Source organism: Rhamphochromis longiceps, linkage group LG7 (genome assembly GCF_057381845.1).
Source record: "Rhamphochromis longiceps isolate RC_006_pf linkage group LG7, R_longiceps_female_GT1.1, whole genome shotgun sequence".
Classification (NCBI taxonomy): domain Eukaryota; kingdom Metazoa; phylum Chordata; class Actinopteri; order Cichliformes; family Cichlidae; genus Rhamphochromis; species Rhamphochromis longiceps.
Window position 1 is genome coordinate 61,953,865 of NC_140563.1, and position 205,210 is coordinate 62,159,074.

General features: G+C 39.9%; 7 protein-coding genes, 2 long non-coding RNA genes and 1 other non-coding gene across 11 annotated transcripts; 4 read left to right on the forward strand and 6 right to left on the reverse strand.

Moving 5' to 3' along the window:
• The first annotated feature begins 1,612 nt into the window (after positions 1-1,612).
• LOC146666600 (uncharacterized) lies at positions 1,613-3,656 on the forward strand. Its single transcript, XR_014912446.1, has 3 exons — positions 1,613-1,730; positions 2,609-2,657; positions 3,277-3,656. It is a non-coding gene; the product is annotated as an uncharacterized LOC146666600 (long non-coding RNA).
• A 6,729-nt stretch (positions 3,657-10,385) lies between these two features.
• On the forward strand, positions 10,386-10,549 carry LOC146666601 (U1 spliceosomal RNA). Its single transcript, XR_014912874.1, has one exon. It is a non-coding gene; the product is annotated as a U1 spliceosomal RNA (small nuclear RNA).
• A 4,856-nt stretch (positions 10,550-15,405) lies between these two features.
• ror2 (receptor tyrosine kinase-like orphan receptor 2) lies at positions 15,406-53,917 on the reverse strand. The gene is made up of 9 exons (XM_085414712.1): positions 53,541-53,917; positions 33,383-33,454; positions 28,539-28,826; positions 28,281-28,311; positions 25,085-25,206; positions 24,662-24,976; positions 23,494-23,748; positions 17,907-18,112; positions 15,406-17,773 (listed from the first exon to the last, which is right to left on the reverse strand). Exons 1-9 carry the CDS (start codon positions 53,602-53,604, stop codon positions 16,313-16,315), a joined length of 2,814 nt encoding a protein of 937 aa, XP_085270838.1. The 5' UTR covers positions 53,605-53,917; the 3' UTR covers positions 15,406-16,312.
• Positions 53,918-59,723: 5,806 nt separating this feature from the next.
• sptlc1 (serine palmitoyltransferase, long chain base subunit 1) lies at positions 59,724-77,685 on the reverse strand. Its single transcript, XM_085414713.1, has 15 exons — positions 77,584-77,685; positions 74,309-74,416; positions 74,140-74,234; positions 72,410-72,503; positions 71,972-72,044; positions 67,225-67,357; positions 64,810-64,939; positions 64,577-64,666; positions 64,212-64,319; positions 62,887-62,982; positions 61,914-62,010; positions 61,772-61,826; positions 61,418-61,535; positions 60,534-60,607; positions 59,724-60,220 (listed from the first exon to the last, which is right to left on the reverse strand). Exons 1-15 carry the CDS (start codon positions 77,635-77,637, stop codon positions 60,124-60,126), a joined length of 1,422 nt encoding a protein of 473 aa, XP_085270839.1. The 5' UTR covers positions 77,638-77,685; the 3' UTR covers positions 59,724-60,123.
• A 778-nt stretch (positions 77,686-78,463) lies between these two features.
• Positions 78,464-86,016, reverse strand: LOC146666604 (chondroitin sulfate synthase 3-like). Its single transcript, XM_085414714.1, has 3 exons — positions 84,437-86,016; positions 83,759-84,042; positions 78,464-82,679 (listed from the first exon to the last, which is right to left on the reverse strand). The coding sequence occupies exons 1-3, from the start codon at positions 84,999-85,001 to the stop codon at positions 81,105-81,107; spliced, it is 2,424 nt and encodes an 807-aa protein (XP_085270840.1). The 5' UTR covers positions 85,002-86,016; the 3' UTR covers positions 78,464-81,104.
• A 4,202-nt stretch (positions 86,017-90,218) lies between these two features.
• megf10 (multiple EGF-like-domains 10) lies at positions 90,219-159,058 on the forward strand. The gene is made up of 25 exons (XM_085414715.1): positions 90,219-90,472; positions 100,281-100,416; positions 101,430-101,531; positions 103,584-103,684; positions 104,935-105,027; positions 117,723-117,969; positions 120,024-120,144; positions 120,356-120,492; positions 123,825-124,037; positions 124,929-125,103; positions 128,117-128,237; positions 129,012-129,175; positions 129,570-129,672; positions 130,518-130,664; positions 131,992-132,126; positions 132,288-132,416; positions 132,591-132,719; positions 136,922-137,050; positions 138,381-138,509; positions 139,596-139,823; positions 150,283-150,389; positions 150,499-150,622; positions 151,754-151,798; positions 151,881-152,090; positions 153,629-159,058. Exons 2-25 carry the CDS (start codon positions 100,298-100,300, stop codon positions 153,793-153,795), a joined length of 3,375 nt encoding a protein of 1,124 aa, XP_085270841.1. The 5' UTR covers positions 90,219-90,472; positions 100,281-100,297; the 3' UTR covers positions 153,796-159,058.
• LOC146666606 (uncharacterized) lies at positions 111,083-112,540 on the reverse strand. The gene is made up of 2 exons (XR_014912783.1): positions 111,923-112,540; positions 111,083-111,331 (listed from the first exon to the last, which is right to left on the reverse strand). It is a non-coding gene; the product is annotated as an uncharacterized LOC146666606 (long non-coding RNA).
• A 12,418-nt stretch (positions 159,059-171,476) lies between the features above and the next one.
• Positions 171,477-174,034, reverse strand: LOC146666607 (lamin-B1.S-like). The gene is made up of 4 exons (XM_085411382.1): positions 173,880-174,034; positions 172,800-173,020; positions 172,482-172,710; positions 171,477-172,257 (listed from the first exon to the last, which is right to left on the reverse strand). The coding sequence occupies exons 1-4, from the start codon at positions 173,976-173,978 to the stop codon at positions 172,216-172,218; spliced, it is 591 nt and encodes a 196-aa protein (XP_085267508.1). The 5' UTR covers positions 173,979-174,034; the 3' UTR covers positions 171,477-172,215.
• Positions 174,035-180,627: 6,593 nt separating this feature from the next.
• On the forward strand, positions 180,628-189,237 carry nadk2 (NAD kinase 2, mitochondrial). Of its 2 annotated transcripts, none has more exons than XM_085414716.1 (12): positions 180,628-181,411; positions 181,504-181,592; positions 181,679-181,767; positions 182,013-182,094; positions 183,421-183,504; positions 184,394-184,533; positions 184,690-184,783; positions 184,923-185,066; positions 185,720-185,775; positions 188,170-188,223; positions 188,301-188,424; positions 188,531-189,237. In XM_085414716.1, the coding sequence occupies exons 1-12, from the start codon at positions 181,190-181,192 to the stop codon at positions 188,667-188,669; spliced, it is 1,317 nt and encodes a 438-aa protein (XP_085270842.1). In that variant the 5' UTR covers positions 180,628-181,189; the 3' UTR covers positions 188,670-189,237. The 2 variants fall into 2 exon arrangements, with proteins under 2 accessions (XP_085270842.1, XP_085270843.1); XM_085414717.1 differs by having other exon boundaries at positions 184,971-185,066; positions 188,531-189,077.
• A 1,430-nt stretch (positions 189,238-190,667) lies between these two features.
• On the reverse strand, positions 190,668-196,932 carry skp2 (S-phase kinase-associated protein 2, E3 ubiquitin protein ligase). The gene is made up of 10 exons (XM_085414718.1): positions 196,798-196,932; positions 195,981-196,219; positions 195,781-195,892; positions 195,193-195,336; positions 194,859-194,993; positions 194,449-194,547; positions 194,231-194,358; positions 193,924-193,975; positions 193,654-193,761; positions 190,668-193,203 (listed from the first exon to the last, which is right to left on the reverse strand). Exons 1-10 carry the CDS (start codon positions 196,809-196,811, stop codon positions 192,984-192,986), a joined length of 1,251 nt encoding a protein of 416 aa, XP_085270844.1. The 5' UTR covers positions 196,812-196,932; the 3' UTR covers positions 190,668-192,983.
• Positions 196,933-205,210: the final 8,278 nt, after the last annotated feature.

Below are 205,210 nucleotides of genomic sequence, written 5' to 3' on the forward strand. Positions count from 1 at the left end.
TATTAGTGGCTCATAGGAGTCTAACTAATGAACTGTATGCATGTTTCCTAATCTGCCACACTTATCAGTGGCTCATGGTTGCTTAAGGCCTATGTCTGTACTTGACCACAGAGGCAGAGCATCATTCAACCTCAATTCAAATATTATTCCTTAAAACTTGCATAGATCACCAATTATGAATGACGATTGATTAAATATTAACTGGTGTATGGATTGCAACAATAATAGCGAGTGTGTAGATTATATTACCTTTCCTCAGTTTATCACATTAAATCTCAGCTTACTAGTGACCCAGCATTTTTCTAAGTACAGAAGTGCTAAACAACATCATTTTTTCAAGTAATATAAAAATCATCTTTATATATTACCTTTTTAAACATCCCATTTTTCTTTCTAATGTCATTAAAACAATTTTGCACATTTGAATAACAGTAGTCAGACCTCCAGATCTTTTAAGCTTTCAGTTTTTTTCTCAGTGTCACACATGGATTAGTTTTCGTCTATTTCAATAAGAAAGTCAAATCTTCAAACCCTAAAGCAATCTTTGTTTCTTTCAATCATTCCAATATTTTTCATCTTCTGTTATATAATTGCAGTTAACCAGGGCTTAGCTACTCTGATCTACAGGAATTTTGGGGGTGTGGATACCCATTTTCTTTTTTTCATAGGTGCGGAGCCTTTTTCTACAAAATTACGAATAAACTGCATTTTTTAAAATTACCTTTAACATAAATGTAGACTGACAAGTAACTCAACCTTTAACACAGTGATCAGTAGAGAAGAAAGAAAATAACCCATTTCAAAATTTCTAGTTCAGATCAAAATTATTGTTCTGATTAAGGAAACAGTAAATCTGGCCACATTATTGTCCCGATCCTCCAATTTTCCCTTTCCAATGTGACTAAATAAAATTAAAAAATTTTTTAAATAAAAGCAGTTGCACACCCAGATATTTCTTACAGTAAAAATCCTCCAGCAACCTTTCAAAATAAATTTTTTTGTCTTTCCTCAATTTTGAGACCAACTGAACCCACAAACCTGAAGCTGCAGACCCCAAACTAACCAAATTTAATGTTTCCTTAATCAGCACAGTAATTTTTAAGTCTTTATGTGTTATGTTTACTCACAGTTTTGATGCTTGCTTCTTCGACTTGACCCACGATTAGCTCTGCACCATCGCTCTGCTGTTTCCTCTCTCCTCATGCTTCTCCTTCATGCGTCCTGTCCTCAAATATAATCCAACCTGCCTCCTTGTTTCCTCCTTGACTTGTATTCGCAAAATTTCCAGTTAAATTAAGAGTAATCCAGAAAAGTTTTCCTGCTTCAAAAGCTCTTCCAGTTGCCTGTCTTCTTGTCCTCCTTCAAATGTGCATTTTATGAATTTGTATTTATTTGACTTCATATTGCCATGACAACATAACACAGAGCATCATGGTAGATTAAAGCAGGTGGTTCTGTCCGCTACAGAAATGCTGATAAACTCAATTTATTTGAGTTGTCTTAACTTAGAAAAACTAAGTAAGATGGAAGTTTTTCTTCTCAGTGTGGAAGGATGAAAGATGTGTTTTGAAAATGCCACGTCACTACCGTCCTCCTCCCTAGCACGGATCAGTCCGCATGTTCATGGTGCCAGCATTTTTTATGGAATATGTTGAGCAAACCTAGAAAAGCGTCAGCTCAAGGGATTATTGTTGTCATTGCTGTGGATCTTTACCTGATACACTGACTTGGTGAGTAAATGTTTACTCTTATTCAAACTGATTTTGTGGCTTCTCTTAGTTTAGCACCAGGTTTATAATCGTGCTAGCTAGTTAGTGTTAGCCTAGCGTTGCTGCTGCGGCTGGGCTCATGTTACTTAAAAATTAACACCACAGCCTTAAAAACCTTACATAAAAATATGTCTGTGAAATTTTCTGTTGATTGTTTGAAATAAAAAAGTGAGATAAGAGCCCAGACAAAATTCTTCGGGGGGGGGGGGGGGGGGGGTGAAAACAATAAGCCAAGAGTTAGCTGTGCTTGCGGACTCTTATCAAGCCTTGACCTCCCGGTCAGCTGGGTAACAGAGCTCTCCGAAAACGTGGAAGCACTTTTGCAAATATGTGATATTTTGATAAATTAAGTAGATATTTGAGCATTACACAGCTACATTCTCCACTGAAAATATCTTAAAAGGTTATTTTGTGACCCAGAAAGGGTAATCTAGGGGAAAGGAGGATCGCATATGTCGGCCATGGTTGTCGGAGCCTGTGCGTACTTGTAAGCGCGCCAATGGCGGAGGAGCGCGGCTTATTGCTTTTTCTGGGTCACAAAATCAACTTTTAAGATATTTTCAGGCGAGAATGTAGCTGTCGAAAGTTCAAATATCTGCTCGATTTATCAAGACATCACATATTTGCAAAAATGCCCCGACGTTTTCTGAGATGTCCATTTTTTTCATGCTTTGTGGCACCTTGAACATCTGTGGCATCTATTAATGTCAAATCTAGCCTTTATTTAACAACATAAGCAAACTCTATGTTACAATGATTGCACAGCCATTAAGGATCAAATCGGTTTCTGAAAAATGTTCTGTTTTTTCTCCCTCTGCTTGCTTCTTACTGTCTTTGAGGCTCGGGACCAGCACTCCTGCTGTTGGACAGAAAGACATCAACTCAGTGGTAAGTATTTTGGTTTTCCAATATATTAGCAACTGTCAGTGACATTTATATTAATCAGGCTGAACTTTAGATCAGCCTGTTTTACTTATTGTTTTATTTGTTTTTTGGTTTGGGGAAGTTGTTTCTTTACTGATCTTTTCCTGTCTTCTGTTATTAGACTTGAGATATGACTGCACTAGGCTGTTGCTGGTGACTCCAGTTAATTCTACAAGACATGCTGTGTAAGTAAACAAACAACAACAGTTTGGTCTGCATTTCTTGAAAGATCACATCCCCCAAACTTAGTTTAGAGGGTCTACACTGAATATAGTGAAGTCTGCAAATTTTCTAACAGCAAAATTTGTTTTGTGCCCAAATCATTTTGCACATCATTAGAATGAAAGTTATTGGCCATGTTTGCATAGCCCTTTTTAAAATGATGCTTTCATGACATTATTGTGTGTCGGGTGGGGGTCAGGGCTATCCAGACTGACAATTGGGACATTGAATGTCACCTCTCCAGTGGGGAAGGAGCCTGAGATTGTCCAAATTGGAGTCTGTTTTATACCAAATGCAGAAAAAAATGTTTTAAGAAAGCAATTAAGTTCATGTTCCAAAAAATATGATTGTTTGCTTGCAGGACACCAGGAGAGATGAGTCCTCCGTCACAGATGGTGTGGTCAGTGAAGATGGTCGCCTGCAGGTTCAAGCTCACTGCATCTCCAACCCACATCCACTGCCACTGTACTTAAGGGAAGTTAAAGACTTTCTTCTGCACCTACATTTGGATCACCTCGATCCATGATAGTCATTCAGGCAGTAATGCCTGGACTGGAAACAAGCCATCCTTAAAATATTACAACATTCCAGCTCATGTGTTGGAATGCAAAACAAATGTGTTGTTTAAATTAGAGACTGCACTTGTGACAGAACAACACATATTTTTATTTTGATTATATAAGTAATGTAAGTACAAAACAAACTTGTGGTAGGCCTAAACTTATTTTCAGAATAATTACATCTGCGACCTTGTTTCATTGTAAGATTATAACAGTGATGGCAATATAATTGTTTGTTGTTCAGCAGAACAGTGTCCAGTATGTTGGCTGTTATACTTTGTTGTGTTTGAAAATAAAAGTTGGTCTGATTTTAACATCCTTACAAAAAGTGTTGTTAATTATTTTTAATCATATTCAGGTTACCACAAATTGTTTTTTCATTTAGTTGAACTTGAAATGTTTGTCAGTAAGTAAACAATTAGCACTGTACAGTCAGAAATATCAAGTTATTCTTAATACTGCAGACTTGCACTGTATAAGTTGTCCTAACAGGCATCTTAAGTAAGCTTTACTTAGTTTTTTTGAGGCAATGAGTTTCCTTAATTTTTTTGAGTTCTGGGAACTAACAAGGCTGTACAGTGTACTCAAAATGAGTAAGTTGCCCTAACTTGGTCAACTTACGTAAACTTGATCCAATTTTCTTGAGTTCTGGGAACAAATGAGCTTGTACAGAGTACTCAAAATAAATAAGTTGTCCTAATTTAGTCATTTTTAGCTAAGCTTTACTCAATTTTTTTGAGGCAACGAGTTTCCTCAATTATTTTGAGTTCTAACTAATTAGATTTTACAGTGTGTAAGAGCAGGAATTTAACTACAAACTCTCATAGTTCCCATCAGTATCATTCATTCTGCTCTGCCTCAATGGTCACAGTGGCTAGTTTAAGTACGTTTGCCCCATAGAAATCCACTGATGTTCAGTGAGTCCCTTTGATACATATTTAGACCTTCATAATTTTCAGGGTGCATGAGTGTTACATCTCCATCTCATCCTAAACATTTTACCAACATGTAAAAGGCATACGTCCACAAGATTTTGATTTTTTTAATTGAAACTTGTTTTATTCTGAATAAATGTGTGAGATGGCCCTCGGGCCTCTAAATCCACGTCCAGGTTTGGGTGACTACTTGGATTAGGGGAGTATTATTTAGAGCAATGTTTGTCACTTTGGTTAATTGCTAAACTCAGGCCGTTTTTGTTCAGTCTTTTTCTAACTGAACTTTCACATTTAACATGCTAACTGAAGCCTGTAGAGTCTGAGCTGTAGCTCTTTTATTTTCTGTATTGTACAGTCTGACTTAGGGGTGGATTTGCTGGGATTGGTGACTGTGTTGCATGTTTTGAATAATCTTCTTCAGAGTAGACTTTTGGTGTAAGCTGATAGTGAATGAAGAAAACTATAAAAAGCTGCTGTGGTTTTAATTTTCCAAGAGAGGTAATGCACATAATGCAGAGACGAGCGCACGGGGGATATCCAAATTCTAGGAAGGCAGCCTGCTGCTGTACACAGGCGGATTCTTCTCAGTCAGAGTTCTTAACAACTTGACTGTTTTCTCCAACCACACAGAGTGCTGTTTCCATTCTGGGAAGTCTACTCATTGGTGTAGGTAGCTCTTCAAATTATAAGTAGCTATATATGAGCAGCTATATTAGCTTTGACTTATCATATGTTAAATATTATACTTTCCTGGTTTAAAATTTATGATGGCTCAAAATTCAAACCTTACAAATTAAAACCCTGAATCATCACCACCTGTGTGAACTACAAGGGTGCCATCATTTTTCTTTTCAATCCATTAAGTACCACATTTTACACACTGAGCAAGAAAGGAAGTGAGCTCTTCATGGTGACCCCAGAAATTTTAATGTATCACTTTCTAGCATACTACTGACACTGCTCGACATCTTTTTCTTTTTTTTTTTTTGCGTGTCCCGTTTGGTTCTTTTGCCATCAGAATTATTGTGGAAAGACAAAGAAAGATGCCCAACAGATTTACTTTACCAAATGGACCATCCCAGCCTTGCCTTAATGATCTATTTGATTCACCTTTGCTTTTATTGTTTATTTTGTTTTATTTTCACTTGCTAAACATGGGACAGATTTGACTGCGGGAAAGAAAATGGAGAAAGAAAGAGGAAAGGAAAAACAGCGGGGAAGAGGAACGTGATAAAGGACAAAAAAAGAAAAACAAACAGACAAAAAAATACATATATCAATCACCTGGATCACCTGTCAGGAAAGAAAAAAGAGAAAACGAGCAAAAAAAAAAAGAGAGCAATATAATAAATAACATCATCGCGATGATCTATGTGAATATAACAGTAAATACTAAATATTGAATATTATTGTGCAGCACGTAAGATCGACAGCGCACAGTGTGCTTTGAGGTAGGAGCCAGAGTGACGGGGGGGGGGTCACTGCTCGACATCTCACAGTACAGTATAAGAGTCCTGCCACAAGGAGACACTAAAGGCTTTCAAACCAACAGTCTCTGCTTCCAAAGTGGCGCCAGCCGTCACCACCGATCATCGTACTTATGTAACATAGACTGTGGATGCATGTTTAAGTTGATACATCACTTAAAGCCACCACTGTTCAGGCATCACATCTGTCCATTAGGTTTCCCTTTCATACTCAACATTTTTATCCCTGGGTACTAACTTTTTTGTTTTTGCTGACTGTTTATTTATTTGTTTGTTTGTCTAAATAGGCAGTAGCCAACATGATTTATAAAGGGATTATAAAATCTAAAAAAATTACTGCATTATTTTACTCTTATTAAACTCACTTTCCTAAAAACTGATTGCAGCTTCTACTTTGTGATGTCAATGTTATGTCTCTAAATTATTTCATATCATTCATGGGAGATATGCTTGACAAATGATAAGTTAACAAGTCACTGCTACCAGCCTAATCAATTCATTGGGGCAACCTGCGTGTTGTGCTGCATTGTCTGATTTGGTCATAGTGTGTAAACACCTCTAGAGGCCACTGTTGTATAGCTGCTGCAAACTGAACGTGCCCGTACCAGAGGTTATACTTAAAATGGCAGCTGCCAGGAAGTCTCTTTGGAAATTTGTGTTCGCCCTTTATGAAATAGATATGTTGTATTACAAGGTACTAATGCACCCTTGCATTGGTAAAATAAATTCTACTAGAATAGCTGATACTCCCTTACAGAAGATTTATTTTGACCTTTCTAAAGCCTTCTTTAAAATTTAGAAAATAAAATGAAAACAGGCATATCAAAAAAAGCCTACTAGAAATACTTCTCTGCATTACATCCTAACACTTGGCTAAATCCTAATATGTAATTCTGGTTTAATAGTTTATTTCACTAAATGTGATTATGCACTAAAAAAGAACATGTTGGGTTTACTTAATTCAATAGTGGACACTGGTTGCACACAGATGTTTTGCTTTGGCAGGAGCTTAAACAACTGAGGTGAAGTTATTCATATTCAATAAACCTGTGCAATTTGTGTTGATAAAATATGATTGAAACAAAATATCCAATTTGAGCTCCTGGATATTTTAATTCTTCACAAATTTCACACTTTATTCCAACACTATTCAGTGACTTTTACCCAAATACTATTTGGTCACTGAAATACTATGTTATCTTCAAATGACATGTTGGTATTATATTCTAAATACACAATTTTCCAGTGAAGGCCTTACAACAGATTGTATTGTTCTCTTCCAAGATGGTTGCCAGCATCCACTAGTAACCTTTCAAAACAAAAACAGTAATTTCACTATAGTGACAGTAGGTGAATCAGCGGTCTGAAACACACGGCCCGGGGCCGACTTGCGTGAGGCCCACATCACCCCTACTTGCCACCCGTACTGTTGACGTGAGGAAATATTGTGCATTTTGGTCCTTGAAGTTAGTTTTTGTTACGGGGGATTTTGTTGTTGAGTGCAATGTGAAAATAACTTCTATAAAAAGCAAAAAATGATTTAATATGAAGGCAATATGAGCAGAGAGTAAAACCATGTTGAGGGATTGGCTGTGTTAGTTCAGTGAGAGTTATTTGTAAAGAAAACAATTTTCACTAGTAGACATAAATGTACACTTATGTCTGCATTTTTAATTTGTTAAATAAAACAAAAATTATAGCAAAGTGCTGCCACATGTCTGAGTGCCAATTCTTTTTTTATTCAATGAAAGGTTTTAGTTAATTAAGATTGAGGAAAAAGAATTTGCATTCACATTTGCAGTTTTGCCTTGTTATACAATATTTGAAAATTAAAACAAAACACTACATTTTCTGAAATATTAGTGAGTTTTTTCTTGTTTAAAGACAAACGTTTTTATACTACTTGAACACTAAAGTGACCCTCCAATGTGATGACAGTGCCAGCAGTGGCCCACAGCTCATTTAATGCTTTCTCCTAATTGGCTCATAATGGTCTCTCATATGTATGAACTATGTAGGCTATCTCTATTTTAAAATAATGGGTGGGCAATGAGAGCATCTCCTCGATGTGTACAACAGGACAACAGGGAATACAGAGAACTGACTGAGGACTTTGTCAACTGGTGCCAGCAGAACCACTTCCAGATCAACACTCCGAAAACCAAGGAGCAGGTAGTGGACTCCACCTACACCAGTGAACATCCAGAGAATGGGCATTAAGATAGCTGACTCATATAAGTGATCTGATTAATAAACGGATCTGGAGTAACAACAGAGTGTCCATCTACACAAAAGGATAAAGACGGTTGTATTTGCAACAGAGAAGTCTTTTGGAAGGGAGCAGGGAGAGCTCCTGAAGACCTCAGACGCTGTGGTGGTATTGTCCATGTTTTATGGTGTGGTCTGCTGGGGATAGGAAGAAACTGAACAGGTTCATCAAGAAAACTAGCTCTGTTCTGGGATGTCCTCTTGACCCAGTGGAGGTAGTTATCCCTGTCAGATAACAGCTCCCACCCCATACAGGTCACCCTTCAGTGACAGGCCGTGTTCCAAGTGGACATTTTGGAGGCCTTTCCCTCCAGCTGCTGTCAGACTGTACACTGCACAACAGCAATGAATGTACACCACATATTCACACACTGGGGTCTTTGCATATCAGTGTGCAATACCTGTTAATACCTATTAACACCCAACCACTGCACTATGAAATGACCACGCCAAGCAAACAAACAATGTTTGGGTGCTGCAGATGGAAACGGACCATAGCTTCATGGTGAAATTCCTCACAAAGAGCAGAATCTACCTTGTCCTTTAAAGTTTTTATGGCCACCACTTGGGTCTGCTCACCAGGTACTGTGCCATATAGGTGGCCCTTGTACACCGTGCCAAACCGGTCCTCACCGAGCCCCTCCATAAATCGCACTGCTGACATGTTAATCTCACGCAGCTTCGCCTGCAGCCATGAAACAATAAATACATGTCACCAAAGACTCTGGCCACCAGAATTCAACAATACTTAAACAAATGTATGTAAATCACATTTACTGTGACCATATTTAATGTTACCTTGTTATTATTATTGCTACCTGTTGTTTTTGATGATTCGGGGGCGACAGCTCCGTGTCCTGGGAGGGTGAGCTGCTGAGCTGGGAACGAGGTGGTGTGTCATTTGAAGCCTTATGTTTATTGCGACACAAGCAAACCAGAAAGAAGAGGCAAGCGATAACCAATGGGATGGCAACTGCAGGTATTAAAATAAACAGGATCTCCTTCCTGGGGTTTTCTTGTGTTTCATTCTTCTTCTAATAGTAATCTGTATTATTACATCATATATAAGTATATGTATGTATGTAGATATATATAGATAGATGGCTATGGATATAGATAAATAGACTTACATATATAAGTACTTATCTATTTCTTAGTCTATATTTCTTCTATTTTTGCATAGCATTATTGCTGTTAGGTATGCTGTGTGTGTTCATTTGTTCCTGCCTTGTGTACTCTGCTGCAGTAACAATTTGAATTTCCCAACTCTGGGACTAACAAAGGTTTTCTTATCTGAAATGTATCTAAACCCAGCTGATATCTGGCTACATTTTCTGCTGAGCATCCAAATCACACTGAAGTTTACACACTGTATAATGCCTGATTTCTTGTAAATATTTAGCGATGGCCTTATGAAATATATTTTGATAAAATGTTTATCAGGCCACAGTGAACAATGGAAAATAAACAAAATTAAAACAAATAATTAAAAACACTGAAAAACACTCAAAAATATTTTTTTTTAGAGATGTCTTAACCTGGTTATGCTGTACCATCCAGACGTGTATGTGCGCCGGACCCGCGTGATTTGAGACTTCCTGCCATCTTTAGCAGGTAATAAACTCCCGCCAAAGCAAAAAGTTGCTCTGAGTGAATTCAGTCGTTGTTAATGAGTAAATTTTTAGTGTTTTTATTTGGATTGTTTTCTGGTTGTTTGTTGCACACGGACATGTTCACAGACGTGTTTTCGTGAGCAACACTGTTCATACTCCGAGACCGTAGCGGGAAACTGTTGGTTGCCTAGCAGCAGTTAACGAAAAGACCGGAAGTGACTGTGCTTCAACTAGAAAACTTTTGCGTTTATCCTCTTTTTCCCGAGTATCAGACAAACTCGTTTAGCAGCGTGCTTTACCTTTGAGTTAGCTGAACTTCTGGTGGTTTGTTGGTGGATTTAAGGAGGTTAAATGGATGAAAAAAAGTTATCTTTCAGCTAGCTCTTGTTGCGCAGATACAGCAATGCATGATGGGAAATTCTCCCGGTATTTGTAAAGCTAAATAACCTTATGGGGCTCTGTTGGAAACTGCTTCATGTGTATATATAAATAGTGTGTAGTCCCAGCTTCCTACAGGCTGTGTTTGTGTTGATTTTGAGATTGTGAGCACCGTGAGTGTGCAGGGTTTGTGTGTGAAAGACTGCCCCATACGTGAGCTAAAGAATTCATACTTACCTGGTAGGAGAGATACCATGATCACGAAGGTGGTTCTCTCAGGCCGAGGCTCAGCCATTGCACTCTGGCTTTGCTGACAGCCTGCGAATTCCCCAAATGTGGGAATCTCGACTACATAATTTCTGGTAGTGGGGACTGCGTTCGCGCTCTCCCCTCATCATATGTTGAAAGAAAAATCAGTGGGAATGTTTGCGCTTATTTTCAATGACGACGTCATGCAATCTTCTGGCTTCCTAACTACAGTTTTATCAGTGAGGCCAGGGTAAGCAGGAGAGGAGGAGGGGATGCTGTCTTATTTAAAAAAGTCTGTGCAGCATTTGGGAGGCCTGTAAACATTAACAAACACAACTTTGGATGGGGCCTTCAGCTGTAAAGCCACATATTCAAAAGACTGAAAACTTCCAGGAGACAGCTGCTTACATTGAAATGATTCATTAATGACCTCAGTGAACTGCTGTCTGTGATCTGTGTTGATTTCGACTGTGTAATTATTGTTGGGGATTTTAACATCCATGTGGACAACCCTCAGGACAAAGGGACTAAAGACCTGAGTAACACTCTGGGCAACTTTGGGCTGACAGAGGCCACACATAATAGAGGACACACTCTTGACCTACTGATCTCCAAGCCTGAGCATTTCAAACATTGCTGTGTCTGATGTGGGCTTATCTGATCATTACTGTGTTTTCTTTGAAAGTAAAATCTCAGCCCACACAAATATATCAACAGCAGTGATCACAAAACGGTGTATAACTGAAGACAGTAGTGAGATCTTTAACCAGGTCTTCCCATTAACACCTGAGCTGTCCAAAGGTTCAGTCAATGAGCTCGTCAATAGCTTTAATGCAAAACTGTTAAATGTAATGGACACTATTGCCCCCATTAAGGTGAAGGTTATCTCTGGAAGGAAAAAGTCTCCATGGAGAAACTCCACACTAGTGAAAAATGAAAAAAGAGAGTGTAGGAAAGCTGAGCACAGATGGAGAAAAACAAACCTCCAGGTTCATTATGACATCTATAAAGAGAAACTTCACAATTATAATTTACAACTGAGGAGTGCAAGAAGGTCCTACTTCTCTGACATCATCACTAAAAACAGCCATAATGCTCGGGTCTTATTTTCTACAGTTGACAGGCTAACAAACCCTCCTGTGCCAGTGGCAGCTGAACTTCATTCAACCATGGCCTGCAATGACTTTGCCAAATTCTTCACAGACAAAATCCAAAAGATTAGACAAGCAGTTGGTACATCAACAGCAGATCCAGGATATGTACTGTGTCCACTGAAAAACTGTTTAAACACCATCAAAGAGTTTCACCCGATTAACAGCAAAGACCTGGAGGACATCTTAGGTCAACTGAACTCCTCCTCTTGCTGTTTAGATGTCCTGCCAACAAGTTTTTTCAAAAAGGTCTCAAAGACTTTAGAGTCAGACCTGTTACAGATCGTCGACTTTTCCTTAATGTCAGGTGTGTTTCCAGAACCACTAAAAACTGCTGTAATCAAACCTATACTGAAAAAGGACAATCTTGACAAGACACAAATGAACAACTACAGGCCGATCTCAAATCTCCCATTTTTAAGTAAGATCATTGAAAAAGCAGTTTCTCAACAGCTCAGTTACTTCTTAAAACAGAATAACTGCTATGATGCCTTCCAGTCAGGTTTTAGACAGAACCACAGCACTGAAACCGCTCTGACAAAAGTGTTTAATGACATATGTCTGAACACAGACAGTGGAAAAATGCCAGTCTTAGTTTTACTGGATCTCAGTGCAGCATTTGATACAGTTGACCACAACATATTACTCAAACGACTGGAGAACTGGGCAGGTCTTTCAGGAACTGTACTAAACTGGTTCAAAACATACTTAGAAAACAGGAAATACTTTGTATCAATAGGTAACTTCACATCTGAGCAGACAAGTATCACATGTGGAGTTCCCCAAGGTTCCATCTTGGGACCCCCTCTGTTTAACATCTACATGCTCCCACTGGCACAGATTATAAAGAACAACAAAATAAACTACCACAGCTATCCAGATGACACACAAATATATATCACAATGTCACCAGGAGACCGAGGCCCTGTACAGGCTCTTGGTAAATGCATTGAGGAAATTAATGACTGGTTGTGCCACAATTTTCTCCAGCTAAACAAAAACAAAACTGAGGTAATAGTCTTTGGCGCCAAAGAAAAACGATTACAGGTCACCAGAGAACTTCAATCTATACACCTAAAAACCACAAACCAGGCGAGAAATCTGGGTGTAGTGATGGATGCAGACCTAAACTTAGAAAAACACATTAAGACAATAACAAAGTCAGCTTACTATCACCTCAAGAATATTTCAAGGATAAAAGATCTGATGTCTCAACAGGACCTGGAAAAACTAGTCCATGCATTCATCTTTAGTAGGCTTGATTACTGTAACAGCATCTTTACAGGTCTACCTAAAAAATCAGTCAGACAACTACAGCTCATTCAGAACTCTGCTGCTCGAGTCCTCACTAAGACCAAAAAAGTGGACCACATCAGTCCAGCTCTGAGGTCTTTACACTGGCTGCCTGTCCGTCAGAGGATAGACTTTAAAGTTCTGATGCTGGCCTATAAAGCTCTGAATGGTTTAGGACCAAAATACATCAGTGACCTCCTGACCCAGTATGAACCATCCAGATCCCTCAGGTCATCTGGATCCGGTCTTTTATCAGTTCCCAGAGTCAGAACCAGACACGGAGAAGCTGCATTCAGCTTTTATGCTCCTTATATCTAGAACAAACTCCCAGAAAGCCTCAGATCAGCTGAAACACTCAGTTTATTTAAATCCAGGTTGAAGACTCACCTATTCTCAGCTGCATTTGAATAAAGCACCAAATCCACACTTTTAAGCTTAAATTTCAAAACTTACATTAACTACTGATCTTATCTATTTCTGATTTTATCTGTTTTGATTTTATATACTGTTTTGTTTGTTTGTTAATTAGTTAAGCTTAAATTTCAAAACTTACATTAACTACTGATTTTATCTACTGTTCTGATTTTATCTGTTTTGATTTTACATACTGCTTTGTTTGTTTGTTTGTTTGTTTGTTAAGTGGGTTAGAGCTCTGGGTAGCTCCCCAGCTGGGTCTAGACTGGGTCTAGAGAGTATTTTAAATTCAGGGAATTTAAAATAGAAAGTAGCTCGTCCACAGAAGGACTGGTAGCTCCCCTTACGATAAGGGTTCAGATCGCGTGAACAGGTGTGAAATGTGTGTGTTTAGTTAGTTTGTTTGTTTGCTTGTTTTAATCAATTTTAAATCATACTTTTTATTTGTTTTTGTTTCTAATGTCTCTCTAAAGCACTTTGAATCACCTTGTTGTTGAATTGTGCTATACAAATAAATTTGCCTTGCCTTGCCTTTGTTCAAAATCACTACCCTTTCAGCTTGTTCGTGGCCACCAACAGATTAGGTCTGTTATTTTCATGTTTATTTTGCCATTTTATCTGCATAAAGCTTTTAAGTAACTTCAGTTCTTTTCATAAATATAAAATAATTATTACTTTTTACATTTTTAACCCTTTAAACACCAGTTTGTTTGTCCACTGCGACTAGCTGGAAGACAACCTCAAATCTTGCAATTTTATATAATTGAGTTGCTACTGAAATTTCTTGTATTATTAATAGTAGAGTATGGGTCATGTAATTGATTCACATCAACATTGATTATAATGCATTGTTATTTTTGTGCAGAGAGAGCAAAAACATGAAAACTCCCTCTCAGCTTGTTCGTGGCCAAAAATGGCCACCCCTTGTTTACAACTACAAAATGCTATAAAATTCATATATATTAAGAAAAATTTCCACTTTTTTTTACTTGATTTTTTAGATTAGCATCAGTGCTGTTCATGAAAATCAAAATTTCATTCAAATTCAGAATTCTAACCCTTTAAATACCAGTTAGATCACATAATCCTAGGAACTCATAAATGGAAAAAATCACAAAACCCCAATTTTTTTCCAAATAAAACATGCAAACTGAATTATTTTCTAACCATGATGGAGGTTAGATGCATAGCAATAATTAAAAGTATCAATGAGTTTTATGTATCTTTGTTTTTTTTTTGTGCAGTAACAGAAAAACAAAAAAACTCCCTCTCAGCTTGTTCGTGGCCAAAAATGGCCACCCCTGTTTACGTTTACAAAATACTATAAAATTAATATATATTAAAACATTTTTCTACTTTCATTGACTTGACATTTCACACCTGAGCCTCAACTCTCGTGGCCCGGTACCAAAGGACTCACGGACCGGGGGTTGGGGACCGCTGATCCAGATGAAGACGTGAGCCAAAGATCCTTTAAGTTTCATCTGATGAACTTACCTTTTCCTACATATGAAAAATGATCTGGTGTGAAGTAAATCGGGTTTGTATATATGTAGCCTCAGATGAGCATGAAATTTCATTTTTGACCTGCTTAATAGCAGTCTCAAATATTAAAGTCTTGGTGTTACAAAATCAATTGACATGTGCAGCAACTGAAATAAGACACCAAAGGCCACTCTTAATACAGACAGAAGTCGGGTAGTCAAAAATCTCTTATTCTGCTTTTTGTATTCTGAACTTCTTGAGTGGACAGCCAACAATCCTACAAATAGACTAGAGGATGTGCCTGAAATGTTTGTTAAAACAAATAACTGGACCTTACTTGTTAAGCTCATTGTTCTCACTGCCACATGGAGACTTTCAGGTTGTTACACTAGTTATACATTTACTAGCACAAATGAATGTTTTTGACTAATAAATATACATTAATTTTAGGTCTAAAGTGTCTAAAATCTGTAGTGTTTGAACTTTGAATGTGGGATGACAAAATAAAAAACAAACAAGTGATCCATGTGATGAAAGACTGGCATAATTTGATCCATAAGACTTTATTTGATATTCACATACTGGAAGCAGAAAACGGCTTTAACAAAGCAAACTTGGTGGAAAGGACTAACACCAAGCTTATCCATCTTTTCCTGTAAAAAAAAAAAAAAAAAAAAGAAAACTAAAAAAAAAAAATCAAACCAAAGTAATAAATTACAGATCTATTCAGCTGGGTATAAAAGTTAATGTTAACAGTACCAAATTCATGGAACACGTGTCGTGAGGAATAAAAACTGTCTCTGGCCTGAAAATGATCAAAATAAGGGTGTAAACCTTTATTGTTTTGATGGATGGAAATGTGTGTTATACGAAACCATTTTAATGAAAGAAAAATCAATTCTGAATCAGTTCTATACACCATAAACTGTTGTTCTGCATTCACAGACAATACAATAATAACATAAAAAAAGCAAGCATAAAAATTGGGGGTACAAGAGTTGCGAAACACTTGTTCAGCACAGTAGAACCTTTTCACTTCTGAGTTATCAAATATCCATTTTTTCATTTCAATGAACAAAGTCATTTAGGAATCATCTCAGCCTTCGTTTAACAATCAGTTTCCATGAGTAAGTCGAAGGTATGGCATCCAAGAATTAATGATGGCACTGATGGCAAGATCATCATCCATATTACACTCCACACAAACTGTCTCACTGGCACGTGAAAATTAAAAATCTGGTAACACCGTGAGCATTAGAGAAGGTAAACAATCTACCATTGTAAGAAAAACTCTAAAATACTTTTCTAAAGTTAAGAACAAGTTTTATGTTGCACAGCAACTGAAAGAATATCATTTCTTCCAAATGGCAACATTTAAAAAAGAGGAATAGCACAATTCATTTTACTTCATCACAGGGGTTTGAGAGATACAAACATGGGACATTATATACAAAGACATTTATTCACGGTTGTGGAAAAATGGCTCCCTTCATTCAATGTGTACATAGAATTTTGGGCAAAAATAGCACAGCTGGCATATTATTTCAGATCTACTGTCCTTCAGTTATGTGTCAGACAAGTGGATCGCCAATTCTTCAGTCTGAGGAGCCTCACTTTCACCTAGTAATTCTGTTTCTGGCACTGCCAAGTCCTGGTTTTGGTTCAGTTCTTCCTCTGATGCCCCATCAGCCAATTCTTCATCGTTGGTCTTAGAGTCCTCATTTACCATTGCTGTTCTCTCTGTGGCAGAAGTGTTGGAAGGGACAGTGGTCACATATCCTGTAGATGTGGATCCACTGCCACTATGCTGAGAACCTGATTTGGTAACCATTTGTTGTGGGTGGTGGATCTGCTGGTGTGGCATTGCCATCGGTATTTGCATGGGGTAAAAGTTCTGCAGGTATGGGTAAGCTGGAATTGGGTGATATCCATTGACAGGGATGTAGAGCTGTGGGGGCACCATTGGCCGATGTAGTTGACCCTTTATTGGCATGAATTGGGGCTGATGGAATGGTGAGCTCTTTTTAGGGCTGGTGTATCTTGATGCACTTGTTGTATTTATGCTAAGGTTGCTAACAGGGCTAGTGCTAAGAGAGCTGGTCTGGGTAGTATTATTGCTAGTGCCAGACACCTGAGCAGAGCCATTATAGTTGGACAGGCTCTCCCAGGAGCGCAGACGTGCATGGATGTCTTTGAAGCGAGTTCTCCGGGCTGGGACTTCACTCCAACACTCCAGCATAAGGTTGTAAATCCAGGCCGGGCAGTCATCTGGACAGGGCAGTAACTGGTGGCTGCGCACCATGTCAATTACATCCTGGTTAGAGTAGCCACAATATGGCTGAAGACCATAACTGAATATCTCCCACAGCAACACTCCATAAGACCAGATGTCAGAGTCGGTGGAGAATTTGCCATGCTTAATAGCTTCTGGGGACATCCAACGAATAGGGAAAGGACTTGTTCCCATGAGACTGTAGTAATCAGCAGAGTAAACATCTCTGAATAGCCCAAGATCCAGGATTTTGATACCGAGTTTTTCAAACACAAGAATGTTTCGAGCAGCAAGGTCTTTATGGACTATCTGCTGGCTGGAAAGGTACTCCATTCCAGAAGCAATCTGGGTGATAACATGAATAAAATCAGCTTGCTCTAGAGTGGATTTGATTGTCTTGTCATCATCTGAGCTGCCAACATCGGAGTTAGGGGAGCGCATTACCAGATACTCATGCAAGTCACCAAGGCTGGAATAGGTGAAAATCATGCTCATTGGCTGCTCTTTGGTGACCACGCCAAGCAAACAAACAATGTTTGGGTGCTGCAGATGGAAACGGACCATAGCTTCATGGTGAAATTCCTCACAAAGAGCAGAATCTACCTTGTCCTTTAAAGTTTTTATGGCCACCACTTGGGTCTGCTCACCAGGTACTGTGCCATATAGGTGGCCCTTGTACACCTTGCCAAACCGGTCCTCACCGAGCCCCTCCATAAATCGCACTGCTGACATGTTAATCTCACGCAGCTTCGCCTGCAGCCATGAAACAATAAATACATGTCACCAAAGACTCTGGCCACCAGAATTCAACAATACTTAAACAAATGTATGTAAATCACATTTACTGTGACCATATTTAATGTTACCTTGTTATTATTATTACTACCTGTTGTTTTTGATGATTCAGGGGCGACAGCTCCGTGTCCTGGGAGGGTGAGCTGCTGAGCTGGGAACGAGGTGGTGTGTCATTTGAAGCCTTATGTTTATTGCGACACAAGCAAACCAGAAAGAAGAGGCAAGCGATAACCAATGGGATGGCAACTGCAGGTATTAAAATAAACAGGATCTCCTTCCTGGGGTTTTCTTGTGGCTCTGAAATAATAACAGAAACAAGGTCAAATTATATACAAAATGAAAATTATTTTATATTCACTGCCACTCGCGCAGTTAAATTTCTGGTGCGCGGAACTCTGAACACACGTGGAAGTGTCTGCTTTACGCATGCTGCTGCAGGTAGCTGCAACTGACTTTTAAATGTCTGGAGGTGGAGCCCAAAGGAAGGAGGAGTGTCCTAATATGATTGGTTATGATGGACACTTCACCATGGCAGCAACATCAGCGCTGTTTTACACCGCATTTGTTTACAATTTGGAAAATAAAGTGTGCCGAATTAGATATCAAAAGTTATTGTTTGCTGTGCAGCACGGGAAATACTGACAACTATCACTAAGAAGTCTTTAAGACTGTACTGTACTCATGTATTGAAAGGGTAAGTAACAAATGTGTGTTTCCCCAAAACTGGGGTTAGTTTTTGTGGGTATTGGCATTTTGCCAGAGTAATGTGAAAAGCTACGTGATGGTGGTAAATCTCATGTCCAAATCTCTCCAGGCACATGATAGCTAATAGGGCAGTTATATATAATGATCTTTTGTCACCATGTGTGCAGCGTAGTTTAGTGTTACCAGTTGATTGTGTGTGAATGTCAAATTGTGTTAAAAATGACCTGTGTGAACAAAAGGTGCTGCAGTAGAATAGGAACAGTTTATTGCATCTCTGTCCCTCAGTGAATGTGTGAAACAGACACTCTTTTGTTTGATTAGATCAAAAATCTTTCTTTTAGAGTGGAAGCAAGTAAAGTTAGAAGCTGTTCTTAGCTAAATAGTCTGTTCTGAAAATAATTTCTAATGTATTTTTCCAACATTTCAAGGGTCAGCAGAAAATTAAATTCTAGTTTAAAAAAAGGAAAACTACCCAGGTACTTAGAAATGATAATAATAGAGACATTTAAACCTGCCAAAAAACGTTTTTGCTCAGCCTGCAGCGGACACATGTAACTGCAAATAACATCAAAGTGAAGTCAGTGATAAATCAGTACAATAGAAACAACAGCTATATGCAGACTGGCAAACTTTACTTTAATCGAGAAAACAAGTTACTGATGTGAATCACAGAGCAAATCTTTCTTATAAATTTTTTATTTATTCATGAAAAGATATACTATACAAAAGGCAAATATTTCACTGTGAACTCCATTTATCAGAATTAGATTAGCATAAAATACAAATGAGCTAATGTATGGCTACATTTCACTGTGTGTGGCTACATTTCACTGTGTGTTATACTTGTATAACTATGCATGTGACAAATAAAGAACCTTGAACCTTGAAGTGGGCCAGATGGGTGAAACTCCACTTTCTATCAACATAAAGATGCTTAACTACACATTTAATCCCTGAGATTTCTTAATATAGGCTAAAGAAGTACAACTGAGTTTCTTGATATGATAAATGTGTAAAATTACAGAACGAGTTCTGGTAGTTCACTGCCCAGACTGTCCCATATTTATAAAACTAAAATTTCTATAGTAGACAGTGAAAAACAGGAGCTTTTCTGTCATTTAATTGTTTATCTATTACTTCACTACTTTGGTGTATAGTGGCTGGCTGTGGGTGAGGTCTTTGTCAGGAGGAAAAGCTGTCCAAAAATATAAATTGTTCAGAGGGCCAGATTAGAGTCTATGCCGGCCCCCGGTCCTTATAGTTGACATCCCTGATCTAGATGAACTATTGTAGCAGAGCCTGAATCCACAGTGAATGGAGCTCTGCAGCCAGAAGTTGTGCTTATTTGTTTCACCTAGTGACCAACTGGCAGCATCAAAAGCACATGTTATATATATATATTTTTTTGAAAATTAAGTTTACTCAATTGACTATGAAAACTGCTTTTCCCTTTTCTTAAGAATGATGTGTGCTGCTCAATAGGATGATTTTTTTTTTTTAAAGAAAATTATAATAAAAGGTATGCAATATTGTATAACAGATTAATAGGAAAGCATTGTGGATGGTTAAGAACATGCCTTTGAAATCTTCGGCTTTAAAACTGGGTTTTCTTGATGGGGTCTACATTGCAGAAAAAATGCTGCAGATTTCTAGTCGTGACGATCAATGTTTTGTATTATTTTTCTTAATCATACGTTCTTTTGTTATAGCTTTAAACATAATCTGAGAAAATATCTGTTTTGTAGAATAATTGTAATATTTCAAATATTGTGTGAATAAACATTAAAAAAGTATTTAAGTATTTCTGAAATACCTGAAAAGTGTACCTGTCAAAATGAGATTCATGGAAAAAAATCTCAAATGATGCAATATCAAAACCCATGTTTTTTGTTTTGTTTACAAAAAAAAAAACTAATGATACCACAGCACCTTCCATTTCACAACATTGCCCATGTCAGTGGGCTAATTCCTGTAAATATTTTTGGGGGATTTTGCTTTTGCCTGCCCTTGCTGGATTTGTTTGCTTAGCTGCTTGCCTTCCTGTGAATGACAACTGCCTGCTTCTAGATTAAAAGATTTAGAACGTGATAATCCCCGAACGAGATGGTGGACACAGAAGATGAAAAGAGCCATTAAGGAGAAGACGTCATCCTATCAGGCTTGGCTAGCCTGTGGGACTCCTGTGGGACTAGCAGAAACAAACATTTTGTTGGCCTCTAAACAATTCTGGTAAACCGTCTTAGTAGGGGTGACTTAGGAGGGGATGGGAATATGGAATATGGATTTTCCACAGACAAACTGAGGATATAGCCAAGGAATACTCATCTCTTTAATCCTACATTCAAAACTTCTCTAGAGGAAAGTTTGAGGACAAGGGGATGCCTTGCTCATCACTGGAGGGAAGGTCAATAAGGGAGGTTAAAAAACAAACAAAAAAAACTCCCTGGTGGCATGGGCCCAAAGGGGTGTATGAGATTTTCTTAAGTAAGTTCGTTAAAGCCCTGGGCGGGACATCTGGATTGTTGGTTACCATCTTTAAAAAGGAGGAGGCTGTGCTCAAGTCATAGAGAGATTGTGCTATTCGGCCACCCTGATAAGGTATACACAAAGGTATAATAGGGGGAAATCATCTTTCAATTTCTGGAGGAACAGTTCAGTTTTCCCCTCGGCCGAGGAGCCCTAGACTAGTTCTTTAGCCACTCTATAATAGGGTGCATGGGACTTTGCTCAACCAGTGTACATGTGCTTTGTGGACTTGCGGAAGGCATTTGACTGTGTCCTTCTTGGGACCTGTGAGGGATTATGTGACTCAGTGACCCATTTGATGCCTGCTCAACTACACAGAACTTGAGCCCCATTACTTTTAATGAGCCAAGGATCACATCTACCTAATGGACTCCCAATTTATTAATGTAAATGGGGAGTCCTCTTCACACACAAAGTTTAATTATGAGTACCACAGGGTTCTGTGCTAAGACCAGTTCTGTTTACATTATACATCATTTTTTAAGGCATATCATTCAAAGGTCTAGTATACATTTTGACTGCTTTGTACAAGATTGCTTCATTGACAGCTCCAAATGTCAATGAAACAAGATGACATACAAGAATTAGTTAAACTGTACAAATATCTTAAAAGCATAAAGATGTTGATGACAATGATGATGTTGATAATTTACTGCTTATATATTCAGATAAAAGTAACGTTGCTGTACTCAGCCCTAAACATCTTAGAAACATGGTGTCGAACCAGATATTTACTCTGGTTCGACACCATACTGTGAAGAATCTTCACAGTCATAGGTTCTTCAATCCATATTAAACAAATATGTAGGACTGCTTTCGTGCATTTGTGTAATATCTCTAAATTAGAAACATCCTTTCTCAGAATGATCCTGAAAAACTAGTTCATACATTTATTGCCTCTCAGCCGGAGTATTGTAAATTAATATCATCGGGCTGTCCTAAAAACCTACCTTTTTGATAAAGCATGTAGTTAGGGCTGGTTCAGGTGACTTTGAATCCCCCATTAGTTATGATCCACTGAGTTTTTCTTACTCACTCAACTTCTTCATTCACTGTTTGTTTACACACCACTCTGTATTTAATCATTAGCTATTATTAATCTCTAGCTCCCTGCCCTCTTTAATCTCTATTGGGGTTTTCTCTCTCTTATTGTAGTGTCTTTACCTTACAATATAAATCACCTTTGGGTGACTGTTTTTGTGATTTGGCACTACATAAATAAAATGTAATTGAACTGATTCTTGCGTCTGCCTTTTGTGCATAATGTGATTCTGTTGGCTCTGTCAGGTAGTGGCTTCAATCTCACACTGGGGCAGTTTGCAGTCAAGTGCAAAGTGGCAGGAATAAGAATTAGCACCTCTAAGGCTGAGGCACCTAAGGCACCTCTATGAGCTCTGGGTTGACTGAAAGATTAAGAAGTTTTATTTGAAAAGGTTGATTAGGCAGCCAAGGTTTCAGGTGAACACATTGTGAGACCTAGCACCATCTTATCTTGTGATTTAGTGAGATCACGTGGCCCTGGATGTGAGTGGGCATTAAGGCTGGGAAGGGATCTCATAACTGGAGTATAGATGGCAGACAGTCGTGCTCTAAACCCCGCCCTCTGATCAAAGATGGCCGTTCACAATGGACATACATGGCTCCACTCCTCTTTCAAACCATCTGTCTTCTCTGTCCAAAATGTGGACATTGGCATCCTCAAAGAGCGACGTTTGTCCTTTAGATGCAGATGTACAGCTGAGTCTTGCCCTGTTGAGGTGGCTCTTGTCTATGTTGTGCCATGCATTTATGAAGTGGCTGTTTGGTCTCGCCAATGTAGCACTGAACAGCATGTACTATGTAGTTTAATTTGTGTTTAGGAGTTTTGTCCTTGGGATGAACCAGTTTTTGTCTGAGTGTCCCAGTGTACTTCAGACCCAGCCATACACTCAGACAAAAACTGGTTCAAAAAAACAGCCTCTCACAATAGATGCCAGGTTCTCAGATCCATCATCCTTTTGACAGGAGGTTAATTTATTCCCACTGTTGAAAAGTGCTTGTTCATAGGAGAACATCTGCTTGTTGGGTTTTACTCTTTAACATTGCAGGACCCTTACCTTGCAATATAAAATCACCTTGAGGCACTCTAAAAAAAATAAATTAAATTTAAATGGATAATATACAGACAGGTCAGGAAAACCTTGAGCCCTCCCATGAGGAAATCCGGTCCACTTTGTCATTTAGAGGGAAGGGTCTAAGTGATTTACAATGGTAAATCAACACAGAGTTGTAGCTTCTTGATGGATGATAATGGCCTCATTCACAGAGCAAGAAAGCTCACTGAATTGTCTTATGAAAATGAAAATGATGTGATTCACATGCCATAGTCTTCATAGTCAACTTTAAACACCAAGGTATCAAGAGAGCACTTTCCACAACTTAGGAGGAAATTCCCTTATGCTACTTACTGCAGGGCTGGATTTCACACAGGTCCACCCTGACCAGAGGGTCCAGGGTGAAGCACCAGGGTGCCTGCATTAGGCCTCCTGGATTACGACAGAAGTTGTGACTTCCCCAGAGCTCAGGATACTCCTGAGACAGTTGGTGACTGTGCGGGTACTGAGCGCTCCATGGCTGGCAGTAGTGACCAGATTTAGTGATGCTGATTGTGCCCTTGTAGTTAACTCCACTTCCATTATAGCAGCTGTGATCTGAGGGGGAATCTGTAGAACGGACAATGACAGACAGACAATGAATTTCAGGTGTCTGAAATTTTGAGAATTTAATGAGTGCTAAATGATGTATTAATTATAATTGAAAGTAAAATATATGATCCTCTGCTCCTAGTTCTATGTTTACCCTTGCAGGTTATTTTTTGACTCAATTATTTAAAACGCAAAAATTGTATTAATTTGTGAAATAAAATTAAAATAGGTGCAACATAATTTCTAAGGTAAATGTGAACCGCTATATTTATGAAATGCATCAGTCTCCCATCAGTGGTTTAGACAAAAAAATGCACTTTTATTTAGGGAAATTTGGTGGTTTAAAATTAAACTGTGTATGCCACTGTAGACCTCTTGTGCATTAAAGAGATAACCACAATAACCAATCAGAATATAAAAATATATAAACAATTAAAATGGTACCCAGAATTACAAACGCAGGGCTGGAAGTTATGTCTACGATACAGCTTTGGTCAGTTTTACAGTGAACCTCCCTGCTTAATACAGTTAGGTAAGTAAGTTTTTTGGACAACACATAATGTTTTGTCATTTTTCCTCTCTACACTACCAGATTGGATTTCAAATCAAACAACTAATATGGGATTGGCTGGTTGGCTGGTTAACAGCTATGAAATGCATCCATATGAAATCATCTCTAGATCTTTTATGTGCTTATTTTATCATGTAATAGTCCTTGAAACTTATCAGGTAAATGCCCAATTCGTTTGAAAATATGAGACTATGAAGCAAAATGGTGGTGTACAGAAGAATATTTAGAAAAATAATGTCAGTATCTAAATATTTATGACCCTAACTGAATATAGTATGCAGTAATGGGGTGTATGCTTGCACATTTGTTTCATAACTGGGGTATTTTTATACATTTTTGTGTGTGCATTCATCCACCTACATGAACCCAATTTTTCTGGTGGTATTCCTATCCTCATACAGGAAGCTGCAGCAGGTGTTCCTGGCTGTGGCAGCAAGTGACAGCTTGGGAGCTCAAGCTGCATGAGTAACATAGGATTCGATCTGGCAATGGTGTACTCAGCAAGACAAAGGTCATTCTCCAGAGCCTCGCACTCATCTCTACAGAGTTGACGGCGCCGAGGGCCCCGAGATTGCTCATCACACAGAGGGAAGACATAGTAGCAGAAGGATGGGATGGCGAACTCAGAGCACTGATCAGACAGGTGGGTGGATGTTCCAATCATAGTGAGGGCAGCTTAAAAAAAGTGGAAAAAGTTGTAACTGTTTGCTTGGAAATTTCAGATATTGTTAAAGTTTAGAATTAAGGAATATATCAACCATGAAGGATGCCTAATTTCCTCACCTGTAATGCGGTTTTCATTCTCCCCTTGCTTCTGCAGAGACTCGACATAGATACTGCGGTTACCGATGAATCGAGCACAGGCAATGCCACGATATGGCTGGCAAAAATGTTTTTCACGTGACCTAAAGAGAAAAAAACAACAAAAAAAAAAAACAGGTTTAAATTCTTTAAATGACTTCAGGAGAAAATGTGATGTAATATGATGTCTGGCCTTTATACGCTCTGCACATCTTTGCTGTTTGTAGATGTAACCTGTTGCTTCAGAAATATACGTAGTCTGTTGCAATGTAAGCTGCACATTACACATGCATACTGATCTTCTGTAATAAGCATATTTAAATAATCCATATCAAGCATGAATGTCAGCTGATATATTATACAATTTTTGTAAACTCTTAAACGTTACCCAGAAATTCAGTATAATTTAGATTCCTGTAATTAACCAGGAAAATGTTTGGACAAACCTTCTCGTTTAATGTTTTTTCTTTATTTTCACTACTTTCTACATTGTAGATACTTACTGAAGACATCAAATATATGAAGCATGATCAATGGAATTATGTAGCAAAGAAAAAAATTGATGAATAATTCTAAATGTGTATTATATTTTAGATTCCTCAAAGTAGTCCCCCTTTGTTTTTTTGATGATGTATTCGATGAAATGTTCTCACTTCACAGATGTGAGATTAGAAATTAGACCAGTGGAAATCTTTGAAATCTGTGTTTTGGTCTGATGAGTCCAAATTTGAGATCTTTGGTTCCACCCGCTGTATCTTTGTGCGACTGAAAAGGTGAACGGATGGCCTCTCGTGCATGGTTCGCACCATGAAGCATGGAGGAGGAGGTGCTTTGCTAGTGACACTGTTGAGGATTTATTCAAAATTGATGGCACACTGAGCCAGCATGGCTACCACAGCATCCTGCAGCAACACGCCATCTCATCTGGTTTGTGCTTAGTTGAACAATCATTTATTTTTCAACAGGACAATGACCCCAGACACACTTCCAGCCTGTGTAAGGGCTATTTGACCAAGAAAGAGAGTGTTGGAGTGCTGTGCCAGATGGGCTGGCCTCCACAGACACCTGGCCTAAACCCAATCAGGATGGTTTGGGATGAAATTGACCGCAGAGTGAAGGCGAAAGGGCCAACAAGTGCTCAGCATCTCTGGGAACTTCTTCAAGACTGTTGGAAAACCATTTCAGTGCTAGTTAATGAGCACAGAGCCGACTAGATGATGTCGGTCCCTTAGGCTAGCCCGATGAAGTCTGTATGTTATTGTTTAGCCAGAGACTTTCACACCAGTGCCTAGTGGATGTCAATTTGAAGGGTTCTGGCAGTGCTCATCCTGTTTGTTCTGCCATCATGAAGAAGATGGGCTACCTGTAAAACATCTTTAGGGTCCAAAGATGCTGATGATAGCAGCAGTGACACTAGCCCTAGCCAAATGCAGAAACTAGTGAAAAACAGAAAGGAGCAGCAAAAGAGGTCAGTGGCTTCCACCACTATTAATTTACCGTTCATACTTTGGGCTATTCAACCTCCTTATATAAGACTTTCCGAAACAGTAATTTCAGGTCACCTAACATTACAAAGATTTATGACACAAAAGTTTAATGCAACACAGTTGACAAAGTAGACAGAGAAAGCTGTATTTAAGGTAAATGCACTTGGGGCAAAAGATTTATATACACTACACTCATCTCATGCTAATTTTGGGCTTTGAATTCTTTGAAATGTTCTTTTAGGGTGTGATGCTTGTACGGCATCCATTTTTAATCAACTTTTCTCTAATATTGTAAGTATGCATATATACTCAAATATATGCATACATTTTATATATTTTATTAAGTGGTGCTAGAGGTTGTACAGGTTCTTTTAACTTATCAAGACCAAGGTGTACTAACATCTTGTTAACATCTTGTTAATGATAATTATTAACTACTAGTTTCTTTTTGCCAGCAGTTTGAAAGCACTCATTGGATTGACCACTACTCACAAAGTCCAAGGAACTCAGTGATGATCTAAGAAGGAGAATTGTAGATTTATACAAGTTGGAAGTTTCACACAAGTTTAAACCACTGCAGATTCTGAGACCAGCAGTTCAAACAATTGTGCCCAAGTTATTCAGATGTGTCACCACATTGCCATGGTCTGAAACAAGATCCAAACGGTCACACTCAGGATAGAGGAAATTGGTAGGGATGTTTACAAGCAAGGCTCACACCTAACATGAACTGAAAATTGCTGGAATACTACTGTCACTCTCCACAGTGAAGTGAGTTTTACATCACCATGGAGTGAGAGTGTACTGACCATGAAAGAAGTCCCTGCTCCAAAATGGACACCTTTAACCTTAACTGAAATTTGAATCTACCCAGAAGAAGCCAAATGCCTTCTGGAGAAAGGTTTCATGATCAGATGAGACCAACATTGAGCTATTTGGCTGCAATGACAAAAGCCATCTCTGGAGGAGCAAAGGTGAGGTTTTTAAACTAGTGCAAGCACAAATGCCAGCAACAACGGCGTCCACTTACAGCTGCAGAAGTCTAAATCAGACATTACTGGGGATCTATGCTTCAAAGGGAAATCTGCAATGTAGCTATGTCATAACTGCAAGCCCACAAACCCGCAAACCCATCAAAACAATGTAACTACATGTCCAGTCAATGCCGCATGTGGCTACTGTTATTGGCTTGGTCAGTACTGTCAATTTTTCTTGTGCATTTTTTCACTGCAGTTTAGGAATTTATCAGTAAGAGACAACAATCTTGGTCTTAATACAAGCACTAACAATCTTAGCATTGCTTGAGGGAGACTGCTAAAACTAATTTCAATTTCCATTAAATTTTACAAAAGTATGCAGGGAGTTCCTGAAGGACAAATAAACTGATACCATCTGGCCACAGTTGCTAATGTCCATCAGCAACTGTACAAACACATAAAGGCACTAACATCTTATAGCCACAATCTGTGTGCTATAGGTTGACACTTAAAATTCGCTAATTTCTAAAAAAAAAAAAAAACAACCCAAAAAACCCCAACAACAACAACCCCCAACCCCAAAACAAGACAAAAAATAAAACAAGCAAAAACTGTTAAAAAAATAAAAATCCTTGATTAAAAATACTTACAAACATATAAACACAAACAGACAAACACACATAACACACTATTAACAAGAAGATGGCTACTTACGGTTCAGTTGGGCCTTGTGTGGGCATCTGTCCTGTAAATCAGAAAGAAAACAAGTACATGAAAATAAGGAGTGACTGGCTCTACAGTCAGAAACATTGCAGTTTTTATGATTAGTAAAAGCTTCCTGCACAAGCCACTGACCTCACTGAGACGTGTGTAAACAGAAGTTGTATAAATAAACACTTAATATTAATTATTTAACCCATACAGTTAAGCCTTAAAATTAAAAGTTATAGTACAAATAAACTTCAGTCTTACCTAGTTTGACATAAAGAACACCTGTGGCAGAAATGACTTTGACTGAGTTCGATGCAACACACTGATAATAGCCCGTATCTGTTGTGTCCAGGTCCTGGATGCGGAGCTTTGAGCCTGCCTCTGTCTTGCGGATGGTTAGGCGTCCCTGTTCCTGTACTACAGGGGCATCATTCTTCAGCCAGCGGATAGACGGCCGAGGATTTCCTGCCACTTTGCAATGAAGGGTGGCTGTCTGCCCCTGAAAGAGCGTGATGTTGTTGACTGGCTTCTGGAACTCCAAAAAATATCCTTGAAGAAGTAAAACATTGGTTTTAAGCCTGATAGTAGCATTCTGTCTAATAAAACATCTGGAGCATCAAGTTTGTTGCATTTGATTGTTAATTGGTACAGTGTGTCTCTGCTTTTATTCTTTGCAGTGAAACCTATTTTAATAATTGTGAGCACACAAGCAGACGGCTCCCCTGAACCAGCAGCAAACTGGGATGCAGCCTGATCAACCCTTGAACCATCACATAATCATAGTATTACTGCTCCAGCTAGAGGGTGTGAGACAAGAGTATAGGAAGATGTTGGAACATCCTTTGTCCTTTCTAGTGTGGTTCTATGGAGAATTTTGTATTGGACAAGTTGTAAGTTGGGGCTTTAGTCGTTTTGAAGGTGTTTAAGCATATTTGTGTCTAGAAGTTTTGATCTGGATTGATGGACTTATCTGTGATGGTTTATTATTCCATAAAAATTTTGTTCGTTTCAAAGCTCTGCAAAGCTTTGGACCATACTTGGGGTAATTGTCTTCATGGTATATAAACCCATGACCAATCAATTTCAGTGTAGAAGGGATGATGAAGCACTAAGATATTGTGGTAGACCATCTTGTTCGTGATACCATCAATTTTCATTCATTTGCCCATGGAGTTTACAGAACTGGAACTCCATTTCCAGGTCTTAAAGTCTCTTTGAAATGAAATTTGAATGTTAGTGAGATTTTTACCTGGATAAATAAAGGACTAATAATAATTTTTTTTTTTTGTGTGTGTGTCCTGTTTGGATCTTTAGCCATCAGAATTGTTGTCTTAAGGCCAAGAAAGATGCCAAGCGGATTTATTTTACCAAGTGGATCATCATGGCCTTGCCATATTGGTCCATTTGATTGACCTTTATTATAATTATGAATTTATTTTATTTTCAGTTGCTACAAACGGGACAGACATGACTGGGGGATAGGACAGGGAGAAAGAATGAAAGAAAGAGAGGGAGAGAAAGAAAACCAGAGGGGAGAAGAGACAGTGAGAAGGGGGGGAAGAAAGAAAAAAAAAACAAACAAAAAAAACAAAACACCTGGGTCACCTGTATGGAGAAAAAAAAACAGAAGAGAAAACAAACAACAAAGAGCAACATAATAAAAAAAACACGGCACCATCACAATAAACTAGCTAGCAGTAGATATCAGTAGATACTAAATAATAAACGATATTGTGCAGCACGTAAGGTAGACAGCGCACAATGTGCTTTGAGGCAGCAGCCAAGAAAGCTGTAGTCCGCGTCTGTGAATACCCGTGTGTACACCTGTGTGCATACCTAATAATAATTTTTAAAAAATAATTCCACATTTGAATCTCCACTGTGTTTCACTGTGGGTGCAGGACATCTATAATCAAAACAGTCTCTAGGTTTACTGCGGACATAAACATGACAATGCTGACCAAAGAGTTTAAATTTGGACTCATCTGTTCACAGCACCTTCCTCCAATCTACAGTCCAGTATTAATGAACCATGTACACAATTTTTCAAAAAAGAAAAAAAGTAAATAACTAAAGTATGGTTCTTAGTTTATTGTTTATACTTTGTCTCTACTCACTTGGTATCATGGTAGCCTTAGTTCTTGTTGTCTGTTTTGCTCATAGTAACCCACTACGAGACTAGCAAAGTAAACCCTAACTTCTGAGTTTTCCTTGATATCCCATTATATCAAGTTTGTAGGTTAAATCTCCGTCTGTGTTAGGTTTTAACTTCTTAATTACTTGTTGTTTTACTTTGAAAGTCTTTTGTCTTGTGTACTGAGAGTCATTTCCCTTTTGTTTTTGTATCCCTGATTTGTTCTCAGTGTGTTTCTCCCTAGGCTCATTATCTTTTGTAATTATTGTCCGATTCTCCGCTTGCCCCTTGTCGCATCGCCCCTTGTCGCATCGCCCCTTGTGGTTGTGTGTCCGTTAGTTCATGGGTTCCCTGATGATTCCTTGTATTATGATCCCTTGCTCCAGCCCTGCTAGGTCTTTTGTTTGTTTGTTTGTTTTGTTTTTTAATTCTTTGATTTTAGCTTTAAAGCTTCTTTTCTGAGTCAGTTCCCGTTTCTCGAGTCTTGCACTTGGATCCACATCTCGTCTGCCACACACCCACTCATGATAGAATTAAGCTTAATTTTGGAAGATGTTAAACTGTATTTTATGAGTGTTTTTGTTATTTAGCCCAATTTCACTGGAATAATGGGTGGGACAAAACAGAAACCCAATCCATGTGAACAGCCTCACAAACAGCAACTTTCAAAATTACCATAATTGCACGGTATATCAAGCTCCTTTCAGTACACTAAAAATAGTTTGATTCCCTGGATAAATCTGGACTGAGGATATTTACTAAACGTGATAGTTTTGCATGACAGTCTTCACTCTAGGAACTGTGAATTGTTGTACAATACCTCAGTTATTTGCTTATAAAAACACATAACAACAACAACTGATCTTACTGTCCCCCACCTGCTGCGCCCCACTTTTTTAAAAACACCCGACTGTACTGATTTTTCTGTTTAGATGTGGAGGCAAAGTCATCAGCCAAAAATATACACAACAATAGTTCTTTTTTTTTATTTTTTATTTTCACTGTGTCCTACATAATCAATTCAATCTTAGAAAATTCATTAAAGTTAGAATTTAGATTCCAATAACATTTGTTTATTTGTTTTTTTGTCATAACATTTTGACCTACTTTTTACAGTCTGTATCACATTTCAGAGCCTGAACTTTTTCAGTTCTACTTGAATAAATAAGTTGATTCAGGACTTTTACCAAAATATTTTTTAACACACGTAAAGAAAGGGAATAAAAAGGAATAGGTGCAGAGATAATGATAAATACACACTAAGATTATGGCTATTGGTACTTCTGCTTTATGAGCAGCAGACAGATTCTGGAGTTCATGCAGTGGAAAAACAGATCTGTGGCCTATTTCCCATCCTGACACAGCACTTCTACTCACAGGCTACAGAAGAGTAATGTTATCATAAAGCTCTTTAACCACAAATTGTTAATTTTTCTGTTATGAAAATAAGTGTGTAAGGGCAGCGCAGTTAGGAAAGGAGAAAAAAGGCATTAGTGATTACAGGAGTCAAAACAAACAATGAACTGCACAGTTGCCTCCCACGCCCCCTAAAAAACAAAACCCCACACTCCCTTGTATGGGTCAGTCACAACCTCACAGTTCTTTATCATTTCCATGCAGTCCTGGCTGCTACTCCAGTGACTGCCTGGCTTGAAGTTGTGGTGTGACCAGAGGTCCCTGCACTATGACAGTCTTGGTCCAACACTCAGAAGCTAACCGCTGCATAGTGTAAGGGCATCGCCGGCTTTTTAGGCTAATTTATTCTTTATTTTGACAAATGATAATCTGTCAAAAATACACAACTCTGCTGCAATTCACAACACGAAAAATGAAAAAGTTAAGGCCACAACTAAGATTCCGGTTCAAGAGTGTTGCCGCATAACTTTATTGTGAAGCAACATTTTTAATTCTCTTATCAGTCACTTACAGAATGTAATGTAGTCCAGCACAGGTTGGGGCAGAATGCCTGCCGGCCAACACTCAGTGATCCACAGGGCCATCATCATTCTTGGCTGAAGTCCAAACTACTTTGGGACTAGTAAGGTATCAAATATCAAAGCTCAAGTACTTGATTGATTAGGCTTATCCCTGCGAGACAGAAGTAATGAAAAGCAGCTTTCTAACAAAACAGACTTTCCTGCAAGTTTCAAAAGCCTGGCCCACTAAGAGCAATAGCTTGTTTGTCCCAGAAACAACTACTCAAGGAATGCAGCTGATAACTGCACAGAGGAGCTATTCCTAAATCAAAGATACTGAGACAGCAACAGAAATTGTGAATTATAATGTTTTGATCTGCTGATGGGAGTCAGCAGATCAAAATTATTTAAATCTGCCATGTGCTTTACTCAGAGTTTGGGTGAGCTCGGGGCCTATGGGTCACAAGACAATGCTGTATATATTCTAATTAGGAATGGAAACACTCTACTCAGTCTTTCTGCATCAGTGTTGAATCTTTCCCTTAAAGTACTGACACTACTTGCAATATTCCCAACTAGTTTTTAGCATACAGACCAATGGGTCCTTCCTTGATTAACAGTTTATCTGTCTAGTCACTACTTCTAAGTAGCTCTCCAGATATAATCTACATTGTCAGATGTAGCTCGTGACCACAGCATTTGATTTTAGTCAATAGACAAGCTCAAAAAGTCCAAATGTGACATTTTGATGTGATGACAGAGGTCAGTAGGATGAAACCAAGTCATTGGGTGAAATTATAAAGTGAGATTATGGCTTGGTGAGCTATGTCAAGCTTAAAGTCAGAGTTTTCTCTGTCTCTTGAATGTGGCTCTCTTTTAAATTGGCTAAATCACTGTGAAAATCACAACAGAAAGAAGTGCATAGCAACAGCAAACAGCAAAATACAAGTCATTTTTGATATGGATTATACAAATAGTCCAATAGTAATTGAGCTTTAGGTGTGTACATAACTGACACAAACAGCATCAGAAAACAAAAGGAATTTCAATCTCACCTTCGACTGTTGGCGCAGCTCCACTCTGAGCTTCAGCCACACCACCTATGCCTACTGAGAGGCCCGGATTATCTGGAGGACAGAATTTGAGGGAATGAGTTCAAGTGAAACCTAAAATAAAAACAAGACCATGCAAACTGGTGGAGGTTCCAAGATGTTGCAAAGACTTAAAAATACAGACTAAAATTTTGCATTCTATCCTTGAAATTTCCCCCTCGTGGGACTAATAAAGGTATATCTTATCTTATCTTAAGGTGGTGCTTAAAATTCTGCTTTGTCCCAAGTAGTGAGAATGTAAAAGTGCCTCCCAGAATTTTAAATGCGGAATTTTCATTTGATGTAAATGAAGGAGGCCCTCTGCAAACTAAACTAAAGTGGATGCCTGCAAAACTGTCTTTTTGGCAAAGAAAAACCCCTCCACAACATGTAGCCCATGCAAAAATATGCTTGAGGAGGTAGGCATATCATTGTTAAAGGTAAGACGTGCCTTGATAAATGTGGATATATTTTTCATGGTATACCAAGATAGAGTGACAAACCAACAAATATGTGCTATGTCTGTTCAACCATTTATAAAAATAAAATAAATAATAATAATCAGCTATAAGAGGTTCGTTGACCCACTATTAATCATGTGCTTCATCACATAAGTCAAGGTGTGAAAACAGGTGTGAGCCATTACCACTACAGGCTGGATGAGAGTTGAAACATCTTCGATAATTAAAAAAATAAATAAAAATCCAGTCACTTTATTTCCAGGTTCCTTGGACTACCATGATCTGGATGACTGATAACCTTCACAGCAAAGCTAGTACAATGTTGCAATTTTTATTTTTTATTCCTGCACATTTGTGTCAAATGAGAAATGCCATTTCTGTTAAATCACATTCAGTCCTCAATTTACATTTTACATCATCCACTACAAGAATGAAAGACAAAGCCTAAGAAGACAAAACCATCATCATGCAAACCTCTAGGATCCACTTAATGGGGATACAGTCAGGTTTAATAAGTGCTGTCAAAGGTCTTTATAATTGTGTTCAGAGTAGTATTAAGGACTCTAATAAACTAATGTTTATGCTGCACTATAGTAAAAACCAAGAAAACCAAAAACTGAGTTAAACTTCCTAAGGCCTGGTCAAACCAGGCAGCAGCTGTGATTGATTACATGTATCAAATGCCTTGGAAAATGAGGGACTTGGGGCAATGGGATGCTTTTCCATGCGCAGCTGAATAGGGCTGCTGGCTGCTGCATTCCAAGAGCTTGCTGCCTCTGTCATGAAAAGGCCCTTTGAGCGCTAAGAGGCCAGGCTACGGCTCTATGTGCTGGGGTTTTGACTGAGGGCTGTCTGGCACACCACAACACTTTCCTTCCCTCTCCTGGCTATCTTGCTGAAAATGTGTGTGCTGATCTCCTCCTGTAGCATAGTGTATTGACCCTTGTCTTTGTTATTATTCATCCTACACTCATCTACACTTTTATGCCTTTTTTATGCCCTACACTCTTATTCTCTGAGATTTCTGATATTTTCAGAGAGCAGGCTGGAGTTCTACAAAAATGTACTGAAAGCAGAGCTACTTCAGAGAGATGTTGCTAGTTGAATAAAATCTCAAATTTAGTAAGGAGAGGTAAAGAACCACAGAATCAAAGGAGGAAATCATGATTTGAAATCTAATCACTGTCTTCATTCTCACAAAGAATGCTTGTGGTTGAAGGAGTTCTGCAAAGCCACAAGGAGCATACTGAAAATGCAACAATACATATTTTTGTTTAATTAATACACATTCCAGAGAGCTACTGAGATCTGTTGATCAGCTAGTATGGTGTCATCTTGTCACCACCTGATGAAGTTGTCTAGAAGTGATAATGTCACCTAAATAAAAATAAATAAATAAACACACACCCAAGGACAGAGAGGAAACAACAGCAGTCAGTATGGTGATTCACATGGTGAGAATGTCTCCATTCCCATCACGGCCACCCAAATCACCAAAGACAGAACACTAAAACCTATGGTTGTGACAGACAGCCACAAAAACCTAGAGACCTCAGGCCTTGCGACCCACATTGACGATCAAGATCAAACCCAAAACACCCTCACCAAGATCTAACAGAGGCCAGACAGCTCATCGAAGACTCACCCCGGAAGCACAAACAGCCAGGAAGAACAGTCCAAAGCACTGCAAAGAGCCAAGAGACAGCTAATAAGAGCCCAGGAAGGACATCATTTGGCACAACCATGGCTGCGAGGCACAACCCCATTCGTTCCCGGTGACCCTGCCATTAGGGGAGGGCAAAAGCAGCATGAGCAACACCCCGGCTCTAGCCCAGCCCATTCCATTCACCCAGCATCCATCTACGTTAACTCACTAACGGAGATTTGCAGCGTTAATGCGGTAATAGCTTTAACGTTATTTTAACAAGATTAGTGCTGACAGCACTATTCAATTTACATAACACCAAACCACAACAATAATTACCTCAAGGCACTTTCTAGTATAAGGTAAAGACCCTACAATACCCTACAGGAAAAAAAAGGAATAAAAAAAAAAAAAAAACGGAGAAAACATTGACAATCAGAAGAAACACTATGCTCTGTCTATAATCATTGTCAAGAAGGAAAGTTTTAGCCTTAACTTTAAAAGTAGAAAGGGTGTCTGTTTACCAAATTCAAAGTGAGAGCTGGTTCCACAGAAGAGGGGCCTGAAAACTCCATTCCACTTTTAAATTTCCCAGGAACTACAAGTAAACCAGCAGTCTGAGAGTGAAGTGCTCTATTGGTGTCATACAGAAATATGACGTCTTTAAGATAAGCTGGGGCCTGATTTTTCAAAACCTTGAATGTGAAGAGCAGGATTTTAAATTCGATCATGGATTTAACAGGGAGTCAATATAGAGAAGCCAAGACAGGAGAAATATGCTCTTTTTAGTCCCATGCAGTACACTGGCTGCAGCATTTTGGATCAACTGTAGGCTTTTCAAGCAGTTTTTAGGACAACCTGATAATAATCAATAACAATAATCCAGCCTAGAAGTAATGAATAGATTAACCAGTTTTTCAGCATCACTCAGAGACAGAATGTTTCTAATTTTAAGGATATTGCACAAAATGAAGCAAAGCAGTCCTGCATATTTGAGAAAATGACTCAAAGGTTCTGCAATGTGACTGGAGGCCAATCTAAAGTACATATCTGGTTAGACACCACGTTTCTAAGGGCCAAGTGCAATAACCCCAGTTTTATTCGACTTTAAAAGCAATAAATTAGAGGACATCCAGGTATCACTATTATTAATGGAGGCCGAGGAGTGGGTAAACATCTTACACACTGAGCAGAAAGGTAGATGAGGGACAGGTGAATAGTCCATCAGCTATGAGCTGTGAATATAATTAGCAGGTGATTATCCAATGCAAACTCTTTTTAAAGTATGTGAAGGTTGTAATATAAAATACAAGCTTTTACATAAAAAATTTATTTAAAAAAAAAAAAAAAGACTACACAAAACACCGCTGTGCATTGTAACAGAAACATGAAGCAGTACTTTACCGCAAAGAGAACTGGAACCAAGTCTGGTTACATGATTTTATATACATGATGTACAGTGACTAAGGAGAAGGTGCATGACATCCACTAATCAAAGGGTCCATAGGCACTAATAAACGCCAAACTGTCTGTGATATATTTACTAAGGTTTAGCATTTCAAAAGGTAAAAAAATACAAAATAAACAAAAAAAAAAACTGTTTGAATATCAGTCCATTTACTATTTTGACCAAAGTAATTATACAGAAGCCTCAAAGATACTACTTTGTATAGTTTCTTTCTTCTTTTTCAACATGTGCTACAAACTAACCTCTGTAAATGCACTCTTTTTACTACCTCACTCACGCTACCCAATCTTAAAAGTTTTCCATCTACTAGAGTTTGAAATGCTTATAAAATACACCATTAATACTAATATACTATCCATCCATCCATTCATCTTCTTCTACTTATCAGTGGCCGGGTCACAGGGGGCAGCGGCCTAAGCAGAGAAGACCAGACCTCTCTGTCCCCTGCCACCTCTTCCAGCTTGTCCGGGGGAACACCAAGGCGTTCCCAGGCCAGCCAAGAGATATAATCTCTCCAGCATGACTTGGATCTGCCCGCTTTTACATACTCCGCAGGTCTGGTAATACGATTACAAAATCTATCATTGACCTGCGGCCTAGCATGTCCTGGTGCCACGTGCGCTTATGGACACTTATGTTCAAACATGGTGTTCGTTATACCAAATTACGGTTTGCGCAGAAGTCCAACAACAAAACACTGTTTGGGTTCAGATCCAGGAGGCCATTCCTCTCAGTCACGCCACTCCAGGTCTCATTGCCATTGCATACATGAGCATTGAAGTCTCCCAGTAGGATAACAGAGTCCCCAGGCGGAGCACCCACCAGCACCCCACCAAGGGACCCCAAGAAGGCTGGGCTCCAAGAAGAGTGGCGCCCTGTCGTCATCACTTATGCGCCGAGTGGCACAAAAGCGCAGACGACAGTCAGGACCAAGTCCCCGACCCGAAGGCACAGGGAACAAACCCTCTTGTCCACTGGGAGAAACCCCCATGTACAGGCAGCAAGCCGAGGGGATACTAGGATACCCACTACAGCCCACCGCCAGGGGCAACTCCACACTGAGACAGAGTCCAGCCCCTCTCCAGGAGACTGGTTCCAGAGCCCAAGCTGTGGTGAGCCCAACTATATCTAGCCAGTACTTCTCAACTTCACGCATCAGTTCAGGCTCCTTCCCCACCAGAGAGGTGACATTCCATGTTCCAATTGCTAGTCTTGGTAGCCGGGGATTGGTTCACCAAGGCTTCCCCTCCTGGCCGTGTGCAGCACACAATGCACGCAAACCCTACGGCACCTCCTGTGGGTAGTGGGCCTGCAGGAGGTGGGGCCATGTCCCTTTTTTGGGATGTGCCCGGCCAGGCCCCATGGACTAAGGCCCAGCCACCAGATGCTGGCCCCCTCCCCGGGCCTGGCTCCAGGGCGGGGGCCCCGGTAACGCAATCCTGGGCAGGGTGAACTACCCTTGGTGTTCTGTGTGCCATGGGAGACCCTACCATGGGTCAGAAGCCCCTGGACAACATAGCCCCTGGGATCCCTGGGACACCCAAACCCCCCCACGATATGGTAGCAAATCACGGAGGGCTAGAATAATGACTTACTAATACAAAGAAAAAAGAAAAAAAGAAAACAAATAAAATTTGTGTTTAGGACATTAACAAGAGGCAAAATTATGTTTTGTTGCTTTCAGCCTATTTTACATGTCCAAGGCTAAAGACTTATATGCATTTACACATATGACACAACAGTGGTAACTTCATGTGTGTTCATTTAAGCATTTTGATTTACTGAAATGAACACCATTTATTATTTACCTATAATTACATACATAACCACACATACTCTATAATTAAAGCAAATGCAAAAAGAAAGAAATCTTCATTCTGTCAGTATTGTGGGATAACGCTTTGAGGACCCAAGCCAGCAACGTTATGTATACATGGTATGTATCACATAAAAAAACAAACAAACAAACAAACAAACAAAAATGGTTACATTGTAATGTTGGTTCTCTGAATGAGAGGCTCCCTCTTCAGTCAGTTACATATTCCATAGGTATGAAGCAACTCTTTAAGACACCCAGAGATGAGGGCGTACTGGTCAGCTGGAAGAGTAAAAGGAGTGAAGGTATAGAAGATAGTCAGTGACCCCTGGCCACTTTGATTTACTGAAAATTGGTGCGTTCCAAAACTCTTGACCATTAGTCTAAGTTAGCTGTTTAAAACTACTCTTTCAAGAACTTTTCAAATAAAAGGAAGGTTGGAGATTCACCAGTTAGCTAGAACATCTATGGCTTTTTAAGTAATGGTCTAATTACTGCCACCTTAAAGGCCTGTGGTACATAGCCCATTAATAGAGATGGGTTGATCATTGGTAGGTCATCTTTAAGCTTCTTTGGCAGAATGGGGTCTAATAAACATGTTGATGCTTTGAAAGAAGTAATTACTGAAGTTAACTAACTAACGATCAACTGAAGAGAAAGAGTCTAGATAAGTATCAGAGGCAATGAAAGCAGTTGTATATAATGTAAATGGATAATTGATGGAACCCGTCTCCTAGATATTACACACACTGAACTGAACCAACAGTGTTGGGGAGTAACGGAATACATGTACCGCCGTTACGTATTTAGAATACAAAATATGAGTAACTGTATTCCGTTACAGTTACCGTTTAAAAAGGTGGTATTCAGAATACAGTTACTTTGTTGAAATAAATGGATTACACTGCGGTACTTTCCTGTTTCATTTTGTCGCGGGTCAGGACTGTTTGGGTTTTGTTTGACAGCTACGTTCTTTCGAATCCAGGCGGCAGCGTTACGGTTGCCATGGTTACAGGGCGACGCTCTCTCTCTCTTTCTGCGACTGTGTGTTTCCTGGGTGAGAGAGCGCCTTTTTGTTGTTGTTGTGCTAAGCTAACAGGCAGAATGCTACAAGCATAGCTCTAAAGAATGTAGCATCATGGGCAGTGTAGTCCGTGTTGCAGGGAGAATGCACTGCCATACACGTTATGTGTCTGTGAGCGCGAGGAGGGAGAAAAAGGTGAGTGGAAAGGTACGAGTTGTCGTCGAGGAAAAACGGGAGCTGGAAGCATGTAAATATAATAATAACCACTGCAGCCAAGAAGAGAGCCTGACGAGCCCAGTTGTAAGTAAGCTATTAAGACTCGACTGTACACCGTGTTCGTGTTTTCCTCCGAAAACAATAAGTTCCGTTGGAGCAGTCTTTCAACGCCTCTCTCTGTCTCTCGCAAGAAAAGTTGACCCACACAACAAAGTAAAGCTATTTTTCGGCTGCGAGCCGACAGGGACCCCGCCGTATTAGTCAGAGGTCCCTTTACTACAGTTCGGAGTCGCGGACCTTCAGTAATAGTAATAAATCACACAGCAATAGCACATTCACGTTGTTGTAAAAAGCACGATAATATATTAAGTAATCCAAAGTATTCAGAATACGTTACTCTCATTGAGTAACGTAACGGAGTACGTTACAGAATACATTTTGGGGCATGTATTCTGTATTCTGTAACGGAATACATTTTAAAAGTAACCTTCCCAACACTGTGAACCAATAACTTTCCATTTCTGGTAACAATACAAATCCAGTATCTATTCAAAGCACCCGTATACCACAGTTATTAGGTCATCCATGGCTGAGTAAATATAACCATCATATTGACTGGACTTTTCGAAAAACATTTAGCACTCTCGCTCCCACCACGCTATAGACCTGTTTCCTAGTGCTTCAATTCCTACAAGCTGTCTTCATAGATAACTCCAAAGACAAAATTCTCCCTCAGTTCAGCATTACTTTACCTTAAGATGGAAGCACAAATCTCTGAGGAGTTCATGGATGGCATGGTCTGCTATCCCTGACAAAACCAGAGGCATCCCGATAAGCCAGGGATGCTGGGAATCTCCTATAATGAGGAAGATACTGTCATGGTTCCCCAGTCTAGAGCCTTGCATTGGGACTGGGATCAGACCCAACGCACATTTTGCAGGAGCAGTTATAGGGTCACCACAGGTGGTAGCAGGCAGCTAAAAATAGATAGCAGGTCCCAAGATTGTTAGGAGGATGGAGAGTGCAACAGAAATTTAAGAGACCATAACTGCAACAACATTTTTGAAGTATAAAACTGGACAGGTTGGAGAGTATAGAACTAAAGAAAAGAGGAAAATTGGATATTTGGAAAGGTTTTTAAATCGCTATAAATCAAGAAGGCAAAGAGCTAGACATTGTGTATTTTGAGAAATGTGACAAAGTTCAGCCATGTGACGAGCTTGCTATCTTGGTGGGCAAAACTACTTCACCATGACCGCAATTAGAGGACAGTCGGTAGTACTGCAGGACTACAGTGTATTTTTTTTTTCACCTGTCTCGAGGCAAGAGTACTTGGATCATCTATCCGTGGAGGAAAAACAAAGATACGAAGGGAAAACATAAATTTTGTGGTCTTGTGATCCATATTCTGCCCCGATAGCTTTAATTAAATCCCTGAAAGTGGCAACATCCCTCCCAGAGCTCCTTGTTCAGTGACATCTACATGTATGTTGTAGAGAATCTGTCACCTTAAACTGCTGCCAGGATGAAAGCTAAAGTACCGACAGCTACTTGCATTTTCGATCTGAATGGGTAAATAATGCCACTATGTAGGAGGGAAAGAACAAGAAATCGTTCAGCCGTATATAAAAAAAGATAAGCGCTACTTAACTAGCTTAAGCAAACTACCAAACGTAAATCTTACATTATGTTTGCCTGGACATTTACAGTTTAGGGCCAGGAAAGTTCTGGTAGTATTAATTTTTTTTACATCAATGTTGTGCCATAACTGTAAGTTGACTAAGTATTTTTCTCATGTCTGTAGATCATTTCTACAGTTTAAATGAGCCACCACTGACAGTTGGGGTCTCTGCAGTGGTCTTTTGGCTTTGATTGGTGTGGAGAGATACTGTGTGGACTGGATAAACATGTTTGAACATGTACCTAAGTGTATCACATACATCTAGATGGAAGATTAGGTAACCACAGGATCAAGAATTTTCCAATGATTATCATGAGATGAAAGATCTGTTTCATCTTTTGTTCATTTTCCCTAATTTTTTTTTGGTAGAAACTGGAGCAAAAGTGCTGTGTAATTAGGGTAAGCACACAAAATGGGTTCAACTTTGATACTGGTTAAAAGCAGGAAGCAAGAAATGGTCATTTACCCTTCCAAATTAAAAGGCTATTTTTATTCAGAAGTCATTTACACACATGCAACATCCAAACTGCTGAGCTGAGCTGCCAGGGGGCGAGGGTAAAATCAAAAGCCAAATTAGACAGGGAAAAAATGAGAGCGGAAATCCAAAATTGTTACTCCCCTAAGCCAACTGTAGACTGGAAACTCCGAATCTAACCGGAATGTGTGGTAGTACAACAAATCATTTCACTTGTCAAACATTTATCAACTCACCACTGAGAATAAGGACATATGATGATTATGATAATTCATAAAAGTTAAAGGTTAGTGTGGCTGACAAACACACCACAATACCCTGAAGCATCATACCAAGTAGCCACTCAGTCGGGATGCTATGTGGCTCCAAAAGAAGACACATCTATTAAAAAAAAACAAAAAACAAAAAAAAACACTACTGTGTGCATTCATGGTTTTGTTGCTATTTACCATGACAGATTACTACTATGTCATAGCAGCCTGTTTATTATTTTCTGTTTGTTAATGTCCACTTGTTTAGTAGATTCTATATTTAATTCATCTACTTCTACACACACTGGTAGATGAAGCTAATTTAAGGTCAATCTCTGATCACTGATTTGGGCAGTTCTTTTAAAGCATTTTTTCCAAATCACTTTAATTTCCGTTGTCATTAAAGTTGACAGTTGTGATTCTTTGTGTATTGTTCGCTCTCTTTATAAGAGAAAACTGCAAAAAAAAAACAAACACCCAAAACATATTTAAGCGAATTAAATATTTTACTTTTTAAATCTGAAATATATTTATAATGGTATTTTGCTGTTGATATTAGTTAATTATTGCAGGTGAATAATTTGCTAGTTTTTAATCCATTTTAAAATGTATACTATACAATAAAGATGTGTGCAAAATGTGAAAAGGGGATGGAAACTTTTAGACAACTGTATATTGTAAGCACTTTTTGAGATTGTAGGACTAAATTCTAACTGGAAATCAAAGGTGGTGAAGTTCTTCTTTTGCACAAACTATATCCAGATGTGACTAACAGGGTCATTCACGCTTATCATCTACACATAAACATGTATGAAAAACTATGTTGCAGTCTCTCTCACATAATGTATCATGGACTGTCAGATGGTATCACTTGCCTGCACTGGAATTTCCCCTTTCTCTGATGCTATCTTTCCACCCTACAAGCCCTCATCATTGAAGCTTACACAAGAGTAACTCCATCCCCATGACTGAGTTAAAACAACAAAAGACAACTCGTTTGAAAAAAACAACAACAACAAAAAAAAAACACCAAAGAGTTTTTTTTAATTTATTTTACCATTTGGGTAATCAAATACAAGACAATACATGGCACTGGGAAGGTTGTGATGAGGACTGAGCCGAGTTATTTCCATTTCATTGGATCTTAGATAAGTAGGTGCATACCATTTTGGCTCTGTTTAAAAGCCAGAGTTAGCTGTGGAAAAGAGGCCGTTTTGATGCCCATGAAGCACTAGTATGTGCCAATTGTTTATCTTTCTCCAAACCAGTTATTAGTCATTCTTTCCTTTCCATCCAAATAGTTTGAGGGAAGAACAGTAAAGCAGAACTGAAAAGCAGCAGCAGAATTTCATTTAGTTGTGAACAAAAACTCTTCTCCTATTTTCTTTAAAACCCTTTGGCCCAGTCTCTGACCTATGATTTACTAAGCATCTGCTGGATGTTTTGGAAGAGCAGCAAGAAGAAGAAGCATCCTTTCTACAGACTCCTGACAGATAGTAAAGGTGACAACCACAGGATTTTTCGGCTAGAAAGGAGAATTCATGATTGATAATGATGTCCTTTTTATGCAATTTTGTGTTAGTTTTCCACCATCCAAAAAGTTCTTTTTCCCCCCCCCTCTCTCCACAGAATATTTTCCCACAAGTCTGTGGGATCATCAAGATATTTATTTTAAGAAATGTGAGATAATCCTTTGGATTCTTTTTGATTAACAGTGGTTTTTGACTCAGGACTGTCCGATGGATCCCTTTTTACCCAGCCTCTTTCTTTCTTACTGTTGGGTCATGAACACTGACCTTAACACGGCCTAAATTTTAGTCATCAACTCATAATTATGCACCTCCATGTGTACATCCACATGCCTGCCCTTTTTTCTGTGATCGCACACATGTTTCCATGCAGAATTTACATTATAAAGGACTAACGCACCTCAAACAGAAAAATTCAAGCGGACATCGAAGTAGAATAATAGGAATAACTTAAACATGGACAGCTATTGGGTTTCCAGTTGTCCATGTCAACAATAGAGTTTAATAGCTGAAGTAAGTTAACATTCTATATTTAATCAGGCTGACAACAAGACTTAGGTATAATAAAAGCTTACTAACAACAGTTACACCAAACCAACATCCTCCTAGCATCTTACATAAGGCCTCTGAACATCAAGAGAGTGAAGGTAAATGAGCAAAGAAAAAACATCATCATTAGACCTTTTCTCTTGTGTAAGCTTACTTTGACCATTTTGCAGTTAAGTGAAAGACTGTAAATATATAAAAATAACCTGTTTGTGTAGCAGTCGGAAAAGCCTCGCAACTGTTATTAGCATCCTCCATTAGCTCTGCCACAATATGCTGTGGTATCGTGAAGTAAAGACAGAGCATAGAACTGACTTTAAAGGATTGGACCACAAATTACTTCATTGTCAGCAATATCCCATTCAGCTTTTGGGGTCAGCAACCGGAACAATATTTGATCCAGTGTCCTATTCCTGCTTTTTTAATGGTGTGACATTGTGTCTTCTGTACTGTATAATATAACATATATATTTTAGTATTTTTCTTCTGCACTAAAGAAATGATAATGACTTTTGTATAAGCAGAGTTGTTAATATTAATATATAATAATCTTGTTAATAATTTCGGCTCCTCACTGCGTATGATTCTGGATACCGTAGCTCCTGTGAAAAAGAGAGCCTCAAATCACAAGTACTTGGCTCCCTGGTATAATTCTCAAACACGTACCTTAAAGCAGATAACTTGTAAGCTGGAGAGGAAATGGCATATGACCAATTTGGAAGATTATTTAGCCCGGAGAAATAATTTGCTGCTTTAAAAGAAAGCCCTCTGTAAAGCTAGAATATCTTAGTATTCATCATTGATTGAAGAAAATAAGAATGACCCTACGTTTCTCTTCAGCACTGTAGCCAGGCGGACAAGATGTCAGTGCACTGTTGAACCAACCATCCCTTTAACGTTAACTAGAAATGACTTCATGAACTTCTTCACAAATAAAATTTTAACCATTAGAGAATAAATTACTCATATTCATCTTACAGATGTAACAACCTAACATTCTACAGCTGCTTTCAGTACCATTGATATTCATTTAGTCTTTTTCTCCAATTGATCTTTGAGAGTTAACTTCAGTAACCACTTCCTGCAAACCATCAACGTGTCTTTTCGACCCCATTCCTACAAAACTGCTCAAAGAAGTCCTAACATTAATGCTTCAATCTTTAATAGTCAGCTATGTAGCACAGACCTTAGCGCTGGCAGTAGTTAAACCGTTACTTAAAAAGCCATCTCTAGACCCAGCTGCCTTAGATAATTATAGGCCAATCCCCAACCTTCTACTCACCTCAAAAATTCTTGAAAGAGTAGTTGTCAAACAGCTAACAGATCATCTGCAGAGGAATGGCTTATTTGAAGAGTTTCAGTCAGTTTCAGAGCTCATCACAGCACAGAAACAATTTTAGTGAAGGTTACAAATGATCTTCTTGTGGTCTGACAGTGGACTCATCTCTGTGCTTGTCCTGATAGACCTCAGTGCAGTGTTTGATACTGTTGACCATAATATCTTATTGGAATGATTAGATCACGCTGTAAGTATTACAGCTAGTGCGTTGCAGTGATTTGTATCAGATCTATCTAATAGACTCCAATTTGTTCATGTAAATGAAGAGTCCTCTTCAAACACTAAGGTTAATTAAGGACTTCCCTTAGGCAGTATCATCAGAAGGCATAGCATACATGTTCACACCCAACTTTATCCATCCATGAAGCCAGATAACACACTCAAATTAGTTAAACTGCTGGATGACCTCTGATTTTCTGCTTGTAAATTCAGATAAAATAGAGGTTATTGTACTCGGCCCTGAAAATCTTACAAATATGGTATCTAACCAGATTCTTACTCTGGATGGCATTACCTTGGCCTCCAGTAACGCTGTGAGGAATCTTGGAGTCATTTTTGACCAGGATATGTCCTTCAGTGCACATTTTAAGCAAATATGTAGGATTGCCGTCTTCCATTTATACAACATCTCTAAAATTAGAAATATCCTATCTCAGAGTGATGCTGAAAAAAAACTAGCTCATGCATTTATTACTTCTAGGCTGGACTACTGTAATTCATTATTATCTGGATGTCCTAAAAACTCCCTGAAAAGCCTTCAGTAAATCCAAAATGCTGCAGCAAGAGTGCTGACATGGACTAGAAAGAGAGAGCATATTTCTCCTACATTTGCTTCCCTTCTTTGGCTCCATGTGAAATCCATAACTGAATTCAAAATCCTGCTCCTCACATACAAGGTCTTGAATAATTGGGCCCCATCTTATCTTAATGACCTTGTAGTACCATATCACCCTATTAGAGGACTTCACTCTCGCACTGGAGGCTTACTTGCTTCCTAGAGTATTTACAAGTAGAATGGGAGGGAGAGCCTTCAGTTTTCAGGCCCCTCTTCTGTGGAACCAGCTTCCAGTTTGGATTCGGGAGACAGACACTATCTCTACTTTAAAGATTAGAAAAAAGGACATTTTTAAGCCTAAAGCATATAGTTAGGGCTGGATCAGGTGACCCTGAGTGTTCCCTTAGTTATGCTGCAATAGGTGTAAGCTGCTGGGGGATTCCCATGATGCATTGAGTATTTCTTCTTCGGTCTTTCTCACTCACTATGTGTTAATAGACCTCTCTGCATTGAATCATACTTGTTATTAATTTCTGGCTCTCTTCCACAGCATGTCTTTTGTCCTGTCTTCCTTCTCTCACTCCAACTGGTCGTGTCAGATGGCCGCCCCTCCCTGAGCCTGGTTCTGCTGGAGGTTTGTTTCTTCTTGTTAAGGAAGTTTTTCCTTCCCACTGTCACTAAAGTGCTTGCTCATTAGATGATGATTATTGTTTTGCTTTTTTCCCCCGCTGTATGTATTATTGTAGCATCTACTTTACAATATAAAGCACCTTGAGGCGACTGTTGTGATTTGGCGCTATTTAAATAAAATTGAATTCAATTTACCGAAAGTCAATTGTAATCAAAATACTACAGTTCTGATAACCTTTGACTTCAACTGACAAGTTCATCAACTTAAAAACTTAAAGCAATGAGTTCCTTAATGTTTTTAGGTTCTGCTAACTTTACCTATCAGATTTTCAGTGGGACTCAAGCAAACAGAAACGGTTTGTTTGTTTGTTTTTAAACCAGGAGTAACATATTTCGGGTCATTGTCATGTTGGATGACAAAGCAACAACTCAAACCGAATTCTACTGTTTACTACTTGAGGTTTTATGTTTGTTTGATTGTTTTGCGGTATTTTGTTTTATGCTGCGTTTCAGTTTGGGGAATGTGTTGTTTCAGTTGTGTCCTTGCCCTTCTTTCTCCAAACATAAGCAGCGTCTCTATGGCCAAAGAACTCTAGATTTATCTCAGGTGACCAAAAGACGCTTTTATACATAATGTTTCTCCAGGTTGTCCTTAGCATACTTCAGTCTGGTTTAAAAGGAGTCTCTTCTGCAGAAGTTGAGCTTTTCTTGGTTTCACTTTTTCAGGGGACTAATAATATTGACCCTGGTAATTTTTTGTATTTTTCTAAATAATTCTTTTATTGTGCAAAGAAAAATAATGTATGCTTTCTAAAGAAAACTAATATGTTCAGAAATGCTATGTTGAAAATCCCTTGCTCTGTTAAAAACTCACAAAAGAAAAAGAGTTACAAAGGTAGAGAAATATGCACCATAAAAAATAAGAACACATCCTGGGACACTTTAACAGGATAATTACGAACAGGCTCAACAACAGTGCCTGTGGCTCCAAATATCTTATAATGTAAACAGACATTGGCCAGGCAGATGCTGGACTTCAGCAAGACTGAAAACATCCGTAATCTCTTCCTGGAGACACAGACCTGACAATCCACATTTCACCCTCTCTTAATTAACAGACAGATTATGTAGCACATTTTAACAGCCGATCCAGCCAGGTAACCAAAGAATTGAGAAAACCTCCCAAATGCAATAAGGGAGTATAATCTATGATGTGTTGCTCTGCTGCAGACTAAGTGTGTATGTCTAAGGAAATCAAGCCAGACTAAGAAATACATGCTCTACCTTCAAGTCTCAGCACTCTATAGATATATTTATTTTCATAAAGAACTTTCTTGGGAGGAGGGGTGCTGGTGGAAAATCCACTGTACACTAGAAAAATCTAAATGATCTATTAGTTAAAGGTTCCTCCAAAGCCCAAAGTAAGAAATCCATTTGCTTACAGCCTCTTCACCACCACCAGCCCCACTTCTTGCCAAAGGCCATCATATTGAACGTGACTGAAGACCCTCACCAACTTTAGTGGGGTGGTCCAAAAAAACATTTATCCATTTGCAAAAAATATGTCTTTGGTGCACAGCTGTCATGCATATTTAGCAGCACAGGTAAATGAAACTTTATGTCATTGTAAGTTGGAGCCTTGAATCTTTGTGTAAAAGAAGATTTGTGTTGTCTGGATATTGAACTGGTAGCAGTTGGAATATGCCCATATTATAGAAATCATTATCATTATTACCCTTGACTTTATAAATGTGCTACTGGACAGAACATAACCTTTTAGCAGTATCCCAGCTGTCCCACTAAAGAAAACAGAGTACTAGACATGTATCCATGTATGCCACCAATGCAAACAGTGCCATTTCAATCCGTCCTTTGCATTTCTGACCAGTCTAGTCCAGCTGACCCCAAAGTATCTTCCTCTAGTTAATTGAAAAAACTGTATCCTCAAGAGTTGTAGCAGCAGGTATAACATCGCCTTGATGTGCTCCATTGTTTTGTTGTATTTGTGTCCCGTGCAAATGACTTTATGGACTTTTGCCCGCATTGCTAATAACGACATTAGGTGGTACTCAACTGTAATATAAAACAACCAAATCAGAGTAGCGTTGAGTCGAGTCGAGTAGGGAATACTGGAAAAGGGCTATCTGTGAAACACATGAAGAGGACATTACCAGTTTTACTGGATCTCTAACAAAAAATATGAAATTCCATGAACACAAACTCATACCAGCTCTGACTGAGAACAACAATCCCTGGATCAAATTCATAGACTCCTACAGGAGGAAGCGGGGGGCTAAATTTGAGCCAATTAGCACAAGGGATTGGTGGAATTTTATTTTATTTTAATTTTTTATTAGTCCTGTATTTATCCAGGTAAAAAACTGATTGAGATTAAAAATCTAGTTTCCAAGAGAGACTTGGCATCATGGCAGCAAAAGTCAAAGTGTGAAATAGCCTGAAATAAATGACTGGGTTTAAGGTGAGAGACAACCAGTGAGCAGCCTAGAGAGCAAATAAGCTAAACAATTTATTTAAAAAAAAATAAAAAAAAAATCTAACAGGATTAGTTCTGCCTCCTTCCAACCACACACCTCAACTGCATTCAGTGATTTTGACCTTTTCCCCTCAAAGTGCACAGATTGTACTGGAAGGCCAACACCAAAACTGGGGTTGTATACAAGAAGGGAAAGATCCTTCAACATGTGCACTATTGCAGATTTTTTTCACCAGTCTGTTGTAGTAAGTTCTGTAGTCTGCAAGAAGAGCAGCACAGAGGCTGACGTCACCAACAAACTGAAGAAAATTTATCAGAAAAGCTGTGCCTTGTGGTTTCTAACAAACTGGATACATTTGATGATGTGGTTGACGTCGCCGAATAAACTGTTTTTCCATCAAGTATAACGCCTAAATTATGCTTCAGCAGGAAATCTATGTCATAACCAGAAACCCCTTTAAACACCACCTTCCACGTACCCTGATGTGCACCTCCTGAGAAATGTAAGGACATGTCAGGTCAACGCAGCCAGCAATAACCGAATAGCACGGAAGGTTGCGGTGAGGGGTTTCCAATTACCTCGCAAGTTACGACGTAGATTTCCGCATAAGTCTAAACTGGGTTTAACTCTCTGAACAACTTACTGGACAGTCAGCAGGGCACTTCCCATAACAGGCTGATATAGCAATGGGGCTACAAGGACAGCTACAGGAAACTTTTCATACCTACTGCAATAACTCTGTACACTGAAGCACATCTGTTTGGCAGATAATCATCTGTTCTTTCAACCAAGCCACAAGTGTGATTTCTCGTTTGTATACAAAAAGCTCCCTACTTTGGGAAACTTTCTTTTGCAGCCTTTTCATTGTTCCTGTTAAACTAGTCAGTATATTCCCTCTGATACAAAATGTCTTCCTTGTTTATACTCCACACATCAGCACTCAGACATATACAGATTGCTGAAGCAACACATTTTAGCATTAGGCCTCAACAGTCTGACCATTTCATACTGCTTTCACTACTACAAACATGTGTTTTCCTGATCCTCTGGTTCCACCTAGTCACTAGAGTAATGGGGAGATGTGAATATTATTCTTGCATGGTTCTGTATGTCTGAAATAATTTAAAAAAAAAAAACAAAAAACAACAAAAAAAAACCCACACACACACAACTAACATATGGACCGATACATCTTTTTTTTTTTAAATAATCAACCATCTTTATCCAGCTCTTAAAAGTCCTGTTGTATTATTCTGTCCAGAACAATGAATGATGTGTCCATCTATATTTAAGGATCTGACAATTCACTCACAAATAAAGATCTTTAAGCCTCTGAATCTGCTGTATTTCAGTAGAACAAAATGTTTTGTGGCTAGAATACATTTTTTAAACTGCCATTTGACATGATTTGTTACCAGGACAACAAAAGAAAGAGAGCTGTCCACTCCATTTCATCTAAAACTTGCATGTTTTCTAATCTTAATCAAGACGGTTTGGTACCTTGATAGCACCGAACAACTAGTAAAACACACTTTTGTGGAGATAGTATAGGGCTGTTTTTTCTCCAACTGCCATGAAAATAGGGTAAATATTTACTGAGGATATTTAACAGATTGGTTATGATTGTTTGTAGTTTATTTGCTCACATCTCAGTTTCTTTTACGTGAGGTTGCTATCAATTAAATAATTTCTTATGAACATTCACTCCGAAAGTGGTATCCGTGATCATTGGCTGCAGGCTAAAAACATGTCCTTGAGGCCATAGTAGGTTTGAAATGAATTGGGTTTTGTAAGCGCTTACACAACCTAACTAAAATGATGGTTATGGGTGGTTCTATGCTTTCTGAAAGACTACAGAAGATGGCTAAATTAAAAATGTACAGAATGATTTTTAAATCATTCTGTAAGTTTTACAAAACAAATTCAGACAGTTCTCAGATGCTGTTAGCCGATCCAACAAACACTGTTTCAAAGCACATTAAAGTCTTTACACCTTTTACTTTCACAAGCCTGTTATCAATGCATCTGTGGACTCCTCTTAGTCTCAGTAATTCCAAGCATGTCCCTTTTCAGCCTCCTGTGTTTAACTTTAGATAAACAGCCTGTTCATTTCATACAATCCCTGCTCTCTCCAAATATGAACTTGAGAGACATGAACTGTTAACATAGGATACATGTCTGACCACTTGTTATCCCATACTTGCAGTACAGATGCAAAAGGGAGGATATTTCAAGTCCTAAACTTTACACTCGATTTCCTTGTAATAAGGCTGTTTGACAAGGAGAGGGGTCAGAGGGCATCAGACTGACAAAATAATAATGCAACCCCGTAGTGTTTCTGAGGATTTGGTATGGCTCGTCACCCTAAAATGCATCCAACTTAACTAGTTTTTTAGCCTGACATCAATTAAATATGCTCGTGGATGTATCTAGAAATGTAAAATTGAACTCTGCTCTGTGTATTGTCAGAGAGACTGAGATTCCCATAATGAAATAAAATATAGCAATTTTTCTTTTTCTTTTAAATTCTTCTTTGAAATCTGTTCAGTATCACATGCATTGTTCTTAGCACACATGAAATTCCTTAAGAATGTCAGAAAATATATCTTAGTATGGTTAAAGCAGGGATCCAACACATTGCAATGCCTCCATTTTAAAACTTTAAAAAGTCAAGTTAAAACAAGAACAGAGTAAGTCAAGGCTTATGTATGTACAAATGTATGAGTTTTAAAACTACTAAAAGGAAAAATGGAAAAAAGAACTCATTTTCCTTATCCCCACCCCACGAAAAAAGAGTAAATCCTTAATGTTCTCATCTATTTATTTATTTTTAAATCGGAGACCTCTGCACAGCTTCTTCATCCTAGTAGCCAGAGTTAAAAAGAAATGCCGCGACAACACCAAACAACAGAGAGCAGGAGGAGAATGTGCTAATCATTTAGCTCTCTGCACCCCACCCCCACCTTTTTCCCTTAATACCAAATGGTAAGTCCTCAGAACGAAAGCTGAAAACAGGAAATCTGCAGAGCTCTCACCTCCCACAGGGGGAGTAAATTAATTAGCATGACTGACAAAGACGTGAGATCACCTCGAGCTATGCGTTCAATTAACATGACAACTACATAGTGGTCCTTTGAGTCCAACACAAGCACCCCTTTTTACGAAGACTAGGAGCTGCACGAACACACGTCAACAAGCTGAAAGAGGACAAAGAGTGCTTAAGTGGTCACAGATACTTACGGGAGACCCCCCCCTCCACCAATCCAACACACACACACACACACACACACACACACACACACACACTTTCCATTTAAAATCGTGAAACGTGTATACTTAAAAAATACAAATACACAACTACAAAATTCAACCAGCATAAAGGGCAAAGTTCAAAAGGATTAAAGGAGAGAATGTATAAAGAGATTTAGAGAAGAATCTTCGTTATATTTACTGTGTGTGTCCAAGTTTGGGTAAAGTAGGAAATTTAAGCGGTAGTAAGCCATCCGTGCTCTCTGCGAAAATATTGATATTCTCTTTAAACAACGGAAACTCCATTTCTAAACAGATCTCTTAACTCGGACTGCAAAAGCGGTCAACAAAATCTATTGTGTGTGGAGGAGTGGAAACAACGTGGAAACATCACAAACTGTTTTTCAAGCCAGAGCCTAAATGTGTAGGACAAAATCTTTACCGACTGGCCGGTCTTTATGTTGTGTAGCCCATCACTTCTCACCTTAATCCAAATTCTTTTGGAGTCTGAAAGAAACTCACCTTCACATTTCAGACTGGGCGACAACACAAGTATCCAGAGCAAACTCCTTAGGAAGGTGACCATGGCGTACGTTTTCACTAAGGAAACTTTACAACAAGACTGATAACTTTATTTTTCCCACTGTTTGAGCCGATGCTCTTCTTTTGACTTCTCGTTTTCTGTCCACAGTCGTAGGTGGAGAGAAAGCTTACTTTCCAAATCGTCAGACACGAAGGTGGAGGACAGATGCTGGTTCGGAGAGGGAATCAGGCGGTCGTTCATCCCATTTACAGTCCACAAGAGAGACGGGCTGAGCGGCTGCCTCTGAGCTGCTAGTCCTGCGTTGGCCTCTGTCCTCGCGTTGAAATGCGAGCAGTGACGCGCGCATGAAGTGCAATATGGCAAACCACGTTTTAGGAAGAGTGCACCATCTAGAGACAGAACCCAAGAATCCTAACAACCAGACTGCCAGATCTACAAACCTTATCCTGTTAATAGCCTATTTACAAATAAAAACATTAACACGAGGAATCTAGAGTCTGCAGAGCTCATTTTGGGAAAGCAAATATATTAGACAGCGTAGCGTTCAGACCACACCTTTGCTTGTTACAACTGCTGGACAGAACAGGTTAAAAAAAATCTGGTAAGTATTTCATGGTTCTATCATTTTGCATTATTTTAACTCTATTTTATAGTTTGGCATCTGAGTTATTAGTAGTAGTTTCTTGGTCAAGTCACAGTTATTGTCACTGTAGTTCCTGACTTCTCCTTTAGGTCATTAGGTCTCACTTCTGTTCTTTGTTCTTGTCATTTCTAATATTCATATTTGTGGATTTTCTTTGTTTCAGTTGTCAGGTTCTGTTTATTTCCTTGTGTCATCCTGCCTCCCCTTTGCCTTGTGAAGTCTCAATCACATTTTTTGTTATTTTCGTCTCATGTGTTTCATGTTTAGCTTTGGTTCCTCGGTTTTGTCTTTCTTAACTGTTACCAGCTGTTTTTCCACTGGCTTCCTGACCACTTGTTATCCCATACTTGTATGTATGGTCTCACGTTCCCTTTGTTTTTTGTTATGTCCTCCCTCATGTTGTGAACTCCATGCATCTGTATTGATTCCACACATCTCAGTAGTGATGGCAGAGATAGAACATTATTTTGAAACATTTTAAACACATCACTTATTACATATGGTGACCAAATAAATGTGATTAAAAAACATTGCACTCAATAAACTGTAATGTTTTTGTGTGTCTTGTGTCTTTTTGTCTCTAACCTTTGTGTTGGTTTGTAGTATTATTTCTATGGATGGATATTTTATTTGAACCAGTCAGTATTTGTATGGGGCTCTTCTATACATTTGAGTATTTTTATTAAGAAAGACAACTGTTCAACAGTACTCAAGCTGAGAAGGTTTCATGTCTTGCTCTCTCCTGTTTTGGAGAATATTCTTTCACAGGGGGACTGATGTGGCTGGAGTAGAAAGCTATGTCTTGACCAGGTGGAATAGATGAGAGAATATGGTGGCATGCTGGGTTCAGTAATCTAGAGGGTTATCTCCTCTTGGTAGATATGAGGCTGAGGGATAGCGCTGAACCTCAACAGAAGCATCAGCAGTAAGACTCTGTTTTTGGTTGGTTTCATCTACCCTGCGGTCAAAAACGCCCCACAGCCTCTCTTGATGATGTTCACTTGCCTCTTGTACTGTAGTGGCTGATTTTGATGGTACACAAGCACTTGTTTGCGCTTGAGAAGTTGACTGTTTCTAGGTCAGCACTGTTGAAAGGAGTCAAAGTTTGTTTTCAGGGAGGACAAGGCTGCTGCAGCTCGTTCACAGGCGCTGAAACCTATTTAATGTGCTGTTCCATCTAGTCTCAACTTCCTGTAGGAGTTTCATCACAGGTTTTCCCATTTGCTCCTGAATGTCTAATAGCTTCTGCTTAGCAGTGGTACTAGATGCAATATATCAGTTCAAGGGTTTCTTAAATGGATTTTTTCACAAACAAATTCAGTGTGTGAGCAAAATAAGGCATGTGTCACACTTGTAAAAGTTGTGCACAGGCTATCATGTTGAGCACATCATCAGTAAATTAACATGTAACCTCGTTCTGTATCCCCCCCCCCCCCCCCCCCCCCAATGCAGAAGAACAACTTTGGCTTCCATCAAATGCTCAGTGGTGTGCATCACCGAATATGTTAATTGAGGTCCACATATACTTTACCAGCCAAACAATTTAGAACACCCCAATTTTTCAAGCAGGGGTGACGTGGTAGTGCAAGTGGCCCCTGGGCCTCAAGTTTGAGACCCCTGATGTAGAGGAAGTGGCTGATGATTGTGCCAGTAGTCAGTATCTGTAGCCAGTCTTGTCAGGGATGTCACTTACGCTCAGGCCTATGCAGAACAGCAGTGGGGACTGAGCATCTCCTGGGTAAATCTAACACTTGTGCTATTGTGCTAACTAGTGTTTTTCACCACATCCCCACTGATTTCCTGATGAAGGCTCTTAAGGGCTTGTTGATCTTATACAGTTCTAGGCACTCCAGAGTTCATGTGTGAGTCACAGACTTTCTTGTAAGCAATCCAAGAAATGTTTTGCCCCTCTGTTTTTTCTGTTAATTCCTTTTTGTGCCCCGCTCATGTGTTGAGTCATATGCCTATTCATCTTAGCCGCTATGATGTCTGAAAGAGCTCCTACTGAGTCAGGTTATTGGCTGGTATGTAACTAACTGCACTCCATGGTTAGCTTCTTTAGATAGGTGTGAATCATATCAGGGCCTAGTGCTGACCAACTCTTCATGCTTCAGACCCTTTCTTGGATGTCTGGCATTGTTCAGAGAGGTTGCTGTTATGATCTGCTCTAAGATCTGCAAGCCACTGAACATTAATGTTATGGATTGCATCCTTCTGTCATATGCTTTTCCAGTATTGCTCTGTCACAAGCCTTGGTCAGGCTGCTGTTCTCATATTGTTCAGCGTCACCACGTTGGATGTAGGTCAATGATGATCTGGGGATGCATCCCCCCCCCCCCCCCCCATGTAGTAAATGGTAAATGGACTAGTTCTTATGTAAAGCTTTTCTACTCTGAGAACTTAAAGCGCTTTACACAACTTGCCTCACTCACCCATTCACACCCATTCACACAAGCAGTTTTTTCTATGCTTTGTCTAAGTGCTTTCTATCTAACATTCACATGCATTCATACTCTGATGGATGCATCAGAGAGACTTGGGATTAGTATCTGGCCCAAGGATTTTTGGCATGCAGACTGGAGCACACGGGGATGAAATCACCAACCTTTTGGTTAGTTGGTGAACTACAGCCACCTCAGGATTATGGCAGGAATATGCAGGCAGTCCCTGGAGTATGAAGGAATTGATATCATGCATGATATCAGATAGTTAATCCAACAGCTAATATAATAGCTAATCCATGAGCTAACTGGAAAAGGAAAAGAGAGTAGAATTTTAAATGTCAGAAATAAATCTTTGATTTTTGAAAAAATTTACTATATTTCTCTTTTTTAAATTGTGTTTGGAAAAACAATTTTGAACACCTGTTTTTTTTTTATTTGGAATTCAAAAATGGTTTTTGAAATGAGGTTTTTATTGAGAGTTATTTACTGGTATTGGGCTCTGAATAGCCACTTGAAGTGTTCACTTCACAGGAGTACTTTACTCCCTGGTATAACTCACAAACTCACGCCTTAAAGCAGCAGAGGTGGCAAAACATTGACAGACATTCCGTATTTAAGTAGAGGTACAGATACTTTTGTCAAAAAAATCCTCTGGTAAAAGTTGATTCAATTACTTTAGTTAAGTAAAAATTCAAACACCAGGCTCTGAAATTTACTCTAAGTAAGAAAGTAAAAAATAGTTCTTTTAAGGATGTTTCTACCAGCAATTTTTGCGAAAAGCTAACTCAACCTTGTGCTATATAAATACAATGAAAGTGTGGCGGGCTGTGCTTTGTGGCTCAGCTGCAGGGAAGGGGTGGAGCAGCGGGTTAAGGGTGTGGTGTCAGGGGGAGGCCGAACCACATAGCTGTCCTCCATCACCAGGTTATGCCTATTTCAGTGACTGAATCTACGCATCATCAGCTTAAATTCAAATGAATCTCTGCTATCCATTATATAACCCAGAAACACCGCATCCATAGTACACTAGTATAACACACTGTTCTTTACTTTAAATTGCAGTTACATCACAAAACAGAAAGCTAACCTGTTTATACTGCATTAAACTGCAGAGTATTTTCATGCAACCCTTCAATAACAAACAGTTTGTTATATATTAGTGTGTGTGCTGTCTCTAGTAGATACACTGTGCAACAAACTTCACACAAAGAGTTTGTCTGTTTGCTGATATTTGTTGAGCAGACAGAAACATTGCATTTGATATTACCTGCCATGTCACTTCCTTTATGTTCCTCTTTTTTGGAACAAACTAAATGCTGGAGTCATTTTGCTATCTGGGTATACATTAAATATATGATTTTTTTTCTCTTCTCTTTAGGCTCAATTCAGTCTGATGTTCTAAGGTCTGCAGTCATGTTAAATAATAATAATGCCTTTTAAATGTCTCAAATCAAAAGTAACAAGCCTGTTTTGAAAATTTAAGGAAAAGAAAATACAGATATTTTTGTTAAATTGTAGGGAGTAAAAGTAAAAAGTTGTTAGAACAATAAATGTTGAGGTAAAGTACAGATAGCTAGGGATGGGAACAGAGTACTGGTTCTTGTAGAGAATCAGTTTCCAGTGGTTCACTTCCTTGGAATTGTTTGTTCCTGTCAATCGCCCTTATTGGTTTTACTTGCACTTGCAGCTGATTTCTGTCATGGTCTGGTGAGTCACAGTATTTTTCCACACTGTCTGCTCTCCTTTTCGGGGCGGAGCAGTCATCGCTCGCCCAAGTATAACCACCTGGAACTGAATTTGAGCTGTATTTAAGACCAGTGTTCTCCACCAGCCTTTGCTAGACTGTCTGCTAACCTAAGTTAGTTCATGGCTTCATGTGTCTCGTGTTTATTCATAGTTTTCATACCTACCTTTGCTCTCGTCCTCTCAGGTGTTCCCTGGAAAATCATTCATCCTCGCAATTTAATTATTCAAACTTGCTTTAATAAATAATAATAAAAAGAGGAAGTGTTTTACTGGTGATTCCTCAAGGTGGATAAACAAACACATGAACCAAATATCTCTAGAAACATCCCGTCTCAGAATTAAAAATAAATATGCTGATGCTAATAAAAACGATTTTATTACTTCTAGGGTGAATTATTGTAATTCGTTATTATCAGGTTGTTCTAAAAGTTCTTTGAAGAGCCTCTAGCCAGAAAAGTTACAGGACATTTCTATTGGATTCCTTTTATTGGCTCCCTGTTAAATCAAGAATTTAAAAATCCTCCTTACTTACAAGGTCTTGAACAATCAGGCCCAATCTTATCTTTAAAATCATAGCACCATATCACCCTAACGAAGCAGCTTGCTCTCAGACTGCAGGTTTACTTGTGGTTCCTAGAGTATTTAAAAGTAGAATGAGAGCAGAGCATACAGCTTTCAGCCCCCTCTTCTATGGAACCAGCTCCCAGCTTGGATTTGGGAGGCAGACACTATCTCTATTTTTAATATTAGGCTTAAAATGTTCCTTTTCAATAAAGCATATTAATTAGGGCTGGATCAGATAAACTCTGAACGAGGGATAATAAATCACATTTAGGCAGATGTTGTTGTGATTTGGCACTTTATAAATAAAACCAAATGGAACTAAAATGGTTGCACAATTGAGAAAGGTGAAATATTGTATAAAGAAACCATAAACATGTGAGAAGACATCTAAAAATAAATGTTCACAGGTAGAAACAACAGCCAGTCAGTTGTTTTATCTGAAATATTTCAATTCAGCACATCAAAATCTTTTAGTAGTTGGACACTGTGTCTTCAGTGTTGCTATTTTCTGAAAAACTGTTGAATACTGTTATTAGCAATAAGAACTCAGTTTCTACTCCAGTCTTCTATGGATGTCCTCTCTGTGACCTCAGTTTGGGCCTTGAGAAAACTCAAAGCTAGTATTTTCACATGTCACATCGAGTTATATGCTGGACTCCAGGCAACATCGAGATTTCTCTTTGAAAACAAAGAGCTTTCCAAAATCTGTTATGCGTAATCATAAACTACACAATGCAATCATCTCAATTCTCTTGAAAATGATCCAAGGTGTAAAAATCTGTATTTATTTGTTACAAAAGTGGAACAACTGTGCACAGTTCAAGTAGGAGTAGACTGCAGACACAAATCAATCAAAAAGTACAACAGGCTTTTTTGGTCATTAAATAGAAAGGCAACAAGTCATTTGTTTTGTGGAAATCAACTTTAGTTCTAACTGAAAATGTTCTCTAATAGTGTTTGGGGGGCATTTTTACTCAGAGCAGAAAGGCCCACACTAACTTTCAACATGTAGAACATATAACACAATATTAATAAGGAAGAAAATTTATCATTAACATTCATTCATTAGTAGAGATCTCACGAGTCGGTCCGCATCTTGCGGATCAAGCTGTTGTTTTACCCAACCAGTGGTGTAGACTTCTGTTAAAGCTCCAGTGATGTCTGCTAACTTATGAGGAGCGCTGAAGCTGCCTCTCTGATACAAGCCACAGCCTTCTGGATCTCTTCCTCTGTTTGTTCAATGGTGACCACCACTCTGATACTGGAGACACACAGGTGGAGCAGTGAGACACACTGAGACTGTGTAAAGGTAATGTTATTTAAACAAATTATTTCAATCAAATGTTTGAATGCTTCAAACAAAATCACCCTCAAATGAGACTTTAACCCATCAAATAATAAAGCACGTACAACCCCAACGGGTCATGGCAGATGGCTACCCCACGCTAAACCTGGTCCACCGCCAAAAAAGCTATGGACCATTGAGATACAAATGCATTAAAGTACTAAACAATGTTAAACCCCATGACAGAACTAATAATGTGCCAGGTGCATAGAAATGTAGGGTCTTTTACCTGGGAGGTGGAAGAAAGCGCTCCTCTTTTTCCAGACACCGAGCTAGGGTCAGAGCCACGTGTCTTTCCATACACTAAGACAGAAATCATAGAAACTCGATGAGAAACTAAACATATTTTATACAGTATTCCATCACGTGATCGATGGGAACTCGAAAGTGAATTATAAGAATGTTTTGGGCATAAGACAATACAGATACTAAAAACACTGTGTACTACTGATCAAATGATGAAAGCACTATGCAGTCGCATCCTATTACAATGTAGTCCCAGTCTTAACCATATACCATACTATTCACACAAGTAAATGGTAAATGGACTGATTCTTATATAGCGCTTTTCTACTCTCCCGGAGTACTCAAAGCGCTCTATACAACGTGCCTCATTCACCCATTCACACCCACTCATACAAGCACTTCTAAACACTGTTGGCCTTTAAAAAAACAAAAAAACCAAAACTATATTTGTGAAGTTATGGTACTATCTTGCTGTCATCTAAAATAATGTGCCAATGACATGTCCATACTTTTGCGTTTTGATGGGGACGCCCCTTAATCCCCAATGGGGTTAAGTTTAAGTGTAAGAAGGTAGTTACAGTGAATTGTTTCATTGTTTCTTGTGTATTTGTGCCTTAGTGGCAGGTTTTACAGTGAAAATTGTTTTATTGTTTTCTGCAACAACCTGACTTGTTGTCTGCAAAATGCACACAAGTACAGGGTACTTGCGCCTTATTCGCAGGTCGTGTTATAAAGTGTTACCGGATTTCATCTTGACTTTGACACTCTGTCTGAAGTTATATATGAAATCCCACAGAGGTCTCCAAAAACTTTAAATAACAGTTTCAGTGTGCGTCTGATTGAATCATCTGGTACTGTTAGACTTACATAATCGACAACTGAACGGAGCTGCTTCATGTCAGATTCCCTGGAACCAGAACTTCTCTCTAGCTCCAAGTGAAGAGCTGGGGCCACTGGAACTCCAGCTAACTTTAGACCTGGTGTTCTGTTTCACATAGAAAATAAAGCAAACATATACCAAAACACAATTTATTATGGACACTGTAAAGGAAGACAAAGCCAGAGCATAATTTGAATGTAAGCCTATGTGTTTCCTCTATGTGTGAAAGGCTGTAGTGTCTGGGGATGCAAATAATGATGCTGAATCAGAAACCTGATGTGGAGGGACACCTCCCCCACCTACAGAAGGAAAAAAAGAAATCATCATAAACACAAACATACCCTTGTAAAGCGTTGTAGACATGTTTGCACTTTTCTCTGAGGACTCGAAAAACATCTGCAAAACAGAAGAAATTCTTTTTACAAAAATTCTAATGATAATGTATTTTTCCGGAGCTGGAGTGGATGAGAACAGATTGTGTACCTGGGTCCTCCTCCATGATGTTGAGAGCCTCGATAGCAGCAGCAGCCAGCATGGGAGGCAGAGAGGCAGAGAAACAGTAGCCTTGACCTGAGAGACGCTACAAAATACATAAAAAAAAAAAAAAAAGTTTTACTAAATCATATCTTCATGATTAACGTGCTAAAATTGATCACCTTAAAAATACCTATCGATTAATGGAATAACAAACCAGCAGTTCTGGCCCATATCAGTATAATTTCAGCTTACGTTTCCCCAGATTCACTTCACTCAGCTAGGTGTAATGACTGAGGTCTGAGTTTACAGTTAGGCCTAGAAACTGTTGGCACCTTATTAAATGTGTCTTTAAACATTTCCCAAAAGATTTGAGAACACATCCACAATGAAAGTAGTTTACTTTTGTTTCATATTAAAATATTATAAATGTTCATATTTTCTATCATAAAATTCGACCAATTGAGATGGAATGAGAGGAGAGACACCATCCTGTTCTCGGTGCTCGCTTCAAAAGCCTGCATCTCTACTTCACCTATTAAGACAGCAAAGCTTCATAATAGAAGAGTTCTGGTGCTTAACCGGCCTTCTTGCAGTCCAGACTTTTCACCAATTAAAAACACTTCGCAAAGTCACAGCAACTGGTCTCCTCAGTTCACAGACATTTGTGGCGCTGCTACACAGTAGGGGTGATGTGGGCCGCGAGTTTGAGACCCCTACTCTATAAAATATGATTAAAATATGGGTCAGTGAGATTTGCAAATCATTGCATTCTGTTTTTATTTAAATTGTACTTCAGTATAAAATGTAACTAGGCGTGTAAATAAGTGAAACGTTACAAAAAAGCAACAGATATATACTAGATATAATGATTTGTCAAGCATTTGATTAATCACTAATCTTGACAACGACATGTAAAAATGCTGGCTGATTATCTGATGATGCATTACAAGACAGACTCCCAACACGGCTGTTACAGTACCTGGTGGTCGATGACAAAGGAGCGGCCGCAGCAGAAACCTCCGATGGAAGCCAGAGCATTTTCCATGTTAGCACTTATCAGGTCAATGTCATCTATCTGCAAGAAACACAGTTTTTTCATTTTGCTAAGATAGATTTAAAATGAAGCAATCAAAGTGCAATTTAATGACAAACTGTCATATTTGTTTTAAAAAGTTAAATAAAAACAGATTTTCTTCATTTTTGTCACTACAAATTTCACTTTAAGTATTCTACACATTTTATTTTTGCATCATTGTGAAATAAAACTATACACCACTCAAAACTGTCACTAGCTGTCTTTTGCAATGTGAAGTTTATTATTAGTCCCTCTGCAAAATACAACAAAATAAAAGTTTTTGTTATATTTTAACAAGTCAATTCTGAGCAACTGATGCATCTATTGATCTGTCGTGATTCACTCCCTTTTCTTACCACTAAAATGAAAGTTTGAGACTTTTATCTTTAATAGCTTTTGAGACATTCGTGTTCAAACATTGCCTCAGATTTCAATGTGGGAGGAAACTGCCTGAAAGTAGGCTGACAGAACATTTTTCAAAACTGCTCTGTCAACCGCACACACACACGCACGCACACGCACACCAGATACTTGGACCACAACATTTTTATGGCAATCAGAAAATGGTTGAGCAGAAGGCCCACATTAGATTCACTAATCTAAATGAAGCAGGCTATCATTAGACCTAGACAAACATCTACAGGCCTACTAAAGAAAGTTCAGAAGCTTTAAGTGTGGCTGTAACCGACTGGTACACCACGGTACGCCAAAGTGCTAGAAGACAGCTAAAATGGATGGCTGCATAACGTTTCCCTTTGCAAGCAAAACCCCTTCATAACATACAGCCAAGTCAAGAATACTGGCGAAGAAGAGGTCCACATAAATGAGGAGACACACATTTCTTTCCTTTCTTTTTTTCGTTAGTGCAAATCACTAGTCTGCTAACCAAAGATTCAGATATTGCCATTAACAAAAATTAGTCCGAAAGGATTGTGCATTTGTGCAAGCTCAATGTAATGGTAAATCTTACAAAGCTTTACAACAAATAAAATTCAGCATTTGATCGTGTCCATAGATTCCAGACGTTACATAGCCATTGTCTGCAAAGAAACCTTCTATTTTATTTATATTTCAATCACTTTTATTTATTTGATTGCATCAGCTGACCTAGACTAGTTTGACTATGGTAAAGCTACCAAGAGAGAAAGATAATAACACATTTTGAATCAGCTGTTAAACTGTTTACTGCCAGTATTAAGTATTTTTGCATTTCAAGCTAAACTACTCACATTGACCCCAAAGTGTTCTGTGACTCCTCGGCCATGGTCTCCCAAAACACCAAATGACATGCTCTCCTCAAGAAAGATCCGCACCTTGTATTTGTACTTGAGTTTTACCTGGAAGTTAGAAAAACATAAAAAACAAAACAAAGTCAATAAATGGCAAAAGTATCTATGTGTACACTATCTGGTATAATCAAGAAATCAAGCGAGTGGTGAATGATTTAGTCTACTGTAGTAGACGGACATCAGCTCAACTACAGAAGGTGAATGATGTTAAGCCATAATATTTGCCTGTGCTTTGGTGGGGTTTTTTAACTTTTTTCTGCAAAACAAGCAAAATTAAATTGGAAACAAAATTGTTTTCCATTTACCAGTTCAGGCAGAGGACAGATATCTGCAGTGTTGATGTAGAGCCCCTCCACTACAATGAACTTCCGGGTCACTCGAGCTTTGCGAGGATTCTGCAAGAGAAACATTCTTATTTGGAGATTTTTTTAAAAACCCAATGAAAATAGCGAGAATGTAGAAGCATTTAACATCCTGTACCACCTGTAACACCATTACAGCACATTTGTGACACTTGAGTTTCTCAAACGGTCCTAACCTTCAGGTCCTCTAGCTCCTGCTCCTTAAGCAACCTCTCCAAGTCCTCCATGTCATTGTGTTTGAAGTACTTGATTAAGCTGCGGGATGCCTGAAGACCTTTTTGTATAGCGAAACAGGCTGCTTCATCTCTGAAAGGAAACAAAAGAGAAAACATTAAACTATGGAACCAAAATATCCCACACTTGGAGTCAGTCAGACTTACACATGGTAGGTAAATCAGTCTGTGCAAACAAAATCTGACTGACAATCACTTCATCCAGTCCATCAACATGTCTATGAAACCCCACCCCTACAAGACTCCTCAAACAATTCTTAACAGTAATTACTGCCTTTCAGTATTATCAGTTTATTTTTAATAACAGGTTACATATTACAGGCTTTTAATGTGGTTAAACCATTACTTAAAAAGCTCTTACATAATCCAGCTTTATTCAAATATAGATCAATTTCACAGACCAAAACCTTAACCTTAAGCTTAATAATCGTCTTATGGCCTCTGGCAGTGGCCTGAAAACGGCTTGTCCTGTTACACCTCAGTGCCGCATTCAACCGTTGATCACAACAGTTTACAGAGACTAGAATACACTGTTAGCTATAAAGGCAAAACACTGTGCTGTTGTCTGACAGATTAAAATTTGTACATTTAAAGAAGAAGTCTCCTTCACATACAGAAGTTAGTCTTGGAGTTCTACAGAAAACTTTATGTTAGACATGCTTTTCTTAGGCAATTTATTTAAAAAACAATTTACACATTTCTGTTGCTGTACAGATGATACCCAGTTATTATCATCTAAAATGTTATCCAAAAGTTTTGAGCAGCCCATGATTTGAATGATTTGACTTTTTTTTAAAAATTATTTTGTTTGATCATATTAGTTCCTCAAAAAGCCCACCCTCGGCCTGGTGGTAATTATTCATTTTTTCATCTAAAAACACTCCTCTTTTATTGATTGACCTGTTACATGTAGCTCTGGCTCATGTTTACGTGTAACTACCGTAATTGTCGGGCTATAAGCCGCTACTTTTTGCACAAGCTTTGAACCCTGCGGCTTTTAGTCAGGTGCGGCTTTTCTATGGATTGTCCATGATTTTTGTCATATCGTAAGACGATTTGTTTTGTTTGTTCCGCTGTTGTACGGCACTACGTTGCCTGGCGGAAGGGCATGCGATCAGACACACAGTATCTGGGTTCAAGAGTGGTATGTTGGTCACGTGTCCGTCCGCCAGGCAACATAGTGCCGTACAAGTAGCGCGAAAAACAAACTTCAAATTAACGCTACGCGTTCAGCGGGAGGCGTGGATGACGAGCGGCGATAAACTTGCGAAAAGCAAGTTATGCTCAACTCCACCGGTGAAATCTGACAGCGTGGAAAAGTGTGAAAACATCCATGATCACCAACGGATTTCGAAGGGCTGGACTGCTGCATGATGGAGAGGAGGACACCACGGCCCTTCTGAGGGTGTTCGACTCTGACACTGACAACGAGGATTTCTTTGGTTTTGTAAGTGACAACGAAGGAGAGAAGCGGAGAGTGGATGACGTAGCCATCCTGAGCCTGTTCGTATCCGACACTGGAGAAGAGGACTTTGGTGGTTTTAGTGCGCAGGAAGATGGTGGTGAATGACTGACTTTTCTTCTTGTTAAAGCCGTGTCACTGCACCTGAGCCTAAAAGGTAGTCTGAATCTATTTTTCTGGTGTGCTGCAGGTTATTGTTATGTACTACATTTGTTACTCATTTATGAAGCACAGTACATGTTTCGTACTTGTAATTACCGCTACTTGTACATATACCTAAAAAGTTGTGCAAATATGTACCCATAACTTGTTTTTTCAAAATATTAATAAAAGGGGTGTGTCTCCAAACAGCCATCTCTTTCCTGACAATTCCCTTTGTGCATATTCTCTTACATATGATAAGTCAACATTGAAACACCTGCGGCTTTTGGTCAGGTGCGGCTAATGTATGTACAAAACAGGATTTTCCCCTGATTTTAGCTTGTGCGGCTAATATTCAGGTGCGCTTTGTAGTCCGGGAAATACGGTAGTTTCTGTGGATGGTATTACACTGACCTCCAGTAACACTTTGAGGAGTCTTAGGGGTGTTTTCTTGTCTAGGATGTGTTCTTCCATATTCACATTAAACTAGTATGTAGGAGACTGCTCTAACACCTCTATTTAAAGCTTTCATTTGAATCACAATGTCACAGTAAGGGTACTAATACGGACTAGAAAGACACCTTAGACATGTTTCCTATTTTAGTTTCTTTTTGAGTCCCTGTTAAATCCAGAACTTAAAATCTCTGTCCTCACAAAGGCCACATAAAATAAACAAAACTAAAGCTAACTGAAGATTGGTTTAATTGAGTGAGGGGTGTTATATTGGTATACATATTATGAGAAACAACACTCACACAAAGATGATGTCACCCCTCTTGGAGTAGGCAGGTATTGCACTAGCAATAGTCGCAAAGCCATATGAATAAAGAATGGCCTCTTCAGTTTTCATGAATTTGGAGAGACGGCTTTCCAGCTCCAGGTGAACATCTGGGGGCAAGGAAACATAACATTAGTTACTAATTGGTTACATTTTTTAGATGTCACTTACCATTACCTTTAGTATTTCTGAGTTTTTAGTGGATGTGGTTTAATCAGAGGTGAAAAACTACTGCACTTTGAAAGAAAGACTGTCAAGACACCAAACAACAGTATGATTTTAAATATTTGTGCTTGACTGAGAAAAGTCTCAGTTCATCACTTAGCATTAGATACATTCACTTGCTTATCCCTTGACAGCTTAACAAGGCTCATTAAAAAATACTATAAGGCTGTCTATCCCATTTATCATGGCAGAAAGACTTAAGGATAATGACAAAATTATAATACCAAGAGAAAATCTGAGAAACTGGAAAACTCCAGTGAACTTAATAAGATATAGTTGGATATATAGTTGCGCGAGTGACTCAAACTATGGTTTGAGTGAATGTTTCTTGGTGTGTGAAAGAAGTTGCTGCGGTGATGGAAAGTAAATGTCCATACTAAGGTAGAATGAGTATGACTATTGGTATTTGCTTTACTACTGTGGTTTCACTAATTCATTTGAATTAACTTGTTGCATGATCTGATGATTGAGTCATTAGGTCTTTTTCCAAAATTATCCTCCTTGTATTATCCCTAGACGGCTGGAATTTCGATTGCAAATCAACAGCTAACATATAAATGCTTAAGCTAACATAACGTAACTAATGTCATGCCCCGTAGTAATTAGGCTACTCAGAAGCCATCCTAATATTTCGGTCTTTGTCGTTTCAAAAAAATATAATGTTAAAATCTCAAATAAATAGTCTGACACCCCCCTCCTTGAATCGCTACCTTATCGTGGTGGAGGGGTTTGTGTGTCCCAGGGATCCCAGGGGCTATGTTGTCTGGGGGCTTTTGCCCCCTGGTAGGGTCTCCCATGGCAAACTGGCCCTGGGTGAGGGACCAGACAAAGAGCGATTCATAAGACCCTTATGAAAAGGACACCGAGGGAACAGTTTACCCTGCCCGGGATAGGGTTTACCCTGTTTACCCTGCCCCGCCCTGGAGCCAGGCCCGGGGAGGGTGCCCGAGGGCGAGCGTCTGGTGGCCAGGCCTTAGTCCATGGGGCCCGGCCGGGTACAGCCCGAAGAGGAGACATGGGCCCATCCTCCCGCAGGCCCACCACCCGCAGGAGGCGCCATAGGGGTCGGGTGCATTGTGTGCCAGGTGGCGGCCAGGAGCGGAGGCCCTGGCGGACTGACCCCCGGCTGCCAAGACTGGCAATAGGGACATGGAATGTCACCTCTCTGGTGGGGAAGGAGCCTGAGTTAGTGCGTGAGATATAGTCGGGCTCACCTCTACGCATGGCTTGGGCTCTGGAACCAGTCTCCTGGAGAGGGGCTGGACTCTGTCTCAGTCTGGAGTTGCCCCTGGTGAGAGGCGGCGGGCTGGGGTGGGTATTCTAATATCCCCTCGGCTTGCTGCCGGTACGTTGGGGTTTTTCCCGGTGGACGAGAGGGTTTGTTCCCTGCGCCTTAGGGTCGGGGAACGGGTCCTGACTGTCATCTGCGCTTATGCGCCGAGTGGCAGTTCAGAGTACCCAGCCTTCTTAGAGTCCCTGGGGGGGGGGGGGGTGCTGGAGGGTGCTCCACCTGGAGACTCTGTTGTCCTGCTGGGAGACTTCAATGCTCACGTGGGTAACAACAGCGAGACCTGGAGGGGCGTGATTGGGAGGAACAGCCTCCCTGATCTGAACCCGAGCGGTGCTTTGTTATTGGACTTCTGTGCTAATCACAGTTTGGCCATAACGAACACCCTGTTCGAACATAAGAGTGTCCATAAGTGCACGTGGCACCATGACGCTCTAGGCCGTAGGTCGATGATCGATTTTGTAATCGTATCAGCAGACCTGCGACCATATGTTCTGGACACTCGGGTAAAGAGAGGGGCTGAGCTGTCAACTGATCACCACCTGGTGGTGAGTTGGATCAGGTGGCGGGGGAGGACGCTGGACAGACCTGGTGCACCTAAACGCGTAGTGAGGGTGTGCTGGGAACGTCTAGCAGAGGCCCCAGTCCGCGAGATCTTCAACGCACACCTCCGGCAGAGCTTCAACAGCATTCCAAGGGAGACTGGGGACATTGAGTCCGAATGGACCATGTTCAGCGTCTCCATTGCCGAAGCTGCTGCACTGAGCTGCGGCTGCAAGGTGGTTGGTGCCTGCCGTGGTGGTAATCCCCGAACCAAATGGTGGACACCAGAGGTGAAGGGAGCCACCAGGCTGAAGAAGGAGTCCTATCGGGCTTGGTTAGCCTGTGGGACTCCGGAGGCAGCCGACAGGTATCGACAGGCCAAGCGGAATGCGGCTCGGGCAGTGGCTGAAGCAAAAACTCGGGTGTGGGAGGAGTTCGGAGAGGCCATGGAAAAAGACTTTCGGACTGCCTCGAAGAGATTCTGGCAAACCGTCAGACGTCTCAGGAGGGGAAAGCGGTGCTATACCTGCACTGTGTATAGTGCTGGCGGAGCGCTGCTGACGTCGACTGAGAAAATTGTCAGGCGGTGGAAGGAATACTTCGAGGACCTCCTTAATCCCACTGACACGTCTTCCGAGGAGGAAGCAGAGTCTGGGGATGAGGGGAATGACCCGCCAATTTCCGGGGGCGAGGTCACTGAGGCAGTTAAACAACTCCTTGGTGGCAGAGCCCCTGGTGTTGATGAGGTCCGCCCCGAGTTCCTGAAGGCTCTGGACGTTGTAGGGCTGTCCTGGTTGACACGCCTCTGCAATGTTGCGTGGAGATCAGGGGCAGTACCTGTGGACTGGCAGACCGGGGTGGTGGTCCCCATCTTTAAGAAGGGGGACCGGAGGGTGTGTTCCAACTACAGGGGGATCACACTCCTCAGCCTCCCTGGGAAAGTCTATGCCAGGGTGCTGGAAAGGAGAGTTCGTCCGTTAGTCGAACCTCGGATACAGGAGGAACAATGCGGTTTTCGTCCTGGTCGCGGAACACTGGACCAGCTCTTTATCCTCTCCAGGATACTTGAGGGTGCATGGGAGTTTGCCCAACCAGTCTACATGTGTTTTGTGGACTTGGAGAAGGCATTCGACCGTGTCCCTCGGGGTGTCCTGTGGGAGGTGTTGCGGGAATATGGGGTGTCTGGCCCATTCGATCCCTATACAACCGTTGCAAGAGCTTGGTTCGCATTGCCGGCAATAAGTCGGACTCGTTCCCGGTGGGTGATGGGCTCCGCCAGGGCTGCCCTTTGTCTCCGGTTCTGTTCATAATTTTTATGGACAGAATTTCTAGGCGCAGCCAAGTGGCGGAGGGCTTTCGCTTTGGTGGCCTCAGAATCTCATCTCTGATTTTTGCAGATGATGTGGTTCTGTTGGCTTCATCGGGTGAGGGCCTCCAGCTCGCACTGGAACGGTTCGCAGCCGAGTGTGAAGCAGCGGGAATGAGGATCAGCACCTCCAAATCTGAGGCCATGGTTCTCAGCCGGAAAAGGGTGGAGTGCCCACTCCGGGTCGGGGATGAGTTCCTGCCCCAAGTGGAGGAGTTCAAGTATCTCGGGGTCTTGTTCGCGAGTGATGGGAGAAGGGAGCCGGAGATCAACAGACGGATTGGGGCTGCAGCTGCAGTAATGCGGACGCTGCACCGGTCCGTCGTGGTGAAGAGGGAGCTGAGTGTAAAAGCGAAGCTCTCAATTTACCGGTCGATCTACGTCCCTACCCTCACCTATGGCCACGAGCTGTGGGTAGTGACCGAAAGAACGAGATCGCGGATACAAGCGGCAGAAATGAGCTTCCTCCGAAGGGTGGCTGGCCTCTCCCCTAGAGATAGGGTGAGAAGTTTGGCCATCCGGGAGGGGCTCAGAGTAGAGCAGCTGCTGCTCCACATCGAAAGGAGCCAGCTGAGGTGGTTCGGGCATCTGACAAGGATGCCCCCTGGGCGCCTCCTGGGTGAGGTGTTCCAGGCATGTCCCACCGGGAGGAGGCCCCGGGGCAGACCCAGGACACGCTGGAGAGATTATATCTCTCGGCTGGCCTGGGAACGCCTTGGTATTCCCCCGGATAAGCTGGAGGAGGTGGCTGGGGAGAGGGAGGTCTGGGCCTCTTTGCTTAGGCTGCTGCCCCCGCGACCCGGCCCCGGATAAAGCGGATGAAGATGGATGGATAGTCTGACACCAATATGTCACAGATTTAAAAACGATCTTCAGTTTTCGTGTTTGCAACATCTTCTGAAAACCTGACCTCTGACTTTAAGGTCAATCCAATCTAAGACTTCTAAGAAATGGTGTCAATTTAAAAATCCTTACAAAAGCGGGTGGCCATGCCGCTCAGTCGTTTAAGGCTGAGCTATAACTGCAGAAAATAAGTTGTCCTATAGTTAACCCTTGAGGTAAGCCAAATTTCTGTATAAATGGGTTTGATTTCTCTGACAACACATCGTTTTATGTCAGCAAGATATTCATTCAAACCAAGAAAAGAATAAATTAAGGGTATATTTAGGAAATAATTAGATTATCAAAGAGTTTAATTACTTTTCTTACAAGTGTAGCTTAACATCAAATGGTGGAATGTTAATAGAAGATAAAAGTACCCCATCAGCCTTTTACAGCTGAGGGGTGAAAAGCTAAACTCACCAAAGGTCCCATAGAAGCCTCTTGGACCACAAGTGCCCACACCATATTTCTTCAGTGATGCCAAAGCCTTTTGCTGTAATGAAAAATTAGCTTATAATTCTAAAATTAGAACAAATTCAAGTTTTAATAAAACTCATTGACTGAGGCATACTGTCAATGTCACACTGTGTTTGTGCATAATTCAAAGAATTATTTTTGCTAGCAATAATACAACTTAATAGTTGCTTCTGATAAAAACTGCACTGCCCACTGGGCAAGTCATTCACTGGGCGACCTAGCTGTGTGTGTGGCTGTTTTAAATGAGGGGTTTTCCCTTCAGAACATAAATGTTGCCTAGATAAAGATTTAGCTATAACAGTAAATGGATAATTTAGCACATTAGAGGAAGAACATATCGTACTGAAATTACAAGGTTGCCTTTCAATAATAAATACCGACCTTAACCCGCTCATTATCAAGGAGACCCAGGAAGTTGAACGATGCAAAGTTTATGCAGTCTTTTCCATTGATTGTGATTTTGTGGCTGGGAGGTCTGTAACAGAAATTTTGCATTTGAATCTTTATTTTATCATCTTACATACTCAAGGCACAAATCAGATATTTACAAAAATCGGATATTTTCATTTTCATCCAAGCTGTCAAGATGTAATTTAAGCTCGGATTGATTTTTTTTTTTCCCTTTTACTTTTTCTCGAGTATATGAAAAACATTATCATTTAGTTTGAGATCAAGTAAGTGACTCAGTCATTTACAAGTATTCAATTTTTGCCTGAATAAACCCTTGGCCTGCTTTTGTGAAGGTCATTTAGCTGAATCTCAAATGCTACACCCTTCGTATTATCCTGCTACTATCAGCAGTCACACAGCAGTTTTAGATATTATATAGCAAAGACTAACCCGGGCTTCCTGTTCTCGAGCGTAAGCAGTGGTTTACACTTTGTTTTAAATCTTCATTCATTATAGTGACTTTTGATTATAGACATTGGCAAAGATATGATCTCTACATCGAGTATACTATTTGAATAGATAGTGTCATGTTTTTTCTTAACCAAGTAAAGACTTCTCCAATGATGCTCTTCATCTTCTGTGGTCTTTTAGACATTTCCGTCTGTCTGAGCTTGACCAGTTAACTCCTTGTTTGTATGAATGTGCTAAATAACTGATTTGGCCACTTTAAATTTTTGGATATCTACCTGATAGATTTATTTGGGGTTTTCAGCTTAGGCATCTTTTGATACAACTGCCTATTACTTACAGTTGTTCCTTACTTCCCTGCCTGTTTTTATTGTCTTTTTGATATAGCCCTGTTAAAATCTTGTACCATTTCTGATGGGTATGTTTAGCAACTTAATTTTAGCCTCTTACACTTGCATAAGCTTTGGACTGCATATTCAAAGCACCTATGATCACCATGTGTGGAAAGGCAAAAAGATAAAAACTATCTTTGTCCAACTGCTTGTGGACTTGCCTAGCAGATTACCCATAATTATATTAAAGAACTTTATTTTTCTTAAGAGTATCAATGAAAAATCTTTAAAAGTAATTAGGGAGAGATGTTTCTCAAGATCCCAGAGCAACTGCCAAGACACTACTGAATCACTTAGCCAAGTCAAAAATTGTAGTCTTAAAAAAGGCAATCACTTGAACCCTGAACATAAATGGACTGTAGATCAAGAAAACCCCTGCTTCTGCAGAAGAAACATCTTCAAGCTAGACTGACACATGCTAAAGATAACCTGGAGAAAGGTTAATCACACTGGAAGTACATCCTCTGGTCAGATGACTAAGGTCTTTTCCAGAAGACCATAAAAGAGTTTGAGAGATCTGCCAAAAACAATGGGATGGGATTGCTTAGTAGATAAGTGCAGGACTGCTTGAAAACAAATGAAACTGTCACTAGGCTGTCATCCAGCTAAAAAGAAAAAAAATTAACTACCGGTATTAGCATTTTGGGTGGGATAATTCTGTTGGCAAATTAATGTAAGCATGCAAACTAAAACTAGTATATTTGGAAAAGTCATGCTAATCCTGGTTCAGAGGAAAAAAACGAATAATATTATTTTCACAGGGGGGCTAATATTTCTTTCGTCATCTGACTCTTATAGACATTTTGATTTAGTGAATACTTAAAACCTGTAAATAAAGCAGTGAGGTAACAGAGTGTTTACCCTGTGACAACATCATAGTTGAGGGTGGGATAGTCTTTGGAAACGGGAGGAACTAGCGCCTCTGGCTGCCATTCCTCAATCAGTTCCTCCTTTTCCTGTAATGTAGAATCATGTGAGAAGAGTTTGGTAACAAAAAATAATACTGTTTGATTTTCACCGCACGGTTTACCTTCTCTGTCAGTTTATACGTCTCATGAAGTTTGTAGGTCTTAGAGAATAGAAGCCTAATTATCCACAATATGAGGATTCCCTCCAAAATAAGGTGGTAAGCAGGAGCCTGAGGGGGGGGAAAAAAAATACTTGTTTTTGAAACATGCTCCAAAAAATGCATTTTTACACAGGAAAGAATTAAAATAAGTGGAAACATTTCAGAAACATTGCAAACGCCTGAATGAAATTTAAATGCAACATAAACAACTAAGCTGTAGAGAACTTAATACATCCATCAGATAGCTGTATAAAATCCCACCTCTAAATCTTTGAATTCCTGTTTTCAGTCGCATTGCCACAAGTGTACAAAAAGCAAGTGCCTAGCCAAGAAATGGGCCTTTTCAAACATTTACAAAAGAATGGGTTGCTCTAACGAGATTACTGAATTTGAGCATGGTACTGTAATATGATGTAGCAATTAAGTTTGTGAAATTTCTTGCCTCTGAGATATTCCATAACTAATTGTAATCGGTATTAGTGCAGAGTAGTAATGTTTATAATTCAAAGAAATTTAGCTGCGACGCTGCAGACCATGTGAAGTTCTAGAGCGGTAGTGCTAAGTGCTAAGGCACACCACTTGTAAAAGTTGAGCATTCCAAACCTCCTCTTAGCACATGAACTGTGCATCAGGAACTTCATGGCATTTATTTCCACAGCCAAGCATCTCTTATAAATGTAGTTGGCCCAATACTTTTTGATGTAGTAAAAGAGGACTTGTAAGGGGTAAGTGTAACAGAGTAGGATGCTGACCAGGAGGATGAGGAAGAAGAGGAAGAACTGAAATGGCAGTAAAAACAAGTTCAGCACTGTTGAACACTCATGTCTTCAACCCAATCATGCTGGCTGCACCACCATGTGCAAGGTTACAAAAATTAAGAGGAACACAATCAGCTAAAACAACAGTGAGGTCCAAAGCATACTGCTGCATTTTTACTAGGGTTTCAACAAATAAAATAACAATTATAAAAAATCCTCAACACAAATGTTTTGCTCCGATGCTTCGTTTAATACATGGCACTGTAGTGTGCAGTTGTTACCATGTAAACGCGAGCTTTTCACCCATGTTTGTGACTAAAAATAGACTTGCAATAGGAACATATCTAAGAACAAGCATATGAATACGTAGTATGAAGACATTAAGCCTACGCAGCCCCCAATTTTTCAACACAAAGACTTATAACACAACAGCAGCAGTGATAAAGTCAGGAAGAGTGAAATAAAACGTTTTTCTAGTGTTCAAAACAGCAGTGCTGCTCTTGTAATTGCCATTGAAACCTTTACTGGGAAAGGGTAGTGGTCCTTAATGAAAGCACCTGATCAACAAACTCTGACATGAAGAAAAGTGAAATTTCTAGCTTCTCCATCCACCACTGTTTGCTTTATACAGCGAGAAGCTACAGTAAAGCTGCAGAAATTATATTAAAATATGCAGATGAACTGTTAACTTAGTCTGACACATGTTTAAATTAGGCAGCCTGTTGAAGGCTGATGGCAGCCGTCCCACTTTCTATCGCAGTGACAACTGCAGCAAGCAGGGGGAGTCAGTTGACAGTTAACAGCTGAAATGTCCTATGTCCAAAATTAATGTCTTATGTTGGACACTGAATTATTATTAACATTCTTTATTAACCTCATACACCATCATAACAGAAAATTAAAGATATGAAGATGTGACAAACTGAGGATGAGGATACTTGCATGTCCAAGACAAGTCAACATTTTTCTAACTGCCTAGATTGGGAATAATAATAATAATAATGATGATGATGATGGATTGGATTTATATAGCGCTTTTCAAGGCACCCAAAGCGCTTTACAATGCCACTATTCAGTCACTCTCACATTCATACACTGGTGAAGGCAAACTACAGTTGTAGCTACAGCTGCCCTGGGGCAGACTGACAGAAGCGAGGCTGCCATATCGCGCCATCGGCCCCTCTGGCCAACACCAGTAGGCGGTAGGGTAAAGTGTCTTGCCCAAGGACACAACGACCAGGACAGAGAGCCCAGGGATCGAACCGGCGACCTTCCAGTTACAGATACACTTCCCAACCCCCTGAGCCATGGACGCCTTAAATCTAGAGCCTAACTGAAAGAGGCAACAATTCACAAATACAGCCAATTTAAAATCAACAATTAATGTAGCTTGCATGAATGGACTGATTCTTATATAGTGCTTTTCTACTCTCTCTGAGAACTCAAAGTGCTTTATACAACATCCCACACTCACCCATTCACACAAGCACTTTCTTTTATGCTTTAAGTTCTTTCTATCTATAAGCATTCACACACTCAAAGTAACTTGGGGTTAATATTTGCCCAAGGATACTTGGCATGCAAACTGGGGCAACCTTCTGATTAGTAAGTGACCTGCTCTACCTCCTGAACTACAGCCACCCCACAGGACCATGCAAACTTCCACAGAAAGGCCACAGCTGGCTCTTATTCAAATCCAGAGCCTTCCTCTGAAGTGATAGAACTAACCACTGTTCTACTTGTCATTGCTTAAAAAATGTAACATGGACACTTGTGAATAGTTGAAGAGATCTCAAAGATAAAGTCTGCTCCTACTTCATTCCATCATGACAGTGCCCTACCAAATGACGGAAGAGACGCCCTGTACACACACAAGTAGCCGATCACTCTGATAAGTTTCCCCGATCACTAACCAAAAACGTGAAGGAAGACAGAAATCTACAGTCAGACCACAAGAGTAATTCTAACAATAATAATAACAACAATAATAATATTAATAATAATAAAACAGCCAATCATAGCACTGATAAACAAAAGCTACAACACCTCCAAAAGTTGATTCTGTTCATCTGGACGTAGCGTTTTGTGAACAGAATCAACTTTTGGAGATTTACTTACCTGGATGATTGAGCATGCATCAAGACGTTAAAAAGCTACAACAGTTAGCCTGACATCGTCAGCATAGTTTGAAGCTCTTATCGTAGCAGCTCTATCGTACTATGTGCATTTAGAAACTTAACTCCAGCGCTGTAGCTCACCTAATGTGTAAGCAGTAGCTAGCTACTACATACTTCCTTGATGAGTTACTTCTTCGCTGAACAGCTACGGGCTAAGCCTTTCATCGGGTAGTAACCGAGAACTTTACAGTTAACAACCTGGGACAAATTTTACAGCACCAACGTATAGCCAAGCATAAGAAAAATCGAGTAAACGTCAGGGAATAATTCGGCCCAACAACTGAGGAAAAGAAACACTTACCTCATAAAACGCCTGGACCATTTCCACCAACACCCATTGCTGTCCGGTCGCCATGTTTGACTTCCTAAAACGTCACTCGCAATCACGCCACACCCCTATTACGTCACCCACCACTGCTACTGTCCTTATCTCACGATAATGACTTTATTTTTATATTTCTTAAAAAAAAATAAAATCAAATAATTAAACCACCCAAGTATAATTGCACAGCTTTTTATTATAATAATAAAAAAAAAACTCTTACTCTATGCAATACTGTACTAAATGCCACTTTAAATCTTGTACTGCTCTAAAAATTTGCACTGCTGCTCACTCTTGCCACTTTATCTCATGTGCAATCACGTTGTCCGACCCCACCTCAATACATGAATACTGAGGTAAGGTGGTCCATCAATACATTTCTATTTTCTTTTATTTCTTGGAACTGTAATTTTAGTGTTATATTGCATTATAATTTTAACTTGCAGTGCTATATTGTACTATGCTGCTGAGAGACTTGTCTTCTGCTCCTCTAACACATTTCATTGCAATGTTGACCCTGTGCTAACTTGCTTATGACAAATATAGCTGAAAACTGGTGATTGAATGATTAAATTTAATTAAAATGAATAACTACATAAAGCATTAGTGTGATGAATGAATTTAATACTCGAAACTGACTGACTGTACTGAAACAAATTATCAAAGAACAAAAGTAAAATTTAGTAAATGCTGGTTTCTACAAGCAGTGCTTTGGCACAGGATTTGAAAAACAAAAACATTCCAAACAAACTAAATTTGGGTCAAAAAAATGGGTCAGATTTGTTTTAGTCCAGACGCAGCAATGACACACAATATTATCTCTGTGATTGATTGTAGATACAAATTCATGCAAAATGGCTCATGGCTAACAAAGTGTCCTTTATTTAGCCCAACAATTTTCTGTGGCAAAATACAAAGAAAACATACAAAGAGAAACTGCAGCATTATCAGAATGCACCATCAGAAGAACATCCCATGCGTGAAAGACGCCAGCGAAAAATAGCTTTATTACAGGTGCTAGAGGTCTGCCTGAACTGACAGGAACAGGGGTGGCTCAAAATATTTATACCAGAAAGTGCTGCATAATCAGTCAACCAATCAAAAGGCTTGGCCAAGAACTCACCAACTTCAAGCTTCAAAAACCAACTGTGTGTGGAGCTGTGACATCTGGTGGAGAGCTTTGTTTTGCCACCAGTGCAGGCAGAGCCTTTTGGGGCACTGTTTTGAGACGGTGCAAAAACTAGCAAGTTAAACTAACTGTTGTAGTGGGCAAAGGAAGGAAATAGAATGACACTCAAATTTCAGTTGGTTCCAGATCACTGTCTTGAAAACTGAAAAGTTGATTTGTTTTTCATTTGTGTGTAATTTCAGCTTTTCTAGAGTCTGTCCTAATGACATTTAACAACAACAAAAATAAAAATAGAACCAATAAAGGATAATCACACATCTTCTATTAAGAATTAAAATCAATCATTTACACTAAGGATAATTACAATAAAAATGGTCAATAAAACAATAAAAAAATTTTCAGAGCCAGTAAATTAACAGCATTCAAACTTTGCAGTTCCACATGAACATCATTAAATCAACGTGAAATAATTAAAAATTGAATTTTCAACCAACCCTGTACTAGATTTACCTCAAATGTCTAAATGATTTTAAAGGTCACCCAATCATTGCTTAATCAGTCAGGGGAGAAAGCCTATATTTAATTCAGAAACAGGACTTCAGTCTAAAACAAGATTTAGACATTTGCTTATATTTTACAATCAAATCTCATTTTTATAATAAATACTACTGCTTATATCAGCTCTAGAGTTACAGAGAGCTGTAAACTTTATGCTGAAATTGATCTTAAACTGTACAAAAGTTAAAATGTCTGTTTTAAAATGCAAAAACTGGTTAGTATAGTACTTTAATTCTTCATATTAATAAAACAATACCTCACCATCTGGCTGCATGGCAAACTTAAAGTGCATTATAACACATAATTATCTAAGCTTATAAATGCTGTGTCTGAAATTGTAAGATGTTTTTGATTTGTTTTGCAGAAAAAAAAATCTTTTGTGCATGAATAAGAAAGTATTGTGAAAGTGGTTATCCTGCCTTTAACTGAGTATTTTATTTATTGGTAGGTAGTGCATTCCACTTTCAAGCCTTTAGATGCAGCGTGTCACTTTACCTTTGGTTTAATCACAGAAATGATTATTTATTTATTTATAATGTAAAAATATAAGTGTGATGGAGGTTCAGGGGGTAGTGCCAGGGAGGCTGGAGTTGGAGGTGGCAACAACTGGGAAGCTGCTGGGGCAGCAAAGTGAAAGGCACAGTTGTACATAAATGCACACAACGTGCAACGCTGAGTGTCTCGGGTCCTTTTGGTGTTTACAATAATTTTTTTTAATTTATAAAGCTATAATATCATTTTTCATTGGTATTTGATTTAAGCTGTGCCTACATTTATTGTATGCATCCTGGGTAACTGAGAATGAGGTTCTGTCTTAGTGCATCTTCCTAGGTTTTGATTGAGTAAAATGATGGCAGTGAAGCTGCTGAATTATGATACTCTAAAATTAATGAAAGCAACATTATATTTAGACTTGAGACTGGAAATAAGACAGCTGAGCAGGACTTATTTCTAGAACAGAAGCATACAAGAAATGTGGACAGACAGTAACTACACGGGCTCAGCTTCAGCTTCTGCACGAGCCTATTTCTAAACTGCAGTGGGAGATTAAGGTAGATTAGTTTACCGTAGATCAATACAGCAGTACCAAATCGCTCACCTAAACATACATACAGATTGTTTTGCGCAGCACACCATGCTGCTCAATGAGAACTTATGGAGAGAAACAACAAATTATCTAATTCACTGACTCACTGAGTTGTAGGCAGCATAATTGTTGTAGGCGACAATTATGCTACAGACTCAAACTTGTAGCAAAGTAAAATATCACTCTATGAATAACTTCCAGCATTTACAAATCTCACTTACCATATCAATAATTTCTGTTGATTTCATTTTCTGATAGTACTTTTTAATTGCCAAGTATTTTGAATAATGCAACTTGTTCTTTGGGTCATTTAATTAATTCCTCAACTTACCCAGATTAGCAAGTAGTTAATTTATATCCGGGTATAAAAAGGAGACTAGTAGAGAGTGATGCATAACTGTACAAATAACAATCAGCTACATTTAGCTATTACATATAACAAATATTTATTTTTCTCATTTTTTCCAATTTTCCAGCTGGTTTGGAATAAAGTAAAGAAGCAGATAGTTGGCCTTGCTTCTGCACTAAATTGGGTGCAGATCTGTTCTATCTCCTTTTGGTGTCTTCAACATTGGTCTATCTCCTGCTGGTTAAGCTGTGTCTAGTACCATTTCATTGGTTAGAGTACACTCAGTTTTAGAGACATGACTGCCTTGGGCCCCACAGTGCATAGCTATCTGCGTTTAAGCAGAACAGAAAGTAGAGGAGTCCTGGAAAGTTGAAGTATCAGGATGAAGTTCTGTTATAGCCTACCTCTATGTGTTTCTCAAGCCACATCTCTGCTAACTGCACAGCTGATGCAAATGCACTTGCTCTTGACCCAAGACACATTTTATATTGCTTCTGTTCAAGGCTTGAATTGCAATTGATAGGATGATAAACGTGGACAATTCCTGGTTCTTGACTGCGTAAAACCTTTAAACCAGAATTAATAACCTTGGTGTAGAAGTCTACATCTTCCAACCCCCAGCCTAGGATGGATGTATCAAAACCTCCAGCTTTTAGTAAATCGCTCTTAAAAACACAGGTGGTTCCAAAGCCATAATCACGCCAAAAGCCACTTTTCTTGGTGAGCACAAAGTTGTTTTCACTTGGGGCTTTTTCACCGTACACAATCTTAGGGCTGTATTGGCTAAAGATAACAGGAAAATAGACCTGTCTCCCTTGAATAGCATTATCTCTGCAGCGCTGCAGAGCATCACCACTAAAGATTAGATCAACATCACAGAGGAACAGTAAAGTGTCATTATCAAGCTGTGACGAACCCAGCTCTAGAGCCAGCCCTCGTGAAAAATTTCCTGTCATGGGGATTACAGACATATCAGCTTTAGGATACTTTCTCTTATAGTCCATTATTAAATGAATATGCTTTTTTATATTCTTATTGTTTACATTGTCCACCAAAATGATGCAGAGCTGAACATTTTGTTTAGGTATCAAACACACTTTCTCAAAGTTCTCCATAAACCGAATAAAAGTGCCATAGCGACCAGACAGTGGGACGAGAATGCTGATCTTTTTCTGGCTTTGCTCCCACATTTCTCTTGTTGACTCATAGAACTGGAAAGGTGACAAGAACTTCAGAGAGTTGGATAGGAATGACAGGGATTGGGATTCAGAGTTGATGGCAGCCATAAGTTCTGAAACATTTAGATCTTCAGCTTCACTAAAGAAAGGTCGGCTGAAGGACTGTTGAAGGTAAGCATGCCGCCTCACAGGCAGAGTTATTTTACGTCCCTTGTGTTTTTTGTACAGAAGCAACAAGTCTAAGACGTATTCTGCACCATGTATTGGATCCACCCTGTAGTAGCCATACTGAATCTCTTTAAAGTCAATTACATGGCCACGTGTCTTTGAATTTTCATTAATCATTTCCATGACCTCTAGTATAATATTGTCTTCAAGGGCAGTCCGAAGCAATTTTCCAAGGCTTTGCCTAGCCATCTTGTTTTCAATGGCAGAATAAATATGTTGGCCTGTCAGGAAATCCCACTCAGTGACATCATTTCTCTCACTGGGCACATAGCGCATGTAGGAAGGTGGAGACCCCAGCTGTTGGTCCTCCCACAGTATTTCTGTATCACTAAGATAACTCATATGTAGGCCTTCACGATGGAGTAGGATCGTGCGGTAACGGAGCCTTGAGATCTCACAGCTGAGCATGTAGTTGTGGAGCCGGTACTGGTAGGCAGGACTTTTGTTGGGATGGAGCGTAATGGCATTGTGGATCTTGCGACTGTGAAGTTCTTCAATGAAGCCTTTTTTGTTGTGTTCATAGTTTTCATAGAACAGTTGCTGCATCTACGGAAAGAATTTAAAAGTAATAAGAGTATGGATGTCCAAGCATCAATACACACAACATTGTTGATTAGAGCTGGATGATATATATCATTAGCAATTCAAATTTGTTAAACAACAAGACAATTATTTTTCTTTCACGAAACAAAATACATTCCATGTCCTAATTGCTTGCTGGCCTTGGTAGCTGGGGATTGGTCTGCCAGGGTCTCCGTCCTGGCTGCCATCCAGCACTCATTGCACCTGACGCCTATGGTGCCTCATGCGGGAAGCGGCCTCGGAAGGGGGGCCTATGTCCCTTTTTCAGGCTGGGCCCAGCTGGGCTCCATGGACTAAAGCCGGGCCCTCGGGCACCCTCTTCGGTCCCAATCTCTAGTGTGGGGATCCAGCAACCCTATCCCGGGCAGGATGAACAGTTCCCTCAATCCTCTGCACATAGGGGTTTTTGAATTGCTCTTTGTCTGTTCCCTCAACCAGAACTAATTTGCCATAGGAGACCCTACCAGGGCAACACAGCCCCTGGTATCCCTGGGACACACAAACCACTCCACTACGATAAGGTACCATTTCACAGAGGGACAGTACAGTTGGGTGACCTCCAAGAAAATATCAATTAATATCTGTGATATCTGTGAATATATAGGAAAATACTGACTGGAAGGATCACTCACAGATTTTAGAAGTCTGACAAAAAAGAAATAATCCAATATGCTAAGAACAGGGGTGGATCTACATGGGGGTGTGAGGGGCACACTGCCCCTCTGCTGTAGAGGCCCACCACAACTTTTATGTCTTTAAAATACTTGTAAAAACGAATAGTCTAAACCTACCTACTCAAAAAATGTCTTTGTTTTCTTAGAAGAATGATATAGCAAATAGTTTTAAAGTGTTTTTGTGGATATTTTCTTGACTCCATGTACATATAGGGGATTTTCACATACCCCACTGAAGAAGTGTGTGCCACCCTGCCTACACCTCTGCCCGTCCTTTGCCTCCCCATGTGAAGTTTTCTCGATCTGCCACATGCTAATGACCTGAAACACAATCTCTCACACATACACACACGCAGATTCAAGTCTTACCTCATAAGACCATACACACTGTGTGCCTCCAAAGCGTCGTACACAACGCCCTACTTCCACATCCTCATGGGTGGTGTACATCTCCCTTAGACAGGTACTGATGTGAGGGACCATCCTGCGTAACACCTCTCTACTAAAGATCATCCCAGGACCTCCCATGCAAAAGTTTTCTCCGGGTTCTAGAGCCAGTCGTCCTAATTCTTCAGCTGTGCCCAGCCCTGTCTGGCCAAGGTAATGGGGCTGACTGCTGTTGAGTGACCGCAAGAACAATTCCAGCTTCCCACCTAGCAGAAAGTGAGTTGTAAGAAATAACTGTTATCAAAAATGGCAAAATGTATGTATTCTAGACGTGTATGTGTGCATGCCTTTATCTTACTTATCTCTCAAGATAAAGACTCAAAGTATGTAAGCATGTAACCCACTGTTTGTTTGTTTTGTTTTTTTTAAAACACTCTTTTTACACTTTGTAGCTGGATGAAAAATATTAACAACTTAGCAAAGTGTACAATCGTAGCTTTGGTTGCCTAAAATGAGACTACATTAATTTATCTCAGTAATTTCAAAGAGATGTTGTTTTCACTAAAGCGACACAATATTGCATAATGCATAGCATGTTCCATTTTTCTGTGACAAATAAACAAACTGCACTGGCATCAAATTCACTCCCAAAATAAGCACCTCTTATATAAACATCATCATCTGCCCGCATGAACCACTCGAATTTATCCAGGTAATGGTCATGGATGTACTTTAGCATCATGAATGATTTCTTCTGTGGTGGATAGGAATCATCAACACCTGCCAGCGAAACCACAGGGAGGGGAGCAGGCGCGTGGACGGTCCCAGACCCAGCGCTCGAGAAGAACTCCACCTTCCCGGGTATAGAAGCCGCCCATGTCTCATACGCAGCCCGTGCTCGAGACGTCAGGTATTTTTTGGCTGTCATCACGCCAACATAAATGAAACGCTTTGGTTTGCTTTGGGTTCTGCCTAAATGTGCACTGCTGTTCTTCGTACTGAATAACCTGTTCTCCTCCGGACTGTCCAGATCTTTGACTGACACGGACTTCCCGTGGATGTCAGCACCTATAGCAACGGCGGAGTCACTGTAGTACAAACACATGGCAGATCTTTTCCTTTTACTTTCCAGAACCTGAGGTAAAATGAGCCAAGAGGACGCTGTGAATCCGAGAAAGACGCCGAAGATCACGGTCGTCCACGATCTTCTGGACTTAACAGCCATTTTCGTATCCTACGAAGAGTACAGTTCTGCGGTTAACGGGGACCAAATGTATGATTGCTGACGCTGTAAGGGTGGTGCTAATCTGTGAAGCATGCTATCCCTATGGAGCAGGAAGTTTCCGTTTTAGTAGCATAAGTCACGTAGCGGGGCATTTCCTTCACAACATTAAGAAACATGTTAGCCTGTCCCCAGCCGTCCCATGACGTCTGTACTGAATATTTGTATTTTAGTTTCTTTGGGGGTTAAATGATTTTGTCCTCATCTGGGACCGCTATCTTGTCGTCCGTCAACAAAAACAAATCGACTTCCAGTCGTATTTCCTTTTCAGAATAAAAGCAAATGTCCATAAACTTGCAGCAATAGTTTTCTCGTTTGTTTGTTTTAATAAAAACCAACTGATTAACCACGACATGCAAATTACAACGGTGTATAAAACCTTCGAAAATTAACATTGGTCTAAGGAGTAACAAATATAACAAAATGTCAATACTTTTGTTTTGAAAGTATCCTTTTCTCTAACAACTTTTAAAATGATTGCCAATACAAAATAAAAGCTTTATCACCGTAGACTGACGAATCATACAAATATATATATTTTCTCTGGTATTTGACGTGCAAGAGCATTATAAGACCTTACCACGCCACAATTTTATAACCATCTCTTCACAATAAACCCGCAATATTCCAGTTGGTTAGGCTGAAAAATAAACGCATTATCAGCTGTGCTATCGCGCAGTCCGTTTCATTCGTGCGGAACTGGTCGGTTAAATTGAATGGAATGGTCGAGGTGCAGGGATCTGGTCTCATTTCAGCGGATCTGGGCTAAAGCAGATCGGTTAAATGGAAGAGTCGCGTCATCTCCGTTTACTCCAATGGACCTTTTTTCCTTTCTTTCTTTCTTTCTTTTTTTAAACTGCAATTGCGGATTATGGAGCCTCGTAATAGTCCCGGTGTTCCAGGTGGTTCCAACTGGTTTTTATATTAACTGGTTAGATTCGTTTACATATTCCACTCTCAGTGTTTCAGATGTTGGATCCGCAGATTCGTCATTTTTACTGAATGGGCTTCTGTCTGTCAGTGTGTCATGCGGTTTGTCAAGATTCATTCCTTTTAAATTCCGTTTGACATTTTTAAATTAGATCAGTCAGTCTGAGGGCAAACACAAGCTGCTGTAGCTCTGCCCTGAGGAACAAGCTACATTTGCTGATTTTGTGCAGAAGTTTGCCATAACATCACGTTATATAGAGTAGCAGCTGCCCACGTAAAATTTTTACATCACGTTTGCGTGTTTCCTGAGTCAGTCAACTCGAGGTACGAGTCGAAAAAAAAATGTTGGCTCGTTTTTTATGTTATAGAAAGACAGAGGTAGGAGACAGAGCAGAAGACTTTTTGATTTAAAAATAATAATAATAATAATTTCATTGTTGCCTGAAGATAATATTTGCATGAGCTGGAGACCTCTTGTCAAATCGCATGACACACTAACAGAGAGAGAGACAGAGAGAGAAGACCAGGATCAAACATCTGGAACTCAGAGCATGGAATATGTAAACAAATCCAACCAGTTAACCTGGAACACCGGATAGGTTTTCTGTATTTAATCTATCACAACACCTGTGGCTCTCACAGATTTAAATATATTAATCTTTCCACATCAAAAGGAGCCAGTTGAGATGGTTCGGGCATCTGACAAGGATGCCCCCTGGGCACCTCCTGGGCGAGGTTTTCCAGACCCAGGACGCTGGAGAGATTATATCTCTCAGCTGGCCTGGGAACGCCAGGGAGGGAGGTCTGGACTTCTCTGCTTGGGCTGGTGCCCCCGCGACCCGGATAAGCGGAAGAAAATGGATGGATGGATAATCTTCCTTACTGTATTGGATTGATGTACAAAAATATAATTATTAAAATATAGTCACTTTATTTTCCACTCAGATTATGCGATGTTGATTAAAGTTTTTGTGTTTTGTTAAGAAAAGCCCAGCACTATGCCTTCCCATAGCTTTTTCTGTCAAGCTATTGACAATCTACAGAACCAATGCAGATGGAGAAAATGATTATACATGTTCAGTTGTAGAATCAAATCTGTGAAACATACCAAAACAAACAAAAAGAAGTGTTTAATTTTTGTTTCTTCTTATAGATCTTCTTATATTTATTTTATTTCCACAGGTACAAGTGAATTATGAAAAAAAAACACTGAAAGTCTGTTGAATGTAGAGTCCATTGTTTTTGAGGTTATTTAAAAGACAAAAGAATGCTGTACTCATAAATATACATAGATTAAATGGTAAGTAGACTGTTTCTCATATAGGGCTTTGCTACTTTCCCAGAGCACTCAGAGCGCTTTATACAGGATGTCACATTCACAGAAGCACATTCTTCTTTGCTTTTAAGTGTTTTCGAGCTAACATTCACACCCCGAAAGATACATCAGAGTGCAACTTTGGCTTAGTATCTTGCATGTCCCAAGGATATTTGGCATGCAGCCATGGATCAAACCACCAACCTTCCTATCAGTAGATGTCCTGTTCTACCACCTGAGCTACAACCACCACAGATCAGCATGCAATTACATCTTCCAAGAAAATGATGCGCCTTCATAAACTTTGAATTAATCCATTAAAAATACATAGCAATGTGGAAGCCGCCACATTGCCCTGCAGTTCTGAATAGAGTGGAGGAGATGAAATCACTCTGCATATGTAGCACACAGAACTTTTGTTGCAGTTACTTGTTGTTAGGAGATTAGACCCTACAATCTCTGGACAGTTGAAAATGAGTCAGAAAAACACATGGATATATATTTTTTGTCATTATATTTTCTGGTCATTTAGATATTTCACAGTAGTTTTTCGAGGTCCTAGCACACAGGGAGATGTTGATGTTTGTTTGAAAGACAGCATGGAATTTAAATCGTACTGTAAGTTTGAAGAAAAAGAGTCACAGGATAGTTTTTTTTCTGGAAAAGAGAAACACTATTCATCTTACTGAAGTTAAACGAGTGTAATGCCTTAATATTTACTCTCTTTACTCTTTACTGTTGCTCTTTAAAAAAAAATTTTCTAATGCTTGTTTGACTAACTTTGCAATCCTTCCCTAATACAAGAAAGTGTGGTATGTAAATATGTTTAAACCAAAAATTGTGCCATTAAACTATGGGCATTCCTGATTATGATTATTGATTAATATGGAAAAACTGGATCACTCCATAATAGCTGTACTGCCACTACCTGACTACAGTTCATTACTCCGTATTTATATATATATATTTATTTATTTATTATAGAAAGTATAGTTGACCAGTTATAATAAAAAAGCATTGTGACAATATGTGAAATGACTATTAGTTAGAGAGCCTATCTCAGCTGACATACACAAAGGCAGGGTACCTCCTGGATAGGTTGCAACTCTATAGCAAGGTTAACACATAGAGACAGACAACCTTTAATAAAATTATTTAGCTACAAAATTAGATTTTTGCTTCTAGGATGGGTTAATAACATACAGCTAAGTTAAATTTTAAAGTATTACCTAACAACAAGCTTAGAGACTTGCCTTGCACAGCATAAAAATTAACCCTGTAACTTTTCTGAATTGTTAAATGGTTAAAGTAATATTATTAAATTAAGATTTTTCATGTCTAGAAAAGAAAACTATCAAATACTGTTGCAGGGACTCTGATTGTGACGTCATAATACGACCCATGCCCCCAAAAGTACAAGGTACTTACAATGTAATTATGTCATTGTTTCCTGTAAAAACCTGACTTGCCACTTGATATTAGGCACAATTACAGGATACTTACGCCTTAGTTGCATGTCTAACAGTGTCATTATTTCAGTGTTTCCTGTAAAAACCTGACTTGTGACGGAAAATTACATGTGGTTATAGGGTACTTACACCCGAGTTGCAGGTTGTATTAACACATGGTAAACATCCAGGGAAAACAGGAGCTGTGCAAATACACAGAAAAGAAGAAGCCAGGGTTTCACTGTGTAGCTCAACAAGTCAGCAAAGAATGACTGCCAGCTGAATTGCCAGAGGGGGAACCCTGGATTAGTCATGCCCATAAATGCAGACAACAACATCAACAGACAGAGAGGGAGTGAGAAAGAGAGCGATAACCAAAATGGAGAGACAGAGGGAAAACAAACTGGGCAAAACCAGCCAGGGAGAAGTGAGGGGCTATCTGCTTTAGAGCATTAGGCTGTTATACCTCATGTTGAGAATAGCGTCCTTCTTTCTCCACAAAATAACTGATGAAAACAGCTTCTGTGTTTACTGGGAAATCTTTTAATTTCCTTAGAACTATAGCAGTAATTTAACCTGAAACATAAAAAGGGAAGAACAAACTTTGATTTCCAAAATTGAATGTCTCATTACTCCAAATGAAATCTACTGAAAAAGAAGACGTAGCTATTTTAAATGACCAACTTCACAACCTTTATCTTTATAAAGGCAAAAGCTCATATGTGAGCTCTAGAAGGCAACGGTTAGCAGAGGGAGACCAAAGCACAGCTTATTTATTTTGTCTAGAACAACAAGAAGCACAATTTCATTCCTTCTAATCTGCAGCTTACTGTTTACTAGCAGATTACTGTTTTGCCTTTTACAGCAAACAATGCAATTCTATCTACTCACAATGAGGTTTCCTTTATTTTATGATTAACGTTAATATTTATTTGTTGAACACATAAATAAATGTGATGCTCCACTTACTCTGATCAATGTCAAAATGCATATTTAAAATCTAAAAAACCAACAACTCTCTAGGTTTAGGCTGTTTAAGTGTTGAATTTTAAACATCATTCTCTGATTTGCTGACAACAGAGACTATACATACAATTTATTGAGCAAGAAATTTTACCTGGGGCCTTATTACATTAATAAAGCTTCTACCACTGGGATATTACTTTTATCCCTGTTATCTTTTAGAATAATTATATCAATAGAATTAAATGTAAAAGAAAAAAAATCATTTTCTTTTTTTATTTCAGTATACCGTGTAAATTTTAATTATGCTATTATGAGTCCTTGGTTTGTATTGTATATTCTGTTTGTGTTCCTGTTCTGTGTAGATGAGACGTACTCATCGTGTGTTTCTAATGGGATGGTGTTTTGCGGCAGGTGGCAGCAGAGTCAAAGTGTTGCTACACAACCCTCAGAAAGATGCTGTTGATGCCGCATCAATGACGTCACATACTTGGTCACCAGTATTTTGACAATGGGAAAAGTTTATCGTTCTGGCGACGAAACGTTGTAGAAATCTGAGAAAACGATTCGACTAATGCGCTTTCCACTAGTTATTTTTAATTTTAATTTCAGTTTATGATTTATTTCTTACGCGGTTTCAGGGGGATAACACTTTTTCCTTTTCTTGTCTTTTTTTTTTAACTACTGGACATATCAACCTCATACACCGAAGGACGGATCGACAGCCGTGGCATGATCGTGTTTTGCTCATAGAGAAGGTATTGTATTGTACTGATTTGTGTGATATTTTTATGTAATAACTGTAAATGACTGCACAAGAATCTGCTATAGAAAAAAAATATACATAAAATGTTTTTGTTTGTTTTTTCAGTGTAGCTCTTCTGGTAGATTTGAACTTTATTCCTGTTGTGCTTTAAATTTGGACGTCTTTCATAGACCTAAATGCTGTTGGGGTTTTACAATCTTAAACTCTAGATTTGAACTATCTTGCAAAAGGAGGACAAAAAATAGTGACCGAGAGATGTCAATGGGTTTAATAATTTGCACCTCTCAAAATCACCCATCTCCATATTTTGGTGGTTTAAACCACCAACTGCAAAGGTTACTAGCTGTAAACACTGAGTAATGGTCAGATAGGAACCGTTTGAGAGTTTCAGACCTATGCTTATCTTTGACATCTTCAATACTTTCACAGTAGGTGAAATCAAAGTACAAAGCTCCTAGCTTCGAAACTCTCTCTTGGTTGTTGTTTTTTTTTTTTTGGTTTGTTTTCTTTTGTTTTCCTTTGTTTTTAAAGAGTAAAAAGGCAAAAGTACTGCACTAGCAGTACTGAAAATATGTTCTGACGACAAACAACTCTACGACAGACTTGGATGCTATAACTTTAAAAACTTTCTAAATTAATTAGCTTAAAGAAAACTGAGTATATGACTGCTCATATTTATACATCTCATTTAGTTCCATTTACACCAATTCTAAAAAGAGAGAATTGACGTCAAAATTGCATGTGTTTGCAAATAAATACTGCGCTAAAGCCTGACTGTTTTTTTCAGGGATTTCAAGCAGCAGATCTGCTTTTCTGGAATTCCTTTGTGCATAGAGAGAGCCATCAATGCTGTGCTGCCTGACTGCTAGTATATCAAAGTTATGCAGCCTAGCTTAATCCATTTCATTAGCATTGTGCCTGGAGCTCTTTCACGCATACAGCATAGCCCTTATGTGCGTAGCAGTGCAGTTGTCTTGGGGTGGGGAGGATTTCAGCATTGGTCAGTGCAGCTGTGCCCACTTTCAGCAGAATGAAATCAGAGATGACTGGCTCCAGTATCCAATACACTGCCTGAACAGACACAATGTTACTACCCATACAGCTACTAGAGACATCTTGTAGGCTTACTCCATTAGCCAGTATTTTTGAAAGAAGGCTGGCTAGAAGTGTTGACCTCAAAAGATTTTGCTTGGCCACCACCGCCATGAAGTGTGATGCGCTAGTCATTTAATGTCTGTGTACTATTAAAAAAGATCATCCGTACTTAATTTGGACTCTTATACAAATTCTAGAAACTCTTAAGGAGATTTTAACCATTGATAATTTGAATGAGTGTTTAGCACAATTTTGATTCACTGATCTTACACCATTTCTTTATAGTATAGGTTTGAGTTGAGGTTGATGTTCAGTATTTAATTCTAAATTTATTAGTTTAGCTAAACTGATGATACTTTGTTTTATGTGTTTTAAATATAGTTAGTGGTGGGGAGAGTTGAAGGGAAGTTTAAGCCTAATTTCAGTTTGACTACAAATAAGTTAAAAAATAATGGTGAGTTTGCAGGCTACAACGCTTTCTCAGGTCCTTCCCATTTGAGTATACTGTAACCCAGTTCTTTCTTTTTTGGTACAATTTACATATGTCCCCTAAATGTGTCACATGGTGTTGAATCATAAAGTTTGTGTTTTGCAAGGTGGGTAGCTATAAAGATCATTAAATATTTGTGATCACTGTGTGTGAATTGTGCCTGTGCAGAAGTGGCACATTTTGAGTTCTAACTTTCTCGAGAACCCAGATAACAGAAGTTAGAGCTAAAATAATTTGTCATTAATTTGTTTACAGACAGCATTCACAAAAGGAAACATAACAATATGTCCACTCATTTTTTCTGAGAATCTGATTAACTTTTTGTGACATGAATGAGGACACACACACACACACACAGCTTGCACGTTGCTAGATGTTTTATTGTTTGGGATTTTTTGTTGCAGCTTTTCAGCTGCTACATACACACAACGCACCATTTCAGGTCCCAGCACATCTTTTACATGGGAGACATGATCAGCTGATGGAGCTGAGGTGTGCGTCAGCCTCCCCTGACACCACACCCTGACACCACTGCTCCACTCCTCCCCTGCAGCTGAGCCACAAACCACACCCTGCCACACTTTTAAACTATCAGACTGATAAAAATGAGTAAACGTGAGAACTTTTTGCTAGCCAAACTCATCAAAAGTCTTTTTTAAATGTTCACAATAAACCCCACTGAAGATGCTGATATGTATGAAAAACAACATGACTACAGCTGTTTTCTATTTTAGTTTATTTCTTTTCATATCTATATTTGTTTGTTAGATTAAAAAAAAGTTACCCATAAACTTATTACCTAAAGTATTCTATTTAGGCACATTTTGTGCATCGGCAAACTTATCTTGCAAAAGTAACTCACAATTTCCTTCTATCTGTAAAAACACGTAATGTTAAAATCTTCTTCTGGGGGTGGTATGTGCTTGATCCTTGAGCTCGGGTCCTCAACCAGAGACATGGGTGTTAGAGGGTTCTGCGCACTGTCTTAGTTGTTCCTAGGACTGCACTATTCTGGATAGAGACCTCCAGTGTTGTGCCTGGCTCTTAATACTCTTATTACTGCAAGAACCAATTTGGACTATACCTTCTAGCAGCAGTTCTTTCAGCCCCTAGCACTTCTCTATTTTCTTGTGCTGCTTTTGGTAAATGTCTGGATCTTGTGTTTAGGCTCTGTTCTGGTGCTGCTATTATCATTGCCTCTGTGCTGGCCTCTAAGCAAGCCTTTTCTATCCACTGGTAGGATTTCTTTATGTCAGGGATTTCCTCTATGTGTCTGTGGTACATTTTTTGCAGCGGCTTAGTCATCCATGATCTTGGTCTTGTGGTGCAAAAAAACCAATGGTACAGAAATAGAATATATGGTATTTACAATATATATAATATATACATCTCAAAATAAATATTAATATAAATAAATACATCAGGAATATATACTAACTACCTACCTTAAGAAATGTGTGTGTGTGTGTGTGTGTGTGTGTGTGTGTGTGTGTGTGTGTGTGTGTGTGTGTGTGTGTGTGTTGGGGTGTGCAAAGTGCATGTATTGAGTCCAGTGGGAAAGTTATTGTAGCCTGAGTAAATAAGTGTGTTGTTGTAACATGTTAAGTGAGGGGGTGTTGTTACGTAGTCCGACGTCTTCTTGTGCCATGAGGTGTTGGTTCTGATGGACCACAACCTCCTGTAAAAGGGAAATATCACAATTTATGCCTGGGTGAAGAGTCAGTAGCAATCCTGATTGCCTGTCTCACTTGCATGAAGGAGTACATGTCTTGTAGGCAAGGCAGATTGCAGTCATTCACCTTTTCAGTGGAGTGGATTACATGCTGTAGTCTGCCTTTGTCCTTTGCAGTGGCAGCAGTATGCCAAAGTGTTAAAGGAGGTGAGAATAAATTCAGTGATGGAGCAGCTAAACTGCAATCTGTGATGGTGAGCAATCCATGCCACATGCTCCATGTGTCGCCCTGGTGGAAGCGATGCTCCCGATACCGGCGTTTGGCATCCCTCACCATGCGCCGAACTTGTTTGGTTTTTTTTGTCAAAAACAAAATAAATTTTTAGACTTGAGAAATTTGTTGCTGCTCACAATGTAATAGATTTATATATAGAACAACTTGTCAGAACAACTGACAAGACGCTAGAACTTTGATTGTAGGGTGTTTACCTTACAATATAAAGCACCTTCAGGTGACTGTTGTGATTTAGGACAGTATAAATAAAATTGAAGTGAATTGAACAGAACCCTGACAGGAATGGATTGTGAAATTGCAGACCAAGAAGAAAAACTTTTTTTTATACCGGTTGAGACTTCATTGTCATTAAGACTCAACATCTCGTTTACAAGAGAGACCTGTTTCAGACAGCATAATAAAATTAAAATTAAAAACCACATTAAAATAACTAAGAGTCATATTAAAAACAAGAACAAGTTTCCAGTAATGATGTCAGAAAATCATTTAACCCTTTCATGCATGAAACCTCAATCAGGATTTTTTTCTTAAGTATTTTTATTCACTTTAAGCCTTCATTTTTTTAAACATGTACTTTTCAAAGAGTTTTTTACATGTCCACTTAGGTGGACAACATCACCTTTGGAGTGGCTGGCAGGGTATGGATTGACGCACCAGTGTCCAATGTAGTGGTTTATGTGCAAGTATACTATCAACACTGACACAAATACAAGAAAACAGCCTTTGAATAGCTGTGCACTGTAGTGACCACTGTGTGTGAAAGGGTTAAATGTATTTTAAAGTCTGCATGTGAAATCAATTGAGAGAGCTGCAAGTCCTTCCATAGTACGCTAAGAACAACCTGGAGAAAGATGATGCATACTGCAAGTGCCTTCTTTGGTCCATGTAAAAACAAGAGCTCTTTGGCAGAGACACTGCTTATATTTATGCTTAAATAGGGGAGAGGTGTTCAACCCAAAGAACAGTGTTGGCGACTTTCAAGCCTTTGAGTCGCCGAGCAGCTGAATAGGGGAATAATGTTGACGCGCCCGCTGTTTAAAACGTTAGTCAAAGTTCCAAGTTAAAACTCCTTTATTTGTTATCAAATCCTTAAAATCCGTAAAAAAACAGTGATCAAAAACATTCCAAGCTTGAGCGGTCAGCAAAAGTCGACTTCCCCCATCACCCACTCATTCACAAAATTTCCCTCGGGCCGTGAACAGGTGATATAGCAATCACTATTACAGACACCACGTGACCCAAAGCTACGCCTATCCATAACATTCCGGCCCCTAATTATTACATTTTTACAGTAATAATTACACATCCAACACCACAACTCACAACACACACTTCATCATATCACAGACACCCAGTGAGACAACATAACATACTCAAAAAGTCCACCAAAGTTATTTTCTCATGTCTTCTCTTCTGTCTGCACATGGTCAGTCAGTCATAGGCCAGAGGTTACCAGCACTTAGCCTAAATATAGTCAGTCTGTAATGTACATCTCATAACATTAAAGTCAATTCAAAGTTAGTTATGTCACACTGTGTCAAAATGTCATAATCATGGGTCAGAAGTCTCCTGAAGAAGGCATATCTTTGTGATGGGTCTGCACACATGGCTGGTTGGGGTCTTAATCCAGACCTGACGCACAAGCCCCTTTTCATCTGGTGCAGCTCCGGTGACTCTCCCAATGATCCAGGAACCACGAGGTGCAGAATCATCCACTATAAGGACCACATCTCCGGGAACGAAGTTGCGTTTAATCCTTCCCCATTTCTGGCGCTCTAATTCTGTGACTGGGACTCTCTTTGCATATCCTCTAGATATAAGATCTGTCATGAAGGCAGTGTAGTCTTTGTGAAAGTCTTTATCTCTGATGAACCTTTTCTTCAAACCTAAGGCTCGTTGCTCAATTGCACGGTTGTCAGGCATTCTTATGTCTCGGTCTTTTAGTGGCAGGGCAATGCTGTAGTGCCAATCCCCCAAAGTCACCGTCTTGCTGGCCAATTCCAGGAACTTCAAGTCTTCCTTTGACAGCCCCATCTGTTCATCATTGCTGCTCTCAGGAAAATCCATCTTGAACTGCTGTTTCCATAGCTTGTCCAGTATGACAGCAGAAACTCTGTTGGCGGTAACTGTTGCCAAACATCCTGGCCTTCCACAGCATTCTCGATTAAGTGGCCCATTCACAGTCCAGCCGAGCACAGTCCTAATGGCAAAGGGTCCATCACCTACACTCCGGATGACCTCCAAAGGTTCTAGAGCTCTGGGCATATTCATGCCAATCAAAAGCTCAACATTGGCCTTAATTTCTGGCAAATGAACGTGCTTCAAATGTGGCCAGTCATCCAGGTCCTGTTGATTTGGGATGTTACCAGTATCTACAGGCATTTTATGCTGAGTGAAGAGGTTAGGCATATCACAGTACATGTCACTGTCCAATCCAGCAACTTCAAGTTCAGGTACAATGAAACTGTCCACCACTTTCTCCTGTCCCATGGTGCGCAGGAGAATCTTTGTCTTCCTCCCAGCAATATTCAGCTTGTCCATAAGACCCACTGTACAAAAGGATGCTGAACTCCCATGGTCCAGAAAGGCATACGTTTCCACTATTCTTTGACCTCTCTTTGATTTTACTTTAACTGGCACAATGGCAAGCTTACAGTCCTGTTCACCAGCCCCAGTAAGACCACTAGTCTGGATCGTAACAGGAATGTTATCTGCCTCATTATTAGGTTTGACTTCATTCTTCTCTTTGTGGTGGATATGGAGTATACTTGCATGTCGGAGGCCACAGATTTTACATGAAAGGCGTTTTCTGCATTCTTTGCTTATGTGCCCAGTACACAAACAGCCAAAACAAATGCGGTTCTTTTTAAGAAAAGAAATCTTCTCATCATGAGGTTTCTTATCAAGCAGAGCACATGACTCCAGTGTGTGTCCGCCTTTGCAGAAAAAACAAGCCTTCACAGTGCTGTGACGATCTTGAGCCTCTATCTGATTCTGTCTCTCGACGTCAGAGACTGTTGTGGCGAAGCTACTTCCTTTAGCTTTTAGATGTGGAGAACATTTCCCTCCATTGCTGCCCTTGGCTGCTAGATGTGTTGCTGGAACGTCACATAGATTTCCAAAGATGGGATCTGTTACAATTTTAACTTGACGCTCAAGGAAGGAAACAATGTCAATGAATGCGGCTCTGCGATGTTGCCTCTCCTGAATGTCATATGCTACTGTTCGCCATTTGTCTTTTAACTTATATGGCAGTCTTCTAATCACAGCAAGCATATTGGCAGGTGTATTTAATTCAGAGAGATCATTAATCTCTTCCATTGCATTGCAGCATCCACGTAAGAACAAACAATATGCCTGAAGAGCTTTTCCATCTTCCGATCTAATCAGTGGCCATGAGTGAACTTTGTTCAAATAGGCAGATGCAATCACATGTCCATTCCCAAAGTGCTCATACAGCAGAGTCTTTGCCTTTACATATCCAGCACTTCCAGACATATGTTGGCAGCTTTTAACAAGTTCATTGGGCTGCCCCTTGGTGTACTGTGCAAGATAATGCAGGCAGTCACCAGCATCGCCAGTCTTTGCTTCTATGACCTGTTCAAACGAGCGCATAAAGGCCTGAAAATGTAAAGGGTCACCATCAAAGGTTTGAATCTCCCTTTTGGGCAGTGAAGAAAGACTTTGCTGATGGACCAACATACAAGTTAATTCATTTTGTTTTTCCATAATGGACAACAGATTTTCATTGGCTACTGGAAGAGCAGCTTGTAGCTTAGGCAAAGGTGGAATTGATCCAAAAGCATCAGAAGGCCCCATAAAAGCTGGTGCAGGCCTTTCCCTTTTGATATTCTGTTGCACTGTTTTTACTTGAAGCTCTGCATTCCCAGTGATTGCATTTCCTTTTGTAAGCGTCTGAGGAACAAAAGTCTCTGCATCCGCATTAAGAATTTCAAGGCTGTTTCCCTTTGTTTTAAAATATGATTCCATTCCATTAGATTTCCGTGAAGCGACGCTCCGCATAGCGGATCCAGTTCTCAGCACGTTCACCTTTGCAACAGTTGCAGCTATATCTGCTTCAAGCTGAAGTTGTTCTTTCTTTCTCCTCAATTGTTCCTCTTGTTCTTCAAGAGAGTGTTTTTCTTTCAGCATATGTTGACGTGCGAGCAAGGCGGCCATTTCAGCTTCTGCCCTGAGACATGCAGATGAAGTAGATGATACTCTTGAGCTTGACCTACTGCCTTGATTTGACACACTGTCGGATGGCAACACGTCATCATTAACATCATTCTGAGGATTAAGAGATAATTGTGGTTCTTTTCCAGTGTGCTCTCGAACCTCCACTTCTCCTCCCAGGGAAGTTTCCTGTGACTGTGCCTTGTCAGATGATGGCCTCCCTGAATGTTTATCAGTTTCAGAAAGCCATATGTTAACATCCTCCATAAACCCTTTATTGTATTTAGAGATGCTTGAGAACCATGTATTTTGTTTATCTTTCTCATCAAATGAGATTAGAGAAAGTAAAGATTCATGCAATGCACTGGCATCCTTAAACAGGTGTGTTAACTCATCAAACTGTTTTTTGACTTGTGAATGATTTTTATCATCTTTCATTAGCTCTTTAAGAGACATAATAACACTTTTCATTTTGTTTACATGCCTTTTCCGATCTGTTTGGATGGTTTCAATTTTGTTTGCAAGAGCTTTCTCAGTGAGGGAAGTTATTCTTTTATCCTTTTCAGTTTTTCCAACAACAGATGCAGCCTGTGATCCACTTATTTTAAGCATTCAACATAAGCAGCATGCCAAAATCCAAAACAAAGGCAACAGCAATTCCTTCAAACTCAGTTGAACGCCTGCAGAGCCACAACTCACACACACCAAATCCAACAGCAAACGTAGCGGTGGGCGTGTCACAAAAACATCTTCGTATGGTCAGAATCCAAACTGCGTTCAAACAAACAATACGCAGCACAAAAACACAGTTTACATACCACCGTCGTCTTCTCCTTATCTGTCGGTCTAGCCGCTTTTACGGGTGTAGTGGCGGCGGTGTGTGGGCTCGCATCGGCGTTTATTCAGCGCTGATTGCGGGACGGTCCATTGCCGTCGCACTTTTTGCTGACAAATGTTGGCGACTTTCAAGCCTTTGAGTCGCCGAGCAGCTGAATAGGGGAATAATGTTGACGCGCCCGCTGTTTAAAACGTTAGTCAAAGTTCCAAGTTAAAACTCCTTTATTTGTTATCAAATCCTTAAAATCCGTAAAAAAAACAGTGATCAAAAACATTCCAAGCTTGAGCGGTCAGCAAAAGTCGACTTCCCCCATCACCCACTCATTCACAAAATTTCCCTCGGGCCGTGAACAGGTGATATAGCAATCACTATTACAGACACCACGTGACCCAAAGCTACGCCTATCCATAACAAACAGCATCCCCACAGTGAAACACAGTAGTGGGAGGATTATGCTGTGGGAATGCTTTGGTGGGAACAGGTTTACATCAAAGTGTAAAGAACCACGAGGAAAGAAAATTGTAAAGATTTTGAAAGAAAACCTCAAACAGTGATTTAGCAAAAACTGGGTCTGGGTTGTTTCCCTGCACAAAAGAAATTTTCATAGGTGGGCAAACAATCTTGTACACATCTGTATCAGCTGAAAAGTTCAGATTCTGTATCTCAAGCATTTGGTTGGAATAGCTGATTAAAACAGGATCTATGTTAAAGTCAAATTATGTCAGTTACAATATAATTAATCGTGTCAAATACATGTTCATACTTCTGGTAAATGGACTGTTTCTTATATAACACATTTCTACTTTATTTGAGCACTCAAAGCCTCATTCACATCCATTCACACAAGCACTTTTTACATCTAAGTGCTTTCTATCTACCATTTACACCCTGAGAGTGTAAATGGTAAATGAGAAAAGTACATGAGAAAAGTACAGAAAAGTACAGATCTCAGCAGAATCTAAACATTGTAGTTGGTTTTGACTTTTAACAATTATGTCGAGAACAAAATTAAACAGGATCATATAGACTACAAACATAGTAAAGCACAGATGTATTAGGAATTGACAATGATATTGGATTTGGAAATTTCAGAATGACATAAGTACAGAAATAAGTAATTGCATAAATAAATACCCCGAGGGACTGTTGGTAGCTTACAATCACCAGAGTTTACCGAATGTTTTTCAGACAACAGAAACTTAAATGGTGTTTTCTCCTTCTTCCTTGTCTTAAGGTGCAGCCCTCACAGCGATGACTACATCACTGTTGCTCCACAGGACAGTCTTGCTGACTGTAGTCTTCTGTAACTTGCCTTGCATCGCTTCCTCCCTCAACCTGGAGGATCCCAATGTCTGCAGCCACTGGGAGAGGTTAGTCAAGATAATAGCCCATGAAGGGCAATAAAGGCATTCAGCATTAGGTGTCCTTTACCCACCTCCAGACTATACTAAGCATCGCCGTAACATTACGCCCCTGATACTAACACTACATGCTAATGCACTAACAGTGGAAATGTGTTATCAACCTGATAACTTTCTTAAGCTGTGTTTAAAGTGTCAATACTTAGCAGTCTGTTTTTCCATTTGCAAGGATGAAAAAAACTTCTATGTTCAGGACTATCCCAGTAAAGCTGAGCATCGCTCATTTCCCTAATTATAGTACCATCATTCCACTGAATGCTAAAGACACAGTTACTAGAGCTTGTGCACACACAGACTTACCTGTAGAGGTTACTGATGAGACTTACATGACTTACAGAGAATCTGTTCTGTTCAGCCTCATAACGCAGAAACATATCTTCAAAACAAGGCTGAACACAAAAAGTTTCTCTGTCAAGGTTTGTCAAAACTTGCAGAGTACTTTGTTTGCAGAGTACTTTGTTTGCAGAGTACTTTCAGTTTTTGCTCTCTGCTGAAACCGAAAGCTGAAACCTGAGCTTTTGACTGGCTCACTTTAATATATAAATCCAGCACTGCAACAGTTTGCACAAGATATTAGAAACCATATGCATTTCCATTGTTAAACAAATGACACCTATATATATAATTATATTTCTATATGAAGGCCAATAACTTCAATTGGTTGCCCTGCAGGCATAGCATAAAGATGTTAAGACCTATAATTTTTAATCTTATAAACTATTTATTGTATCATTATCTCTTCTAAGAAAACAAAGCTTTTGGACAAACAGGCAATTAGTTTTCTCAGGTATTTTAAGGACATAAAAGTTGGTTGAGTGTCAATCTATTGTGTGTCAATCTCTTTTGAAGTAAATCAACTAATTGAACAGAGACGATTAATGAGGCAGTCATGAACTATCATCAGCCACACACTGGTTTCATGTCTGATATCCATTTTCTTTTTTCACTTTCTGTGGTTTCAGTTACTCTGTGACAGTGCAGGAGTCATATGCCCATTCTTTTAATCAGATTTATTACACCAGCTGCACTGACATCCTCAACTGGTTTAAGTGCACCAAACACAGGTAAGAACCAATTAAAATGATACTTGATACGTATGGAAATGTGTGGTGATAATGGGTTTGATTAAATGGCAGTACCACAGTTTTTCCCTGTTGTTTTTCTTTTTTTGTTTATTTAAATCAGACATTGTCGCTGTATATTTACCTCATTGTGGTCTCATTTGCCAGTGTCAAAAACAAGGTCTGAAAGTGGCTTACCCCCTTTACCAAATAAAAGTTGTAATAATAAAGACAAAATTTACAGAAGAATGTAGACATGCTAAATGGACTGGAACTTAAATAGAGCCTTTTATTCACCCAGTTACACTGACATTCATACAGCACTTTTATCTAACAATTAAGACAGTCACATGCCAATGCATGCAAATTGGGGTTCAGTATTTTGCCCGGGGACATGTCAACATGCAGACAAGAGGATCTGGGAATTAGAGCCTTGAACAAGACTATTCTTTTGAATTCTGCTCCCACCAAATTTCTGACCATTACTGTCTGCTCCCACTGTCTGTCTCTGTCACCTGCCTTTGCGATATTTGTGTCCAATCCTGCCTGCATCCACAGAAAGTATTGTAAGATGGTGAAAGATGTACCCTTAGGCCCCCTCCTCGATTCAGAGATGGTCTTTCTATTTTCATGTAAACGGCCTTGTTGACTCCCTGCTCAAACCAGCATTCCTCCCTGTCCAGGATGTGGGATACATCCTCATCACTGAAAGAGTGTCCACTGGCCTGTAGTAGTAAATAGACCGCAGAGTCCTGGCCTGACGAGTTAGCTCTTCTGTGCTGCGCCATCCGCTTAGCCAGAGGTTGCATGTTATCCCTGATGTATAAATCACAACAATCCTCCTGGCACTTAACACTGTTCACTATATTACTGTTTGTGTGCTTAAGGGTACATCTTTCAATATCTTACAGTGCTGTAATTGCAGCCATTCCCCAACTCTCGATGAATGGCACTCGTCATCACGACAGTATTAATGATAAAGAAACTGACCCCTATTGTTAGTCAGTGGTGTTAGTTTCAGCTTGTTTCATTAAAATGTACTGTTCAGAGGGTTGGGGAAACCTGCAGTCAGCTGAGACTGAAGAAATCACTTGGATGAGTGATTAAATATTTCTTCCACTGAAAAAGTTACGTCCAGAGAACAGAATAAGCTTTTTGGGATTTACTTACCTGGATGATTGAACATGCATCAAGTACTGTGGCCCTAGCAACTACCTGGCATTTTGGCTAATGGATGCACTAATCACCATTTATTTACACCTTTCAGAAGGGTAGGGTAGAGTATGGCACCAACACGTTAGCACACCTCTCATAATCCTGCCTTACAGGACAAATTGCACCAATCCCTGCTTCTCCACAGCAACCCAGGTTGTCAGTGGCGGCTCATTTAAACTGTAGGAATGATTTACCCAACATCGGAAAAATACTAGGTCAACTTTAGTGTTATCACACAACATCAATGTAACTAATTAATGCTACCTTAACTTCTCTGGCCCTGCACTTTAAATTGTCCAAGTCAACAAAATGTAAGATTTACCTGTGGTAGTTTATTTAAGCAAGTTATGTGGTGCTAACCTTTGCTTTAACAATGAATAATTTCTTGTCCTTCACCTCCTACACGGTGGCATTACTTACCCATCCAAATCCAAAATACATGTTGCTGTCCATACTTTGAAACCTTTCATTATGGCTACAATGTTAGGGATCCTCTACAAGACACATGTAGATGTGACCAAACTGGAGCTCTGGGAGAGAGGTCACTCTATATACAATACTTTGAAAAAGTATTGTATATAGAGTTTTTCTAGTCTTACTCACTGCTTTTAATACACAAGCCCAACTCAGAGTGGAAGATGAGCTATTAGTAACACTACATAGAGTAGATTTTGCAGTAGTTTTGCTCTCTTTGGAGAAGAGTTAGAGTTAAATGATGCTTTTGGTTATTAATGTCAATGATCCACTTTACACATTTTAATAATATAATAAAAGCTGAAAAACAAAATAATTGGTTACTCAGTGTCTAATTTTGTATGTGACTTGAATTCTTTTCTGCAGGATGATCTATAGAACAGCATATCGTAGTGGGAACAAGACCATGTACCGGAGGAAGTCTCAGTGCTGCCCAGGCTTCTATGAGAAAGAAGAGATCTGTGCTCGTGAGTAACACACACACACACACACACACACACACACACACACACACACACACACACACACACACACACACACACACACACACACACACACAGCCAGCCATGTTTCTATCGCTTTAGAGGATTTCAAGCTATTTCCTTAAACACTAAGAGAGTCAGGAAGACATCTTATGCAAGTTTCAGTGCTCTGTGAGACAAATAGTGATTTTGCTTAAGGTCAACTTTTAGTAACACTTTCCTTACAGCCATTTATCACACTTATTAAATCCTGTAATGAATATTTCTTTTCAAATATCTTGTCACACTTACCTTCCCAGCAAGGCTATTACACAACCCACATCCCTCCCTTTTAATAGGCAGTGACAGGTGTTGCTTTGGCAAAACTAACAATTGTAACAGCAGTAAAAAAAAAAAAAAAGAAGCTTTCTGTCAAGACAGCCTGTTCTCATGGTGGAAAGAGTTAGTGATGAAAAAGTTATGTGTGCTGTGGTGGAAGGGAGAAAACAGTTAATGTCCCCCAGGAGTTCATAGGGGAATTTGTTCTAGTGTGAAAATACTCTGCTTTATAAGTAGCCTAAGCATCACATGCTGCTCTGAGAATCACATTTAATTTGCCAGACACTTTAGGCAACCTGCCGTTTCCTGTTGGAAGTTGTATTGGAGAAGGAATCAGTTATATTAAGGATTTATTACTTTTTATTTGTGTAAAGTCAGAGAAGAATCTGTTTGTTTGAAGTGGGTTAATCAATGCAAATCCAGCTTTAAAAAGAGTAATAATCTTTCAAATCAGTGGCATTTGCTTGGTATTAGTGGACAGTGAAAATATATCATAGTCTTGATGGGAGTTGTCTGTTACAAGGACTGTATTTAGAGTTTCTTGTAAAGAAAAATATTTGTTTGCATGAGGAAAAATCTGCTTGAAAAACTCTTTAAATCAGTCAGCTGTAGAAAACACAAAGTAACTAAAAGAAACATTGACATTTTATTGAAAAAGCAAACAATTTCTAAAAGTCCAATTCTGTTTTTGGCCACAAAAACTCTTTAAAGTGTTAAGTCAAGTCAAGTCACAGAGCATTCAAAAAAGAATAGCAAGTCCCAGTTTCCATTTCACAAATCAGATTTATGTCTTTGACATGAACATTTATGTGATTACTACTACATGACTAATTCTAATGTAGATGTGTTTTGATGGGTTATTTTTTGGGGGGACCGTGCTGATCCCTGGCCTCTCTCCCTGTCTCCTCGATGTCTAGCTCATTGTACAGAGAGCTGTATTCATGGCCGTTGTATGGCACCCAACACCTGCCAGTGTGAGCCAGGCTGGGGGGGCTCCAATTGCTCGAGTGGTAAGTCCTCCAGCTGTTGCTGTCTGTTCACAATAATGACTTTGTGAGTGGGATTGGTTTTCTGTAAAAACACTCTGAACTCACAAGAGGAGAATCAGACTGTTCTCGTCTTACTGTACCACACCAATGGCTAGACATACTGCAGGGCCAAAATACTGATGTCAGTCACAACACATGCAAGTCAAAAGTTGGAACGTGAGCATGTAGGAACTCAGGAAATTAATGGATTTAGTTTTGGTAATCAGATCTTCTTACATAGGAACTTGTTATAGGATTTTAACTACCTGTCCTCCTTAGACATATATATATATATTTTAATTTCACAGGGAATTGGGGGTTTTTAGTGGGTGGCAGATTTTTTATGTAAACAGACCAGTTTAGCAACTAGACTTTTTGTGCAACCTGGCTGCAGCAATTGATTAATTCTCTAAATGTTGACTTAAAGCAAGTTCCTAAAATGCTAAAGGTGACATGAAGTACGGATAATAGTTTTGAGTCAGTTTTGTTTGATTTGGATTTTGCACTCTCCTCACATGGAGCATTTCTTATCAGCAAGACATCAGGACTATATCACTTGACTCTACTTCACCAACACTTTTTTTTGTCTGCACAACACGGGAGGCATTAAGGAAGATTTACATAGCTTACTGTGTGATATTTATAAACCACGTGCTTATCAACTTCATTCACAAGAAAATCACAAAACAAAAAACACACAGCATCTGAAATACAAAACGGGTAGTATACAAACAAAAATACAATTTTGCTGCGGTGTATGTCTGTGTGTGTGTAAGAGAGAGAGAAAGAACAATTGGAAAAATTGTGAAATTCTGTGTATGAGCATTTCTCATGCAACATATTTGATAATGAGGGTCAGAGAATGCAATACAAACCCCTGGGAGCCAGAGGCAGACAGTCAAAGACTCAGGAGAGCTACACTGTACACCGACCCCAGAAGTGCTGAAGACCTGAGGTCACACACCTAGACGAAAACCATGGGTCCAACCCAGCAGGGGGAAGAGGGAGGACCTGGTGGAGGACTCGGTGGAGGGCCCACAGCCAAAGGGCAGGAGTGCCAGACAACCAGAGGCAGCAGGCAGCCAACCGCGGCAGAGGCCAGCCTTCCCAGCATCAGCTGAGGATGGGAACCCAGGCGCGAGAACCTCCTGACGGAGCCGACTTGATGAGAGGTCCAAGCCTCCCCATACCACAACCTCAAGGGAGCAGGCCAGCCAACGCCAAAATTTCCACCCAGGGTGCCATTGGAGTGCTAGCTCCAGCCAGCAGTGAACCTGGGACGCAGGCAGACTGGCCCCAGATCAGCAGCCAACCTCACCGCCAAAAAACAGGGTGCAGGAAACAGGGGTGTAGGCCACTTTTAACAGCTGTTAGTGTCAAAGGTAGGCCTTTTGGGTCCATGTGTTGGTGCACGTCACAGTACGAGTAAATAGTGAGTAGGACTGTGTGAAATCTAGACTAAACCACTACTGATGAAGGAACACATGCGACATGAGAATGTGGCAGCTGGTTAACAGTGCTCATCCAACCAACTTTGACCCATGTGGCACATGTTCCATCCCTCCCCACGACCCTATGTGTAAAAGTGACTGATAATCAGAGGAGGTTGAGGAGGAGAAGGCATGGGATCTCTAAGACCAGTTGACTACCCTTGAAGGAGAAAGCCACTTCTGCTGGCTCAGTAAGCACTTCTGTTTCGTCTATGACACTGCAGGGCAACAAAAAATTGAACCAGCACCCGTGCAAATGGCACACCCTACCACCGCTGCACCAAAGGCTGTCACACTGCTGACGCCACTATAAAGAGTATTCTAACATGTGCAGACATGCCCCAAATCTGGGGGCCCATCTGCACATGGAGCCAGTAACCCGCTCAATCTACAAGGACAAGAAGAGTCAAACTGAGTCTGAACCTAGTCACTGTGTCAACCACTCCAGAATGCCAGAACATTCGGCCACTTGCTCTGGAACCAACAAGTACCAGCATACCGGGGAGGGGCATCAACATCAAGCAGGGAAAAATAGGGAGGGGTAACCTCACCCTCCATGACCTTGTCCCACAGCGGCCAAGCCTCAGCAAGCCCCAGACCCAGACATGGACACACACACAGACACCCGGGGAACCCTCTTTTGATGATAAATCATAAAAATAATCCCAGGGTGTTGTTTGACACCATTAATAGCATTATATCCTCCCCTCCTCCACATGCATTGATAGCCTCTGACGATGACTTTAATGTATTTCTCCATGATTTTGTAAATAGGGTGATGGACTTAAGCTCGAAATTCTCCTTAGGTTCCTTGCCTAATGGGGATTGCCCTCAATGCTTTGATTCATTTACCTCATTCTGTTCAATTACACTAAGTGACTAAGTTAGAATAATGGTTAAGCTGAAACCTTCATCACCATCTTTAGGGATCTTGCATCCCTCTGTTCTTTTTGGGTCCTTCGTTGCTTTCTATCATTAACAGCTCACTGAAGCGAGGTTGTGTTCCATCTTACTTTAAGCATGCTGAGGTCATTCCATTACTTAAAAAACCTAGTCTTGATGCCACGTCTCCTAGTAATTACCGGCTTATTTCAAAATGACCATTTATTAGCAAATTATTAGATAAAGTTGTCAAATCAATTTATTTATTTATTATGCAAACTACACATTTCTGACCCTTTTCAGTCCGGTTTTCAAAAGCAGCACTCCACTGAAACTGTTCTTTTAAAGGTCTGTAATGATTCTTTTGCTTTGTGCTTGTGTTGCTTGACCACAGTGCTGCCTTTGATACTGACCATAATATTTAATTACTAGGCTGAAGGTTTTGGTTGGTAACTCTCGCTCACCACTAGATCTGTTTTCCTCCTATTTATGTGAGAGGACGTTCTGTTGGGGCAAGCAGATTCTCCTTCCACACTGCTGGTTTAACCTGTGGCATTCCTCAAGGTTCCATCCTGGGTCCATTGCTATTCTCCTTTCACATGCTTCCTTTAGCTGGTATTATTCGATCTTTCTCAGGCATTTCTTATTAATTTGATGCTGATGACATTCAACTGTACTATGTCTTTTAAGCCTCCAGCTGGATAGGTTGTCTACCCTAGTTGACTGTTTATCTCATTAGTGACTGGCTTTCCAACAATTACTTTGTTTTAAATTCTGACAAGACTGCCATGATTATAGCTCCTCCTGATATACAATCAAGAATCAGTCAAATGATTGCTTCTTTTTACTTGGTAATTTTGGTGTAATATTTGATTCCTCCTTGAACTTTGACTCAAATATAAAATTTTGCTTAAGATCCTGTTTCTTTTATTTAAGGAGTATTTCTAAATTGCAACCTATAGTTTCCTCCTATGAAATGGGAAAATTTTTTCATGCATTTGTATTATGCGCTTAGATTACTGTAATGCCTTTCATTTTGGCTTAAATCATCTCTGTCACACCTCAAGCAATAAAAAATGCTGCAGACAGATTCCTGACACACTCTCGTTTTATTTTCTCAATATTGGCTCTTGGTTGATATTAGAATTCATTTTAGGAGTCTCACAATTGCATACAGAGCAATAAATTTCCCCACCAAATTTCCCAGAGGAACCCACCCGAGGGATTAATAAAGTTTTATCTTATCTTATCTTATCTTATCTTATCTTATCTTATCTTATCTTAAATAGACAAGCTCCACACTATTTGTCCCAAACATCTTTTTAAACACACTGCTGCTTGTTGCCTCCATTCACAAGCTCAAAATCTATTAGTTGTACCTCATACAAGAGTGAAGACTAGAGTGGACAAAGCTTCCAGGCTATGGAACAGTTTATCACTCCAGCTCTGTTTAGCTGACACTGAGTCTTTTAAGGAATAGTTTTCTTCCATTTAATCAGGTTTTTTGCTGATTTTCTTTTGTTGTGTGTCTGCTGTGGCAGACATGTGGAGTGGAGAGAGTGTGGACCCAAATGCAGACTTCGGAAATGGACTTTTTTTGAACACAAACAAAAGCACAGTAAGAAAACGACTAAACCTAAACAGGGAGGAAACTAGAAGCAAGTATAAAGAAACTAAAAACCTGAGTCATGGGGAATTCAGTGGGTGATATGCAGACAATCGAGCAACAAACAGAGGAAGACAAAAACTACGTGTACACTAATCCGAATAAATTTGAAAATGCCGTTTTAGTCTAAAAATGCTTCGCGTCCACACTACTGTGTACAATTGTTTTCATCCACACTGAAAGCGCTTAGATTCCTGTACTACGCATGCGTGAAACCTGCGTCATTTCTGCCGTGTATTTAGTTTCCAGCTCTTTGAAATGTTGGGGCAAAATGTCGAGGAAAAGAGGAAAAACTGATATTATTCTTTAATAGGGCTGCCAAAATTGAGAGCAAACAAAGCAACTGCTGTACAGTACCAAACGCCATTTTAGTTGAATTGGTCACATTGGGAAGCAAAACTGAAAACACTAACATATTACACGAGACTGTCCTGGTAAAACAGGAAACATGAGACAGGCACTTGAAACAATGCGAAACACAGACGTGAAAAAATAACTTGACTAGACGCAACACAAGGACCACAGGGGAAGCACAGAGACAGACACCAAGAAATCCAAGACATTTGTTTTTAAACATGGTTCACTGTTGACACTGTATCTTAATTGTCGTTCAGCGCTTTGTGACTGTTATGTCTGTGAAAGGGGCTAGATAAATCAACTTTACTTACTTACTCAACGAAAACAACAAAGAGCGATCATCTTTGTATCTCACCGACACCGAGGTCTAATGTATGATTTAAAACACATCAAGCATTCCTATATTCTACTGTTGAAATAATGATCATGATCTTTCAAAAGTAAGTAAAAGTAATAAAGAACTATAACATCTAAATACTTCTACAGTTACATGATAAATTCAATGATCAACAGAAATGGAAATGTCATAACTGAAAAGACTTAATTAGAAAGCAATGGTTTTGTCATAATTTTCGAAAATCGTGTGCCAAACTCTGAAATGTTTGGCCTATCTACTTTGTCTCTTGTTGATTTTATCTTCTAACTGTGGAAATTCAGTTTTTCGACTGTGCGTAAATTGGGGAAGTATTTGACTCTTCTCCCTTTTGTGTCTTCATCAGTTGACACACCAAAAAAGTCCCAAACGTCATAACAGCAAATCTTAGTGCATCTGGTAAACTAGCTTGAGCTCATCACTATTTTGAGACTGTTGTTTGTGTTTGTTGCCTTTAACAGTCATTTCCCTAAATTATTTTGTTGATGCAAACTTACCAAGAGGTGATTTTTGCTCTTATGAATCTGTAAATGCGTGTTCATGCAGACTGAGATACTGAATACTGAAATGGAAGAGGGCCTCACACGGTGTGTCCCATCGTCTTCAGTTTCACCCTGTGATAAAAGAGCTTGTTGTGTCTGTCCCTTAGGGCAGGCCTGTCTGCTTACTGCTCACACACACACACACACACACACACACACACACACACACACACACACACGTTCAGCTATCTTAGTGAGGACCTTCATTGACATAATGGTTTCCCTAGCCCCTTACCCTAACCCTAACCACTAAAAATGAATGCCTAACCCTAACCCTAAACCTAACCTAATTGTAACCCTGACACTAAAACCACATTTTGAGCCTCAAAAAGGCCTTCAAATTTGTGAGGACCAGTGTGTGTGTCCTCACAAGTGACTGTTGGTTCTCACAAGTATAGTACACAGCAAATCCATCATGTCCAAATTAACACTGTCGGATTTGATTTCAACACTATTAAAGTGTCTATATGGGTCCACACCAGAGAGTGTTAATTTAACTCTTTTTGGAGAGTTGGTACGTTAACTCTGATTTAGTGTTAAACACCAAATCTGTCTGGAGTTGATAATTTAACACTTGGTGTTAAGAGTTTATATATTAACTCTCAAAGAGTATTTTAGTTTAACTACGTAAGAGTTATCTTCTAATTCATTCTAAAAAGCGGGAATTTTACTGTTCTGAACTTCTAGAAATTTCTTTTGGAAATAAACATTTACTAAAAAGATGCAATGGTTTTTGAAAAACATTTATTCTGAACTGTGCACCACAATTTCAAAACATTTTCTGAAAGATGTAACAGTGTACATGTTCTCACTTTCATTAGAATTTTGTTTATCAAAAGGTCTGACATGGTAAATGCAAATAACAGCATTCTCATCACTTATTTCTTCAATACAATATGCATGTCCTTCATTCATCCCTTTGTGGAACTTCAACGCACTTCTGCTCTCCCCCATATTCCATCTTCACAAGCATATCCTGTGTGGAGATTGAATAAAAATTAGTTGACACTAATTAATGGCACAAATAATCCAGTAAACAATTGCAGCACAGTAAAAAAAAAAAAAAAAAAATCCTCTTTGAGCCATTACTTGTGTAAAGTATTTTCCCAAAAGACAAGGACGCAGGCAACAGGTAATACTGAACTAAATGTAAAACCTCAACCTTTTTCATTTTTACCTAAACCGTGTGCACAAAACTCTGGAGGGATCTATGCTAACGTAGAATCCAGTCAGGACGTCAGCTACTGCTGTTTGCTCGGTTTTTTTTTTTATTTTTATGGGCGATCGTTTTCAGGCTTCAAGCAGCACCATTATACCAACATTTCACATTCTAGACATTGTTTTAGGTGTATTTGACCAAAAGTTTGACTGAAAATTCACATGCAAGCTTTTTTTCAAGGCTGTGGTATTTGCCCGCAAACAATACCTTTCAGCTAGCTAAAACAGAATATTATGCTATCACCGAGCAACATGGCTAATGCCTTTCACACAGCTTTGTCTCAACTCCAAAGAGCCACAGAAGTAAAAGCTAATAACAATTGAAACAATCTTTGAAAAAGTGACTTACCAAGCATGGCAAACAACTCAAATATGTAGCAAAATGTTCTGAAACGGTGTTGTGCCAAAAAGTGATTGTCTGCCAAAAACTGATTTCCGGTATTTGCCAAAAAGCGATTGCTCATATTTAAAGTGCTATAAGTAACTTGTTGGGCTATAATATGTTAAACATATGTCAAATGCATCCCTTATGGATGACATAAAGTCATCTTGAGCCACAAACAACATTCGTGTAGCAAGATACAAGCCGCAATCAGTTTTTGGCAGCGACTTTTATATAACCTTTATTTATGCAGTAAAAAAAATCTCATTAACATTAAAAATGTATTTTGTAAGAGTAAGTTGCCCAACAGGACAGCAGAAATGGCAGCAAATATTACAATAGTTCTGTAAAAATATTTTAAGTGGGGATAAAGGACCGGATTGGTTATAATGTAAGTACAAGTTGTAAAGATACTTAAAAAACAGATAATGTTTTAATTCTTTATGTAACCCCTTTGTATCCCCTGTTCACCGAAGTCTATTTACGAACATACGTAAAGATATTACACATAAAAAATACACAGAAACACTGGAAATCAGTTTTTGGCAGACAATCACTTTTTGGCACAACAACGGCTTCACTTCAGCTTCGATTGGAGCCGTGCTGGGGGCGGAGTCTGTGAATTTACTCTGTTGGTGTCATAGCCCCTGTAGGTGTTCAGAGTTAAGAGGTCAAGAGTTAATGTTTCCATTGTAACACCTCCAGATTTGACAGAGAAACACTCATTTTTAACACTCGATTTTAACTACTATCATTTTACACCTCAGAGTTACATTAAAAGAATGTGACTCTGCTTAGAGTAAAATTAACTCTACTTTTGCAAGGAGACTATTAACACCAAAAAATTTAACACTTTTGAATTTGCTGTGTAGAATGCTATATTTGATCCTCACAAAGATAGCTAGACAGGAACACACACACACACATTTTTCTTTGTGGATAGAAAGTGTGATAGATAGAAGTGTGAACAAATTACTTCAGTTGTTAATTATTGTTTCTTTTTCTATTTTTTGCTTATTCATTTTTTTTTTTAATCTTAAAATGTATCTTGCACAGAAAGGCAAACACAGGTGTTATATTTGTTATATTTTATTTGAAAATAAAAGCTGTAGGAATGACTTGATAAAAAATGTTGCAAACCCAGGAGACAAGTGAGGGAAAAATATGTGGTTAAAGTTACTGTATTGAAGGAACAGTCAAGTTCAAACACAGTATCTTGCTTTGTTTTTATCACTTGCACATGAATTCGGTAGTTTTTGTCCAAAGCCATTTCTTTCTTCCACAATTAACCCTGCAGTAGTTGCCCTGCAGTAGTCCTTCACGGTCCATATCCATATTAAGATCTCTTTCTGAAAACCATTGAGCTCTTTGGGACTAACCCTTAAATCTATGTTCGACTTTCTTTTACAGCTACACAGTTAAAATTTTAAGGCTAGAATTTCTTTGTGAAGGCCTTTTTGAGGCTCAAAATGTGGTTTTAGTGTCAGGGTTACAATTAGGTTATGGGTAGGTTTAGGGTAAGGGTCAGGGCTAGGCATTCATTTTTAATGGTTAGGTCAATAATGTCCTCTGATACTCAGATGAGAGTTAACAAGGATATTTATGAACTCAAGTTTCAAGTTTTTTCCAGTTAATTCTCAACCCCATCTTGGATTAAATAGATTCAAATTACACCACCAGTCACCTCAAGGCGCTCAAGATTGAGGGAAATATTTTTCATCAGTAATGACAGCTATTGTTAGAAAATGATTTTATGTTTTTAATATCTGATGGACAATCTGTATTGCAGTTGGAAGACATCAATAATCGTATCAATAATCAATAAACACTGACATGTTTGACTTGAAATGGGTGCTGAAGTAGGGACTAGGTTTTTCTGTAAAATGTAGCAAAAATAGCTCAGTATATGGAACTAGTCACTCCGTTCATATTCATGTGGCTTTCTGTAATATGTATTAAATGGCCTAAAGATCGAAGAAAGACTAATCTGCTGACTGTCTCATACAGGTCAGTGAACCACAACAATATGTCTGAGGCTCAATTTGACATACGAAGAACAGGAAATGGCAAAGACAATATGTGCTGTGTGTGCATGTGCATGTGTGCGTGTGTGTGTGTGTGTGTGTGTTTATGGGTGGGGAGGAGTGGGTTATGGTTAGGAGTAATAGCAGGAGGAGAAATTTTTGCGGGAGGAAATGACCTGAGGCAGTGGAGCTTGTGATTTAGTACACATGATAATAACACAAGATCGTCAGGAGGGGCTCAAATTCAGCTGTGAAATCAAAGTAACATCAATATTATGGACTATGTTTCACTGTCTATGTAAAAAATATTCTCTTTTGTGTTTATATCGGTAGATCACTTTGAACTCTTAGTTGTCAACAAAGACTCTCAGTAGTCTGCTAATGACAGAAATGATTAAACGTAATTCCACCTCAAACAGCAAAAATATTTTGTATAATGCCCACACATTTCGTGATCTGAGCCCTAAAAGCCAACAAAATGCTTTATAACTAATTATAGTATTGCTGTTATTTAAATTATTCAAATATTTAATTAATATTTAAATCGTTAAAAAACGTTGCTGTTACTGTTTGAGAAATGGCCTCACTTTGGCTCAAGAAAACTTTGGTATACAGTATAGTTCATGGTTGGCTTTATGTCTGCAAAGTGCCCAGGTGTTGTCGCCCTAAAACAAGCCCAAATCATCCTCTTTTAGACGTTTTATCTGATTTAGTGCTCAGCTCAGATAAAATAATTAATTGTAGGTGATTTTTAACATTCATGTAGATACTAAAACTGACAGCCTGTAAAGAACCCACCACTTTAATCACTCTCTAGATCTTGTTTTAACATGTGGCATAGAAACCGAACATTGAACAGTGTTTCCTAAAAACCCTCTCTCATTTCCTTAAATTGTGAACATGTCTAATAACTGGTTTGATTTACCTGTCTACAGACATGTTTAACAAAATAACGTGACAATTAAAAACTCTGGAGGATGACACACACACACCTCCTGAGAGAGGAAAACTGGAGGAATGCTACAGCTGTTTCTTCTCACTGGGAATCCTTCGTATTAGTGTGACAGTGCTTTCTGTTCCCGTGAGTGCACCATTTTTGGCAGGCTGGGTAATCACTAAATAGATGGAAAAACATCCAGGCTCCCCAGTGTGGAGAGTAAGATCTGAACCCACTCTGAACAACTGGCAGTCACTGGCTCCCAGTCTTTTCTCTACGCACCCAACTCTTTTATACTCTTTCTTCGTTTGTGATTAGAAGAAGCTTTTAAAATTTATCTGATGCAGATTCAAGTGAATATACATAAAACAGTTGAATTTACTGTGGCAGAAAGTGAGAGCTCAGGATAACAATGTGAGGTCTGACAAATTTTTCTCATGTTGAACATTTTAGAAAATAAAATCCTTAGGATCCTATTTGAGACTGTGATGCAACCAGCGTTGTGACAAAACCGTGCCACAGTATTTTTTCTGCATGTGTGTGTGTGTGTGTGTGTGTGTGGCTGTTTTGAATAGGCTGATGACAGAGAACAATCTGTTCTCCGGGAAGTAGATGAAGAGCCCTAAGCTCCTGGACTTGAGCTTTTATTCAATCTAGGTCAGGTTTCAAAAAGGTATCGTGATAGTGGACTTGAATGGAAGAGCTTTTTATATGTACATGTTAGTATCTCTATTCTCCTCCTCCCCCTTCAGCCCCGCTGCTGTTTGTCACACAAGGCCAAACCGCCAGAGGTAAGAGAGTATGTACATTTTATCAGGCCAGAGTGAAGCGCACTAATGCAGAAGGAAGAAAAGGAGCCTTTTAATCACTTGAACAACTTCAGAATAGTGGAGTAGCTGGAAATGGCAGCATTACTCTGCATGCTAGGCATATAAATGCCAAGCTGTTTGTGGTAGTCGAAAGAAGGAGCTCGACCTTAAATAACATTTATTGCTAATAAAAAAAACAAACAAATTATTTATTTTGACTTAAAATGTAACTGAGAGCTATTACTACCTTTTTATTGACAAATCTGAACATTTTGTTCAGATTTGTGTTCAACTATTAAAAATTTTGGACTAGTTTTGACTCTCAGTCAGACTCTCAGTCAAACTATCTGTTATTTTTTCTGAAAATCAAGCAAGATGACACCAAAGATTTTCAATTTTATACTATAGGTACATCTACTAGGAGGCTACGATAGCACTGGAAACCACAAGTATTTTTGAGTCCCTGAGTTTTTTTGCGGTGCTTCATTGCACTACATATTAATACATGCAGAAATAAAGTTGCTTGTAAAAGGATACAACTGCAATCAGTGTGTTTTACTGTGGATTTTTCACAGCCAGCAGCTTTTCATTAGTTAGCAGATACACCAGGCTTTGAGAATAAAAGTTGAAGCCCAAAAAACTACAGCTAAAATGTATTAGCCAGTTGCTTATGTTTAAGACAAAACAAGATTGCACTGAGGACATGGTGTGGAAGGTCATGCACTGGACTGATGAGATTTGTAGTCAGCCTTTTAGCAGTAGGCTGAGGATTGTGCAACATTTTAACAGTCCTTAACTTTGCAGATGTAATTTACATGTATACATCCTGGTGCCAGTACTCTTAAGCCACTTGATTCTATACATCACAGTTCTTAGACTTCTAATAACTGTGATGTATAGGACAGATAGAACAAGATTTACTAAATCAGTCATAGGAATTGACAGTGATAGGAATTAGAGCAGGCACTGCAATAAGGCACGAGGGATGTTGGAGGCCAGGAGAAAGAGGTAGGGAACAAATAACTTGAGAACAGAAGAAGAAATGTGAATACACAGAAAGACTTTGACACCAACACCAGCTATATGTCAATTTAGCAGGACAACCACAGGAAAATGGATGATAATACACAAATCATGGATATATTACAATGAATAAGATGAATAAGTTACCGCTAATAAATACTCCATGTGTTGACAAATGCAGAAAAGCCTTGCGTAGCTTAAATGGCACCTATTTCTTTCTTTCTTTCTTTAAATTTAGATGTGTGTATAGTATACAACAAAAAATGAATATCTTCCTGACAGCAGAATATACAGAAAACTCCAGTGTTCCACCCACAAACCATTTGGCCTGATAGAAACCCCCAAAACCTGTAGATGGTGCTATATTCATGAAGAACCAAAGGCAGAAGACTATACTATGACGTGCCAGAAAAGAATATTCTGTTCCAGGTATAGAGGAGCAAAGATTACACTTACAACTCAGATGGGGGTTATAACGAAGGATGCAGAAATAAAGCTGCGCTGCATTTATTTGTTTAGGAAAGCAATTAGGAAAGCCCAGAAACTCCACACAATGCTGAGCACATTGATTTTTCATTCGAGAAAGGCACACCTAAGAGAGCCTGAGGCATTTTGTAGTGAAGAATGATGAGTAGTTATTATTATTATTATTATTATTATTATTATTATTATAAAAAATAAGAATTATAGCTATATTTAAATCGACTTCAGCACTCTGGGGGACTGAAAAAAAGATCTGGACAGTGATACTGATGAGTGTTTTGAGTGAGTTTTTATGTGCAAGCCGAATAAGGTGCTAACTCCCTATAATAGATTTTACTTGCAGACTCAAGGCATCTCTAACTTAATGATCTATTAGCTTCATATGCAATTATAAATGACAACCTATGTCCAGTTCTGTGACACATGTCAAGTAAGATAAACATGAAAGATAAAAAAGATGTATTTAGATTTTTTTCTTTCTTTCTTTTCAGCTTGTGACAATGATCACTGGGGTTCCCACTGCAGTAACAGATGCCAGTGCCAGAATGGAGCTCTGTGTAACCCTATCACTGGAGCTTGTATCTGCACTCCTGGATACAGAGGTTGGCGCTGTGAGGTGTCATGTGCAGTAGGCACCTATGGGAATGGATGCCAGCAGAAATGCCAATGCCAGAATGGTGCTGCCTGTCATCATGCGACCGGAGAATGCAAGTGCCCACCGGGATACACTGGTGCTTTGTAAGTCTGGAGAGATCATTTGTTAAATTGGTTTCCTGCTTCTAATACCAACAGTGACATAAAAGAAAAGGTAGGCATCTATAAGAATGGATACCAGCAGAAATCGTAGATTGGTGCTGCCTGTTATTATGCAACTGGAGAATACCAGAGTGCCCACCTCCATCTAATGCCAACAGTGACATAACATTAAAAGCCTAGTATCTATGGTCATGGCAATTTCATTTATACAGCACATATCATTATTCTTAAACATTGTGTGCACACACTGGACGGTTCTCTGGACTGTTGCACCAGATGAGAAGTCTGACATGGTTACAGTGCACGTCAGAGACCAAAGCACTGAGAGCTTTACAAATTAATAGAAAGATTTTAAAGATAATTCTGAAGTGACTTCAGTAATGATGCTAAAAAACTAGTTCATGCATTTATTATTTCTAGGCTGGAGTATTGTAATTTATTATTATTATCAGGTTGTCCTAAAAACGTCTGCACTGACAGTACTGACAGGGACTAGAAAGAGGGAGCATATTTCTCCCATAGTGGCTTCTATTCATTGGGTCCCATTTAATCCAAAATCAGATTTAAAATCCTTTTCATCACATAAGGGCTTGAATAATCAGGCCCCATTTTATGTTAAAGACCTCATAGTACCGTATCACCCCAATAGAGCACTTTGCTCTGAGACTACTAGTTTACTTGTGGTTCCTAGGATACTTAAAATTAGAACGGGAGGCAGAGCCTTCAGGTTTTAGGACTTTCTTCTGTGGAACCACATCCTAGTTTGGATTCACTAAAGACACACTCTGCATTTAATCATTAGTAAATATTAATCTCTGGCTCTCTTCCACAGCACGTCTTTTGTCTTGTCTTCCTCCCCTCACCCCAACCAGTCATGGTCACCCCTCTCTGAGCCTGATTCTGCTGGAGGTTTCTTCCTGTAAAAAGGCAGTTTTAACTTCCCACTGTCACCAAATAGGGCATCATAGGGGTTCATATGATTGTTGAGTTTCTCTCCGATCTACCTTAGATTGTAAAGCACCTTGAGGTGACTGTTGTTGAGATTTGGTGCTGTATAAATAAAACGGAATTGAACTGAAATTTAATTGAATGTAGAAATTATGAAAAAGATTAGAAAAAAATGTGTGGTAGTGCTGAATAAATAACTACAAGAAATATTCTTCCTTTTACTAGAAACTTTGTTGTAGTAATAGAACATTTATTAAATTCAGACACTAGTGTTTTGGAGGAACTGATTAGTTTATTAATGGATGACAATAAAAAGGAGTTATACTGATCTTTTTTAAATTTTATATCATTGTTGAAGCACAGAATTTTCCATTATATAGATAGATATATAGTATCTACTGTCAGGGGAATAATTATTTGATTGCCCACTGAATCAGTTAGACTGCTCACTTATGAATAAATGAACAGTCTCTAATTTTTATTTGATCACCAAGAAAAACCTGACTTACTAACTGATGGAGAAACCCTAGTTGGGAAGCACAGTAGTAAGACATTACTTCTAGTTTCCCTAAAGGTTTGCACAAAGGACAGATTTTGTCCCACTTCTCTTTACAGAAACTAGAACACACTGTGACTTAAGTGTGTGTTTTTCTTTAACCACTCCTTTGTTGCCTTGGTGGGATTGTTTCCATTATTGTCACGCTGGAAGACCCATCCCACATGTTCTGGGAAAGGGAAAGAGGTTCTCGTCCAAGATTTTACAGTACAGAGCCCAGGTCTATTGAAGTTGTCCTGCATCATTAGCAAAGACTAATAGTACTCAAAGTACAGTCTTTCCATCTCTGTGCTTGACTATAGGGATAGTGTTCTTTTAGGTAATATTCGGCATTTTTCTTCCATCAAACACGGCAGGTCGAGTTGATGCCAGAAAGTGCAACTTTAAAACAAAGTTTTAGTGAAACAAGGGTCAGCACAATTTTACTTTATAATTTTATATCTATAAAATTACTAGTTGTCTATAATCTCAAAGAAAACTCAGTAGTGCAAAGATGTAGTGTTGTTTTCTTTTTCTTTTCTTTTTTTTGAAGGTGTGAAGAACTCTGTCCACCAGGTAAACATGGGCAGCAATGTGAGGAGAGATGTCCATGTCAGAATGGAGGAGTGTGTCACCATGTAACCGGAGAGTGCTCCTGTCCAGCAGGATGGATGGTACAAACACTAACTGTTCCTTAACTCTTTAAGAAAATTCAGCTCACTAGACATGCTAGTATTTTATGGTAATATGCAAGCATGAACTAAACCAGAGAGAAACTTTTGATACTTTTGATAGGAAGAGAATTTATTTTTGAAGTTATAATTATTGAAGTTATTATTGCAGATTCTGTATACAATAAACACATGTTTGTGCTGTTGTCTGCAGGGAACAGTTTGTGGTCAGCCATGTCCAGAAGGGAGATTTGGAAAAAACTGTTCCCAGGAATGTCAGTGTCACAACAATGGCGTTTGTGTGTCATCTACTGGACAGTGCATCTGTAGCCCTGGATACACAGGAGAACGGTAAGAGAGACCTTTACAACAAAGCCCCACAGTACAGTACAGGGTTTTTTATACCCAAAAATCAGGATATCCTCAATACCAAGCATCTCCATAACTAATAGTTAAAGCTCAGAGTGCATAGAAGGGACCTGTAGAACCTTAAGTATTTGAAGACTGTGTGGAGGAATGGGCCAAAAGCATACCTGAGCAAAGTTTCTCCATACATGAGGCATCTTGTCATCACCAACAAAAGCCTTTTTTTAAGTATTAAATAAATTTCAGTAAGCATGTTCAATGCTTTTCCTTTTTCCATTTCTCATTATTAAACAATTTAATTTATGCACATTTATTGTTTGATTTCTTTGGATGTGTGGATTGGATGGATTGCTGTTACAGACATCTGGTGAGAATTTCATGTCACCTTTAGAAATATATTTACTTGTGTTCAATACTTATTTTACCCGTTGTACAAACTTGACACAGACAAATGATAAACAGAGACATGACTGACTGGGGAGAGAAGACTAATTTGACACAACTGAACAGGGAGAGCAGACAAATACAGACAGAGAACACAGAACTAGACAGACATGGGAAACAGAGAGGGATCAAAAATGGGAATGACCAAACACAGAGGAACAATGATCAACTACTATCAGAAAACTAAAAAAGCTAAACATAAGTTCTTTATCAAAATCAAAACAGATCATGAGCTCACAAAAAACTCAAAACCCTCGGTGCAAAACCCAAGGACACCACGAGGCAAAGCAGGATTCAAATGCAGGACTTAGTGTAAAAATTTCAGTGAATTTATTTAGATAGTAAAGAATAGGAATACTCGAGAACCTCCTTAATCCCACTGGCATGTCATCCGTGGAGGAAGCGGAGTATCCGGTCTTTAAGTGATGGCGTGATGAATCCTGCTTCCGGGCCCAAAGTAGTCTGCATTTAATAAGGCTGTTGTGTTTTTAACATGTTTTAATGCTTTGTATCTTGTTCTATTTAATCTCAACAAGCCCCTAAAAACTGTCAGTGATCACTGTTGGCTTCTCTCGGTTTTCATTACCACTAATCATTTTAAAGCTCAGTTTTTAAAACCTTACGATGTAACTACAGCCCAGCCCTTGCAGCAGCATATTAATGACTAACCTCGTATTGTGGATGGATTATCTCAGTTGTTCTCCTGACTGAGGTTTGGTCTGTTTACGGCATCCTGCCATGCGATGGTATTTGCCCCTAACCATTGGAAGCCCTCACATTAACTTTTATCGAGTGGGAAAAATTCCTGCGTTCATTAGCATTTGTCCTCCAGATTTACTGTTTAAGTAATGCTTACATAGCTTTGTCGCACTAGCGATCACGTAGCACATCATTATATATCAGCTAACTTCAGTAACCTTACAAATGTCGCTGCTGTTTAGTTTTCTGTCTTCATTTATGTTGGAAGTGATAGCAGAGCTGTACGTTTGAATTTGTTTCATAAATCCTTCAGTCAGAACATGGTTAGTTATATTTAGATGGAAGCTAGCAAGCTAACTCCCTGCTAACTTCTAAAGCCGTTAAATGTCATAAATTCTGTTTTCATGGATGCCTGGATGTTAAACTTAATTGTTACACCTGGTAGAGCAGAGCGCTGATCATTTTATTAGAGAAGAAAGAATTTAGACAGTTTTTCTCTCTCTCAGTAATTGATAGGTTTGTAGCTTGAACCCATCCGCTGGAACGTTGAAGACAATATAATTACACTGCAAAGCAAGACACAAGTAGGCAAGCTTCTTCATGTTTCTCGTGCACGGGAGAGAACCGGACAGGCACCGTTCCTTCGCTTGACCCCAGTTGCTCTCGTCCGTTCTCCCGTACCACTGTTCTTTTATTGAGGTTACATGAATATGCATAAGTTCATTAACATATGACGTCTACATACACACAAAGAGTACCTTGCCTGTGTGTGTGTGTGTGTGTGTGTGTGTGTGTGTGTGTGTGTGTGTGTGTGTGTGTGTGTGTGTGTGTGTGTGTGTGGACTGCTGATCAAAGGGTCAAACATCCTTGGTCAGGAAGAGGGTAGCCTCCCCCTCACCCTAGATGGTTCATCCTAGATAACACGGTGAGGAAGTCCTGCAGTTCATCTAAACAAAGAGCACTTAGACTAGAACAGACGCAACTACGTTAATCCTACCATAAAACAATAAGACACGGTATGACCTCTCATGCTCCCAAAGTGCTGTCTAATACACACAAAGTTTGCAGACTATCAAGGATCAAAACCTCTACCAATCTACAACTAATTACAAAACTCTAAGCATATATAAGTAAATATTTCTAAGCATAAATGACAATCAACAATACAAATCTAACAGTAATGCTGCAGTGATCATTTGACTTAGGGACCTGCAGCAGAGTTTGTGCCCAGAAATGTCTAATGACGTCAGACTTAAAGACCGGATAGGGACAAGAGGGACAACTCATCTATCTCTGGGGGTCCCTGAGGTAGTTAAATAACTCCTTGGTGTCAGGGCCCCTGGGGTGGATGAGGTTCACCCTGAGTTCCCGAAAGCTCTTGATGTTGTAGGGCTGTCTTGGTTGGCACGCCCCTACAATGTTGTGTGGAGGGGTCAGGGTCGGTACCTCTGGATTGGCAGATTGGCGTGGTTGTTTCCATCTTTAAGAAGGGAGACCAGAGGGTGAGTTCCAATTATAGGTAGAAAACTCTATGCCAAGGTGCTGGAAAGGAGAGTCTCTCTGTTATTTGAACCTTGGACACCAGAAACACAATGTTGTTTTCGACCTGGTTGCTCGCTATCTAGTGTTGGTTTAAAAAAATTGATTTCCCGATTCAAACTGATTTTAGTTTGAATAATGAAATATCAATTCATTACATCCTGAATCGATTTTTTTTTAATATAAATGATTTTTGCCAGAAAAACGCCAAAATCTCAGGTTAAAGGTCACTAAACTATTTCAACAACTGCCAAACAGCTAAAACAACAAATGAGAGCAGGTAAATGGATTCTGCAAAAATGCACCTGACGGGCATGGACATGCACGTGCTGAAAGCCGACATCTCACAGAATCTGAAGCTGCAGGTTTCATCACTCTTTGTATTTATACATAGATATAAAATATGGATATGTACTGATAAATGATCTGAATTATAATATTTCTGACTGTCAAGAGACAGACAACCACACATTCCAGATTTGCAGCCAGTAAAAAACAAATTAACCTTAGGCCTCTTTCCATAGTCACGGAGCTAAATACGCAACAATTCATATTTCATTTGAGAGAATGGTCATTGATCACCACCTCTTTTTCCTAATCACTGTCTCTGGATATTTCTGTGTCTCTATAAACAGGTGCCAGGATGAGTGTCCCCTTGGTACTTATGGTGCTGCCTGTGCAAAGACATGTAATTGTGAAAACAACAGCAAGTGCTACCACAGCAATGGAATGTGTCTTTGTGAGCCAGGATACACAGGAAAGACATGTGATGTCCGACTGTGTCCTGAAGGAATCTATGGCCTACGTTGCGATAGGAAATGTCCGTGCTATGTCCAAAGCACTCGTGGGTATGTAGTAAATCATGTTGTCATCTTTGACAAACTTTGATCTGCAGATCAGGTCAGTTTGAAGCCATTTGATTAATGCTGCCTCACGGTTCCCCGAATTCCAAAATATAACTCTGTGTTTCCTTTGTATCTTTTGGGTTTTAGCAGTTTGACATGTTGCGTGTATAGATTTGTGTATATGACCGCTGTGTCTGTAGACAACTGAGTGTAGTGATCAGTTAGCCTAGCACAGCTGGTGGGCTGCATGTGTCATTGCAGATAACAGCTGTTCTGCTTCTTTCTCAATGGGACTGCTGTGTCAGCTACACCATCTGTCAGTCAAACTCTGTTACTATCAAATATAGCCACATTTCACCTGTATTACTACAGTTAACCCACACACTGAAAAATGAAAAAAGTCTTCCTCAGGTATATTGTAATTAATTTTTAGATTTAGATTTTTGATAGTTTGATAGTTTGATTAGGTTTTTTGTTTTGTTTTTGTTTTTGTTTTTTCAGATTTAGACCAAGACAGCTAGAAGAAACACTTATGGCCTGATTTGCCTGTTGCCACTGCTGTTAGGCTTTCAGTATGTTTCCAGTGAGCACTGTTTGGATGTAGAGGAATTGTACAAGCTAAAAGAAAAGCTAAAGCTCAGTCCCACAGGGAAGCATGACAGTGCACTTCATATTTGTAGCTAACTGCAGAAATGCTACTAGTGTGTTAGCTAACCTTTGAGATTAAATACTAGAGATAGTCACTGATCTTAAAAAAAAACAGGTCATAGAAAAATTTGTTTCAAGCACACTAAATACTTTAAGTAGGAAATAGTACTGACTAGTAGGAATCTTGACTGTAGGAAACACCTCAACAAAGTTTATAACTATTATCGTTTTCTCTCTTGTCACCAGCTGCCACCCGATATCAGGGGAGTGCACATGTCTGCCTGGTTGGTCAGGTCTCTACTGCAATGAGACGTGCACTCCAGGATTTTATGGCGAGTCCTGTCAGCAGGTGTGCCAGTGCCAGAATGGTGCTGATTGCCACAGTGTCACTGGAGAGTGTATCTGTGCTCCAGGCTTCACGGTAAACCCATATATTAGTATGTGTTAATGCCAGTGAGTGTTTTATGTCACAAATCATAAATATGTGATGCATGATATCAGACCTAAGTATACTGCACACGGTACATGCAATATTGTAAGACACTGCTGTAATCATATTGCATGTTTTTTGAAAAGCAGCAATGTGATGCATTGCTGTCTAAATTCAGTAATCACTGCAGTTAGTAAGCAGCATAAACAGAGCTGCAAAATGCAAAACCATCTGTTTCCAAATAATAACACATTAATAACCTATGAAGCTAGGCTGTGCTAGGATGCCACCTGTCATGAAATTATTCACTTCTAAGTATCCCACATAACTATTAGAACAAAGTGTAAGTGATTAGGAACAATAGCATAAAAGTGGTGGGCCACATAAAATACTGAGGCATACGGATCACCACTTTTAATAATAATAATGGATTGCATTTATATAGCGCTTTTCGGGGCCCTCAAAGCACTTTACAATTCCACTATTCATTCACTCTCACATTCACACACTGGTGGAGGCAGCTACAGTTGTAGCTACAGCTGCCCTGGGGCAGACTGATAGAAGCGAGGCTGCCATATCGCACCATCGGCCCCTCTGGCCATCACCAGCAGGCGGCAGGTGAAGTGTCTTGCCCAAGGACACAATGACCGAGACTTGGCTCAAACCGGTAACCTTCCGGTTACAAGACAAACTGCCAACTCTTTGAGCCACGATCGCCCCGCAGAGTCAGTAGCTACAGAACTCCAAATTTCCTCTGGCCTTCAGATTAGCTCAAGAACATGAGATAGAGAGCTTCATGGAATTCCTTTTTCATGGCCCAGCAGCTGCATCCAAGCACAATGCAAAATGTTGGATGCACACTGCCACCGGACTCCAGAGCAGTGGAGACATGTTGACTGGTGTGATGAATCGTGTCTCTTCATCTGGCAATCTGGGGAACAAGTCTAGGTTTGATATTTGCCAGGAAAAATGTATTTGGTCTAACTGCATTGTACCAAGTCTAAAGTTTGGCGGAGGGGGATTATGGCTACCTTCACACTGCAGGTCTTAATGCTCAATTCCGATTTTTTGATCAAATTCGATTTTTTTGTCTGCTTGTTCACGCTACAAATAAAATGTGACAGCAAACACGTTCTAGTGTGAACGCTCAAAGCGGCAAAAGAAGACGTCACACACAACGCACTCTGTTTAGACCCAGACCAAACAGTATTGTTTGACTGATGGCCGTTAATATAAAGACTTTTTTCCTACTTTACGTTTCCCAATTTTGCTTTATGTTATAAAGTTATTTTGTTATTTGCAAGTGGCTGTTTTAGAGAGGAGCGGTGCTTCAAAGGATAGTTGCAGATTTCTGTCAGAATCTGCAGATTATACAGTACAAATAAAATGTTCACATTTCTCCAATACTGTCTTCCCAACAGTTTCACTGACATCTACACTGGATGGCCAGGAAGCGTTCACGATGTCTTCTCCGCCGCTGATAATTGGCGTCTGTCTTGTGTCAGTGATGTAAAAGACGGATTTAATGCGACATGACCGTTCAAACAGCAGTCGCTTTCTAAAACATCAGATATGTATCGGAAAATGACCCAGGTCAGATTTGAAAATATCGGATTTGTGCTGTTCACACTGTCATACCATGATCGGATATGGGTCGCAGAGGGTAAAGAAAAATCGGATTTGATGCGCTTTCGCCTGCAGTGTGAACGTAGCCTAAGTTGTGGGGTTGTTTTGCAGGAGTTGGGCATTCCCATAAACACCTTCCCAGAGGCGTTGAAGCTGTTATAGGTGTAAATAGCAGCTGTTATAGCTACTGTAAACCCTATGCATTAAGAATGGGATGTGAAGGCAGAGGGGTGCATAATTCTGGCAATTTAAATGGGAGTTATTTGGCAATGAAGGAAATGTTGCAGAGTAATGCAAGCAGTATTTTCTGCTGGGAATTGTTAATGCATGTTGTTCATGGGAAATCTATTTGCCTTTCTTAAGTAAGATACATAATACAAGCACAAGTTATACTTCCAAACACTGTGTGGGCCCATTAACCCGCCTGACTGCCTTATTCACAACCATCATTCCAGTATAGATTAATGTTTCAAAAATTACCAACAAACAAATGGATAATGTGAGGCTCTGCCCGTACTGTTATTGCATATGTGGCTTTGTAGAAAGATCTAGTGGCAACAGGTTGAAACGTCGACAAAATGTGCAATTCTGTTTTCAGAAAAAAGCTCTTAATTATTTTCCTTTTTCACACACTTACACATGATGGTTTTGTCTGTCTGGACACAACTATTTTGGGACTGTTGAAAATTTTAGAAAATCTAAATATTTGCTTCCTTTCCTAGAGTTGGGTTCCCTACTTACTTGTCTCCTACTCTGTAAGTGAAAGCAAAATGGGTTAGCTTAGCAACGAGTGTAGTCAAAGCTCAGAATTATTCCTCACAACATCAATTCCTTTGAATAATGTAGCTTGTGAGAATTGTGTCAAGGCAACCAGTTCTCCAGCCACAGTAGTCGTATCCAAATAGATTCAGTGAGCAATTGTTTGCATTTTGGGTTCTATATAGATGTGGCAATATGATCCTCATCTATACAGAATCCAAAATCTTAAATCTCCTGCTTATAATATTCTAAGAAGCTGATAGGAAATAGTTTGTTTCATTTTTGCATGTATTACACTGCCATGAAAAATAACATCTAAGAAATGTTTGGTTGCCTCTCTTTAAGTGGCTATGCAGCTACACTCAAACATTTTAAACAGCCATAATGAAGCTATCCAAAGCTATAAGGCACGCAGAAAAGAAACAAGAGTAAAAGAAGAGTGGCTCAGAAGTCTTTAATGTGCTATGTGACTATGTCAAATACAGTTTGATGAACTGTCCCTTCAGGTCTGTTGATGATCAAACTTTACACAAAAGACAAAAGCAAGCAAAGTTACCAAAAAATGAAACTGTGTTGTTTTCATCGTCACTGTTAGCATTTTGTCTGTTAATCTTCTCAGGGTCCCATATGTTCAGTGCCATGCCCAGCAGGAACATTTGGTGTGAACTGCTCCTCCAGCTGCAACTGTAAGAACAAAGCTAAGTGTTCCCCCATAGATGGATCCTGTTCCTGTAAGCCAGGTTAGTTACTGTTAATATAACCCCTGCATTTGCTACAAGTTACAGCCATTTCTCTATATAGTTCCCCTGGATTGGTTATTAATATCCTTCTGATAAACACTTGATGAGTCAAACGTTTGACTCATCACATCTAAAATATTCCCAGGTCCATAGTGCACTGTTGCTGAGATAAAGCAGTATTTGCTCTGAATGATAACTGAATATAGGAATCCAAGAATTTAAACTAAAGTCAAAGGATTGCAAAAGTTAAATAAGTATTGTCTAAATTCATGAGCACTGCCTGTAGAAGCCTAGAATGAAAATGCGAGGTCAGAGACTTTGCCTTCCTAGTCCAGCAACACCTTTATCTCCTCTGCACACACATTAGAGCCTGCAACACATTTTGTGATGCTCACCTTGCTTCTCTTCACTAACATTTGTTTAACTGATCTTTTTCAATAGTCTCTTTTGTCCCCACAATATAAAAAATAACCTTCATCAATGTCCATAGTTGTGTTTTTATTTCTATGGTACAGTATCATTCTGTGTAGGCTTTCGAGTTTTCTCTCTCCCTCTCTCTTTCAAAACTCGGTCAAATGAAGTAAATATTCTACACTATATTTGAGCACTAGTTCAACTAGTTCAGTTTATCAAATTAATACAAATCTCAGTTCGTGTGTTATATTAATACAGAAATATTTTGATCTTTGTGCTGCACTGAATAAAAATGCTTTCATAAGTTAATCAAAAGTAAGGTTTACATGTGTTCAAATATAAATTACCTTGTTTAATCAGGGTGGCATGGGTTAGACTGCTCCATCAACTGTCCCAGTGGCACCTGGGGTTTGGGATGTGGTTCCGCATGCATTTGTGGGAACGGAGGAGCGTGCAACCCACTGGATGGTCACTGTACCTGTGCTCCGGGCTGGAGAGGAGAGAGATGTGAACTCCACTGTCAGGTGAGTTATAGGATTATATGGAAGCTCCCAAAGTTTTTTGGAAAAGAAAATCATTGTTCTATGTTTTATCACTACTTTCAAAAAAGTGGTATCTTATTAAATTTGTAAATAGAATTCAAACAACAAAAATACAAATCATTTAAATTTTATATTTGAATAAATATAGTACAAAGACAAAATCTGATATTGAGAAGTTTGAACGTTTTTGAACTGTTTTTGGACCTCAGCTTTTAATAACACTAAACATCTGTATTTTGAAACGGAGCCAAACCACACCTCAGACCATACACCATATTTTTGATTATCTTGATAACCAAATGCCACATGTCATATGAATGAACATGTTTTTACATTTCTTCATGGATTGCCTTGTTTGTTTGTTTTTTCCCCTTAGGATGGTACCTATGGTCTGGATTGTAAAGAACGCTGTGACTGCAATCATGCTGATGGATGTCACCACGCTACTGGTCACTGCCGCTGTTTGGCTGGATGGACGGGTAATACCTAATTACAATGTGCCATGTGTCATAAACTGGCTGTGAAGCAGGCAGCGTAGGACCCAAATGCAGATTCACAGACAGAACTTTAACAAAAACAAACAAACACAGCTTTTATTATAGGATATAAAATACTGTCACGGCGAGTGAGATGAGCCGTGTGGAGATGATAAAGGAGGATCCAATCGCAAGCACTTGTAAAGGTGTGAAGGTGGTTTATTGAACACAAAGTACAAAATAGAAAAACGGCAAACGGGACTGCAGACTGTCTAAACTGAGAACAACTAAACTACAAGACACGAACCAGAGCACGAACATGAAGGAGGATGGGCAGAGGTAAGTGACGATGGACAGCAGGGAGAACACACAGATGAAACATGGTGGATACACAGACGGACCAGCGGCTACTACAACAGAAGACACGACTTAAATTAAGTCTGCATGCTAAGATTGTATTCAAAATGCGGAGGTCTGCATTTAACATAATTATTGGGCTTTAAAACTGACACTCTGTCGGGTCTTTGCCTTCTTTAGGAAGATCCAGTATTATGGCCTCTGTCCAGGATGGGACCATTGTTTTTTACTGTAAGGCGTAATTAAAAGCTTATGATGCCTTACTCTCCCTTTTTTTCTTCTTTTTGTGATCTTCACCAGGGGGGGTTGGCAGGGGGCTTTGCTGCTGATCCTCAATTAGACCTCTAAAAAATAGCAATGGACTCACTTCTCCTTCAGCATCAATAGATGTTTTGGTTTTTTTCATTCACATTCAGGATTGCAGTCTTTGATAGTCAAATTAATGTAAGAATGTACTGCAATGATGGAAACACATCTGTGCGTGTGAACAGGTATCCACTGTGACAGCGTGTGTGCAGAGGGCCACTGGGGTCCAAACTGCTCCCTCCCCTGTAACTGTAAGAATGGAGCATCCTGCTCTCCAGATGAAGGAACCTGTGAGTGTGCTCCAGGATACAGAGGCCCAACCTGTCAGAGAAGTAAGTCCTACATCAACACCACACAATACTGTAAAATCATCACATAGGTTGTGGTGAGCTAAAATGATATATAGGTTTACTTAACCTCACTCTGATTTAATAGTTATTATAGACATCAATAGTCATGATTAATATCAGTGTTGTTAAAAAAAAAAAAAAGTCTGGAACAGAAATAAACCTTGTTTTCACATTTGAAAGAAAAAATGAACATCAAAAGCAAAATGTGATATGATTAACCTGCATCTGATGATTTAAACTAGGGGCTTTAAAATATTTTGACATGGTTCAATTAAAATATTTGTACTTATTATCTTAACTCGTTTAATGTTAAAATATATAACAGGAAGGTCCATAAGTATTTGGACAATGACACAAATGATGACACAAGTATTTTAAGTCAAACACGTAACTACAGATTTTCTGTTTTAATGTAAGGAGTTTAACGAAAGTATTACACTAACTGTTCAGGGATTGCAGCTTTTCATATACATAGTCAGATATTTTTACAGGCTCAAAAGTGATCTGAGCATTTAATGACAAGAAGTCCCATGGCCAAGTGAGGCCTGTTGGCTTATTATTCCATGAGAAGTTGAAAGATGTGGAGCTGAGAGGTGTCAATGCAAATAAAGTCAACATAAGGTGGAAAACCAAATTTTATCAGAAACACCAAAAACTTTAGGAGCGATCAAATGAATTAACTTTAGTTAATAAAAGCTAAAGCGTGAATGTCTGCCAGGCTTCACAACACCCACTCGAGGAGGTAGGGTATCATTGTCAAAGTCTATAATCAAGAAATATCCTCACACAGTTAAATACAGAAGGCAAACAACTGATATACAATCACTTACTTTACTTTACTTTATTGATTTATATAGCACTCTTCACTGGCTATAATCAAGAGTGGGAAGGCTTGGGTACTGTCCCAGAAAGTAGAGTCAACAAAGTCAGAGAACAGCAACTCTTGAGTAAGGTGTGTTTTCTTATGCTTGAATGATTAATGTCAAATGATTAAATGGCCTAATAGCATCACTCAGCAAATGGTCAGGTGCAAGGCCTGAACTAAAAATGGGTGGAAAAGAATCAATCTTCAAAAAAGACATTTAAAAGACCTTCAAAAAGCGTGGAGAAGATAACTTCTCTGGCTCCTTTTAACTAAAATATAAATACATTTAAGGTGGCTCAAGAGTTTTGCACAGTACTGTAAAATCCACTAGGATGGTGGACAGAGGAATAAAATTACCACAAAAAATATCCCCTCACTGTCCACAAATATATGATCCAACAATTTTATAAATTGCATGTTGTGTTTGCTCTGTTTTGCTCGCAGTCTGCTCGCCAGGTTATTTTGGTCACCACTGCAGTCAGACCTGTCCACAATGTGTCCATAGTAATGGACCATGTCACCACATAACAGGACAGTGTGAATGTCTGCCAGGCTTCAAGGGAGCACTGTGTAATGAGGGTGAGTGACAGGCCACATACTGTTGCTTCCAAGAAACAAATGCTGGTCACGTAATTCAACTAGTGTAGGTAAAGGGTTAGTGGTCAAGCTTCCTGTTAATGTTAATCTTTGATGTAATATTCTGAGTAAAGTATGACACATGTTAACACATGTCTATACAGTGTGTCCCAGCGGTCGTTTTGGGAAGAAGTGTGCCCAGAGCTGCAGCTGCACAAACAATGGAACCTGTCATCCTATCGATGGCTCCTGTCAGTGTTATCCAGGATGGATTGGCAGTGACTGCTCTCAATGTGGGTTTACTCTGGAAATAATTATATATTGCAATTTATATATGCTTGATAATGTTACCGCCCTGTATTATTCTTCGTTATGAAAAAATTATTGTGCTGTGAAAGGTTCTTTAGAAAAGATTATTTAGCCATCAACTGGTTCTAGCACTAACATTTGATTATCACATTTTGTAGCTTGTCCAACTGGTCACTGGGGACCCAACTGCATCCACACATGTAACTGCCACAATGGAGCATACTGCAGCGCTTATGATGGAGAATGCAAGTGCAGCCCAGGATGGACTGGCCTCTACTGCACACAGCGTCAGTCAAATTGCAAACACACATACACATAAACACACACCCAAGTTATGTCATTTAGTCCAAATTGTAAATGGTTAAGAGAAAGACAAATTTTTGTTCTGCCATTGTCGAGCATTGCCATGCTCAAACTGAAAAAACAAACGATAAGAAACAATCCAAGGGCCCAAACCTTTCTTGGCAGTTTTTACTTTTTATAGTATTTCTATATATTAATTTCACTTTCTTTCTTTTGTTTTTTTACTTTAAGAAAATAGTTTAAGTTTGTAGTGCAGTAAAAATCTGATAAGGGTGGCATGACAGATGTTTAGACAAACATTATGTAGGAGTAAGTAAAAAGTATTGATTTGTAAATAACTGGACATGGAAAAGTTGTTATACATGTATATAAATATAACTTGTTATATAATATTATAGTACAATTTTTCTAACTAACTTGCACCTCATTCTCTTTCTCTTAGCAATACTTTCTTTAAAGATTTAACACATTTTGTTGTCAACTTGAAAGAAAGGTTATGTATAGGATGTGTACTGTAAAAATGAGATCGGAGGTCAAATGGGACAGGATATTTGATGCAAACTCTAATGTGATATGTCGAATCCCCATATACCAGTATCATTTCCTAAATGTTTCCAATACAAAAAAAGGTAGTTCAATAAGGAGAGATAATTTGGAAGAAATGAACATAATTCGTTGCAATAGAAAAATTAATGCATTTGGCAATTAGATACGATGACTCATCATGGCAGAACAGAATCCCAGTGACAACAGGATTTAGGACAGGACCCCTTGGACTTAAGGAGCTTTGATGGTGCTCTGAGTGACTCGGGTGGGGTGGAAATTTGAGGATGCTGGCTGCATGAATGAGAGCATGAGAGGGAGAATGACAGGGCACTGAGATTTAAACCATACAAAGTGGAAGCTAATACGCATAAGCTTCATTAAAATTTTAAGCATAGTTTAAAAGATAAAAGACATTTTAGAATTTTTATGAAACTTGCGTTTATTTGACTTTAAAGAGGAGTGACCTTAATAAGAAGTGGGCTACCGGAACAAGAAGGCAAGGGATGAGAATAAGGAGCTGTTGGAATGCTTCTATGCAAAGAATTCCAGCAAAAGGTGGTTACATGAATAGGATGTGGGACCTATGGCTTCTTTGTCACCCAACTTCTAGATTAAGAGCGAATCAACTAATAGCTCAGTGTTCCAACATCCAGAAGAAGCAACTGCTACAACTAGAGATGAGAAATGAGGTACAACACAAATGCTTTGGCCAGGGTTGGCCAGGACCTCAGGCCATGGGGGAGATATCATCATCTCTCTGAGATTGGGTACCAAACCCGATGAACAACTGGTCCATTGAAGGCTTTGAGTTTGAAAGAAGCTGAGCTGAAAGAGAAGACCATGGCTAAGCTTGAAACCTGGACCCTCCGTGGCCGATTACCAAGCCTTGACTACCCACTTGGAACGGTATACCAGAGAGATAGTAGCCAGGAGAAAAAGCCAGCTGTTCTCCACTAAATAATTCAATCTGTACTGTCAGTGGCAAAGGAATGATATGAGAAATGCACCACCAAGACTGGAGACGGAGCAATACTGGAATAGCATATGGAAGAAAGATGCTCAGTGGCTGGTGTAGCTAAGAGCAGAACTGAGGGGATTGCACTACATGAACAGTTAAACATTACAGTGGCAGGCATACAAGAAAGATTGTAAAGTATGAAGAGTTTGACAGCCCTGACATGATTCGCACCTACTGGCCAAAACTAACTGGAATCCATGAGTTTCTGACAGCACAATGGAAAAAGCTGCTAAGTGATGAGATGCACCCAGACTGGCTAACTTAAGGCCAGACAGTCCTAATCCCCAGAGGGGACCAGTCACATCTAAATACGATGGGACTGTTAGAAGCCACTGTCATCAAGACAAGTAGGGTCCTTACTGCGAGGGACCAAGCAGCCAAGGCATAGAGGACACAGAAAAAAATGTCTTCAAAAAGGGTTTTCTTTATCTTAACTCTCAAAAAGACAAAATTCCAAAACATAATTAGCAGGCCCATAAAAGAGGTCAACTAAATATAACTCTACACAAAGTAATTTCCAGAAACTTAAACAAACAAAGTGGACACAACTTAACCCACAAACTGACCTAATTACAAAGACACATGAGGGTAGCTTTTAAAGTGGTTTGGCCAAACCATTTACACACAGTAGGGGGGAAACAAAAACACACACTAATATTAACTAAGCACAGAATAACATAAGTAAACCTAAAACACCCCTGTTCCTGATAAGCACATGGTTGGTCCTGCTGAGCAGGCATTTTGTTCTCAGAATCCTGAGTCAAGACAGGAAACAGCCACAGCCCCAAACCAGGTAATTCAAAGAAAGAGAAACATAATTAAACAGAAAACATTTTTAGAAAAACCCCACAATGCTATTATGCGCGCGCCTCATAATATCAGTGTTAGGTTTAAATAAAATGATTAATGAATTATATTAATGAAGAAAACTGCAAACCAAACTAATAAAGTGAACAAATGGACTGATTTACCCATGTGTGGCTGATGCCATTACACTTACCATGAATAGGGGCTTTCATCCCAAATCCAGCACCCTGAGTGACCTTAGTGTTAAAGGTCCAAGTCTGATCCTATGAGTATTACCCAGTACACGTGCCCATGAGTACCCTGCTTATCTCTGGGGAAGTATTGTCTCTGAGTAACCTTGCAGGTCAAGGGAAATTTCTCAACCTCACCTGTTAACAGCAGAGTCTATATTCCTCATATATAGGCATATAGTCCGTGCTATTGGTAACTGACTGGGTTAAGATGGAAGCACTTTTTCCATTAGTACCTACTCCAATCAACTCGACGCAGCTCGAGGCAATACAGCTCGGCTTGACTTTATTTCTATTACAATCGAGTGCCATCTTATGTGTGTGGTGTCCTTATAGCAACACGTCCTGTGAGGTCATTTGTATGCAACACAAATGCTACAAAATAGGTGGATGTCGAGGCGATGTTTGTACCAGCTGCTGGGTCGATGGCTTTTTGTCAGACTCCGGAAACATGGTGTTGTTTTTGTGAGAACATTTTCCACGTTGGCGGGTTTCAAAAATTGCGGTTTTGGTTTTTGTGAAGAAGACGCTTTCATGACTCATTGAGTGACACAACTTTCAATTCAGTTTCATTTATGCAGCTCCAAATCACAACAACTGTTGTCTCAAGGCACTTTATATTGTAAGGTAGACCCTATAATAATATATACAGAGAAAAACCCAACAATCATATGGTCAAAGGAGCTTGCAAAGAAAAGCGTCTGGACTTCTTTAAGTTGCTTGAAGACGTTTCACCTCTCATCCGAGAAGCTTCTTCAGTTCTAAGGTCAAATGGTGGAGAGTCCCAGATATAAACCTAGTGGGAGTATCCCCCCACAGAGGGACAAAAGGACCCCCTGATGATCCTCTAATCGCCTGAGCCAAGGTGTGGCCTGAGCCAAGGTGTGGCCTGTCGCCTGAGCCAAGGTGTGGCTCAGGCGACTGATTGTGACCCACACCCACTTTCACACTTTAGCTCTTGTGATTAGGAAGAGGATCAACAGAGGGTCCATGACCCTCTTGGGGACACTCGCATAGGGCTTAAAATCTGGGACTCTCCACCATTTGACCTTAGAACTGAAGAAGCTTCTCGGATGAGAGGTGAAACGTCTTCAAGTAACTTAAAGAAGTCCAGACGCTTTTCTTTGCAAGCTCCTTTGACTACGATGACCTGGATGACTGAGAACCTTCACAGACCCAACAATCATATGATTCCCCTATGACCATAAGACTGACTAGCCAATTGATGACATGCATTCTGTTGATGTCATACTTTTGGATCGCTTTGGATAGCTAGCTTGTCGTTCTTGTATTGACATTTGTGTCCCAGTGGCAGGCGGGTCACATGTTGGCCATAACACAAATGACTAGGTAGCATTAGCAATTTATAGCCAACAGAATTTGATTGGAGTGAAAATATAAGATTAGGTGGGCCCCATGTGATTTCTTTTGGATTTTAAGGGGGGTGCAGCACTCTTCTCTTTGGGAATGGCTGATCCAGATGATACTGGTATAATCTTGGATAAATTTGTCAAAGGTACTTTTTTAATTTAAAAAACTGCATATTTTAAAAGTACAGAATATAATGACGATAACTTCTTTGCAGGCTGTCCGTTGGGTTTCTTTGGGAAGGACTGCTCTCAGACTTGTCAATGTAGGAATGGAGCCGACTGTGACCACATTTCTGGACAGTGCACATGTCGAACTGGTTTCATGGGGAAATACTGTGATCAAAGTAGGTTACAAGATATTGCTGCCTGTTTTGTTTGCTTTTTTGTGTTATGGTTGCTTTTTTTTAATCATATTAAGTTTCAGTTTTTCTTTTGTTTTTGTTTTTGTTTTACTTTAATCTTGTCTTATTTTTCAAGTTTTTAAAGAAAAGTTGGATGCTGCACTATCCTGTCCTTTGGTGCCACACTTGTGGCACCTTTAGTCAGTCACCTTTGTATAAATACCTCCTGCCTTATATCCCCCATTTTCCAGATTCTCTTTGTTCAACTCACTTGGCAGGTTTTAATTTTTTCTTTGAGCATTCCTGATTATCGATATATCGATATATTGCAAAAAGTATTTGCTCGTTTGCCTTCACGTGCATATGAACTTGAGTGACATCTCATTCTCTCATCCATAGGGTTTAATATGCTGTTGAACCACCTTTTACAGCTCTAATAGCTTCAACTTTTCTGGGAAGGCTTTCTACAAGGTTTAAGGTTTATGGGAATTCTTCCACAAGCGCATTTATGAGACCAGACACTCATACTGGACAAGAAGGTCTAGCTTTGCTTTAATTCATCCCTTTCTGTTCTTTTGGGTTGAGGTCAGGACTCCGTTGTAGAAGATCTTGACTAACCTGCACAGAGCTTGGCCTGGCTCGCAGTCTCTGCTCTAAATGATCCCTTTCTATCAGTTCTAACGAGCTAAGGTCAGGACTTGCTCACCCATGTCTTTATGGGCCTTACATGTGCACTGGTATGCAGTCATCTTGTAACAGGAAGGGGCAATCCCCAAACTGCTCCCACAGAGTTGGGAGAATGAGATTGTCCAAAATGTCTTAGAGTTTCTTTCGCTGGAGCCAGTCCCAATTCCTAAAAAGCAACCCCACACAATAAATTGCCCATAGGTGTGAATGGTTGCCTGTCTATGTGTTAGCCTCGCGACAGACTGGTGACCTGTCCAGGGTCTACCCTGCCTCTCGCCCTAAGACAGCTGGGATAGGCTCCGGCGACCCCGCGACATTGAAAAAGGATAAACGAATGGATGGATAAATTCAGTTATTTTGATGGGTGGGCAAATATTTTGGCAGTATAGTGTACATTGGACACTAGGTTTTTTTTGGATCTTGCCCTTTTGCCTCCCTGCCTTGGTAGATTTTAAGGTCCATGTCTGTTGTTAGTTTTGACAAGCCACAAATGCAGTTCTGCAGCTTCTTTCCTACCATCATTGATGGTCCATTATTTGCAATACTTATACTGATTTAGAACGTGGCTAAAGTCAAACCAATCCTAAATAGCACTACATCCAGATGAACAGAATTAACCTTTTTCTTTTCTTTTTCTGTTTTCCAGAGTGTCCTCCTGGTTTATATGGTTATGGTTGCCATCAGGTCTGTGACTGTCTAAATAATTCCACTTGTGATCACATGACTGGTTCGTGTTACTGCAATTCAGGTTGGAAGGGAGCTCGATGTGACCAAGGTGAGAATGTACTTCAGTAAGAATGGAATCAAACGTTGTTTAATGACACAAACTACAGACCTAATTCACAAAAACAAAAAAGTTGTGATGCTGTGTAAAATGTAAATATAAACAGAATGCAACCATGTGCAAATCAGTAATGAGCTTACCACTCAAAGACTTAGATGGAGTTTTACTTTTTCTGAAGTCCTTAACATTAGCCTTGTCTGTCCTAATAGGAATAGGCCATATTGATGTGCTATCCTAGACCTAAAAACAAAATGAAGACTTTGGAGTGGCCTAGTCAAGGTCCTGACCTGAATCCAACTGAGATGCTATAACATGACCTTAAAAAGATGGTTCAAGGTCAAACACCCTCCAATGTGGCTTAATTACAACAATTCTGCAAAGATGAGTGAGTCAAAATTCCTCCACAGCACTATAACGATAAGGCTCATTTTCATTTATCGCAAATGCCTGATTGCAGTTTTTGCTGCTAAGGGTGCCGCAAGCAGCTATTAGGTTTAGGAGGCAATCACTTTTTCACACAGGGCCATGTAGCTTTGGATTTTTTCCCCCTTAATAATAAAAATCTTCATTTAGAAACTGCATTTTGCATTTACTTGTGTTATCTTTGTTTAATATTTACATTTTATCCCAAACATTTAAGTGTTCAAACATACAAAAAAAATAGGAAATCAGGAAGAGGGCAAACACTTTTTCACTCATCAATAATTCAGTAGTTTTTTTTTCAGCTAGATTTCAATTTGTTTGTGTAAATAGTGAGTCTTCGTCACTCAAGTTAGTCAAATAGTTCCACAGGGTTCTGTGCTGGAACCAATTCTGTTTATATTATACATGTTTTGCTTAGGCAATATTATTAAAAAAATACTGCACATATTTTCATTGCAAATTATTGCTTTTTGTTTTACTTTACATTTTACACAGCATCCCACCTTCTCTGGGATTGAGGTTATAGAGGTTTAATTTAATCAAATTTACTGATTTCTCTAATCACTCTCCATTAGAAAAACTAACTCATTTAAACTTAACAGACTCAAAAACATCTAACTCTTATTCTACATTCCCTCCCCCTCCTGTGTGCAGCTGGTGTGATTGTGGTGGGCAGCCTCAACACTTTGACTAGTGCAGCGATGCATGTAGACTCTTACCAGATTGGAGCCATTGCAGGAATCATTATCCTTGTGCTGCTTGTGCTCTTCCTTCTGCTCCTCTTCATTATCTTCAGGAAAAAGCAGAAGGGCAAAGAGCCCACCATGCCATCTGTGACTTACACTCCTGCTGTGAGTGTTGCTGCTGATTACAATATAACAGGTACATTTACATATTTACTTGTTTTAAACTGCAACTAGGTCTCATTGTGCTGTACCAGCATTATTTCTTCTAATATTTATACTGTTTTCCTTGTTTGTTTTATTGATTTTAAATGGTTAACCTCACTACAAATTTACAGTTCTAAACCTTATATTGCTAAGCTTATATTGTTAAATACCAGAGGTGTAAAATTCCTTTCATAGCAAGGGAAGGAACACTGGTTATGCGAAGCTAAAATAGCAGGAGTTGACTTTCCTCGTGGTCTTAATCATTTTGGGAAGGTTTTTCTTGCTACGTGGTAAAGGAATTACATTTTCACAATGCACTCTAACTCTTCATCATCACACATGTTGGACATGGTGACAAGCAATAACATTTTAGCTGTTAAAAATATAAATGAGGTTTGTTTGTTTTGTTTTGTTTGTTTTTTTATCACTGAAGAGTTGAAGCACCTCGTACATCTCAGGGTTATGAGATAACCCCGACATCAGAACTATATTCCAATGAGAGCCTTCCAGAGGCAATTGCTTCTCCTTTCCTAAACCCTGTACTTTAATGCAGGATTTTGGCTTATCGGGGTGTAACTTCAAGGTTAACCTTGGGGTTTCTGTACTATGAAGATGGGTCACTTCTTCAAGGGGTAATTTAGGTTGTAATTTATACTGTGAAGCTAAACTGCTGCAGTGCAGGTTAGATTTGCGACACATATTAGGTTAGGTATAAAATCACTTCCTACTGACCAGTTAATTCCCCACAAAACAGCACCACCATTCCTGAAAGATCCCTAGACCTCTGCAGGTAGAGAAAGAGACCTAAAAAATGTTAGTATCATCTTAATGTTTCAGTTTAAAATAGGATGTGTGCCAAGTTTTCATTTACAACATATTTTGAACACAGTGAAGACAGGACAGGAAAGCAGGAGCAGAGAGAGACAAGGGGGAAGACATGCGACAAAGGGCCAGACTTGAACCCGGGCCGGCCGTTCTCAGCTGTATAGCATGTGGTCGCCCGCTCAGCGCACTGAGCTAAACCAACACCCTCTTTCACAGCATAATTTAAGCACATTGGAGATTCTCTGCCGGGGGAATGCCTTTTATATGTGCAGATTATTAAGAAGATACAAATATAAATAATAATGAAGCCAAAAACCAAATAGAGAATATTTATCAATAAACAAGAAATCAAAGTCCAAGAGTTAAGAACCCTGGGGTAAAACCAAGGACTGCGACATGATTTACTTTGCTCCTCAATTAGACAGCTAACAGGTCGAAGTTCAGTAAGCTGTCTAAGTGAGCTACATGTTCACTGAGTACTTCAAAAGGGTCTTTCCACTCCTTCCTTTCCGGAGTCCAAGTCATTCCGCTGAGTTTAAGCCACTGACCCACTGGCCCAACAGTGTCCTGAAAACTTGTTTTTACTGGCATGATCATCTCCAGTGACACTCTCCCTCCTCCCACACACACAGGCAAAACTGTTTCAATTACCTCTGTTTTTGAATCTGCTGTAACTGTTACAGTTGATTAGAGTCAGTGTTCTTCTTTTCTTCAAACTTTCTGTCTACAATGTGGGCTATAAGCACAAGCAACCTGTAATTATCATTACTGGTGATTTATTGTTGAGATCTCTTGTGCTATCACTTAAGCCTTGGTTATACTTTATCCACAAGTATGAGGTGGATATCCATGGCCCTGTATTTTTCCCAGATAGTAGACTTTAAAATATGATTACAATCAAAATGTTTAATTAATCCCAGAAGAAATTATGTAATAAGTAAGAGACAAAGAAAAGTATGGAGAAAGAAAAACAGGAGCAACTGAAACCGGCTTGCATGCCAGCTTACGCATGCGCATTCACTTGTGTACAACAGGAATCTCTCCAGCTGTCTGTATCTGTGTCCACAGAGTATTATCAAGGCTTAACTATCTCCATGGTGGCAAAGTGGGAGATATGATTGAAGTTCTGCCATTATTCTACTCAGACACTAATTTTTCCAGTTGGTACCAATGATGTCATGGATGAACAGTCCCTTCACTCCATGACTAACCAGAGTTTTTGGCAGTAGCAGTCCTGGAGCCTGAAGAAGAACATGTGTTTTTCTGTCTCTACCCCTATACTTTTAAAAGCTCTGAACATTTCCTTATGGTCTGCATGAATTGCTAAAAAAAAAAAATTGGTAGAATGTGTAGTATTGTTATAGTATTTCATTCCTCCTTGAACTTTAACTGGAAAAATTATTTTTGATATTCATCAAAAGTCAAAACTATTTACACACCAGATTTAAAAGAAGCCATTCACAGGTCTTGGTCCTGAAGTTCTCTTTCTACTCACAGCACTACAATCCACATTCATCATTTACTCTATACACTTTAAATACTTTATTACTTATATAAATGTTTTCTAAACTATATCCATTTAGTTTAATATCATGCACATACGCAGCTCAAGAATATTTCAAGTGAAGTTGATCCACCTGAACATAATCCAGTTTTTCATCGCTAAAGGTCTTCAGTACTTTTTAAATTAACCTCCTAGGACCGGGCGTCCACATATGTGGACATCACATTTTGGGTCGTATAGACCAAAATAATAAAGTCTGCTCTACAAGGGCCTGATGTCCACTTACGAGGACATTATACTGCCACTATTCTATTGAAATTTAAAACAAATGTTCTCATATGTGAATCACAGTTTTCTCAGAAACAAAAAAAAAATTGAAAAAATCAGGTAATTCTTTGTTCTTACATTCATCAGGTCCCAATCAGCCCAAATAGCAAAGAGAAATTAAAAATGCATGCTATGAAAGAGTTCGGGTCTTAGGAGGTTAAATTTACTGCGATTATGAAAAAAATTAATTTGTCTTCTTGATTCTTGTGGAAATGAAGCTTTCACATTTTGTAATGTGAGATGTATTCTATATGTTGCAGCTTTAAGGCAGGGATGACTCCTGGAGTTGCTTTCTCACTGTATCTGCTTTATTTCACAATCCGATCATAACAAAAACATACAGCAGCTCCTCTCCGACTCCTAGCCCTTTTCTGCGGTGGAAAAAGAACCACTCCAAAACCCCTTCAAGGAACATATGTACAAAAGAGTTTTCCTAACACACCAATGGGGCGTTCAATGCCATCTGGTTAATATGAGTACTCTGGCAGAATAACAGTTCAAATGAAAAATATACCAGAACAAACAAGCAACCAAAAAAGAAGTGTGGGGTACCTTTGAACCAATGAACAAAGTATAACCATTTATACTTTTTAACATAACCCGGCCCCGTCGATATGTGTATCTCTCACACTCTCCCCCACTCGAGAAATGTCGTCCCGACATAAATGTACCTTATAATCGACAATCCATAGAGAACAATAGAATGGCATGGACTATGTACCAGGTTACATTACACCCTTTTTTTTTTTTTTAAGTTACCCAAACTACCGTGCACTGTAGTTGTGTATACTCCTGATATAATCAGTTCAGCTTTTTTTTTTTTTTTTTTTTTTGTCCACAATTCAATCTATCAAATTACCATGCTATTTGTACTCTCCTGTAAAGGCATTAACTTTGTCCACATCTCATCTGAACACTAAGCATCTTCCCTTTACTCATACACATGTTCGGCCTGCAATCCATGTGTCACAATATTTCAATCAACATAGGTACATTTGTTACAATCTGAAATAGTGGTACCAAGTGTAAACATTATATCTTCCCCTTTTACCAAGGTCGCCAGTAACCTTGAATATTCACACATTTGGTGGCCACTATTCTTTCTTCAAGACTTGGTTGTCCAAGTTTACTATAGGTCAAAGTCTGTGGTCTCCTCCTTTCTCTCTTTGGGTATGGACTTGGCTGGTCTGTTTCCAAAGCCTTTTCGACATCAGAGCTGCTGTCCACCTCCCCTGCCCCCACAATAGCCACATCCTCTGGTTCCCTATTGTCCATTTTCTCCTCATCAGCTTGGCTGGGGTCCCCCTGGCCATCTCCTGACATGTGAGGAAGCTCATCTGGCTCACCCCCGTCCCTTAGTGGCATAAACTCTGCCGCTGTGGGGTCCAATGTAGGTGAACACTGAGGCTCAGGATAAGGCCAGGTGAAAACCGCATCAGAAAACTCATCTGTGTCCTCCTCCTCCTCACTCCCCACTTGTGTCGGAGTCATGCATGTTTGTTTCCGTTTGTTATAATGTCTTTTCCTTGTTTTAGTACTAGTTACAGTTGCCTCCTTATCTGCTGGGAGCGGAAGAAAATCGCAAGGCAACAACATATTCCTGTGCAAAATCCTTGTCCTGCCTTTACCATTCTCTGGCTCTAACTCAAACACAGGACTGTCCTCTCCCTTTTGTCTTTTAATGATGTAGATGTTGTCTTCCCAATAGGAGCGGATTTTACCTGGCCCACCCCTCTCCACAACATTTCTAACAAGGACACGACTCCCTATTTGAAGTGGTGGACCATGCACACTTTTGTTGTACTGCCTTTTACCTCGGTCAGCTGACTTAGCTGCATTTTTGGAGGCGACAGTGTAAGCTTCAGCCATTCTCCTTCTCCATCTGTCCACATAGTCCTGGTAGGAGCCTGAACTGTCCTCCTGCTCAATGCCAAAGAGAAGGTCAACTGGTAACCGTGGTGACCTACCAAACATTAGGAGAAAAGGAGGGTAGCCAGTGGCCTCATTAACAGTACAATTGTAGGCATGTACAACTTTATGGAGGTGGCTTTTCCAGTCTCTTTTCTGTTCCTCTGTTAGTGTTCTTAACATCGAGAGCAAGGTCCTGTTGAATCTTTCGGTCTGCCCATTTCCTTGTGGGTGATAAGGAGTAGTGTGTGACCCTTTAACACCAGCCAGTTCTTTTAAATGGTGCAATAGTCTATTCTCAAACTCTCGCCCCAAATCGTGGTGTAGTTTTTCTGGAAAACCAAACCTGAGACAATAATCATTGAATAGTTTTTCTGCTACAGTCTTAGCTGTCTTATTTGTAGTTGCGTAGGCCTGAGCGAAGCGGGTGTAGTGGTCCATAACTACAAGTATGTATTCACACCCCCCCTTGCATTGCTCCAGGTGCAAAAAGTCAACTGAAACCAACTGAAATGGATGAGTGGTCTCTATGCTCAACATAGGTGCCCGTGCCTGTCTGTTTGGCTTCCTCTGTTTGAGACACTCACAAACATTACTGACAAAGTGTTCAATGTCTCTTTGCATCTTAGGCCAGGAGAAACGATCCCTAATTAAATTTAGGGTCCTTTCTGATCCCAAGTGGCCCATCTGTTGGTGTAGTTCTTTGAGCACTAGTGGGTGGTAAACTGAGGGGAGAACTAGTTGTTTTTTGTGTCGAGTCTCTCTGAACATAGTTCCATCCTCTCTGATTTTCAGTTTGCTCCACTCTCTAGCCAATGCTTTAAACTCAGTGCTCTCAGTCTTAATTTCCTGTGTGGTGGGCCTTTTGTTTTGCACTACAGACTCGTACATTTTACCTATCACGGGGTCTTGCCGCTGTGCTGCACAGATTTCCTCTCTCGGTATTGGCTGAATCATGTCCAGCAGTTCCTCTGCTTGTGTTTGATGCTGAAGGGTGTGGAAGGAGACAGCGTTAAACATTAGAGCTTCTGTTTGCTGCACTAATATGCCCTGCTGTGAGGCTACAACCACGTCCTGGCTAACCGTCTGTGTACAGCAGTTCATATAGTCCTCAAAATCGAGGGGCATCCTGGATAAAAAATCTGCATCTGCATTTGTTTTTCCTGGCCTGTATTTTATCGTAAAGTTGAAATCTGCGAGCTCAGCCACCCAACGCTGACCTGATGCATTCAACTTTGCTGTCGTTAACACATAGGTGAGTGGATTATTATCTGTATAAACCACAAACGATGGCGCATGCAGCAAATAATCTCTGAAGCGCTCACAGACAGCCCATTTGAGAGCTAAAAACTCCAGTTTGCCAGCATGCATATGGTAATTTTTTTCTGGCGGCGTTAACGTTCTAGATCCATAAGCTATGACTCTTAACTTGCCATTACTGCGCTGGTAGAGCACTGCTCCTAACCCTGCTTGAGAAGCATCAGTATGAAGCACAAATGGTTGGTCTAGATCAGGGTAGCCTAGGATCGGAGGACTGGCCAGTTTATTGACTAAGTAAGACAAAACCTGATGGTGTGACTCTGTCCATTTCACAGGGGCTGATGAAGGCAACTGTCCTTTAGCCTGTTTGTTTTTCTCCTTCCTTCTCTTGTTCTGTGTTTTTAAGTCCTGTGGGCTACTTTTAGCATTTGTTTGGGCTGCTAGCAGTTCATACAAAGGTTTGGCGATACGTGAAAAGTCCTGTATATAGGCTCTATAATAAGATAGGAAGCCCAAAATCTGTCTCACTTCCCCCACTGTACTAGGGTGTTTCTCTTTAAGTGACATCACGGAGGCGACTTCTGCTGGATCCATACTATGGCCATCTTTTGACACCACTCTACCCAAAAACCTGACCTTAGGCTTGAACAGTTCACATTTCTTAGCAGTAAGTTTGACCCCATGTCTCTGATACCTTTGTAGCACGGCTCTTACATGCTCAACATGGTCCTCAAAAGATTTACTGTGGACCAAATTGTCATCAAGGTACGGTAGACAGATATCATCACGCAGACCCCAAAGACACTCCTCCATGCTCCTCTGGAACTCTGCTGGGGCGGAGCTGAGTCCAAATGGGATTCTAACCCACTGGTATAAACCCCAGGGGGTGATGAATGCAGTGAGTGGCTGACTGTCTTCGTCTAGGAATCCTTGATGATAAGCCTTTCCCTGGTCTAGTACTGTAAACCAGGAGCTACCAGTGAGGCTGTCCAACATGTCCTGTATCCTGGGAATAGGATGTCTGTCAGGCACCGATTTGCGATTAAGTTCTCGATAATCCACACAAAGTCTGAGGTCACCGGACTTTTTCCTAACACAGACTATCGGTGACGAATAAGGCGACTTGGATTTTGTAACCCACCCCCTATTGATCAAGTCTTGCAGGTAAGCTTTTACTTCCTGATGCAGAGGTTTAGGCACACTGTTGTAAGTCTTTTGAACTGGTGTTTGGTCGTTGAGGGTGATGTGCATCCGAAGGCTAGGAATGCAGCCTACATCATTTTCGTCTTTTGCAAAAGCTTTGCATTCCTCCCTAAGCATCATCCTCACCGCCGACTGTTGGCCACTCGTTAGATGGTCTAGAACTACAGGGGGATCCCAAACACCACTTGTCTCACCTGTGGGGGCTAATGGGACTTCGACACCTGCATCGTCTGCTGTTTTAGTTGTTGGAGTTTCTACAGGTTTTAGGGCAGCTGGGTATATTGCTTTTACGCCCTCAATGTGCCCCAGGACCACACGCGGATCTACAGTAATATTATGGCATGTGGTATTTGTGACAGATACTGGGACCATGGCTGAGTTGCCCCTTTTTACTTTAAACAATACTTCCTGCAAATGAAGCCCCTCAGGCAGGCTGGGGTTCAGAACAGGACAAAATAACATTACAGTGTCCTCGTCAGCCTGTATGCGTGTGCGACAGCGAATGGTAGTAGCTTCACTAGGGCCTAAAACAACTTTACTCCGCCCTGTCTTGACTTGGATCTCTTCCGCAGCTGTTCGATGTGTCTCTATCAACTGGATAAAAGTCTTAGCAGATCCGACGTCAATACCAAAAGCACTACTCACAATATTTGCAGCACAGTCACTGTTTTTAACACCCTGTTGTTTAAGTTGCTCGTTGATGATTTCTTCTATAACATTGTATCCAATAATGGGATCCTGAGCTACATTTGGGTCACTAGAGACCAATACGGGCACTAGGAGACTCGAGCTGGTCGTCTCCACCCCCGTCAGTCTAAACTCTACAGGGACCCACCCCATAAATGGTATCTCTGTCTGATTAGCTGCGAGCCCATTTAATGGTTCTGAACCTAAGAGTTCATCTATCCCCCTGATAGTGGTGTGAGGTAAGTGCTCGACTCTCCAGTTCTCATTTATTACGGTAGCCTGTGCACCCGTGTCCCACAATGCGGTGACTGGTACATTGTCAAAGGTGCATCTCACCATTTTTCGTCTACCAATCAGCTTCACTAATTTTTGTCCTTGCTTATCTGATAGAAGGTCAGAATATCCCATGTATGACAACCACCCCTTTTTCTCTCTTTCCCTCAAATGTTGTTCAACTAGCCTCACCGCTTTACATACATGTTTGTGATGGTGCCAGTGTTGTCCCTGACAGGCTTTAGAACAGTAACTGACAGATGAGCAGCCTGCACACCTCTGGAGTGGGGTGCTGACCGACTCTCTCTGGTGGCAGCAACCACAGCGGCGGGACTCCTGATGTGGCGGTGGGGTCACTGCTGGTCCCGTGGCAGTGGCCCTCTGGCGTTTCCCTGCAGCTGAAGTGGAGCTCGGCATCCTCTGGAGATGTGGCCAGGCTGGCCACACTTAAAGCAGTGGGTGCAGTTGTCTCCCTCTCCGTTGCTCTGGCAGGTCCTGCAGCCTTTCTTCCTCCAGGTACCCGCGGCAGCATCTGATGTCCTCTTTGTAGTCTGCGACTTGCCAGCGTTCAGGGAAGCAAGAACCATCTGCCTCACCTCTGCAACCTCGTTCCTCAGCTCTTTCACCAGGTCGTGCATTTCGGGTGGAGGATGATTTTTCTTGTCTTCCTTGGTGGCGGGGATCTGTGAGCTGCTGCGTGGTTCATCCCTAGTATGTAGCTCATTGATTCTTGGTGGTTTTGTATTGTTCCTCTTTAACTTGTTCAGTCTTTCTGTCTCGAGATTGGCAGCTTCATTTAGTTTCTCAATCAGCATTTCATCAGTCACATCTGGGTTGTCAAGAAGGGCTTTAATCTGGAACTTTATGTTGTCATTTTGCAGCCCAGTACCCACTGATCTCAAAAACTTCCTTTTTACCAGGTCCCGACTGTAGTGTTCTGCTTCTTTGTCCTTGGATGCGTACAGGAGGCGATCTTTAAGCTCAATGGCTCTGAATAAAAAGTCTTGAGCTGACTCTTTTGGATCTTGGGAAATATTTATCAGTTTTTGGTACAAATCAGATGTGTCATCTTCTCGGTAATGTCCTTTTAATATTGTCTTTAACTGTGTGAGTGTCAAATCAGTCTTTATTTCAAGCATATCACGCAGTTTGAGACCTGGATTGATGGCTCTTATCACTGCTTCAATAACTTCTGACTCACTGTGGCCTTTGCGGAGTCCATTTTCCATCTGATGCAGCAGGTTGGTATAGGACAGCCGATCGCGCTGCCCTCCCTCACCTATTTGGCCACAGATGCGAAACTCCCTGCGAATTGTCACCTCTGGTACTTTAGAAGACAGCAGGTTCGGGGCAGCGTCCGCCATCTTGAGTTTCTGCCCTATCGCTCTAATTTCTTCCTGCAGCTCGTCATACTTGTCTCTTGCGTCTGAAGGGCGGGAAAAATCACTCTCGGCCGTATTGTCTTTAGCTTTATATTCGCCCAAAAACGATAAAAGTTCTTTCACAAACTGTACAGCATCGTCTGGTGTATAACTGTTTTCCACCTCGTCCAGTTTATGTTCTATAACTTTCATCAGTTGGCGTCTGGAAGTGTCTTTTGTAGGCTCATTTAGCGGTGTAGCAAAGCCTTTCACCTTATAACCCACTTCTATGAGCTGATCACGACTTAGCTGGCAGAGTGTGGCGGTGATCTTATCTCGTCGGGCTTCTATCTCCATTGTGGGTACTCACAAGCTTGTCTTTAGTCCGTCAGATTTCAGGTCCGGTGCTTGGAGAAAGGTTTTTCTTCAGCCGTGCGGTAGCGCTAACGTTAGCCGCTAATGGCGCTAACCAGGCTTCTGCTTCACTCTCGTGCGGGAAGTTCTTCAAACCTTCCTCCTGGCTGGCTCGCCATGATATGTTGCAGCTTTAAGGCAGGGATGACTCCTGGAGTTGCTTTCTCACTGTATCTGCTTTATTTCACAATCCGATCATAACAAAAACATACAGCAGCTCCTCTCCGACTCCTAGCCCTTTTCTGCGGTGGAAAAAGAACCACTCCAAAACCCCTTCAAGGAACATATGTACAAAAGAGTTTTCCTAACACACCAATGGGGCGTTCAATGCCATCTGGTTAATATGAGTACTCTGGCAGAATAACAGTTCAAATGAAAAATATACCAGAACAAACAAGCAACCAAAAAAGAAGTGTGGGGTACCTTTGAACCAATGAACAAAGTATAACCATTTATACTTTTTAACATAACCCGGCCCCGTCGATATGTGTATCTCTCACATATGAATAAGTGTGAATGCATGGTAAATGCAAATAAACAACTGACGATGGGACAGATGTCTCCTACATTTGAGTGAAGCTTAACCAAAGACATGACTGTTTTATAGACTGCCCCAGAAAGCAATGACATGAAGAAATTATATACATACATGACATACTTTGTTTCTAACAGTTCCTGTAAATTTTCAGGTGGTTATCCAGCAACATGTGAGCCCCATCTAAGCAATTATTTCTCCAACCCTAGTTACCATACTCTGACCCAGTGCATCAGCCCCCAGCGTGGTCCAAATGGAAAGGTAGAGATTTAAATCCTCTAAGACAGAGGGACAAGGAGATTGCAGAGTACAATTTCTGTTGACTGTCTGTAAACGAACATACTAAGAGCTATTTTTGTGCCATTTTTAGGCAAAGAACAACCAGGTTTTTGTAAACGTTAAAAATATGGATCAGAGAAAATGTGCTCTTCTTGTTGATCATACTGGCACACTACATGCAGAGTGGAAACACGGGGACTGCTTAAATCAACTGGGTGAGTTGTGGACTGCAAATATTATAATCAGCTGTCGTGTGTGTGTGTGTGTGTGTGTGTGTGTGTGTGTGTGTGTGTGTGTGTGTGTGTGTGTGTGTGTGTGTGCGCTCATTATCAAGAAAACAAAAAATTAACATTGCATGATTTCCTACTCCACATAACTGTATTGTGACAGACACGAACAACCTAGGGTAGGCTAAATTATTACATTCACTTTGAATGAGGCTGCTGTACATAGAGGATCCAGGTTGTGTGATGTGCATTTTTGACCTACAGTGAGTAGATTCTTGCTTGTATAGTTCTGGGTGATCACTTACATATTATCTGTGTACTAAGCAGGTATAAGGTAAGAAAACATGTTAATTTCTTTCATGTTGCTCGCTTTAGACATAAGATGATAGAATTATATTATAATTTGTAATAAGTTTTACCAGTTTAGGATGACTGTGGAAAAATATTGTGGTCTTCCACGTGTGTAATATGATGTTTCTTTAAGTTAAGGTGTTAATTGGTGCACCATCAGTGACTAACATACAATATCTGGTTAATGCCACCAGGTGAGGCTATATTAACAGAGAAGTCTGAGCTAATATGTCAATTTTATGAGTTTGTTTTGTGTAGATGCTTATTTGAGTTGGACAGTTGGTCAGTGTTATATGATCAATATTTTTCTTGATCTAATATTCAACATTTGTGAAAATAATTTAGATCTTGCTTGGTGCTTTCACTCATTGTCTTTCTAAAGTCCAAAGACACAACTATTGTGAGAATTCTAAGTTAACAGCGGGTGTGAATGTGCATAACATTGGTAGGATAAGCCCCAGCTGCTCTGTAACCATGAATCAGATAGGAACTGAATCGATGTAACACAAACACTGTCACCTTACAGTCACTAGTCCACATACCTAGTGCTTGTGGGTGGAGTTATGTAATAAGACTTTATTAGCATAGTGTTTGTATTGACATTAAAACTGGTAAAAAAAAAAAAAATAGAATACTTTAGCTCTACTTCAGCCCCAGCTCTTAATATTATAAACGATTTTTGCCTAATCTATTTAATAAAATCTCTCACATTATTTTTACTTTTACTGTTCAGTTATTGATCTACTGATTTAGACTTTTTGGTTTCAGGAGCCTGTGGAGGTGATAGAAGTTACATGGAGAAATCTTTAAGAGGCAAGTCCTATACATAACTATGAACTGTCATTTTTAATGTTGATATTCAGTTGTCACTGGATCCTTTGTCTGTGCTGTGCAGATCTGATGAAGGGCACACCCTATCATGCCAGCTCCTGTTCGCTCAGCAGCTCTGAAAACCCATATGCCACAATAAAGGATCCTCCCATGCTGATAACCAAAAACACAGAATGTGGCTATGTGGAAATGAAATCACCAGCTAGGCGGGATTCACCATATGCTGAGATTAGCAGCAGAAGCCCAACCAATAACCAGAATGTCTATGAAATTGGTGAGGACTGAACTCTGTTTGTTATCGCTGTCTACTTTCTTTCTGCGACATTAACTGCATAACTGCTATGCAGAACTAGGGATGGAGAATATGACGTAATCTTCAGAGTATAGTATTTATATTACTCTATTTTTCTACTGCACTATGTTAACATTTTAACATTTTAACTCTTGAAGTGAATTGTAGATGTAGATTGCAGATTCATCAGCTATCAGTTCATACAATGTGCAATAAAAAAACATGATAAATTGATTTATATCATGCTAATGAACATTTTAAAAACCCATTCAGAGTGAAAATAGCAGAACTATGCCCTTGCAGGTAGAACAAAATTGCTGGTTGTACAGTAATTGCACTGGATTGTTTCACATTTGGTGACTGACTGCAGCAACTGGTCACCTGTAGTTTGACAACACAATACCCTCAACCCTCGACTCCACAGTCTTGACATTACATTTTTCAGCAATGCAGTAATATAATGCATTACTATACTTAATTCAGTAATCACTTTACAGCATAATTGGAACTGTAAAGCTTCTTCAGTTATCTGTGCACCGGGCAGGTAAAATAAATAATAAATTTTCATTTATTTATTTTTTCTGTTTGTTTGTTTTGGGGGGGGGGGTTGTTTTTTTTGTTTTTTGCTACGATCGGCTTATTTTTGCTAATAACAATAAAGTAATACAAATTGCTAATACAAAGCTAGCCAAGAACCCAGAGTGATGATAAAGCCGGGGAAACCCAGCCCAGTTGCCAGACCCTAAATTTTGACAGGCAGTTATGAGCAGTCAGATTTGTAGCCTCCATTTCTAGCTGTTCATGTTTCTACAGTAGAATAAGCATAGCAAACCTGGCACATGGAAAACGTGGCAAACAGCAGAGTCACTTATATGATGGCAACCAGCTGTGAGTGGCCACAAACCTGGTCACACTCTTTGAAGCAAGTTGGTCACAGCACTGTCTTGTCCCAGTTTCCAACCACTATTTTACTTAGTGTAGCTGTGCCATTAAGCACATTCTAACTATCATGTATGAACTTATCAAGGGTAAGGAAACTTTAGCATGCAAACATAAAAAACATCTTTTATGTGCTGTGAGTGTCTCGTGGCGATTTTGACGTCACATCATGTGTCACATGGGCTGGTCATGAACCTCTTGATTTTTGTAGCATGGCTCTAGTCTCACCATACTACGCATACATACACTATAAAAACAAATGCTTTGATTTGTATTAAGTTTTTCAAAATACTTTCAAGGCTGACATTTTCATTTACACTGTGTCAAGAGCCTGTGGAGGTAAGAAATACGTGAATATTGTCCCAAAAAATAGAAGAACTGAATAGACAAATTGCCACAGTTCCTCTCTGATTTAGACTTTCTCACTGTTTCTGACATTTTATTTCTATTTGTATAAATGTTCAATCAAATAAAAATAGAGGTACATGATTAAAAGTAAGCATCTTAAAATAGTGTTCTGGTTCTTTAAATCAACAGTTTTGTACCTTATACTATGCCAACTGATATCTCTTTGATTACAGATTCAACGGTAAGCACCATCCAGTCCACAAGAAATGGCAGTGGCCTTGTGAAGTTCGGGCAGGATCCATATGATTTACCAAGAAACAGCCACATCCCCTGCCACTACGATATCCTGCCATCCAGAGAGAGTCCTTCCTCAGAGCTCAAGAAGCTGGACAGTGAATAATCACACAGAAACTCTGAACCAAGATTAGGCCTTACAACAAGGCTGTAGCTTCAGCACTGTGTCTTCTACAAACTGGCACACTATGTACCCATAAAATGCTAGTCCTTATGTGTTATTTTACAATATTATTATAACTATGGATTATGACTACAAGTCGGATATATACAATTGTGGTCAAAAGTTTCACTCGTCATTGTAATTATGGTCTTTTTATTATTTCTTTGAGCTGTCCTCTTTCAAGGGTAAAATTATCATACAGCATAAATCTTTAATGACTTTAAAAACAAGACGTTGGTTCAAAAGTTTGTATTTATTTGGGTTTTTCTCAGATTCACACAAGGTCAAAATTATGCATACAGGATCAAATATATAAACCTCCTTACCAAGTAACACCGTGACCATTTAAATTGGTTGGTTTCCTGGTACAGAACTGACCTTTATGTGTAGTCCACTGTTTGCAATAGGGTTGAGTTTTAGGCTTTGAAAAGATCATTCCAGAAGCTTTGATGGAGTTTTGAAGAGATTTTCTTTGGAATCATTGTCTTGCTGAAACAGGCTTTCCGTCTGCATTTTTGGGAAACCACCAGTTGGAGAAAGTGGTATAGTGTGGGTGGGTTGTTGTTGACTTCAACAGGTTACGTGACATAGTTGGGTGGTAAGATACCTTCCTTAGTGGCCAAACTGCCAGGAATCAATGAATCAGTGAGTTCCTAAAGGCCCTGGGTATCGTAGGGTTGTCCTGGTTGACTTGCCTCTTCAATGTTGCATCGAGATCTGGGGTGGACTGACAGACCCTGGTGGCGGCCCCCATGTTTAGAAGGGAGACCGGAGAGTGTGCTCAAACTACAGGGGTTCAGGCCCACTAGGAAGATCTATGCCAGGGTACTGGAGAGGAGTGTCTATTAACTAAATCTTGGATGCAGGAGGAAAAGTGAGGTTTTTGTCCTGGTCATGGAATGCTGAACCAGGAGTTTGCCTAACTATTTTACATGTGTTTTGGACTTGGAGAAAGCATTTCACAGTATCCCTCAGAATGTTCTGTGGCAGGTGCTTTGGGAGTATGGGGTATACAAGGGGAGGGGAGAAGCTGGTCTGGGAACGCCTCAGTGTTCTCCTGGGTTGGCTGAAGGAGTCGGCTGAGAAGACGGGGGCATCCTTGCTTGGGCTGCTACCTCCACAACCCTAGATAGCACTAGATAAGCGGTGATGAAAATACACTTCACTGTGGATAGTGACACTAATATTCCAGCTGTTTCCAGTTCATGGCAGGTTTGTGTTTGGTGGCTCTTGAGTTCTTCATGAACATTCTAACCAATTTCATTTCCTCTGAGGGTGACAGCTTGGGTCTTTGGTGGTTACACATCAAAATGATTTGAATTTACCTATTTTTGTTTGAAGCAATAATCTTGAAAGTTATTTAGAAATGACGCCAAAGATCTTTCCAACTTGTGTAAATCTACATTTCTCCTCCTTAGATTTTCACCACGTTTATTGGTTTTCCATTTGTCTCAGTATTTTATTGCCCAATGAGTACAAATCCTTTTTGTGCTATCAAAGAGAAACTATCTGTTGTAGGCAATTATGACGACCAACAAGAATTTAATTGGCCTTTGACTTGCCAATTAAAAAAAGCATTGTAGAACCTTCAGCACCACTTTTGTAGTTTGTATGGTACCAGCATGCGTGTATGCATGCCAGACAATGGGGAGGCATGCTCCTAATGAGACAGCAGATGGTGTCCTCCTCCTGCAACTTGGTAGCACTGAAAGGACTGACACATATTGTCCAAAAGGTTTTATAATGGACGTACGTCAAGCAAGCATGGGGGCTAGTCACTGGTATCAATTCCTCCATCCTCCACGCCTGCATACTCCACCAAAATGCAACAGTGCAGGGTTGGACAATTGATCCCATGATTTCACCTTAATACCCAATGGCAGTCATGGTACTGTTGCCTAGCCTGCAGAGGTCTGCGCATCCCTCCACGGAAATGACTCCTTAAGACAGTCAGTGACACCCCCCAATTGGTGATGTTAAACAGTGCTACAAGTTGCAGCATAATGTTCACGTCTACTCAGGGTGAACCTGCTCTCATCTGTTGGAGTTGGTCTACCTGTACAAACTCTGTAGGGTTCAAATATCACCTCGTGCGACCAGTAATGACACTAACCCCAGCCAAATGCAAAACTAGTGAAAAAACAGTCAAAAGTTGAAAAGGGGAAAAAAGATCTGACCTCCACCTGTAAAACCATTCCTGTTTTGAGGTTTCAATGTTGTCTTTCTAGTGCACCTGAAACTGATTAACAACTCCCTCTGCTACTTGAGTAACTGGATCAATATGCCATAAGTGTAAATGATGTGATGCTATATTCTCAAGTGTTCCTTTATTTTTTTTTTAGCATTGCATTTCACCCTATATTGGAGGTTGGTTTTCAGGCTTTTTTGCAGCTGTCGCTGTAACATAGGCCTTCCCATAACTTTCAAAATCTGATGTTCACAATCCCAAACAATTCCAGGGTACGCTGCTGAAAAATGTGAGCACTTTGTTTCAAGCTTACTGAAGTAGCTGAGCTGTAGCTCAGGAGGTAGAGCAGGTCACCTGCTGATCGGACGGTTAGTGGTTCGATCCTGGCTCCTCCAGTCCGTCGGAGTATGACTGTGTCTGAATGTGGTTAGGAAGCAGTATAAGTATAGAAGAAGGTGATTGTAGCATGTTGTATAGAGTGCTTTGAGTTCTCTGGGAGAGTAGAAAAGCACTCTATAAGAATCAGTCCATTTACCATTGCATATGACATGGGATACCCATCAATTCTTTTGTTTTATTGCAATAGAATTGTATATGGGTTATTTGATTGAGTTTAAGCAACTTTCTGAAAGGTTACATGATTGTTTTTAGAAGATGAAATGTTGAAGATTATAGCAGCTGAAAATGTATTTGATGTTTTTATATAGAAAACTGGTTCTTGTAGAGAACCTGCTCCAGTAGTCCAATTCATTAGAATTGTTAGTCTGCCTGCCCATCGATCTCACTTACCGGTTCCAGTTGCACTTGCACTACACTCAGCTGATTTCAGTTTGTGTGTCAGACAAGGAAAATAGCAGCACAATCTACAGCATGGATGTGGACATTTATTTTTATTGCACAAAAGGACGAGAGTGTGATGGTAAACTTTAAACTATATCAAGACAAAAACAACCACAGTATGCTGCTAACACAACTTCAGCCTGCACAAAAAGACCTGCACGGACAGCATGCTAATGCTAAGCTAGCCAAGAACCAAGAGTAAAAACTGAGTGAATGCCGGCCCAGCACCAAGACCCTTAACATCAACAGTAACATACAAATGAGCAGTCAGGTTGCAGTCTCCATTTCTACCTGTTCATGTTTGAATCACTCTGGTCATTACTTTAAAGTCTCTTCCTGCCGGTTTTCATCCTTGCTTTGTATTCATACCTAAATACTAAGAGAAAGATCATATGTTTGTCCTCATTAGAACATGTATTTGTGTTGCTGTGTTGAGTTGTAGTAGCAGGTTTATCTTGTTAAATGGTAATTATGAGAGAGTGTGTTTCAGCTATTTTACAGAGAAAGTAATGTAATGAGTGGTACAATGAATTACTCTCTCCTGGGAGTAATTAAGTAACATACAGCATTTTTTTTTAAAGTGTGAAAAATGTTCTGTGTAATATGTGTAATAATTACTTTTTGTAAAACTGAGCTGGGAAAGGCTCCAGCGAGAATAAGCGGAAGAGAGTGGATGGATCCCAAAACTGATCACAAAAAGAGCAGAAATATCTCCAACATGCACAAACATTTGCAACATGCACACACTGTGTGGTCAATAGAGCACATGTAAGATGTGATATATTTTTATATGCTAGCGATGGTGGTGACTCTCAAAGCAGAGCCGATGAAAACATATTGATAAGTTTTGAACTTATTGAACTGATAAGGAATTGAATCGATAAGTGTTATCGATAATGAAACAGGGATCACTAAATTCTCAGCATTCCTATCCCTAGTAATCCTAGCAAATGCAGTCAGTGTTGTATCAGTACACAAGTAAACCAAAGTGCCATTTAAAAAACATTTTGTTTTTCTGTTTGCTTTTTTGTTTGTTATTTTTTGTACATAACACATGACGTTTTGAGATTCTCATTCTAACAGTGTTTTGAATACTATGATTTTCAGTAATTTACCACTAATTATAGGATATTTTCTTTATGGTGATTAAATACAGCATGTAGGAAAAGGTGATTGCATTGCATTTAATTTCAAATTGTAATGATTCATTTGTGATTATTCTACTTCATAAATACCATCAGTTATACATATGCATGCATAGCAGTCGCTTTCATTACTCTGTGGCCCCTGTTGTTATTTACAACTTTTCTGAGCTAGATACATGGCTATTCTAGCTGTTATACACAGTTTTATTTTAAAAAGTAACTTGTTACCCACCCTGCTGCTTCAGGGTCCATGTTCAATGGGATGTTTTCGCTTGCTTTTAGCATGTGATGTTTAGATATCTCAGCGATAAAATATGATTGATTTTGAATGTGTAACAGCTTTCTTAAACCCAACACTTTTTTGCATCACTTTATTGCATTTGTACAGATTATCATTGTAAGAAAATGTAAATAGAGGAAATTATTATTCCAACACTACAGGTTTGATTGAAAACCCTGACTTTGATTTGAAAGTCTGGGTCAGCTCAGCTGGTTCCTCAATAACCTTGATGGAAAAAGGATGTATATGCCAAAACAAGTGTGATTTCTTACTGGCCTCTCTGCTATTTCATGCTGTGGGGAAATAAATGGAACCCATTAAAGGGAGTCATACCATTGGCCCATCACATGACACATGACCAAAATTATTATCCTGTAAAATAAACCCATATAAGTACACTATTCAATTCAATTCATTCCTATAAAAACAGGTGTAATTTCCTGGGTAGTAATCAACATTTGGAGAGGTTTGTGGTTTTACAGGTGGGTAAAGATAGTGCAGCAGTTTGCAGGTTTCATTCGGGGGCAGCGAACAACTTGAACATCTTCGGCATGCGTGCCAGGATGGCTGAACTATTTTCTGATGCGAGTTGAAATTGTGATGTGGCTAGGGTTGGTCTAGCGGTTGTGCATGAGACATTTTCTTGGTAGGCGGTCCAAAATATCCAATCTAACCATTCATTTTTTTCAGTGTAGCCTGTTTCATTTCTAATACCTTTTCAGTATTTGTTATATTTAGGGTTGTTACTCCTGTGGTGTGTCTGTTAATTTTTTCAGTCATCCAGGTCATCATAGTCGATGGAGCTCAGAAAGAAAAAAGCATCTGGACTTCTTTAATTTTCTTGAAGATGTTTCACCTCTCATCTGAGAAGCTTTAGTTCTAAGAGCAATTGGTGGAGAGTCCCAGATTTTAAGCCCTATGGGAGTGTCCCCAAGAGGGTCATGGACCCTCTGTTGATCCTCTTCCTAATCACAAGAGCTAAAGTGTGAAAGCGGGTGTGGGTCACAATCAGCCAAGGTCTCAGATGAACCCATTGTGAGACCTAGCCCCACCCCTATCATGTGATTTACTGTGGTCAAATGGCCCAGGATGTGAGTGGGCGTTAAGGCGTCTGGGAAGGGATCTCAAAACTGGATTATAGATGGCAGACAGTTGGGGTCTTAGAGCTGAAGAAGCTTTTCCTGTTAGCTCATGGATTTGCTATCATATTAGCAAATATATTAGCTCTGCAATCAACTATGGGATTACCTATAGAGTTACCTATAGAGTATTACCTATAGAGTACCTAATCCTATACTATGGGACTACCCTAACCCTATACCTATAGCTATAGCTTTACCTATATAGCTAACCTGATAATTAACACATTAATTCATTACACCACTGGTTATTTTTGCTTGCGCTTTCTTCCCTTCACGTTACAGAAAGCCTTAAAGAATGACCAAAAAATACAAAACAGACAAAATTATTTGATTGTGCTTCATATTCGTTCATGTCTTTTTATTGTTGTAATTTCAGTTAAAAAGAAAAAACTTTCGGGAAACCAATATAAGGCCTGACACCAACAAACACAATCAAAAGCACACAACTCACACCGAGAGGATCCGTACTGAATTTTATACACTAAACGTAAACATATGCACATCAAAACAGCATAACAGGAAAAATGGGCCTTGTTGGGATTCCATTGCTTGGCATATTAATGAGAAATGTACGCAAGCATTAAATAACCATTTTTATTTATCTGTGCAGCTTTCCTTTTTCATGTCCTCAGTGTGTAAACTCCTCCACCTTTAATGATTGTCACTAAGTTAAAGCAGCTGTTTAAAGGTACATTGGTGCACTGGTATAGAAAAAATCAGTCATCACAACATGAAAGAAAGCTGCAAAAGTCCAGCTCCAACGTCTCGTGCGCAGATGTTCAGAGTGTCACAATTCAGTCTCCTCATTTGTCAGTTAGTTAATTACATGCAACATGACATGCGTGTACAAAATGCTTTCATCCAGTTGCAGTCAGTCAAATGAGGAGTTCAGAGCAGTTCTCTTAAACAGCATGACTATAGCACATAGAGTCTGCAGCATATTGGTTCAGTTTCAACATTAGTCCAGTCAAAGCAGATACAGTACATGTAAATGGAAGAATATGACATGAAAGCAAGAATAATGAGGAAAGTTAAACAAGCTGAAAAACACCCAAAAAGTGATGGGGATGGAGGAATTAAAGGGCAAAAAGACAAGTAGGTGGGGAGAGATTAATTGGAAAGCTTATCTGTATATAAAAATATGTGATTCATTAATATTGTGTCACTGGTATTTGCCAGTCCCTCTGTGTTTGTCCCACAGCTTCTAAACTTCATAAAAGGTTCACCACAGTGACGGGTTAGGATCTATGTGTGCATTTTACTAGAGTCATCTAAACACTTTTCTTGATAGACTTTTAAGGCAGGGATGTCAAACACATTTTACATCATGGGCCACATATAGCTCACTTTCATCTTAACTGAAACTCCCTTTTCTATCGGTTTAAAGAAGTTAACTGCACATTTATTCCCTCCTATATCTTAACAGATTACTAAGAAGTGCAATTTAAATTGTGCAACTCTTTCTACATGATAAAGAAATGCTGCTGTAAATAAATACAAGAAATCTGACAGAATGACTTTTGGGGCTTCGATAGTAAGAAATAAAAAATAAAATTACATAAAAAGCTTTGGTAGCTCATTGCCCAGACATTAAAAAAGATGTTTTTTGTTAATTTCCAGGAAAAGTTCTGTTTTCACTGGAAATCAGCCAGCCAGGTCTTTATCAGTAGAAAATAATCTGTAAAACTGTCACGGTCCGGGGCAGCGGCCGTGTGAAGAGTGGAAAGGAGGACTCAAATGCAGCACTTACTCAGATGTGAAGGCGATTTATTGACAATATCAAACATAAAGTGGAGATGGCAAAACAGAACTAAGGATGAACTAAACTGGGTGAAACTACACAAAGGAGTGGCAAACCTGAACATGAAGGGAGAACAGCAGGGAGAGCACGCAGGGGATTTCACAGGGTATGAACACAGACGACGCGACGAGGAGCAGAGGAAATCACACACTATAAGTACACGAAGAGACACTGGGAAATCACACACAGGTGGGGGAAACAGCTGGACCTGATTAACCTGACGAGACAGGGGAACACTAACACCAGGGACCAACAGAGGGAGCACAAACCCAGAACCCAGTGTCTAAAATCCCAAACACAAACCATCCCAAAACAGCCATGAATAATAATGAAAGTAATAACAATAAAGAACATAAACATAAAGTCACTGAGTCATGGTCGCAGGACCATGACAGTACCCCCCCCCTTAAGGGCTGGCCCCCGACAGCCACAGGAACACACCACCAGATCCGGGCGGGCGGCAGGGGGCCCAGGACGGAGGGACCGGGCCAAGACCAAAGATGGAGGCCCCAGAGTCCCAAACAAATGTTCACAAAAAAAAAAAAAAAACTCACAGGGGAGCAGAGTCCAAAACACAGTTCAGGCGGCCGGCCACGAAGAAGGCCGTGGCGGCGCGTAAAGAGTTCGGGAGGCCGTCCACGAAGAAGGCCGTGACGGCGCGCAAAAAGTTCAGGGGGCCGACCGTGCGGAAGGCAACGGCGGCCACTCAGGCGAAGAGGGTCCGGGGTCCGGCCGTGCGGAAGGCAACGGCGGCCGCTCAGGCGATGGCGGTCCGGGGGCCGGCCGTGCGGAAGGCAACGGCGGCCGCTCAGGCGATGGCGGTCCGGGGGCCGGCCGTGCGGAAGGCAACGGCGGCCAGTCAGGCGACGGCGCCCGGCCAGTAGCCTAGCCAGCGGTCTAGAAAACGGCCGTTTAGCTCCAGACCCAAACGAGGCTGGGCCGGGCGAGGCTGAAGGCACAGAAGCCGGGGCCGCAGCGGGCGAAGATGCTGAAGACGCTGCTGCAGGCGATGGTGCGGATGCTGAAGACGCTGCTGCAGGCGATGATGCAGACACGAAGGCTGGACCAGACGAAGATGCAGACACGAAGGCTGGACCAGACGAGGATGCAGACACGAAAGCTGGGCCGGGCGAGGACGAAGCTGTAGCCGAAGCCGGGCTGGGCGAGGCTGAAGCAGAAGCTGAAGCTGGACCGGGCGAGGATGAAGCCGGACCGGGCGAGGATGAAGCCGGACCGGGCGTGGATGAAGCCGGACCAGGCGTGGATGAAGCTGGACCAGGCGAAGCTGACGCTGGAGCTGAAGCTGGGCCAGGCGAGGATGAAGCTGAAGCTGGGCCAGGCGAGGATGAAGCTGAAACCGGGCCAGGTGTGGATGAAACCGGACCAGGCGAGGATGAAGCTGAAACCGGGCCAGGCGTGGATGAAACCGGGCCAGGCGTGGATGAAACCGGGCCAGGCGTGGATGAAGCTGGACCAGGCGAGGATGAAGCTGAAACCGGACCAGGCGTGGATGAAACTGAAACCGGGCCAGGCGTGGATGAAGCCGGGCCAGGCGAGGATGAAGCCGGGCCAGGCGTGGATGAAGCCGGGCCAGGCGAGGCTGCGTCCTCAGGCTGAGGCGTGGTAGTAGCAGGTGGTAGCGCTGCAGGTGGTGGTACTGCAGGAGGCGGCGCTGCAGCCACGGGTGGAGAAGCAGCCACAGGTGGAGAAGCAGCCACAGGAGGCCGGACGGGCTCCTCGGGCCCCCCAGCCGACGTGGCAGCCGGTGTGGCATGAGGCCGGACGGGCTCCTCAGGCCCCCCAGCAGGCGAAGCAGGAGGCTGGACGGGCTCCTCGGGCCCCCCAGCGAAAACAGCCGCAGAACCAGCGGGCACACACAAAACAAAACTAGGAGGCACGTGGGCCTCTGGCACACACGAAACAAAACTAGGAGGCACGTGGGCCTCTGGCACACACGAAACAAAACCAGTAGGCACGTGGGCCTCTGGCGCACGTGAAACAAAACCAGTAGGCACGTGGGCCTCTGGCGCACGTACGGAGGGCTGCAGCTGCGCAGAGCACTGACCCTGCTCAGGCAGTGACAGCCCGGTGCAGTTCACAGCTGGCATCTTGGCCTCCAGGGGTCCAGAGTAAGCTGAGGGCAGTAACCCAGCCTCTGGGGAAGCCCTGGAGTGAGCAACAGTCTCTAATGTTGCCAGCTTTTGAGGAACAGGTCCGTAGCGAAACAGTTTGTCTCCCTGCCCAGAAACAGCGGTGGAAAAACAGTGCGAAAATTGTGGCTCAGCCATTACCGGAACTGTGGGCTGTAGCGATGCTAGCGGTGGTGGTGGCTGAGTGGCTAACTGGAGCGGCGGCAGAACGGGTAATTGAGCCCTTAGGGAGGCTAACGGTTGAGCCACAGACCTGGGAGCTTGTGGCTGGACACAGAACTGAGCCGGAGAATGGTGATAAAGTCCTGGCTCAGAAGGAGCGGCAGAGAAACAGTCTCTCGGTTTTACAGAGGGTTTGTAGACGCCCACTTGCGAAGGATCCGTTACCACGAAGGTAGGTAAGCTATCTACACTGTCTCTCATCCCGCTCTGAATAGCCCCAGAAAACAGAGTCCCGGAATCTGGGGAAGCCAGAACATGTCGCTCGCTCACCGCCTCGGGCTGCTCGAAAGTAAAAGCAGATGGGGGGTGAAGTCCGAGGTCCAAAAGGAGGAACTCCCGCTCCCACGAACAAAGCGAGCCCAGAAGCCATGGGAGACCGGTCACCAGACGCTGTAGCCGCCTCTCTATAGCGCGCTGGGACGTGCCACCCGGGTTTTCCAGCCACCGGTCGATGAGCTCCTGTGTGGCATTGATGAGATTTTCCCGTAGCTCCCTGGACGGGTTAAGCGCTGCTGGGTCCATGTTGTGGTCGCGTCGTACTGTCACGGTCTGGGGCAGCGGCCGTGTGAAGAGTGGAAAGGAGGACTCAAATGCAGCACTTACTCAGATGTGAAGGCGATTTATTGACAATATCAAACATAAAGTGGAGATGGCAAAACAGAACTAAGGATGAACTAAACTGGGTGAAACTACACAAAGGAGTGGCAAACCTGAACATGAAGGGAGAACAGCAGGGAGAGCACGCAGGGGATTTCACAGGGTATGAACACAGACGACGCGACGAGGAGCAGAGGAAATCACACACTATAAGTACACGAAGAGACACTGGGAAATCACACACAGGTGGGGGAAACAGCTGGACCTGATTAACCTGACGAGACAGGGGAACACTAACACCAGGGACCAACAGAGGGAGCACAAACCCAGAACCCAGTGTCTAAAATCCCAAACACAAACCATCCCAAAACAGCCATGAATAATAATGAAAGTAATAACAATAAAGAACATAAACATAAAGTCACTGAGTCATGGTCGCAGGACCATGACAAAAACCACTATTTGGGTCCAAATATATTCATTTTAGGATATTTGGTGATTTTACCCTGGATGTGAGTGTGAATGTGAACATTGGTGGATGTCTGCCTCTACATGACTCTCCAGGATGTACCTGTATCACCTTATGAAGGAGGAACGTAATCAGTGTTGGGAAGGTTACTTTTAAAATGTATTCCATTACAGAATACAGAATACATGCCCCAAAATGTATTCTGTAACGTACTCCGTTACGTTACTCAATGACAGTAACGTATTCTGAATACTTTGGATTACTTATTAATATATTATCATGGTTTTTACAACAACATGAATGTACTATTGCTGTGTGATTTATTACTATTACTGAAGGTCCGCGACTCCGAACTGTAGTAAAGGGACCTCTGACTAATACGGCGGGGTCCCTGTCGGCTCGTAGCCAAAAATAGCTTTACTTTGTTGTGTGGGTCAACTTTTCTTGCGAGAGACAGAGAGAGGCGTTGAAAGGCTGCTCCAATGGAACTTGTTGTTTTCGGAGGAAAACACGAACACAGTGTACAGTCGAGTCTTAATAGCTTACTTACAACTGGGCTCATCAGGCTCTCTTCTTGGCTGAAGTGGTTATTATTATATTTACATGCTTCCAGCTCCCGTTTTTGCTCGATGACAACTCGTACCTTTCCACTCCCCTTTTTCTCCCTCCTCGCGCTCACAGACACATAACGTGTATGGCAGTGCATTCTCCCTGCAACACGGACTACACTGCCCATGATGCTACATTCTTTAGAGCTATGCTTGTAGCATTCTGCCTGTTAGCTTAGCACAACAACAACAACAACGAAAAGGTGCTCTCTCACCCAGGAAACACAGTCGCGAGAGAGAGAGAGACCGTCGCCCTGTAACCATGGCAACCGTAACGCTGCCGCCTGGAACAACAGAACGTAGCTGTCAAACCAAACCCAAACAGTCCTGACCCGCGACAATATGAAACAGGAAAGTACCGCAGTGTAATCCATTTATTTCAACAAAGTAACTGTATTCTGAATACCACCTTTTTAAACGGTAACTGTAATGGAATACAGTTACTCATATTTTGTATTTTAAATACGTAACGGCGGTACATGTATTCTGTTACTCCCCAACACTGAACGTAAGTGAATAAATGGAAATGGTTTCCTTTCAAATTTCATTGCAAATATAAAGTCAACATGTAGCTTGAACGGCATGATGAGACAGTCACATGCTGAGGGTGGTTGGTGTTTGTTTCTGGGGTTGTCATCACATTTTATAAATGTCAGAGCGCGATGAGACGGCACAGTGACTGCTGATTATTTCCAAGCAAAAGTCTGTTGAAGTCTTGTTGAAGCACACTTTGTTCTTAAAGATCAAGTAAAACAATAAAAATTAGCTTACAAAATGCTGTATCTCTACAAATACATCATCAGGCATAGCGAGGTTCTGTGCTTATAAGTGACACCTGCTGGAGGTAAACGGGTGGCTGGTAGCACAGACCTTGTGACGTCACCATAAAGATCTGGACGAGGTAAGGCTTTTGCCGTCTTTCTTTAATGTATGTCTCCTCTGCCAATGACAGAGTAAAACTTCCACCTGCTCTCTGGTGGTCAAGGTGTACAGGATGGGGTTGAAGGCACTGTTGATGGGGAGGATGAAGATGACAACCCAGCTGGAGATAGTATCCTGAGTAGGGATGGGTATCGAAAACCGGTTCTTGTTGCGAACTGTTTCAATTCCTTGGAATTGTTTGCCATTTTTGCAAACGATTCCCTTATCGATTCCAGTCGACCCGAATGACGTCACCACGTTGCGGAGCGTCATTTACCTGGCAGGAAACACGGCGCCTAAGCGGCTCAAACGCTCAAAAGTTTGATTATACTTTAAGAGAACGGATGACAAACAGGGCAACTTGCAATACTTGCAAAGTAGATATTTCATTTAAGAGAGGAAACACTACGAATATGCAAAAGCATTTGCTCACAAAACACGCAATGACCTTAAATGAATGTCGTGTTTTTAATTCCGCTCCGGACTCGTGAATCTCAACCCAGCAGCAGCGGTAACGTTTGCACGTCCTCTCCCGTTAATGCGGCAGGTAAATAATCAACTAACAGTGCATATTATGTTAGTGCGATCTGCCTTATTACAAAACCTTCCATTACTGTGCATTTAGGTGACCATGATGAGACAGACAGACAGAGTCTGGCTCAGATGTTGGCAGTTCTCGCTGCAGTCTACCGGTAGCGTCTCCTTTCAGGCCAGGATAGACGAATGTCACCGAGCAGTGACTAAGTTTGTGGTAAAAGGCTTGCACCCATTTGCCGCAGCAGATGCCCCGATTTTCGGTAAGTGAATGTGTTTAATTGTAGGCAGGGACATTACTGGATATTCTTGTGTAATTGCCACAGAATAATTTATGTTATACTTTGTTATTGCTACAGAAGAATATTTATTTTATTATTTTACATTTACATTTTTTTTTCCTGGGGACCCTGTGACACCACAGTGGATCTCTTAAGATCTCACTGTTGGGTTTGTAAGGCCATGTTACTCCTAAATTTCTACCTTGTTCAAAGAGAAGATATAAAAGAAAGTTCTAAGCTAATCGACCTCTGTGTTCTCCTTTTTTTTTTTAAAAAAAGAATCGATAAGAGAATCAATAAAGAATCAAATCGTTAAACAGAATCGAAAATGGAATCGGAATCGTGAAAATCTTATCAATACCCATCCCTTATCCTGAGGAAAGAAACATTTCACAAGTGATTGACATTTAGAGAAATATAACTGCGTTGATGCTTTTCAGCAAACTATTCTATAAAGTAACACAGTGACCTATATTAAAAATCCATGTAAAACCTCTAAGATACTATAAGGCAGTTGTTTCACTTCTTCAGTGGCGTGTCTAGAAAATTTTTGTTGGGGGGGCCAGGTAGGGGCACAGATTTGGAGAAGGGTGGCAGATGTAATTGGCAGATAATGTTAAAAACAATTCTATTAACCATAATTCAATAACCCTGTAAACCTAATAACCGAATGCGCTTTTAACTCTTATTAGAATGAGATTTTAACCACTACTGTGCAAAGTTTTTAGATACTGCGTTGCTAAAGGACAAGAGATACAATCAGTGTTTTGTCAGTGTTTACTCAGCATTCAAGGACAGCAATATTTGCATAGTATTTTTACTGACATATAGTACACATATGTTTTGGGCAAAAACATTTTTTAATATTAAAATATGAACATTTGTAACAAACAATTGACAAATTAGCCAATGCAAAACTTTATCTGCCTGTTAAAAAAAGAAGATAATCTTCTCACAAACTGGTGTTTGATTGTGAAACAGGAAAAAAGTGGGGAAACAACTGAAAAGACTAACATTTGAATAAAACCTAAAGGCAAGTAAATACTTTATATGCTGCCTTATGGTAAACTTTGGTAATATTGATAAAGAACAACACTGGCTGATGATGAAATCCAGTCAGCTGGCATGGTGACACTGCCAGTATTAACCTGCAGGGCTGGACTGGGACAGAAAATCGGGCATTTTGACTAGAGACGGGCCCCCCAGGTATTAAAGCCATAAAGCCTTTGACTGAAAACAAATGCTGTTGTGACAGTGATGTACAGTCTTGTTGGTATATGTATGATTTCTATACATTTTACGGCAGATAAAAACTTTGGTTGTAAGATTTAGATAATTATTTAATAAAAGCTAGATATTTTAAATGAGAATAAGAAAGAAAAGTATTTCTTTGTGCCCCACCTTTCCCTGTTAATGCCCTACCTTCCCCCTGGCAACACTTTGCTAGATCCGCCCCTGCACAGTTACCAGCTGTCAGCTGCTTAGAAAAGGATGCTGGTGTTATTTGTCTCTCAGAAACAGTTCATAACTTCCCTTCAACTCATTCATGTCACCTAAAAGGTAAACCTGTTTCTCCATCACAGCTCTGATGATTCAGTAAGGACATCTCCTGGTTTCATCTTCATGTTTCCCTCTCACCACATATCCAAACCGACATCATGACCAGCAGCTTTACAGCTGTGGCTCCAGCAAACATCAGCTGATACTAGAAATTAATATTAAATAAATTCTAACAACAGCTGATCAAGCTTAAACGTGCTGCTGTTGTTTAGCGCGACATCTGCTGGTTTCCTCTTTCTGGCACAAAGTGGGCGATAAATAAACAAGAGAGACGATCAGCTGATCATTGATCAGTTTCATGATTGAAGTAGCAACAGGAGAGGGAGGGGGAGAATGAGAGAAGAAGAGGCAGCTGTGCAGCGTAAACACAGAATAACTCCAGCTTTGTGTCTTTTTCCATTCTAGCTAAAGTTCGGGACAAACTGCGTCTCTTCTCAGCTCAATACGAAACGTGTAATATTTTCTCTGATTGAGGGACCATTCCATTTTTTTAAGGAGCCGTTGGCAACTCTACTAACTAACCTTATGAATAAAATAAAGTTCACTATCAGTAACATGATAGCACCCACCCACCTAAAAACTCCATCAAGCTGGCTAGAACGCAGTACGAGTTATTGCAACTGAGGGTAAAAAGTCAGCACAACGAAAATAAACTCCACCTAAACTTGGTTTATATCTGACCCAGATAGACTGCAGCTCATAACTTCTTACCTGAAGTTCAGTTCACCTGACACTCGGACTGGCGGCTGCCTCGGGGCTATCCTCCTGCCTCCCCTTCCCTCATCCACCTGTTGCCTCTGTGGAAGCCCCGCCATAGCCACCACCAAACAACTGAGTCATTTTTACACATCGACCTGCATCTGGCCAATCCACCACCTCTCATTGTTCATGCCATTACAAAATAAAAATAAAAAATAAGTCACCGGGCACATGCCCGGTATGCCCGATGGCCAGTCCAGCTATGTTAACCTGCAACCAAATCTGCAGCTCCATACAGCAATGTTACGACTTAGATTATATCTTATAACTCATAACTCTTATGTTAGCTGCCCTCAGTAGCATACTGTCAGAAATATTCGAGGGCTGCAATAATTCTTTAAGTGTTATTTTTTCCTTGGGATTCTAATTTCACCGAAGTTTACTAAACTCAACAAACTTAATATTACTTACCGGGACATTTATTCTGTCCTCATTTTCTTTCACCGAAAAATTGTTTCCTGCGGTGCCATCTTTCGTGCTTGGCTCTCCTACCTTTGCTAACGTGATGCACATAGCGCAGAAGCCGATGCTGCATTCACTTACATTCGGATATCTGAGCTTCACCGTGAAAACATAATCGTACATTTGATATTTGATTGAATTTTATTGTTTTGCCTTTGGGGTGGCACCTGGGGTGACCAGTCTGGTTGGGGGGGTGGCCTGTGCCCCCCCAGGCCACCCCGCTGGACACGCCATTGCAAATCAAATCACTTTTATTGTCACATCACATGTGCAGGTACATTGGTACAGCACATGTGAGTGAAATTCTTGTGTGCGAGCTTCACAAGCAACAGAGTTGTGCAAAATACAATAATGTAAACAAGCAAAATACAAGAATGGCTACATCTGAAACTAATAAATATATGTACAATATATAATAGTATATGCATTTCTGGATGTGTATACTAAATATTTTTCTACGTGTGTGTGTGTGTGTGTGTGTGTGTGTGTGTGTGTGTGTGTGTGTGTGTGTGTGTGTACACATATTTTACAAATTAAATAGAGTAAACAATAAATAAAATATATAAAAATATACAGAGTTGAGACATGTTGAGACACTCTCGATTTTTGAGAAAATTAAAGGATTTTAAGTGTGCCTTATAGTGTGGAAAATACATTATACAGAAGAAAAGAATATATCGTGATATATATCGTTACCGCACATGCTTCAAATTATATGCGATATGAATTTTAGGCCATATCGCCCAGCCCTAATTTCAAGCATCCGTACGAACCCTGTATACGCTATTGTTTGTTTTGTGGTGTTGCAAAATAAACTGTTTATGGCAATATTTTTTTCATGGTTTTGATGGTCACTGTAGTTGCTATTTTATTTCTTAAAGTTCTCTCCTTCTCTTATACTTACAATAACCATACTATGGACGGACAAGCGACTGTTTTTACGCGTACTTTCGTTACCAACAATGACGGTAAAACCATTGTATGGCTCCACCATCCGCTTGTTTATTTTCCACATAAACCTTTCACAATAAAGCTCAAGTTTCTGTTGAGACTTTTCAAAATAAACTGAAATGATATATATTATTCTCAAACATAAAATTTCAGAATATGCAGCAAACAAATGACCTCAAATAAAAACATCAAGTAACTATAAAATGGCGCTTACAGTCACCATGCAGATGAAGGCACAGAGAATACCAGCATGGCCAGCAAGGATGAGGCAGAACCAGCTAGCTCCAAGCAGAAGGACCAGTCAAAACAAGTCGAGGACCTTGTTGTTAAACCAGGCGCTACCTCTGTAGCATGGACATGGTTTGGTCATGAAAAGTCTGACACGGCCCAGAAAACTGTACTATGCAAATTATGCCACAAACTGGTCCCCACCACCACTCAAACACGACAAACTTCTTTAACCACCATTTTAACCACCACTTCTTTAACATGTAATGTATTTACATTACATTAATGTATTTAAAAAAACATCGCATGAGAAAGTGTGTCCACCTTCTCATGTAATGTTTTTTAATTATTTTTGCTACTTTTTACATTGTATATACATACTGAAGACATCAAATATTGAATTGAATAAAAATAAAATTGAATTGAAATATATACAGACAAATGTAAGTTCGGGAATAAATTTATTGAGATATATACCCATAGCATGCAAAATATCACACAGAAAGTACTTTAAATATTTTTAAAAAACAGTTAAAGTGATGCTTTTTCATAATCAAAAACTTACATACAATCACAATTAAGTCATCTGTGTATACAGTGGCATTTGTATACACAACACACTAATTCACAGAAATGAGTCATACTGTTTAAAAATGCAAGCTTTTGCTTTCAGTGAATGTTCATAGTGTCTTAGATCCAATCATTTACCACCCAGTACTAACACAGAAGTGACTAAAGTCAGTTTTCATTCTATACGAAAAGAGTTGTAACAGTTGCAACACACTGCCCTTACTTCCTTATTAACAATCAATATATATTCATCAACAATCATGTAGTTCGGGGCAACTAAGATCCTTTGATTCCCTGTTTTAGTTTAACAGGATGATATAGAACCTTTACAGCTTACCAGACCAGAAAAAAATGAACCACTTGTGGCTTTTCTGTAACTGTAAAAAAGTCAACAAAAATAAAATGACACGAAAAGAGAAAATGTTAAGATTTAAATACTGATTCAAGAAAGAAAGTTCAGAAATACAGTTCTGTTTGATTTTTGGTTGTTCACATGAATACCTACAGAAAAACATTAATGCAGTTTTAACACACAGTTATGCATTTTTGCTGAAATTTACTACAAAAGATAGAAAAATAGTTTTTGTGTTACAGTTGGCAGCAGAGTGGATGGGCTCAGAGATGATAGTAATGAGGAGTGGTTGGTGCAGCCAAGTCACATGATTAAGCAGGCTGTCTTGGCGGTGTGAGGCGCTCTCTGCGAAATCAACCAAATCTATAATCAAACTGTTTTATAGCACACATCGGAAACATTCATTTTTTCAAAAACTTGTATTTTGTTAAACTGTACCAAATCCCAACAAGTGTGACCCAGAATACTAGACTTGTCACATACATAGTTTTAGTTTGAAAGTCTGATACACAAAAATTATTCTAGAAATCCACATACATTTGAAGTGACATGAATCATGTCAAACTTGCCTCAGTTCCACTGTTTTGAAGGCAGATGAATTTGCCACCTCTGTCAATCTCGTCAGTATAGATGGGTCCTGTGGCTGAGGCAGTGTGCACTTTTGACATTGAGCTGCTGGCGTTTTGTTCCCCTATGTCAACACGCTTCCGCTTTCCCTGAGTGGTGCACACACTTCCACTGCTGGATGAGCCTCGAGACATGGTTTCATGAGATGAAGGACTTTGAGACAGCTTTAGCCTAAAGAAAAGCAAAGTTAAAGAGTTCTGCGTTATCAAAGCTTTTCAGAAGGGATGTCAAAAGATGAGCCAAAATTTTTGTTTCCTCACCTTTCTTCTTCTCCTTCCAGAAGCTTACGATAGATGTTTATCTCCATGTCCAGGGCAAGTTTAACATCAAACAACTCCTCATGCTCATGAAGTTGCTGCTGCATCTTTGCTTGGATCTCAGCCACCTCACGTTCTTTGTCTGCTAGCATTTTGCGGCTCGTATTTTTTTCCTTTATCAATGCTGCCTCCAGCTCTGCTATACGTTCACGCCAACCATGAGTCTCAATATTTGCAAAGAAGACAGAGGTGAACAAGCAAGTCCACAGTGTCATTCAGCAGTGCTTTAATTTTGTTAGCTTTGTGATCTGCGTGACAGCATTGTTCAAATGTATTTGGTAAATTTTTCTTTAGGATTTAGGTTAATACTAATCAGTATTGAAATGTAAGTAAGTTAGGATGTTGGGGTTTTTTGTTTTTTTTTTACTTTAACTTTAAACACAGGTAGTTTTGTAGAGCCAGATTCTTTGGCATGTAAGTTATATTTTGGCATCATTTTTTTTCATGACATCTTAAAAATGTCATAGGATTGGATGGGCTACAGTAAAAAATAGAGTTCTGACATGATCAGTATTTATGTCTCTAAACTTCTGCAGCTATTATGTCAATGTATAGAAGACAGTTGTAAAAACTCATACTGATAGCTATCGAGACAGTCATTATATGACATCAATCTTCTAAATTAAGAAACATTGAGGCAAACACCTATTGCTCTACAAGTCTATACATTCTTGCGACATTGGAATATGTATTATTGTATTGAAATTGTAAATGAAGAGCATTTAAAAAATCTCTCTGAATATCATATCAAAGTTTCATCTATTAATAGCTTCCTGAATTCTCTTTCCCTACTCATGCATGCACTTAACTCAGGGTGAACATATGTAGAACACTACTCTGATCATCCCTTATGGAACTGCAAACTCACCATCAATGTTAATCAGCTCAGTTTATTTCTAAACTCAGATCATTTAACATCCTTCCTGTAATGGAACCATGGTCTGTACTCACACTTAGAACTAAGAAACACAGGCATTTTGGCTGACAGAAATTAAAGCCTTATACGTAAGATAAAAAGCCAACCTCCTTCTGCAGATCAACTAGCTGCGCAGTGAGGCTCTCGATCGTAAGGGCAGACTCTCTGAGCTCCCCCTGAGCCATGTTGGCTGATGCGTCTTTCATCTATGATAAGCGATGCAGATCTTCTGGCTGGAGACAAATATACAAATGTTTCCAGATTCAACAACAGCAACAGTTTCACACCCTGAAAGAGGAACTAAGTGCCGTCAGTGACTTCCTGACATACAGGAAGTTATGTTTACAGTTCTCTTCGCTTTCGTATGGGTGCTACTTTAACATGTTACTTTCTCTGCATGAGCAGACTTCAGCTGGTATCAACATACCGCATTCTGCAGTATATTGTCAATAACTGTTTAACATTCTGGTGTCTACAGCAGATTGCATTCAGTTGATTTCATCTTCAGATCTTAAGATTTTAATTAATCAGACACAAATTTTCTACTAAAGTAAAATACTACATTTAAAAAGCCCTTAGAAAAGACACCAAATAAGAACAAACATTGTTGTAACTGTACATAAAGAGCCTGATGTAACCGGATAGTCCAGTAGATTCCTTCACGCAACAGCTTGCATGATAGCTAATATACAGGACAACAGCTTCAAGCACAGCTTAATAGTGATTGTAGTAAGCAAATCTCAGTTTCAACTGTGAAGGGAAGACTTCAAGCTTGACAGGACGAGTTGCAGCTAGAAAGCCATTGCTAAGACGTCAGAATAAGACAGATAAGCTTGCCTGGGCCATGTACCACCACCAGTGGACTTCTGAAGACTGAATCAAAATTTGAAATCTTCAGTTCATCACACAGGATCTTTGTACAGCATAGAGTAGGCGAAAGGATGGTTCCACAGTGTGTGGCGTCAAATGTCAAACATGGAGGTTTAATGTCTCTAAATCGATTCCATGATTTGTTTGTTTTTTTTACTCCAATTGCTTATTTGTACTATGCTTTCATTTCAGAGTGAAATGAGACAAACTGCATAATTTTCAATAAAAATTTGGAAATATTGGGGTGTTCTAAAACTTAAAACCCCAATATCAAATAATACCATGTTCTAGCTATAAAAAAATTAAATTAAAAAAGAGAATAATTATAGTCATTATTATCTACTTTTTAAGTCTGAATCTTATTGTCTTAGTCTAAATTTGTTATAGTATTACAGAAATAATTGTTTTGTTATGGAGAATGTATACACTTTTACCTCGGTTACCTTTACTAATCAATTTGAGTTCATCTTCCAATGCTGACAGAAGACTAACTGCTTGGTGCCATTCTTGTGCTTCTGTAGACTGCAAGGAGAAGCAGAGTCCTCAAGTTTTTTACTTAGTGATTTCGAAATCATTTGTACTCTGGGGCTTGGGGGCTTCAGTCATGTGTAGCTGGTAGGGTGTAGATATGATATAATATGATGTTGCTGTCGATGAGTAGTTATATGCTTTATGTGTTTTTGTGCATTCAGGTTCATTTAAAGAATGATCGTAATAGATCATTAGAGTTAAAGGAACATCACATCGTGGACCCCACCCAGCAGGGTCATATCTTCTCTGAGCGTCGCATCATAATGGAGGTCCACAGTCCATTTACTATCCGGTCAGACTGACCTTTCATAGTGTATGAATTATTCTGATGCAATTCAAAATGTGCTACGCTGTTTCAGAACATCAAAATTATTCTCAAAATGATCAATATTTTTTTTCTTGATGTCGCAATCATACCCCTTCGTAGAGTGAGACAGGCGATCTATGTTGACTGTGAACAATCAATGAACAGAGGGCTTGGCTTACTAGAACAACTGACATCACCTACAGTGCTGTTTTGAGATCCCCCACTCATATCTGGCATCAAGTGATCTCAATCTATAGACCAGATAAGATGCTTATCATTATACAAAATTATACAGAACAATTATACAAAAATTATACATTATACAAATGTGTAAAACAAAATTTTAGTCCACTCTCAAGATCCAATTGAATTCAATTCAGTTTTATTTTTTATAAAAAAATTAATGGTTTTTATCCTGTGAAAAGTGCTATATAAATAAATTGATTAGATTTGACTATTTATGCAGCAGCAAATCACAACAACTGTCACTTCAAGGTGCTTTATATTGTAAGGTAGACCCTGCAATAATACATACAGAGAAAAACCCAACAATCATATGACCCCGTATGAGCAAGCACTTTAGCAACAGTGGAAGGAAAAACTCCATTTTAACAGGAAGAAACATCCGGAAGAACCAGGCTCAGGGAGGGGCGGCCATCTGCCGCAAACAGTTGGGGTGAGAGAAGGAAGCAGGACAAAATGCATGCAGTGGAAGACAGCCAGAGATTGATAACAAGTGTGATTCAGTACAGAGAGGTAACAAAGTGAGTGATAAAGGTGACTGACAAAGAAATACTCAGTGCATCATGGGAATCCCCCAGCAGCCTATTGCAGCATTACTAAGGGTAGCCCAAAGTTTTAAGCCTAATCTTAAAAGTAGAGATAGTGTCTGTGTCCCGAATCAAACTGGAAGCTGGTTCATAGAAGAGGGACCTGAAAACTGAAGGCTCTCCCTCCCATTCTACTTTTAAATACTCTAGGAACAAGAAGCCTGCAGTGTGACGGCGAAGTGCTCTAATGTGGTGATATGGTACTATAAGGTCATTAAGATAAGATGGGCCTAATTATTTAAGACCTTGTATGTGAGGAGCAGGATTTTGAATTAAATTCTGGATTTAACAGGGAGCTGAAGGGAAGCCAATACAGGAGAAATATGCTCTTTCTTTCCAGTCCCTGTCACTACTCTTGCTGTAGCATTTTGGGTCAACTCAAGGCTTTTCAGTGAGTTTTTAGGACCTCCTGATAATAATGAATTACACTAGTCCAGCCTAGAAGTAATAAATGCATAAATGATTTTTTTTTTAGCGTCACTCTGATTCTAGAGATATTGTGCAAATGTAAGAAAGCAGTCAATCAATTTTTGGCAAATACAGGAAATCAGTTTTTGTCAGCCGATCACTTTTTGGCACAACACCCGGTCGTGCACGTCTTGATTTCTGCTTCAAGGCACTGCAGCGCGTCGCATGTGGGTGAGAGCCCCTCTCCCCTGTCTGTCTGACCGAAAAGTGTACGAAGACGGACAATTTTGGGGGACCATAAATCCTGCAGATTAAGCATTGACCATTGGTCATTTTCAGTACTCACAATTAATTGCCCAATCAAATTACTAAACATAATTACATATTGACATAATTAGAGAGAGATTATAGTCAAATAAATAGCTGCTTTGACAATGAGCCACTGCTGGTAGCTAGATATGGAACGCCAGGACTGCCATAATGAATTAATTAAATACACCATTAAATAATTAATTAAATGTGTCAATAATTAATTAAAATTGGAATTAATTAATTAAATAAATAGTTATGACACATGTAATTAATTAATTATTGACACATTTAATTAATTATTTATGTATTTCACATTTTAATTAATTATTGACACTTAATTAATTATTTATGTATTTCACATTTTAATTAATTATTGACACATTTAATTAATTATTGACACATTTAATTAATTATTTAATGATATATTTATTTATTTCATTTTGGCAGTCCTGACGCCTGGCTCTCGTCATGAAATAATTTTATCTGTCAGCCTCACCCATCAAACTCAGGGGGCGGGGTTAACGCTGCCCATGCAGCTTCTCTAACATTTGATTGGTTGCCGTGCAAAGTAAGTCAAAACAGGTCGATCCTAGAAAATCGATTGCTTGTGTAGACTTGGGGCAGCCAGTTATCCCAGAATGCAGATCAAATCACAAGCAGCAATGGTGGTGGTGTAGTTTTAAAATACCCCGTTTTTCTGTCACCAGCTACACTTTTAACAGTGTTTTAGCCGCGAATGTCGCGACGTATGTCTGGTCAGGTTGTCAACATAGAACATGTTTGCAAAAGTGCTCAGATGTTTTCAGAGATTTCACTAGCTCTGCTAACAGTTAGCATGCAGAGTGCACCGAGGGGGGTACGTTAACCGGTTTGTTTACATATTCCACTCTCCGTGTTCCACATGTTGCATTCGCAGATTCTCATTTTCACCGAACGATCGTCTCTTTCCGCCTGGTCTTGTGTCTCTGTGCTTCTGTAACATAAAGAACGAGCTGACATTTTTCTCACGAAACCAGCGATCAGCTCAGCAGACCCTCAGTTTACCTGCATGCATCCTCCTCCTCATCTGTCAGCTGTTTAACACCTGCTGCTAATTCAAGAAACACGCCTAGTTACCTGGTGATAGTCACAGTTTAACTGGGCAGCCGGTGCTCGATATAACGCAATGTCAGCGCATTTTTCTGCACAAGATAAGTAAATATAGTGTTTTCCCCGAGCGCAGAGCTGCTGGAGCTCGTTTCCTTACAGAGCACTTTATAGGCGAACAGCTTTATCAGCGGCTGATGTCCAATCACCAGCACACAGCTTTCAAACCTCAGCTGAGTTTTAGCTCTCAGTGGTTAAACGCTGGACTTCATTCACTCAGGTTCTGTCTGTCGGGTCACGTTTACTTCGCTGTTTTATTTACAACTGAGCAAATCGGTTTGGCTGAGGTTAAAGTTACGTTTCATAACTGCATAGTTTCACAGACGTTTAATGGTTCACTGGCACATGTGTTAGACTGAACTATCATCTAAATATCATCTGTTTTTTAATAGTTATTCAACTGTATTCTAAGCACCAGCTGTCTGTTAGAATGTGATTTTTTTTTTCTCTCTCTGTTGGCAGAGGTATAAAAATGCGCAGGAAAATCTGACATGCATGGCGAACTTCACCGACGATATTTAGGGAGGAATAAACACACATCAAACATAAATGAACCATTTGTCTGTCTCCATAATTGAGAGAATTTTCTCTTCTTATGTCAACACTCTCTCTCTTTTTTTTTTCTTTTTTTTTTTTTGCTTTTTCGGTCATGTTATGTTTACCTGTCAAAGGCTTGTTACAAACTATGAAACACATCGTGCAGACTTCTGGATGTTAGAAGAAAACTAATACTGCTCATGAATGAGACTAAAGGCAGGAAGGTGTCCTTTAAAACTAAACATGTTAATAGGACCTCCCTGTTTATATCATAGTTTATGATATAGCACGTGTATTTCAGTAATAGCCTGCTGAGGCCACTATACGTGCTGGCCTCATATCAAATGTGAAGGCAGACTGAGTCTATGTTTGACGTTTGTTTATATCTAATCTTCCTTTTCAAACATTTAAACAGCAGCGAGTCTGCAGCTGAGGGAATACAAATTCAAATTGTCGGAACAGGTTTGCTCGTTTCTTGGATTCATTTGGTGATTTATTAAATATATAACTGTTATTCTAATCTGCTGCTGAGTCTCTTACACTTTTCTTTATGCTGTATATTTTCACGTCTCTGGAATAGTTGGCAGTTAGATAGTCAGCTGGGAAACTTTGTGTTAACTCATGGAGCTGAGGATATCGTGGATATGCTGACCTCGCTGCGTGGTGTACAGAGCGAGGTCAGCATGATTAATATTCACAATAAAAATATTAGCCGAACATCATGAAGTCTGTATGTGTTTCATAGTGTCGAACAACCTTTGTACAGTTAAAGCCAGCAGTTACTACATGACGGAAACACCAACGTTATCTCTTTTATGTGTTTATACACAGGTCACGCTGATTACTGAACAAAAACCCAAAGATCAGATGTTAAACAGATTTTTTTGCTCTCTCTCCTCCTTAAACATGTTTTTAATGTTAGTTATAATTCAGAATTGGCGACTGAAACACGTAGGACACATAAGAACATCAGGAAATAAAACATCGATAAATATAACCTCAGTAAAAGAAGTCAGCGGGGGTTACTACAGCTGTGTACCGGGGCCTGCGCTTTGTCGGTGGGATTGCTTGCGAGGCGAGCGGGTCTATCCCACGCTTTGCCGTGAGACTGGGCAGACATCTCCGAAATCATCGAAACACTTTTGCAAAGAGGCTGTATCTTGACAAACCGACCAGACACATGAAGATTAAACCACTACATTCTCGGCTAAAAAAATATTAAAACGGTATTTGGTGACACACAAACAGGGTTTTTCAAAGCTCAGTTCTGTTAGCTTCCACATGCCGGTTGTTGTGTGCTAGAAACAATGGCCACCAGGCCAAAGCAATGGTTTTGACTCGATCAGCGTTAACCCCGCCCCCTGAGTTTGATGGGTGAGGCTGACAGATAAAATTATTTCATGATGAGAGCCAGGCGCCAAGACTGCCAAAATGAAATAAATAAATATATCATTAAATAATTAATTAAATGTGTCAATAATTAATGAAATGTGTCAATAATTAATTAAAATGTGAAATACATAAATAATTAATTAAATGTGTCAATAATTAATTAATTAAATGTGTCAATAATTAATTAAAATGTGAAATACATAAATAATTAATTAAATGTGTCAATAATTAATTAATTACATGTGTCATAACTATTTATTTAATTAATTAATTCCAATTTTAATTAATTATTGCCACATTTAATTAATTATTTAATGGTGTATTTAATTAATTCATTATGGCAGTCCTGGCGTTCCATAGCTAGAGTGTGTGTCTGTTCTGTTTGGACTGATCATTCATGCTGGGGCGCTTACACCAAGAAATCCGTTTGTTTGTTTTTTGTCCCAGGGCAGACCCGCCTCCAGCTGGACCAAGGCCCTTCGACCAGCCAATGAGATGCTACGTTACGTACGCACGCACGCACGTACAGCCTGAGTACGTGCCCGGTTGCATGGTTTGTGCTTCCACTGTTTTCTATGTTGTCGCGTATTATTCACTTTCTTATGGGTGTTATCTCGTGTTTAAGGAGCTTTGGAGCGTAGCACGGCTTGACTGTGGCGTGCGACAACAGTTAGCCCAGTGAAAAAGATGTGATAGGCAGACAGGCTAACGACTTGTGAACAAGCTGCTAGCTACTTTTAGCTTGTTAAGCTCAGCTGGAAAAGTCCGGTTCTGCCAAATATGGTTAGAAGAATCACTAGTTAGCAGCAAGGTTACTGCTGTTCTTGGCGTTTTAGTGCTGTTCTGAGGAGATACTTTACTCGGACAGTTAAATCTTAACGTCTTCATCTTGCAACACGGAGCGAGCGTGGTGGTGACCGTCCTTGACAGCTGTGTGCGCGTGGATCTCACTTGACTGTGAAACATCTGTCGAGTACTGACAGGAGTCAGTATGTGCGCTCCCTAACAGCTGCACTACGCAGGACCCTGAGTAACTCTAACCGGACCTTTGTGAAGTTTTTGGTTGTAGGTTCATTTAATAAGGATGGCTCGCCGTTCGGTGCTGTGCCACGGGAGTCGAGCCATCAGCCTGCTGTATGGAAACACTCTTCGCCCCCTCCACGCTTCACTGTGCAGCGCATCACCACAACCGAAAGCTGGGTTCAAACCAGAAAAGGTAGCAGTGGTCACAAAGACTACGCGGTATGAGTTTGAACAGCAGCGGTATCGCTATGCAGGAGTTTCTGAAGAAGATCTAAAGCAGTTGGTAAGACTGCATTCATGTGACTACCACAAAGCAAACACGCCACTTTACATTCTACCCTTCACCCAGTGTTTTACTTAATCTGTGTTCTACAGCTTGCTATGAAGGGCTCCAGCTACAATGGCCTTCTGGAAAGACACAACATCCACACTAGCAACGTGGAGCACATTGTGAAGAGCCTGCAGTAAGATACCGTCCAACAGCAATGTTTCTTAGAGAAATGGGAAGTGCTTGCAGCTGGGACTCTCTTTGTATTCTGTTTGTTTTCAGGAGAGAAGGCATTACTGTACAAGTGGTAAAAAGAGGAGAATACAATGAAGATGTCGTGCGGTGGGCAGATACCATTATCTCTGCTGGAGGTAGGAATATTTTGTCATCCTAGGTATCATTTGTACAACAAAGCTGTCTGCTTGGGACAGTAATTCATTGTAAATGTAGAACATCAATAATATATGGCTTATATGGTCATTACCAGTATATATTCTGTTAATGTAATAACCACAGAATAAAAGGTTCTTCCTTGTCTTTCACTCTCTTTGTTCTTTAACAAAATCCAAGTTCAGTAACTGGAATTGTGTGGGGGTTTTTTGTTTTTGTTTATTAGGTGATGGAACAATGCTACTTGTGGCCAGTAAGGTTTTTAGCAAAGACAAACCAGTCGTTGGAGTTAACACAGACCCTGAAAGGTAAAGCACAGAACAGACCATTGTTGGATATGAATTGTATTGTTAAATTAAAGTGGACCTATTATGTTAGTGTACAACTCCATATTTTTGTTGTTGGGCTAGTTCTGCATAGAGCTGGGCAATGTAGACCAAATTATTATCACTATTAATGTTTTTTTTCTATATTAAACAATTTTGGTAATTATTGATATAGATGTAGGTACATGTTAGTATTCTAAGCTAGCTGTTTGTTTTAATACAAATTGAAAGTTGAAGAAAAAGTATTAATAACTAATAGGCTACAATTACCTGAAACATGGGGAAATTACTGGTTTACATGCATTAAAAAATACAATTAACTCAAATTAACTGGCAGTATAACACTGTGCTGTACTGTTTAACAGTGCAGGCATAAAAAAATGTAAATAGAATGTAAATGTAAATAGAAATAGAAACTAATGTATTGTATCTGAATAATTGCACCTGTACCTCCAATTAATAAGACTAGCCTGTTCACAGTTTGAAGTTTAATAGACATTCTTTTGCATATTTTTGAAAGTAATAAAAGAGGTGTGTCATTTTACTGAACTTTGTCAGGACCTGTCGGCGCTGTGTCTTTTTTAACCTGTCCATCTGCGCTCAGTCTAAATGGAGGAAACGACTTCTGCACTTTTGCCTTTTTGCGACCTGTATTATCTCTTCCTGAGCAGCTGGCTTTTTGGTATTACTTGTTGGGTATTATAGCCACGTTAACCTGTTGAACCCCATTGCCCCTGGTACCAGGGTTGAGAGGGAGAACATCTATTGGCCCGATAAGCCATGTGTATTGATTGAATTTATCATTGTCATCAACATTTTTAAAATAGCGTGATCGTTTTGTCCTCCAGCACTAGTGCTGCATGGTCTGGAGACGATCTTTATCGTTATGCTGGACCTTCATCCGCCCCTTTAGTTCATCCTCTGTCTTACATGTATTGGGGCTCTTCACTGTCGCAGAGCCAGAAGAAGGGAAAACTGTCTGAAAATGAGTATTTAGAACAGCCATGAATTTTTTAGCTCGCAATAATTATTTGCAAGTACACTGACTTCATTCTTTGAAATTTTGGCCACATCCACTGTTGGAACAGTGTATATATACACAACAGAAAGTAAATGTAAAGCATAGTAAGCCCACAATAATAAAGACTGTGTGTTTTATTGAAAAACTCAATAAGTCATTAATGTAAATTTCTCAGTGCAGTGGTGTGTAAGTATTTAAATAAGTTGAATTTTTCATGGGATTAAGCCAGCCGATTGCTGGTTAACATTTCCAGGTGAGTATATTGAAGTTTTGTCTTTCTACTGAAGGTCAGAAGGTCATCTGTGCCTGCCTGTGCGATACACTCGTGCCTTCCCAGAGGCACTGGAGAAGCTGTGCCGTGGTGAGTTCAGGTGTGTATTTTTATCTACAAATGCTGACTGCTCTCACGCCTTCCTCAATGTTAGCAGCTTTTTCTGGCTCAGTAGTGACAATCTACAGTTATGGTCCATAAGTATTTGGACAGGGGCTGAATTTTTGCAGTTTTGCCTCTGTGCACAACCACAGTTGCTTTTAAATCAGGTAACTTACCAATGGAAATGGGGGAATGTGTATGAAATGTGTAGTTAAACAGTTAATGCAATACCTTTTGTTAAAGTGTAAAGTACCTTGAGTTAAAGTGAAAACTCTGCACTTTAATAACATGTTTGATTTAAAATGTACTGTGGTTCTGCGAGGTAAAAATGCAAAATTGTATCATTGTGTCTGTATTGAAGGCCCTGACAACTGCATTATGTTATTAACTAATACCAGTGGATTATTTTATGTTCAAAGTTGTACAGAAAATAGTCCATAACTCTTTGCTGCTGGCTACAGCGTACTGAACACCATGGAGTTGTTGACATGTCATTAGCTTAGAGTTCAGGAGTTTAAATCTGTATGTCTGGGGAAAAGTCATATGATGTCTAACACCCCAAAGCTGTGTCGTCAAACTCAGTCGGATATCCTAAATCCATTTACACTGTCCTGCTACTAGAGTTCACTGCTGCCCACTGTCAAGAGTTTTGGTAAAAGTGTCCAGTAAAAATGAATATGGTGATATTTGGGATGCTGTCTTAGTGTCACCGTTTTATTTCCTCAGATTCTGTAGTTATGTTTCAAAGTAGACCTCCTCTTCTCATAAAAGTGGTTTAAAGAGGATTCGGAGACAAATATAGAAAATGGAGAAATGGCGCAGACACAAGGCTAACGCCTCTTGAGACTGCAGATCTCGTCCCCTTACATTTCCCTGGCTGTCTTCAGGTGGCTGTGGCGTCAGAGGATCCGTCTGCACTTAGAGGGAACAGGAATAAATCCCAATCCAGTGGACCTCCACGAACAGCAGCTCAGCCTGGAGCAGCACAACCAAGCTCACCGCTTCACCTCCATGGACAACTTAAACAGTACGACCCACTCAGCATGCTTGTCTGATCCAGTCTCTTTTCTCCAGTGTCACTCAATCCTGAGTTTGTGCAAACATGGCGTGAGATTGGAGTTATATTGATGTTTTCTTGATTTCTTTCCCTGCGTCCTTTTCCCAATTCAATTACTCTTTCTAGGGACAGGAACACTACATGAGACCTTCCACAAGCCTAGCCTTCTCCCTGTTAGAAGCTTAAATGAAATCTTCATTGGAGAATCTCTGTCTTCCAGGTACCTTAATCACGGAAACAGATTCTTACTCCCATCTAAGCATGTTTGCATATTGTAATTTTCATAAATCCTCAGTCCCTTCACTGGCATGCTGCATGCTTTTCCAGCACTCATCAGGAAAAATCTCTGTCCACCACAGGGTGAAGTTAAAATCCTTCAAACCCCATGTTAACCTCTTGCTCCATAGGGCTTCCTACTACGAGATCTCCGTGGATGATGGCCCATGGGAAAAACAAAAGAGTTCTGGACTGAACATATGCACAGGAACAGGATCCAAAGCCTGGTACACAAAACAACTTTAAATGTTTAAAAAAGTAGTTCCTAATCACCTTCCTGCACCAGGAATAGCTCTTCCTGCACCATTTAAAGCTTTGATGCTTGAGTCAGGTGCAAATGAACCTCATAGGTTCATAGTCTCTTCACATAAGTGAGCAAATTCCTACTGGACTGTAAAAAGTGTGATGTGATGGGAAAAGTTTCAAGTCACTGGAAAAACCTAGGTTGTAACATCTGTATGAGCACAGCTGCACAGTAATAATAGCCAGTGGGCCTTTATCACGTTGTGTGGATCAACCAAACTTAAGTAAATTTCTCTTAGTTGGCTCCAAACACTTGATTCATTTTTGGTTGGTCCATGAAGAGCTTTTAATATTCAGATTAATATTATTAAACTTCACCTAACATTGAAAGGAGATGCAGGCAAGACTTAAACACACACAGATAGATATAAAATTTATATTGGCCCAGCTGTGATTTACTACTAAAAATGCTGATTCTTTACTTAGACATTGTTTTATTTTTGTCACGTTTTATTTTTCCTATAAATTATGAAAGCCATTGATGTAAAGCATGATATTGCCTTACAAATAAGAATGAAAAGAATCGTGTCTTTACACTTGTCAGCTCCCTCACAAGCTTCTCTCTTGTGCTCCACAGGTCATACAACATCAATAAACTTGCTGAACAAGCAGTGGAAGAAGTTCTAAAAATTGGTACGTACTGTACATGTGCAAATTTTGAGGTGCAAGACCCGCAGATATAGGGATGGGTATTGATAAGATTTTCACGATTCCGATTCCACTTTCGATTCTATTTAACGATTCGATTCTTTATCGATTCTCTTATCGATTCTTTTTAAAAAGGAGAACACTAAGGTCGATTAGCTTAGAACTTTGTTTTTTATCTTCTCTTTGAACAAGATAGAAATTTAGGAGTAACATGGCCTTACAAACCCAACAGTGAGATCTTAAGAGATCCAGCCTATGGCTCTTCAATGTGGTGTGTTAGTTGATTATTTACCTGCCGCATTAACGGGAGAGGACGTGCAAACGTTACCGCTGCTGCTGGGTTGAGATTCACGAGTCAAGCGGCATTAAAAACACGACATTCATTTAAGGTTATCATGTGTTTTGTGAGCAAATGCTTTTGCATATTCGTAGTGTTTCCTCCCTTAAATGAAATATCTACTTTGCAAGTATTGCAAGTTGCCCTGTTGTCATCCGTTCTCGTAAAGTATAATCAAACTTTTGAGCGTCTGAGCTGCTTAGGCGCCGTGTTTCCTGCCAGGTAAATGACGCTCCGCAACGTGGTGACGTCATTCGGGGCGACTGGAATCGATAAGGGAAGCGTTTGCAAAAATGGCAAACAATTCCAAGGAATTGAAACAGTGGGAACTGGTTCTTAACAAGAACCGGTTTTCGATACCCATCCCTACGCAGATATCATCATAACTTTGCAGAGTAGCAGGCAGAGACTTGCAAGATGTGTCTGTCTTAATGTTCCTTATCAGCAAATGCAGCAAAATAGTAACACCTAAACTCTCAAGAAGAATGAGTAGTTCCATTTGCCTGGTTGTCAATCTAAACAATTTGTGTATATTTGAAAAAGAAAAAGACCACTTTCTTTATTTGCCCGATGCAGCCGCTCTCTTACTCACTGTCAACCACTCGGTCTGAAGCCCTTCACCTCCTCAATTCAGCTATGGTTTCCCCACTGCTCTGACACACCCCAAAATTCACTGTGATGAATAAAACTGTAATGATATATTGATGATTTTTTAAAATTTATTTATCACAAACTGATTAAATATGAAGTTCAGATTTTATCTATTTATTTAGAGTTATATGATTTTTGTTTTTTAATGACCCCTTGGCAGTTCTGCTGCTAAAGCCACCCTTCCCTTTAACCATCTTTTTCTGAATAGTTGACCCTTGTAAGCAGGAGCTTTAAACAGCAGGTGGGTGTAACATTACCCAGAGCTGTGTGCCTGAGGTAAACATACTGCACATTCTAGTGTCAAACAGATCCATACATACTAAATTGTCTGGAGTTTTTAGGGCTAAAGCACATACACTTACCTCATAACTTAAAGCTGTGGACAGGGGTAACACTGAGTATCCACCCAAGGTTATTATTATTGTTAACTAAGATAAAAACTAAAACTAAAAATGGAAAATAAAAACTAGACTGACGCTAAAACCAACTGAAATGATGTTGTTAAAGGAAAGAGCCTCAGTTTTAGTATGTGTTAGTCTGGTAAAGATTCTATTGGTACTTGCCTGCCTACAAGAAATGTTGCCTCTGACTCTCCACTTCATAGAATAATAATTTAAAAGACACTGAAACAAATAAAACTAAACATTCCACTCTGGAGCTGACTGAAACTAAATTCAATTAAAAGCAATAAAATATGAAAATGAAAAACTCTAATAACTCTGGTGTCCACCACTGGAACAGCATTCATGACAGAAAATAAGGGGAGGTACAAAAGGTCCACTTTCCACCAGCATGTGGATTAAGAGGGGAGAAAAAGAATAAAACCTGGTATTATTTTATTAGTAATCCTGAGGACCTTTCACTTAAACCAGCGTTCCCCAACCTTTTTTGCGCCGCGGACCAGTTTATGCCCGACAATATTTTCACGGACCGGCCTTTAAGGTGTCGCGGATAAATACAACAAAATAAAACTAGTACCAGTACCGAAAAAAGAAGATTTATTCATAACACACGTGAAAAGACCCAGGAAAACTGAGTTAACGATAAAAGCGATAACAAAACAACGCTGAAAACCGATAAAAACCCTGAAAACCATACATTTCACACCTGAGCCGCAACTCTCGCGGCCCGGTACCAAACGACTCACGGACCGGCCCGGGGGTTAGGGACCGCTGACTTAAACTGTAACACACCCAGTAAGGTTAATGCTAAACTTCCCAAATTTTCAAAACAAAAGTTAACAAACTGCAGTGATCCCACTTACCTGGAATCCAAAATGTATTAGATAATATTTGGCCTCTATTGTACTGTTCTGGAACTGTAGATTGTAACTGGTCCTTGCATGCATAAAACCCAATTTGTTTCCTAAATGCCTTTTTATTTTCTTCCAGGGAAATCCCAGTCAGGTCTGGATATCCCCCTTAACCAAGAATTAATTGAAAAAGGTGAGCTCCTATTTCTCTTGTCATTATTGTGTAGTTTTATAGCCTTTTTTATCTTGCTCTTGCACCTGTGTGATCAGTTACAGAGGAATACAACAAGTCTCTAGTGTTCAGCCCAGATGACAGCCGTTTGTTCTACAGCGTCAGGGAGCCCATCGTGAACAGGGTCTTCTCCAGCAGTCGACAGAGAGGCTTTGCCACAAAGTCAGTGGTGATCACCAGTCTCAGGCAGAGCACAACGTCGATGAGTCTGTGCTGTAACTGAAGCCTTTGATCGTTTTGGTTTTTTTTCCTTCTTTTCTGCCTTCAGGTTGTGTGTCCGCTCCCGCTGTTGGGATGCTTGCATGGTGGTGGATGGTGGGACTTCCTTTGAATTCAACGATGGTGCTATCGCTACAATCAGCATGAGCGAGGAGGACCAGCTCCGGACTGTTGTGTTAGAAAACTGAGACAAGTCTGAATATCTCTCAAGCTAACAGTGTTCACAAGTGGATGTGTTCAAAGGGAAGTATTTGTCCTTTGCTTTTGTTTTATTATACATATTTTACAAACAAAACCCATTTACACTTTCTTTTCATTTTTAATATTTGTGTCAATATTCCAAGCTACAAAGATGATCCCTTATTTAGATACAGTTTCTGATTATATTTACGGTATATCAGCACAAGCCCTAAAGTGAGCAGTGAAACTAAGGCCAAGATGAAAGAATGTAAAAACTCTTTGTAGACCTGAAGTCTTTTGGAAACGTCAGACATAAAAGCTACACTGATCCAGCAAACTGTTTGTGAATATTGCCCCACACTGAAACAGGACAAAGATTTTCAGTAGGTTTCACACTACTGAGTGAGCTTTAAGAATATGGGCAAAGTTATTCAGAGTTATTGTTGTCAACAAATCCAAATTACTCTGCCTCAAGTTTATAATTTATTGCTGAATACACAAAAAACCTTTAAACAGAACATGGCTGCAGATTTCTAAGGAGTTCAAACTTCTGATATTGATACATCAGGTGATTCTTTTTATACATGCATTACGATTAGGACAGTGTCACACTTTGACTTCCTGATTATCACCACTGATAGCATAACTTGAGCTGATTATAATAAAATGCTTGACTCATGTGAGGAGCTTTCTGGGAAATTGAAGATGAAGTAAAAGTGCAAGAACGTGGGGAGAGTGTAACCATAAATGTACAAAACCACACAATAACACAATTGTTATTGAATGTTATTGAAATACTAATGACAATTGGTATTTCAGTTTTTAATTTTTGCTTTTTACCATGTTACATCTCCAATCTCTATATATATCTCTATCTATATATCTCTATATATATATCTCTATATATATATATATATATATATATATATATATATATATATATATATATATATATATATATATATATATATATATATATATATATATATATATATATATATATATATATATATATATATATATATATATATATATATATATATCTCTCTCTCTCTCTCTCTCTCTCTCTCTCTATCTATCTATATATTTATTATGTAGGCTAAAAGGAATCATTATTTTCAAACTGATTAGTAACTTACTGGCACAACCGTCTGGCTCTGTGATGCGTTCCTGTTACATGTGATGCGCAGTGCTAAGAGGACTGTGGAAGCAAAGCCCCCTGCTGGTCAAACTGTGACAGGGTTTTTAAACACCCCACCAAAACAAAAGTTTAACACTCGACATATGTACTGATGGCACAACTAGCATGGAGTTCTTTTCTGTTCCTACAGACCACTCAAAGCACTCCATTTTAAATATATATCTATATATAACTGGATATGTTAAGTTATTATCAGCCAATACTATAAGCTAGCCAGCTGTCTTCAGTGGTGGATTAATCCACATTTCCTACTCATCCTACTATCTACTATCCTATAAATTGAGGGGGAAATAATCTACAGGATGTCTTGATGGTATTGAAAGAACATTCACTAATGCAAGTTTGTGGCCAACTGTGGGATATGCTACATCTGGCTTTGGTACAGTATTTGTTACCAGGAGACATTCTCTGTTGGTTTCAGGGCCTCGTTAACACTAGAGAAAAATCTAGATTCATCAGTCCTGTCCAAGCATATATTCAATTCCGCTGTAAGTTTTATAATTGTAAATGTATGCAGAGGACTTGAAGCACAGCGGCTTGCTGAGTAAAGATATTTTTGGAATATAGTGTCTATTTTTCCTAGCTGTCTGAGCCACACAGAACGGTAAGTTTTAGAGGAAAAAAAAAAAATGTAGTGCAGCAAAGAGAACTCCATGTTTAAAGGGTTGGGGTTTTTTTCTCTGGTAGAGTTAAAGGGGCTGTTTCTTGACACCTCCTAAGACAGGAAACAGTCTTGTCTGTGGTGGGCATGGCTAAAGTTATAGGTGAAATAGTATCTGATGGATACAAAGTTATTTTTAACCCAACAAATCTCTTGACTTGGAGCGTTCTTGCAAAAACCATGTTCTGTTTGAAAAGTTATCTGCAAAGTGTAACATGCACCATGCCAAAGGCAAGTTTCCCTATGGAAACACACTCTACTGGAATGTTTTGTTTTGGAACTCGATAAAGTGATATGAACTACAAGTGCTTCTGTGTGCTGCTTTTGTTCCCCCCCCCCCCCCCCCCATTAAGCTCATCTTATTACCTTCCTGTCTTCATTGTATCAAGCAGGTTGTTTTTCATTGTGACTTTAACAGGAAATTTATCATTTTTAATAATTAAGAATTTGGAGGCTGAAATAATGGTCCAAATTGTGGGAGGAGTCATCCTTAATTAAAAAAAAAAAAAAAAACCCCAATCAGATTTGAGAAGTTGTCTGCTGGAAGAAATGCTAAAAACTATCCGTCTGCAGCAGCCTCCCTTGTCCTTGATACATTTGGTTATGCTCAGTGCATTTAATCATCTGCACAGTGTACCATTTTAGTCAGTCTGCTGTAACTGCACAAGAAAATCATCTGTCAGCACTGCAAGTATGTCACAGTTCATGCCATGCCCACAAATGTACACTGTTCACTTTTATTTATGTAGCGCTAAAACACAGCAACAGTCGCCTAAAGGCGCTTTATACTGTAAAGACCCTACAATATTACGGAGAAAACTGAGAACCCCAACGGTGGTTCCTTTCCCACTTTGACAGTGGGAAAGGAAAACTCCCTTTTAACAGGAAGAATCCTTTGACACTGTTTGGGGAGAGGCAGCGATTTGCTGAAACTGGTTGGGCTGAGGGAAAGTAAACCGAACCAGAGAGCAGAGTGGTTCGTAAGCACAGAGAGAGGGAAAGAAGAAATACTCAGTGCATCATGGGAAACAGCCGAGGCCTATTTGTTACTCATCCGAGTAACTTCTTCAGTCTCAGCTGAGTGCAGGTTTCCCCAACCTTATAAACTGCACATGTACTGTTGTAAATGTACCGTTTATATGGTTGGGGAAACCTGCAGTCAGTTGAGACTGAAGAAGTTACTCGGATGAGTGAGAAAACATTTCTCACATTGAAAACACGATCCAGATGAACAGAATGAACCTTTTGGGATCTCTAATAGGTCTTTTATGATTTTTCAGGGTTTTCAATTTATTCACATCTCTTCACTCCTGTCGGTTCATACAAGTAGCAATCGAATCCAAGTTTAGTACAAGAAATCTAAAATATCTGCTTACTTCTTCACTGTCCAAATACTTTTAAGCCTTAAAACTGGACAATGTATAACAACTCATTTCTCTACAGGAAAAGCAATAGTTTTTAAAACTTAAATCAAACTTAACATTTGAACATCATTATTGATCTAATAATCCACTGATGCTGCAGAGGCAAACATTACATAAACATGTGGCACAAACTGTACATTTCCTTATCTTAAGTTTCCTTAAGTTAAATAAATCCCACAGAAAAATTCAATAGCTTTTAGTTTAAAGTGGTTTATGAGAAAGGACGCGGAGGTGAAAATAAGTCATTCACATGTTCCCCTAGAGTTAAAGCTGACACGAGGGCAAACACAGCCACACTATTGAGCTACTTGGATTACTCCAAGCAACACAGATTATTTGGAAGTCCATAAAAGGTAGTCTCTTTAGCAACAATGTGTTGAGACAGATCCACATATATCAGTTGTCATTAAAACTGGTTCAATTAAAATCAAATGTTCTCTCATTCTTACAGCTGACACACACAAAACACTTTTACTGTTAAATATGTCGACAGCTGGAGGTAAGGATGCAACTGATAAATGTTGGATTACAAGTTAAAATTATTTGGACGATAGTCAATATTTGACTTTTCTAAAATAGAAGAGGCCGTTTTAAAATCATTAAGCTTATCAAAAGATCTGTGATCATTTAGGCAGCACAGTAAATGCCTCCTTAACATACCTTCATTATGCATTTACTGATTTCCAGATATTAGTGAGCAAAACTGATACGAGTATTTAGCCAATTAAATCACTTTACCCCCTTTTAAACCATGCTCAATACATTTTTTAAATGAATTAACACATTATTAGAACCTAAAACAATGTAACGTTTCACTTCACAACCCTGACATTTCTTCACAAGCTTGCGTGCTCTGCATTTAAGAGCACACAAATGTGCAAGCAAGGCTAGAAAGCATATTCTTTAGCAGCAAACACTGAAACATTGTTCCATTACTGCACACCAGGTCAGACCCGAATGCATTGGAATTTTGCAGGACAAAACTCTCTGCGTTACAAACTAACTGGACTAAAGAAATAAGGAGGAGCCATGGTTGTTACAGTCCAAACCGCAGTCGACACTTCTTGTTCCACATGGTGCGGTCGCTGGTGAATCCAACAAACCTGCTGGCCGGTGTGGGCCGGGCGATGCTTGAAAAAGGTCTGGAGTTGATGCTCACATGAGGCATCTCCCTCTTCAGAGAGGGCAGCTGGCTATCTTGCACCAGCCCAAACACATCCAGCTGGCTCAGCACAGGGAACATTATACCCACGTCACTGCAATCACACCAGCTAAAGTATTAATCGTGATTTTCAGCTATTCAAATATGATTCTATATTCTTTTTAGAAAACTATAAATTAAATTTAACAGATTTTCCCCGTTTAGGCCCCAAATAAAATCTAGACCAGCATTTAGTTTTCAGTATTCACTCATGCAAACAAGTCCCAAATATAGAGCTCGAGGTTAGAGCAGAGTTTTTGTACTAATAAAATCAAACTGTAAATGAACACCACACCTAGCACTAGTTACCAAACAGACTAGTGCTGTAATCATCATCCGTGTACTTTACTAGTAACTTAGACAGTGCGTTTCCATCTGAATAATAATCACAAACAAACATCTACATACCTGTGGCAAAAAAATAAATAAGCTAGAAGATCCGATCAGATGGGACACACTAACTAGCAGTGACATGGATGGAGGTGGGAGGCAGACAAAAACTTACGTGAGAGCAGCAAGGTGAATGTGATAACAGCGGCTCAGGGACAGATGCAGCAGGTGCTTGAGTTGACTGAGGACAGGTAAGCAGTCAGCTGTCAGCAGAGTGCTATCACTGCGACACAGAAACAGATTTTAAGCTGCAGTCATCTGTGGCCACAGTAAAGACATTTTTCCATCCATGACAATTTAATTTGCAATAGCAAATAAAACGAGACAACTTAAAGAAAAACCCCACAGTTAAATACCAAACATAGAACAATGACTAAACTTTTACCTCAAATCTAGAGTTTTAATCTGGCGGCATTTTTCCACCAACACCTTCACATCTAAAAATGAGAAATAACACAGACACACGTCAGAATGATGCAACTCAAACAATCTTTAAGATCTAGATCGATCTATATATAGTTTTCACAAACTACAGTAATTTCACTTCAGCACCCTCAGTGTTACCCTTCAAGCTGTCAAGTGAATCAAATTACTGTATCATTATGCAGCTTGTTCTGTGTTACATCATTCAGGACAAACCAGCTGTATTTGTTAGTGTTGAAATCAGTGACTTGAAGATCTCCACCACTCACCATTTAGGGTGAGGCTCTCTCTGTAACCGCTGAGGTTGAGATGTGTAACACTGGAACTCAGATTATCAACCACGCTCTTTATGTGATTATTATCAAAGGTGCACCATGATAAGTTCAGCTGTTGTATACTGAAACACAAAATAATTGCATTAGTAAATCTGAGGCAGAGGAGAAACTTAAACTGTGGTTACAAAGTAAATAAGGACTGAGCAGCTGACCGGGAACAGGATTTAAGCATCCTAGTGAGCACAGGAGCAGAGAAGGCAGAGCAGCCGCTGAGGTTGAGCTCCTGTAGGCGGGTGTTCTTTGCCAGACAGCTGAGTAAAAGAGATTAACAAACACACAGTACAAATTTAAGGCTCAAACACATTCAGAAAATGCATTTACTGAGAGGAATTTAGTGTTTTGCCAGTTTACAATCAACAGTCACAGCACGACTTTTCCATCTCTGATGAGGCTCTACTACAAACAGCATCACTGACTTTTCAGACAAAGGCATGTTTCCCTGGACATCTGAAGTCAGGAAAAGCTCAGACATATTTTTGATAAGAGAAAAGCAGCTGCAAAGACCCTGGGAATCAGTGACATCCCTGCTGCTCTAATCAGTAGCAAATGGTTCAGATCTCACCTGATGATGGTGTCAGAGAGCTGCAGACCCTCCAGGCTCAGACATTCTAGCAGTCTGCAGCGACAGATGATGTCTTCCAGAGCCAACGTTGGTATGATTGAGCTTGACAGATCCATCTGAACCACCTGCAAAGAGCTGTATAATGGAAAAGAAAGAAAAGAGCATTTTTCTACTTAAGTGCCACAGAACTTAATACTTAGAGCTCTTTGGTGTGAAGGAAAATTAAATAGTTAGACATTAGATAGTTTTCATTAGATTTTCGCAGGCAAGGAAAACTCAGTAAGTCTTCCACTGAAGAAGAAAATCAGGACAGACCACGATAAATGTGACTAACCCTCTGCCTGTTAAGTGCAACTCTTCCACAAAGGAGCGAGGGCAGCGCAGTCTGCGGATGCCAGTCCTCAGCACCTGCTGCAGAGCCAGAGCCGTGTGGGTCATCCCCTCTAGATCCACACTGTGCCACAGAGACTCGTCAAACCTGTGATGAATGCACAAGCAAAGAGGTGTCATGGAGGCAAACCCCTACAGCAGCCTGCAGTAAATAACCTGCACACAGCAACCCGTTCTGTTAAATGTTAATGTGGGTTTCATTGTGTGTGTCATTGAGAATATCAAGCAGCACAAACTCGTTTGTCTACCAGTTTGTCAGAATTTAATACTTTCGAATGTGATGGTGTGCAAGTAGCTGTGACAGCTGTTTAATGGATGAACTAGGAGTAATCCTTTAATGAGGAATCCACAGGGCCACGGATTTCCATATTTTTGAATACTGTGATAAGCGTCACGAGATGTGAGAAAGAACCAGAGGCGTGGTTTGAAGTATGCAAACTCAATCTTTAGGATCCGCCCTGCACTTAAAAAAAAAAAAATTAAGCGGGAAGAAGCAGGGCCAGAGATTTTGTTAATGATCATTATGACTCACGCCAAACGTTGCCAGCGCTTGCAAACTACAGATATTCTGACGAGGTCCTGCAGAGGAAGGCAGAAGAAAATCCTAAGAACAACCTCGTCTGGTAGTTGATCCCATGAAATGTCTGCAGAGGGAAAGAGAAAGGGAAAAAGGTTAAGTTGATCACAGGTGAAAGCCCTCATCTTAAACATCAGAAAAGCATCTGCTCCTACTTGGTGAGGAGTCTTTCCTCCTTGATCTCCTGCTAAGAACAAATTGATTGCTGTCATTCTCCTTCCCCTTGCTGAAGAGCCGCTGTTGCTTGCGCGGTGGTGTGAACTGCAGGATGAAATCTGTTGGGGTGCACTCAGTGTCCAGGCCCTCGCTAAGAATGCCTCTGGACTTGCTTTTCCTGGGCTGAGTCAGCATGGAGTCCTGCAGACTAAGGCAGGGACGATCCTGCAGTGGGACACTGTTGGAAGCAGAGGTTAATCAGACATGTGGGCATCGTTAAACAAGGCTTCATCATTACACAGACACCCCACAGAAAGGCTACTTAGCGGCCTAGCTTCCTCTAAAGAACCCCTCCGTGCCCGCCATATTGATGTAGCTACCAGCGGAGTGACCGCGCAAACTGACTGCAAGACCAAACGACAGACACCGTCTCCTGTCTTTCAGTACAGACACATGCAGGTGGTCCAGGACGTCCACTCCTGCCCTGCGGTTAGCTTACAGCGTGTACCCCGGGAAGAAAAGAGCCGCTGACAGGCGTGGAGGGAAAGCGCTGGGGAGAAAGCGCGCTATCGGTACAGTTTTACACTAACGACGCTGACAGTCTACCGAACACACAATTTCGCATAAAAACCGCCTTGTTCACACCACTTTAGAAATGGAAAGCACAGTTTTGAGTCGGGACAGTTAAACAGCACCAAGCTAGCCTTGGGATGGCGGCTCGTTCTCACATGTGCAACACATCTGACAGATAACTTATGCACCGCTATACCTCAAATATGTTTAGTAACAGAAAGTAAGAACCACTGAGGACGATACCTGTCGCCTGGCATTTCCTTTAACTCGAACCAAGTACGATCCTACACGAAAAGTGCAAGACTGCTTGGATTGCAGCCCTCCAACCGAGACTTTAAACTCGCCGCCAACACCGGGGCGCCCTCTTATAGTTACGTCACGGACGTGCCTGCACGTAGATCGCGATACGTCATACGCATTAGTGCTTTCGCCAGGTGGCAGTTTTTTGAGTTATGTTATGTTATGTGCCATATCATTGGCTTTAGAACGGGTGGTAGACAGATTTTCAGAAGTAATAATAGTGATTCATTGTCAGCATTGTTAAGCGTTGAAAAATCGTAGATTTTGTGTGTGAAAAAGCAAAAATATAGTAATAATGTGGACTCCCGCTCATATAGGTATTGTGGGTAATGAAAGATCAGATAGGTTGGCCAAAGAAGCTATTAAAAAGTAGATATTGAAATGCAGATACCGTTGTCGAATTCTGAAGGGAAACGTTTGGAAAGAAATTAAGAATTTATGGGAAATGGCGTGGGATAATGAAGTAAAAGGGAGACATTTATATAAAGTACAAAACCGTTCACGTTACAAGAAATAGAGGAATAAGTAGGCAGGAGGAGGTAATTCTAATTATAAGTAGAATAAGACGAGGTCATTGTTTTCTAAATGACACTCTTTTTAGGAAAGGGAAACATCTTACTGATTTGTGTAATCAGTGTAATGCACTTGTGTTACCAATTGGGTCAAAAGACGTATGAAGTAAGATTAGGGATGTGTGCGTCGAGTCGACTAATTGCGCTATTGTCACTAGTTGGTACCAAACTTACTAGTTGTTGTGTCCTAAATGTTATGCAGCCATTTGCCACCAGACGGTTGTTGAGAAACACCATATATAAGTTAATATAGCCCTGATCTTTTTTGCTGACCCTATTAGAATGAGACTGCAGATACAAATGGCAGAAAATAGCTTTTTCCTAAAGGGGGCTTTCCCTTAGTGACAGGGTGTGGGGTTCAGAATAGAGCCACTATTCTTCCACACCAATCATCAGTGTCCAACCTAACAACCCTCAGGTCAGTGGCCCAGCGTTTTACTGCCCATGTGTGTTTTATTTTATTTTATTTTTGCTCGTAAAAAAGCTTTTATTTTTATATTTTAAATATTAATGCAATTTATATTATTTCACTTTCAATCTGAAACATTTTATGAAAGCCTTGAAATTAATATGGTCTAGTGTCTTGATGCATGCTCAATCATCCAGATAAGTAAATCTCCAGAAGTTGATTCTGTTCATCTGGACGTAGGGTTAACTTAGTCTGATACTATGTTTAAATTATACAGCTTGATCATGGCTGACAGCAGCTGCCCGATTTTACATGGAAGCAAACAGGGGTGATAGTCAAGAGGGGCATGATGTACACTAGACCATGTTTCCAAAAGTTGATCTTCATCTGGATGTTGCGTGTTCAGTGGGAGAAACGTTTCGTCACTCATCCAAGTGACTTCTTCAGTCTCAGCTGACTGCAGGTTTCCCCAATCTTATAAACAGTACATTTGCATAATGACTGAAACCAGCCCACTGAAGGAACAATGGACTGGGATAACAGTTCATCTGCATATCTTAATACAACTTTTTGAGACTTCCTGGAGATTTCTCTCTGTGTAAAACAGATGTTGGTTGGTGGAGCAGCTATACAAAGTTTGCTTATCATGTCAGAGTTTTGTTGATCAGGTGCGTAGATGAAGGACTCCAGCAGCTTTTCCGTAAAGCTCTACCCGAGCTCACCACGATGTGCAAACTGACTCCGGCTCCGCATTAAACTGTGCCAGCGTCATCAACACTGCTACTGTTGTGTTATCAGTTTTTCTCTTCAAAACTGGGGGCTGTGTGGGCTTAATGTTGTCACAGTTTTTATTCACATACCATTTAGGAGCAGTATTACAGAGCCGTGCATTAAACGGAGCATTGAGGCAAAGGATTTGTGTCGAGAAGTTTTTATAATCGAATTATTCGAAATATTCAATGAATCATTGCGGCCAGTGCAAACAAAAATCACCATCCCTCTGAGTGCTGAATTCACACAAATAAATCCAAATTTTCATTTAAATTGTGGGCTGAGATGCATTGCAGCAGTATGTGTGCGCCTTCCTGTGGCTGTTCTCCTGATGAGACCATGCATGTGTCACGTTTCCACATCCTCCAGGTTGCAATCTGCCCTCTATCTATCTCCCCTTTTTCTATCTCTTTCTCTCGGCTATCTCTGTAAATAAGTGCACATATGGCTGGAACTAACCACTGTTTTTCAGGAGTAAGCATGGTCCAGAGAGCTCACAGGACCTGTTCTCTAACCTGCAATCAGTGATAGTACCTAAGCCCAGTCTTCTACACCACCTGTTCCTAGATTTTTGATCTACAACCGTGGTATTGCTGCTCAGGCAATTTATGATTCAGCAATTTAATTTACTTGCTTGTTTGTTTTCTTTTAATGGCCAGATGAGCAGTGCTTACCTCTCATTCTTCGTTGTGAATCCTGTTTGGTGTGCCAGCTAGAAGCCCATCCCGAATGTCTGCCTAATCTACTCTGTCACACGCTCTTCAGAAATATTTTGGATTTTCTCTAAACCATACAGGCTCAAATATATACACACGTCTCCCACTAATCCCCTTCTTCCGGCTTCTCCCTTTAGGGGTCGCCACAACATGTCATTTGCCTCCATTTCAGTGTGTTCCACACACACATTTCAACCTATTTAGAGTTATTTATCCATCTAACAGTGTCTCAGAGGCTGTCTGTGATTTTGAGTATGGATATATAAGTATGGGAAGCACAAATATTTATAGTTTGGAAAAAATGATGTAATTCCACCTCAGGTCATATGTGCGTAAGCTGCTATTTATAACTCTTGACCTTTCTCCCTCGTTCTCACACATACACGCAGTTGTGCACAAAGGTAACAGTCCCAGACCCTGACAGTGACTAACAGGAGGGACAAGGTGTGTCAGATTTTCAAAATATAACTTTCTTATTGGAAGATTAGTATGCTTTAAAAATGTGAAATGTTCAAAATAAAAGCCCTCAGTTACAAAAAACAAATCTGTGTGATTTTTTTTTTGATACAAGATAAGTACGTTTTTAAAATAATGTAATTTTGTAGCCCTAAGTCACAGCAGACAATACATTGGATGAAGTTTGAGCAGCAGCAACTATCCCTAACTATTATGCAACAAATTACATAGTCTTGTGAGCATGGTTCCACACTCTGCGAGTGGAACATATCTTTGTTTGGTTAATAATTTTGATGCATACTTAACAATATTCCAACCTGACAGGTTTTTCTAAGTAATTGTTTCTCACCAAAACCTTGTCCTGATTCAGAAAGTAACATCCAACTGCAGCAACTTTCTTCATATAATGAAATTCCTGAAGCTAGAATAGTGGTTCCATTTCAATTGTCTTCACATGTGCTCCCCACACATAGCATTTTAATTTAAATTATCACTGTTATCTAAGTGATACAATTGTATAACTATATTTGCATGTTCCCTCAGATTGATATCTTTCTATGTGTTTGATCCCTGTCAGAAGACAGAATCAGAAGTTGCAGGTAAAGAGCAGATGTCTAGCTAAACAAATTAAGACACATGTAGCAGATCTGAGTTGTCAAGATCTGCTGCAGCAGATGGTGAGAAGTGGAGAGTGAGAACACAAATGCAGACAATGGAAGCAGGGAGTAGCTTTAACAAAAGACAAGCTGCTTATTCAGGCTGATTGACAAACACAAAATAAGAAATCCAACTAAACACTTGGGACATAGAGACACAGGTAGGTTAACAGACGCTCCAACAAAGGAAGACAGAAAAATACGCAAGGGAGAATGAGACAAGGGAAACAAAACTGGACATCATGCACATGAGACAAGGATTAACAAAATAAAACAGGAGGTTTCACAAACTTGACACTAGGATGGGGATAAGCAAACAGGAAGAGAGGAACATAGGAAAAGGTAAGGGAGACGAAACACAGAGTCAGACAGGGACACAGAAGGAGATCCATAACATAGAGACAAAATACTAAGGACATGATAGAAAGGGAAATGCTAAACAACCTAAAATAAACCATAATCCGTCGAGATAAAACATAATCAAAGCCAGAAACAAAGAAAACTAAACTAGGAAATATAATCAAGATCAAAACAACAATAAACAAACACAGAACAGAACTATGACAGTTTAGACTTGGGCCTAAAAATATATTCATCTGTGTTATAAAAACATCTTGCACAGACCTGCTAAGCCTAAAGGCAAGGGGTTTTTTAAGCTAAAAATGAGAACAGCACATTTATCAATCTACTTACATGAGATTTATGGGAGGTGAAAAAATGGCTGGATTTCATTTGTCTCTTTAGTCATTAATCATAATATGCATTAAAATGCTCAAGGCAAGATGTAAATATATGATATAGAAATTACTGTGATGCAATTTTTCCTTCTACTTTTTTTTTTTTTTTTTTTTGGCTGCTGCCTTTCAGGGTCACCACAGCGGGTCATCTGCCTCAAAATTACCGTGTCTCTATAATCCTCCCTTTTCACATCAGCCCTCTGCATGTCCTCCTTCACTATGAATCTTCTCTGTGATTTTCCTATTTTACTCCTTCATGCCTGTTAACAGTATATCCATTGTCCCTGCTCGGGATGCCCAAACCACCCCAGCCTTGCCTCTCTGACCTTGTCTCCTAAATGCTGAGCTGCGATCAGTGTTGGGACTAACGCGTTATTAAGTAACGCGTTACAGTAACTACGTTATTATTGTGGTAACGAGCACGGTAACTAGTTATTATGCCAAAATCAGGAACGCGTTAGTCGTTACTGGGATTTAGATAGGGTCGTTACTCGTTACTTCGTGTGGTGGCTATCGCGGAGCTTCCACAGATTCAGTAACATTAGTGGTGGAGGCCAGCAGGTGGATGAAGGAAAGGGGACGCAGAAGGAAAAGAGACCCGAGGCGGCCGCCGGTCCAAGTGTGAACTGAACTTCAGGTAAGAAGTTATGACCTGCAGTCTCTCTGGGTCAGATATGAACCAAGTTTAGGTGGAGTTTATTTTCGTTATTCTGACTCTTTCCGTACTGCGTGCTAGCTAGCATGACGGAGTTTCTATACAGCTGGGTGGGTGCTATGAAGTTAATGATGTTGCACTTTATTTTGTTCATAAGTTATTAGAGTTGCCAACCGTCCTGTCTGGTATTCAGAGAAAATATTACGCGTTTCTTATTGAAGTGAAAAGGAACAGTTTGTCCCGTAATTCAATGGAAAAGGCACAAAGCTGGAGTTATTCTGTGTTTACGCTGCACAGCTGCCTCTTCTTCTCTCATCCTCTCACCCTCTCTCTCTCCTGTTTCTACTTCAATCATGAAACTGATCAATGATCAGCTGATCGGCTCTCTTGTTTGTTTATCGCCCACTTTGCGCCAGAAAGAGGAAACCAGCGGATGTCGCGCTAAACAACAGCAGCACGTTTAAGCTTGATCAGCTGTTGTTAGAATTTATTTAATATTAATTTCTAGTATCAGCTGATGTTTGCTGGAGCCACAGCTGTAAACCTGCTGGTGAGGATGTCGGTTTGGATATGTGGTGAGAGGGAAACATGAAGATGAAACCAGGAGATGTCCTTACTGGATCATCAGAGCTGAACAGGTGATGGAGAAACAGGTTTACCTTTTAGTTAACATGAATGAGTTGAAGGGACGTTATGAACTGTTTCTGAGAGACAAATAACACCAGGATCCTTTTTTAGGTAGCTGACAGCTGGTAACTGTGCAGGGGCGGGTCTAGCAAAGTGTTGCCAGGGGGCCAGGTAGGGCATTAACAGGGAAAGGGGGGCACAAAGAAATACTTTTTTCTTATTCTCATTTCAAATGTCTAGCTTTTAAAAAAATAATTATCTGAATCTTACAACAAACGATTGATAGATTGATGCATATATACCATCAGAACAGTGTACATCACTGTCACAACAGTGTTTATTATCATTCAAAGGCTTTATGATTTTTCCTATAATGGCGGGCCGGTCTCTAGTCAAAATGTCCGGGCCAATTTTCTGTCCCAGTCCAGCTCTGTGTGCAGCTCATCTGCAGTCTGGTGTTGCCTACATCTTCCTATTCAGAAGGCAGAATTTCTGAGTTCTGAGTACAATCGAAAGCACCACAACTGCAGTTTTTGTGTTGGATGTAAAAGGCGCACATGGCGCTGTGACGTAGGCTAGAATCATGGCAGCAGTCAATGACGGTCCAGGCGTGGGATTTCTCTCGTGGAAATATGCACATTATCTTTTCCTTTCTATTGGTAGGTGGCACAGTGCACTTGTGGCAAGTAAGCAAGCTAGAAGACTGGCAAAGTTATGGAAGCAACACATTAACAAGAGAATTCTGAGTAAAACCAAAGTTACTTTCCCTAGTAACTCGTTACTTTGAAAGTAACGAGTAACTTGAGTTACTTTTGAGAGAAGTAACTAGTAATGTAACTAAGTTACTATTTTAAAGTAACTTACCCAACACTGGCTGCGATGTACTCAGTTCTATTCTGTCAGTTCTCATCAGTCACCATCAAAATCTTAGCATTTTCAACTTTGCAACCTCCAGTTCTGCTTCCTGGTCACTGCCATCGTCCAAACCATATGCCATAACAGGTCTTACTATCATCTTGGAAATCTTCCCTTTCGCTCTTGCTGCTATCCTCCTGTCAAACCCCTCTCCACCCACTCCACCATGCTCCTCTTCCTCTCTCTTATGCACTCTCTGTTGCTTTGGAGATTTGACCATGGATATTTAAATGTTTCCACTTTCAGAAATTCTATTCCTTGTACACTTTTGTGCTGCTTTTTGAAGGTGAGATGTTGTATTAGAGTAGTTTGCTTTTATGGTGTAAAATTTGATATGTCCCTGCGCGGGATGCCGTGGTGTCCACATCTATGTAGTCAGAGGAGACATGCTGCACATGACTGATTATGCCTCGCAGGTATAATATTATATAGCACTAGATAGTGTAGAGGGAAGACTCAAACACGCAGCTAAGAGGCCAAATAGACGGCATAAGACCGCACAGCCATCTCTGTGTTCTGGGTTTAACTCATGACTGTGTCAGCTTATAAAGCATCTGCCTCCTTATGCTTTTGTTAGTTGTTATATATGTAGCCATTCTGTGGTTGCACCATGTATGTTTAAGAATAGTGCTAAAGGGATGTGTTAAATGTAGCAAGAATTGTCCATAAATGGTCCATAAATGTTGGGAATGAGATCAGGTTTCTTGATATGAATCAAAGCAGCAGGCTAAAGACAACTTACCACAATGCTGTTCACTGAACAGTATCGACGTGTTTCTTTCAGTTCACTCAGCACCTCCATACAAACTTTTTTTCTATTATAAAGCTTGAATTCAAAAACAGGAAAATTAGTTTGTTTTTGTGTAAATACAGAACTGGTTTATTCACATGAAATACCCCTGAATATAATGGTAAACAGAGAGTTTATATAAAAGGCACATTTGCAATGATTAAAATTACAGCTAACTGTCCATGCTATGATGGACCGCTGTTTTTTGCAAGCACACCAGTGTATTTTACAAATCATTGCAATCCTCAGTGTCCTGCACTGTTTATTACAAAAATATCAAACAGTACTGAATACAAACTAAAATATGTAATGTCCATAAAAAATATGCATTACTGTAAGTGAACCACAGTTTATATCACAGAGACTTTTTGTTTTGTTTACCTTTGTTTATGTTTTTAAAAATTTCACTCAGTGGTTTTCTGAGGAATCAGCAGACAACCTTAACACTGAAAAGAGCAGATGTGAGGCATGTGTCTGTCTTGTCTACAGAACCTTAAGTAGCACCTTAAAAATTTAAGATTAACCACAAAGCTTCATTTATTCTGGATACTATTTAGTTTAGTTATAAAAAAATAAAATGGATAAACTGGATTTGCAACACAGGCTGTCAGTGCCACACAATGCAAAAGCAAACCAATCGTTTCTCACATCAGGCCAGCGCCAGAACAACAGTTTACCTCTGCTGAAGCTGAATAAAAGGCTAGAAATTGCTTTTGTGAACAATTACATTATTATAGTAATGCATCATTTCCTGGCTGGTCCTGATTTTTCTTTTAAAGAAATGACTTGCAGATCGTTTTCCGAGGGGCTAAATGGCCCGTGGATGAGGTCAAAGGAGAGTGAAGCAGTAAAACCACTAACCCAGTTTCACAGGGCCAGCCACACACATGTATGTACAAAGCCAATTCCAAAAGGTAAGTATATTGTGTTAAATCTAAATAAAACAGAAAGTAATGATTTATACATCTTACAAACCCATATTTTTATTTGCAATACAATATAGGACATATCAGCCCTTTAAACTCAGAAAATGTACCTCTGTAAGAAGGTTG

Bases quoted from the DNA above. Each gene is read 5' to 3' on its own strand.
- ror2 (XM_085414712.1), bottom strand. From the start codon at position 53,604: ATGGTCACCTTCCTAAGGAGTTTGCTCTGGATACTTGTGTTGTCGCCC. The intron at 33,455-53,540 runs GTGAGTTTCTTT...TCTGTCCTCCAG, and splicing joins GCCCAGTCTGAAATGTGAAG to ATAATCCGGGCCTCTCAGTA. The intron at 17,774-17,906 runs GTAGTAATAATA...TCATGGCTGCAG, and splicing joins TGAATCATCAAAAACAACAG to GCGAAGCTGCGTGAGATTAA.
- sptlc1 (XM_085414713.1), bottom strand. From the start codon at position 77,637: ATGGCGACCGGACAGCAATGGGTGTTGGTGGAAATGGTCCAGGCGTTT. The intron at 67,358-71,971 runs GTGAGTTTAGCT...CCTTGCCCCCAG, and splicing joins AGGCTTCTATGGGACCTTTG to ATGTTCACCTGGAGCTGGAA. The intron at 62,011-62,886 runs GTACTGTAACAG...TGTATTTTGTAG, and splicing joins CCTTTGTCATCGACCACCAG to CGTCTCTCAGGTCAAGGCTA.
- LOC146666604 (XM_085414714.1), bottom strand. From the start codon at position 85,001: ATGGCTGTTAAGTCCAGAAGATCGTGGACGACCGTGATCTTCGGCGTC. The intron at 84,043-84,436 runs GTGCTTATTTTG...ACTTTCTGCTAG, and splicing joins TGATGATGTTTATATAAGAG to GTGGGAAGCTGGAATTGTTC. The intron at 82,680-83,758 runs GTAAGACTTGAA...TTCTTTCCGTAG, and splicing joins AGTGTGTATGGTCTTATGAG to ATGCAGCAACTGTTCTATGA.
- megf10 (XM_085414715.1), top strand. From the start codon at position 100,298: ATGACTACATCACTGTTGCTCCACAGGACAGTCTTGCTGACTGTAGTC. The intron at 100,417-101,429 runs GTTAGTCAAGAT...CTGTGGTTTCAG, and splicing joins GTCTGCAGCCACTGGGAGAG to TTACTCTGTGACAGTGCAGG. The intron at 150,623-151,753 runs GTGAGTTGTGGA...TTTTGGTTTCAG, and splicing joins GGACTGCTTAAATCAACTGG to GAGCCTGTGGAGGTGATAGA.
- LOC146666607 (XM_085411382.1), bottom strand. From the start codon at position 173,978: ATGAAAGACGCATCAGCCAACATGGCTCAGGGGGAGCTCAGAGAGTCT. The intron at 172,711-172,799 runs GTGAGGAAACAA...GCTTTTCTTTAG, and splicing joins CTGGAAGGAGAAGAAGAAAG to GCTAAAGCTGTCTCAAAGTC. The intron at 172,258-172,481 runs GCAAGTTTGACA...TTGATTTCGCAG, and splicing joins TTCAAAACAGTGGAACTGAG to AGAGCGCCTCACACCGCCAA.
- nadk2 (XM_085414716.1), top strand. From the start codon at position 181,190: ATGGCTCGCCGTTCGGTGCTGTGCCACGGGAGTCGAGCCATCAGCCTG. The intron at 181,768-182,012 runs GTAGGAATATTT...TTTGTTTATTAG, and splicing joins TACCATTATCTCTGCTGGAG to GTGATGGAACAATGCTACTT. The intron at 182,095-183,420 runs GTAAAGCACAGA...TTTCTACTGAAG, and splicing joins GTTAACACAGACCCTGAAAG to GTCAGAAGGTCATCTGTGCC.
- skp2 (XM_085414718.1), bottom strand. The intron at 194,548-194,858 runs GTGAGATCTGAA...TCTTTTACTCAG, and splicing joins CTCTCTGACACCATCATCAG to CTGTCTGGCAAAGAACACCC. The intron at 193,204-193,653 runs GTAAGTTTTTGT...GTGTGATTGCAG, and splicing joins ATTCACCTTGCTGCTCTCAC to TGACGTGGGTATAATGTTCC.